Source organism: Zootoca vivipara, chromosome 16 (genome assembly GCF_963506605.1).
Source record: "Zootoca vivipara chromosome 16, rZooViv1.1, whole genome shotgun sequence".
NCBI classification, from domain to species: Eukaryota; Metazoa; Chordata; class Lepidosauria; order Squamata; family Lacertidae; genus Zootoca; species Zootoca vivipara.
The window spans coordinates 29,902,607-30,171,897 of record NC_083291.1 but is presented as its reverse complement, the minus strand read 5'-3'; the positions used below and the strand labels follow the sequence as shown (position 1 = coordinate 30,171,897).

The following is a 269,291-nucleotide window of genomic DNA, read 5'->3' as shown; positions in this document are numbered from 1 at the left end:
TTCTGGCCCGGGGCTGCTGCTGGGCCATCCTCGCCACACCCAGTCCAGGACCCGGGAGATGACCCTATCTTTTGTGGAATGGTGCGCAACTTCTTGTGCCTGAATGGGTCGGTCGGGAAGCAGCTCCAGGGTCATAACCTCTTGCGCAGGCGCTGGGTCGGGGCCTGTTTCTGGTAGTGGTAGCCTGCTGAGTGCATCTGCGTGGCCCATCGCCTTCCCAGGGCAGTGGATTAGTGCATACTGGTAGCCGGCAAGGAAAATTGACCACCTGAGGACACGTGGAGACAACACTTGGGGGGTCTGCTTCTCGGGGGCAAACAGGCCAAGCAACGGCTTGTGGTCAGTCACTATGGTAAAGGGCCGCCCGTACAAGAAATCATGGAATTTTTTTACGCCCTTCACGATTGCCAGACCCTCCTTGTCAATCTGTGAGTAGTTTCGTTCGGCTGCAGCAAGCGTCTGGGAGAAGTATGCCACCGGCACCTCTCTTCCATCCGGGAGTTGGTGTCCCAGGACAGCGCCGATGCCATAGGGAGAGGCGTCGCATGCCAGCACCACTGGCAGCCTCTCGTCGAAGTGTGCCAAGACTGAGTTTGAGACGAGCAAGTCCTTGACTGCCTGGAATGCGGCCCTTTGTCGCTGGCCCCACACCCAAGGGGCCCTTTTATCTAGGAGTCTGTGTAGGGGCTCCGCTACCGCTGCCTTATGGGGAAGGAAGGCATGGTAAAAGTTCAATAGTCCCAAGAATGACTGAAGTTCGGGCTTGCTCTTGGGCGCTGGGGCCTCACAAATGGCCCGTACCTTGTCACCGGTTGGATGGACCCCTTCTGCGTCCACCTTAAATCCCAGAAAGTCCACCTGCGGCACTCCCAGTAAACACTTTTCCCGCTTCACCTTGAGGCCCACCGTCTGGAAACGGTGCAGGACGGAGCGGAGGCGGTCCTCAAATTCCTCTGGTGTGGGCCCGGCGATCAGTACATCATCGAAGAAGGGGGTGACGCCAGGAATCCCTTTAAGGAGAGAGTCCATTAGATTCTGGAATATGCCTGGTGCCACGCTAACGCCAAATTGCAGCCGCTTTACTCTGAATGCCCCTCTGTGCGTCACAATCGTCTGAGCCTCTGCTGTGGCTTCGTCCACAGGCAACTGTTGATACGCTTGGGCCAAGTCCAGTTTGCCAAAGATTTTTGACCCAGCCAGGGTGGCGAGGACATGGCTGACCACTGGCACTGGGTATGCATGGGCCGTGAGAGCCTTGTTTATGGTGCATTTGTAGTCTGCACAGATGCGGACCGAACCGTTAGGCTTGACGGGTGTGACAATTGGAGTTTCCCAGGGGGCGTTGGGCACCGGCTCCAGCACTCCTTGCTCCACGAGCCGGTCCAATTCCTCGTCTATGCGGGGTTTCAGGGCGAACGGGACCCGGCGGGCCTTGTGCCTGATGGGTCGTACAGCGGGGTCTAGCTGTAGGGCAATGGGGGGTCCTGTATATCGTCCCAATGCCCCATCGAAAACCCCTGGAAACTCTTTGCATATGGCGTCCACGTCCACTTGTAAGCTAGTGCGGTTCACCCCGGTAACGGCTAGCCCCAGAGGTCCAAACCATGCCAGTCCCAGTAAGCTAACGTAGGGGCCCTTAACTACCAGCAAGTCCAATTGTTGCTTTCGCCCTCGATATTGCATCCTGAAGGTCCCCACCCCCATTGTAGGGACCTTACGTTTCTGGAAGTCCCGGAGGGTGAATGGGGCCGGCCTTAGTTTGGGACCCCCATTAGGGCACAGTTCCCTTAATGTTCGGGCCGAGATTATGGATAGAGTTGAACCCGTGTCCAGCTCCATGCGGCATGGGGCTCCCTCTATCTGTACCTCTATATAAATTTTCTCTGTGCTGGGATGGGGCAACTGGAATACCTGGTAGTCCGTGATCTCCGTCGAGTTGCCTTGGTGCATGGTGCCGTGTGACCTGGGGCTCCTGGGTCGGTCATCTGATGGTTGTCGACGGGTGAGTCGAGCCCGACACACCCGGGCGATGTGTCCCAATTTTCTGCACTGCCTGCACTCTGCGTTGCGGAAACGACAGGTCCTCCTCTCGTGGTTCTCCCCGCAGCTTGCACAGTTCCCTCCTTCTCGTCGAGGCTGCTGTGGTGTGTGTGCTGCTTGAGTGCGCCGCTGTACTCGGTGTACTTCCTCCCTGTCAGATTCGGATTCGTCGGTGAGGTCTTCGTGGTAGACCCTCGGTTGGGATGGCGGGGCCGGTCGTGCCTCTTGCGTTGACCTCTCGGCGGCTTCGGTTGCCAGGGCTTCCTCCAGAGCAATCTGGAACGTGAGGTCTTTTTTGGCGTAGAGGCGTCGTTGCAACATCTCGTCCCTCAGGCCACCGACGAGGCGGTCACGAAGCATGTTCTCCAACTCTGAGAAGTTGCATAACCGGGCGGCTTGGCGGAGGGAGGTCACAAACCCAGTTATGGTTTCCCCCGGGGCTTGCCGCTTTGCGTAGAAGGCATTTCGGCAAGCTACCACCGAGGGCTGTGGTGAAAAGTGCTCCTTCAGCCGTTCCATTATTGTTTTGTAAGAGACGGTAGCGACATCTCTAGGTGCAAGGAGAGCCCGGGCGATTTCAAACGTCTCCTCTCCACAGACGCTGAAGAATGTCGCCCTCTTCATGGCATCGTTGGTGACTTCTTTCGCTTGAAGGAGGAAGTTGAAACGGGCGGCGTACCCTTCCCAGTCTCCTGATGCTGGTTTGAATGGCAAGAAGCTGCTGCCGGTTGCCATTCTGGGTTCCTTGGGTCCTGGAGCTGAAGCCTGGATGCACGGTGCGATGCAGCGGTGCAGCAGGTGGCGGTGCTGCGGTGCAGTGCGTGGTGGCGGTCAGCTCAGCAGGATCCCATCTTCGTCGCCAGTGAAATATACTCGGAGTCGAGAGTGAATTTCATGCTCTTTATTCAGCTCATATTCATCAAGGAGAAGAAGAGAAGACGAATGGCTCTTTTCCCAAAACCATCTGCTTATATACATTATTTACACAATGGGCCTTGCGTGATTGGCTACTTCAGGGCTACACCTGTGGGCCAATTATATTGTGGATTGACTTCTGCCTGCAGCCTTATTGGCTGCTCCTACAGGCCAATCAGGTAGCAGATTCACTTCTGCCAGCCGCCTGATTGGCTGCTCCAGCAGGCCAATCAGGTTGCGGATTCACTTCCACCTGGAGTTGGATTGGGTAGCTCCCGCTGATTCTGAATCCTATTGTTCTAGGATTCAGCTCAGTACATAACAGCAACCCAACCTCAACTGGCCCCATTTGAGAAGAAGAAGAAAATCTCTTGTTGCAAGGCTTCGCAGCTAAAACTTCACAGCTAAAAAAGCCAATGCAATTATGGGCTGCATCAATACCCGGTAGGAGTATAGCAAGGGAAGTAAGGGAAGTAATAGTACCACTTGTATTCTGCTGTGGTCAGACCTCACCTGGAGTACTGTGTCCAGTTCTGGGCACCACAGTTCGAGAAGGATACTGACAAGCTGGAACGTGTCCAGAAGAGGGCAACCAAAATGGTCAAAGGCCTGGAAACGATGCCTTATGAGGAACGGCTTAGGGACCTGGGTATGTTTAGCCTGGAGAAGAGAAGGTTAAGGGGTGATATAATAACCATGTTCAAATATGTTAAAGGATGCCATATAGAGGAGGGAGAAAGGTTGTTTTCTGCTGCTCCGGAGAAGCGGACACGGAGGAATGGATTCAAACTTCAAGAAAGAATATTCCACCTAAACATTAGGAAGTACTTCTTGACAGTAAGAGCTGTTCGAGAGTGGAATTTGCTGCCAAGGAGTGTGATGGAGTCTCCTTCTTTGGAGGTCTTTGGTGGCCAGCATGACTAAGCTGCTTCTGGCGAAACCAGAGCAGCTCACGGAAACGCCGTTTACCTTCCCACCAGAGCGGTATCTATTTATCTACTTGCACTTTGACGTACTTTCGAACTGCTAGGAGGGCAGGAGCTGGGACCGAGCAATGGGAGCTCCAAGTCCCAAGCCACCCTCTCTGTTTCTGCCTGGCTCTCTGCTTGGTAACATACAATAGATGCATGCCCAGGGGAGCAACACAAAGATGCACATGGTGTTCTTAGCAACACTGCCAGCTTCAAATATTCATCCTACCAGGCATGTAAGGCATGCCACCTCTTGCATACCCAATCGCAGAATCACACGCACAAACAGTCTGACCAAGCATGGCCATGTATAATACGGTAATAACAATAACAATTACAATAACAATAACAATAATAATATATTATTTATACCCTGCTCATCTGGCTGGGTTTCCCCAGCCACTCTGGGCAGCTTCCAACAGAAATATTAAAATACACTAATTTCTTAAAGATTAAAAGCTTCACTAAACAGGGCTGCCTTCAGATGTCCTCTAAAAGTCTGGTAGTAGGTTTCTTTTCGACATCTGGTGGGAGGGCGTTCCACAGGGCGGGTGCCACTACCGAGAAGGCCTGGTTCCCTGTAACTTGGCTTCTCGCAGCGAGGGAACTGCCAGAAGGCCCTCGGCACTGGACCTCAGTGTCCAGGCAGAGCGATGGAGGTGGAGATGCTCCTTCAGGTATACTGGACCGAGGCTGTTCAGGGCTTTAAAGGTCAGGACCAACACTTTGAATTGTGCTCGGAAACGTACTGGGTGCCAATGAAGGTCTTTCAATAACAGTGTTATGTGGTCTCGGCGGCTGCTCCCAGTCACCAGTCTAGCTGCCGCATTCTGGATTAGTTGTAGTTGTAAACAAACACACAACGATGCAACTGAGACCCCATGCACCTCCTGACTTCAGACTCCACAGGGTGGGTGCATAGCTGCCAAGTCTCCCGTATTCCCCAGGAAACCCCCGTTTTTCCAGCCGTTTCCTGCTGGCAGCCCAGATTTTTAAAAAACCCGTAAATCCCCCGGATTCTTACCGGCCCGGGAAGCTCCTTCTGCGCATGTCTGGAGTCTCTGGACATGCGCAGAAGCGATTTCTGGTGCTGCGGCCATTTTGGAAATGGGCAGAGCATGCGTAGAAGCAACTTCCAGTGCCGCTCTGCCCAGTTACAAAATGGCCGCAGCACGACGTCCGGTGCCGCACTGCTGCCGATCCCGGATTTTTCCATCTGGGAGTTGGCATCAACAGCTTGTGTACACCCAAGGAAAAAACGAGCAGCACAAGCACAGATAGACGTGCTAAACAAAGATTTATTGCAAGCAGGGAAAGAGATACAGAGTCCGAAAGGTGCAGCAGCTCAGAGATTGGCTGAGGAAATGCACCCTGAAAACAAACCATCGGGGCAGCAACAGAAGAGAGCCCTGGCATGGAGGAGTCTTCTGTCGACCAGAATGCGTTTTACGTTGTTGGAAATATCATGTCAAATGAGGAAGTTATCAGGCAAGGAGAATGGAATCAGGAGAATTGAGTAAAGTGTAGTCTGTATGTAGCCAGAGTGGGTGTCTTGCATCAGCAGGGAATTGGAGAGGGTAACTTTTGAGCTCCCCAAACTATGACACACATGCAGTGGGATGCTCCCCCCAGTCTGTGTCAGTGCTGCAGCTGTATATTGATTCATAAAATCAATGAAAAGAGAGGGGAGGGAATCCCCATATCCCACGGCAGTGGCTCGAAATGATCGAATGGCTTCAACTGAACCAAATGATGTTTTCATCATCGTATGCTGTTTGTTATTTCCTGGGTAAGTTGTTTTTATCTGTACAAGGAAAATGAATTAGTGAGTCATGGGATACAACAGTAATTTGGCTTGTGGTTTTCTGCCTCCATCCAAAAGAGAGCTATCATTCAAATCAAAATGCTGAACTTTCCTTCTGAGCTAGCAGGAAACCAGCGGTTCTTTAATTTTTAAGGTGGCTGAAAGGATGTTTGGAAGGACTGCAGGATAAGCCAAGAACAAAGGGAAACCTCTTAACGTGATCATATTTAGCATTTTGCCATGCAATTAAGTAAATAGTTTATGATATAATGAATTGGTTCTTAGGAAAGAGAGAGGTTCTACTTCCTATCAGTGTTATGAAGCAGCTTCCCATAGCCTGGTACCACCCAAATGTTGCACCTCTCCTCCTACTCCAGCTTCTGCAGCCTCCAAGTGGGTTCTTCAAAGCACCTGACAGGCAGCAAAGCACTGTGAAAATGAAAGCATTTCAGACCCAGAGCAGCGCACGGAAACACTGTTTACCTTCCTGCTTGGAGCGGTACCAGGCCCGGCTCTAGGTGTAGTTCCGGTGGCGTGGGGCGTCAGGGCGCTGGGCCGGCAGGGGGGGGGCGCTCACGGCAAAGCCGCACGGAAGCCGCGCTGCGAGGGCGGGGGTGCCGGAGCGATCTCCGCGCCTCAGCGCCAGGGCGCCCGACCTGCTTGAGACGGCCCTGAGCGGTACCTATTTATCTACTTGCACTTTGACGTGCTTTCGAACTGCTAGGTTGGCAGAAGCTGGGACCGAGCAACAGGAGCTCACCCTGTCGCAGGGATTCGAACCGCTGGCCTTCTGATCGGCAAGCTGTAGGCTCTGTGGTTTAACCCACAGCGCCACCTGCGTCCCAGTCTGAAATAGTACAGGAGAGCAATCTTGAAGCCATTTTGACTCTCCCAGTGACTGCAAATATTCCTCTGTAAATGGGGGAAGCTTTCCCATTGTCTTTTTGCTTACAAATCCTGTCTTAAGGGCTTATTGGTGTATGAATCGGGTGAGCCTGCGACCTGGATTCAGGAACGAAAATATCTACCATCACAAAAAGGTTGCCCAGGTAATGCAATCAGTGACCATTATCAGGCATTCTGGCAAACAGGATTTCTGCTGTAGATGGCCTCCTTCTGTGATGTATGTATGATGTTTCAGGGTAGGGGGGTCTTGGGCTACAGGGTGGGCAATTTCAAAAGTCTATATAAGGGCTTGTGCAGGGTTCAGGGTTCTCTCCTCCCTCCGGTGTGTGGGGAGTGGGGACCCTGTTGCAACAGTAACAGTAATAGAAATTTCAATAAAGATCAGGCTTATTAGCCGCTTTACTTCTCAATATACTCTGGTTGGCCTGTTATTTTCTCCTACCAATAGGCAACCCACTTAAGGACTATATACGGGCTCTTGGATACCCCATAAGGGAAAAGGAGCTGTCCCCCCCCCCTTATAACAGCATTTCCCCTTCATTTTAGCAGCTGTTCCAATGCAACCCCCTTGGTAGGATGGCATGACTTGTCCCAAACAGCCTCCTGGGTCAGAAGGGCAAACCTGGTAGGCCAGGTTTTGCCTGCAGGCAAAATTCATGTTGCATATCTTCTGCTATTGTCTCTCTGTGTTGTATATATATATATTCTACAGTCTGAGGGCCTGCTTATTAGGCACATTTTACCTTGTAGTGCTTTCAATCAAGACTATCTTAGGTTTAAATGGACACAAATCTGACATCAGAAACCACAAGACAGAGAAACCAGTAGGAGAACACTTCAATCTCCCAAGACATTCTATACAAGATCTCAAAGCAGCTGTTTTATTACAGAAAAATTTCAGAAACAGACTGGAAAGAGAAGTTGCTGAATTGCAACTCATTAGCAAGCTTAAAACCATGGAGCCACCTGGGATGAACAAAGACATAGGATTCTTATCTCATTATACATGATCAAGCTTTCCTTAGCACCTCAGCCCGTGCTTTCCCCCCACAAGACCAATTGCAGTCATTAACAGTCATTAACAGTCATCAACAGGTTTACCACTCCTATCAGCCCATCACCCATTCCCATCACCCCCACCCTCTGAATATACATAAGGGTCTGGTGGATTCTGTTTCAGTGTATCTGACGAAGTGTGCATGCACACGAAAGCTCATACCAAAATAAAAACTTAGTTGGTCTTTAAGGTGCTACTGAAGGAATTTGTTTATTTTGTTTCGACTCAGACCAACACGGCTACCTACCTGTAATTAGGTTTAGCTGTTTATTAAGACCACGTGACTTTTCATTTGCAATCTGGTTGTCTATAGAACCAAGTCCCACTGCATGCAATGAGACGTGTGTTGTTGCAATCTGGAATTGCTAAAACATGCTGGAGAGCCAAGACTACTATTATTGCTTTTTAATATACAAAACCAATGGAAAAATGTGGCAATAACATCCCAAGCATGCACAAAGAAAAAAAATATTTGGGGACAAAACTGCCTCTTCTTTCTTTCTTTTTTGGTTGTTGCTGTTTCCCAAAATTAGCAAGCTGATAAACTGCTAGAGCAAAGGATTTCCTTTTTCTGTATACAGGGAGAGAAAAGAGAGTAGCACTCACTTAAAATGATTAATTACTAATAAAAGACTGACAAAAGTAAACAGGCTGGGTTGGGATGGCTGTCATGCAAATTCTAGTCTATGGCTAAGCAGATGTTTTTACTTATGAGAAAGAAAGCTCGAACTCCTACTGAGTCCAGTGGAAAGAGCTATATTGATTTCAGAGCTGTCTGGATATGAGTAAAATGTAAATTATGTGTAACTATGGAAGCAGATATAAATAAGATATTGGAAGTTAACTTCCCCCCCTCATTATAGGGATGTTTTTCTCTACACCTGGATTACCAACCTAGGCATGCCCAAACACCTAGAATTTAAATTGATGGCCCTTGTATTTCTCTCTAGGTTACAATCCCGCAAAGCCAGCGTAATGTCATGGTTTCTGACGTTTGCCAGCAGAAAGAAATTCCCTGTAATATTGGCTTGGCATGTCTGTGTGAAGCCATAGCTTTATATTTACTGTGTAGGGAATTGTGCCAACACGGTGTGACAGAATACCATGCATGTGGATTGTCAGTAAAAAGTGAAGCCAGTAGTTGCAAGACTCAGTGTGAAGCTGACCAAATAGCTGCTAGAATGCACAACCACAACTATCACATAGCAATGATGGCAGCGAAAAAGGCCCACACCACTGCCTCCATCACATTCTCAAGTAGGTGTCCAGCAGAGCTCTTTGGAGTGGTGAAAAAGTTGGAACTACCCGTGAGACTACTAACTAGGTCAGCTCGGATTTTTATGGCTCTAGCACAGAACCTGGCTACCTTCGCTGTCACATTAGAGTTAGCATCTGAAAGAAGCCACTCTATATAGAAATTGTGCATATATAGAAACTGTGCATTCATAGCAGTGACCAGAGGAGGAATGACCGCTGGAAGGAGCACAGAGAGAAGAAACGCCATGATGCAGTGAACCCAGATGCCTTCATCTGCCCCAGCTGCAACAAAACATGTCTCTCCCTTAGCAGTCTCTGCAGCCACAGCAGCCGCTGTAATCTCTCAACAGTTTAACTTCACCCCTAAAGGTGCAGGTAAAAAATAAAATAAAAAAGGGTAAAGGACCCCTGGATGGTTAAGTCCAGTCAAAGGCAACTATGGGGTTGCGGCACTCATCTTGCTTTCATGCCAAGGGAGCCGGTGTTTGTCCACAGACAGCTTTCCGGGTCAAGTGGCCAGCATGACTAAACCGCTCCTGGTGCAATTGGACACCGTGACGGAAGCTAGAGCGCATGGAAACGGCGTTTACCTTCCCACCGCAGCGGTACCTATTGATCTACTTGCACTGGTGTGCTTTTGAATTGCTAGGTTGGAAGGAGGTGGGACAGAGCAATGGGAGCTCACCCCCTCGTGGGGATTCGAAGCGCCGACCTTCTGATCAGCAAGCCCAAGAGGCTTAGTGGTTTAGACCCCATTGCCTCCCAAGACAGACAGTTGCCAATCAATCAATAAATCAATAAATAAATGGAAATAGAAAGGGGCGTCACTTCCCCCACTTCAAATTACCTGTGGTGGGATGAATATATATAGCAGGAATGAGTAAATAAATTTTAGCTACTGTATATTTCCGTCCCCCGTGGAGGACTCAGACTTAAGAAAATGGGGAGATTGCCCAGAGTTGTTGAGCTTTTTCGGGGGAGGGTGGGCCAGAGTTGTTGAGCTCACCTGTCTTAACTGTGCAAAAGCCGCCTATCAGCTGTTCCCTCACCACCAGAAGTCACTATTCGCCCGCCCTATTGCCGCAGCGACAGCAAATGGTAGACACCAGCCCTTGTCACAGCCACCAATAGCACCGCTGACAATCTCCGGCTAGCAGAACCAACCAATCCCACGTCACCGATATCCACTGACCATGTATAAGATGCCCCCACAAATTTCTAACCTGCTTTTTGGGGGGGAGGGGAACCTCATCTAATACACAGAAAAGTACGGTACTTGGACCCATTTGTGTCGAAGACCCAGGTGTTCAACTAAGAAGGCGCTGCTTGGAAGAAGAGAACAACAATGGCTAGAGGGCGAGAGCAACTGTTCTTCCCAAGATCCTCATGCGGTTCTATGAAAGAAAGTCGTTGCGAGACGCTAGAAAAAGCCAGGAAACTGAGACAGAGTTCTCTGTAATGAGGGGTGGTCTGGCCCTTTATATTGCAAAAGAATTCAGCTATTAAGAGTCAATTCCAAGGGCTGATTAAGGGGTGCACATCTGGGAAAGAACACACAATCTTGATTTTTGCTACATTCAGCAATGGAAAAGACCAGGTCTTTGTTCTCTGAAAAGAGCGTTTTTAGAAACCTTTTAATGCCATTAAATAATGTCGGAAACAAGAGAGAGAGAAAATGTGGCTATGTCAAGCTTGGTCCTGCCAATTGCTGTTATAATTACAGGGGGGCTTTATCCAGAAGCCACTGAAGCCAATGGAAAGACTCTGTCAGTCCTCTTGGGCTTTGGAAGAGGCCCAGGATGCTATAAAGCCCTTCGCCAAGTCAGCCATCTTATCGCTGTATAGTACATTTAGTTATTTTTGCATTAAAAGTAAAGTCAGGAGCTACAAGACTCAGTGTGAAGCTGACCAAATAGCTGCTAGAATGCACAATCACATAGCAATGATGGCAGCGAAAAAGGCCCAGATCACTGCCTCCCTCACATTCTCAAGTAGCTGCCCAGCAGAACTCTTTGGAGTGGTGAAAAAGTTGGAACTACTTGCCCCAGTGCACGGAGCTTTAGAACAAAGGCTGGGCACTTTGAGGACTAGGCACTGTATTATCCCATTCTGTGGGATCAGTTCAAGCCGTCGAGGCCTGAGGATGTGGACAAGGTGCTTCTGGCTGTCCATTCCACAACTTGCCCTCTTGACTCTTGCCCATTCTAGCTTGTTCGTGGAAGTGGGACTCACTGGTAGGTGCCGAAATCCCAAGGGAGCAGAAAATACTATTTATGTATCCGACCATGGCTGTGCAGATGTTATTGGCCCAGAAATGGAAAGAAGATGAAGTCCCTACTAGAGAAGAATGGCAGATCAAGTTGATCGATTATTCCGAAATGGCTAAAATGACCGGAAGAATCGGAAATCAGGGAGACCAAAATTTTAATAAGGAATGGGGGAAATTTATAAGCTATCTTAAAAACCATTGTAAACAGTTAAAATCGTTAGTAGGATTGGAATACCACTTGTAGTTTAATGGTGAACTTTGGACACAATGGAGATGTAAAAGATGTGGATTATCATAAAAGATGCAGGAGGAAATGATTAACAATAGGACCCACAAAGGGGAGGAGGGAAGTCCTAGAGATTCCTTGGAATCTTGTTTCTATGTTGTATGTTCGACATGTGACTGTAAGGTTTTAATCTGAAAAACCAAATAAATGTATGAAAGTGGGACTCACTGGATGTGAATGCATTTTTGCATGTGGTGGGGTAGTCCCAAGTTGCTTGAAAGAAGCAGTTGTGCACTCACTCCTCAAAAGTGCACACCTGGACCATTGGTGGACCTACATTTCTGGGGTCCTGCAGCTTCAACTGTTATGGGGGCCCCTTTGCAACCAGCAACGAGGTCTGGGTAATCTCATTATCTTCTGTTGTTAGCTTCTGGGTCTGTTATCTTCTTCAATGGAGTTCTTACATGACAGACCACACCTTTACAACATCTATGCTACTGACTCTCAAACTTTTGTATTGTTGAAATGCATACCCAACCCCAACCCCCCCCCCTTAAAAAAATCAATTTGAGTCATGCAACTCAGTTTGGGTCTACCGGACCCATTTTTTAAAGCAATGTGGACTTAAGTCACTTCCGGCGCCCCTCTGGGATTAGGGGTCCTGCAGCTTAAGATTCATTAGTTTTGTAGTAGATCTGCCCCTGCTCTTGACTCTAATGTGTCTGACAACTATGGCCCAGTCTCTTAATACCCACATTTGGACTAAAGAACAGTGGTACCTCTACTTACGAATGACTCGACTTACGAATGTTTCTATTTACGAATGGAGCTCCGTCCGCCATCTTGGATGCTGTTTAGATAGGATTTTTTTCTACTTACGAATTTTTAGATAGGGTTGCTTCGACTTACGAATTTTTTCTTCCAATGCATTCCTATGGGATTCGACTTACAATTTTTTTTGACTTACAAATGTGCGTTCAGAATGCATTAAATTCTTAAATAGAGGTACCACTGTACTTGAAACAGATTATATACACCCATTTCAGTCTGGGTTCAGACCTGGGTTTGGCATGGAATCAGCTCTGGTTGCCCAGACAGATTACGTCTTTCAAGGGAGAGACAAGGGGAGTCCAACTCTATCACTGCTACTGTTGGATCTTTCAGCAGCTTGTGATACCATTGACCATGGTAACCTTCTGGACCATCTTTGTGGACTGGGAGTTGGAGGCACAATTTTACAGTGGTTCCACTCCTACCTGCATGAGTGGTAACAGAAACGAGGGTTATGAGTCGACACCTGGGCTATAGCTATTTAACGCCTATATGAAGCCATTGTGAGCGATCATCAGGAAATTTGGAACCCAGTGTAAACAGTAAACTGATGTTTACTTCTACATTCCCATTAAATCTGAGTGGGGAGAATGGTGGAGTGGATGAAGGTCAATCGACTGAAGCTGAGACACTGTGGGTAAGTGGTTCCTAGGACTGAGAACTGGGGTGTCTTCTTCTCCTAGGTGGTAACAATTCTTCTGAAAGAATAGTATGCAATTTAGGGATATTCCTAGAACCATCTTTGTCCATGACCTCTGATATATATCACATCAGGCCTGAGGGATCTGCACTGGCTGCCTATTAACCACCAAGCCAGTTTTAAGGTTCTGCTGCTTACATACAACACCCTAAATAACTCTGGACCAGGTGATCTTAAAAAAAAACCCCATCTTTTCTTTACTGTTCAGTAAGGGCACCTCGGCCTGTGAAGCGAGATGAGCGCCGCAACCCCAGAGTCGTCTGCGACTGGACTTAACTGTCAGGGGTCCTTTACCTTTACCTTTTTAAGGGCACTATGATCACCTTGATGATTATCAGCTTGTGGAAGCAAGAAGGCAAGCTGTTTCCCTGGTGGCACCAGTGTTGTGGAATGCCCTCCTTGCTGAAATATAAGAGGCTTCAACCATGTTGGCATTCCTCTGGCTCCTCTTTAGGCAAGCTTTCCCCTGAGCGGAACTTCCGATTTTATTGTTTCAACTGCTTTTAAACTGTTTTGTTATGCTTTTTGTTTGTTTTAGAGTATATTTCTGTTAAGGAGGTTTAGATTACTGTTATGTACTGAGCTGAATCCTAGAAGAATAGGATCCAGAATCAGCAGTCTGATTGGTCCGCAGGAGCCACCCAATCCAACTCCAGGTGGAAGTGAATCAGCAACCTGATTGGCCTGTAGGAGCAGCCAATCAGGCTGCTGGCAGAAGTGAATCCGCAACCTGATTGGCCCACAGGTGTAGCCCTGAAGTAGCCAATCATGCAAGGTCCATTGTGTAAATAATGTATATAAGCAGATGCTTTTGGGGAAAGAGCCATTCTTCTCCTTTGACGACTACGAGCTGAATAAAGAGCATGACATTCACTCTCGACTCCGAGTATATTTCAGTTACCCTGTGGATTTCTTGCTATGTGCCAGTGACTGCTAGGACACTGATGTGCACTGAGCTGAGGGAAGCAAGACTGGAGTCTGATTCAGGAGAGCAGGGCAGTGATTTGTGGGGAATTGTACCAGTCAGGAGGTAAGAGTCAGAGGCAGGGGAAGCTTTAGAGCTGGAGGGTGGAGCACAGAATGGGTCAGATGAAGAGGAGGAAGTGGCAGGTCAGGTAAGTGAAGGGCCAGGTGCTTCTCTACCCTCTATTGGACGCGGGTGGTGCTGTGCTCTAACCCACTGAGCCTCTTTAGCTTGTCAATTGGAAGGTCAGTGGTTCGAATCCCCATGTCAGAGTGAGTTCCCGTTGCTCTATCCCAGCTCCTGCCAACCTAGCAGTTCAAAAGCACACCAGTGCAAGTAAATAAAGAGGTGCCGCTGTGGCGGGAAGGTAAACGGCGCCATGCGCTCTGGCTTCTGTCATGGTGTCCTGTTGCACCAGACGCAGTTTAGTCATGCCAGCCACATGACCCAGAAAGCTGGCTGTGGACAAACGCCAGCTCCCTTGGCCTGAAAACGAGACGAGCACTGCAACCCCATAGTCGCCTTTGACTGGACTTAACCGTCCAGGGATCCTTTACCTTTTTACCTCCCTACCCTCTCCGGTACCACTGTCCCCAGGAACCAGGAGGGGATTGAAGAGGGATGAGCAGAAGCAGCTTCCATGCAGGCATAGTCTCTGGCTACATGTGTGCAGCCCATCAGGGGAAGGTACATAAACTGGTGGAGGTTGAGTGGCCCCGTTTCTGCAACTGTTCCACCGAGTACAGACCTGGGAATAGCTGCCTAGATGCTAGAGACTGATGCACGTGCTGTAGAATGACTGTGTTAGCTTTGACAATAAAGAGTTAACTATCTTTATTACAAGAAATGAGATTCCGACAAAACACCAGGAAGAACTTTCTGACAGTAAGCTGGAACAGACCCCCACAAGTGGTGGTGGACTCTCCTTGGAGATTTTTAAGCAGAGGTTGGAGGGCCATCTGTAATGTATGATATGGTTGAGGTTCCTGCATCGCAGGGGGTTGGACTAGATGACCCTCGGGGTCCCTTCCAACTCTTCGGTTCTATGGTCTGTCATGTGCATTCCTTTGACCGGGGAGCACCCTTGACACTGTACTTTAATTAAGTAATTAATTACCTATTCCTGTCTGTAGCAGCAAAAGGGGCTGGTTATATAAAACAGAAATGGTCTTGTATGCCTAGTGCCCCCCCTGTATTTTAAATCAAGAAATTAAGCATGCAGGAAACATGGTCTTTCATAACACACAGGACAAAGACCCAGAATGCAGCCATCTCCCCTACTGATTGATATTACCTGAGCTGAGCAATGCTTCCATTGCAGCTAGCCACGGATTATACTTAAGCGGTCAGTAGCCATTTCTGAAGCTCTATGGTTAGCCACTCTCTTCTTACCCTGGCAAAACCCATCTTAAAAACTCGGTTAAATTGAAGCAAAGAGCATTGCCAATTTAAGTATAGAATGATGGAGGGTGTGTTGTTGTGTTTTCCAGACCAATTAGTTTTAATTCTTATTTCTTCAAAAAGCTTTCAAAAAACTTGTAAGATTTTCCACAATGTTTTACGTGCATAGGTTTAACAGCTGTGTGCTGTGTTTTATAAATGGAACTGCCAAAAGTTAATTTTTTATATATTAAAAAAAGTGCTCGAATGCTGGTGCATTGCCATGGAAAATGTTGTTCCCTGTAAGGGTAACTGGGGGGGGGGGGGAATCGCTCCAATGACTTCTTGTGAAAATGGTCACGTCTGGGGGCTGTATCCCTTGGTGTCCCTTCTTCCTTCCTCTTTGCCATTCCTCTGTGTGCATGGACGTGAACGTACAAACTCAAGACGTTTAGTTGTGCATGTGAAAGAGTGTGCACATCCAAGTTAACAGGGAAAGAGAAACGCTTCACTCCCCTACCTTGTGCATATGCCAAGGCTGATCAAGCCATGTAATGACAGTTCCATGGAACTCGAGGCAGGAGTGGAGCCAGCTGTTTGCTGCACTCTGGGGCAGCGGAAAGTGCTGCCAATCTCCCGGGTTGTGGTGCAGGAGGAGTGACAGGGAGCAGCAAAAAGGCAGTTAGCAATTAGTCGACTTTCAGCAATCTCTAGCGCAATCTCTAGAGCTAGCGCAACAATGCAGGGTGGACCCTGCGTCTTAGGGATGGAGTCCCCACAAGGCAGCACAAAGAAGTGGGAACATAACATACCCCTCTCCCCCCCCCCCGCTCCTTAATGAGTGCCATCTGCGACTGAGAGTTCAAGCTGTTCAAAAAGAAACAGCAGATTACACCAATCTCTTAGCTGAAAATGTGGGGCGTCCGTTGATGGTACTTGTGCACAAACATACACCCAGAGATGTTTCGTAGATCAAAACTCCAGACTGCAAAGTGTATACCTCGGTTTACAAACACAATTGGTTCTGGAAGTCTGTACTTAACCTGAAGCGTACTTAACCTGAAGCGAACTTTCCCATTGAAAGTAATGGAAAGTGGATTAATCCGTTCCAGACAGTCCGTGGAGTACTTAAACTGAAGCGTACTTAACCTGAAGCGAACTTTCCCATTGAAAGTAATGGAAAGTGGACTAGTCCGTTCCAGACGGTCCATGGAGTACTTAAACTGAAGCGTACTTAACCTGAAGCGAACTTTCCCATTGAAAGTAATGGAAAGTGGATTAACCCATTCCAGACAGTCCGTGGCGTACTTAAACTGAAGCGTACTTAACCTGAAGCGAACTTTCCCATTGAAAGTAATGGAAAGTGGATTAATCTGTTCCAGACGGGTCTGCGGAGTACTCAACCTGAAGCGTACTTAACCCGAGGTATGAGTGTAATTGGTTCCGGAAGTCCGTACTTAACCTGAAGCGTACTTAACCTGAAGCGAACTTTCCCACTGAAAGTAATGGAAGGTGGATGAATCCGTTCCAGACAGGTCCGAAGAGTACTTAAACTGAAAATACTCAAACCGAGGCGTACTTAAACCAAGGTATGGCTGTAAGTGACTTGTCTGCTGTTGTCGAGGGTTTGGGTGCCTTCCCAACAGAGCTGCGCTTCTACATTCAGCCAAACATTTGACTCTTTAGTTCAAGTCCATATGTGAAATTCAGCAGAAACATTCCTACTCAAGAATCACCCTTTGGCCTCACGGCTCTCAGCCTTCCCAGCTCCCTTGCCTGTCTGCTTCTTCCTGCCAACAACATACGTCCAGTGCCTGCCCTAATTTTCCTCCTGGATACACAGTTGTCTCATTTATGCTTCCTCTGCCTGCCTTGATCAAGTTTCTGTCTCCTCTCTGCCCAACAGATTCTCAGTTGTCCGCTGACTCGATTCCTATGTGCACTTGGACATCCAGAGAAAAATCTTTGCAGGAGTTTGAAAAGGGATTATAGTATGGTGGAGGGGAGGGGGGGGACTTGGGTAGACATCTGGAAACTGGGGTATTTATGAAATAATCACCGGTCCCAGGCTGTGGAATATTCAACTGGCAGCCTCGCTTTTGACTTTCAAGTATCTCTAGAAGAGTTCTTTTCCCCCCTTGCCCACAGAAAATTATTACTTACATTGTTTTTATGTGTTGTAAACTGCCCAGATATTTTATGATATGGCAGAATAGAAATACTTAAATATATAAAAACTAAATAGGTGATGATGTCACTAGTGACACATATATTTATGATATAAATGCATATGCAGGCACTAGTATTTTTAAACATCATCCTGGAAACATGCATCACTAGTGATGTCATTAACTACTAAAGGACCCAAATTCCAGATGTGTGTGCTAAACCAAGATTGTCCATCTTTCCGCAGGAGACTCTGCAAAGGTTTTCCTCTGCAGGGGTACAGACTTTCCAATCTCGGGGGTGGGGGGGGGTGAGTCAAAAACTAGGAAAGGGTGGTTACAGGTCAGGGTTATAATGGTATCGCTGTGGTCTCCCACTATGACCTGTCTTTGAAATTTGTTTTTAGGGTCACTTTAAGATTTGCAAATGTGCATAAAACAAATCATTGCTGGACAGTCTACATCAGTGGTGTCTTTTTTCAAAGAGGGCCAGATTTGATGAAGTGAAGGGCCACAGGGGCCGACCAAAGACCCGACCAAAGTTGTTGACCTTTTTTTAGGATTGAAGTTGTTGAGGTTTTTTTTTAGGGTTGGAGTTGTTGAGGTTTTTTTTTTAGGGTTGGAGTTGTTGAGCTTCTTTTCGGATTGAAGTCGTCGAGGCTTTTTTAGGATTTTACCCCCAGGAAATAAACTGCCACAGGGGCCAAATTAAACTGACCAGTGGGCCGGATTAGGCACCCGAAACGGACTTTGGGCATGCCTGGACTACATGCAAGAAAATAAACAGACACAGATTTGACATTAAGAAAGGTAATGTTAATATTCCAGGCCATTTGATTGCAGGAGTCTTGCTTCTCCTTTATTCAGAAGGCTGACATATCAATATGAAATTATACCATCATGGCTAAAGCATAGCTGCCAAGTCTCCCGTATTCCCCGGGAAACCCCCATTTTTCCAGCTGTCCCCAGCTGAAAAAAAACGGGTTTTTTTGTTTTTCCCCGGTTTATTCTGGCGCGGCGGCCATTTTGGAACTGGGCAGAGCATGCTCAGAAGCGACTTTTGATGCTGCTTTGCCCAGTTCCAAAATGGCCGCAGCGCGACTTCCGGTCTGCTACTTCCGGTCCAGTCCCTTATTTCTCAGGCCGGATCTTGGCAGCTATGGGCTAAATAAATGGTTGTATTATCTGAGCCAAGGGCTGCATCAGCTGACTGGGCTCACACACACACACACACACACACACACAAGCGCGGGCAGGCAGGAAGCTCAGCACTGTCTCACTTTGCTCCAGCGAGGGTGGGGTCACGCCAGCGGCATTGACAGTGAGGGTTGGGCTGGCTGTAGGTGCACTTTCACCAGTGGAAAAAGCAACCACGGAATGGGTTTTCTGCTTTCTATTAACAAATCTATCTGTGGTGAATTGGTGAGAATGGTGCAGTGAACACAATTCAAGTATCAGGTTTCTGCAGGAGTGCTGCAGCCATTCTAGGCCCTGGTATGTTCACTGATGAAAGAAAACCTGCCAGTTTAACACATAGGTTAAGTCTCATATTGGCTCACGCTGGCAAGCTGAACACAGTCCCATTAGCTGACAAAACCCCTCTCTCATACCCACTCTTTTAAGCAGTTTGACATTTTTTATTAGGAAAAAAAATGAACAATCTGCCTCCTCCAGCAGATGCGTGAGTGAAGAATCAGACAAGGTGAACATATAGCCAACTCAACTTCCTGGAAATTCGGTTACAGATTTTAAAGTCATTAAGCTCAGGGACACAAGGGTTTTAACTTCAAAACAATCTCAAGATGCCACATGTCTCCAGTTAGGCTATTAAAAAATAATAATGAAATGATGTTTGTTTCTTTGTTTATTGTTGTTATTATTTAAAACTCACAGACTCATTGCTGTTGTTTTTCCATGGTGACAGAGAGACAACCCCTCTTCCCAACCATGACAAAACAGTTATTGTCCCTGTTGAAGTCAGAGTTGTGAAAACACAATTAAGAAGCGCAGATCATATGTATGACTCGTTTAATTTCCAAAGAAGGGTGTCAATGTCCAGACTTTAAAATTCAAAAACTTTACTTGCAGAAACTTACAGTTCTTGATTAATTAAAACATAATATTTACAGTCACATCCTTGTCCAAGCATGGGCCTACAGTCTCTACTAAGAACTTTCAAACAACTGTATTTTCCTCCCTCCCCAGAGCTCAGCACTCAGCCTTCTGTATCTCAGTTAAGCCATGTCTTGCAGCTCCTATAAGAGATTTCCACTTTTACCTTTTCCTGCAGCTTTGCTCTCTCTCTCTTTGAAGCAGAGAAGAGGCACTCCAATGCTCTATTCAACTTAGCAGTGTTCACAGTGGACTCTGAAACACAGTCATCTTGCTTCATATAAAATGCTCTCCTTCACTAGATACCTCCCATGCGACTGTTCATCAATCACATGAGAACTTCTACTCTCTAGAATTCAATTAACAACCAATCAAATTTAAACACATAGCAATGCATGCAAGCATTTTCAATTTCAGTGAATTAAATTACTATACTTAACAGTCCCTGTAAAATATTGTTGCATGCCATTCCAATCTCTAGGAGGTATGAGGTTCCAGGGGTTCTAGCAGCTTACCCAGGTTCGGTTTCCTTGAATGAGGAATTTGAAGGCCCAGGCTGTGCACTCCCCGGCCCTCCTCCACTCTGATGAGCTACCAATAAAATACACACCCACACACAATCTGGGCCTACAATTAAGGGGCTCACAGTCTTAACATCCCAAGAAGGTCTTGTTTCTCCATAGCCACAGGCTTGGATTACAGCAGAAATCAGGCATGGCTTTGTCTCTCTGCTGCCCAGCCTGCAGCCTCCCAGCTTCTTGCTTCTAACTCTCACACAACTCTCAACTCTGCCTTTCTCTTTCTTACCCCCCAGCAAGTTGAGGGATGGAGGTTTAGTTTTGCAACCTCTTGGGCCCAAATGAGGCCTTGCAGTCTGTCGCTCCATAGAAAGCGGGTGCAGCCAGCAGATTTAAGGACTAAGCCACTTTGCAATGGCCACAAGCCCTTTAGGGCAGGGTATAAATTCTTAATAAACACACAAGCAATACTGGCAAACAGGATCAAAGACATGATGGCCATCTTCAAATACCTAAGGGCCGTCACGTGAAAGATGGAGCAAGCTTTGTTTTCTCCTACTCCAGAGGCTAAGATCCAAACCAATGGCTTCATGTTACAGGAAAGGAGATTCCAACTAAACATCAGGAAGAACTTTCTAGGGGTAAGAGCTGTTTGGCAGTGGAACGGACTTCCTCGAGAGGTGGTGGACTCACATCTTTGGAGGTTTTTAAGCATCTGTCATGGATGCTGTACCTGAAATTCCTGCATTGCAGGGGGTTGGACTAGAGGACCCCAGGGTCCCTTCCAGTTTTACAATTCTATGATCTCTCAACTCACAGGTATTTCTTTACCAGCTTCATTCCACGCAGGATTCTGGGGAAAGAGAGCAATATCAGGACCAGGATTAAAAGCATGGTCTCTCTCTCAAGTCAACACACTATAGCTCTTGTTCGTGTTGTTGTTTAGTTGTTTAGTTGTGTCTGACTCTTCGTGACCCCATGGACCAGAGCACGCAAGGCACTCCTGTCTTCTACTGCCTCCCGCAGTTTGGTCAAACTCATGTTCATACCGTAGCTTCGATAACACTGTCCAACCATCTCGTCCTCTGTTGTCCCCTTCTCCTTGTGCCCTCAATCTTTCCCAACATCAGGGTCTTTTCCAGTGAGTCTTCTCTTCTCATGAGGTGGCCAAAGTATTGGAGCCTCAGCTTCACGATCTGTCCTTCCAGGGAGCACTCAGGGCTGATTTCCTTAAGAATGGATAGGTTTTATCTTCTCTCAGTCCATGGGACTCTCGAGAGTCTCCTCCAGCACCATAATTCAAAAGCATCAATTCTTCAGCGATCAGCCTTCTTGATGGTCCAGCTCTCACTTCCATACATCACTACTGGGAAAACCATAGCTTTAACTATACGGACCTTTGTCGGCAAGGTGATGTCTCTGCTTTTTAAGATGCTGTCTAGGTTTGTCATTGCTTTTCTCCCAAGAAGCAGGCGTCTTTTAATTTTGTGACTGCTGTCACCATCTGCAGTGAGCATGGAAACCATAGCTCTACCCTTACATAAATCATGTACAAGGCTAATGTTTCATACTTTTTAGAGCCCTGCCATCGCTCTCCTAGATACTCTGTGAGGACAGCTGAGAGGGCCAATCTGTGCAAAGCAGGCCACAGCCTTTGCAAAGGCATGTACTGTATGTACCAGCAGCCCAAGGTCAAAGGGACCTTGTGTGAAATGGTAAATTCCTAGCCATTCTGGGAAGAAGCCACTTTGAGTTCTAGAGTAGCTGTGCAGAAATTCAACACTTGATTTCAAGAGGGAAGGGTATGTGCATGGATAGATCCCTACTTTGTTTCCATGTCAGTAACATTAAAGCTATGAATGTATACCACCATGTATCACTGAAACCAGCAATTTATGCTAAACAAATATACACTCAAGCTTGTTGAAGCACAAAATGTATTTCTTCTACCCTCAAATGCTGTGATTACTGGGAGAACATGCAAGCAAACAGCCTGATTTAAGAAACCGTAGGGATTGAGGTTTAGCTGATTTGGTTAACCAAAGCATGTCAATTACACTGTAGAAACCAGCATCTAAAAGGCAGCAGAAGCAGACATTTCTTCCCTATTTCTTCCCTATTTTGTGACTCACACACTCTTTGCCATGTGGAAGCATGCATATTTGCTTGTTTGTTTGTTTGTTTGTTTGCTTGCTTGCTTGCTTGCTTGCTTGCTTGCTTGCTTACAAAGCTGTTCGGAATATCAAGCAAAGCCAGTGAACCTCAAAGGCTGAAACATTTTACTTTGTAAAGCAGAGAGTGTGTCCACAGTTATTGTCATTGTTCAAGAGTGTGACAAAGAACATGTGTACGTACATACAGACACACACACACACACACACACAGAGAGAGAGAGAGAGAGAGAGAGAGAGAGAGAGAGAGAGAGAGAGAGAGAGAGAGATTTGTGTTACTGACCAAATCCATTCTCCCTACTGATCTCCTGACTACCAGGAGAGGAATAAGGACCCGACCACAATACAGTGGTACCTTGGGTTACAGATGCTTCAGGTTACAGACGCTTCAGGTTACAGATGCTTCAGGTTACAGACTCCACTAACCCATAAATAGTACAGTGGTGCCTCACAAGACGAAAGTAATTCGTTCCGCAAGTCGCTTCGTCTAGCGAGATTTTTGTCTTGCGAAGCGCGGTTTGCCGTGGCAAAAAAAGAGGAAAACTGCCAAAAAACTTCATCTTGCGAAGCGCAGCCATAGAAAACTTCGTCTTGCGAAGCGCCGAAAACATCGCAAAACGCTTTCGTCTTGCGGGTTTTTTGTTGTGCGAGGCATTCGTCTTGCGAGGTACCACTGTACTAGTTACAGGTAGCCATGTTGGTCTGCCGTAGTCGAAACAAAATAAAAATAAAAATCCTTCCAGCAGCACCTTAGAGACCAACTAGGTTTGTCATTGGTATGAGCTTTCGTGTGCATGCACACTTCTTCAGATCAAAGAAGTGCTCTTGTGCTCAGGTCTTGCTTGAATGTTTCCCAGTCATCTGGGTGGCCACTGCAAAAATAGGGTGCTAGACTAGATGGGCTATTGGCCTGATCCAGCAGGCTTTTCTTATGTTCTAATGCAAACCATGTGCAACTTGCTAATATTTTGATGTTTGGGTTTTGTGACATCCTATTGTGTGGCGATACCCCGATCCCTCCCGAATAAATAAAGACACAGGACACATTGCATAAGGTTCCTATTTGTAGCTGAGTGGTTGTTGTTTTCTTTTTAAGCAGCCTAATTGTAAGGGTATTCTAATGAAATGAAAATTTCAGTTTCGAGCAATGGTAAAAAATGCATGTTTGAAAGTAACTCTTGTGTTTGCTTCCAGCAGCATTAAGAAAATGAAAGATAGGATGCAGGAGCAGCTCAGATTTTGCCAGATTTATTAAGCTCTTGAGTTCCAAGTTTCTTTGCTAAATATAGAAGCTCTGGTTTTTCGTGCGGATTTTCCATTTGGCAAAACAAAGGCTTCCATCTCCGTTTGGCAAATGAAAACGCCTGTTCAGCAATTTAACACAGGCCTAGCTTATACATGCAGCAGAATGAATGGGGATCTACGCTCGCATTGAAATGAATGGATTATTCCGCTTCAGGCTGTAAAATAGGCCATTCCCTATATTACCGACGTTAGCTACTCAAGTGTAGAAAGGCAGGATATAAGTTTAACAAATAAATAGTCATGTACACAAAAGGAATCACTAAAGTGCTGAAAGAGCATCCAAGGGGCGTCATAATCCCTGAAAAGGCATTTGCGATCCCCAAGTGCCATCAGTATCGTACAGCAAGTGCTTACCTTCCAAGTCCCGGACTGCAGAATCCGGGACCAGCAGCCGTGTGACACTGGAAGTTGCGTTGACGTAACTTCCGGTGCCGCTTTGCCCTTCTATGGGCACCAAAAATGGCCGCCGCCGGCTTCGAAAGTCGCTTGTATGCATGTCAGGAAGTGCGCCGACGCAACTTCCGGTGTCGCTCCGCCCATCTATGGGCACCAAAAATGGCCGACACCGGAAGTCGCGTCTATGCACTTCCGGACATGCGTAGATGTGGCTTTTGAAGCCGGCGGCGGCCATTTTTGGTGCCCATAGAAGGGCAAATCGGAAAGAAAAAAATGGCCACCAGCAGGAGAAAATAACGGAGAAAAACGGGAGACGAAGTGATACGGGGGACCACCGGGAAAAGGTAAGTAAAATCGGGGTTTTCCCGGAGAAAACGGGGTACTTGGCAGCTATGAGCAATGTCCTATGCATGCATCAGTATTGCTCTGGGGTCCCTGGGTTACCCCAGCAAATGCCTGAGGTGATGCGCTGATCCCTGAAACCCTTGCACTGCTGCATCTGTTGCAAGTGGCTTGGGCGGGCAAGAAGAGTATGGACAGAAATCAGCTTCCCTACCAAAGCAAATCTGATTTCACATCCATCTGAGTTGTCCCAGAAGGACACCATGGTTAATGGTGTCAAAAGCAGCTGACAGATCAAGGAGAACCAGCAGGGTCACCCTCGCTATGTATAACAAATTGTTATAAAGCGGTGACAAAGTAATACACAAATACCAATAGTCAGGGCTTTTTTTCCCCCAGCCAAAACTCAGTTCTGGCATCTCTCAGGTGGGCGCCGTTGCCATTATAAGATAACAGCAAGCGTGTTCATGGTGAATTTCAGTAGTGAAAATCAAAATAGATAAAAGGTATGGGAGGCAGATGGCGCTGTGGGTTAAACCACAGAGCCTAGGGCTTGCCAATCAGAAGGTCGGCGGTTCGAATCCCCGCGACAGGGTGAGCTCCCGTTGCTCGGTCCCAGCTCCTGCCAACCTAGCAGTTTGAAAGCACGTCAAAGTGCAAGTAGATAAATAGGTACCGCTACAGCGGGAAGGTAAACGGCGTTTCCGTGCGCTGCTCTTGTTCACCAGAAGCGGCTTTGTCATGCTGGCCACATGACCCGGAAGCTGTACGCCGGCTCCCTCGGCCGATAACGCGAGATGAGCGCCACAACCCCAGAGTCAGTCACGACTGGACCTAATGGTCAAGGGTCCCTTTACCTTTATGGTACCCTAAGCAGCGGCCAGGAGCAGGCATGTGGAGGGCCGGGGGGCATAGCCCCAGGCACATGTTTTTCAGGGGGCGCAAGCAGGGCTCTGCCTGCCTCTGGGGGTCCCTGGGCCCCATAGCCCAGCCTGGCCTTGCCGCCGTGCCCCCGGCCCCCTTGCTGAATGGCTGCTCAGCCAGCGTTGAGGGGTCAGGATGTGCCCACCAAGGGCTGTGTTGGCTGGCTGGCTTCCCCCCGTGTGGGCAGGCAGTGCAGTGCAGCCCCGTGAACCCTCATGAACACCTTGTGAATGCCACACCTGGGGCAGCAAGGGTTGGGCTGACATGCCAACCAAGGATGCAACGCCACTGGCAGGGGTGGATTTAGGGCTGTGAGAGCGGAGCACGCACACTGGGCGTTGAGCTGAGGGAGTGCCATCTCTAAGCCTGATTTAGCAAGGCCCAGGACTTGGGGAAGGAGACGTAAGGCTCTGACAAGGTCCTAGAGATCTCCCACCTCCTTCCCAAGGCCTAGTTAGCACTTTCCCAGCTTTGGGAAGGAGGTAGGAAGGCTTTAGACCAGGCATCCCCAAACTTCGGCCCTCCAGATGTTTTGGACTACAATTCCCATCTTCCCTGACCGCCAGTCCTGTTAGCTAGGGATCATGGGAGTTGTAGACCAAAACATCTGGAGGGCCGCAGTTTGGGGGTGCCTGCTTTAGACCCTCCCATTGCCCTCACGCCTCCTTCCCAAAGCCGGGTGCCTCCTTACCTGCTTTTGGGAAGGCAGCAAGAGGAAAGGGGGGCATCAAATTTTGGGCTCCTGCAGGACTCCATAGTACCCAAGTCTGCCACTGCCCTAAAGAGTGTTGGAAATGTAAAAAACAAACTCTTTGAAAGTGCCCAATAGCAAAGCAACATTGGGAAAAGATGAAAAGGAGAGTGAAAGCCATTTTCAGGTGTGCAATCCCGTTAAAGCCCCCTTTTCCTTTTTTAAAATAGTATAAACCATTATGTCCGTCGATCACATAGCTCACATATGATAATAGTGCCCAGAGTTTCGTATACAAAAAATTGAGATTATTATTTTTTTACCTCACGTCACTGCAGTCACTGCCTTGCAGCCTCCTTATAGTAACACACAGTAAACGTTTGGGAAACCCTTGCAATCTTCAGTTTGTTCCTTTTGAGATAAAATAGGTTGTAAAATACACAACAGTGAGTGAAGGAAAGTCTCTGTGCCTGGACTGGACTGCTTGAACATATACAGGGAATTTTGTCCTTCTGGCCAGGAGCAGTTGACAGAAATGCTTGAGGAAAGCAACTCATATGACTAACCCTGGGAGAAGATCAGGTAATTGAGCAAATGGAAAGAATTGAAGTGTCTTTCATAGTTATATCATCGGTTTCTCCTGCATTTGGGTTTGAGGCCAAATCACCTGAGGGGAAAAAGCAGAGACTATGAAGCGTTTAACGTCTATACAAATTGACTTGTGCAGAAATTGGATATGCTATTCCTGTTGCTGTTACTCTTCACATTTTCCCCCCAAAACAGTTTGGAACATCAAGTCTTTGGAAGGCATTCTGCAATCCTTGGGGAACTCTGATGTAAACAATGATAATGAGCAAATGACCAAAATATGCATTTATAGCTCAAAATTGTGAAAGAGTTGCCCAGTTATTTCATGTGTTTTTACTTTATACCAAACATTTTGTAATTGGTTTGGAAAGTGCCTATTTAGCTTTCCTCCCAATGCCAATAGAATAAATCTGGGAGGGGAAATTTTATCAGGATCACAGTAGAAGGAAGAGTTACACACACACACACACACACACACACACACACACACACACACACTCCCAGCCCTACACAGTTCTGATTTTGCTGAGGCAGCAGCTGAGGAATGTATGTTCCTTATTAAACCATGTGTGCTAGTGACATAAAGCATATTTAACATCCTATTGAGTTCAGCCCTTTGAACATTCACATGGTATACAGTATTTCTTGATCAAGCACTTTCTTCCCTTTTTAGTAGCCTCTATAAACAGATAGTTAACACCTTCTCCACAAGTTCTGAAAGGTGAATCAGTGCTTTTGAAATGAGGTATTGAATTGCCAGCTAAAAGCCAAATGATTTTGCTTGCAATGAAAGCAACAATAATGCTAATACTACAAACATTTGCTTTAGAGGGCTCAAAGCATATTTTAGTTGGGCCAATAAAGGTCTTGCCCTACCATGGTCTTTTAAAACAGTGTGCATCTTATGTGTGCTAACAGATGGTTTTAATTGAAAATTATAAAAATGGGGTTAGAACTAGCAGTGCATTCTGGAGAACTTTGTTGGTCTCAACGGGGAAAGTGAGTGAGTTGCTGCAGTTCTGTTGGAAATAAAAATAGTATTTTAAAATGCCTTTAAAAGGACAAAAACACGGGAAATCCTGAGAAATAGTTTGCCCTCAAAATTACCATAATTCTTCAGAAATGAGTAGTCAGATAATGTCAATTCCAATGAAAATGTGACACTACGGCAACAACAATCCTACCAGGAACCTCTCCACTGGGGACAGAGATTTCTGGTGAAGGGATAGCAAAAGGCAGCTGCTGTTTCCACCTTCAAGCAGCCAAATTCCAGTAGCTTGCTTGACTTGCTCCTGGACAGCAGACACATATTTTCAACTTCACATCATGTGGCTTCTCCGTAGATGCCCGATCCAGCTGCTAAAGATTTCCAACCGCCACCACTCTCTCTGTCCTCCCCCTCACCAGCAAGAGCCAGTGTGGTGTAGTGGTTAAGAGCGGTAGACTCGTAATCTGGGGAACTGGGTTCGTGTCCCTGCTCCTCCACATGCAGCTTTTGGGTGACCTTGGGCTAGTCACACTTCTTTGAAGTCTCTCAGCCCCACTCAATTCACAGAGTGTTTGTTGTGGGTGAGGAAGGGAAAGGAGAATGTTAGCCGCTTTGAGACTCCTTCGGGTAGTGATAAAGCGGGATATTAAATCCAAACTACTACTACTACTACTACTACTACTACTACTCTTCTCCTCCTCCTCCTTCTTCTTCTTCTTCTTCTTCTTCTTCTTCTTCTTCTTCTTCTTCTTCTTCTTCTTCTTCTTCTTCTTCTTCTTCTTCTTCTTCTCAACTGATGCCTTTCATCAGGCCCACCTATTGATGGTCTCCTGTCACTAGTGCCATCATTGCCATCCTCTGTGCTCAGGAAGGGTTGACACCCCCCTCCCCCACAGTAAGAGGGGGTGCCAGTGTGGTGTAGTGGTTAAGAGCGGTAGACTCCTAATCTGGGGAACCGGGTTTGTGTCTCCGCTCCTCCACATGCAGCTGCTGGGTGACCTTGGGCTAGTCTCACTTCTCTGAAGTCTCTCAGCCCCACCCACCTCACAGGGTGTCTGTTGTGGGGGAGGAGGGGAAAGGAGATTGTTAGCTGCTTTGAGACTCCTTCGGGTAGTGATAAAGCAGTATATCAAATCCAAACTCTTCTTCTTCTTCTAAGGCAGGTAAGCCTCCCCCACGAACCTAGCAAGTGACTCTAGCCACCTTTCATTCTACCAAGGCCCAGCCCCAACAGCATCAGTCATGGCGCAGGCAGTCTGCCATGCAGGTAGACCACAATCCATGCCACTAGGGCAGTGGCACCACTGCAACACCCACAAGTGACTGCTAGGACTCCTAGCCCTCCAATGTTAGGGCAAAAAGCATTCCACCCCAACATCAAGACCATTGGCCTGGAGAGGAGTAGAAGCCTTGGAAACATGAACCGATCATGCATCCCGTGCCTGGAGAAGGGGTGGGTGATGCCTCCATTGACAAAAGTAACCACACCTACCTCTAGGACCCATGGTGATGGTCTTGTGCTCTGGAATGGCAGGGGCAGGGATCACTGGAAGGAGCATCACTAGCTTCTCTGGTAGCAGGACAGCTTGCTCCCTGTGAACCTCAGCCACAGGAACTTCATCAGCCCAGGCTGGATTCCCACCGTCATCTTCTGCAGCGGCTTGGCAGAGTAAAGGTAGAGGCAGGGAGGAAGGAAGGAAGAAAAGATGGTCACAGAAGCACCCCTGTCCTGCACCACTAGGAAGAGCCACCTGTTAGGTTATCTAATCCCGTGCCACACACTGCCTCTTGGGGCACAATTGAAAGAAATATCTATTTGTCTGGCCCCCATGGAATGAAGTGCATGCTGGAATGGGCACGCTCCCATTGGTTAGATTTACCTCTGCCCTCATCCACCTTTAAACAAACATTCCCCATGGAAAATACTTAGGCTAGAATAAATCACAGACTCTTAGCTTTGCAAAAAAGTTAAGATTTTACTCGCAGTTTCCAGACATTACCACAAACAAGTCTCCATCTACTGCCGATAAAATTAAGATGAAAAAAATGTTCCAAATGACTTTTAAAAGATAAGCACTTTGTTTCCTTACAAAAAGGATCGTGCTATCATTGGGTTAGCAAAAAGCAGGCTTCAAAATATCCTTTTAGAGAGATTGTTCTAAAAAGCATGGAGGGAGACTAAGAAAGGGAGAACAGAGCCTGCTGAGAGCCTGCTAATCCACTTACAACCTGAGCTATGGGCTCAGAGACTAACTCTTTCATCGACATAAGTGTGAGTCAGTAACTGTATATTACAACAGGCCACACTTTCCCAGTCCCCTGATATGCCCCTAACCCCAAATTGAACTATGTTACCAATAGCTTCCAAAGGAAGGCAGAGTTTGTTTGCTTTAACGGTGACAGCCTAGGAGGGTGCTAGACAATAAACCAGATCACTCATTCTGTAGATTCAGAATTTTCAACTTTTGCCGAGTATGCCTTGTGGATTCCCCTACTCACGTAACTTTTTGGAGAACTGTTTCAAGAATTCTCTAGAAAAGTGAGTTAATATCTTGCCATACTTAACACATTAGATTTGTGTGCAGTTCAGATGCAGGTGTTTGGAAACGTCCCAGTCCTCAGTGTATTTATTGCCCAGGAAGACAAATCGAAGAGCTTTGGCTCCTTTGTCAAGGCAATGACAGGATTTCCCTTGAGATATTATCTGATATTCTCAGAAGTTGTTCCCTGCAGAGAATTTTACTGCAGGTCCCACTCCCACCCCTGGCCACTGTTTGAAGAAGTTGCAACCAACTAAATCCCAAAGCATTAAATGCTTGGTTTGGAACAGAATTTTTTTATTTAGGTTGGTTCTTTCCCCAAATGGCTCCTTTATGTTCATTCAGATAGATTTGCGAACTGTCAGTTGTCCCATGTGTAGCAACACTGCAAAGCAAATTAACACAATGGTTAGATGTGAGGCTCTCCATGGGAAGCAGAGCTGGGGATAAATACTGTATATCATTTCCAAGAAACACATTGTACTGGCCACATTTGAATTGTCTAATATCCCTTCTGGGCCTAGACATTTTGCTGTCTCTTTTTCTGCTTGGCCCCCCCTGGGTTGATTCCTTTTCAAATGATCTTCAGTAGTCAGTTTTGTTCTCTCTGTGTTGCCTTTTGAGCAGGTCAAGCCATATTGAATAGGGCCCAGCAATGTTAACACTGCAGGCTAGATCCAAACATAAAATATTGAGTTGAAAGGGAAGACCAAAGGGATCAGACAGTACTGTACAAAAAAAAAGTTAGACATATGTCTGAGACAGATGTAAAATATTGGCCAGTCAGCATATTAGTTAAACGCAGACTGCTGAAGCTGTCAAATGGGAGTTATAGTATGGTCTTTCTGGCAAATCTTCAATACGTCAGCAGGTTTTGAAGGGAATGGAGGAATAATGTGCTGTAGAAATACATAATATTTCCACATTTCTGTCTCACACGCACACTCTGTCATATTTAAATGGTCTTTAGGTTATTTTTAAACAGGTCAACGTATATGGGAGATTGGGGATATGAAATATCCTTCTTCATTGCCTGTAGGTGGCAACTTCTCAAGAAACCCCCCTGGATTTGGAAAATCTAAGTAATTACAGGCCAATGCTCACTGGAAGGACAGATCGTGAAGCTGAGGCTCCAATACTTTGGCCACCTCATGAGAAGAGAAGAATCCTTGGAAAAGACCCTGATGTTGGGAAAGATTGAGGGCACTAGGAGAAGGGGACGACAGAGGATGAGATGGTTGGACAGTGTTCTCGAAGCTACGAACATGAGTTTGACAAAACTGCAGGAGGCAGTGCAAGACAGGAGTGCCTGGCGTGCTATGGTCCATGGGGTCACGAAGAGTCGGACACGACTAAACAACAACAACAACTCCCCTTCTTGGGCAAGGTTCTTGAGCAGGTGATTGTGGACTAGATCTAGGTGCTCCTGGAGGAAACTGATTTTCTAAATCCATTTCCACTGGGGTTTAAGCCTGGTTTTGGCACAGAAATTGATTTGGTTGCCCTGTATGATGACATCTGTTGGGAGACAGATAGGGCAAATGTGTCCTTGTTAATTCTCCTCAACCTCCATACTATCCTTCTGGAGTGGCTATCCAAGTTAGGGGCGGGTGGCATTGCTTCACGGTGGTTCCAGTCCTACTTGAACAAATATTTCCACAGGATGATGCTTATGGAGTGCTCTTCAGCCACATGGAGCCTTGGGGTTCAATTTTATCCCCCATGCTGTTTAACATCTACATTAAACTGCTGAGTGAGGTCCTCCAGAGTTTTGGACAAACTAATATACAAAATACTGAAGTGCAGGCACCCAGTGGCGGAGGAAGCCGCTGTGTCACCCGGGGCGGCAAATTGCCATGCCCGGGGAGGCGGGGCAGGGCATCGCTACGTAATGACGCATGTGTCGCTATGTGATGAAGCTGTGCATGCTTACAACTTAGAGGGGAATCGCGCCCCCCGCGACTTCAAAACGGAGCGTCCAACCTCCAGGTAGAAAGTCCCGCTTGGCGCGGCTATGTCAGAGATTCAGCCCAATAAACAAGGTCCAGACAGTGTCTCACAAGCCGCCCTGTCCAATATTGGAAGGGTTGAAAAGCTTGTTATGAAAAAACAGTAGCCTGGCTGTTTTCTGTAGAGCACAAATTCAAGAACGATGGTTCCCAATGAATATATCTGAGGTCCAGCATAAGCCACAAGGGTTACATCATTCTTAGTTAATTGGTTAAACCAGCACACTGTCCAACCCCCTTGGTTTGCAGACTGCCAAGTGGTATTTTGAGCCAACTCCCAATAAACTACTGTTGAAATCAAGCTCTTGATCTTGACCAGGCATAGGCAAACTCGGCCCTGAAATATGTTTTGGGACTACAACTCCCATCATCCCTAGCTAACAGGACCAGTGGTCAGAGATGATGGGCATTGTAGTCTCAAAACATCTGGAGGGCCGAGTTTGCCTATGCCTGATCTTGATTCTTGACATTCTTGTTTTTGCTAGAACCTAATGGCTTTAATTGCTCAATCCTGGTATAATGGCTTTTCATGGCACATTTATGCCAAGTCTTTGCAAATGATAGACAGTTTTGAGGCTTATATACTGCATCACAGTGGGGTCATGTATCCTTTCTGGTTTGGTCATATCTATATTGACTCCTCAGATCCCAGAGTCCATACAGGAAACCCCTAATTACTGGATGTGGCTCCTTAACCAATATTAAAGAAGATGTCATGGTGTTCAGTTGAACTCTTGCTACTTCCATTATGTTGCACTTTTCAATTGTTCCAGAGAAAAATCAGGGTCCCTTGGGAGCTTTTCCTCCTTCACACTGAAATAATCTTATCCTCTGCGTATCATTGACTGCGGGGCCAAATCAACCATTACTAGCTCTAAGTCTGAGTTCAGTAGCAAACTGTTCAGTAAAGTCTGCATGAGGCTGCATACGATTTCAAAAGGAATGTTGCTCAAGCAGTAGATTATTGCAAGGAGTGTAAGGTAAAGGGACCCCTGACCATTAGGTCCAGTCGTGACCGACTCTGGGGTTGCACGCTCATCTCGCATTATTGGCTGAGGGAGCCGGCGTATAGCTTCCAGGTCATGTGGCCAGCATGACAAAGCCGCTTCTGGCAAACCAGAGCAGCACATGGAAACGCCGTTTACCTTTCCGCTGTAGCAGTTCCTATTTATCTACTTGCATTTTGACGTGCTTTCGAACTGCTAGGTTGGCAGGAGCTGGGACTGAGCAACGGGAGCTCACCCCGTCACAGGGATTCGAACCGCTGACCTTCTGATCAGCAAACCCTAGGCTGAGTGGTTTAACCACAGCGCCACCTGGTAGCCTGTACTAAATCCTGCAAGGACCTCTGCGATATCTTTTCAGCCATCAACATCAGGAAAAACAAAGGTATTGTCCCCAACACAGCACAACAAATAGTCTACCTGCCATTCTTATCAACTCCACTAACAGTGAGATATAGCTGAAAAGCTTACTCCCAACATTTCCAATTTTCAACTAAATTTCATTGTAAAAGTAGCAGAGGCAAAGGCTGTAATATCTACTAAAAATGTTGGGGGGGGGGTGTTACATCAATAATCAAATAATAGATCTTATTCTAACTGCCCCTGCTAAAACCTTGTGGTTTTTGCTGTCACCTGGTCATCTTGATCTGCTAAAAGAAAGGACACAGTAGCAATGGTGGAGTGACCTGGCCTGGACAATAATTGAGGGGTAATAACCTCGCTCCTCAAATCTTTATAAAGAGTGCAGGCCAGAAGCACATGAGCCACTGACTCAAGACTACCATTTCCACAGGGACATAACCATTTTTCTAGTGATTTTTTTGGAAATCGACCCTCAAGTACAGCCAAAGGCAGTACTGTATATTCAATCTTGCGAAAGTGAAAGCACGTCTGTATTTTGGAAATTTGCTAAATTTTGCAAATAGGTGCCAATGTGTCAAAATGACTAGGTGGCCTGGCTACCAGTCTTTTCCCACAGCTGGTATTTTTGTCCAATATAGTAATTCTTTCAGAGTTCCCTTCATAGAGCATATTTATGAGATTTTCTCGTTCTTTTTTTCCATATTTCCCCAATACTACATGGGTTTAGAAAAACAACTTCTTTGTCCTTAATCAATCATGTCACTCTTTTTCTACAGCTGCAACATACATGGAAGTCTTTACAAAGTGTGTGTCACGGTCCGGTCGGCGGGCGGTTGAAGCCCTGACTGAGGACGTCAGGACCAGAGGCAAGATGGTGATGTAGAAGCAGGAACAGGTGCAGGGCTGATAGTCCAGCAGCAGGCAGTCGCAGGGTCATGGAGCAAGGCAGAGGCGAAGGTCTGGGAGTCGAGAAGCAATGTGTCGGCAAGGCAAAGATCCCAGGGTCGAGGAGCAAGGCGTCAGCAAGGTAAAGGTCCAAGGGTTGAGGATCAAGGCGTTGGCAAGGCGAGGGTCCAAGGATCAAGGCGTCGGCAAGGCAATGGTCCAAGGGTTGAGGATCAAGGCGTCGGCAAGGCAAGGGTCCAAGGAGCAAGAGGCCAGAGGCAACCAGGCAGGGATAGCGTTGCTGTGGCAAAGAGCTGAAGGAAAATGCTGAGCTTTTTATCCCTCCCAGCTCTTGCCACCAGGTGCAGTGAGTTATTAAGTGGCCTTACCTGAGTGGCCACTCCTTGCTTCTCCAGCACAAGCTGAGGCAGGCCCCAGTCCTGCAAAGCCCTACAGGCCCCAGAGCCTGATTCCTGCCCATACTCCTGACAGTGTGGTGGGAAGGCTCATTGGTAGATATAACTGCAAAATAATTTGCATCTACACAGATAGGCCATTTTCTATTATCGCTGCTGTTTGGCAAGATTAGACATTTACCACCAGCTGGGGGAGAGGAGCGATTGCAGTCTGGCCTCAGCCTCAGTTGACTTTGGATTCCCCACCCACCCCACTCCATGCTTTAGGTGTGGTCTTCCCAAAGGTAAGTGCATAAAATCTTGCTATGGAAGCCTTCAGCCACCATATTCAGGACAAAGAAGGGATTTGGCTTCAGAAAAAATGGGCTTGTCTGGGGTTTTGCCTTATTGTTGTTTAGTTCTTTAGTCGTGTCTGACTCTTTGTGACCTCATGGACCATAGCACGCCAGGCACTCCTGTCTTCCACTGCCTCCCACAGTTTGGTCAAACTCATGTTCATAGCTTCGAGAACACTGTCCTACCATCCCACCCTCTGTCATCCCCTTCTCCTAGTGCCCTCCATCTTTCCCAGCATCAGGGTCTTTTCCAGGGAGTCTTCTCTTCTCATGAGGTGGCCAAAGTATTGGAGCCTCAGCTTCACGATCTGTCCTTCCAGTGAGCACTCAGGGCTGATTTCCTTCAGAATGGATAGATTTGATCTTCTTGCAGTCCATGGGACTCTCAAGAGTCTCCTCCAGCACCATAATTCAAAAGCATCCATTCTTCGGCGATCAGCCTTCTTTATGGTCCAGCTCTCACTACTGGGAAAACCATAGCTTTAACTATACGGACCTTTGTCGGCAAGGTGATGTCTCTGCTTTTTAAGATGCTGTCTAGGTTTTGCCTACCTCATAGCAATTGTCACAACTTGATGGCGGATAAGACATTGGGTTGGATCCTCAATGTAGATGGACAGGAGGTCAGGAGCACCCACCACCACCACAAGGAATCAGCGTATCCCATTAAAAGGATCCGGGGGAGAACACCCAGGTGGTGATCTCAGAGGGATGCCCCAATCTGATGTATATCAAAGGGCGTTCCTTAACCTTGGTTAACCCTGCCAAATATTCAGCCAGCAGACGGGCTGGTTGATTCAAGATACATACCCAACACTTGTACCAAAACCTACTGGCATCTGTAATCAATAAATTTGTGGCCTGTGGTTGTCCTGTGTTTATTACAAATTCACCATGCCTCGGCCCTGCCGCCCACAGCTTCCCTGTGCCTGGACCAGCAATCTTCTTCAAAATGCAACTTCCTCAAATGTTGTAAATTCCAGGACTATCTCTTAAAATGAGGTCTGGCTTGTGGCGAGTATGAACGGTAGTTTTACCAGAAAACTGTAAACATGGTTGCACTGTCCAGCTGATTCTCCCAAGCCTATTATATAATCCCTTACATCACTCCCATGTCTCCAGGTTTCATTTTTCACTGCAGTTTCTTGTCTGCTATTTTGGACAGTGTCCTTAGAATTCCCTGTAAAGCAGCTGGAGGTTCAGCTGGTGGGGCCTGACTCACAAACAGTTGCTCAGCAGTGAAAACAATTTCTCTGTAGATTGGGGTGCATGTAGCCTTGAGGATTTTTAAACCCGTCTATACAAATACCACCACGTACAGGATCAGACTCATGTATGAAATGAGTTCAAAAGCTGGATGAACCTTGGAATATTGTAACCATTACAGCTGCGCCAACGATTCAGCTGAATCCAGAATCAAATTCGGTTCATTCAGTACGATTTGGATCTGGTCCAAAGCAAGTCATCTGAAATATACTCGGAGTCGAGAGTGAATTTCATGCCCTTTATTCAGCTCGTAGTCATCAAGGAGAAGAAGAGAAGAAGAATGCCCTTTTCCCAAAACCATCTGCCTATATACATTATTTACACAATGGGCTTTGCGTAATTGGCTACTTCAGGGCTACACCTGTGGGCCAATCAGTTTGTGGATTGACTTCTGCCAGCAGCCTGTTTGGCTGCTCCTGCAGGCCAATCAGGTTGCGGATTCACTTCCACCTGGAGTTGGATTGGGTGGCTCCTGCGGACCAATAAGACTGCTGATTCTGGATCCTATTGTTCTATGATTCCACTCAGTACATAACATCATCACACCTCCGGATCAGTCCTGAGCAGGTTCCATGAATCCAAATTTATTCAGAGTGCTTTGGACCAACCCAAAGCTCAAAACACTCTCTAAGGAAGCCAGGAAGGCTGTCTCCAGAAATAGCCCTCTGGGCCCCTTCCCCAGTTGGCCAGCAGTGCTATTAGAAGTGTAAGCGGACTCCCAGCGGGGCTGGGAGGAAATAAAGACAGAGAGTGTGGTCAAAAGATGCAGAGGAGGCAGCAACGGAGGAAGCCACTTGGGCACCTGGGGCGCCATAGTGGCGGGGTGAGGGCGGGGCGCACCACGGGACCTCCAGAGTCTGCCTGCCTCCTCCCACTCAGCTGCCCTACAACTGGGGGGAAGCGCCCAATCCACCCCGTCTCTCCCAGGAGAGACGCGTGGCTCGGGTGCACTGCAGACCCCACAGTGAGTGCCACCCGGCATTTTGTCACACACACCCCAGAGGTGACACCCGGGGCGGCCCGCACCTACCGCACCCCCCCTTCCTCCGCCCCTGGGAGGAGGAAAAATGAAAGAAGGGAGGAAGGAGGCAGAAGAAAAAGCAGTGAGTGGAGAGAGGGAGGGAGCCAGTAAGGCACACAAACTGACAGACCAATGGAGGAGGTGGGGGAAGAGGGGATGCAGAGCAGAACAAGAGTCAACCCTGATGGTTATGGAGGAAGTCACCAGCAGAGTGTGAAAGGTGACGAAGAGCAAACATTTGAGCTTCTGGTCCATGGTCTCTCCTGGCTTCAGAGGCGCTGATACTTCTCCTCTCCAAAGGTGCAAGGGAGCCTCTGAAGACAGCATCCTGTAATTGGGCAGGATCCACTCCATTAAACAGCACCTTGTAGATGACATGATACTGATGATGTGTCAATAATCATCTCTGCTACCATGTAGGCTCAATAATGAGTTCATTGACACTTGTGTTCATTGACACTTGTGTTCATTGACACTTGTGTTGTGCCTAGAAAGCATGCGTCTGAATGTTTTTCTGCTTGGCCCACACTTTCTAGGTATGGGTTTGAATGGTTTTCTCCTGCCCAGCTCTTTTCCAAGGGAAAACCTGAATTGCACTTCCCTCCAATTGAATGCTGAAGAGTGTTTTTTTCCCCAGGGGAAAGCAGTGGGACGACAAGGGTAAACGTGGATAAGCCCTATGTCAGGCATCCCCAAACTGCAGCCCTCCAGATGTTTTGGCCTACAACTCCCATGATCCCTCGCTAAGAGGACCAGTGGTCGGGGAAGATGGGAATTGTAGTCCAAAACATCTGGAGGGCCGAAGTTTGGGGATGCCTGCCCTATGTGTTCCTAGAATTCATATCTTCTACAGCAGTGGTTCCCAACAGGTGGTCCGGGGACCCCCAGGGGTCCGCGAGCTATGCCAGAGGGGTCCGCAAGATGCTATTAGAATAAAAAATATATTAAATATATTTCGTATGATAACAGATTTTTTGTTTTGGTTGCTTCCTGCATGAGCAGAGTCTAGCGCAAAACTAGAATTAGATAGAGGCAGTAGTTCTGCTGTATGCCGTTAGGTGGCGCTTTACAAACACTACTGTTTTGCAAAGAGGCAGCGCGCGCATTCTACTAACGCTCACCTCCCCAAGATGCTTTGCGCGAGTCGGCTTCATTTGTGCGCTACTGCGCAGGTACCCTGTCTTCTCCATTCCCCTCCCTCCTCCCTGGCGCGCGCTGCCTCTTTGCAAAACAGTAGTGTTTGTAAACAAAGCGTTGTTTTTCGCGGAAGCTACAGTTCGCGTAGTTAAAAATGGACTGTTGGTTAAAAAGTGGTTCGTTAAAACGACAAAGGCCTACAGATTAAGAGGAAGATAATGCATTTGATGTTCAAGCAAGTAAGTCAGTGACTCTCGAACCGATCTTGTCAGTGTCCATTGAACCTAAATCGTCGGCGTCCCTTGAACCTAACCCTTCCAAGATCAGTGTTAAGCTTACTGGAAAAATTAGATTAGGAATTAGGAATTAGATTTAGGATTAGGAATATGGTGTGTACCCTTTGCTGGCAAATGATCCTACTCATTCATTCGAGGTCTAAGATTTGCACCCCGAACCATGAGGACATTCCATCCTAACAGCCTATGGAGTAGAATGAGGACACCTCCCTTCAAAAAAAATGATCCTCGTTTCTTCTTCATGGCACTCTGCTAGAATTAAAACATTTCCACTCTTCCACGCCAGATGACATAATCTGAAGGGACTGAGATTCTATAGTCCAAAAATGTAAAATGTTTGTAGTTTGTTTGTTTCTTAATTTTTAAAAAAACTGACTCCTGGGCCGTTAAGTCCAGTCAAAGATGACTATGGGGTGCAGCACTCACCTCTGTTTTTCAGGCCGAGGGAGCTGGTGTTTGTCTGCAGGAGGGAGAAGAGGGACTGAGATGTATTTATTCTGTTTAATTAACTCATCTTAGGGCCACATTTGTGGGCCTGTTGTCAATGGGGTTGGCTGAAGTGCTTTCTCAGCATTCCAATGAGAATGAGGTTCTGGATATCCTTTGGGAGGAATGGCAGAATATAAATTTAATGAACAAATAAGGTGACAAGTTTGCAATCGTCAATGGATCGGCTTGAAACTTGGCGGTGTAGGAAAAGAAGCTTTGTGGGTGGCTTATGCCACAGATGGGCTAGAAAATATTTTCAAAATTGCTTCTTTGGAATGAGTTTAACATTTGATGAGAGACTTGGGCATATTGACAGGTGCAGTACATTTTTCTTCCATAGTCCTTCCTGGGGAGAAAAAGATTTTGGGAAAGTTATCCATTTTGTACCATGTGTTTTGGGAAATGGGTCGTAGTTAAAGGGGAAAAGTTAGTACAGTATTTACTTTTGCCCATCAGTTGTGTAACTCGTTGAAAGCTTTTATTTAAAAGGGATTTTTTCTGGCAAACGTTAGTTTAAATTTAATTTAATTTTAATTTACAGTGGTACCTCTACTTATGAATTTAATGCGTTCCGAACACACATTTGTAAGTCGAAAAAATTTGTAAGTCGAATCCCATAGGAATGCATTGGGAGAAAAAATTCGTAAGTCGAAGCAACCCTACCTAAAAATTCGTAAGTAGAAAAAATCCTATCTAAACCACATCCAAGATGGCGGACGGAGCTCCCATTTGTAAGTAGAAAAATTCGTAAGTAGAGTTATTTGTAAGTGGAGGAACCACTGTATTATTTATACCCCACCCATCTGGCTGGGTTTCCCCAGCCACTCTGGGCGGCTTACAACAGAAAAATAAAACACAGTGATCTATTAAACATTAAAAGCCTCCCCAAACAGGGCTGCCTTCAGATGTCTTCTAAAAGTCTGGTAGTTGTTTTTCTCTTTGACATCTGATGGGAGGGCGTTCCACAGGGCAGGCGCCACTACCGAGAAGGCCCTCTGTCTAGTTCCCTGCAACTTGGCTTCTCGCAATGAGGGAACCGCCAGAAGGCCCTCGGTGCTGGACCTCAGTGTCCGGGCTGAACGATAGGGGTGGAGACGCTCCTTTAGGTATACTGGACCGAGGCCATTTAGGGCTTCAAAGGTCAGCACCAACACTTTGAACTATGCTCGGAAACGTACTGGGAGCCAATGTAGATCTTTCAAGACCGGTGTGGTCTCGGCGGCCGCTCCCAGTCACCAGTCTAGCTGCCGCATTCTGGATTAGTTGTAGTTTCCGAGTCACTTTCAAAGGTAGCCCCCATAAAGCGCATTGCAGTAGTCCAAGTGAGAGATAACTAGAGCATGCACCACTCTGGCGAGACAGTCCGCAGGCAGGTAGGGTCTCAGCCTGCGTACCAGATGGAGCTGATAGACAGCTGCCCTGGACACAGAATTGACCTGCGCCTCCATGGACAGCTGTGAGTCCAAAATGACTCCCAGGCTGCGCACCTGGTCCTTCTGGGGCACAGTTACCCCATTCAGGACCAGGGAGTCCTCCACACCTGCCCGCCTCCTGTCCCCCACAAACAGTACTTCTGTCTTGTCAGGATTCAACCTCAATCTGTTAGCCGCCATCCATCCTCCAACCGCCTCCAGACTCTCACACAGGACCTTCACTGCCTTCACTGGTTCTGATTTGAAAGAGAGGTAGAGCTGGGTATCATCCGCATACTGATGAACACCCAGCCCAAACCCCCTGATGATCTCTCCCAGCGGCTGCATGTAGATGTTAAAAAGCATGGGGGAGAGGACAGAACCCTGAGACACCCCACAAGTGAGAGCCCAGGGGTCTGAACACTCATCCCCCACCACCACTTTCTGAACACGGCCCAGGAGGAAGGAGCGGAACCACTGTATGACAGTGCCCCCAGCTCCCAACCCCTCTAGACGGTCCAGAAGGATGTTATGGTTGATGGTGTCAAAAGCCACTGAGAGATCCAGCAGGACTAGGAAACAGCTCTCACCTTTGTCCCTAGCCCGCCAGAGATCATCAACCAGTGTGACCAAGGCAGTTTCAGTCCTGTGATGAGGCCTGAATCCCGACTAGTCAATGGACATGCTTATTCTGCTGTTGCTAAGCAATGGTTTCCAGGCAACAATCTGATAGACCAGACCTGAGCCTTGAAGGGTTTGTAATTTAGGTGGACCCAGAGGTTAGAGGTGAGGCCTGTAAGGAGGAGACAGAAAGAAAAAAAACCCACAGCAGATGAATAAAACTTGTTGTTTTTTTTTATTCAGAAGCAAGCATCAGGGGAAGGGAACTTTAGGAGGTGGCTGTGTGCGCTTTAACCTGCTGAATTTCCGCTTTTTCGTTGCAGCCATTAAAGGCTTTGCCAACTGGCTTAAAAGGCCTGCTCTTATGCCTTTAACAATTATGCAACCTGCAGAAATCAGCTGGAGTGATTATAGGGCATGGGAACCCCCTGCTAATGCCACTTGATGGACCCATAAAAGTTGGCAATCCTATGAAATACACATAAGCCTGCTTAAGGGGGTGGTGGAATTGCAACCTTTATTTTTAACCTTACTTGACTTGCTTAGCATTCTGAGTTGCATGTAATACATGTGCCTCTAAATCGTATGATTTCTTCTTTTTCAAGTATTTTTACCCCTTTATTTTTCCATTGAATTTCAAACCCTACAGCTGGCAGGCAAGGCTTTGTCGGTGGTGATACCCGGTTGGCATTGACTCTTGTCAGAGTCTTTCAGTGCTGGTTTCCTGGTTGTAGAATGCCCTCCCTTCAGAGGTGTGTTTGTCTCCCTTATTATTTAACTTTAGGAATGAATTTTAAAACATTTACCAAGCTTACCATGGCTGAAAGATACTGTTCTTGGCAACCTTGAAATCATTGGCTGAGAGAATGTGCTTTTTCAAACTGTTTTTAGAATGTTTTTAATTATATTTTTATTGATGTGTTGGCCGCCCTGATAACCTTTGGGCAGAATGGTGGCTATAAAAGAAAGAAAGAAAGACAACAACAAATCCGTTTATTGTGAGGACCATGCCTGTACACAAATATCAACACAACAATAATTAAAAATATTAAAATTCATTGCATACTATCCCAACAAAACCTTCATCCCACAAAACAGGAAGAGAAGGAAAACAAGCAACGAGTTAAACAGACGATGGAGGGGTCTTTACATTGTCATCCTTCATCACAAAAACCGCTACCGCATGGGTAATACGCGGGTTTGCATCAACTAACAAAAATTTTACTCTATCTTCAGGATTGATTATAGAGTTGGGTATAATTTGCAGCATTGCGTCTCTAAAGCCTGAGTAAATGGGGCAATAGAGGAGGTAATGTATAAGATCCTCTTTAATTTTCATAAAGCAAGGGCATAAACGATGTTCTACTGGGGTTTTTGTGAATCTACCGGTCAGATATGTAGTTGGCAATGTTTGAAACCGCGCCATAGTGAAAGCTCTCCGAAGGGTGGGATCAGTGATCTCCACCAAGTAGTTGGCACAGATTTTGACTGCTTTGTCTCGGGGAAACCAGTAGGAAAACCCAGAATTTTTTATCTTCATGGTGTGAGGGCGATCTGGCTGCGACATCTGTCACCCCATTGATCGCCAGGGTTGATTCGGCTGATCTGGCTGGCTAGGCGGGTGTCCCCTCCCTCCCTCACCGCTCCATGTGCTTCCCTCCCAAAGCTGCGCACTCGGTGGAAGAGGACGACCTTCCCAGATAGAAGGAGTGTACCGTTCTTCGGTCAAGGGTATACGATAGCTGCGCTCCCCTGCTAGAGAGAGAGAAAGAGAGAGAGAAAGAGAGAGAGAAAGAGAGAGAGAAAGAGAGAGAGAAAGAAAGAGAGAAATAAATAAATAAATAAATTTCAGTTTCCAAGGCATGGCCTTCTCAATACATAATAAAATTCAATTAACTAACAAAAAATATTCCTGCTTAGTATGCTGTACTGAGGGTTTTCCATGTTCCCTATAGCATAAGTCATATCCTTGGACTCAGCTACATTTGTAAAGATAAAACACTTTATATGCGTTATAACACTGTGACACCAGATGGCGTTGTGGAGTCCCATTTTTCGCTAATGGGATTTCCATGTACGAAGTTTACAAAGCGTTTACCTGATGTAAAACATAGATAAATGTAATACATAGATAAAAACATCAGGGCACTGTCTCTTGAAATAAACAGATGACAAATTTCATTCCCAAAACTCCAAACTCTGGAACCGACTGGTGCTTGGAGGTAAGATTCAAATTCTCTTGTGTGAGCCGGACAGTCCCTCCCCTTACCTGGCCATCCCCTGGCAACACCTCCCCAGGCAGGATTGGACACTGGGCTTGGGTAGGTGGAGAGCCCTGGCATCCTACCTGGGAAGGCGATGCCAGCCCCAAACTGCCAGGGAGTCGCCTCTAGGGCCAGGGGTCTGGGCGCCTCCACACAAAAGTCACCCCCCATTGAGGTGTGGAGCGGTTATTCCCAAAACTCCAAACTGAAAAAATGAATTTTCATCCAATTTAGATATAAGCATAACCAAGAAGAGAGAAGAATGAAACATGAAGTGATGGAAACGCCATCTCTTGTATAACATCCAGTTCAGCCTTTGACCAGCTTCTAAATAAAGCCAAATGGCCAGTACTAGCAATATTGTTGATACCCAATGTTGGACATCAAAAAGACATGAGGGTGGAGATGGAATACATCTGGAGCTTGTGCATGATTCCTGGACGGACATATGTGAGTAATGTATTTCCACATCTGTTCCTCAGCAAATAAAATGCTAGAGAGCAAGGAAACGCTGTCAGCCCTTTAAAAAATCATGGGTCTAATTTTCTGTCTGGAAGAGGATGCAGGTCACACACTTGCAGGCTTAGTATTTCTATGCCAGTTCGTTTATATTTGCTTGTGTTTCATAAGTGCATTATTAATAGTTACTGATACTCTCTGCATCTGTTTAATAATGCATTTACAACTACCGGTTGATTACATTCTGTAGCCTAGGGGAGGCAATGGAATTAAAATGGTTTTAAAATGCAATAAAACTGCTGCTACAAGTTTGAATGAACCTTTTTATGAGTCTCATAACTATGTATTCCTGGGTCTGTTGTTATCTCACCATTTTCCTTTACCCCCCTCTTTGTCACTCAACATTTATAATCCTATTCTACGTATCTCACAATCTTCCTGGTTAAGAAAAGAAATAAAATCAATCCAGATTGTTGAGAATGAGTATGTCGTCCTTTAGACTTCTTAGTGCCTTAAGGTGCCGTGTTAATTTCTCCCATTATTGCAGAGTTCCAAAGCTTGCAGACCCTCCAAGTGTCCCTACTTTTCAGGGACATCCTGGTTTCTGATTTGATCCCAGAATGTCCCACTTTTCCTTAGGATGCCCCTATTTTCATCAAAGAAATGTTGGAGAGTATGAGGTTGGCAGACCAGTTCTAAATATTCCCTCTTGAAGCATTTTTCCTCAAAAGGCATTGGGAGCAAGGCTTAACTGGTGCCACTAAGAACAATTAGGGTTGCCATATATCTGGAATTTCCTGGACATACCTGGAATCCTGCAGTCGGAAGTAGAGTCTGGGAAAACCAGCATTATTATTATTATTATTATTATTATTATTATTATTATTATTATTATTTTAAAAAGCTCAACAACCACAATCCCTCTCAGAATTCCCCATCCTGAAGGTCTGTTTATAAGAACAGGTGGATGAAGTAGTAAAGATTTTCATTTTCTTTCAGAAAAAAACAAAACAAAAATAGCTTACTAGCACTGAAAAATAACATGTTGGAGAGAAGCCTATACTGATCTTCTCTCCCAAATTAAGCTAATAGTTCCATACCATTTTACCAACAGGAATTGATTTTTTAAAATGTTCTATTCCCTATTTTCCATTTCTTGTGCATTAAGTTGGGTTTTGTAGCCAAGTCTTTTTGTTTATATCAGGCATCCCCAAACTTCAGCCCTCCAGATGTTTTGGACTACAATTCCCATCTTCCCTGACCACCGGTCCTGTTAGCTAAGGATCGTGGGAATTGTAGGCCAAAACATCTAGAGGGCCGCAGTTTGGAGATGCCTGGTTTATATAGTCAACAAAATTCTTCCTTGAAAAGACTGCTTAGTGTTCATTAAAAGAATTTTCTCAGTGAGCAATGTTCTGAAAGTAAGCAGAACAATTTGGCATGACTCATGGTTTTGGTGGGAAGGACATCCATTATTTCAGATGTGTGAATGGCTATGGATAGCATTAGAGGAAGTCTAGATGGGGAGCTGTATTACCGGCCCTCTGTTGTAGCAAACACATGAAAAATTAGTCTCATAGCACCTTTAAGGCTAAGAGATTTGTTGTGTGAGGGGCATAATGCCCAAAGAGGGCTTATGGTAAAATATAAAAGGTAGTCTCAAACATCTGGAGGTCTTTAATCATTTAATGCATTGGGGGCCATTTGGATGGATAGACAGACAAACAAACAAACAAACAAACAGTTCTATCCTGAGAAATGAAAGGGGATAAGTTCATCTTTCCCTTAAAAACTATCGACCAGTTTACCTATGTGACTCTTTTCTCTGTAAGCATAGTCAATATTTATGGCATCCTTTTGCACACATGACACTTTTATGGCTGTTTAGTTGCCCCAAGAGAAAAGTGCTGTCGTTATTTATGTGGAAAACAGGTATGGTTGCTCTTTCTACATGGAAAATGTCTCCGTTATGCATGCTTTTTTCCCCTCCACAGATGGAATATTTTCAGACCTCACTTTGACAATTTTATGCCTTTGCAGCATAAAATGCCCATAATACTTTCTTGCAAAGAGAATAGAGCCATATTTTTGCTGAGAACGATTTTTCAGCAACAAAATTTGCCACGACTAGTCTATTGCCAATATAATCAGACACATCTTCCTACAGCCAGGGAAAGTTATCAGCATCTCTCCTTCCCAAAACAGTGACTGAATTATCAGGTGGCTTCAGAAATTACTCTGCATAAATCTAAAGGGCTGCTACTAAGCAAAGTGTGACTGACACATTGTGGAAAGATACCTGAAGCAGGTAGTTATTAAAAAGCAGTAACAGCAATAAAAAGTCACGACTATAAAATTTTTGTAGGCAACAAATCAGCAGTTTGACATGGATAGATGAAGTGAAATACCCAAGACTTACAGCGGAGCATAAGATATATTACTGAAGTGAAAATTCAGAGGGAAGCTGGGTTATAGAGCATTAACAAAATTGGGGAGGGGGGTTGACACCATCTGTTTAATATCATGACTTAGCTCAGAGCTTGTCATCCAGCTGCTAGCCAATGGCCATGATAATTACTATATACCAAAATACAAACTTAATAGTAAAAGTAAAGGTACCCAACCGTTAGGTCCAGTCGCAGACAACTCTGGGGTTGCGCGCTCATCTCGCTCTATAGGCTGAGGGAGCCAGCGTTTGTCTGCAGACAGCTTCCAGGACATGTGGCCAGCATGACTAAGCCGCTTCTGGCGAACCAGAGCAGTGCACAGAAACACCGTTTACCTTCCCGCTGGAGCGGTACCTATTTATCTACTTGCACTTTGACGTGCTTTCGAACTGGTAGGTGGGCAGGAGCTGGGACTGAACAACAGGAGCTCACTCAGTTGTGGGGATTCAAACCGCCGACCTTCTGATCGGCAAGCCCTAGGCTCAGTGGTTTTGACCACAGCACCACCCGTGTCCCAAAAAAGTAGCAAACATCAAATGATATAAGGAAGAGAGAGAATATCAGAAGAACCATCAGTTAACTCAGCTTCAGATTAAACCTCCAAATCTCCAAAACCATTTGTAGCAATATAATCCAACTCTCTAGTCTTTTTTGTTTTGTTTTGTTTTGTTTTGTTTTACAGCTGAAAGAGCCAACGTTATGTGTCACCAAACCATTAGTGTCACTCAAAAGATGTTGAACAATTTCTGCCAGGGCGGTCCTGCTGCCATATGTCAACAAGGGTTTAAGAAATCTCTCTCCAAATACATAAATGAACAAGTTTGCTCTATAATTTGCTGATTTGAACTCCATTTATACATCGGGCTGTGTCTGACAAAACTCACAATCATAGTTTTGGAATTATAGATAGACTTTCCACTTTGCAGATATACTAAATGGATCAAAAATATTTTTAAGCCCTAAGCAGTGAAGGGATATAAGTACCAGATCATCTGTGTACATCAATATAATATTTTTGTTCCTGATTAATGAGGAATGAGAGATTAATAAAGGTAACTGTGGTAGCTAATAAGCATCCTTGTTTCACTCCTCACAATGTTTCAAAGGCTTCTGCCATACCACCTTATAAACCAACTCTAACCCTTATTTCTATATTATTGTACCGGTATAATTTTTTGTATTTCCAAAAGTCTATGACCATTGTTGGAGCTTTGTAGTTTCGCCCACAATCTACAGGGGAACCTTGGTTTATGAACACCTCAGTTTACGAATTTTCGGTTTACGAATGCCGCGGACCCATCTGGAACGGATTAATTCACTTTCCATTACTTTCAATGGACAAGTTCGCTTCAGTTTATGAACGCTTCAGTTTATGAACAGACTTCCGGAACCAATTACACCCATGCTTTGGGTTAAGTACGCTTCAGGTTGAGTACTCCACGGACCCGCCTGGAACGGATCAATCCACTTTCCATTACTTTCAATGGGAAAGTTCACTTCAGTTTATGAACGCTTCAGTTTAAGTACTCCGCGGACCGTCTGGAACAGATCAATCCACTTTCCATTACTTTCAATGGGAAAGTTCGCTTCAGTTTATGAACGCTTCAGTTTATGAACAGACTTCCGGAACCAGTTGTGTTCATAAACCGAGGTACCACTGTATTTCGATTCATATAGTCAAAAGCAGTGGAGAGATCAATAAAGGCTACAAAAAGGTTGTTAGTGTTAGTGTTCCTTAAGATCCAAAGTAAAATGTTCATCAATAGTGCCATATCCTCTTCTAAATCCTGCTCGTTCTTCATGAATCATGTCATTAGTTTGCATCCAGTCTAATAAAGAGAATACCGGGCATATAGCTTCAAAGAAATATCTAGCAGACTAATTGGCTGATAGTTTTGTGGGTCATTCCTATCCTCTTTCTCATAAATCAGAAAGATGATACTCATTTTCCACTGAGGCAGCATGTCTTACACTGTTTATTGTGGTAAATAAGCCAGCCAAAATTGGCATCCACCATGGGGAATATTCTTTGTAAAGCTCTGGAGGAAACAGGTCTTCCTTGGGAGCTTATGGGATTTCAGGCAAGAGATAAGAGCCTTTTATCTTATTGCCAAGAGACTGGGTGCTACTCTGGTAAATTTGAGAAATCCTTACACCCTCCCAACTCATGCCTAGATTGGTGCCTAGATTGGCTACCAAATATATTAGAGAAATAATCTAGAGGCAGGAATTGAAGCTTCCAGCATTGATCTCACTTCTTTTAAAGAAGTTCCCAGAATTTGTCTTCCTCCTGTTATATTACTACAAGAACTGAATCATGCCACTGGGTTTTAATCTTAAGCAATCTTTTATATTCCATCTTAATTTTAATTCATTTTTCTGCGGATTCCTCAGTTGGTTTCTTACGCGATTACTTTCCTAGCCAGGTATTTCTTAGTCACTTTGCATTCAGCATGAAACCAGCATCAGGCATTTTGACTATTTCTTACTATTTGTGGGCAAAATGGAGCAGGGCCTGAGCTCTGAAAGCATTTGCTGGAAAACATTTCCATGGTTCGGATATTTATCCATAAACAATTGGCACAAAGTAGTCCGGAAAAATGCCACATGGTTTCTCTTCTTGAATGTCACTACTCAGTATGAAAGTCCATTTCAATCTATTCACACCCAGCAATTCTCCAGTCAACTTTACCATTTCATTTAGTAATGCATATTCAATTAGTGGACATATTGAAAAATGATAATTTTAAGTTCTAACACTTCAAAACTATTAGCTAGCAGAAATAATGATGAGGCTATTATCTGGTCAATAGCGCTACCTCCACATTTGTTCAGTTATATATGATGTCCATTAGAAAAACCTACATGGCTGCCATGAATAATATAAAAATTTACACCCTCCAACATTTCTCTGGTGAAAATAGGGGTGTCCTATTCATCATCATCAACAACAACAACATCCCACCCATTCGGCTGGGTTGTCCCAGCCACTCTGGGTGGCTTCCGACATATATAAAACACAATAAAACATTAAACATTTAAAAACTTCCCTATACAGGGCTGCCTTCAGGTGTCTTCTAAAGGTTATATAGTTACTTATCTCCTTGACTCAGGGTTTGCATAACTCCGAACCATCCAACATTTCTAGGATTAAAATAGGGGCATCCTAAGGAAAACACCTAAAGGCAGCCCTGTTTAGGGAAGTTTTTAATCTGTGATATTTTAATGTATTTTGGTTGGAAGCCGCCTAGAGTGGCTGGGGAAACCCAGCCAGATGGGAGGGGTATAAATAATAAATAATAAATAAATAAAGTGAAGGGACGCGGGTGATGCTGTGGGTTAAACCACCGAGCCTAGGGCTTGCTGATCAGAAGGTCGGCGGTTCGAATCCCTGCAACGGGGTAAGCTCCCGTTCCTTGGTCCCTGCTCCTGCCAACCTAGCAGTTAGATTAGAGCATTTAAAAAAAAATGAATCAACCAACATCCTGGGGGTGGTAGGAAAGGGGTAGAAAACAATTTGAACAAATGCTACCCAATTCCACCTAACACTTTCTAAGAGACAGAACTTACAAAAGAGTTCTACATTTTAAGAATCCCCCTCCCCTCTCACACTGTAATTGGAGAGTATTGGGTGGGCGATAGCATTCTAGCCTAGTCCTGCAGCTCTCATTAAGCAAAGTCCCCTCCTTTGGTATCTCTCTCTCTCTCTCTCTCTCTCTCTCTCTCTCTCCCCCCCCCCCCCCGGCATTCTCCTGATTGGAAAATCCTTGGAAGCCAAAATCTAAGTTTGAAGCAAGTACTCTTTAACAATATGTGTCACAAAGAAAATAATGGATAGCATAGCAAACAATAGCATAGAAAAAGTTTGTTACAGTAACTTATCAAATTGTTTACTTATAAACTCTCCAAAGATCAGATTCATATGCTTTTCCTTACAGCAGTCAGAAGAAGTTGCACAGGCAGTGAAACATAGCTTGGTTACAAAATGGTAAAAGTTCCTAAACTATTGGTATAGGAAAACGTTAGTTTCAAACTCCATTCTTGTATGAAACAAAAGAGCAGGCATCCCCAAACTTTGGCCCTCCAGATGTTTTGGCCTACAACTCCCATGATCCCTAGCTAACAGAACCAGTGGTCGGGGAAGATGGGAATTGTAGTCCAAAACATCTGGAGGGCCGAAGTTTGGAGATGCCTGCAAAAGAGGCTGATTAAAGCCATGCAGCTGGAAGCAGCAGCAAAGAGCTCCTCACACACCAAAGTCCACATGTACTTGGTTACCTATTTTCCCCCAAAGTTATGGGAAGTAACATAGGCTAAGCCTGGCAGGACAGCTTTACTCTATGGCATTAACCCTTTCATGCATTAATTAGACTCAAGCATGCTGGTTATATGAGACTGCCTTAGTTTATACCTGGCTTCCTCAACCTTGGCCCTCCAGATGTTTTTGGCCTATAACTCCCATGATCCCTAGCTAACAGGACCAGTGGTCAGGGATGATGGGAATTGTAGTCTCAAAACATCTGGAGGGCCGAGGTTGAGGAAGCCTGTTATACGTTGTTGTGATTAATAATTGCAATATTTTAGAGATACTCTGCCTGGCATTCTAAGAGTCTGTTTTGAGCTATACATTGCCACAAAGCTCTACAAATCGATTCATATCCACAGATGTCCAACATATTTTCAATCTTTATTTTTTTGGACTGTATAATTATTGTATTATTGTATTATTTGCTGATTTTTAAAAGAATAGCAGTGTATAAATATTTTTATAAATAAAACAACAAACAAGGCAGTTGTTTATTTATATGTGATGATATAGTGTAACATCCTTCATTATATACTTTTCAGTTAATGTAAGAAAGGCAAAGTCTGGCATATTTGTAATTAATTAATATACAGGAAATTGGAAAATTTGAAGTACCAGAATATTTTATTTTTAGTACAAACACATACACAATCTGTTCAAAGCAGATTGTCATTAAAATAAGTATGTGGGAATTTTCAATACTACTCAATATCATAGCTGTCAAGTTTTCCCTTTTCTCGCGAGGAAGCCTATGTAGCATAAGGGAATTTCCCTTTAAAAAGGGGGAGAACTTGACAGCTATGCTCAATATATTTCTGGGAGACGTTGCCATGGTGTATTTTATTTTTTAAAAAGTTAGGAATGCTATCTCCATCTCACCCCACAAAATAACCCGGAACAGGAGAAATCACATATACAGTAAGTGTTGGGTTTGGAAGTCTTGAAAAAGCAACCCACTGAACACGACATCTGAATGATGTGGAAAGGAAAGCATGATGCTTACAGTAGTAATGTTGATGGGAAATGCATTTGGAAAAATACCTTTGGAAGTAAGTTTCTCCTGCTCTACTAGCAGACAAGGACATATTTCAATGAAGATAGTTGTCCTGCGAAGCACAGCAGGGTACTCTGTTACCATGTAAATTGCCATAACAGAAGTTGGAGAAAGGTGAAACCATTTATGAGCGTTTCGGTCTTTCTTTCTTTAACAGCGAGCAGATATACTCGTACATGCTAGTAAACAAATGAAGACCTTTGGCTTCGTTTTTAAAGAGATAGGCACCGTAAATTGAATTTCAGATGCAATCAGTGTGATTTGCATCCCCTCAAACCCCTTGTTAGCCAGGGAGTCCACATATATCATTTCTTCCTTCAAGCTCTATTTGCAGCAGCTGGAGAATATTACCAAAGAGCTAAAACAGCTGCAGAAATAACCCTTTCAATTACTTCTCTGAGGACCAAGCAAGTCAATCACAGACTGGATGTCAGAAGCCCTGCAATGCAGCAGTAATGAGCCAGGCTAAGAAAATGGGGCAGGTTAGACACCAATGCACTTTTTATCTGCCTACAGCTAACAAAAAAAATGGTCTGGAAAAAATTCCGAGTTCTTCCCCACTACTAAAACGTGATTGGTCCTTCTACTGATTTGTAATTTTAGCTGTAGTTTAAAATAAAACCTGTACAGTATAGCAATTGTCATATACTCATCACTTCTATATGTGTACATTGCTTCTGTTTGTGGAACTAGAGGTCGTATAATAAGGACCAGTAGCTGAAGACTTCCAAATCCATCTCACCAAGGGTCATCGCTTTTACCACCCGAGATAATAGAAAGTAGAGTATAGCATTTGGTCTTGTCAACAAACTAAAGGGTAATGGAGGATTAGATCTTGGGCCACTGACTGACCAAATGGGGGAGAAGAGAGAGATAGTAAAAAAGAAGAAGAAGAAGAAGTTATGGAACTACCGGCTTGAATATGTTTTCTGTTCTATGGTCTCATGTGAGCCCTTTCATATGGGAATTCTGCTAGGATTCCGATAATTTAAAATTCCATTAAAAAGAAAGGATGCCAAAGACATAAATATATGTGCTTTTTATTGTCGTTTTGAAGCTTTGTTTGTTTGCATAGCTTTAATTGGCACCTGCTACAGATTTTGAAAAGCCTATCTTGTTTAGAAAGGAAAGGGGTGTCTGCACTCATGCTTGCAGAAAGAGGATAATGTGGCCTGAGTCAATAAAAGCCCCAAAGGCTTTGTTTTAAAGGTCCATCTCAATGTTTTCCAAATCTAAAATCCAAAATGTTATTGTTTTAGTCAACCAGACAATAAAGGCAGCAAAATGCATTCACAAGGAATACAGTAATCCATATAAAAACATGATTACATTATGCCATTAAAACAAGTCTTTGACATGTGTTATTATCTGAAATTGTAAGTTAACTTCCACTTCCCTATGAACAACTGAACAAATGCAGGAGCCCTACATGTGACATACGTAATAGTCTGCTTTGGCCAATACAAATAAGGTTTATTTATTTTTTAATTAAAGGATATTTATTTCCTTTAAAATTATTTTATTGGATTTTCTACAAGCCATATACAGCTAGACCCATGGTGTGTAATATAAGTAATTAATACAATACACATTCCGGATTAATAAATGTAACAATTTCTATCAAATATCAATAAACCAGAGATAAACAAGTTCCCTGCTCCCTCCCTACAGGTCACCTGTAGTGTATTGTTAACAGCATTGAAGTAATATTTCTTTCTGTTGGTTTTTGAGTACAGTACAGTGGTACCTCGGTTTATGAACACAATTGGTTCCAGAAGTCTGTTCATAAACTGAAGCGTTCATAAACTGAAGCGAACTTTCCCATTGAAAGTAATGGAAAGTGGATTAATCTGTTCCAGGGGTACTTAAACTGAAGCGTTCATAAACTGAAGCGAACTTTCCCATTGAAAGTAATGGAAAGTGGATTAATCCGTTCCAGATGGGTCCGCGGAGTACTTAAACTGAAGCGTTCATAAACTGAAGCATGGGTGTAATTGGTTCCGGAAGTCTGTTCATAACCTGAAGCGTTCATAAACTGAAGCGAACTTTCCCATTGAAAGTAATGGGAAATGAATTAATCCGTTCCAGATGGGTCCACGGTGTTCATAAACCGTAAATTCATAAACCGAGGTGTTCATAAACCGAGGTTCCACTGTATATGAACTAATCACAGTCCCAAAGTTTGAGAAATGCAGCTGATATACCCTTTCCTCATTTTCCCTTAAAATGCCAGTTTTTCTGCCATGACTTCATAAGTTAATGTCCCTCCCACCTTCCAATAAGTCAGTGCCTCTGCCATCTTGAATTCTAGCAGCAGCTAGCACAAAGGGGATCAAAGGCTTTTAAGCATAGTAGTGATTCATTTCTTCTCCCTACATGTTCCATAGTGAGCTAAGACTGGGGAAGGTGTCACTGCCTGGCTAATTTGCTACCTTTGAGCAATTCCACCAAGAACAATAATTTCTATTTCCCGTAATGGGAACCAGCCTTAAGGGAGCGATATGCCAGTGCTAAATCTGCTTCAGTGAGCTTTCCCTCACTATTGCAAAAATAGATTTATTTGGCTGCTTGTTCCATATTTTGCTCCAATGATCATCACCATTTGCACCCCAAGATCACTTTACTATACAGTGGTACCTTGCAAGACGAATGCCCTGCAAGATGAATTTTTGCGCAAGACGAATGTGTCTTGCGATCTGATGGTGACTCGCAAGACGAATTCGTCTTACGAAAAATTCATCTTGCAAATCACGGTTTCCCATAGGAATGCATTGAAATTTAATTAATGCGTTCCTAGGGGCAAAAAAAGAAATTTCAATGCATTCCTATGGGAAACCGCGATTCGCAAGATGAATTTTTCGCAAGACGAATTGACTCGCGGAATGAATTAAATTAATCTTGCGAGGCACCACTGTAGATGTTATTGATGTATCTATTAATGTAACTATGACGCTATTCTTTTCAGTGTGTTCATATTCACCTATTAAAGCGTTCAAAGTGTACCATATTCCTTGTAACATTTCCCTTATTAGTTGGATTAGTACTAAGATAAAGCATTATCCAATTAATAGGCATGTCTTATCATTTGTCTCTTATCCAGTGTTAACAGTTGCCTGTATTCATAAAAATCTATGAGATGAAAAAGACTCCTTTCCTTCCAAGCTTTATAATGCACCAAATTCACATTACTACAAAACTACAAATGTAACAGTCATGGGAGTAGAGGTAAGGTTTCTTTCCTAAGTTTGTATCTCCGCAGTTTCCAAACCAATAATGTGGCCTGTGTAAAAGGGTTTGAAATCCTGTCAAAATTCCCTATAAAGGAAGACCCCATAATGAAACATTTTGTTTTGTTGTAGCTACTTCCCTAGAAAGCCAAGGTCTATTATCTGTCTCATAAAGATTTGCTGTTACATTACAAAGGCCTTGTAATATTGAAGTAAATCAGGCTCACTCCCTTCTCCTTGTTGTATTTCATTTTTTCCCAACAAACCCCTATTCGGTCTGAGTCTTGTTTTCAGATGGATGAATTTGATTAAAATACCCGGCCACTAAGCCCATGTCTTGGTGGGGAGAACATGTAAAACATGGAAGTAAAAGTTACAGGTAGGTAGCTGTGTTGGTCTGAGTCGAAGCAAAATTAAAAAATTCTTTCAGTAGCACCTTAAAGACCAACTAAGTTTTTATTTTGGTATGAGCTTTCGTGTGCATGCACACTTCTTCAGATACTTCAGATACTTTTACTTATGGAAGTAAAAGTTTAAGTTGGGAAGCAGGATCATTTTGATTGCATTAATCTGACCCAATATGGCGAGTTTAGTTCCTTTTCAAGGTTTAAAATCACTCTACTGGGTATAAATTTAGTTGCTGCAGTTTCTTTAAGTTTTGGGGCTACTCTGCCATATTCCTGAATTTCTACCATGGCTACAGGAATTGCTATGATTGGGCAATTGGATCGGGAGTCATAAGTTCTTTATCATTGGCAAATTGGCTGATTTTACTCTCCTGCTGATATACTGACTCCAATTGTTGCATTGTTTTTGTGGATAGCTTCTGCCGATGGTTCCAAGGAAAGTGCAAAAAGAAGAGGGGGCAGAGGACAACCCTGTTTTGACCCTCTGTTCACTTTAAACTTTCTAGAGTGGACTCTGATCACAGCTGTGGAAGGCTTGTAAAGAGCTTTTATGGCTGCTAAGAATCATTGCCTAAAGTTCATGACTTCTAGAACATGTAGCAAAAAGTGCCAATTCAGGTAACTTGAAGGCCTTGTGAGCATCCAGGAACACCACACCCATAGGTCCCTGATTTATCTTGCTAAAATTAATAGGATTCAATATTATTCTGATGGAGTCAGCGATCTGCCTCTGTGTAATGAAGCCCACCTAAAAGGTAGCTAATTATTCTTTCAATATGAGAGGCAAGGCCTGCAGTAAAAATTGTTGGCATCCAGGTTTAACAAGGCGGGTGGGAATCATTCCCCCCCCCGGCCTCTTGCTGGGCTTTAAAACTGCTGTGATCCTTGCCTCCAACCAAATGCCTGGCGGAGCTTCTCCATCAAAAATGCTTTTAAACAGAGGTGGAGACAGTAACAACTCTTTCAAAGTCCTGTAAAACTCCACCACAAGCTCATGAAGTCCTGGGGATTTGCTATATTTTAGCATGACCCTTTCCTCCTCGATTGGGGTATTAACAAAATGATTGTGAGGCTCTGACAATTCTTTCAGAAGCATAGTAACAGAATTTGCAGACCCTCCAAGTGTCCCTATTTCCCAGGGGCAGTCCCGGATTTACAGAAGCCATTTCTGATTTGATCTCAGAATGTCCCACATTTCCTTAAGGTAAAGGGACCCCTGACTATCAGGTCCAGTCGTGGACAACTCTGGTTGCGGCGCTCACCTTGCTCTATAGGCCAAGTGAGCCGCCGGTGTACAGCTTCCGGGTCATGTGGCCAGAATGACTAAGCCACTTCTGGCGAACCAGGGCAGCGCACGAAAACACCGTTTACCTTCCCGCTGGAGCGGTACCTATTTATCTACTTGCACTTTGATGTGCTTTCGAACTGCTAGGTTGGCAGGAGCTGGGACCGAGCAACACGAGCTCACCCCGTCGCGGCAATTCGAACCGCTGACCTTCTGATCGGCAAGCCCTAGGCTCAGTGGTTTAACCACTGTGCCACCTGGGTCCCTTTTGTCTTAAATCTAGCAGGGTTTTAAATTTGCCCTGCAAGCCTGTCTTCCCAAAACCACGCCCACCTGCCTCTCACCTGATACCACCTAAGTGTGGTAGCCAACTCACGGTCGGAAGCTGTGAAATACACTCCTGGTTGTGCAGAGGAAGCCGGCTTCAACTGATCGGCAAGCCCTAGGCTCTGTGGTTTAACCCACAGCGCCACCCGCGTCCCTTGAAAATACATAGAGCTAAAGGACAGACTTAAAAGAGTGGCACTCTTTTCTCACGTCACCATTATGTTCTATGTGCTTCAGGTTCAGTCTGTGGGGTCCAACTTTTAACCAGGTCCTGTGGGAAAGTGAGTGTGTGTGCTGACACATCCATTCTGTGGGAGGATCCAAGGGAGGGAGAAAAGTGACCGGAGAGGGAGGCACCCATGGCACCTGCTCAAAAATTCAAATCTGCCCTCCCATGTTCCCAAAAAGGATCGTGACCCCTGCTGTAAACAAATTATAAAACTATAGAATTGACCCTTGCTCTGGGCATCTGTGGCTCAGAGTTGTTATTGCAGCAAGCAGAAATATGGCTTTTAAATTTTTATTTAAAAATCATGTACTTATGAGCAATGGGGAGGAAAATTGCTAACACATCGAATGTTTAAGCCATTAGCTATTTTTCTGGATGAAGTCTGTCTCTGTTTTTTTTGTGTGTGTGGAGAGTTTGCTTGGCAAGTAGAACTGCTAGACACTTCTATCCAATCCAAAAGGACGATTTTCCAGCCATGGTTTGAACACAGTCCAATAGTTTTCATATCATAATTTTGTCACTTTTTCTGGCAGATTCCCAAATTAAGTGTTAGATACCACCTTGTAGGGGTTCTTTTAGAGAGAGCAAATAAAAAACATGAATCCCAGGTTTTTGGTGCTACTGAGTATCCATGCCAGAAAAGAACAGGTACTGCAAAAGGGATGTTGTTAGCCTTGAAGAACCTGTAAGGGCAAATGTGAATGCAAGATAAGATTCAACTTTACAAAGAAATGTTCTCTGCTCAATTAAGAAATGGAGATGGTCAAAAATGCCCATGGAATATTGCTAAATTTGATGGATAGACTTAGTGCTGCTGGATGATCTCCTGATAATAAACACACACAAAGATTGTTGGTATCTTTACCAACAGAATATTCTCCATTTGTTTCAGGCATTTGTGCAAAGTTAAACCCAAAGTTGAAAATAGTTCTGGCAGATTTTAAAATGCATAGACATGTGCTCTGTACTGATCAAAGCTCTACTGGATCAAATTATGCAGCCAAAGAAAGACAAAGGGAAAGGAAATTTGTATGTGGGCCACCTAAAGGCCAATTATGAAAAGGAGGTGAAGCGTAATTGCGGTCAGAAAGGACATTTTAAAAGAAACTTTTCAGCCAATGGGCTAGGAAGCAAGGAAGGCAGAGAAAGAATAGTTCTAACACTTCTATGCCGTTTCCATTGTAAAGGTGTCTCTGCAAGATGAAATAAATCAGGATCTAATTTTTGGATCCTGGACAATGGGGCCAATTCCCATGTGACATCCGATATTAGATATCTCCAAAAAATCTCACCACAAATGAAAATGGAAACATGCTCTCAGCAGATGGAAACTCTGTGGCCTTTAACAGGTGTGGAGAAGGAATTTTGATTTCTAATACAGAGCGTCGTGTGTGTAGCCAGGATTTTTGTTAGAGGGGGCAGGACTTTGTTAGGGGGGAAAGAATCGATGTGATGGGTCAGTTAGTTAAGTATTTCTATTGTTTTACTTGATCTGGGGGCAGCCAAGCCCATGCAGAGCATAGAGGTCATGAGACAAAAGTAAGAGATGTCATGTATGTTCCGGAATTAGATGCAGATGGCATACTCTCCAACATTTCTCTGATGAAAATAGGGACCTCCTAAGGAAAAGCAGGACATTCTGAGATCAAATCAGAAACTGGGATGGCTTCTATAAATCCAGGACTGTCCTTGGAAAATAGGGACATTTGGAGGGTCTGAGATGTATTGAACATTTCTACATTAACCAAAAAGGGCTTTGATAAAGACTTTTGTGATAACTTGTACACAATAACCATGGATGGAAATCTTTGGACCTTTGAAAAACAGGGTGTTTTTTAATTCGACTGAGCAAGAGAACAGGCAAACATCATAAAGTGCTGTGTAAATACATACTGTCTTGAGTTATGGCAAGCTGACTTGGTCATCGCAATGCGAACACCACATTTGATCTGAAAAGGGTAAGGATATTGCAAAAGGCGTAAAAATGAAAGCGTGCAATAGTGGCAAAGGCAGGTGTATGAATTGCATAAAGGGAAGTGCAAAGCCCTCATTCCCAAAGTGAAATGTACTCAAAGAAGTGACTGAACCTTCTACATACTGACCTGTGCGAACCCATTCAGACACCATCCAAGCCAAGAAATTGCTACTTTTATAGATAAATATTCCAGATACTGTGTGGGCTACCTAGAGAAGGAGAAAAGCCAGATCTGTGCAACTAGTTAAAAGAATATTGTTGCAAAAGTCAGATACATGCCCCTCTCTCTGCCGAGTGGTGGCAAATACTCATACTTTGGTCCTTAGAAGAACTGAGACACGGTGGAGACTGTTGTGGCTTTAAGAAATATGGTTTATTCACCAGTTTACACCTTCAGTCTGCATGGAGGGAGTCCAGACCTTACAGCATGGTCATTTCAAGAGGGGTTTGTTCCCACAGCAGTGCAGCAATCCAGTTCAAGGAATCTCCTATTCCTGCTGTTCCTAGACACTCGGCCTCTTTTATCCAGTCAGGAGTTCCCCTGAGTCCATCAACACTTAGATTGTGTAGGATTAAGGACTGGTACACACTTAGGATAGTCACAGTCCTGTGGACTGCGTGAAGATCAAACCTATCCATTCTGAAGGAACTCAGCCCTGAGCGCTCACTGGAAGGACAGATCCTGAAGCTGAGGCTCCAATACTTTGGCCACCTCATGAGAAGAGAAGACTCCCTGGAAAAGACCCTGATGTTGGGAAAGATTGAGGGCACAAGGAGAAGGGGACGACAGAGGACGAGATGGTTGGACAGTGTTCTCGAAGCTACCAACATGAGTCTGACCAAACTACAGGAGGCAGTGGAAGACAGGAGTGCCTGGCGTTTTCTGGTCCATAGGGTCACGAAGAGTCGGACACGACTAAACGACTAAACAACAACAACACACTTTGGGCATTTGCATCGGCTAATTAACTCATGCTAATTGCTGATGCTCAGAAGTAAAGGTAAAGGGGCCCCTGACCATCAGGTCCAGCCGTGTCCGACTCTGGGGTTGCGGCGCTCATCTCGCTCTATAGGCCGAGGGAGCCGGCGTTTGTCCGCAGACAGCTTCCGGGTCATGTGGCCAGCATGACAAAGCTGCTTCTGGTGAACCAGAGCAGCACATGGAAATGCCGTTTACCTTCCCGCCAGAGAGGTCCCTATTTATCTACTTGCACTTTGATGTGCTTTCGAACTGCTAGGTGGGCAGGAGCTGGGACCGAGCAACGGGAGCTCACTCCATTGCAGGGATTCGAACCGCCGACCTTCTGATCAGCAAGCCCTAGACTCTGTGGTTTAACCCACAGCGCCACCTGGGTGCTCAGAAGTAGGTACACACATTCCAAAACTCATGGGTCTTGATTACATTTTCAAAGTCCGGCACACAGTCTTTACACATAAACACTAATTAAACACCTCAAACCCCTTGTATAACCCCCTTTCTAAGACTGTCTTATAACGTGTTCCAATTATAACATACAAGTTCTAATTAAATCCTAATATTTACTATACCTAAACGTTTAGCACCACAGATCTATTACAATCTGTTACCACCGTGAGCAACAAATTTGACATTTGGTATTAATGAGAGGAAAGTCTCTATTGAAAACAGATCCAGGAATAAAAAATTGAATTACGAATATGACTGTGTGAATCGTTTTTCAGTTAGTCTTAGGATTCCTAAATCAAACACCTGTCCGAGCAGAAGACCCAGTTGGCTCCTGTCTGCTCGCAGCTGGGAGAACGTCGTGTTAATCGGTTGAAGCAAAACCTGATGGAACAAAAATACTTGGTGATTGAATGATATTCATTTTAATATATCCGAGGGACGTCAGTACGGGAATGATCAGACATGTTTCCACAACCCAGACTGCGCTGGTAATGAAATTATATTCTTAGAAAGCTATCTTAAGTCTTTGAGCCTCAGCAAATAGGACATGGAAGAAAGGAAACTAAATCTCCTTCTGAAATTAAAAGCATATGTTTGCTGAGCAGTTTGCCATCACTAAACCCGCTAGCCATATGCTTTAGTGTGAGAGATGTGGGCAAGGCATAATTAACCACAAGGAAGACTTGCTAATGACTTCCACCAAAACATGTGGGGGGAGGGGAGAAAACAAAAAAAATCTCCCCCTTTATGGACAACACATTGGCATTATTATCTAAGAATTACGGTATCACCCTTGTATAGATTACATCTCCATAACTGAAGTAAACTGTGCATGGTGGGCTTAACACATACTGTAGCTGGACCATAAAGAAGGCTGATCGCCGAAGAATTGATGCTTTTGAATTATGGTGCTGGAGAAGACTCTTGAGAGTCCCATGGATCAAACCTATCCATTCTCAAGGAAATCAGCCCTGAGTGCTCACTGGAAGGACAGATCCTGGAGCTGAGGCTCCAATAATTTTGGCCACCTCATGAGAAGAGAAGACTCCCTGGAAAAAGACCCTGATGTTGGGAAAGATTGAAGGCACAAGGAGAAGGGGACGACAGAGAACGAGATGGCTGGACAGTGTTCTTGAAGCTACCAACATGAGTTTGACCAAACTGCGAGAGGCAGTGGAAGGAGAAAGAGGAGAGTGCAAAATATGGTCTGAAGCTCAACATCAAAAAAACTAAGATCATGGCCACTGGTCCCATCACCTCCTGGCAAATAGAAGGGGAAGAAATGGAGGCAGTGAGAGATTTCACTTTCTTGGGTTCCATGATCACTGCAGATGGTGACAGCAGTCACAAAATTAAAAGACGCCTGCTTCTTGGGAGAAAAGCAATGACAAACCTAGACAGCATCTTAAAAAGCAGAGACATCACCTTGCCGACAAAGGTCCGTATAGTTAAAGCCATGGTTTTCCCAGTAGTGATGTATGGAAGTGAGAGCTGGACCATAAAGAAGGCTGATCGCCGAAGAATGGATGCTTTTGAATTATGGTGCTGGAGGAGACTCTTGAGAGTCCCATGGACTGCAAGAAGATCAAACCTATCCATTCTGAAGGAAATCAGCCCTGAGTGCTCACTGGAAGGACAGATCCTGAAGCTGAGGTTCCAATACTTTGGCCACCTCATGAGAAGACTCCCTGGAAAAGATCCTGATGCTGGGAAAGATTGAGGGCACTAGGAGAAGGGAATGACAGAGGATGAGATGGTTGGACAGTGTTCTCAAAGCTACCAACATGAGTTTGACCAAACTGCGGGAGGCAGTGGAAGACAGGAGTGCCTGGTGTGCTCTGGTCCATGGGGTCACGAAGAGTCGGAAATGACTAAACAACAAGAAACTGTAGAATTGTTTGGGATCCTGAAGGTCCAGCCCCTTCCAATGCAGGAATTTCAGCTAAAGCATACATGACAGATGGCCATTCATTGAACTTCTGCTTAGAAACCTCCAATGAAGCAGAGTCCACCACCTTCTGAGGGGGTCCATTCCACTTTTGAACAGCTCTTACAGTCAGAAAGTTCCTCCTTGTGTTTAGTTGGGATCCAGAAGAGCTGCCTGACAATGGAACGGACCCCCTCAGAAGGTGGTGGACTCTCCTACTTTGGTGGTGGGAATTGAATGATGGCAGCAGACCCTGCTTTGTATTCTACATGTTGTTGCCATTCATTTTTCTCAAGAGACAATGGAGTATGCCTCTACGGGTGGAGTCACACTGTTGCATTAGCATCACCAAAGTGTCCTCTCCGGGGCTCAAGCCTGAGCAGTGTGTAGGGAGGTCCTGGGCTTCCCAGAAGACCCCCACCCCATCCTTTTGGCCTTACTGATGTGGTCCAAAGGAGAGCAGAGCTATACGTTTGGCACCAGCTTGGCTGCAGGGGTTGCCAGAAGGAGACATGCAAGGTGCCATCCAACAGCCTTGTGTAGGGTTTACTGCTTAGACCAGGCATCCCCAAACTGCGGCCCTCCAGATGTTTTGGCCTACAACTCCCATGATCCCTAGCTAACAGGACCAGTGGTCGGGGAAGATGGGAATTGTAGTACAAAACATCTGGAAGGCCGAAGTTTGGGGATGCCTGCCTTAGACTGTCCTTCTCCCAAAGATATCCCACAAGCCAGCAGAGGTTTAGGACCAGACTATTCATTCTTCTAGATGGTATTGAGTGTACCCTATTTGTTACAGTCATCTGCACAGGGCTATTGCCAAATCCCATGGAGAAGTGAAACAGGTTAAGGACTACCTAGCATGGCCTTTTTCTACCTTGGGTCCCCAGATGTTGTTGGACTACAACTCCCATCATCCCTAGCTACCATGAGAGGTGATCGGGGATGATGGGGGTTGTAGTCCAACCCAACATTGGGCCCAAAGTTGAGAAAGGCTGAGCTATGCTAATTGTACTCACTAAACAGCTGCCATCCCGCATTTGGAATTTTTGTGTAATGGGGAGAGAAGTTGTTCCTCCACTGTTCGTTAGCAATCCACGAAGAAATATTACTCATTTCCTATGGAGGGCCAGCTATGTCTTGAAATTTCTGCCAGGAAAGGGTACTTCACATGCAAAAACTGCTTCAAAGTGCTGGATGCTCAGCTACTTTCTCACCATAGAGGTCTTTACTGCACCATGTGGCCTGGAAGCACAACTTAGAGCTGCAGTGTATGGGGATTGGCTGGGCTTTGCCAGTGAGCTCACTTCAACTGCGCAAACTATTTGTGTCTTGTGTGTTTCAAAAGCCTATGAAGTCACATGCAGAGCATTTCCCTAAGATTAAAGAAGGACTTACTGCCCCCAGATGTTCTGCACAATCTCTGAAGAGGCATCATGGAAACATTGGAGCTGCAAACTGGGAAGGAATCCAGGCTTCAGCCCTTCATAAGGGCAGAGCAGCTGACTGGGAACAGTTTTCTTTCTGGGTTTTTGGCATCAAACGGTTATAGCTTTCCGGTTTCCCAGTAAACTGAAATGCCACTACTGCTGTCAATACTACGGCTGCTCCTGCTGATATTTTTGTAGGCATAAACCATACAACCACCATGTGCAACAGCAGTGGAGCATTCTGGGAAGAAGACCACGAAGAAGACAGCAATACCAGTTTGCATGCCCTAGCAAGGGAATCATGTGTTAATAATAGTCTGAATGTGAAATCCTTAGCATGTTTGTACATAAATGTTTTAATTAGATTTACTCAAAAGTAATTCCAACTGTCTTTAACAGAGCTTAATCTCAGGTAAGGCGCATAGTACTGCAGCCTCAGATAGGGAACTCCAAGTTACCAACTTTATTGCAGATATTAATATTGTGCAGTTTGAAGCAACTCGATGGATAAAAACCGGCTCCTTTTGGAATAAAAAACATTGCCAAGGCCAATACGTTTGCTTCAAAGCTTTCCTTGCAGAACTTTCTTCAAAACAGAACAGAAACATCAAAGATACATTCAAATAACTCCATACAATATATTGTGCAAGTCCAGCACAAGTTTATTTTCTTAGAAATAAAAGGTAATTCCAAACAGACCTAGAAACAGAGGTCTCTGTCTTCCTACAGCCTCTATTTTGCCTGTTGCTGTGTGCTACATTATCACATCTTACTCTCACAGTGCCTGAGAGCAAAGACTCAGCCAGCACCCTCCCAAGATAGCAAATTTGCAACCAAATACCTTTGTCTCCTGATCTAAGGGTAAACACTCACGTGTTAGCTAGCAGAAAGCAACAATAGTTTTTTCAACCCAACAAGATGCTCAGAGACCACTTAATATAGCCCCATGGGGAAAAACCCACCTTAAACCCTTCAGTAATACACATTTAGGCATTCTCCATTTCAGTGTCAGTTAAACAGACAGTAGGATCCTTCATTTAGGGCTTTATATGCTAGTACTGGGACCCAGGTGGCGCTGTGGGTTAAACCACTGAGCCTAGGGCTTGCTGATCAGAAGGTCGGCGGTTCAAATCCCTGTGACGGGGTGAGCTCCTGTTGCTCGGTCCCAGCTCCTGCCAACCTAGCAGTTCGAAAGCACGCCAAAGTGCAAGTAGATAAATAGGTACCGCTACAGCGGGAAGGTAAACGGTGTTTCCATGTGCTGCTCTGGTTCGCCAGAAGCAGCTTTGTCATGCTGGCCACATGACCTGGAAGCTGTACGCCGGCTCCCTCGGCCAATAACGCGAGATGAGCGCCGCAACCCCAGAGTCGGTCACAACTGGACCTAATGGTCAGGGGTCCCTTTACCTTTACCTTATGCTAGTACTGACTCCTTGAACTGGGCCCAGTAACTCACAGTGAATGACCACCAACTTAAAAGGTAAAGGTACCCCTGACCGTTAGGTCCTGTTGCGCATGACTCTGGAGTTGCGCGCTCATCTCACTCTATAGGCTGAGGGAACTGGCGTTTGTCCACAGACAGCTTCCAGGTCATGTGGCCAGCATGACTAAGCAGCTTCTGGTGAACCAGAGCAGCGCACAGAAATGCCATTTACCTTCCCGTCGGAGCAGTACCTATTTATCTACTTGCACTTTGACGTGCTTTCGGACTGCTAGGTGGGCAGGAGCTGGGACCAAACAATGGGAGCTTACCCCGTCGCAGGGATTTGAACCGCCAACCTTCTGATCGGCAAGCCCTAGGCTCTGTGGTTTAGACCACAGTGCCACCCGTGTCCCAGACCAACAACTTAGACGGCTTTAAAAAGAGGATTAGACCAATTCATGGAGCATAATGATTTGGCTGTGCTTTTTTTCTCTACAATCAGAGGCAGTATGACTCTGAATACCAGTTGACAGGAAGTCTAAGAGCTGGTAGTGCTCTTACAATTGTGTCCTGCTCATACATAGCTGCCAAGTCTCCCGTATTCCCCGGGAAATCCCCGTTTTTCCAGCTGTTCCTAGCTGAAAAAACAGAATTTTTTTTTGTTTTTTCCCGGTTTATTCTGGCGCGACGGCCATTTTGGAACTGGGCGGAGCATGCTCAGAAGCGACTTTTGATGCTGCTCTGCCCAGTTCCAAAATGGCTGCAGTGCGACTTCTGGCACGGCAGCCATTTTGGAACTGGGCAAAGCAGCATCAAAAGTCACTTCTGAGCATGCTCCGCCCAGTTCCAAAATGGCGGCAGCGCTACTTCCGGCCCGGTCCCTTATTTCTCCAACAGTAACTTGGCAGGTATGTGCTCATAGCAGAGGCGGTTTTAGGGCAGTCCAACCAGTTCCCCCACACTGGGCACCAAGTGGAGAGAGCACCCAGTATGTACTTGCTTGGCTACAAGAAGGATGCATGAGGACTCTGTCAAGGTCCTAGAATCCTTCCAACTGACCACTATACTGGTCGAAGGACACCGATTGGAGAGAAAAAATGGAGGGGAAGTTATGAAGTACTTTCAGCTGGTTGGTTGTGGGTTCCAGTCTGGAAGAAAGTGCTTCATCTAAATTACAGCAAATAACGATATCCTGATTGGCTAAGGTGTTTCCAGTCACAAGGATACAATGCTTTTGGGAGGATCAGTGGATCTTGTTACCCTTAACAACTTGGGACCAGGGCACTTTCTTTTTCTAAATATGAAGTGGTAAATAAATCACTATTTTTTAAATGGGGAAATCCTTGAAAGGGGAAGTGGACTTGGAACGAAGCCGAACTTCGTCTCGATTATTAAAAACATGGGATAAATATAAAACAAAATTGAGCCCTGGTATTTCACATATAGCATCTGTGATATTGCATCATAGGTTTTCTGTGAGAAATCAGGATATGGATTTTATTAGCAGGCAGAGAAATAGGATTTCATGGTTTGGAGAACTAATTTAAGACGAGCTTTTCTTTGTGACATTTCTATGACTACAGCTGGATGGCAATCACCATGGTTTCAATACTTTCAAATTAAGAGTTTCCTGTTGGAGTTAATGAGGCCAGGGCGGACACTTCTGCAGGAGACAGCTTGGAGAAAGGTTATGAATGGGATACCTAAATTGTAAGTTATTGGCGGACGTTTGGGGGGGTGAATTAGTTAGCACAAAGCCTCAGCATATTCAGACCCATGAAGGAAAACATCAAATCTGGTTTATCATACTGTATTTTAAAAAAATAAAATCTCAACGGTATCTGTGTCTCTTATCTGTAGATGCATCAAAACATCAAAACAACAACATCAAAATGCTGGTTTTGACCTATAAAGCCTTAAAACGGCTCAGGACTGCAAAACCTCAAGGACCTCCTTTTTCCATATGAATGCACCCGGACCCTGAGATCATCTTTTGAGGCCCTTCTTCGTGTGCCTCCTCCTTGAGAGGTGTGAAGGGTTGCAACATGAGGACGGGCAGTGGCACCTCAGACATAACTGGATATATGTAATAGGTAAAGGCAAAGGACCCCTGGACGATTAAGTCCAGTCAAAGGCGACTATGAGGTTGTGGCACTCATCTCGCTTTCAGGCCGAGGGATCAGGCGTTTGTCCACAGACAGCTTTCCGGGTAATGTGGCCAGCATGACTAGACCGCTTATTGCGCAACGGGACACTGTGACGGAAGCCAGAGTGCACAGAAATGCCATTTACCTTCCCGCTGCAGTGGTACCTATTAATCTACTAGCAGTGGCGTGCTTTCGAACTGCTAGGTTGGCAGGAGCTGGGACAGAGCAACGTCAGGGATTCGAACCGCTGACCTTCTGATCGGCAAGCCCAAAAGGCTCAGTGGTTTAGACCACAGTGCCACCCACGTCCTACAGAACTGCTGATCTTGTTTAACATTACAGTGGTACCTCGGTTTAAGTACACAATTGGTTCCGAAAGCCTGTACTTAACCTGAAGCGTACTTAACCTGAAGCGAACTTTCCCATTGAAAGTAATGGAAAGTGGATTAATCCGTTCCAGACGGGTCCGCGGAGTACTCAACCTGAAGCGTACTTAACCTGAAGTATGAGTGTAATTGGTTCCGGAAGCCCGTACTTAACCTGAAGCGTACTTAACCTGAAGCGAACTTTCCCATTGAAAGTAATGGAAAGTGGATTAATACATTCCAGACAGGTCCGTGGAGTACTTAAACTGAAAGTACTCAAACCGAAGCGTACTTAAACCGAGGTATGACTGTAGTGAAGAAGAAAGGAAGAAGAATTTAAACCGTTAGTCTCTATCCTAATACTTGCCGCCAAAATCCTATGTCCAACTGTCCAACACTCTAACCATTACTCCACACAGGACACCTAAGAAGTAGTACGTGATAATTATTACTGTGTAATACTTTGTCATTTGTTTATGCATTTTTCCTTTCACCCCACTGTTTGTTATTCAAACAATCATAATTGTACTGAATGTTCAAGGCAGTTTTTAAAAGAAGGGAGAGTTGACCACAGGCGCCACCCGGTGGCTTGACATATAGCTATGCAAGAAATTGGGTAGCTAAAGAAAAAGCCTACAATGTAAATACGTAATGAGGAAAGACAGGCCATTTAAAAAGAAAGCAAAACAAATATAGCTTTGTGTCGTTGCAAGAGGAAGAAGCCCACTCTAATGAAAACATGTCGGAACAGAAATTGAAACCTTGCGAATGGTGTTCAGGCAGCCTGCACTACTATTGCACAAAACTAGGTAGAATTTGATTTGATTTGTAAAAGGAGTGCTACAAATACAACTGTATTTTGACATTCACTGATAAATAAATCTATTTGAGTGCTGAACTTGAACCCTGAGCTACTAAGGGATTAAGTATGTCACATTTGAAAGCCAGGAAAACATGGATCACTATAAACTAAACTACAAATGAGTCATACGGAACTCAGGTTTGGCTTCAAAGGCATTAGAAAGAGTTGTTGCTTGATTGCCAGATAACAAGGTTTCACATTCTCTTTCCTTTGGAATGCCAAATCATGGGACAACAAAATTATTTGAAAGGGCAAATTCCTTTCTTCTCACTCAGTTCTTCTCCTGCACTTCATAATGCTGTTGGATGCCCAAAAACCAGCCCCCAGAGTTAGGTGGTGCTTTGTCTAAGTCTTGAGACAGTGTTGTCACACCACTATCTTTTGACCTTATCTGCTTTGTCTTAGGCATGATTCACAATAATGTGGTCACCCTCACCTCTTCAGTCTAGCCAGACCTGAACTAAAATTAGTCTGATACAAAAATCAAATATAAAAATCCATAAATATTTTGAAGAACACTCAGTCCATAACAAGTTGTTGTTGCTGCTGCTGTTCCGTTTATGTACGTCTTAATTGCAAAGAGTGGCGTCTAAGTGGTTTACAAGTATAGAACCATAAATAAAATACACAATAAAGCTTTCCTCCTTCAAATCTTGCTTCAATTTAACTGTGCTAGCATTGTAACTAGGAGATCTGAATTGCCTGTTTCAATGTCCCCTTTTGTGGTTTTTGCCGTTTTTGCTGCCATAGTTGGCCCACCTATATCACCCTTGAGGCTTTCAAGTGTTCTGCCCAAAAACATTTTTTTAAAATGTTTGATGTTCTGTCTGTGCACCTGCTGCATGCACTTGAAACCTGGTTTGAGTTGCTTTCCCTCTACTTCAGTGGCTGCACACGCTGTATTTGCAATGGCTACATGTGATGTCTGGGACGCGGGTGGCGCTGTGGGTTAAACCACAGAGCCTAGGGCTTGCCGATCAGAAGGTTGGCGGTTCAAATCCCTGCGACGGGGTGAGCTCCCATTGCTCGGTCCCAACCCATTGCTCGGTCCCATTGCTCGGTCCCAACCCATTGCTCGGTCCCAACCTAGCAGTTCGAAAGCACGTCAGACTACAAGTAGATCAATAGGTGCTACAGCGGGAAGGTAAACGGCGTTTCTGTGTGCTGCTCTGGTTCACCAGAAGTGGCTTTGTCATGCTGGCCACATGACCTGGAAGCTGTACGCCGGCTCCCTCAGCCAATAACGTGAGATGAGCGCTGCAACCCCAGAGTCGACTGGACCTAATGGTCAGGGGTCCCTTTACCTTTACATGCGATGTCACACACAGAGAGACAGGCACCATACCCTCCAACATTTCTCCGATTAAAATAGGAACGTCCTAAGGAAAAGCGGTAAATTCCAGGATCAAATCAGAAACTGGGGTGGCTTCTGTAAATTTGAGACTGTCCCTGGAAAATAGGGACACTTGGAGGGTCTGAGATACACAAAATCTCTGGTTTTCTTTCATTAAGGAAAGGCAGTGCTTTTTTTCTGGGGGGACGCATACCCCTAAACATTTTGTGAATCTAAGTTTGGCCTCATTGAGGGACAGTATTTCAATATGAGTAGGAAAATGTTCCCCAAACATTTTTTTTGGGGGGGGGGGGAAGCACTGAGGAAAGGTAAAAATGGATGAGCTCTCCAAAACAGTATGGAGATTCCTTCAGATCCTCTCTCCATCTGTTGAAAAAAATGTTCAAGAGGAGCTGTGTGAATTAGTCTTGCCCCCAATAGCTGACACACTCAGGGAACCACACTATCTGCTCATTCACTGGTATTAGAAAGGGCCACACACGAACACCTTCTCTGCATGAGGAAGGGGGCCTATTTATGCCAAGTTCCACCATGTAGAGCTCCATCACAGACCAGCCCAAAGCGCAGAGGCCATTGCTACTGCACTCAGGAGTGGGGTGCGGCTGGCCTGTGCAGGCGCACAACCACCCATGCATTCTTTCAAGTGGGGGGGGTCACCTGAACATCCCCAAGGTACCTAGGCAGCAGAGGGGCCTCTGTCCAAGCTTGAATGCAGTCCATTGGCACCCATGGTAGTTGCAGTTGGCAAAGAAAATCTCCGTTCACAAGTAGTCTGGCTTTAGAGGCAAGTGGTTCTGTCACAACTGAAGCATTTCCTGGAGCAAGATCATCTGGGCTGGTTGATTGATCACTGCTCAGTCTGAACAGATAACTACAGCATCTGGAAAGTTCATAAAACGCATAGTGCCAGACCTTGGAAGACAGGCAGGGCTTCTGAAAACATTCCAGTGGAGGATCATAGAACAGATGCAAGTTCAGAAAAGTTCAGCCAGCGTGTGTGTGTTGCAGACCAGCCGACATCTTAGCAGCAGGCCTATTGCACAGATTAGGCTAGGCTTACACGCGGCTCTGTTATATCATGCAGAGAGTCGGAGCCAAATAAATGCAAGGAGCACACCAGATGTTCGAGAACCTGCCACCCTCTGAAAGACCATAGCTAGCAAAGTAGACATGATGAGACATACAGGTCCGCTCCAGTTCAACCCATGTCTGCTATGAGGAATGCTTGAAAAAACAGAATGTAAACACTCCCCCCCCCTTCATTTTTGGAACCTGCATTTTAGCTGTGCTATTTCTGCTTCATAGTTAAATTCTGAGGTTTATTCAGGTTGCTTGAAATGTCTGATGCTCTGGTTCTTCTGACATGGCATTATTCATTGGCAAAGAAGAAAAACGGGGAGAAGCAGAAATGAGCTTATATTGAAATACAGTAATACAGGAAGGTGCAGGCGGTGAAAATAAGACTCTTATGGCCGACCCATTAGTTTCAAAACAGAAAGTGCAATGTGATCTTTTCCCACTTAAGATGTAGCTCCTGATTCTCATCATCTGGATTGATCAGGGGCCTTTAATTTTTTAAAAAAGCACTTTGTGTCAAGAAGCAAGCAACTTGTGCTGGACACAAGCAATGTCAAATCCATCCGTCTGCTACGTACCTGTATATCCTACAGCTTAATGGTATAAAAGCTGAAGCCTGGTGATCATTCGAAACATAAGTTACAAATCCACTGATTGGACTTTTCCTTCCTGCCATTTTCACGATCCTTGAAGACATTGTGATCTCCCAAAACCAGTTTTTATTGGATTTTGTACTGGAATTATATAAGCAGTGTCAAACTGCCACAAACTTGAGGGACAAACCCATGTTGTCATACTGGGGAAATTGTGGCATGTGTCTCATTGGGGGGGAAAGACTTGAGAATTTACCTTCCGTTGGATGCATTTTCCTGCAATTTTCACATGGTCAAATTCCCCTTCTGTTTCCATTTCTCTGTTTTGAAGAGGAGCTAGTGGGCACTGCAAATTGTATAGATTTCTCCCGTGGACTTCCACACTAGACAAAGTGGGTTGGATACAGTAAACTACCATTTACTTTGCTATTTCTAGAAAGCATGCAAATTGCTTTTTGTATGTGTTTTTTCACAACAGTCAAAAAGACATTAAAATATAGGCATTTTAGGAAATGCAGTTTCACAATATCTTATTAATTTTTTTGTTCAATTACAGTGGTACCTTGGTTTCCAAGCAGCTTAGTTGTCAAACAAATCAGCTACCGAACGCTGCAAACCCTGAAGTAAGTCTTCCAGTTTGCGAATGTTTTTCAGAAGCCAACGCGACTTCTGCGGCTTCCGATTGAGTGCAGGAAGCTCCTGCAGGCAATCGGAAGCTGCACATTGGTTTTCAAATGGTTTTGGGAGTCAAACGGATTAAGTTCAAAAACCAAGATACCACTGTATATGAAAGCTTTAGTTAATACTGTTGCACGTCACCCCAATCTCCAAGCAAGCCAAGAGTCCAGGGATTCCTAGGGTTCATGCTTTCTTTTGGAAACGAGGCAGAGGATCATATTTATACAGCCTCAGTCTGTGATTGAGGAGTTCTTGTTTCTCCCATAGCCACAGCCTGGGATTCAAGCAGGAAAACATTATGCTCTCTCCCTGCCTTTTCCAGCCTGCAACCTCCCCACCCCCCACCCCAGGTCACATCACAGCCAACCCTCAACTCTAAAACTCTGGTTTTTGTCCTTCTAACTATCTAAGAGCTAGAGAAAGCCGCCCCCGCTGCCATTTTCTGTCTAACACAGAGCCCCCTTGACTTTCTTAATGGCCCATCACTTTTGCTATGTTCTCTTAATGGCCCATCACCCAGGCAACAACCTCATCAGTAAACTAGCATAGCTTATATTTTAGCACTTGGTAAATCCAGGGGTTCAGTGCCTGGCACCCAGTTTAACACTTCAAGCCTTTATAGAATTCTTACTGGATCCAGAAATTATACATATCTGGCATCTCTCAACTCATAACGACCAGTTTTTCTGCTTGCACAGTGGTTCCCACAGAACCTACAATGGAGGTGCTATTAGAGGCTTATAGATGTCAGTCTCAGAAGAAGGTACAGCTAAATGATTACTTTGCAGTCCACTTCTGTTCAAATTTTCCTCTGAGAGAGGTGGAAATCTTTATCATGTGTCATGTTTGTGCCAGAAGAAAGGACCAGGGGAGAAACATTTGAGGTTCTATTTCTGGATTTTCAAACTTTTTAAAAGAACAATGCACAATTCTTTGTGTTATAGAAATATAAGGGAAAATATGTAACCAGTATTCAACCCCGCTACTCGGTAAGATATCAACCTGCTACTACAGTACTTCCTTTTCTACTGACCAGTCACTTGGAATGCACTGGACTGCTTGATAAAACTTTGGCACATGTTTCTTCAATTTTATTTTGGACTGCAAGTCAAATGAATTATTATTATTATTATTATTATTATTATTATTATTTCAGCTTATACACTGCCCTATACCCAGAGGTCTCAGGGCGGTTCACAACAAGACCACAACATATAAAATCAAACCAAAAGCAAAATAAAAAAATTCCTTCAGTAGCACCTTAAAGACCAACTAAGTTTTTATTTTGGTATGAGCTTTCGTGTGCATGCACACTTCGTCAGATACACTGACGAACCAAAAGCAGTAACCCAATAATGTTAACTTATGTATTTTAATCAATTAATATGTTGATTAAACATGGTCAGATTTGCATATGTGTAAGGAGAATTTATGGTACAAAGCTCACTTTGTTTTTAAACATAGCAACATTAACAAGGAATGAGAAAGATGCAGAATATATCTTAGGACAGTACTTAATAACTTGCTTATAAAAACTCTCCTGTCTGATAGTGCCTTTTTAGTTAGTTAAACACTTTTTAATTGATTAATATAGTTGGTGAATTAAATACTGCAGCTCTAATTTTATTATACAATTTAGCGCTGATCACATTAGACTGCTTTTATTTAGGCCAGGGTTTATTTAGGCTTTGCTAAGCTTCAGGAAGCAGTCCACCAGCCAATGGCGGGGCTTCATGCTCCAGCACTGGGGGCGGAGAGCAGGCGGGGGCGTGGCTGGCATGTGGGGGGCGTGGCACGCATCCCGGGGCATGGTGCGCCGCCCACAGGGGCATGGCACGCGTCCTGGGAGCGTGGCGCGTCGCCTGCGGGGGCATGGTGCCCAGCGCGGGGGGGCAGTCGCAATGGCACCCCACCGGGATCGTGGTGCAAGGGGTGGTGCACTCCCCCCACCCCCTCTTCCTCCGCCAGTGCCACCAGCCCCTGAAACTCTCAATGTTACTCAGTTACCCAAGAGGGGTGGAGGCAATGCTTAGCACCTGAGGATGTAACATAGGATCTAGGAGTCTTGGTAGACCACAAACTTGACATGAGTCAACTGTGTGATGCAGCAGCTAAAAAAGCCAATGCAATTCTGGGCTGCATCAATAGGAGTATAGCATCTAGATCAGGCATCCCCAAACTGTGGCCCTCCAGATGTTTTGGCCTACAACTCCCATGATCCCTAGCTAACAGGACCAGTGGTCAGGGATGATGGGAATTGTAGTCCAAAACATCTGGAGGGCCAATGTTTGGGGATGCCTGATCTAGATCAAGGGAAGTAATAGTACCACTGTATTCTGCTCTGGTCAGACCTCACCTGGAGTACTGTGTCCAGTTCTGGGCACCACAGTTCAATAAGGATACTGACAAGCTGGAACGTGTCCAGAGGAGGGCAACCAAAATGGTCAAAGGCCTGGAAACGATGCCTTATGAGGAACAGCTTAGGGAGCTGGGCATGTTTAGCCTGGAGAAGAGAAGGTTAAGGGGTGATATGATAGCCATGTTCAAATATATAAAAGAATGTCATATAGAAGAGGGTGAAAGGTTGTTTTCTGCTGCTCCAGAGAAGCGGACGCGGAGCAATGGATTCAAGCTACAAGAAAGAAGATTCCACCTAAACATTAGGAAGAACTTCCTGACAGTAAGAGCTGTTCGGCAGTGGAATTTGCTGCCAAGGAGTGTGGTGGAGTCTCCTTCTTTGGAGGTCTTTAAGTAGAGGCTTGACAGCCATCCGTCAGGAATGCTTTGATGGTGTTTCCTGCTTGGCAGGGGGTTGGACTGGATGACCCTTGTGGTCTCTTCCAACTCTATGATTCTATGATATGATATTTACTAAGGTAGCATTTTCTCTGATAGGCTTTCTAAGTGTAAGGGGGGCATTTCTTGGGGAGGTTTAGTTTAACTCCTCTCAAAAAGCAGTACCCCTCAGTTTCTTTCTGCTCAAGTTGTAAACTGTTTTGTTGTCTTTATTCAGGAAATATTTTATCTCTGGACTGCTTTATTCCAGTGCCTCTGCTAACAACAAGGAGCAGAAGCCCTCTGTGTTTTAGAGAGTGATCTCTGAAAAGCCAAAAGAGCCCTTTATCTCCTGACTGGGAGATAAAATCCCCTTGACTCTGAAAGGATCTAGAGTTCCTCTCTAATGAGTGAGCAGAAGGATCTTTTATCTCTGAGCTCAGGGTTAAGAACTACAGCTCAGCCTCTTGGGAGATGCTCATCATTCCTCAATCAGAGGGCTCTTTTACTCGGCTCACATTGACTTACTATCTACCCAAACACGGAATATTTACTTACAGCCTGTCCATCATGCGTAAGGTGACTCCATTGCTCTGCAACATTGGCCACCCATCTCTCACATTGCCTTATTCCCTTTGCATTCTCTATAAGTGATGGCGAACCTATGACACGTGTGTCAGACGTGACACGCAGAGCCCTCACTGCTGGCACGCGCCCCATCGGCCCATTCGTGCTTTTGTTGTTTTCTCCCCATTTGTTCTCCCGCTCCTCCTACAGCTTGTCTCCGCTAGAAGTTGTCTCCGCTAGAGCTTGTCTCCGCTGTTAAAACCCGGATCCTTTTTGTTGTTGTTGTTGCTGGTAGCCAGAGATTGGTTTTTAACCCTTTCTGTGCTGTTTTTTCTGGCTCTTTGGCAGACTATGATTGGGTGTAACAGCATTCGTTTTTAACCTGTTCTGTGCTGGGTTTTTTGGCGCTTTGGCAGACTATGTTGGTGCTGTGTGTTAGTTCCAGCGAATGTATTATTTGCCATTTATTTCTGTTCTCTCTCCCCCAAAAAAAGCGCAGCAGCTTTGGGGCATTCCCCCCCCCCCAAAAGCAAAGCAACTTTTGCACCCCCCAAAAAAACCTCCAAAATTTTGGTCAGCAGCTCCCTACAAAAAGCTCAACAACTCTGGGCACTTTGTGATAAATAAGCCGATAGTTTATTGTTATTTATACCCCGCCCATCTGACTGGGTTTCCTCAGCCACTCTGGGTGGCTCCCAACAGAATATTAAAAACACGATAAAACATCAAACATTAAAAATTTCCCTAAACAGGGCTGCCTTCAGATGTCATCTAAGTCAGATAGTTGTTTATTTCCTTGACATCTGATGGGAGGGTGTGCCACTGGGTTGGCGTCGTTTCCAAGAAGGGCCTCTTACCTGGCTTCCTGTAACCTCACTTCTCACAGTGAGGGAACTGCCAGAGGCCCTTGGAGCTGGACCTTAGTGTCCAGGCAGAACGGTGGGGATGGAAACGCTCCTTCAGGTATACTAGACCAAGGCCATTTAGGGCTTTAAAGGTCAGCACCAACACTTTGAATTGTGCTCGGAAACATACTGGGAGCCAATGTAGGTCTTTCAGGACCAGTTTATATGGTCTCGGTGGCCACTCCCAGTCACCAGTCTAGCTGCTGCATTCTGGATTAGCTGTGGTTTCCGGGTCACCCCACATAGAGAGCATTGCAGTAGTCCAAGCGGGAGATAACTAGAGCATCCACCACTCTGGCGAGACAGTCTGCAGGCAGGTAGGGTCTCAGCCTGCGTACCAGATGGCCGAGACAATGGGCCAATGCTGCCAAAACGTGCAGAGTTCAAATGTGATACAACACAGGCAGAACACGAAGGCACAGAAATAACCAAAGTCTTAATGTATTATCAGGAAATAAGGTAAACGCAAAGTACAGGCGATACCAGGCGGATCAGCAACGACGCGACAGACAGGTTGCCGGCGTTTAAGACCTGTTTCGCCCAATATTGGGCTTCTTCAGTGGTATCTTCTTCTTTCTGTTATTTTAATACATTCAAGTTAAGTTCGTTAGTATTTAAACAAAATACTTACAGTGAAAGTACATTTTCTTATTTAGGCTTAGGCCACAGGGGCACCATTAGCTCAATCAGGACCAGGGAGTCCTCTACACCTGCCCGCCCCTTCTCCCCCCAAAGCAATACATCTGTCTTGTCAGGATTCAACCTCAATCTGTTAGCTGCCATCCATCCTCCAACCGCCTCCAAACACTCACACTCAACACTCACACAGGACATTCACTGCCTTCACTGGTTCTGATTTAAAAGAGAGGTAGAGCTGGGTATAATCCACATACTGATGAACACCCAGCCCAAACCCCCTGATGATCTCTGCTTTTGAGACTGAGTCTTTGGGGGACTGGAGCTGATGTTCACAGCAAATTCCTCTGTGATGTACAGATCCAAAGCTAATCTCGACAGGAAAAAGTAGCCTAATGTACAAAAATAATATACTGGCTTCTGGTTTGGAAAGGTTTGCTTTGGGGGACGGGGATAAGAAAAGTTCAGGGTAGATCCCATTTCATGTTAACTGTGCCAGCTGTGAAACTTGGCAGCGGTACACATGGCAGGCTGCCAGTAGATAGAAAGGCTGTGCTTCAAGCTGGGATGCCCTTCTTAGGATTTCTTCGTGGCCTTCTTGTAAGCAAACAAGATTTCCAGGTGAACGTACTCATAAACACAGCAGCTGTGAATAATCACTGAAGACCGGCTGGTGGAAGACTGGCTGGTAGCCATATCCTCTTAGAACAGTGGAAGGATGTCCATAGTGTTTCTTACACCTCATACCATTAAAATGAATGAGTGCTGGGTATCTGTGAGTCATGATGATTCCATTTGGTCACTGAGCACACATTGCTGTCTGCACAGAAGAGGGTGAACAGACTCTGTTCTCTTCATTTTGCCTCTGAGGTTGGCCTAGCCTACTCATTAATGCTTCAAATTTGTACACAGCTTTTCAACATCTGTTCGCCAAGTGCCCTAAAAAAAAGAAACAGAAAACAGTTTCGTAATAACAAATCCAATGCTAGCTATCCTATCCTTTTAACCAGTTGGTTAAAACCAGGAGCTGTGATAAATCCAAGCAGAACTCAGCTCCAGCACCTCTCAGATGGGCATTGTCTTGTTCTAAGACAATGGGGGAGCTGTTTATGGTGAGTTCTGGCACCTCCTTTTCTAGACAAATAGCACCGGATAAATTACTTCACTTTTCCAATTATCATAGCAAAGGCCCTGAGGCACATGGGGTTATAGCTGCCAAGTCTCCCATTTTCCCCGGGAAACCCCCGTTTTTAAAGCCATTTCCCGCTGTCATCCCAAATGGCGAAATATCCCATAATTCCCCCGGATTTCTTCCGGTGCCGCTCTGCCCATGTCTGGGCACCGGAAATCAGGCAGCGCCGGCACCGGAAGTTGCTTCTACACATGCGTAGAAGTGACTTCCGGTGCCGGCGCTGCTGATCCCGTATTTTTCTAACCGGGACTTGGCAGCTATGCACGGGGTGAGAGGGACCTGCCATAGCTATGATTTTAGATTTGGACTAGTTAAGTGCGATAAGAGACCTCATTGGCCAGAGCAGATTGAAAGAAATGTTTGTGGAACGTCTCTGAATTCCAGAAGGAGTATAAAATGTCTGTGAGACAGGAAAGAGTGTATGGCTTTGAGATTTAGGGTGGACTTAGACGTTCTTCTTAGGATGGCTGTGCCCCAGTAGCCCTAATGGACCAGTTTCAAATTTCCTGGTCAGGAAATAGCTCCAGCCATTCCTTAAGTTGCTACTTTAAGCACCCTCCCATGGTCAGTCATAATTGCTAGTGGTTCTTTCCTCCAGGCTGACATAAGTGTAAGGGTGCTAGTGACCTCGCAAAATCCACCAGGTGCAATTTGAGGCAGGCAAAAGTTGGTGGATCAAATGGGTGCAATCTGAAGCACTAAGCATTTGTGAGGGATGGGCAGAGGAAACTTTCTTTTACATGAAGGAATCTCTTATTGTTGGAAAGCTGTTGAAATATACTAACTCAGGCTTTTATATACAGTGGTACCTCGGGTTGAGTACCCAATCCGTTCCAGAGTGCCGTTCGCACCCCATAAAGTACTCAACCCGAGCAGCGAAAGCGCACGTGCGCGAAGCACCGATAGAGCGCTTCTGTGCATGTGCAAAGCGCGCAGAGCGCTTCTGCGCATGTGCGCCCGGCAGAACCCGGAAGTAAACACTTCCGGGTCCACCGAGTACACAACCTGAAAGTACGCAACCTGCAGCGTACTCAACCCGAGGTATGACTGTACATTATTTATACAATGAGTAGGGTTGCCAGACTCACTAGTGGACAGGACTTCTGTGCCTTTAATTGCCCTGCTCTCTTTTGAGTCTGGAAACCTTAAAGAGAAACCAGCAGACCCTTTGCTTGGAAATTAAACAAAGGGTCTGCTGGTTTATCTTTAAGGTTTCCAGACTCAAAAGAGAGCAGGGCAATGAAAGGCACAGAAGTCCTGTCCTATATTGAGTCTGGCAACCCTAACAATGAGTCCCATCTGATTGGCTGATTCTGCTTCCCTCCTGGAACCCGATTGGTCTTCCCCTTTCAGACCAATAAGTTGTTGCATTCTACAATCCTACCAGCCTAATAGGCTGATTAACTTCCACCTGGAGCCTGATTGGTCTCCTGCAAGCCAATCAGTTGTTGCATTCTAGGATCCTACCTGCCTATTGTTCTAGGATCCAAGCTTAGTACATAACAGCTGTCATGTCACAGCTTAAATACCCTTTTTTTAAAGTCATGGGTTGGGAGAATCAGCGTTCCAGATGAGGCAATGCACTCACATCCACTGCTCATAAAAAGAAAAAAAGGTGTGAGGGACAAGGGATACAGGGAAGTCCCTCCCATCTTAAGTTCCAGCCCATCCCCAAGCGCTGGAGAGAGTAAGGAGAGCTCTGCCTCCAGCGGAGAGTCAGGAAGTGGTGTCCGAGGCTCAGGCAAGGTTGTGGAGCCCATGCCGCAGGTGGGACAGGAAGTTGGACGCACGGGGGGGGGGAGGCCAATCCCCCCAACTCCCGAATTGCGACGCAAACGTAGGGGGAAGAGGTTGGGTCTGCCAAAGCTTTGGTGCTGGAAGAAAACGCGCCAATCGCCATTCGGAGGTTCTGACACCTCACCTTAAGGATGCATTTTTACTGCTCTGAACACTGTAAATAATCAGCACTTAATAAAAGCCTTAAAAGACCATGCTGGAGTCGTTACTCTAGAGTAGCCATATCAGGCCCTCTGACAAAAGGGAAAGCTTAGTACGTGAAATTTATTGATGGATCCTTCAAAAGCCTTATGGCTCTCCTTGAATGGCTGATTGACATCCAATGCCTTTTTAAAATGTGTTGGTGAGAGGGGTGGGGTTATTGGGTTGTTCTTGTTTTTATTATGTATTTTGTGCTTTTATCTTGTGTTTTTATCTTGTGAGAACTGCAGGTATAGGGCAGTATACAAATTTAATTAACATCATCATCATCATCAATTTTACAAACAAATGAAGTTGCTGTAGTCTGACCTTTAGAATTCTCTTCTCTGGCTGTGGGTTTTCAGAGTTTTAGGCTGCAATCTTACGGAACTCAATAGGATTTATTTCTGAGTAGGCATGTATAAGCACTGCAGGGTAAAACGGAACTTTTAATTAAAGGTAAAGGTACCGCTGACCATTAGGTCCAGTTGCAGACGACTCTGGGGTTGTGGCACTCATCTCGCTCTATAAGCCGAGGGAGCCAGCGTTTGTCCGCAGACAGCTTCCGGGTCATGTGGCCAAAATGACTAAGGTGCTTCTAGTGAACCAGAGCAGTGCACGGAAACACCATTTACCTTCCTGCCAGAGCAGTACCTATTTATCTGCTTGCACTTTGGCGTGCTTTCGAACTGCTAGGTGGGCAGGAGCTGGGACTGAGCAACGGGAGCTCACCCTGTCGCGGGGATTTGAACCACTGACCTTCTGATCGGCAAGCCCAAGAGGCTCAGCGTCCCCTTTTAATGAAATGTACTTAATTAAACTCACAGGACCGAGGAAAGAAAATCTAACCTAGGAACCTGAGAATGAGTGCACTAATACTCAGAAATAAGCTATTTGGCAGAACACAATAAAACAATGCAATGAGCAACTTTGAACATGGGGAGGTGCATAAGCCCCTCACAGAAAGGACAGCTTGTACATCTCTGCGGGGGGAGATGAGAACATTTTATAAGCACGGCAAAAAGAGCAACAAGTACCGTGTAACATCTGACACATTCAGATGGAGCCCATCGGAGGAGTGTCGCAAGCTCTAAGCACTCTTGACCAGAAAAATACGACCATGACACAATCCATTATATAATATTTGGCTCTCTGATCAAGGGCTATGCTTTCATTCACATTGAATAGGCTTGTTCGTGTTTGATTATTCAGGTTACTGGATGAATTCAGTACTGAACAGAGTAGAACTATCTGTTCAAGAGTTACAAAAGCAGGAGCAACCAAGCAGGGCCGTCTTAAGCTCATCGGGCGCCCTGGTGCAGGGATCCCTTGGGCTCCCCCCACCCCCACCCCCCTCTTTAAAAAAAAAGAAAAAATTTCTTACTTTCCCTGGAGGCGCTCGCGCCGGAAGGCCTCGGGACTTCCCGGAGCCCTCCCGCCGGCAGCGGAGGCCAGATGGGCGCGCCATGGAGCCAGCGGGGAGAGCCTCCCTGGCACAGCATTAGGGCCTGGCGTGCCCGGCAGCGGGGGGAGCATCACGACGGCCCCCACACCTCACAGTGGGTCCATGCTGTGCCGGAGGCCGCCCAGCGGATTCTCATGGCCCTGTCTGTCTCCCGTGGGGCCGGAGATGCCGGATTGAGTGGGGGAGGGGGCGCCGCTGCTCCGCGCGGCCTTCCTCCCTTCTCCCAGTGGGCTGGGGTGCCTGGGCAGGCCCGGGCCGCGCCGGGGCCTTCCCGGCCGTCTCCCGCGAGTCCGGCGCTTGCTGGGTCCACGCGGCCTCCCCCCTTCTGTGGGTGAGCCGCAGGGCCCGGGTGGGTCCGGGCAGTGCCAGGAGGCCTCCCGGCCGTTTCCTTGTGCCGACAGGACGCTGCATTTCATTGGTAGAGCTGCTGCCATGTGCCGTCACCTCTACCAATAAAACGCAGCACTGGGGTGAGGGATGACCTTGGCGCTGCAGAGCAGAACAGGGTCCTAGTGCCCCTGTTCCCTGCTCTCCCCTGAGTGGCGCGGCTGGCGGGCATGCAAGACTCAGATGAGGGGAAAGGGAGGCCGCCGCGCAGCTCCTCCACTTGCTGGGGCGCCCCTCAGCGCCCAGGCGCCCTGGTGCCCAGCACCACTAGAGCCAATGGGCGAGCCGGCCCTGCAACCAAGCCAGGTATTGTCTTGGGGCTTCTTTTTCCAAAGTGGTAAAGTCCAGGGCAGCCTTTACAGCACAGCTTCCTTTTTGAAAGTAGGGATTCAAGAGATGCTATGTCATCCTATATAATAATATGCAAGTGTCTCTGCGTCCAGTCCCTGTGTCCCTGTGTCCGCGCTACTGCGCATGTGCCCCACGGACACAGGGATTGGACGCAGAGACACTTGCTCACGCGCCCAGGACAATCACATGGCAACTGGCTCTCGCCGAGGCTCCCCGGCCAGGTCCCGCCATGCCGAGCCTCACATGCCTGCCGCCGCCCTCCTTCCCCGCCCACCCGCGTTAGCAGCTGCTGCGGCAGGAAGAGTTTGTGGCTCTTTTCCCTACACCTCCGCCTCTCTTTTCTCGGCCGGCTCCCTCAAGCGCCGGCGCTGCCATTGCGGCCGCAGGGAGCTCCGGCACTGCCAGGCAGGAGCCCCACCTCACGTGAGGGGAGCCTTTGCCTCAGAGGGGAAAGGCAGGAAGAAAAAACGCAAAGAAGGAAAGAGGGCTCTGCATGGAGGAGGAGGAGGAGGAGGAGGAGGAGGAGGAGGAGGAGGAGGAGAGGGTAAGGAAGTGTGCGGGGGTATCTTCCTTCCTTCTCTCTCTCTCTCTCTGCGTCTCTCTGCGTCTCCCCTCACCTGCGCCTCAGTCCCAGAGGTGGGGAGCCGGAGTCGTCCTCCTTGCTCGGTCGTGGCTGGCGGCCCGCCCTGCTCCTCGCTGCACCCCGCCGGGCAGGTCTACTCGGGAGGAAGCAGGCTTCAGAAGGCTGCCTCCCCTTCTCCTCCCAGATGCAGCAGCCGAGCGCAGAGAGGGAGGGAAGCATAGCTGCCAAGTTATCCCTTTTTTAAAGGGATTTTCCCTTATGCTGAATAGGCTTCCTCGCGAGAAAAGGGAAAACTTGGCAGCTATGGAGGGAAGGCCGTGGCCCCGCCACTCCTCACATGTTCTAGCGCCCGTTTACTGAACAGGCTGAATGACACTAGTTTCATAATAATCTGTTCAGTTAGCACTGTAGGTGGATTTTACTGAGCTGCAGAAACAAGAATGTATGGATAAGCAATGCTAGATTCATAGGCATGCATAGAGGGTGTGCTGGGTGTGCCCTCACACACTTTTTTTTTAATTGAAAAAATGGGGATTGTGGGAAACAAAGGGGGGAGAGGAAGAGAGAGAGATGTAGGCAGAATACAAAGGCTGGGAAGGATCTAGAATTGATCTGCAGTTTTTGTCTGCGTCTCTCTGGAAGTTGTGGGGTGATTGGCTCCAGCAGCGACAGTAAGGGATGAGGGGGGACTCTCTTCTCTGCAAGCAGAATCTGCAGATCCATTCCAGTCTTTTTCTTCTGCCTTCTTCTGTCTGTCTCATGGCTCTGTTTCTGTCTGAGCTCCACTGACCATCTTTAGTGGAGAGACATCTATGAGGATGAGGGGCTGCTTTTGTGGCTTGCAAGCAGGGTGGCCATCTCGTCCTCTGTCGTCCCCTACTCCTTGTGCCCTCCATCTTTCCCAGCATCAGGGTCTTTTCCAGGGAGTCTTGCCCTTCTCATGAGGTGGCTAAAGTATTGTAGCAGTGGAAGACAGGACTGCCTGGCGTGCTATGGTCCATAGGGTTACGAAGAGTCGGACACGACTAAATGGCTAAACAACAACAACAAGCAAGGTGGAGGAGAGGACATCTCTGCAGGGAAAATCTCCTGCTTTGGACTTCTGGACCATTCTTGTCGTAGTTGTTTTGTTAGGTTTTTTTTTTTTTTCCTCTTACTTCTTCCTTCTCCTTACTTGTTCGCCTTAGCATTCCCCTCCAAACACACTTCTTGTTTCGTTGAAATAAGTAAATAAATAATCCCTGCGTGCACACCCGAATTTAATTTGCTGCTCAAGCCTATGACTTGATCCAAAAAGAAGCAGCACCCCATATGTGCACCCCTCAAGCTGCTCCCAGTGACAGAAATGAAGGCATCTCACTCATAGACATAGCTGCCAAGTTCTCCCTTTTTTAAAGGCAAATTCCCTTATGCTGAATAGGCTTCCTCGCGAGAAAAGGGAAAACTTGGCAGCTAAGCTCATAGAAACACAAAGGTTCAGGGGTCCCACAGTAGAAAGTGGGAAATTCATTGTTTGGCTGTATTTATCGTAGTGTCACTGGAGTTGTTTTACTGAAGTTTTTAAGACAATGAACAACATTTATTTCAAAGAAACTTTTTTTGACTTCCAGCCCAATGTAGTTTTGTATGTCCATAAATTATAACACCGTTGTTGCACATATGTTGATTTTTTAAAAAATCAAATTAAAAACATGTGTGTCTAAATGTGTAATGTTTAATGTGAAAAGTGAACAGATTTGACTTAGCACTTCTCAGCACATGCCAAAACATTCCAATAGTATTAATTCACCAAGCACTTGGCAGTAAGGAAGGGCTTGTAATTGAAAAAGGCCACCCTTTAATTTTCAAGTGATAAACCTGCAAACATTGCTTTCAATTGATAACTGCTGGACATATTTTTTTCCTCCTTAGCTTTTATGCCAGGAACAGGATGCCATTGCATTGATGTGGATAATGGCAGAAGAACACACTGAAGCAGACTTTGGTTGGTGACCTGTTGACTGAAATCAGCTTAGAGAATTGGACATTGGACATACTTCCCTCCCCACCCACCCCAGGGTCCTCTGCTATGCTTTATTATAAGATAACCCTTTTACTATTTTATTCATTTATTTGTTTATATGTTGAAGGGCAGATGGGGATCATCAACTGGTGACTGGGAGTGGCCACCGAGACCACATAATACCAGTCTTGAAAGACATACATTGGCTCCCAGTACGTTTCCGAGCACAATTCAAAGTGTTGGTGGTGACCTTTAAAGTCCTAGATGGCCTTGGTCCAGAATACCTGAAGGAGTGTCTCCACCCCCATCATTCTGCCCGGAGACTGAGGTCCAGTGCCAAGGGCCTTCTGACGGTTCCCTCGTAGGGTTTCCAGACTCAATAGAGGACAGGACTTCTGTGCCTTTAGTTGCCCTGCTCTCTTTTGAGTCTGGAAACCTTAAAGAGAAACCAGCAGACCCTTTGCTTGGAAATTAAACAAAGGGTCTGCTGGTTTCTCTTTAAGGTTTCCAGGCTCAAAAGAGAGTAGGGCAATTAAAGGCACAGAAGTCCTGTCCTCTATTGAGTCTGGCAACCCTATTCCCTCACTGTGAGAAGCCAAGTTACAGGGAACCAGGCAGAGGGCCTACTCAGTAGTGGCACCTGCCCTGTGAAACGCCCTCCCACCAGATGTCAAAGAGAAAAACAACTACAGTGGTGCCTCGCAAGACGAATTTAATTCGTTCTGCGAGTCAATTCGTTTTGCGAAAAATTCGTATTGCAAATCGCGGTTTCCCATAGGAACGCATTAATTAAATTTCAATGCATTCCTATGGGACACCGTGATTCGCAAGATGAGTTTTTCGCAAAAACGAATTCGTCTTGAAAAATTCATCTTGCAGGGCATTCGTCTTGCGAAGTATCACTGTACCAGACTTTTAGAAGACATCTGAAGGCAGCCCTGTTTAGGGAAGCTTTTAATGTTTAATAGACTGTTGTATTTTAATATTTTGTTGGAAGATGCCCAGAGTGGCTGGGGAAACCCAGCCAGATGGGCGGGGTATAAATAATAAATTGTTGTTGTTGTTGTTAACCTGGGAAGGTGGGCCATCTAGGAGAAGGAAAATTCTGATCCTAAACCTCCATTCCCTTGTGGGGTATCTTCGGGAGAAGAAAAGGCTAAGGAGTAAATCCCACACAAATCTGGAGTGGAGTCCCTAAGATGGCTGAATGGTGTCTTGTACGCCTCCTTCTGGCAACTCCCGCAGCCAAGCTGGTGTCAGACATATTGCTCTGCTTTCCTCTGTGTTGTGACGTGGGGTTTGTGATTTCAGCTCTCTTGACATAATATGCTGGAGACAGTTCTCTAGTAACACTTCTTTATTAAAGTAAACAAGACTGAGGTCTGAGGAGAGCAAAGCTACATTTATAGGGACAGGGGACTAGCTAGAAAGGGATCCATTTTGGAGGGAACAATATCAGGCAATCACAGTGCTGCCTTTTGGAGGAAACCAATAAGACAGAGGATCCAAATACAGCAGCTTAAATGAACCAATAGTAGCTGTACCCTCTGGAACCAAAAGGCAGTTACTTTTTCCTAATGCAAATACAGACAATAATAATACAGATATAAAATCCTTTGACTCAATACACAACACTCTGGACCACATCATCAAGGCTGAAAGGGAGGTCTTGTCATCTACGCAGCCCAGGACCTCCATACACAATGCCCAGGCTTGCGCCCCGGGGAAGAAATATGGCCTGGTTGTCTTGGCCCTGGTGGCTAGAAAGTCTTCCTGTCAACATCCCAGTTTGGGACGGTAGCTTTCAGAGAGGTGGCTTGTCAGGGATCAGTTCCAACAGCATTCTTCTGCACTAAGGAGGAATTGAATGACACACTTCCTTCGCCTGCATCCTTCTGCCCTCTTCCCATGGGGTTTCTATAAACACATGCTTCCCACATATGATGAGCATGAGGCTGACTCCAGATGGCAAGGGGGATGGGAATCTCTTCCCTGGGGGTTCTGAGCTGGGAGTTTATTCTTGCTAGCAAAGTTATGGGTGCTGCCAGGAGCTTTGTTTTGCTCAACATAGCCTCACTGGTTGCCACCTGGAAAGTACATAATTGCCAAAGTTTTTATTATCTGGCTTGGAAAACAAACAAGAGAGGAACTCTTGAAGCACGCCATGTCCTAAGTTCATCACAAGTTGGCTTTTATAACAGATCCAGTGGTGTCTTTTTTCGATGGCTACAATTGGTGGCTTAAAACAGGGGACCGGGCTACAAGCTCAAGTGTAGAGACTGGAAGCCAACTTTAATGCACACCTCTGAATGATACATATGTGTGATGAGAAAAGAAGAGGAGGAGGAGGAGGAGGAGGAGGAGGAGGAGGAGGAGGAGGAGGAGGAGGAGGAGGAGGAGTTTGGATTTGATATCCCGCATTATCACTACCCAAAGGAGTCTCAAAGCGGCTAACATTTTCCTTTCCCTTCCTCCCCCACAACAAACACTCTGTGAGGTGGGTGGGGCTGAGAGATTTCAAAGAAGTATGACTAGCTGCATGTGGAGGAGCGGAGACGCGAACCCAGTTCCCCAGATTATGAGTCTACCGCTCTTAACCACTACACCACACTGGAAATAGAGGAAAGAATCTCTCTATTTCATATGCTGTGATCAGTTACCATTGGAATTTTGGAAGCTTGACCATTCAGAACATCTGAGGTGTGGCAGTTAATAGATTGGGTGGTCCGTAAAAGCGGTATCAGCAGTTAAATTTTGCTGAGACAAAGGGCATAGAAATGAAAATGTGTATGCAATACTGTGAGTGTCTGAGTGCCCAGATTCCTCACCCCCCCCCATCAGCATGAATCACCCTTATTGCAAATTAGTGTTTCTTGCTTTGCATGACAACACGTCTTCTAAGAGCAATGAGTCTGTGTAATAGGATTATATCACAACATTATATAAGGTTATTGCTTTGGAATCCCATTTATATGGGACAGGCAGTTCTGATCAGACTGCAGGACTCGCTCTGTGAAGGAAAGCATGAAGCAATCAGATCAGAAAATAAGCTATGCAGGGGCTTCCATTTTTCCATGTTCCATCAGTAGTGAAATGCCAGCGTAATCTAATTCATTGACTGTCTTCTGATTCAAATTATTTTCCATGGGCAGCATGGACCAGTTTTGGGCGGGCCAGACAGAAAGGATGACTCATGTTTGCAGGAACAGAAGAGTTATAAGCAGTGCTCAGCTTTGTTTATTTATAATATGAATATCCCATTGTTCTTTCCTCAGGATCCTCAGGGTGCCAACAGTTAATATGCCACACTTTCAAATAACTAAGATTTAACTGAGCCTCTTAGGCTTGCCAAACAGATGATTGGCTGTTCGAATCTGCGCAACAGGGTGAGCTCCCGTTGCTCTGTCCCAGCTCCTGCCAACCTAGCAGTTTGAAAGCACACCAGTGCAAGTAGATAAATAGGTACTGCTGTGGCGGGAAGGTAAATGGCATTTCTGTGCACTGTGGCTTCCCTCACGGTGTCCCGTTGTGCCAGAAGCGGTTTAGTCCTGCTGGCCACGTGACCCGGAAAGCCGTCTGCGGACAAACGCCGGCTCCCTCGGCCTGAAAGCGAGATGAGTGCCTGCAACCTCATAGTCGCCTTTGACTGGACTTAACCGTCCAGGGGTCCTTTGCCTTTGCCTTTTACCTATTTCATAAGCAACTACGGGATAAACACAGGATAGATTGTGGCTAACATTGTGTGTACACTGTTTCCCAAATCATCAGTGGGAGCACACTGGATGCAGAGTAAACAAGAGTGTGTGCACAACCATTGATTCTTGGACAGAAAACATGTAATAGGATAATAGGATCTTCACCATGGTAACATGCATTGTTGTGCTATATTGTGCCATGTTGCAACACCAGATAGATTCTACCTCTAGCTGAGTGCAGAAAAGTAATGACTCAGGAGTGCCTTAGTGTGAAAACAAACCCAGGAGACAAGGACTGCTGTCATTATCCAGAATACAGACCTGAACCAGTTTCTTCATGTGCACTGCCCAGCATCCGATTCAATGAGACCCAAGACTTTGGAATGGTGTGTCCAGGCTTAGTATGGACAGCAAAGGGAACAGCAATGTGCAACCATTGTTCACACATTCCTTGGCTTCATAATGCTGTTGTTGTTGTTTTTCTAACAAGGGAACACATGGCACCTCACCTTAACTCTTTGGCATGTTCATTGTGATCAAAAAAATCCTGAAGGACACCTCCTTGCCAATTTTCTGACTAGCTATGGTAACTTGCTGGAATCTTATGTGCTATGTTCATTCCAAAAGAGTTAGTGCAACAGTTTTGAATGCTTCCATATGTGAGTGATTTCAAAGGCTTAACACACACACACACACACACACACACACACACACACACACATTGCCAGTGCAATTTAAGCTCCCTTTCTAAGGCATGACACAAAGCAAATATAGCAATTTGAAAAAGAGGGGAGATGATCGGAGACTATAATCATGAACAGCTGTGCTATTCAGCGCTTCAGATCAAGGGTGGGTGGCTAATTTATGAATTTGTCATCATCGAAATATAAAACAAAGTTAGGAGTTGTCTGTTGATAAGTGACTTAGAACCAGATTTGTCATACACATGGTCCTCAGGGCTCTCAAGCTTCTTGTTCATCACCTGTACTTTTTCTACATGGTTGATATAATAACCATGCCAATTAAAATAGCACTCAAACTGTCAAGGGCATACATTTAATTTTTTTTTTTTTGAGAGAGAGTCTGTGCTCTTAATTGTGTCTCTTCTAATCTTCCTAGCTCCCAGGTCAAAATCTGACGATGTGTACAGGCCTTTGGCTTCTGGCTCTCAAAGGAGCTGAATAATCTGTTCCAGAAAATGGTCTGAAAGCACTTCTGCTTTCTGAACCACTGAAACCACTGAAAGCACATCTACTACTGAACCTGCACAGGTCTGAATGCAAAGTTGCCTTGATGGTGGCTGTTCTTTAGATGGAAATTATTCAGAGGGAAAACAGATTTTGATGGTCTGGAATGGGAAGGCTCTCCCCACTAATGGACTCCCCTTTTATCATAAGGGTCCACACCAATGTCATTGATGGCTTATTCATACTTCCTTCCATGCAATCTCTCACGCGGAAAGTCTGATTTTGCATTCTATGTCACAAACAAGGGTGAGGGTCACCGAGGGCTAATACCGTAATGCAACACAAGCAAGACTGATGCCTTACTCCATCAAAATGAAAGGTCAGGTCAAGCATTCTCCTATTGCAGATCTTTTAATTATTGCTAGAACGCTCTTCTGGCTGTAACACAAATAATGCAGTATTGTTTCTATGGTGTTATAGCACTGTGGCACAGTAACAAATTAACATTATACCAGCATGGTATTCCAATGCTTTACCTCTCTTTCACAAAGGAAAATAAAAAGGAAGAAATGTGTTTTAACTATAATTGCATGTTTGCTTATGCCATGGGGATCGTAAAATGGAACCTACCACAAGAGTGATTATGTGCTGAATTTCAAAAGGCTGCTCAAGTAGCTTGGGCATCTCACTTTCTCATCTGCAGCAGCTATGTTATAACTATTGGTGTTGATGGGATAAAGTGAAATGTACAAAGAGTTCTGCCAAATGCTTGATGGAAGGGCATACCCTCCAACATTTCTAATGAAAATAGGGACATCCCATTCCATAATGATAATTTTACTATTTATACCCCACACATCTTGCTGGATTGTCCCATCCACTCTGGGCAGCTTCCAGCATATATAAAAGCATAATAAACCATTTTTGAAACTTCCCAATTCCCCGCAGAAGGCTTGGGGGTTGGATAACTCCATACCCTTCAGCATTTCTCCAAAGAAAATAGGGACATCCTAAGGAAAAGCGGGACATTCCGGGATCCAATCAGAAACCGGGACGGCTCCTCTAAATCAGGAACAGCCCTGGAAAATAGGGACACTTGGAGGGTCTGATATAGTACCGTTACTGTAACATCTACTACACTGGTTGCTAGAGCACTTCCGGACCCAATTTAAGGTGCTTTCAAAACCCTAAAATCTGATTTGGGCTATTTAAAGGACTATACCCATATAGTCCTGTCCACCCTCTAAAATCTGCAACATAGAGCTATGCCTGAGGCCTCCTTTATTGCTCTCCTGCTAAATAAGGGAGATCCGAGAGAGCACAAGCTAGGGGGCTTATTCTGTGGTGGCCCCATGTGTCTTGAACCCCCCCCCCCATTTGACATCTGGAAGCCCAGAAAAACTCCAATTTTTTAAGAAATCTGTTTCAGGTGGCTTTTATTGTTCAGCTGCTGTGATCTTTTTCAGCTGATTTCATGAACAATGTGTTACAGAAAGGTGGAGAAAACACCTGCCTAAGACCCTCGGGGATGTGCTGGCATTCGGCACAAGAACAGACAGTGCAGTGCTAGATGAACTAGAGGTATGATTCGTGTCCTTCTGTCCCAAGCGAAAAACTACCCCTTACAAAATTTGTACTACCGTAGAACAAACCAAAATACAATCCTGACATCTAGTGGGCAGAACAATAACTTGTCAAACTAGTCAGCTGGCGGTTGAGCACACCCATCAATGAGGATTTAATGTACAGTAATTGACATCCAGGGGGGATTTCCAAAATTTGTCTTGGATCTTTGTCCTGGATCTTAGGCAAGTCAATCAAAAAATTGTGGGTTTGGGGGCATTTTTGTAAAATAAATAAATAAATTGGAGTCTTCCTTAAAAAAAAGCTCGTTCGGGGTGTCCTGGTTTTTACTTATTGAAATATGGCAACCCTACAATGATAAATTGACTTTATGGGATAACCTGATTGAAGTTAGGGAGGCAAACATTATTATGGAAGAAACCCCTTGAATGCCAGTGTTGAGCTTTTAAATGCCTTTTTGTTTTCTTTGTTAGCACAAAATAAGAGTCAAGTAAGGAAGATAATGGAACTCGGCTCTTATGAGGCAGTGGTTCTCAAAGGGTGCCATGCTGGTGTGGTAGGAAACAATGGCAAGTGTGGCGGGAAGATTCAAGGTCAATAAAAGAAACATTTCAGTGTAGCGCAGCATAGTATCGTATCGAAATATATCTATTTTTTAATCTTTTCAAAATGAGAGCAAGAGCATCAAGTGATGCTGAGGACAATCTCCTCCTATAAATGAGATTACCCAGCAAAAGCAAGCTCACGCCTCTCATTGAGTTTGTATACATATACATACATACATACATACATACATACAGGGCTGGATTTAGGTTTGATGAGGCCCTAAACTACTGAAGGTAATGGGGCCCTTTATATATCCAGCTGTCCTTTGTCAGCAACAAATTGTCACCATCTTTTATGTTGTATATATGCTATATGGTAATTTATGGACCTAATACAGTAGATATCTAAAGTCATTTGCACATAACAAAATATGTATTTTATCAAAGTAATTGTTGAACTGAAATACAATTAAGAAGAAGTATATTAATAGTGAAATACAATGAAGAAGTATATTAATAGTAGAATAATTATTAAGCTCCAACTGTATACAGTATAGGTTTTATTTTATTTGTTTTTTATCTTAGATTTGAAAATGTACATCCAGTTGTTGTTTTCCTTTAAAAAAATTTGGGGGGGGCCCAAAAGAGTGGGGCCTTAAGGCTATAGCTTGTTTAGCTTATAAGTAAATCCGGCACTGCATACGTAAGTTACATACTTGTTGTACAAAACGCGCTGCGGCGTGAGATTTTTATTCTGAAAGTGTGGCCCGGAGAAAAAAGTTTGAAGAACCCTAGATTAGGGTGTCAGACTAAGGATTGGGAAACACCAGGGTTCAAATTCCACCCAGGCACGCACTCCCAGCAGTGAGGCAGTGAGAGATTTTACTTTCTTGGGCTCCATGATCACTGCAGATGGTGACAGCAGTTATAGGGTGGCAATGACCAGGGCCAGAATAATCCTGGTCAGGCCACGCAGGCCCTAAGAGCAAGAGGAACTCCATTTTGTATATTCAATTCTAAATCTCTCTGTCTCTGATAGAAAGCAAACAGGCACAGCATGTTTGTACATCTAATGCAAAGATCTAACCACACACAGCACTTCTATGAAATTCTAGCTACACCACACTTTGTTCCTTTGTTCCATCCTGTCTAGCATAAACCACAAGAGCACATCCTGTATAAGCTTTGTAACTTACATGGGGGTGGGGGTGGGTAAATTTTGTTATAAAAGCACTCTGTGTATGCCCATGGGTCGGGCAGAAGAAGAAACTCATTCTCACTGCCACAATTTATTGCAATTGTCTGACAATTCTAATAAATGTTTTAATAAATCTGTTTTATAATATGTACAACTGCCTGAGATTTCGTCTGGTCAATTTGGGAAGCCAGTCATCCACCTTACATTGTCACGAAATTATAAGACGCCTGCTTCTTGGGAGAAAAGCAATGACAAACCCAGACAGCATCTTAAAAAGCAGAGACATCACCTTGACGACAAAGGTCCGTATAGTTAAAACTATGGTTTTCCCAGTAGTGATGTATGGAAGTGAGAGCTGGACCATAAAGAAGGCTGATCGTCGAAGAATTGATGCTTTTGAATTATGGTGCTGGAGGAGACTCTTGAGAGTCCCATGGACTGCAAGAAGATCAAACCTATCCATTCTTAAGGAAATCAGCCCTGAGTGCTCACTGGAAGGACAGATCGTGAAGCTGAGGCTCCAATACTTTGGCCACCTCATGAGAAGAGAAGACTCCCTGGAAAAGACCCTGATGCTGGGAAAGATGGAGGGCACAAGGAGAAGGGGACGACAGAGGACGAGATGGTTGGACAGTGATTCTCGAAGCTACGAACATGAGTTTGACCAAACTGCGGGAGGCAGTGGAAGACAGGAGTGCCTGGCGTGCTATGGTCCATGGGGTCACGAAGAGTCGGACACGACTAAACGACTAAACAACAACGCACTCCCAGCCTAGCCTTACCTCACAGGGTTGTTGTGAGGATCCAAAGTGGAGGGAAAGATCCATGTTGCCATGGACGCCCTGAGCTCCTTGGAGGCATCAATGGGCATCAATGTAAATAATGATAATGTGCTCTTCTCTTTCACATGGGGGGATTAAGATTTTTATTGAAAGCGGTTCTCCATGTGATTGCTACTTGTCTGTGGAACCTGGGCCTTTGGAACTGAACGAGCTCCCGGCGGCGACGATGACGACAACGACAACAAGCAGCGCTTGGCCGCTTCCCGCGTTTCCGTGGCAACCGCGAGCGTCCGCTGCACCCCAGCGCGCCTGCGCGGGTCTCTCTCGCGCGCGCGCCCCGGAAACACTTACGGCGGAAGTAGGCGATGGAAGCGCTGCTCGGACAGAGGCGGAGGCGGGTAGGTCTCCCGTTCGCCTCGGGGGTGGGAAGGTAGGATGTAAAGGAAAGGGGTTGCTGAGCGAGGGGTCGTGCTGGGGGTGGGGTGGGGCGGCAAAGCATGTGTCCCCACACACCTGTGTCCCCTGCATCGAGGATGGGGGTGGGATAATGTGCGTGGAAGCAGCAGGGAGCGTCCGCCGCCCCTTCTTCTGCTTCTTCCTCTTCTGTTTCTTTTTTCTGCTCCTCTCCCCTCCTCTCCCCTTTCTGGAGGGGTTATTTGCACGGAATTGTGAAGCTGCGGCTGCTCTATAGGTGGCCATTTCCCCCGTCGTCGTTACATACTAACCGTACATATTTCTTTCACAAGCTTGCGTCTCCAGCTGTTGTTGGATTACATCTCCCATCATCCCTGGTCCAAAAGCAGCTAGAGACCCAAGCTTGGGAAACACTGATCTAATTAAATGAAATGCAGATAAACTTAATATCAGTGCTTTTTTTCTTTCTAAAAAAATGTATAGGGGGTTCTCTCATTTTCTTGTTCGTATTGAAATACTGCCCCTCAAGGATTGGTGGGAGTTGTAGTCCAACAACAGTTGCTGGAGACCCAAGTTTGAGAAGTCTATTAATTGCGCCTACATCTTTAGCTGCTCTTCTTTTTCATCAGTAAGCCACCTCAATGACCGGTGTATATGTGCAGGGAAACCCCAGATTCCTATCCCAGTCAACTCCCGTTCAACCTCCATTTAGATTTTATTTTCCTATTTTTGACAAGTACATAGAATTTAAATAGAATGCCTTATCTATTTTGCAATAAGTGCTTTTCCTCTTCTTTCACCAATTCTAGAGTGCCTTAAACATGGACACAGGAAACTGACAGTGCTCTTCTGCGCCCATTTCCAAAAACATCACTTTTGGATGTTGTCATTGGGCTTCAGTCATGATGGTAAGATTTTTCTCTCTTCTACTGTCAGATTCTGGTTTATGAAATGCGTGCTTGGGACAGGGGAGAATAAATTAACTGCATCTTCTCTTTTTAATATTTATAATTGGAATCAAAACACTGTGCTATAAGGCGTGTTCAGACCTTGGTCAAATTAAACCATGGTGTTTTAGACCAAGGATGCTACATCTGAACCAGTTCAGGGATTTTTCAAGATGATAGTGAAATGTGGATAGTGAACAGAGGAGCCAGATGTGCAGCGACAACCTTTCTTAAGATCTTTCTTGAGGCTCCTCTCTTTTCTAGTGAACACTTGCTAGCAAGATGGCGTGAAAGGGTTATTTGCTGATTGTTGTTCAGTAGATTATACAGGCAGTGACCCATTTGCGCAGGGTGTTACATTCTGGACTGCCATGTGCTTTGACCACACTGCCCTGTTCCTCCCCTTTTTGTGACTTTTGGGGTCTCTTGGATTCAGGCCAATGCACATGTGCACGGTTGCACACATTTTGGACAAGTGTAAAATGGCCATTGTCTGTATAGCATATGTGTGAGTGCTATTGACATGTCTGTTTGCCTCTGTTAGTCACTATACTAATAGAGTATAGTCTTGGATGGATGAAATAAAAAAGCAAGATGCAAATCTGATGGAAAGCTACTTTTAAGTGCTGTTACTAGTTAGTGACAAGTGATGAAAAGCCAAGAACAGCCCATTTCTTCACCAACTTTTCCAGTATTGCCTGAGATTATTAATACAAATACAGTGGTGCCTCGCTAGACGAAATTAATTCGTTCCACGGGTCTTTTCTTATAGCGAAAAATTCGTCTAGCGAATCCCATAGGAACGCATGGAAAAAATTTTGATTTTTTTTTTTTGCCCATAGGAACGCATTAATTGAATTTCAATGCATTCCTATGGGAAACCGCGATTCGCTAGACAATTTTTTCGTAAAACGCAATTTTCTAGCGAGGTAACCTCCGCTCGAAAAATCCTTTCGTTAAGTGGAAATTTCGTTAAGCAGGGCATTCGTTAAGCGAGGCACCACTGTACAGTATTTGCATTTTTGTGACTATGGTTTAAGATTATTTTCTTTATCTTGTACTAACAAGCTTTATAGAGCACATGCAGTTGTGTATCTTACTATAATTAAAAAAACATATGGTACTTTCTTCAAAGTTCTCTAATCCAGGAAGTGAATTCTTAATTGTGATTAAGCATTAATGTTAACACCAATGTTAATTGTGGATTAGGCTACCCAGGCTTCCTGTTTAACCCTGATTTGAAATTAGCGCTAGTTCTGTCTTGAAACCATAGTTTCAAAACATAGTTCAATAAGAGTCTTGTTCAGCTGTAACCATAATTAACAACAGTTCTGACATGCTTAACTGCTAAAGGAAAAACTGGAGAATTTGCTGTCAAGGTGGGAGAGAGCAGCCTGCTCATATGTCTGCATCAGACTATAATGTAGGCATTGCCAGTTATACAACTGCTTTGAGGTAGCCGCTGCTGTCAAAAACCACAATGTAAGCAAACTTGTACTTGTCTCAGATATTGTCTTAATTGTCTGTGACTGGATGATTGTTGATAACATATTGCTTGCACTCAGGTCCTAATTATATTTACTCAGAAGTCTAATTTTAATGAGATTTGCTTCTAGGTAACTACACTATTAAATAAGGTTTTTGTAATAATTGGTCAAAACACTTTATCTGCTGTAAAAAAGATAGAATTAATAAATATTATATGATACTAGCAGTGTTCGAAATTAGCCAGGGGCCAGGTGCATTTTACACCTGAATATTGACCCCTTGTGACCAAGTGAAGATGCCTGGGTGCCAGAATGGCGTCTGGCATCTCCACCATCTGGAAGGATCATCGATTAGTGACTGTTTTCACACACTAATACCCCATCCTGTAGAATTCTGTCCGTTCTATTTTATCTGCACAATCAGAATGAATTTCCGGAACCAAAAAGTTGTATTGAAAAATATGATTTTGGAGCCACCTTTCCCCAAAATGGCAACTAGGCATTCCACTTTGATGACTAACCCTGGTTTTAGGAGCCATTTGGCGCCCAGCTGATATATCTGAGTTTCTAACACTGGGTACTATTTTATATCGGATGCAATAGTACAAGAATGTATATTAACATCAAGTCCTGCTTTCTTTACCTTTACCTTTACCCGCTTTCTAAGAAAGCTCTTTTTATCATTTTACAGCAGCAAGCTTTAGAACTTGCGTTGGATCGTGCTGAGGCAAGTAGTAGATTGTATGAATTGCACACATATTTTATGTTTCATTTAATAATCATCTGCATTGTACCAAAGTTTCCCCAGTTATTCAAAACACTGTACAGTAAATAAATTTCATGAGCTGAAAATGTAATAGGAGAGAGATTTATCACTTACTTTTTTGTTTAATTTAATGTAAACATAAAGGTAAAGGGACCCCTGACCATTAGGTCCAGTCGTGACCAACTCTGGGGTTGCGGCGCTCATCTCGTGTTATTAGTTGAGGGAGCTGGCGTGCAGCTTCCAGGTCATGTGGCCGGCATGACAAAGCCGCTTCTGGCGAACCAGAGCAGCACATGGAAACGCCGTTTACCTTCCCACTGTAGCGGTACCTATTTATCTACTTGCATTTTGACGTGCTTTCAAACTGCTAGGTTGGCAGGAGCAGGGACCGAGCGACGGGAGCTCACCCCGTCGCGGGGATTCGAACTGCCGACCTGATCGGCAAGCCCTAGGCTCTGTGGTTTAACCCACAGCGCCCCCCGCACTGTAAACATACTGTAAACATACACACTCCTAAATCCCCTAAAGCAGTTTGCATATCTGTGTACCACTAAGCTTATTTGTGTGGTTTTTCCCCCCCAGTATATCATTGAAAGTGCACGCCAGAGGCCTCCCAAACGAAAATATTTATCCAGTGGGAGGTAAGAATTATTTAGTGCCTCTTGTTTACTTCAACAGACAAAATGGTTACTGAATTGTGTTTCCTCTTCACAATTTTAGAAAATCCGTGTTTCAAAAATTATATGAACTGTATCTGGAAGAATGTGACAAAGAGCCTGAAATAAAGGTAGGTGGGACTTATTTGCCAAGCACTCGCTTCATTACTGTCTTGCTGGTGGTCTGCACTAGAGCTCTGATAAGCCCCACTTTCATTTTGTGAAACAAACAAACAAACAAATATTTAGAATATTTATATACTGCTTTCTAAAAAAAAACTATTAAAGGAATAGGCATTTTCACGCAATGCCCAGTGTCAACTCAGATTCTGACTTGGTGTTGAGGATGGGGAGGAGCAACACCTCCCTGAAAGTAAAATCCCAAAGCAAGGTGTGCTTCTCCACATAGTGCTTCCCAGAGGCAGGTTGCTCGATTGAAGGGTGCATGGTGGCCGTCAGGGCTTTGGTGGTACAGCAAAGAGCGCTTGCTTCCTAGATCTGATCTGAGAGGAGAGCAGATAATAATGTCTGGGTGAGATCCTGCTGTGTAGGTCTTCCTACAGATTTGTTGGCAGATAGAACTTGAGCAATGCTAAATGATTCCTTCCTTATAGAATCGAGTTTGGAAGCGGCGGCCCTCCAAATGTTGGAACTCCCATCAGTCCCAGCCTGCATAGCATGGTCAGAGATGTTGGGAGTTGTAGGACCAGGGGTTCCCCATTCCGCCTTTAGAAGGTCATGAGGAAAGCCCTCTTTGTGAGGGATCTAAAACCCCACAGCCCTTATTTTCCAGCAGGAGGAGTTCAAGGGTGCCTAACAAGAAAGAAATGGAGGCACTCTTTTGGGAAGCGATCAAGAGATTGTAGTTCTGGACAGGGCAACATTCTATGAAAACTCATTGCAGCAAACGCAAGCTAAAGCCTCGTTTTCTTAGTGGATGGTTTTATTAGAATAGAATAGAACAGAACAGAACAGAACAGATACTTTATTGTCATTGTACATAGCACAACGAAATTGAATGCCATCCCATAAAAAACAAAATAAAAACACAATTAAAGCGCCACACACACACACACACACACACACACACACACACACACACTCCAACTCCCCAGAACTCAGGAAAGTGGTGGTGTTAAATTATTTTGAGAGATTCAAAGCAGTTCTTAAAACCTTCACATAAATGAAGGTGCACCAACTTTGTTGAATAAAAGTAGGTGGAGGGGGGCACTGCAGAACCTGTATGTGCTGCCTTGAGTTCCGTGGAAGAGAGGCAGAATATACATGTAAGAGATAAACAGTAGACATAATTATTTGTTATTGGGAAGTGGAGTGGATAGGAATGGTTGAAGGCAGGCCGAGTGTAGTAATGGGTGAAATTGTCCTTCTGGGAGAGAAGTCTCCTGTTCTTGGCTCTACCTTCACCAGGAGAGCAGAGTGAATACAGTGGTACCTCTACTTACGAATTTAATGCGTTCCGAACACACATTTGTAAGTCGAAAAAAATTATAAGTCGAATCCCATAGGTATGCATTGGGAGAAAAAATTCGTAAGTCGAAGCAACCCTATCTAAAAATTTGTAAGTAGAAAAAATCCTATCTAAACCGCATCCAAGATGGCGGACGGAGCTCCATTTGTAAGTAGAAAAATTCGTAAGTAGAGTTATTTGTAAGTGGAGGTACCACTGTAATTTGTCCCTAGGCTTTTCTCAAGATTGCTCCAAAATATCGAGCCCTTCCCTTTTTGTTTCTTTCCCTGCAACCATTAGTTCTTAAGCACATAGAATGAAATGTTACTTACGAAACCAAGGTAGACTTAGTAAGGCAATTATAGTGAATAGCTGCTCGTTTCCATGTTCATTATTTCATGTTGTTAGTAAACAGTGTTAGCTCCTGGATTCATTGTTTTCATGAGTGTCACCCATTTTGAAACAGAAGCTGAGGCGAAATGTGAACTTGTTGGAGAAGCTGGTTTTGCAAGAGACATTGTCCTGCCTAGTAGTGAACCTGTATCCAGGAAACGAAGGTTATTCGCTGATGCTGAGAGGGAAGAATGGGTCAGGTAAAGTTAACACTAAATAGCTGTTAACCTCCTAATTGTGCCTTAAAATAAACAGTGCTTCAAGTTGCTGGTTTTATTAAAAACACTTTTGTGCCTGTTTAAAGGATCTTCTGGTTTTCTGTGCTCTGTGTGCCTGTTTGAATTCTTCCAGCTACTGGATTTTGTTTTACTTAGTAGAAGAAAGACCATGCCTGTCTTTCTCTTGATTGTGGTGGCTAACCAGTGTGCCCCTATCCCCAGATTTTTTTTTCCTCACCATGCCCTCAAAGTTGTCATTGGGGGAAAAGCATTTTTTGATACACAGATAGACAGGCTGGTCCGTGCGATCCTCCACTACCACAATGTACTCCAAGGCTTCTCTGAAACGTATCCTTTTTAAAAATCACTGACTTCTCCCTTTTATCCATATATTAAATTGTACTGATCACACCTGTCGTGACGTCAAAAGTATTTTTGTGACCACTGCCCCCAAGACTGTTAAAAATGTGCCCTTTACGTTTTCTGGCCATGTCCACTTTTAAACATTTTGGCTGCGCCCACTTTGACATGCCCCCTCCCCCAATGAGAATTGACAGTGTGGCCTTGATAGAACGAAGGTTGGCCACCCCTGTTCTAGATCATCCATTCATTTAAAACATTTTTAACCAGCCTCTCCTCGGTGTGGGGTAGCTTGTTACGTATCAGAATCACAATTTTGTAAGTTACAATACGGTTTTCTTCTTTTTTGCCCAAAAGGAATAATTGTGAAAGCAAATAGTTCACACCCGTATTCATAGTCAAATGCATTCTTTGGTTTTAACACAGATTCAGAAACCATTCGGCTTCCTTATGAAGAGGGAGAATTGCTTGAATATTTGGATGCAGAAGAGCTGCCTCCGATTTTAGTTGATCTCCTGGAAAAATCACAGGTTTGAAATGGTGTTTCTGGTTTTGTTTGTAGTGGTTGGGGGGGGGGTAATGGAAGTAGCAGTGACCATACAGTGGTGCCTCGCTTAACGAATGCCCTGCTTAACAAAATTTCCGCTTAATGAAAGGATTTTTTGAGCGGAGCTTGCCTCGCTAGACGAATGCGTTTTACGAAAAATTCGTCTAGCGAATCGCGGTTTCCCATAGGAATGCATTGAAATTCAATTAATGCGTTCCTATGGGCAAAATTTTTTTTAAAAAAAATTCAATGCATTCCTATGGGATTCGCTAGACGAATTTTTCACTATAAGAAAAGACCCGTGGAACGAATTAATTTCGTCTAGCGAGGCACCACTGTATACAGTAGTAACTATAGGGGGGGGGTACCAAAAAAACAACATCACCCCAATGTGGCTGAACTAGAACTTTTCTTGCCATGCTTGCTGAGGCTGCTAGGAGCTGTGATTCAGCAGCCTTTGTAGGACCAAGGGTTCACCATTCCTGCTATATTTGGTATGAGTTCAACTAACTGACCAAATTCAGTGCTGAAGCAATGATTCTTCAACATCAACTTTGTTGGGCTGGTCATGTGCGGATGCCTGATTACTGTCTTCCAAAGCAACTACAGTGTTACCTTGGGTTACAAACGCTTCAGGTTACAGACTCCGCTAACCCAGAAATAGTACCGTGGGTTAAGAACTTTGCTTCAGGATGAGAACAGAAATTGTGCTCCGGCGGCAGCGGGAGGCCCCATTAGCTAAAGTGGTGCTTCAGGTTAAGAACAGTTTCAGGTTAAGAAGGGACCTCCAGAACGAATTAAGTTCTTAAACAGAGGTACCACTGTACTCTATTCCAAACTTTAAAATGGAAAGCGTAATGCTGGTGGTCAACAAAAGAGGTTTAAAGACTTTCTCAAGGCAATTTTTTAAAAAATGTATAAACACCAGCAACTGGGGAACACTTGCCTGCAAGCGCTCTCCAATTGGAGAACAGCCTTTACCAAAGGTGTCATGGGCTTTGAAAACACTCGAACTCAGAACTCAGGGAGAAACGTGCTAAGAGGAAGGCACGCTTGGCAAATCCACACTGTGATCAACTCCCACCTGGAAATGAATGTCCCCACTGTGGAAGGACGTGTGGATCCAGAATTAGCCTCCACAGTCACTTACGGACTCATTGTTAAAACTGTTTATGGAAGACAATCTTACTCGGCTTCGAGGGATCACTGACCAAATTCGCTATCCTGTCTGGAGACCAAACTACCATTTGGGTTCTAAAACTATGGTGACAACAAACCACAGTTTGGCATAATGTCTAAATTGAGCACTAGTATGAAATTGTAAATTTCAAAATTTATGAACCAAGCTTGAAAAATATTTCTAACCCTTAGGAACAAGCACCAGTTTTTACATAATTTGGTTATTGTCCCTGTTAAGTTATATAATATTAAGAATAAGAATAATACATGGAGGGTTTTTTTTAAAAAAAAAAAAAAGAGGAAGTAATCCCAGAGATCTAAACAGAGATCTGCTTAGTTCCGGGTATATGGAAGTGCTGATACGTACATTTTTGTTTGCTTTTAAACAGATAAATATTTTCCATTGTGGCTGCGTCATAACAGAAATACGTGACTATAGACAATCTGGTAATCTGAAATCTCCAACATACCAAAGCAAGTACATACTTCTGCGCCCAACAATGCAGGTAAACTCGTGTTTTTCAGCTTTGGTGTTACTCTAATTTTTTTTGAAAAAAACAATCCTGATGCATCGTATTTAGAAATCCTGTACTTCACAAGTAATAAAAGGTTTGCCTCATTTTTCTAGACCTTGGTTTGTGATGTGCATTCCATTACAAGCGACAACCACAAATGGACGCAGGTAACAAACGTAGCAGCTAAAGGAGTTGACTTCACTAGTGTGGGAGTTTCCTCGTATTATGGTATATTGTGATGACAATTTCTGGTGCAATATGGTCTTCCAACCCCAGGAAAGGCCATCTTGTTCAGTGGCATAAAGGTCTACTAGGAGATGAATAGGCCTAGGTCTCAGTGAAGTGACAAGGTTATGTCTGGGCTCTGCTATAGGTCTCAAGTGATTTAATTCAGTGCGATAGATAGATAGATAGATAGATAGATAGATAGATAGATAGATAGATAGATAGAGTGGTACCTCGACTTACGAAGATGATCCGTTCCGCGGCCGTCTCTGTAAGTCGAAGTCTTCAGTTGTTGAAGTGCCCATTCTGCGCATGTGCGCAGGGCGAAAAGACTTCCGGGGTTGTCGACTTCGGAAGTTGAAACCTTCAGAAGTCGAGTCGTTCGGATGTCGAGGTATGACTGTGGATAGATAGATAGATAGATAGATAGATAGATAGATAGATAGATAGATAGATAGATATTTAAAACCCCTCCAGATAAGAATGGAAAGCAAGCATGTTGGAGAAAAGGTTAGTTTAGAGTCTTCCCTGGCATCTAATATTATTTGTGCTGGACATGTTTTGTATGAAGAAAAATTTGCGCAAGACCCCAACCCTGCAGTTTGCCACTTCAGTGAGAATATGTCATAGTGAGTCGAAGGAGTAGACCTATTTTGCATGATTATATTTATTAATATCAATATTAGGCAGAATCCAGAACATTTTTTCTGCAAGATCTGTTTGTATTCTGGGGGGTACTCCATTTTCCTTCCCCTTTCAAGTTCAGGATCCTCTTAACACCTCCCATGCCATTCGGGGGGGGGGGAGCTGACCCTCCGGGCAGCTTTGGGGGTTGCCCACAAGCGGCTGCAGCAAGAAAGAGGAGGCTGAAAAGCATTGTTGCCCAAATAGAATTCCACCTGACCCCATCTGTAATTCTAATTGCCCACGCTCCGCCCTAAGGTTCCATTGTTATGGTGGATGGCAGAAAGGGGCTTGTGTGCATGCTCTGGTTCTTGAGTTATGCTCACATGTGCAATTTCAAATTGGGAATCTTCCGGAGATTCTGTTAATAGAAATTTCGGTTTAGATTATTGAAACTTTGGCAAGAACCATAGTAGTTCTGAAGAGAGATGTCAGATTTTGGGCAACTGTGTTTGCTGGTCCCCTCTCTCAAACACAATCTTAAGTCCCTGTGATATGAAAGTATAATAATCAGTTAGATTACAAGTCGAGAACAGCTACCTATTTCACACTGTGCAGACACTCAACTATCATGTATGTTAATGCCAAAAATACTGTTCAAATATTTACAAATACTGTTTAAAATATTTGCAACGTGCAGCCCGTCCTATGCATGCTTATTTATTTATAAAAATATTTATCTGTTGAAATGGTTTACTGCAACAAAACATAAAACTGTACTGTTAAAAAAACCATATAAAAAGGTTAAAAACAGACATCAGTTAACCATTGTGGAAAGACGGACTTAAGTTGCAGGGTTTTCAGCAAGCATTCAAAAGCTGGCACTGAAGTTACCAATAAGTCCTATTGAGTTAAATGGGACTTACTCCCAAGTAAATGTGTATAGGATTGCAGTCTTTACTGCGGTTTTAGAACACTCTCTGTATTATAGGAAGACAAACTCCTGCTAGAAAGTCAACTGGTACTGGCTACAGCAGAACCTCTGTGTCTAGATCCTTCGATTGCAGTAACTTGCACAGCAAACAGACTTCTCTATAACAAGCAGAAAATGAATACTCGTCCAATGAAAAGGTATTGGAAAGTCATAATATATAGATGGAAAAATTCTGAAATGCTCGTTTATAAAAGTTCCAGAAATGTTCTTGCTGGGAATGTTAAGTGAGGAAATGAAGGGAAAAGACAGGTGTCTAGTAATGTATGCAATCGCATCCGCCAGACTTCTTGTCACAAAAAATTGGAAAAATGATTTAATTTTAAAGGTAGAGGATTGGCAAACTAAAATGATAAGATATCAGAACATGGCGAGGAAATTAGGAGAAGCTAAAGGGATATCACAACAGAAAATTGATAAGGATTGGGAAAAAATTTAACGAATACAAAGCAAAAATTGTAGAAAATGTTGATCTCTTAGCAGATGGGTGAAGGGCTCAAGAAATTGTAAATAGTAATGGAAGAGAATGAGAAAAAGGTATACAAAAGAATTTGGAAACAGAAACTGGAATAGAGAAAAGGCTGGAAGTTATCACAAGGTGGTGGGTGGGTAAGGGGGGGCCATCCTTTATGTTCTTATGTTCTGTTTTGATGATTATTTTATGTTATTAATGTTTGATAATTGTTTAATTCCTTAATGTATTGTTTTTATTTTTCCATTTTTTTCTATCTTTATTCTTATTGTATCACAAAAACTGAATAATTTTTTTAAAAAAAGATTTATAAAAAAATCTGGCTGCTTTAATGGGGGAAAGTTTTTTGTTGATAAGTTTTGGAGAACATTTTAGTTGACCTTAAAAATCTCTACAATGACCTGGAACATCTGTAGAAATTTTACCCAGAAAAAACACCCTTAACATTTTGTTTGGAGCAGAACATATTTGTGATGAACTATGATCATTTAAATATGAATCACTCAGCAGGCCCTAGAATTGCATCATCGGATAGCTCTTTGAGTGAATGCAAGCTTTAGAGCAGGCATCCCCAAACTGCGGCCCTCCAGATGTTTTGGCCTACAACTCCCATGATCCCTAGCTAACAGGACCGGTGGTCAGGGAAGATGGGAATTGTAGTCCAAAACATCTGGAGGGCTGAAGTTTGGGGGTGCCTGCTTTAGAGCATGGGTAGGCAACCTAAGGCCCGGGGGCAGGATGCGGCCCAATCGCATTCTAAATCTGGCCCGCGGACAGTCCAGGAATCAGCGTGTTTTTACATGAGTAGAATGTGTGCTTTTATTTCAAATGCATCTCTGGGATATTTGTGGGGCATAGGAATTCGTTCATTGTTATTATTTTTTGCAAAATATAGTCCGGCCCCCCACGAGGTCTGAGGGACAGTGGACCGGCCCCCTGCTGAAAATGTTAGCTGACCCCAGCATTAGTGGGACTACTTGTTTGTCGTACAGAAGAAGAAGAAGCTGTTCACCACCAAAAGAGAGGGCCCAAAGTTGCATAGAGGGTTGCCCTCCTGTTACCACAAGGACTTCCACCTGCAGAAAAAGACTTTTCTTCCCTGCACTCCTAATTGGTGCTAGGGTGGTGCATTGGGTTAGATGAGGAAGAGGAAGTCCCGTTGTGCAGGCAGACATCCTTGTGCTATCAGGACGATTTTGTTGGCTACAACCCCAGATTTGCATACATTATACATTTATAGAAACAATTACCGTGGTACCTTGGTTCTCGAACACAATCCGTTCTGGAAGTCTGTTCAACTTCCAAAACGTTTGCAAACCGAGGCACAACTTCTGATTGGCCCCGGAAACAATGCCAACAAACGAAATGGATGTTGGGCTTCTGAAAAACATTCGCAAACTGGAACATTTCCGGGTTTGCGGCGTTCAGGAGCCAATTTGTTCGTCAACTAAGCTGTTCAGGAACCAGGGTACCACTGTATTAGAATTAGGCTCCTGAGAAGTTGAATAAATTAATTTCCCATACAAATTGCCTCAAATACATTAATTGGTTAATTTGTACTTCTCCCCAGATCGCCAAAATAAATTATTTTGGTTAATTTACCTCCCAACTCATTTCCGATTCAGATCCTGCTCCAGTATGAATTTCTCTTTAATTACCCTCACTCACCAATCATTATTACCCCCCACTAAAATAAATTCAACCCCTTGGCTGTGAGGGGATGTGACCAGAGAGTGTAGACATGGTCTTTCTTCCTTCCTTTATTCATTATCTGTTGTACTTCGCCTAGAGACATCTGTGTGGATGATGATTAGTAAATAATAATAATTCAGCCCAAGCTCAGCCGGTGGCCTGTTGCCATGACAGAAATTGAAACCTCGTTTTGCCGCTGGAAAATTGCCCCTGAGAAATGACTTCCCATTTCCATTTCCAGAGAAGTTACAAACAAAAATAGTGACTACTGTTTTAGGGCTTATATGGGCCCTAAATCTTTCCCCATACAATGCCCATTGAAAGAAATGGTAGTCTTCCATCACATACTATAATTTCTCAGAAGCATTTCGAGGTTCAGCTCAGCAGGCTGGCAATGCAGTCCAGCCAGTGGGTTGACATTGGATTAACTAGGGAAAAGAGAAATATTGACAACTCACTGGCCATATTGTCTCTTGAACTGATATCCCCTTCCCTGTATATCTGGTATCAGACACACAGTAAATTGCATTCTGGATTATCTGCTATGAAAGAGGATGCCTGGCCACTCTAGCAAGCGTGTATGAAAATTATCCAAACTGCCTGTATTCTTTCCATTAATATTTTTAATATTTTACAGGTGCTTCAAGAGATACTCCAGGTCATCTCTGAATCGGCAGCAGGAGGTGTCTCACTGTACAACACCACCGCAGCTCAGGTTGTTTGATTATTTGCAGAAAAGAAAGGAAAAGAAGGGAGCCCAGCAGTACGACCTCAAAATTTCCAAAGCTGGAAATGTATGCATGTTTTTAAAAGACAGCATATTAGATAATCTTTCTTACTCCGATAACCATTGTTCATTTATATATTTGGTTTCCTTTTTTCCAGTGTGTGGATATGTGGAAACAGAATCCTTGCTATTTGACGGCGCCATCTGAAGTGGATGTAAGTGCAGAGGCTTCTGAAACACACCAAGATGAGTAATAATTGCCATTCCTAGGATTGTATCCAAAGCCGTCAGTCTACTGGTGGAGCTCTGGCCCAGGAGCTTGTACATACAGATCTGTACATGCCAGTGTAATCTCTCCGCTTTTGAAGCATCTTGTTCAAGAAGTTCTGCTTATACTAGCAGAACAAGTTCAGCACCACCTCTGTTTAGCATAGCACTTGGTTGGACGTCACTCTTTGTCATTCTCTTCTGAAAAGAAGACAGATCCCAGTCAATAAGAATAAATTGGCTAGCCTAAGAAGAAGAACATTTAAAAATGAAAACGTCTAGATTCGAAATCAGATTAATTACACCGTTTTTGGAAGGCCTGTTAAAATAAGTCAGGCATAGGCAACCTTGGCTCTCCAGATGTTTTGGAACTACAACTCCCATGATCCCTGACCACTGGCCCTGTTAGCTAGGGATCATGGGAGTTGTAGTTCCAAAACATCTGGAGAGTCAAGGTTGCCCATGCCTGAAATAAGTGAACATGTAAGAGCCATTATTTAAAGGATGTACTATATCTGAAGAGGATGGGATCTATCAAGATACAAACTGGACTGAAAACATGTGAGGTTTATAATCATGCCTGTTTTGGGAATTCTTTTTCTCCCACTTATAAGGATCATCACAACTCAATAAACCCTCATTAGGATTGTCTTGCCTTAACTCTCTGAACCCATCAGTATGATTATAATTCTTTTCCCAGTTATAAGGACATTCACACTCCTCATCCACATCTTTAATCTGCTCTCATTGTAATTTACCGATCTCTTCACTGTTTCTGAAGGTGGAAAAATATGCCAAAGTGGAAAAATCTATCAAACCTGATGACTCACAACCCAGTGTCTGGCCCGCTCATGTGAGTAACAGTAGATTGCTTGCTAACCTTTTCGATAATTAAGAGACTTCTTGTTCCGAAAGATAGCAACTTGAAAGAACAATCAGTACTTGAATGTGTTTAGGTGAGTAAGTGAAGGCTCTAGGAATCATTTCAAATTGTTATTACGAAATACGGGGAAGTGGGTCTTGTGATTTTTTCAGGAGTGCAGCTGCATGGCATTGAGAGGTAACTCTGCTGTTGCTGCTGTTGATTGTGCAAGTAAAACTAACATAGATCTGTAGTCTTCTCCATTAATGAGTCATGTCTCATGTTGAGCCTCAGAAGCAACTGCCTCAGAACTAGGGTGTTTGATCAGTTAAACCTCCCAAGTCGGTGGGATTGGTAGCAGTTTAAAATGTGATTTTTTTTTAGCAAATTCAAACCACTTTGTGTACTCCAGGTAAAGGTAAAGGGATCCCTGACCGTTAGGTCCAGTCATGACTGACGCTGGGGTTGCGGCGCTCATCTTGCTTTATTGGCCGAGGGAGCCGGCGTACAGCTTCCAGGTCATGTGGCCAGCATGACTAAGCCGTTTCTGGCAAACCAGAGCAGCACATGGAAACGCCGTTTACCTTCCCGCTGTAGCGGTTCCTATTTATCTACTTGCACTTTGACGTGCTTTCGAGCTGCTAGGTTGGCAGGAGCAGAGACCAAGCAATGGGAGCGCACCCCGTTGCGGGGATTCGAACCGCTGACCTTCTGATCGGCAAGCCCTAGGCTCTGGTTTAACCCACAGCACCACCCGCATCCCATGTACTTCTCATCAATTATGTGGTCAGTTGCCCTGTGTTGTTTAATTTCTACCACCATCCCTTCTCAGTTAAAAAAACCAACACAATTTAACTCAGGGGTGTTTACTATTGGGACAGAAGGAGTAGGGTAGACTTTTACAAAAGGCACTGACATTTGTAGCTTCACTTAGCTGTGTGGCGACTTTGCAGCTGCCTTCCCCTGTTCCCTGAAACTGCTCCAATAGTGGCCCATTTGGAACTCTGGTGCAGCAATAAAACTGCTAGCACATTTGCAAAGCTAAGCAGGGACAAATATAGTTTCACATTGGATGGGGAACCGCTTGTTGAGATTCCTGCATCACCGGGGGTTGGACCAGATGACCCTTGGGTGTCCCTCCCAACTCTACGATTCTGTGATTCTATTATTCTTCCTCTAGAATTTACTTGGAAGCAAAATTTAAAAATGCACAGCCTGCCTCTTTTCTCAAGGGCTCTCCTGCGGTTTGTCTCCTTTTAATCTGTGAATTGGAGGAATCTTTTGAAATGTCAACATTTCTCTCTTTGACAGGAAATAAAAGATGATTATGTCTTCGAATGTGAAGTGGGCAGTCATCTTCAGAAAACAAAACTGACCATTTTTCAGTCGTTGGGAAATCCATTATACTACGGTAAAATACAAATGATTCAAAATGACGAAGACGACGAGAGCTCAACAATTCCATCACAGTAAGTGGCCTTCATCTTAATTTTGGACACATTTTTTGTGGGTTTATAGAAAATGGCATCTCTTTATTTTTCTTTGTTTTTTTAGAAAAATAATTTTTACCTGTTACTGTTTGAGTCATTGAAGAAATGAGGGTTAGTGAGGGAAGACAGCTAGCCAGCTCCTTCAGCATAAGAACCATACCGAGTTAGACCTTGCAGCCCAGTATTCTTTTCCAAAAGTGTTCATACAAAAATCTCTGGTACAATCAAGCAGAGCCTCAAGGCAACAGACCTTCCCCTGTGGCTCATTCCCAGTATCTGATACTTTGAAATACACGGCTTCCGAATATAAAGAAGCTTCCATTTGCAGCAATGACTAATGGTCATTTTATTTATTCCATTTATATTGCGTCTGTTCTCCAAGGAGCTCAAGGCGGTGTACATGCTTCTCTGTCTCTCTCTCCACCCACCATGAAAAAAGTTAGGCTGAAAGATGGTGACTTCTCCAAGGTCGCTGTGCGAACTTCAGGGCTGAGTGGGAACTAATCTTTAATTCCTGTATTGTATCCCCTACAGTTTTCTTATTGGCTCAAAGACAGAGGCAGAAAGGTAAGGGCTTCATCAGTATTTTTGTGATTCTCCATTCATGCTTCTTAGCGCTAGAATTAACATTGGTCCATCCAACCTGCATTTTCCGAGTTTATTTCCCAACTTTGCTGTTGGAGCACTTTGGGCTGGATCCATGGAAGGAGATCCCATGGAAAGGGACTGGCAGAAGCTGACTTTAGAGCCCTCTCTTGCTTGTCTGCTCACTGAATAGCCGCTTGCAAGGGTAGGAAGTCTTGGTGAATGAAGCATGCTTGGTCTGGGGGAAGGGGGAATCCCTAAATATCAGAAGGAGACCCTTAGGAAAGAAATAAGCTTTTTATTGGCCAGTCAAGGGGAGGAAGAGGTAGAAAAGTCAGCTTCAGCTCACACTTCCATGGGCATTATTCACACTTTTACACTAACAGTATATGTACTTTTTTTCTTCTTCTTCTTCTTTTAAAAAAGTACTCCTGGTGGTACTAGGTGAAAGTCGTCAAAGCATCTTTCACTCTTCTTTGTGTTCTGTAGTTGAAATGTTTCTTACATATTACTGAAACCCTTTTGTTGCTACAATTCTGGGGAGGGCGAAATTTCATCCCTCTAATAAGGCAAGGCAATTTGTCATCTAATCGCACTCCTGTAATGGAACCTGACTGCTGTTTCTTTAATTATACCATGCTAACGTCATTAGTCATTTATTGTCTCTCTCTAAATATTTCTTGTTTTGCTAAGAACTAAGTTCTCCTGCAGAATCTATTAGGCAGCTTTCCGAGCTGTGTTTATTTTCTGTTCCATCCTCCCTTCATACTTGCATGTATACCCTTGCTCACTAGCAAGCTTTTATTCCTGAACAGTCTCCACCCATTAGCAGTGTGCTTTGAGTGGCTATTCTTCTGCTCCCAGATCCAGCGGCGTCGCTAGCCTTCTGGCTGCCCGGGGCGGCAAACCAGAAGGCACCCTGCCAGGGGGCGGGGCATCTATCGCGCGCATGCATCACGTCGCGCTACGGAGCGGGTTGCCGGGGGGGCGGTGCTCCAGCGCCTGGATCGGCGAGGGGCGTCTCTCGCTGCTCCACCTGAAGAAGCACACGTCGCACTACGGAGCGGGTTGCCGGTGGCGGTGCTCCAGCGCCCGGATCCGATAGCAAGCCGATCCATAGCGCGACGTATGCTTCGTGTGCTTCTTCCTACTCAGGCGGAGCGGCGAGGGGTGTCTCCGCTGACGCCCCTTGCCGCTCCGCCTCCGCCTGAGTAGGAAGAAGACAAAGCGCGCCATGGATCGGCTTGCCGCTGCTCTCTGGCCCGCCCCTTGCCTCCGCCCCACCAGGAAGAAGCGAGGGGCGAGGCCAGAAACATCGGGGCTTCCGCGCTGGTGGTCACGCAACCGCCACAGTAGCGAGGGGGCGCTACGCTGCCCCCCGCAGAGCGGAGCCCGGGGTGCCCCGACCCCTATTGCGACGCCCCCTGCCCAGATCAGCTGTGTGGAAGATGCCGGCAGCTAACCGCCACCTCTATGGCGACCCTCAGTTTTCTTTGTCCTCTTCTTCAGGAATGAACTCAGTGCCATGAGGGCAGCCCTTCAAATGTTGCAGGGCTCCAACTCCTGTCAGCCTCAGCATGGGCAGTGGTCAGGGATGATGGGAGTTGTAGTCGAGCAACATCTGGAGGGCCACCATTTTCTCATCCTGGTTTTAGATCAATAGTTATCAATAGACTAGCCTCTGTGGTTAGTGCTGGTCATTTTCTGCATGACAGAATGAGGATTTTTATTTTTATTTTTTACAGAATTTGGAAAAACAACATGCACATAATCCAAACTCTTTTATTTTCCCTAGCCCTTAATGGTTTCAGCACGGTGTTTGGAAACAGAAGGGATCTCTGATAGCTCAGTCGGTAGAGCGTGAGACTCTTAACCTCAGGGTGGTGGGTTTGAGTCCCATATTGGGCAAAAGGTTTCTGCATTGCAGGGGGTTGGACTAGATGACCCGCATGATCCCTTCCAGCTCTATGATTCTGTGATTTTGTTGTTGTTGTTGTTGTTTTTTTAAAAAAAGAAACCTTCAGTGTTCATGGAAGAGTTTCATCCTCTACATGTTACCATGCTCATCCATCTCTTGGTTGCCTTTGTTCGTTATGCACACACCTCCTCATTGTACTGCTTTTTGTACTATCCCAACCCCATCTGCTTCTCAAAATAAATGTTGAGGTTGGTAGAAGAGGATGCCAAATTAGACTGTATTTGTCAAACAGGAGGATTTTTAACAATGGAGTAAAATCTGCTCATATCACTTTAATTATTGCATCTTACATGTGGTCTTTTACTTCAGTTCCATAATTTGTTGATTGGAAGTAATGAATAGAGAAAATGCAAGAATATAGAAGCCTCTGCGTTGTTTTGGTTCTGGAGATGCCTTCAGCTAGTACTTACCGTATGTGATCTCATGAATGACCTCTGCTTAATGTTACGTTACAGAGTAGTCAATCAATACCAGGAGCTAGTTCAAAATGAAGCTAAATGCCCAGTGAAAATGCTTCACAACTCCTGTGGATCTGTCCATCTAAGCCAGCTCTCTCCTGGGAAGGAAATGGAAGTAAGTTTTTAATGAATGAATTAAATGACACCTTTGTAACTCTTAAAAAATGCAGTGATTCCCTGGGATTCCATTTCATCTCAGTTTACAAAACAGGGACAATAATGCTTTCCCCTAAGACTTTTTAACTGCTTGGCTTTTCCCCCATCCACTTTCTTCCACCTTAAGGCTCTGCTTTTCGCAATATGCATGAATGAGAGCCATGAGGACAGGGCTAAATCTGTCCACTGGTGAAATTTTTGGCCCCTTTTAATTACATCTTCAACTACAACCCCAGTAATTTGTGTGATAGAACCAAATCAGCCCCAACTGTTTCCTGAGCAGTCTGAAACATTTTTAGAATGTTGGGAGAGTGGGATGGAATGCCGTGAACTAGTCTTAAAATAGAGGTACCAGTGGCGCTATGGGTTAAACCACAGAGCCTAGGGCTTGCCGATCACAAGGTCGGCAGTTCGAATCCCTGCTACGGAGTGAGCTCCTGTTGCTCAGTCCCAGCTCCTGCCAACCTAGCAGCTCGAAAGCACGTCAAAATGCAAGTAGATAAATAGGTACCGCTCCAGCGGGAAGGTAAACGGCATTTCCGTGCGCTGCTCTGGTTCGCCAGAAGCGGCTTTGTCATGCTGGCCACATGACCTGGAAGCTATATGCCGGCTCCCTCGGCCAATAATGCGCAACCCCAGAGTCGGTCACGACTGGACCTAATGGTCAGGGGTCCCTTTACCTTTTACCAGTGAATTGGGGACAGGTGTTTTCCAGAATCAAAAATTAGGAACTCGGGTGTTCGTTCTGTCAAATTGAGAAAGGGAAGAACGATAAAGAATGAAAGCTGGAAGAAAAGGTTGACATCTAGTAAGAAGGGTTGTTGTTGTTTTGCTTTGCTTCTAGCAGCCTGAGAGTGTGTCAGGCTATATTCAGTCTTCAGTGCTGGGGAAAGGTGTGAAACATCGACCACCTCCCATCAAACTACCTTCAAGTTCAGGAAGTAGCTCATCAGGTAATTGTTGGGTTTTTTTAAAAAAAAATTAGTAGGTTAAGAGAGCAAAATACATCACATCTGGCAACCAATGGTCCCCATCCTTTGCTTTCAGATAGTACATGGGGAAACGAGTCTAAAAAGCCCAGGACATAATTTTTCACGGCTCTCTTGCATCTATGGTGGCTCATTTACCAGAAGCAATATGTTTAGTGTTAACTCTGGAGGTGTATACTCGATTGTTACCAAACTAAGCCTCCTGGTGTATATTTTGCTCAAGGAGACTTAGTTTGATCAGAATTGAATATACTCTTCCACAGTTAACTCTAAATATATTACTTCTGGTAAGTGAGCCACCATAGCCGCTAGAGAGCTGTGAAAGTTTGTGTCCTGGGCTTTTTAGACTTGCCTACCCATGTACTACCGTATCTGAAACCAAAAAGGCACATTGGTTGCCAGATGTGAAATATATTTGCATTAGCTTCAGATTTCCTACCCCTTTGTTTCTCCTTTGTTTCAATTACTGCAGAGTAAACCTGGCTGTGCTTTGCTTTTTTTGTTTTTTGTTTTTTTCTCAGTGTCCAAATACATTCATAAATTTGCCCTGCTCATCCTTTTACCTGCTGTAGCAATGGCCAACCTCGTCAGCTTTTATTAAGGTACCTACCTGGCTAAATCTGCTCGAGGAACAAAGTCCCCTTGACTTAAACCGCCGTCATGCCCTCCCTGGCAGCAGTTTTGATTAGGGAGAGTCTGCCCTCCGAATAGACTGGCAGATACCCCTTCCACTGGGAAATGAGGTGAATCAGGCTTCGGGGAAACGGCTTCCTCCCTCCCTTTGGCCATGGATAAGCAGAACAAAGCAAAATTAGTCTCTTACCATTTAAAGAGATTTTAATGATCACAGGATAAGAACAAAGCATCCATTCTTGGAATGAAGGTGCTCCCAATTAAGGTTTCGACCCACTTCCTGCCTAGTCACTTCCACACCTTGCAACCTGATCTCGCAACCACCATTGTTTTTTGTGTAGCCACCTTATCTTCTCTACATGACCTTGGACTGATAGGCTGGACACTTTCCAGCCAGAGAGAGTCTGTTAGCTCTCTCTCTTCCAGTTCTTCTTCACCTTGCTGTTCACCCCCCAGTTCTTCCCAACTTTTGTCTTCACAACTATGCCCCTCTACAAACCACTGTTCCAAATCTATACTGCTCCACTGCTTCTGGGCAGGAGCAGGGGGAGGGGGAGGCCATTCCTCATCAGAGCTGTATTCCTCAGCCTGGTCTTTGACAGGTGTCATCCTAGAGGGTCCCTCATGCTTCAAACTTTGGCACAGGAAGGGGGTGAAGACGTCTACATCCCTGCAATATGTAGATTCCGGTTACCTTTTGCTGCAGGTAGCAATGGCAGATGTTGCTGTGCACTTCTTATTTTGCACACCTAAAGCGCACACTTTAGAGAATAAAGTACTCTTTTCTGGTATTGGTTCACAGAACATAACGTGGATTATTCGTGCTTTTTCAGGTAATATTTTTAGTTCACAGCAGTCAGGTGGCCACCTAAAATCCCCAACTCCGCCTCCTCCCAAGCCTCCCACCGTGTCTCGGAAGCAGTCTCTGGACCTGAATCAACTGAGCATGCTTTCTCCAACCGCCATGTCTCCTGCAAGCTCGTCACAAAGTGAGTCCCGCCCTAAATTGTCCATTAAGTCTTCCTAGGCTTCTCGTGGTATAAACTTCCTAACCAGCTGATTGGAGACTCTAAATGTCCATTGTACCCTAGATTGTGTATAAAGTTTGCATCACTTAAGGCAGGCTGTATGTACTGTACTGTACTTCGTTTGCTGTAACTGTACTTGTTTCTCTGTATAAATATATGTATGCACCGTTTGTGTATACGTTCTATTCCGTTTTATGCAAGAAGCATTGGTCCCTTGCTTTGACGCAGCCTGGTAATTAATGTGACTGTAGAAGCTCCCAAAGGGCAGCCCTTTCTGCTAGTGTATAAACAGTAGCTTGTTTAATGCCTCCTTAAATTTGCATTTTTTAAAAGCAGCTAAAACTTCTTAAATGTCGTCAAGTACGGTGCAGTTGTATCTCTGTGTATGTAAATAACCTGATCAGTCTCGAGGTGGTGATACAATAAACTACAAACTGATTTTTTAAAACACTCCTATATCGTTTTACAAATCATTGCTGACGATGAAAATGTAAGAATAATTTCAAGACAACACCATTTTGCTAAGTGTTTACTCAGTTGAGTGGCAGGCAAGTTTTAATTTTGGGGCAGAATCACTGCATCATCACTGTGGATTTTTACCTACTTTTGAAATATTTACATGTCTCAATAGATAGTCAGTAGCTCGTAAGGAGAGAAAGAGGGAATCGGTACGAATAGCTCATAGCTGCCTGCTCAGGTCTTTAGTCTGCTGCACAATGTCCTGTCGCTTCAGTGTGGCATAATATAAAATTGTCTGGTTGGCTCAAAAGGTGTCATTTTTCTGCCTTCCTGTTTTGCACAAAGAAAACCTGTAAGGAAGCTTTGATCAATTTTCCAACAGTTTGATTCACACAACCCTCTCCCCTTCTTTTTATGTTGCTAGTAGTAATTGTATAAATCTGTTGCACACAGTTGTTGCTGTAAATAAGGCTTTGCTCACAGCTTCTGGACATTCACATTTCTTTCCTTTCTTTCTGCAGGACATGAAAGCTAAAAAAAACAAAAACATAAAACGAAAACACCTCAAGAGCTTTGGTTTTTTTTGTTTTCATTCCATTGATATGATGTCATCATGCCAAATTTATGCTTTAAAACACACAAGTGTTTGTTTTCTGCCACAAGCACTGCTACTTCCTTCCTTTGCAAATTAGGCCTAAATTAATCAAGCTGGTTACCGATAACTATTTGTGCTGTGCCCCCCCCCCCGTTTGATCATAGTCTGTGTTTTTTGTTCAGATCTTTGTTTTATGACACAGATGTTCTATTACATGTGTTGAATGCATATATTTTTGGCAAGCAAAATGCTTTGTTTAAAGGTCTCTCTCAAACGGTTCATAGCAGTTGCACAGCTGTTCATAAGTGTGTTGTCTGTGTTAGAACGACTTAATTTGGGGGGGGGGTGTAACCTGATCAGTCTCGCAAATCAATCATTTGCAGGATTAAGCCTGATGGTATTGTTTGTGTGCACCTGTAATTAACAGCAATTACTAACCCTTGCGCTTCGCTGATTTTTATTTTTTATTTTAAACTGGAGCAAGCTATCAGAGCTAAGTAAGATTCCATGAACCTTATTTTACAAAAGGACTGGCCTTTTATAACAAACTAGTGCTTTTTATTTTTCTCAATGAGCAGGGTCTGGAGCTCCTAAGCCATCTACTCCTACTCCAACCAACACCCCTTCATCGACCCCACACCCTTCTGATGCTCAGAGCTCAACTCTGATTACCCATTCTGCCTCCCCTACTCCCCACGATTCAGGCTTCGCCCCTCAGCCCACTTTGCTCTCCCCGTTCGCTCAGCAGCAAATGTCTCTGAGCCAGGCATTGCCTGTAATGACCATTCCTCTTTCCACCATGGTAACGTCCGTTACTACAGGAACCTCCTCCAACCAGGTCATGGCAAACTCTGCAGGACTTAACTTCATCAATGTAGTGGGCTCTGTGTGGTAAGTTGCTTTTGTCTAACGGCGCTTCACACTTCTTGATTGTTACAGTCATTTTGCCCCGGAATTATGCTGTACTGGTGACACGATGCCAGGCTTGGGAAGGGCTTGCTCTGCTCTGCGTTCTTAAGTATTAAAAGATAACCGTAATTATGTGGAGTTGGCTCAAAAAGCAAAGAATTGCTAAAAGCTTCGTTTTTGCTTCGCTTGGAGACGTCGTTCCTTGTGAGATTCCTTCGCTTGGAGACGTCATTCCTTGTGAGAGCTTAAAGTTAACTATTACTCGTGAAAAGTGGAAAGAACAAGCAATTTCATCTAAAGACGAGTGGCAAAAAAAGTTGGTTGAATACACAGAATTATCTTGCATGATGACAAAAGTCAGAGATCAGGATGAGACACGGCTGAGGGTAGATGACGAAAAGAGAGAAACAAACCAAATGTCGATAAGCAGAAATTTTTGTTTTTGTTTTCTTTTTTATTATTTAGAAATACATGTTACGCCATAGAACTGAGATGTTATCATGTGATTCTATGAATGTAAATTAAAAGAAACCAATAAAGATGATAGGGGGGGGATAAGATGTATGAGCAGCAGTAATTAACAACCAAGAGAAAGACTAGAATGAAATAGGGTGGCTAAAGAGGTTATGCAGTATAACAAGTAAATAGGATTTCATTTTACTTGCAAGTTTCAGTACATTTTTTTTTCTATCTGAGTAATAAGACATAATTAAATCAGCTGGTGATTGAACTATATAACCTCAACCTTAATGATGCGAATGTCTTTGCTGTGTTAAATAGCAAAAACCGTGCTTCGTGCTGTTTTACGACATTCTGGTCTCATGCTTGCTCGTTCCTTTTGCACAGTGGAGCGCAGACATTGATGAGCGGCTCAAACCCCATGCTGGGGTGTAGTACCAGCGCAATAACCCCTGCAGGCCTCAACCTAAGTGGCATTTTACCATCCGGAGGCCTGGTGCCAAGTGTGCTGCCTGCTGCAGTGCAACCCTCCTCACAGCCAGGTCAGTAGGAAATTCCATCTTGGTTGAATGGGAATGGCGGAGTGTGGAACTACTTTCACCGTAATGGGAAAAGCCATGGAAAAACTGAATGCAGTAGTTGATTGGCTCATTAATGACCCGTGTAGTCGGTGATTTAAAAAAAAATAGAAATTACTTCCGATTACAATTGATAGCATGTGAATTAGTCATCTCCAGGGCTTTGGAAAAATTCATTTATGCCATGTGACTGAATCTCCTAAATACATTCGTTCCTTGGTTTTTGAACAGCTTAGTTATCAAACGTTTTGGCTCCCGAACACCGCAAACCCAGAAATGGCTGTTCCAGTTTGCGAACTATTTTTGGAAGCTGAACGTCCGATGTAGCTTCCGATTGGCTGCAGGAGCTTCCTGCAATAATGCGAGATGAGCGCCGCAACCCCAGAGTCGGTCACAACTGGACCTAATGGTCAGGGGTCCCTTTACCTTTTTAATATAGGAGAGGTTCAGTGCAGATGCTCTCAACCATTCTTCTGAGCCTTAATATTGTGTTGTTGAATATAATTAATAACCAGTTTTTTGTCTCTCATGTTCTAAATTTTGGCTGAGTCAATGAGAGAGTTTTTCAGAAAAGCTGTAGTTTCATTCAAAAGGGGTGAAATATTTTTGCTTTATCAGCTGCTTTTGTTTTATCAGCAATACAATTCTACCTCTAGTTTAGATGTAACTGGAGAGGGATGAAAATCACAATGTTCTCTTAATTAATCTCAGCAGGTGGCCCTTTTGGCTTAAAAAATGCTCCAGGCCTTCACCCTTTGAATTTGCTACAGGTAATATTGTATGGTGATGTATGTTGTCCTATGTTTCTAAATTGATCGGGAAATTGTTTTTGTTTTTATATACTGGTTTTGTGAGGGGCACATTAGATGTGAATTCAGATAGCTCCACACATTAGATGTGAATTCAGATAGCTCCATCCCCTTGGACTGATAATTAAGAATATTCCAGGCTGTTGAAAATATAGTTTCACATATGCAGATGGTTATCTGTCTCCCTTGGTGCATAGCAGTAGGAAAACAACTGATAAGAATGCTGTAGCCATGAAACGTTGAGGACATCAAAGCTAGAGCTGCCTGTTCCGTGGAGACCTGGGTCTCAGAATACAGTTCTCATTGGCCTTACTAAGCATTTTCCAAGACAATAATGCGCAAGTACACTAGAAAGAACTAATAACCCACTTACTCTCCGCAACCAGAAGCACCATAACCAGACACTGGAAAGACCTGTCAGGAGTCAGCATGGCCCAATGCTACCAAATAGTACTAGAAAATTTAACCAATAAGCTGAAACGGACACGGGGACAAATAGAAGAAAGAGGACTTCACCCCGGTATGGCTCCCCTTTATCATATACACAGCCCAACAAGATAATGACAAAAATCCACCAACAACATACAAATCAATATGGCTAACTGATCCAAAACACCCACCCCCCTCACACACAAAACAAAAACCACTACAGCCAACCACAAATGAACAACCATACCCTAGGCCAGGCATCCCCACACTGTGGCCCTCCAGATGTTTTGGCCTACAACTCCCATGATCCCTAGCTAACAGGACCAGTGGTCAGGGATGATGGGAATTGTAGTCCAAAACATCTGGAGGGCCAAAGTTTGGGGATGCCTGCCCTAGGCCAACCCCAACCTCTCTCACCACCAAAGGAACACAAGGGAACAACAGATAACCTGCACAAGCGACGCTGACAACCCCCCCCCAATATATTAAGTGAAATAGAAACATCGTCACCTGACCCCCCAATCTCCTCCCATCTACTTCTATCCCCCTCTTTCTTCCCAATGTCTCAACAAATGAATCCGATTTGTAAAAATGTTACGAGAGACATTGCATATATTTCTGTAAATCAAGAAAATCTTTAATAAAAAAAATCTACAAATCAGTAGGCTGTGAATTCATAGCACCCGGGAGTAACACTTTTGCCCACTTGCCACACTTCCCTTGCAGTCACCTCTGTACTCTGTAAGGAAAAATGGATAGGGGGAAAGCAGTTGAAAGGGAAATTCAGCAAGCTAGGTTAAATGCTCTCATCCAGCATTTATCAAGTGCAAATTTTGCAGCTATTGGCAGAGATTCAGGTTCTTGGGGGGCCTAGGCTGGGCATAGAAGTCTGAGCAAATGAAGTAGAACGAGTTGCGGTCTGGTTGACAGTGACTGGATGAGCAGGTAACTTTTTTTGTGTGTGGCTGCACAAAACATAATTTGTTGTAAGACCCATTCGTTTTGCTTTTGGCTTCTTTCCTAGTTGTGATCTTGATCTAGATCAGGCATCCCCAAACTGCGGCCCTCCAGATGTTTTGGCCTACAACTCCCATGATCCCTAGCTAGCAGGACCAGTGGTTGGGGAAGATGGGAATTGTAGTCCAAAACATCTGGAGGGCCGAAGTTTGGAGATGCCTGATCTAGATGCACCACACTAGAATCCCCCAAATTTTGTTGAAATGGTGGCGGGGACTTCACCAGGAGGGATGCTCTTATAGCAGATACTTTCCTGCTGTCATCTTTGAAAACAGCAATACTAAGTTTATGTGAAGCCACAAATGAAATTTTCAAAGAATATTAAATGTTATCTCTCTGTCTTGGTTGTGATGTAGCTCATCACAGGAGAATGAGGCAAACTGACCTATCCCTCTCTTATCTTTAAACCTAATAGCTTCCAGGCGGCTCATTGATTTTCAACTCCCTCCAGCAACAGCAGCAGCAGCAGCTATCTCAGTTTTCATCACAGCAGCCTACAACATCTAGTCCTCAACAGCAGGGAGATCAGGTGAGGCATTCCTGTTGAAACTAATATTATAAGCACATACATACTGCCTGTGGGAATATGAGTAGAGAGATGGTCAGTTACTTGTAAGCTGCACATGAAAAGGACTTGGAATAAGGATAGCTGAAGTCAAAGTCAAGATTTAACCTCATTAAAGAACTATTGGAGAGCAGCTAAAGCTACCTTAAACTGATTCAAGCTATGTAGATTGGAAATGTCTATTTTGACTGGCAGTGGTTCTCAGCAAAACATATTTCCTAACCTTGAGAACCTTATTTCCCTCCCCATGCCCCCCAAATCATCTCCACGGTGTTGGGTGGGAGGGGTTCCATACAGGAAGAGGAAACCCTGTTGCATAAGCAGGAATCCTTGTCCTAATGGGATGACTTCATTGGATACAACCCAATAAAAATAACATATAATCACATGCATTATTTGGCATGATGCTGATAAGTGAACAGCCACATAGGTTTTGCTGAAACTGTTGTCATGCAATGAGGTTGCTTCAGGTGAGAGATAAATATTTTATATATCTGGATATGTTAAAATTGCTACTTGGGCACCGATATCAATTAGATAATTGTTCACCGTAGGACATAATTTTCAGAGTTATTACTTCCCATAGGTAGCTTACTCAGAGAAAGTCCTCTGTGAGCAATAAGCTTTTAGAAGTGTTCATAGACCTATCTTTATCTTTTTGAATTTTGCTTTGAACAGGGAAATGGTATGGTGATCCTTCTTGGATAGCACCTTAATAGTCCACGGATAGACAGCACAGACGAGAGCGCTGGTATAGATGGAACAATGGCTTCATGCAAACCATGGTTTGCAATTTGAGTCAGTGTTTTGAAAAGGACTTCCCTGTCCCACCCCCGCTTCCCAGAGTTAACCAGTTTCACGTTATGCACATTCCACTGTGAACTGTGGTTATGAGTAATCAGCATTTATGTCAACCATTGCTTCCATCAGCACCCACGTAAAGAGAATTATTGTGAATGCTGGAAAGGGGAGATATCGCTGTGGAGGGGTAGGAGTCCACATTCCTGAGACTGACTCCTAATTTACACACATGGCTTGCAGGAAACCACTCTTAGTTCTGCACCATCCTAGAAAATACTTGGAAATTTATCTTTTGATCCTCATCAGAAGATAATTTGAGGTTATGGCAGATAGATCTTTTAATCTTGATTTGTGCATAGGTCCTGCTTTTGGGCTTCCCATAGGCATCTTGCTGGCCACCAAGAAAGCAGCAGAGTGCTGGGCTGGGTAGGCCATTGGGCTCTTCGTATGTTCTTAAGAACATTGTCCAGTGCCGAGTGTTGCTTCCAAGCCCTGTATTAACCACCTTAACCGTCCAAGGGTCCATTACCTTTTTTACCTATTACCCTCTTCTCTCTTTGCCAGGGTTCTGATCAAGCTTCCACGAATCAAGACCAGACTTTATCAGCTCAGCAGTCAACTGTAGTTAACCTGACTGGAGTAGGGAATTTTATGCAGCCTCAGGGAGCAGCAGGTATGTTGCTCAAGCATCCTTACAGGGCTGTTTTGCTGCAAATTTGTTTCTTAACCAGTTGCCCTGGAGGGCGGGTTTTTTTCTACCTATGCTCTATACCCGGCTTAGGCAACCTTGGCTCTCCAGATGTTTTGGAACTTCAACTCCCATGATCCCTAGCTAACAGGGCCAGTGGTCAGGGATCATGGGAGTTGTAGTTCCACAACATCTGGAGAGCCAAGGTTGCCTATGCCTGCTCTGTACCTTCTTTGTCATGCACCGACAGACTCCTCTTCCAGGAATAGCCATATCCCATTGGTTCCCTCCATTCCACACTGTCTATGGTCTTACTTAAAAGCATTCCAGCACTCCCCTTGCGGCTACCTGTTATTATTGTTTCCATCTTTAAATGCATTTTCCCTTGCAGACCTTCAGTTTATTTACATATGGGTGTTGCGTCTTATTCCACACTCATTTCCTTGTTCTAGCGTGTCCTCATTTGGAATACCTGGAACATTTTGATACTCATCCCCTATGGAATAATAATCCCAAAACCACATGCTGACAAGCCGCTGTCCATTTTCTGCACATTCCAAGTTTTAAAAGCTGCTCTGCAACTTTTTGATACTCATTTCCTACAGCTTGCCTCTGCTTAGGTTCAGAGCTTCCTTTCTACAGGCTCCCTTGCCCAAAAACATTTCCCAGTGCTTTACACAACCCCCCTCCATCTGACCACCACTGCGTTGACAGACCCCCATCATTTCTGAAGGCTAGGTGATTTGGTTTATATTTTACTTTCCACACACAAGTGGGATTGCAGCAGCATGTTTTTTCTATATAAAATGTGCAAACTGTGGCTGCTCTTTGTGTGGAGGAAAAAAAACTGATCTAGAGTGTATTCATACTGAAATTGCTAACTACCACAAGTGGTTACAAAAGCCATTGGCGAGGCTCTGTCCTCAGTGTTCCCACATGTAGTGGACAGGGCTGGTTATTTTGACTGCACCGAATTACATAAGCAAGTGCTCTGACTGCATGGTATATGACCTGTCTAATCAAACTGTAGTTGCAGAGACAGGCAACATCTAACCTGTTTTCACCCAACCTCGTCCACTGGGCATCATGTGGGACAGGGATAATGTAATAATTATAATTTATTATTTATACCCCACCCATCTGGCTGGGGTTCCCCAGCCACTTGGGGCAGATCCCAACAGAATATTAAAAACACGATAAAACATTTAAAATTGTCCTAAACAGGGCCGCCTTCAGATATCTTCTAAAGTCAGATAGTTGTTTGTTTCCTTGACATCTGATGAGAGGGTGTTACACAGGGCGTGTGCCACTACCAAGAAGGCCCTCTGCCTGGTTCCCTGTAACCTCACTTCTCACAGGGAGGGAACCGCCAGAAGGCCCCCAGGTCCAGGCTGAACGATGGGGATGGAGACGCTCCTTCAGGTATACTGGGAGACATGGCTTATTTGTGGCGAGTCGAAACCTGCTTGGTTGCTATCTCCCCTCACCTGACAGGAACTTTTGACTGGTGGGCAGGGCAGCCCACCTATCAGTCAGCTGGCATACCATGAATAAAAAGGATTGGTCACACCCACCAGTCCAAATTTGGCCACAAGCTTCAAGGAAATAAAACATCTGGGCCAAAAAAAAAAGCTCCCTGCATCTACCTTAGTGAGAAGTCTAGCTGACTTGATAGTTTTCCTCCTGTGATAAGCCAAGCCTTTAAAAATTGGTAACTTTGTTTTTTTAAAGTTCCTAAGTTCATTTTTGAATATATTCAAATTTCTTTTCCTGCCTTCATGTGAAGACATGTGAAAGCCATATACAGTGGTGCCTCATTCCACGGGTCAATTCTTATAACGAAAAATTCGTCTAGCGAATCCCATAGGAACGCATTGAATTTTTTTTATTTTTTATTTTGCCCATAGGAACGCATTAATTGAATTTCAATGCATTCCTATGGGAAACCGCGATTCGCTAGACAAATTTTTCACAAAACGAATTCGTCTAGCGAGGCACCGCTGTATTTTCTATTTCTAATGTCTCACATGGAAAAAAGAAACCCTTATGTATCATGTCATCATTTTTTCTTGAAGTGAAAGCTCACCTCTAAAAAGTTTCTTCTTTTCTCCTTCCTGGCAGCAGTTACGCTTCTTGCGCCTTCAAATGGCTATGGCAGTAGCAGCAGTACAAGCAGCTCAACTACGACACCATCATTCAGGCAGGCAGTCAAAAAACAAAGAGAAGCACCTCAGTGATGCTAAAGTCCTAAAATCTGCATTTGAGATAGAATGTATATTTAAATTTAAAGGGTTTTTTAAAATAAAAATTATAGTTTTCTGGGGAAATTGAATGTTGAGGTTACACTGAAGCATGTAGGATTGCATTTGACAAGAACAAATCCTGAAGAACAAGATTTCTTTCCTTAACAAAAATTTTTTTATAAAAAGTTGTATTTTAAGAAGCAATTTGCAGTATTGTACATATTTCAGGGTGGACTGATATTTTGAAATAATTGAGCTTTATAAATGTAGTCTGTTTGAGAGAAGGAGTCTGTGCAACGTAGCAAATACAATTTTTACAAATTACTTAAGAGACCCATTGTTTATGTTGGTTGTACGCTTTTGATCATTTTATCCATTAGTTTCTTCACTTCTTTGTGCCGTACTGTTGCCCGGCTGATACAGTCTTGAAGCTTTGTGCCTGTTATTACACTTCCTCCTTAAAAGGAAACAGAAAAAACAATGTTGGTATAATTCCAACATTTCTATCACATTGGCTTTAAAAGAGAGCAGATTTGAGAGCTGCCACACTTTGAGAGTTGCATAGTACAACTTCATGGAGTTAAAGCAATACTTAGAATGGAAATGAAAATGAATGTAGAGCTTTGGGGCAGCTATAGGTGCAGTTAAACTATGCTACATTCAGTGCAGAACTGCAGTTTGCCAAATACTTTTAATGAAAGACTGATTAGTTGACCTATCCACAAAGTCATTACAGTTTGGCACAGTACCTGGCTTATAAACAGAACACAATTTGCCTTCTTCATCAGTTACAATAGTTAGATTCCCAGTTGCCAGGTCTTCCTCTTCTGCAGTTGGGTCCACAATTATTACTGTGCTTTTGAGGACACACAAAAATGCTAAAGTTGGAATAATTTTACATAAGAGGTACAGACATGTTGCTTGCAAGATACAGAAAGAGTTATGCAGGAATTTGCATGGGTTTACACAGTTCAGTGCTATTCTGAGATAGTCTAATGCAGGCATCCCCAAACTTTGGCCCTCCAGATGTTTTGGACTACAATTCCCATCTTCCCCAACCACTGGTCCTGTTAGCTATGGATCATGGGAGTTGTAGGCCAAAACATCTGGAGGGCCGCAGTTTGGGGATGCCTGGTCTAATGCATGAGAGTTAACAACAGCAAAGCTGTTTTGCTCATTTACATACGCCCTGAAATAATTATTAGAAAGCTCCAACAGTAGACTAATCTTGAAATAAAACTTTGCTCTTACAAGAGGGTGATTAAAAGTAATAATAAATTCTTAGAATGGTTTATACAGTGAAGGTTTTACTAAGCTGATGCTCTCAGAAACATTGAAGAAGCAAAATCATATGAGAGCTATAACATGGTACCTGCCCCCAATATTCTCCATTTCCCGATTCACATTTAACATGTATTAGGAAACTTTGTGGGTACTTACTCAAGCAGCACAAAGGATGTAGCCACTGGTTGCTTTTTAATAGTTAAAGGGGTCTTCTCTTTGAAGTTAACTTCTGCTAACCCCGTTTCTTCATTTACAGTAACGGCAGGCAAATAGACTGAAATAACAGAAGCAATTATTGAGAAAGCAAGACTGAGGTCTTGCTTTAATGCCGGGGGTGTGTGTGTGTGTTTTGATAGGGGCATTCTGGAAGGAATATGTGACAATGAAAAGAAAGTAATATGCAGGACTATGCTTCTGACTTAGAAGTATGGAAAAGCATAGAAATACTTGATTACTGTGTATTTGTCATTAGCAACCGGAACTAAAGTATAAAGTAAGATATTTAGGGTGCCTTAGGTCTCTGAAAATTCGTCTCAGGAGCCATAGGATAAATTGGATTTATCCAAAGGTAGACTCTGGTGTCCGTAGGGCCAATGTATCAAAAGACCACCTGATTTAAACAGAACCTCTCCTTTTGAAAAAGAAGAAAATGATTTTCTCAGCCAAAAAGAGAGAGAGAAAACACACTTGGAAATAGATGTAGGAAAACAAAGCTTTCCTCCATCCTTACCCTGCTGGCAAAGTCTTAACTTGTCTTTGTATCTCCCCCACCCCATTAAGATAAATTATCATATTCTTTTTGCAAACTGCAAAAGAGCATCTGAGGGAAAGGCAAGGATAACTGCACAGTGCAGGATTTGAGCTAGGTTAGAATTTCAAAGCTATTTGTGGTTTTTGATTTCTATTTTGACATGTGAGACTTACGACACAAATGGGGGGGTATCTGAGAGACTGGGTCAATAAAAAGCCAAGTACTTTTGCTTCTCAGTTAGGTTATTGCTTCTTCAGCTTGCTTGAAGGCTTTGCTGACCCCTTTTCCTGCTGCTCCTTCAGTTTAGTTTCCTGTCTTTTGCTTCAAGCAGAAGCATTCCTGTCTTCTCCAGCACACAAGCTGCCTCTACTCTTTACTCACATTGCTCTCTAACGCCTCCTTTGCTTTTTCCCAGTTTCCTGTCCTCCATCCTCTTCAAACAAAAACCCAACGCCTCTTCACTCATTCCCTTTTCAACTTCATCTCATAGCACCTCCTTTTAAACTCTATATTCCAACCAGGCAACGTTCTGCAGCTAAGGTCAAAATGGAGATTGCTCATTGTCCGACAGTCTCGTGCAATAATCCCACATGCATTGGACTGCCAGTTCTGCCTCTAGGTGGATGTTGCAGTGCCATTCCAATACCAATCAAATCTCAGCATTTTTCTGGCCACCAAATGGCACAGGAACATTCCATAAGCCCATATGTTCCTGACTGATGGCAATGCTACAAAGGGAACAACAAACTGATTGGCAAGAAGTGCCTGCTCTTACAGAATTCTAATACTTCTGAGGATCCCCTTTTAAAAGATGCTATTGCTGTTAAGTTTCCGTACAGAGTAAAAGGAAAGGGACACATGCTCATAAAAGTGCAGCCCTCTCTTCATTGTTCTCTGAACCGTCTCTTGTCAAGGGGAAGACCCACAGAAGGGTAAAGCATAGACTTGATTCTAGGAAAGCTACAGTGCATAGGATCCTTCCTTTGAGGTAGTTGCTTATTATTCCCCAGATCCTGTTTTGCTGCCCAGATATTTATCCTCTCACTGACCCAACAATCAACCTACTCAACCACTGGGTCCTCTTCCCATGAGAAATCAGGTGTTTTTTCTGGAATCCAAATTCCAGCAAAAAGTAAAAGTATTAAATGTACTCAAGGTGAAATGGGTTGCCCCTTTACTAAGTAAGAAACCCAGTAACTTTGCTCAAAGGCTTTCCATCCTTGAGCAGACCATGGAGGACCTTAATATCACTGCTTGAAGTACCCACAGCAGCTCTTTTCTGATGCCACTTTACCTATGAATGGGAATGAGGCTTTGAAAGATTCAGGAGAAAAATGCAGACAGGCCACCTTACAGCAGGAACCCAAGACATCCACTTTATCAGAAGTGCCTCTTCAGGCTCCCTGTTTGCATAAGCTTTCCTTCTTTTTCTGAATGATCCAACAGAAAATCCAAACCAAGATCCAGCCAGGCTTTGCAGAATGTATCAGAAACTCACTAAGCAATAGCTTTCATTACTGATGCCACCCTCGACTTTCCCCACTTTGCAGCCTGGTCCCTTGCAACTAATGCCTACGGCTGAAGCTATATAACATGAATACTGCTTCAAAATCTAACTTGGCTTCTGTTCCCTAAAAGGAAACCAAGTTGTTTGAGGTGAAGGCACTGGAAGGTCTTTGTGCAAAGGACAATTGCAAGACTGTGCCTTCTGTCCCCAAACAAAACAGATTCCACCCAGATCAGAAAGAAAGGGGAGAAATAAGTAAAGATAAGTTATGTGAGATACAGCTTTAATTAATACGGTATGTAGGTTAATAACCAAGACAATACGCTCCAACATCCCATCTGTCCTTTCGGATTGACTCAATAGTTTTGGCCAGACCTGCAACTAACCTTTTGGGGGTTTTTTCTTACTGTAACCATCATTGTCTACCACATTTTTCTCATGCTTTGTGCCACTACGGTGATTTTGTACTACTTTGTTTTTGTGAAAAAAGTTCAATAAAAAACTTATTTAAAACAAAAATGTGAATCCCCAGGGTGCCTAATGTCCTGTCTTCTGTCCCAGTCTGAAATTGTTCCTGAAGGTTAAGCCATTACTCAGCTGTCTAACTGTCCCCAGGTTCCACCCTGGAAACTGCACATCATCTTGCAGGGAAAAGCTAAAAGTTTCACATTTTGCAATCACTACAATACAGAAAGGGTGGCACTGTGGTCTAAACCACTGAGCCTAGGGCTTGCCGATCAGAAGGTCGGTGGTTCGAATCCCCGCAGCGGGGTGAGCTCCCGTTGCTCGGTCCCAGCTCCTGCCAACCTAGCAGTTTGAAAGCACGTCAAAATGCAAGTAGATAAATAGGTACCGGTCCGGCAGGAAGGTGAACGGTGTTTCCGTGTGCTGCTCTGGTTTGCCAGAAGCGGCTTAGTCATGCTGGCCACATGACCCAGAAGCTGTACGCCAGCTCCCTCGGCCAGTAAAGCGAGATGAGTGCCACAACCCCAGAGTCGTCCGCGACTGGACCTAATGGTCCCTTTACCTTTACCTTACAATACAGAGAATGATGGGAGCTTTATCCCTTTCCAATAGCCAGCTCTGCATAATTCCACAGAGGTAGGGGATCTTAAGGCCAAACCCTTCCTATATCCCAAATGTTTACTATCTCAGATCTTCCCTGTTGAATAAGTTGGATATCAACTCTCCTCTCTGGTGAGGTAAATTAAAGCATCTATAGCATGTGTTTACGAGACCCAAAAAATCACTTTGCCTCTTCATGTCAGGACTCAATTTAGTCAGGCTGGCAGGCCCTGCCAGCTAACACCCCCTACCTCTCATCTGTGGCGCAGCCAATCTCCCCTGCAAAGGTACATATTGTGGGCTTAGAAGGGTTTGCGATGTGAGACGCCACCTCCAGGCATGTCTGCTGGGTGGGTAAGTGGTCTTGCTGAGAACAAATGGTGAATGTAGTGCCTAGGGTTGCCATATTTCAAACAGTGAAAATCTGGACAGAAAAGTTGTTGAGCTTTCTTAGATGGGCAAACTCACTTTTCAAAAATGGCAAATTTTGAGCTATTTTTATGGGGAAACGGCACTGCCGTCATGGACTGCCATACGTCTGGATTTTCCCAGACATTTCACCTGATTTCCACCCAGGCACTGCTGCCAACTGCAGTATTCCAGATATGCCCGGGAAAATCCAGACATATGGCAACCCTGGTAGTGCCACAACTCTCATGAAGGTTGGGGATCTAACTTTATGATTAGTAGAACAGAATAAGAGTTTGGATTTGATATCCTGCTTTATCACTACCCGAAGGAGTCTCAAAGCGGCTAACATTCTCCTTTCCCTTCCTCCCCCACAACAAACACTCTGTGAGGTGAGTGGGGCTGAGAGACCGGTTCCCCAGATTACGAGTCTACCGCTCTTACACTACACCACACATAATTCTAGGGTATTGTAGGCAATTAAAATTGCAGCTGCTAACCTTCAGAGGAGCACTGGAAAAAGGGAACCAGAGCAGTGATGCCACACAGCAGTGGACCCAGTTGGCTTACATCTCTACTACAAGGTCCAGGCCTTCATAGGAAATTCACTGCATACTTTTAAAAATACTTTGTAGGCACAATCTGCAACTGTTTAAAAGTTTGCAACTATAACGGGGCAACTTACCATTTTTTAAGGCTGCTAGTAAAGCACACATACAGGCATCCAGGAGGTTTCCATCATAGTCTAAGCATATAATGTCGCAGTATAGAACCCAAGCAATCTAAGGAAATAAGATCTGTTAATTTAAATACTGAAAAGGCTCTTAAGGGGCATCACAAGAGTGAAAAGGTTTGAAAGGTAAGTAAGTCAATGTGTTCCTTCACAGGACTTTCCCAAAAACTAAGACTGAAACAAATTAAAGATGGCAAGCCATTATCCAGAAAACTAAAGTACCAGTCTGTAAATGCACACAATGAAATACAGCTACAACGTACTATAACAATGCACTACAACTTTATAAACATTCACTGGTTCTTGCACAAGAGCACTGGCTGCCTATTTGTTTCCAGGCCCAATTCAAGGTGCTGGTTTTGACCTTTAAGGCCTTTGTGACCTCCTTTTCCCATATGAAGTTGCTTAGATTTCAGCACATTTTTCTTTTCCCAGGCATCTCTGCATTATACTGCATTATGTAGTTAAATATGGACTTCGAGTTTATGGAAGTTGTAGTCCGGCGGAATCTGGAGGACACCATATTAGCTACCCCTGGGTTATACGCTTCCTGTCTTAATAATAGGAGTAGGAAGATATCACAATAATTAGTTAACTTACCCATATATCCATGGCACATGTGGTAATGTAAAGTAACACTTAAAAATTTTCTATGTGATGTGGAGCAGAAATGGTTCAAGGGTGCCCAACTAGTCCTCAAATCACTCCCCGATTAATATTCTTCATGAAGACTTAACTTTTACTTACCTTCTCCTCTACAATGCACAGGTCTTCTTTCTGAACCATCTGTGAACTAAACCAGTAATGCAGTGAAGACAAAAATCCATTTGATCTCCCCATTTTTATTGAAAAAATTAAATAATAACATTTCTTACTTTTCAATCACATCTGCAATGAATTGACTAGCTGCCTGAGCCTCTTCCCCTGGAGGTCCAGGTCGAAACCTTGATGAACAGAGTGGAGGAAGGTCCACATTAGGAACTGAGGAGGAAAAATGTGAATCAAAAAGCAAATTGAATAAATCTAGTTTGAAACACGTTTCTCAGTTGGTTGGTTGGTTGGTTGTTTATTAGTGGAGAATGAAACAAAAAGGCTATCTAAATTTTATTAAAGTACAAGGTTTGAAGTGGTGGGGGAATAAGAAGCTTCACTAGAAGCTACAAAGTAGAAGACTATTTTACAAAATAGTTTAAGCTGCTGTTAGAGCAGTGTTTCCTAACTTTTTTCTGACCATGGCCCCCTTTCGACCTTGTTTCCTGCCTGTGCCCCCCACCCCCATGAGCGTAGCAGCTAAGGAGGGCAGTGAGGGACTGCTATTATATACATTTCCCTGTGGGATTTTCTGGGCTTTATTTGAAATTACTTCATTTTTAATTTTTTGTGCTTTTATAAACTGCCTGAGAAGTGCAACTTAAAAATAAATTGCTTTCCAGTAGACATGCATAGGATAGTACTTTTACTGCAAGATAAATCATGTAAAATCAGCAGCATAGCAAGCTGGGCCGGGGGGGGGGTGCACACTGCGCACAGGGGCAGGGTGTTCTGAGTGCCCTCCCGGCACCATGCCCCATGCTGTTTTTTCTGGCAGCGCTGGGCCCACTGGAGGGTGGCCACGGTTGAGCGGGAGGAGGCAGCTGGGGCGCCCTGCAGGCTGTGCACCACCTGTGTCCCATGGATTGGCCCCCCTCTGGAAGCTGATGCCCAGTGAGGACCACCACCACCCCGCCCCTCCTGAACTACGCTATTGTGTAAAGTGCAAGTATAGCAATACACCAATATGCTAATTACATTTAAGAATAAGTGTAATGTTGTAAAACATCAGGAGTACCGTGAATTCAAATGGAATTGCCAAAGTATCATTCTAATTACTAGAGAATCAACAAAATTACTCGTCGTTTCAGGAAAATAGTGACTAACCAAACCTTACCAATATATCCCTTGTTACTGGAATCAATAGGGGGTGCTGCAAATTCCTATATGCAAAATGATAAAAGAAAATGTTTAGAACTGGAAGTTTAGAAATAGTTTTTCTTGACCTCTTCTTAGGTTCAATACACATTTGGGGATCAATGTCTATTTCCCCCATGTTTTACAAATATTTAATATTTACAAATATTTAATGACAAAATGTACACATCATCCATTAAAATACCAATGGCATTTCTAGTATTGCATTCTCATTTATTCATGATGTAATAAATTTAAATGGAAACATTGTAAACAGCAGGCTGGGGGCTTTTTTCCTATCCGAGTACCGGTATAACACTTTAATCTTTTTCATGCCGTATGATTTAACGTCGGACTAATTTTTGGTTCTAACCGTTTTCAGGTAACTCCAAATTCTCTTGATGTTTTAACATTTTATCCCACCCAGCTTCTGGCGAATTGCAAGACGCACAGCATTTAACTCTGATATTTTAAAAATAGCAGAGAGGTAAAAATTCCAAACACACAATGACTCTAAATTTGAGTGGGCGGTGCTTCTGATACATGGGCCATATAGGCCGTCCCCCCACCCCAGGCCTGCTCCCACATCCAGCCTGTAGTTTCTCCTCCACACAACAGCTTAAACTAACTGGCATCTATGGAAGCTGATTTTTAACCCTAATTGTTGTGGGGAAGGCAAATGAGCAGAGGTTAGCTCCCACTGTGCCCTTGTGCTGCAACCTTCCTGAAAATCCCCCTAGTGCACCAATTAAGCTTAAAGAGATGGGGGAGAAAGAGGGGGTGCATATGAAAAAGAGGGTGGAGAGGAGTGGCTCTGGGCCCTTTGCACTTTTGGCTCCACCCCCACCCACTGCCGCCATGCAGTCCCTGAGAGATGTCCTCCAAGGAAATGTGGTGCACGCGCGCACACACACACACACACACTGCTTCTCTCTGGCTATCAAATTTTGCATACCTGCCCCCTGCCCCTGTAGGCAAAATCCAAGTATTCCATTATCCAAACAGCCAAGAGATTGCGCCTGCCAAATGGGCAGAGACAGCCTCAGGCATAGTCAGCGATCCCTATTCTGAGCAGTTCTGGTGGACAGGGCTTTATAGACACTATGGTGGGACAACACAACATTTCTACTGCCTATAGCAAAAAAGTGCTCTGTGCTGCAATCAATGAGCTACAACACAAGTTGCATGTTACCTGTGGATAGCCAAGGGCGTTTATCCACCCTCTCACTTCATCATCTGGGCTCTTCAGGAGAGCAGTTATAGAAGGCCCTTGGAAGACACTGATTTGGCTTAGCAGTAATGGAAAACTGGTTGCTTGTTATGGGAATGCACCATAGCAAGCCTTAACTTCTATTTTCTCCACTTTCACACATGAAGTTTAAAGTTTCCTTTTGTGGTCAGTCATAAGCCAGTTTTCCTTTACAGTATGTCTGAATGTGGGGAAGTTGTGATCAAGGCAGTTAAATGACCAGGATGCTTTTTGATGCTCCTTTAACCATTTGTAGTTTGAACAAGCCAGCTTCACATATTTGGAAATACAAGAAAGCCTGTTTATTTCAAATCACAAAAAGCCTTCATTGCATATGAAGGAGGGAAGGGGAGTGGCTTAGTGCTTGAGGCCAAGGCTTACCACTAATGGGAAAAGATTGGTTTTCATCACATTTGAAGTGGATAACTGTGTCAAGTCTGTTATTCTGTCAACAGTGTAAGGCGGGTGGGGGGAATGCTACAGAGTTCTGAGGCCCTATTGGATCCATACGGATTCTGTAACCTGAAACTACATTAACTTAAAATAAAACTATTCACAAACCTACCGCCTTAATGCCGCAAATCACTGTTGTGTTTCCTAGCTTCACAAGGGCAGAGCCATCCGCAGTTGTAATTGAACCTAAAAAGAGACCATTTAACAAAAGCAAAGCTTTCTACCTGTGAAATAACCTTTGCAAATCACACTGGCAGCACTAACACTGCTTGCAGAATAAGACATTGGTTACAAATAGATTATTAGCTATTCAGAGTTGCTGATGCATTCCATACTCAGGGGTTTTGCTGATTATTATTTGGGGGGGGGGAATGTAAGATTTGTTTTCTTGTGACCCTGCCTTTCTCTAATTCTGCAAGAAGCCACCCTCCTTTTGACTTCTTACTCTCTGGAATCAGAGCCATATTTTCTGATCCCTTTGGCTGTATTAGCAGCCAGGGGAAGAGAGCAAGGCTTATACGTCTAGAGCAGCCTAGTGAGGAAGCCCCAACTGATGAAGTGTCAAGCAAACAGGTGAGTTAAGCAGTGCTGAGCAGAAAGAGGCCAGGGCAGACTACTCTGTCCCTCCACACTTTGAACAAACTCCAAGTTCCCAAATAAAGTAACACAATAAACTAATAAAATAAATTAAAAGCCAAAGGGGGTATGGTGGCTTTCCAGCACATAATACAGTTTGTCACATGTAAAACTATCTGCTTGATGGACAGATGGGTCATGGGTGTGTAACTGGTGCAATGAGCTCCAGGCCCTCAGGGAACAAGTTTGTTCCCTTGAGGTCAAGTTGGCTGACCTGAAGAAGCTGAAAGAGGCAGACAGGGTGGTTTGGGATGAGATAACGCTGCCCCACTCCCAGGTAGTACAAGAATACTTGGCTAGTTTAGATGTATTCAAGTCTCCAGGGCCGGATGAACTACATCCAAGAGTATTAAAAGAAATGGCAGAGGTGATTTCAGAACCACTGGCAATAATATTTGAAAATTCCTGGAGAACAGGCGAAGTTCCAGCAGACTGGAGGAGGGCAAATGTTGTCCCTATTTTCAAAAAGGGGAAAAGAGAGGACCCAAACAATTACCGCCCAGTCAGCCTGACATCAATACCAGGAAAGATTCTAGAGCAGATCATTAAGCAAACAGTCTGTGAGCACCTAGAAAGAAACGCTGTGATCAATAAAGTCAGCATGGGTTTCTGAAAAATAAGTCATGTCAGACTAATCTGATCTCATTTTTTGACAGAATTACAAGCTTGGTAGATGAAGGGAACGCTGTGGATGTTGCCTATCTTGATTTCAGCAAGGCCTTTGACAAGGTGTCCCATGATATTCTTGTAAAGAAGCTGGTAAAATGCGGGCTAGACAATGCTACCATTCAGTGGATTTGTAACTGGCTGACTGACCGAACCCAAAGGGTGCTCATCAATGGCTCCTCCTCATCCTGGAGAGTAGTGACTAGTGGGGTGCCACAGGGTTCTGTCTTGGGCCCAGTCTTATTCAACATCTTTATCAATGACTTGGATGATGGGCTTGAGGGCATCCTGAGCAAGTTTGCAGATGACACCAAATTGGGAGGGGTGGCTAATACCCCAGAGGACAGGATCACACTTCAAAATGACCTTAGCAGATTAGACAACTGGGCCAAAGCAAACAAGATGAATTTTAACAAGGAGAAATGTAAAGTACTACACTTGGGCAAAAAAAATGAAAGGCACAAATACAGGATGGGTGACACCTGGCTTGAGAGCAGTACATGTGAAAAGGATCTAAGAGTCTTGGTAGACCACAAACTTGACATGAGTCAGCAGTGTGATGCAGCAGCTAAAAAAGCCAATGCAATTCTGGGCTGCATCAATAGGAGTATAGCATCTAAATAAAGGGAAGTAATAGTACCACTGTATTCTGCTCTGGTCAGACCTCACCTGGAATACTGTGCCCACTTCTGGGCACCACAGTTCAAGAAGGATATTGACAGGCTGGAACATGTCCAGAGGAGGGCAACCAAAATGTTCAAAGGCCTGGAAACGATGCCTTATGAGGACCGGCTTAGGGAGCTGGGTATGTTTAGCCTGGAGAAGAGAAGGTTAAGGGGTGATATGATAGCCATGTTCAAATATATAAAAGGATGTCATATAGAGGAGGGAGAAAGGTTGTTTTCTGCTGCTCCAGAGACACGGAGCAATGGATTCAAACTACAAGAAAGAAGATTCCACCTAAACATTAGGAAGAACTTCCTGACAGTAAGAGCTGTTCGGCAGTGGAATTTGCTACCAAGGAGTGTGGTGGAGTCTCCTTCTTTGGAGGTCTTTGAGCAGAGGCTTGACAGGCATATGTCAAGAATGCTTTGATGGTGTTTCCTGCTCGGCAGGGGGTTGGACTGGATGGCCCCTGTGGTCTCTTCCAACTCTAGGATTCTATGATGAAAGTTCCCCTCTTCATGGAGAGATTCTTGAGGAAGGGAAATGATCCGTTAGGTGAGATCCATTCCTTGAGGGGAAAGCAGTTATCCTCTCATACTGAGGATACTCCTCCAGGGGGTGGAGGGATTCTGGTAGTGGATGACTCAATTGTTAGGAACAGAGAAAGTTGGGTGTGATGGACAGGCAGATCACAGGGGGAATTGCCTGCCAGCTGATGCTAAGTTGTTTTTTTGTTACATCATTAATTAAATTAGAATTTGTCTTTGGTGAGGGAGAGAAAAAGGGAATCTGTATCTGTGTTACACTTCTATCAGTTCCCACAGGAAAAATTCTGCAATATACAGAAGACCATTTCTTTTCTAGTACATTCAAAGCACAGTCAGTCTACCAAGAAACACTCACCTATGTTGACAGTTGTGGTTCTGAATTCACCAAGATCCCTTCCATCAGGCCGGCAGTTTTCTTTCTAAAAAAGATCATCAAGTCTCACATACTTATCCACTAGCAATGTAAGAGCTTAAAAATTCAGGACCAACAATGTTTTAACACACACAAATGCTCACTGTACTCACTAAGAATCTTCGGTAATATTCCAAAGGTTCCACAGTTCTGAAAACAAATAGAATTGTAAAGACAAAATGTTTTGCAAAGCGACTGCTTGCAAAAAGACAAAGGGCGAGAACCAGACTGAATAATGTTTTCAGTAGACCCAATGAAATAAGCAGTACAAAGTAGTCATGACTTACTGAAATCCCATTGATTTCAGCAGGCCTACTCTGAGTAAAACTTTGCTAAATATGTGTCTCGGGGGACAATGGAGGAGTGTGCCCTTAGGGCAGTGGTGGCCAAACTCGGCCCTCCAGATGTTTTGAGACTACAACTCCCATCATCCCTAGCTAACAGAACCAGTGGTCAGGGATGATGGAAATTGTAGCTCCAAAACATCTGGGGGGAGTGAGTTTGGCCACCACTGCCTTAGGGGTAAAGTCAAATCGCTGGAGGGCTACATCGTCTGCAATTGCATGGTTTTAAAACTGACAAGCAGCTCTGTGGAGCTGGTCCAAGAGTAAGATGGAGCCAAATTATTATCTATTGTGGAAAAATGGTTATTGAAGTTAATGAATTTAGCTGAGATGGCAAAGTTGACATGCTTAATTTGAGAAGAATCACTGTTGGCATTTACTAATGATTGGAAACCAAATTCTGAGAAAATTAATAATTTGAAATGGATAATACAAATTAATAAAAGACATATTTTAACTGCCTGGTTTAGTAGTTTCACCTTGACAGATGTGTCCTATTAACTCAGATACAACTAACCACAAATGTGAATTTGGTTTCAGTAAAAATAACTATTATTAGAGACTTCTCCAAGTTACTTTGCTGCCTATAAAGGGTCACCATTTTCTAAACAATAATTACACCCCTTCAAAGCTGGGTTGGTGCCATGATGGTCTGTGGCATTGCATTTATGTAGCCCTCTATATTTTTACATGAATAGCACATGTGTGTGTGTGTGTGTAGGCTTTTCTTCTTCTCTTCACATACAATTATTTTCCTCAATTGCTCTATACGACAACATGCTCAATGCTTGGGGTATGCTGTCATCCTCTTTCTTTTCTCCTTATGTGCCATCCTACATTACCAAAACATATTATTCTTGTTACGTCAATAACATAGATTTCTCATACACTTTCCTCTGCCAAATGACACTTTCCCTGCTAAGTCTACGAACTGAATATACAAATCCTATATATGTTATATATGAGTACTTAAAGTAGAAGGTGTTACCCGAATATCTACTTACCTATTTTATTTGTTCCCATTTGGGGAAATAATTTTTTTGTTTTCAACTCTAGGGAGGATAAAATTGAACTGAAAGTGAGAAATTTGGCATGGGAAAGGGAAGAAAACTCCAGATACCTGTCCAGCCTCATTCTGGAAAAGGGGGAAAGCTCCTTTGTAATGTATTCTGCAGTTGACCTCCTTTGTAATGTTTTATTCTGAAATCTTTAAGATAATATTTAAGCTTTCTGTTATGTTACTTTAACTGTGTACACTATATTTGACTTTCTTCAGATTGTTTTGTTCATGTTTTATTGATTTAATATGCTGCATTTGCCATTTTTCTTAAAAATATAAAGCGGTATAGAAATTTTAAAAATAAAATAAATAAAATTCTCATTCTTTTAAAAGTACACTTGCGCACCGAAATATTTTTAATACAATTATTTTCCAGAATTGCTCTACACGACATCATGCTCAATGCTTGGGCTATATTGCCATCCTCTTTCTTTTTCTCTTCCTGTAGTTTTTTTTGGGGGGGCATAGGTTTGGGGGGGGGGGCAAGATTCGGACCCTCGGGGCTCGGCTTGCTCTCCGGCAACGTTAGGCAAAAAAATAAGGCGGCGAAACCCGCCATGAGGGAACTGCAGGTCCTCGGCCGGCGCCAAGAACCTGAACGAAAACTCCCGCCGCCAACTCCTCCTCCCACGTGCGGTGAGTTAGGAGTTCGCGCCCCAGGACCCCGCCGAACTCGCTGCGTTCACACGTGCAGAGCGTTTTCACGAGACCAGGGGGAGGGAGGGTAGCGGCGAGGGCCTGGGAAGCAGAGACGCCGTGTCCCGGCCGCAGGCTCCGGCTGAGAACCGGGCGCCGTGAGGGGAGAAGGGGAGCCGCCGCTCGAAGCGAGTTCACCTACCTGAAGCCAGCCGCGGCCGCCGCCGCCGCCATCGCCATCGCCATCATCGCCGCCTCAGAGGAGCCGCTGCTCTCTCGGCAGTTGCTGCAAGGCCTCCCAGGCGCAGAGGACGCTGCTGAGGCGAGGCCGGAAGTGGCCCTCCAAGGGCGGGGGAGGGGTTCTTGTAACGTTTCCGGTAGGGACGGGAAGCTGTCATTGACCGTCAGCCTCTCACGAAACACAAATATATTTTTTTTTTTAAAAAAAAATGAAGAGTAGGCCATCTCACCGTCTGGGTATGGAGCTTCCGGGTTTGCTTTGTAAGGCGGCGGCGCCTTCTTCTTCTTCCAACTCAGCGTGGAAGCGAGAGGCGCCCATCATCAACCAGCAGAGAAATGCATGAGATACAGCGAAGTAACCCACTCTCCCTCTCCCCCGGAATAATGAAACTTTATCTTAAAACAAACAATAGTTTAAAAACATACGGACAGTTCTAAGACCCTAATATGCTTGAGCAAATATGTAAGTCGTGGTCAGGCGCTGAAATGATTTTATAAGAGGTGGGGTTTTGGGTTCACTGTCAATTCCCTATGCAAAAACCAGTCAGCTCGCAGCATACATGAAATAACTAATTCTTATTTATTAAGTTATGCCCCGCCTTTCTCCCCCTGACAGGTACTCAAGACGGCTTACAGATAATTAATACCAATAGCGATAATAACAACACTTTAAGTGTACTTCAGATCCCAAACGGAACCCTAAATTGGACGCCATTATTATATTATTCATTATAAGTATTAATTATAATAATTATTATTATTATTATTATTTGTTGTTATTTTATAATATACCTCCCATCATACGACGATCACGGGGAGGTTTACAAGCACAAAATAGCAAAATGTAAAACACAAAATACATATCTTAATAAGAAACAGAACAGAACAATATCTGCCCTCCCTGTAAAAGTCTTGAATTCCACTGATTCTCCCAAAATTTTCAATCCTACAATTCCAGGTTTTGGTTCGGAGGGGGCGGGGAGAATGAGTCCAAAGTCGACTTGCAAGTCCGCCTCTTTCCACGCATCTATTTGTTATGGGTCTATGAGGACCTTGGTGTCGACCAATAGCAACGCTCGACGTCCCTCCGGAAGTGCTGGCGGAAGCCCCGTGCGCTCTCTCCCTCCTAGTCGTTCTCCACTTCCGCCTCCGTGTCCCTTGCTTCGAGTCTCTGCCGGCGGCGGCGCAAGGGCGATGGAGCTGCTTTGGCTGGCTGAAGCGTCCGTGGCTCTGGCGGTCTCGGGGCTGTTCCTGGTGAGGGGCGGCGGGGGGACGGGGCACGGGGTCCTAGTCCTGGAGCTTTCCCGCTTTCCCCATCCTAGTCTTCTTTCCATCCCTCACCGTCATAACCCCTCCCAAGCAAGAGGACCTCTGAGCTCGCGCAGAGTGCCTTTCACTGGCCGCCGAGTAGCCCCGCCGCATGACTGTGGCGCTTGGCATCCCCAGGCCCTGCAGCTCACGACTCCTCTTTATATGGGATTTAAACAGCTGGAACCTGTAAAACAGCAGTGCCCCCAAAGGGGGGCTGTTTGCATTTCGCTTTGAGGGTTGTTGTTTGTTTGTTTGTTTGTTTGTTTGTTGTTGTTGTTTCACAAGCATTGGATCGCAGTATTGTAGAACTGGAGGGGAGCACAAGGATCATCTAGTACTTCAATGAAAGAATCTTTCGCCCAATTTGGGGCCCGAATCTACAACCCTGAGATTAAGTCTTGTGTTCTGCCCAGTTTTGGTGTATAAACATTTATACAATCAGTGTAAAAATTGTATTAGATCAGACATGTCTACCAGGGTTAGGGTTAGGGCATGTCTACCAGTAGATCACTGAACGCCTGCAGTAGATCACCCCCCAAAGAAGCTGAACAACTGCGGCTCCCCTAAAAAAAGCTCAACATTTTACCTCCTCCCTTAAAAAACTCAACAACTTTGACCCGAACCCCGCCCCAAGATGGGCCTTCCTCCTTCCTAAAAAAATGCTCAACAACTTTGACCTGAACTCAAAAAAAGGGGGTAGATCATTGTCAGTTTTTAACTCTGTGAGTAGATCGCAGACTCTTGAGAGTTGGCCACCCCTGTATTAGATGAATAAATAAATTATATCAGGGCCACCTTCAGAAATTGATTAGAATCAGAGAGTTGTAGAGTTTGAAGGGACCCACCACAAGGGTCATCTATTCCAACCCCCTGCAGGTTGGGAATCTTTCAGACCTATGACCCTCAGGTTGAGGATCTCCTGCTCTGGAAGTCTATGTTCTGTGTTCAACACTAGATCATACATCTAGTCCACCCACTATAATCCAGCAATCCTGCCACAGCCATCCATGGGGTGGGTTCTCACCACCAGTCTTCTGATTAGCAGCCAGACACTGACCTATTGTGCCACTGGAGACCAGTAATTGTAATGCTCCCCACCCCTCACCAATATAATCTCCTATATTTTATATTGTGCTTTGACTTGCTGATCTTATTATTTTTTGATAGCAGACCAGAGAATTACTGCTTTTATTACTGTTGTGTGGAGGAGGAGGTCAATAGCCATGAAATGTCTCCACAGGAATCTGAATCCATGCCCACCTAGCCTGCATCCCAGTGTTCTTTTAACAGGAACATGCTGTAAATGAACTTCAACCTCTTTCTTCCTCTCCTCAATAAACTTAACTTGACTGGGCTATGAGTATATTGTAGTTTCTTCTTTCCCAACTTTTCTCTTGGAAGAGGCAACTGAACCTTTCCCAAATGACTGACATGCTTGCTGTCTGTAGGTAGATGCTAACCAGCTGATTGGAGCCCTAAGATTTGAAAATGTAGCAGAAAAGGTTTCTCGTTATTTCAAGCAATTTAAAGGAAACAGGCCACAAAGAAAAACTATTTTAAGTTCTAGGCAGACAGCAAAGCAGGAGCTCAGAAATTGTGAGGGTCTGATCTAATTTTACACGACGTGTCTACACCAAGTTACTTTTGTGCAATAGCAAGAGGCACTAATGCAACTGTTATAAGAGCTCAAAAAGGCTGAGTTGCAATAGCTTCTTACATAAAATGCAGGAAGCAGTTTCTTTCCCCCCACAAAACCCTTGCTTGCCAATTGTATTCCTTTTGATAATGAAAGGTACTTGGCTATTGCTGCCTCACCCTTTCTAATTTTAAGAGGAATTATTTTCTCTCTGCAGAATGCTATTGTGTAAATAATATATAACTCTTAGCTGCAAATCTTCTTTTCCCCCCCTCTCCCAGATTGCTGTCATTGCCCACATAACTGCAACAAAGGTTCCAAACCTTAATCGACACGAGGATGAAAAATACTTTTTGAATGCTGAAAATGAGAAGGAACATGTGCCCAGCATCCATGATCCCCCAACACGAGACCTTTCCGTAGTTGTGCCTTCATATAATGAGGAAGAACGGTGTAAGAATAAGTCCTTGTTTTCTTTGTGTGTATGTATAACACTGAATGTTGTCTTATCTTTTTTTATTTTACCTGTTCAGCATTACTCAGACCAGATCTGTGGTTTTATTTCTTTCTTTTTCTTACAGTACCATCAATGCTGAATGAAGCTTTGGACTACCTAGAGAAGAGACAGGTATTTTTTTAAAAAAAAAATCACATCTAATTGCAATATTTAATAACCATGAGATAAAAAATATCATTTTGCTCCTGTTCTAGTCATCCTAGTAAGAGAACATTTGATGCTAAGACAAATGCACAAGATCTGTGTTTACTTTTACAGAGGCAAGATCCTGCATTCACATATGAGGTCATAGTAGTTGATGATGGCAGCAGAGATCAAACCACAAAGGTAGGAGACGTATTTAGGACTCGCTGATTCTAAATATATTGACAGTGCCAGCAAAAGGTAGAAAATAAACAGAAGTTCATATTTACGATTTTGAGGGCCTGACTCAAGGCAGCTTACATTCGGGGCTGCCTCTCAAGGGGATGCCACTAGCTATTTATGTGCGCATATATCTAAAATTATCTATTGGATTTCTTTGAATTTGTACTTAAGGTGCCTCAAGCAAAAATTCTGTGAACATTAATAATTAAATAATAATTTGAAATGGATAATTAAAATTAATCAAGAAATATTTTAACTGTCTGGTTTCACCTTGAAAGATGTGTCCTATTTACTCAGATATGACTAACCACAGATGTGAATTTGGTTTCAATAAAATAGCTATTATTAGAGACTTCTCCAAGTTACTTTGCTGCTCATAAAGGCTACCGATTTCTAAACATTAATTACACCCCTTCAAGGCAGGACTAGTGCCATGGTGGTCTGTGACATTGAATTTATGTAGCCCTCTATCTTTTTAAATGAAAAAAAAACATTATATATATATATATAATTCCCTTTCACTAAACAGATACAATTATTTTCCAGAATTGCTCTACACGACAACACGCTCAATGCTTGGGCTATACTGCCATCCTCTTTCTTTTCTCTTTATGTGCCATCCCACGTTACCAAAACACATTATTTTTGTTTCAACAATAACATAGATTTTTCATACATTTTCCTCTCTTCAAGTTCTGCCAAAGGACACTTTCCCTGCTGATAGGTCTAAGAACTAAAAATACAAATCCTATGTACAGTATATGTGATATATGAGCACTTAAAGTAGAAGGTGTTACACAAATATCTACTTACCTATTTTATATGTTACTAATCGGGGAAATAGAATTTTTGTTTTCAAATCTAGTGGAGATAATATTGAACTGAAAGTGAGAAATATAGCATGGGAATGGGAAGAGAACTCCAGATATCTTTCTAGGCTCACATTCTTTTAAGCACACTTGTACATTGAAATATTTATTCATATTTAATGTAGGCTTTGTTATATCATTAATATAAATGAGGAGAGAAGGAGACGTTCAGTTCCTATTTATGATTGCTGTTCTCTTATTCTGATTTGCACATGCTCTATAGGTTGCGCTGAAGTATACCCAAAAATATGGCAGTGACAAAGTGAGAGTCCTCCCTTTGGTGAAGAATCGTGGAAAGGGGGGAGCGGTTAGAATGGTAATGAATTTATACAGTTTTCCTTTCTGTAATTAAGATTCTTTTCTTGGTGAAAAAACCTCAGTATTGGCAAATACAGCATGCCCCCAACTTGCAGATATTTAACTTGTGCACATTCAGCTTTACGCAGTTGGGGGGGCATTAAAAAAGGGGGTGGGCATCTGGGGGGGAAAGACTTTGGCAATCCCATCCACCATTGAACCGAATCTATTTTGACTATACGCAGTTTTGGCTTTGGGTGCAATCCCAGGAACGTAACCCCTATAAGTTGCAGGCTTACTGTGGTCATTTTCTATGAATTTCCATATGTAAGGAGAGCCTATGCTGATAATTTTATCCTAGAGTGATCATTTCTGTAAGGTAAAGGTAAAGGGACCCCTGACTGTTAAGTCCAGTCGCGGACGACTCTGGGGTTGCAGTGCTCATCTCCCTTTACTGGCCAGGGGAGCCAGCGTTTGTCTGCAGACAGCTTCCGGGTCATGTGGCCAGCAGGACTAAGCCGCTTCTGGCAAAACCAGAGCAGCGCACAGAAACACCGTTTACCTTCCTGCCAGAGCGGTACCTATTTATCTACAGTGGTACCTCTACTTACGAATAACTCTACTTACGAATGTTTCTACTTACGAATTTATAGATAGGGTTGCTTCTACTTACGAATTTTTTCTCCCAGTGCATTCCTATGGGATTCGACTTACATTTTTTTTCAGCTTACAAATGTGCGTTCGGAACGCATGAAATTCGTAAGTAGAGGTACCACTGTACTTACACTTTGACGTGCTTTCGAACTGCTAGGTTGGCAGGAGCTGGGACAGAGCAACGGGAGCTCACCCCGTTGCGGGGATTTGAACCGCCGACCTTCTGATCAGCAAGCCCTAAGCTCTGTGGTTTAGACCACAGCGCCACCCACTTCCCTTTCTATAAGATAGGCATGAAGTAATCCACATCTCTGTATTTTCGACTATATTTCATGTGGTACGCTATTATTATTTTTTAATAAATTTTATTCCATTTTCTTTTTCAGTTATTACAAACATCACTTATCCATAACATTCATGTTACATTCCCTCTTCCCGCCCCTCCTGGGCTTCCCCCAACTTCCACTTCTGGTTTATCTTTCCTCATTTGGTACACTATTTGTATTTATATTAATCCTTTCCTGACACAAGAACAGAAACCTGGAATTGAAAGGATATACATTTAAAGGTTTCATTTCTTTGATGACATCTGAGCTGTTCTGCATTTGATTTCTCTGCCTACCCACAATGCTTTGAAGTCTGCCCTCTATAAGGGGAGGAGATGAAGAATGAATTTGCTCCTGATCGGATCCTCGTAAGAGACACGGGGCCTTTGGCCCACTGCCTGTTTAGAACTTGCAAGAAATGGAAATGCAGCCATAACTATATAAAAGAGGTTCCCTTGATTCCACTGAAGTTTAGTCCACAGCTGCAACACCATCACTTTCTAGGCACCATTGGGCTGATCGGATGCATCCCTGTATGGGGCCTGCTGATTATTTTGCAGGATTGTACGTTCAAAATGAGGGATGCGGGTGGCGCTGTGGGTTAAACCACAGAGCTTAGAGCTTGCCGATCAGAAGGTTGGCGGTTTGAATCCCCGCGACGGGGTGAGCTCCCGTTGCTCGGTCCCAGCTCCTGCCAACCTAGCAGTTCGAAAGCACGTCAAAGTGCAAGTAGATAAATAGGTACCGCTACAGCGGGAAGGTAAACAGTGTTTCCATGTGCTGTTCTGGTTCTCCAAAAGCAGCTTTGTCGTGCTGGCCACATGACCTGGAAGCTGTACGCCGGCTCCCTCGGCCAATAACGCGAGATGAGCGCTGCAACCCCAGAGTCAGTCGCGACTGGACCTCATGGTCAGGGGTCCCCTTTACCTTTACGTTCAAAGTGCAAAGAATTAGGCTAATACGTGCAGGTGGAGGGGTGGCTCTGTCAAAGAGGTGTTGAAGTCCTGTAGTTTCGCAGCATAATTTGCCGACTATGCCCTGATACAAGGCTTTTGATCATTCTTACATACAGGGTGTGTTCAGTTCACGAGGGGAAAAAATACTCATGGCCGATGCTGACGGAGCTACAAAATTTGAAGATGTTGAAAAAGTAGAAAAGGGTCTTGAGAGCCTGCAGCCCTGGCCTGTGAGTTTTCATTCGGTCACATTTTAATTTTATTTCCTTTCTACTTCCTTAAAAAATATATTAAAATCCTGCTTTGTTTACATGCCTGTATGCCAAGGTACTTCTTATATCATAGGCAGATGTTGCTGCTTGCAGTTCTTCGGCCCTTAAAATTTTAGGTGTAATCCAGAGAAGGCAATATGACTGGAGCACACAGCTTCTAGCAGAGATTTGTGTCCCCTTCTGCTTTCTCCATTCAAATTAGGTGTCCCTGACTTACTCCCTAAATCTTCAGTTACTTCTTGGCGATTCCCTCTTACCTAGTTCTGTTAGACAAGATCCACAGTTTTGGTCTTCTGACACAGTAAACTGTTCCCTGCCCCAGGTTCCTCATTTAGCCATTTGTCAAACTCTCCCTGTGTTTATTAACTTCCTATTTTAAATTCTTGCTCAAGCCTTCTCTATGTGCTAAGTTTTACTTCTGCTTATTCTGTAAGTGCCAACTGCTTGTAGGTATCCGTCGGTGTTAGGCTTCATGATTCTATGTCCCCATAAATTTTGAGTCTCCTTGAGTTCCCCTGTAATTGATAAGAAAATGATTCACTAGCTATATAAATAAATAAATAAATAAGCACACCTATATGTTTATATACACATTTTACAGTAGCCCCACATTATAGATTTTGTAGTTGGCATCTGTCTGTCTTGAGAGACAGTAGAGTGTCCCTCTGGGGGTGAAGCCAGACCACTGTGTTATCAGCACTGAAGTGTCCTCCCCGGGGCACAAGCCTGGGCAGTGTGTATGACCACCCTGTCGGCCCCACTGATGGGGTCCAAAGGAAAGCAGAGCAATATGTTTGGCGCCAGCTTGGCTGTGGGAGATGCCAGGAAGGAGGGACTCCACTCCGAATTTGTGTAGGGTTTTTTATTCCTTAGCTTTGTCTTCTCCCGAAGATACACCAAAAGGCAACAGAGGTTTAGGATCAGAGTTTTCCTTCACCAAGATGGGCTCCTTTCCAAGGTTGACGAGCCCCACCTGCCTTTCACTTCCCTCTACATCACATGCAGAAATCACCTTCTTGACCTTCTGGAAGAAGAGTTTGGATTTGATATCCCGCTTTATCACTACCCCAAGGAGTCTCAAAGCGGCTAACATTCTCCTTTCCCTTCCCCCCCCCCACAACAAACACTCTGTGAGGTGAGTGAGGCTGAGAGACTTCAGAGAAGTGTGACTAGCCCAAGGTCACCCAGCAGCTGCATGTGGAGGAGCGGAGATGCGAACTCGGTTCACCAGATTACGAGACTACCGCTCTTAACCACTACACCACACTGGATCGTTCTATGTTATGTTAATTGGTAACCCCATGATTGCATGAATCTTGGTGTCACAACTATCCCTTACCAGCATTGGGCATAGTTGAGGCATCAGCTGAATGTGTTCATAGGTATTCCTTGCCACAGAGGCTTGGTTTGATATATGTTTCTTAACTATTAATGTATTTTTTTTCTTCTAGGACCAGATGGCTATTGCCTGTGGCTCTAGAGCTCACTTGGAGCAAGATTCCATAGCACAGGTAAGCTTATGTTTGCTAGTTCTTTGGCTGGTGGTCCTTTGCAGTCAGAAGAAGTGGAGTACATGCCTTCCTAGCTCAGCTTCTAGCCCACTGTAACTTGCATGATTTTAAAAAATAATAATAATATGAGATTAGACAAGACCTTCCCCTTCCTGGGAGCTGCAAGGTTTTTTGGGGAGGGAGGGTAGAGGCTAGTCCTCCAGGTGAAGACTGTCTAGGCCAGGCATAGGCAACCTTGGCTCTCCAGATCTTTTGGAACTACAACTCCCACTGACCACTGGCCCTGTTAGCTAGGGATCATGGGAGTTGTAGTTCCAAAACATCTGGAGAGACAATGTTGCCTATGCCTGGTCTAGGCCATCAGAACTCGTTGACTTCCCACTGCCTTGCTTCCTTTTGACTGCCTGTATCTTCAGCAACAGCAGCCTGAGACTATGCCACATGAGAATACATGGGGGCTTGGGAAAATGAGCTGAAATTGGCTTTAGTGCTTGGTTCTTCTAGTTGCAGGGTAGCATTTGTCTTCATTTTAAATTATTTTAGGGTTTTATTAGAACGATGGCTTGTACTCGTAAGCAGCAGCTATCAACGAAAGATAAGTTGGCGAAACACCCTTTGAGTTGGATAGAATATATTCCAAAGCGTTACCGCAGGTCTATTGTGTCAGCATGCATACTTGTACATGTGGAAACTATAACGGATTCTGTGTTGTCATTTCTTTTAAAACTTAAGTCACAAAAATGTATAGGCATTATGAACACTTGACATTATAAAGTGACTGGACATAATTGAGCTAGTTCCTGTGCTATCTTACCTTTGCTGCAGCGGTCTTACTTCCGTACACTTCTCATGTATGGATTCCACTTTCTAGTATGGTTCCTCTGTGTTAAGGAAATCAAAGACACCCAGTGTGGTTTTAAACTATTAACCCGAGAGGCAGCTTCCCGGACTTTTTCATTTCTTCATATAGAGCGCTGGTAGGTATCGTCCTCAGTTTTGATTGTAAATGGCAGCTGGAGCTAGTGATATATGCATTTTCAAGAGCTTAGTTCCCGTGTGTGCTGTGCATTGTTATGGCTGGGATCTCAAGTCCCCTTTTCAGGCACGTGCCAACAGCTTTTGCACATTTAGTGGGATTTCTTACTTTTGTAATCAGCGAAGCTCCTCATCAATGGGCTATTTATGGAGATATAATGTGATGTCCAATGTTGGTCATATTTTGACTTCTGTGCATTCTGTGTTGTAACTGCTAGTAATCCAAACCTGTTTTAAAGTCCCTCTTTCTAAAAATCTCATCACGCCATCAATCAATTGAATATTTCTGAGATATTGGAGGCAAGGAGAGTATCGTAAAAGTAGCAAATGTTTGCCTAGGCTGCCTTGAATGTAATGAAAGCAAAATGAAAAAAGGCTAGTTACAGGTAGGTAGCCGTGTTGGTCTGAGTCGAAGCAAAATTTAAAAAATTCCTTCAGTAGCACCTTAAAGACCAACTAAGTTTTTATTTTGGTATGAGCTTTCGTGTGCATGCACACTTCGTCAGATGGGTATGGGTATCTGACGAAGTGTGCATGCACACGAAAGTTCATACCAAAATAAAAACTTAGTTGGTCTTTAAGGTGCTACTGAAGGAATTTTTTTATTTTGAAAAAAGGCTGATATCCATGCAGGTGACTGCAAATTGGATAGGTCTGCACTGCCTTTATTTTATTGGGAATTGTCCCTCTTTTAACACACCTATAAATACTAGCTTCTTTATAAAGGAAGAGGAGGAAGAAAGGCTGATACGCCAAAATGCTTTTTCAGGTTTTTTTTATTTCACCAGATAGAAAATAGTGAGTTGCAACATGTATACCTATATCAGTTTCATTCCAGTTCTTTGTTATGCTCAGAAGGTGGTCAGTAATATAAGCATAAAAGATTTGTGATTTCAACACAGTACTGAGCATTCATTCTGTTCTGTTGCAGGGCATTTGATGTGGAACTCCTGTATATAGCTCAGTGCTTTAAAATACCAATAGCAGAGGTCGCTGTCAACTGGACAGAAATTGAAGGTCAGTCTGTCATCACACTTTTCTGTCAATAGGGGTTATTCTAGAAAGCAGTTAGGCCAATTCCCCAGGAGACTGAACATTCCCCTTTAATGTCAGAATACAGTGGGTCCTCGACATCCGACGTTTTAGACTTACGAGCGGGAAAAGTGGCCGTGCGCTTACGATTTTTCCGACATCCGAACGGAAAACCCGTTTGCAGCTAGATGCGGTTTCCTCAACTTACGAGTTTTTAGATGCGGTTTCCTCGATTTACGAATTTTTCCATTTCCAATGCGTTCCTATGGGAAACCGCTTTTCCTATGGGAAACTCGACTTACGAAGTTTTCGGCCTATGAGTGTGCATTCGGAACGGATTAAATTCGTAAGTCGAGGTCCCACTGTATTAAATGCGGTCTCCACAAAACCCATATAGGGCAGTTGCCAAAAAATGAAGGTCGCTGCCTCCATTCAATGCCTGTTCTGTTTACTCTCTCCTGCCCCTTAACCCCCATTAGGATTTATACTTCATGTTAATACATTCCATGTACCTGTGGAAAACTGCAGACTTAACCAGAATCCCTGAGTAGTGTCTTCTCTATGAAGCGTACAGTCACATCACAGTGGGTGGGGCTGTGGCTGCAGAGCGTTCACTCTTCCCCATGTATCCATGCTTATTATTATTTTCTATTATAATTTATTTTTATTTTTTAATCATTTTTATTAATTTTCCAATAAAAACAGCCAATTAACATATCCATCTAATCATAATCTAATTAAAAACACTAAACTAAAAAACAAAAAACAAATTTCAATCCAAATTATTAATTTTTTCTGGCTTCCCTTAGTCTGGACCTCTGAAGTATATCTCCAATATCTTCGTTCCTGCCTTCTTCTTCTTGTTCTCATCTTTTCTACATTCCGATCTTAATGCTTTAAAGTTCTCCGTCCCTGGCTATGTGATTCTCAATCATGTCAGAAATCATATATCCTTTCATCCATTGAGTACAGCTTTGTGTGTATATATTTTTTCAACTGTCTATTTCCCAGCGCAGCTTTTCCTGACTTCATTCCAATCCGAGCTGTTGTCCAAGTCTATCGTTTAAAGTTTAATGATGCAGCAACTCCCAAGTTGTTAAATTATTCCAATCTGGGCCGTTGTCCAAGCCTGTTGTTTGAGCATACTGTTTGCAATATTGCAGTGTAAATAAACTGTATTCCACAGATCATTTGGTGATCGATCAGCTTTTCCCGGAGACCACACAACACCCCCCTCTGGGCCCTAGAAGGGGGGGGGGGGTTACTAGACATCCATTTAGCCTTCTCTCTCACTCATAATGAAGAAATTCTGCAAACAGATGCACTGTATGTTATCCCAAATTGTTGTCTCACCCTGTCGCGGGGATTCGAACCGCCGACCTTCTGATCGGCAAGCCCTGTCTAAACCACAGAGCCACCCGTGTCCCATATAGATAGTAGTAGATAGATAGATAGATAGATAGATAGATAGATAGATAGATAGATAGATGTTCATTCTTACTGTCTCCTGTGACATTTTCTGCCCATAAAAAGCGACTGACACTTATATGTATATTTAACAGATTACAATTTTTTCCTATATTTAATCACCATAGGTTCTAAGTTGGTTCCAGTCTGGAGTTGGTTGCAGATGGGCAGGGACCTTCTTTTTATACGACTGCGATATCTGACCGGTGCCTGGCAGCTTCGAACAAGAAAAAATAATTAGGTTATTTATACTTAACAAATGGGATGTTTGATACAAAAACTACAGAGAATTATTTCTACAGTATGAAATAAGGAAAAAGATGGGACTATTCTTCCTTACTGTTGTTCTGTGCTGCGCCTATTTCAAAAAAAATGGCCAAGAATGTGGATGTCCTATATAATAAGCCTTCTCAAGTGTTGGGTGTTCTTTTTTTAAGTTTTGCAACTGGGAGTCAATCTTTTTACTTTTGTATCAGCATTTTCCATTTTCACAAATTATTATTTCACAAAATGTACAGCAGAAATTAATCCATGCTAAAAAAAATCCCATGGACTACTTTTTTTATTATAAAGTCTGCCATTGCAGTTAGCCAAAGCATTGTTCTTTGTATATTAATGTACACGATGTCGGTTTCAATGGGGAAGCCCTTGTGTGTGAGATGTCTTCAGTACTGTACCTGCAGCAAACCACTTAATTTGGGCATCTGTTTTTGTACTTGAACTGGTCACTGGCATTTTAGAACAGCACCATCCATTTCTAGAATTGCCAAGGATGATGTAGACGTTTTTACATTAATTGGAGTTGTGCACAAATTTCATTTGCTCATTGAATTCAGCAGCATGTATTCTTCTCAGTGTACATTTGTGAGCTAGAACGGATTTCCAATAAGCCCAAGGAGTTCAGAAGACAAGGAAATGTTTGTGTGACAGGCATCAGTTTTCTACAATAATTTTTATGTTAAAATTCCACCAAATTGTCAAGGCATTCTCTCTAAATTATGGAACATTAAAGATAAAATGGTGCTGTCAACGTGTCTGAGGATCACTGTGGTCTCTACTACCACCGTCACAGGTCTGACAGCTTATGAGGGCTTGCAAGGAGCAAACCAGAATACACAGATACATTTGAACAAATAGAACGTTTTATTTTAAGCCTAATTCCCCCTGCCCAGCGTCATATTTCTATACCGGTATTTCTGTCATGGAAAAGCAAAAGGTTAACTGACATTCCCAATCAATATTTTCATTTCTCATGTTAGTACAGTGGTACCTTGCTTTAAGAACAGTCCTGTTTACGAACGATTCGGTTTACGAACACCACAAAACCAGAAGTAGTGTCCCAGTTTGCGAACTTTACTTTGGTCTAAGAACGGAATCCAAATGGTGGAAGGGCACCAGCGGTGGGAGGCCTCATTAGGGAAAGCGCACCTTGGTTTAAGAACGGTTTCGGTTTAAGAACGGACTTCCAGAACGGATTAAGTTTGTAAACCAAGGTACCATTGTATTTTAGTCTCTTAAAAACTGGCTGCTGGATTAACGGTGAATCACTATGCAGTCCTAGCCATTTATTTTTTAAAGTAAAGGACCCCTGACAGTTAAGTCCAGTGGCAAATGACTCTAGGGTTGTGGCGCTCCTCTCGCTTTACTGGCCAAGGGAGCCGACGTTTGTCCACAGTTTTTCCAGATCATGTGGCCAGCATGACTAAGCCGCTTATGGCGAAACCAGAGCAGTGCATGGAAACGCCGTTTACCTTCCCGGCGGAGCGCTACCTATTTACAGTCTTGGACTTTGACGTGCTTTCGAACTGCTAGGTTGGCAGGAGCTGGGACCGAGCAACGGGAGCTCACCCCGTCGTGGGGATTCGAACTGCCGACCTTCCGATCGGCAAGCCCAAGGCTCATTGGTTTACACCACAGCGCGACCCGCATATTTACTGATAAGTAAATCCCATTAATCCTGTCAACCTAGCAGTTCGAAAGCACGTCAAAGTGCAAGTAGATAAATACAGCAGGAAGGTAAACGGTGTTTCCGTGCGCTGCTCTGGTTCGCCAGAAGTGGCTTTGTCATGCTGGCCACATGACCTTGAAGCTATACGCCGGCTCCCTCGGCCAATAATGTGAGATGAGCGCCGCAACCCCAGAGTCGGTCACGACTGGACCTAATGGTCAAGGGTCCCTTTACCTAAATCCCATTAAATTCCTTGGACTTTACTCCCATAGGACTGTTGTCTTGGTTCTTGATGTGTGTTTGGAGTTATAGCATTATAGAAATGTATAAGGGAGGCCGGAAATTGAGGAATATAACAACAGCTTAATACTGGAGCTCCCTCGACCTTTCCAACACCCTCCGGATGTATCTGTGCCTCTAAACACCCACTTGAGTGATCTATTAGAGAGTGCATTGTAAGCTTCAAAATTGATCTTCCCTGATATTTCCCACCGCTTGCCACGTTGCAAACGGACAAAAACACAGTCTGCAATCTTTCAAAAAATGGTGGCCCATAGCATGGCAGAAGTCCTCAAAAGGGCCCTGCTCCATCTAAGCCCTCTGGCGCTGACCAAACAGACCCCATGGCTGCCCAAACCACAACGCTCCACAAATGCCTACCTAAGAAGTGAGATTAAGGGTTCTGGACCCTAAGCGATACTGAAAAAACCCACTGAGGCACTAGACCTTGACATGGCACAAGAAGAAAAAATAAATTCAAAAGCATAATTAGTACCCCAAAAGAGCCAGCCCTTAGGATTGCCGACCAGGAGAACCTTGAGTGTTGCATCCGTGGCATGAAAGGACTTCCTAGACAGTTTTAATAATAATTTTATTATTTACACCTTGCCATCTGGCTGGGTTGCCCCAGGCACTCTTTTAAGAGCTTACTTACTCTCTTTGTGGGGGGGGGGGGGAGACTCTTTATACCTGATGCTAATCTCTCACAGACTGCACATACAAGTCTTGAGTCTAAGCCTACCATGAGATGACATAATTGCCTTCTATAATAAAAGAAAAGCTTAACGAATGGAATAAAGGGGACCTGGAGCATTTAAAGAAGTTGCATAATGATCCTACAAAACTTTACTGCAGAGACTGCGTGTGTGTGAACACAGTTTTCAAACCTGTTGCAGAGCGACTTTGAGATGCAGGGATCAAGATATAAACATTTGCCCTCATAAAATGAAATTGACAGCATGTCCCAGAAAGCCAATACACATTTTAACCCTAAAGGTAAAATTCTGTGGGTGGAAGAGCAAGGTAGGGTGAATGGAGACAGCACCTTTGCCTAACAAATGCAGAAAGTGTGAAACGTGTATGTGTGTGTAGTAGTAGTAGTACCGGTAGTAGTAGGATCCCATAGGAACCTATTGCTCTGTTTCTTTGTGTGTCTAGTGTCTATAGGCGCATTCCATAGAATCTTTTTGTGTGTGTGCGCGCGCGCGTTTGTGCATGGAATTTTACACACACACCCCATATAGGAGTATTCTATTTCAGTAGTTGCGTAGCAACCGCTTGAGCGACGGGGAGCCCGTGAGTGAGCGGCTGGGGGGGGAGGCATAGCGTTGCTTTCAAGCGTACGCCTATGGTGCATAGCTGCCAAGTTTTCCCTTTTCTCGCGAGGAAGCCTATTCAGCATAAGGGAAAATCCCTGTAAAAAAGGGATAACTTGGCAGCTATGCTATGGTGCAACATATACGTAAATATATATATCGCACTGGCGACGCTTCCATCGTCGGCACCAGCCGAGCTGCTACCCGCCTCAGCCAAACGACGGGGCAAAGCGCCAGGCGGCGGGCAGCCGGACGAACGAACACGCGCGCATCTCCCTCCCCATCTCTGGAATGGGCGTCCTTTGCCACTCCCAACATGGCCGCCGCCGTCGCCGCCGCCACTCACCTTCGCGCACTCTTCCCTTCCCGGGTTGGCCGCCGCCGCCTCCGCCGCCCCTCCCTCGTCGCGCGCTGATGAGCGCATCAGCCCCTCATTGCCACGTCTCTTCAGGGCGGCAGGAGCTGCAGTCGCCGCCGCCGCTGCTGCCTTTGCGGCGACAACGAGCAGAGGAGGGACGAGGAAACGGGGAGCCGGACCGGGACGTTCCGGGACGGGTCCCCTCCGCAGCCTGGCGGGCCCCCGGGAGCGGGCAGGCGGCTGCTGCTGCGGCGGCGGGACCCCCTCATGGTGCTGCTAGAGAGGCGGTGAGTGGGCGCGAGCAAGCGAGCGGCCGCTCCTTCCTTCGTTCCTCCCTTCCCTCCCTCACTCTCGCGTTTTCCTCACGGCGAGGGGTGCGCGGACGGGGCGCCCCACCGTCCCAGGAAGGCCCTTCCAAGGGAGGAGGAGGAGGAGAGGGGAGCCTCCCCCGCCGGCCTAGCTCCCGCCCGCCTTTCTTTGTCTCTCAGCCAAAGGGGAAGACCTCCTTTTTTTTATTTCCCCTCCTTCTCCTCTTTCTTCCCCCTTCTGCAGCTCTTCATCCATCCATACCTCCTTCCCGTTGGGTTAATTGCCACTTTGCTGCTGCACAGTTACTCGCTGACATCCCAACCCGCCCCCCTCCACCCCAATACATACACTTTTCTTCCTCAGGTGCCTTTCACTTCTCTCTCTCTCACGCCCACCATTTGAGAATATTTCTTATTTGCTTACTTATGCATTATTGATGGATCGATTTAGGTTTCTATGCTGCCCTTCGCGTAAGGATCGCAGGGCGGTTTGTGATACAGAAACATGAAAACGCGCAAGAAGCAAAAACTATAGCCGCGTACACACACGCACCACAGTTTAAATGGCCATAGGTTGTATAATTAGCCAATGGCCCCGAGGAAAGAGGAACATGTTTGCCCGGCGCCTAAAGGTAGGTAACGAAGGGTGCCAGGCGAGCCTCCCTGGAGACAGCATTTCACAAGCAGGGAGCCACTAAAGAAAAGGCCCGTTCCTGTGTTATGGCCTTACGGACATCAATTGCAGGGTCCAGGTTGATTCATAAGGGGAGAGGCAGTTCTTCCTCCTCCTACCTCTCTCCTTGTTACAGTGTGGCACTCTTTCCCTCACCCAGTGGTATTTTTCTAGGAAAAGAGGTGCTGGACTTAACCACAAACACCTCCCTCGTTCTCTTAGAATGCCAATGGCACTCCCTGAGAGGTGGCAGAACTGAGTTCCGATGAGTTCCAGCTGAAAAAAAGTCATGCCTCCCACTTCATTCTTTAAAAAAAACAAACCCATTCTTGTATAGGAATTAGGTTGCCTCACATTTAAAATAAAGAAATGCCACCTCCCGTTCTCCTTGGGTCAGGCATGTCAAACCTGCGGCCCTCCAGATGTTTTGGACTACAATTCCCATCTTCCCCAACCACTGGTCCTGCTAGCTAGGGATCATGGGAGTTGTAGGCCAAAACATCTGGAGGGCCGCAGGTTTGACATGCCTGCCTTGGGTGATATTATGGTTGTAGATGAAAACCTAGGGTTACCTAATTTGTTCCCTCTGAACCTTGCTGGACTTCCAGCTCCCACCAAGACAACCAGTGACTGGGGTGGTTGGAATTGTAGTCCTACAACATCTGAACAAACCGCGGTGGCCATCCTTGACCTAGGCCAAGCAAAGGCAAACTCAGCCCTCCAGATGTTTTGGGACCACAACTCCCATCATCCCTAGGTAACAGGACCAGTTGTCAGGGATGATGGGAGTTGGTCCCAAACCATCTGGCAGGCTGAGTTTGCCTATGCCTGACCTGGGCTGATATGTATGTTTTTCCATTCTGTTGAGGCTTATTTAAACTTCTCCTTTTTCTGTCTCCAAAAAAAAAAATCTGGACTTGAAAGGTTTGGCTCTGCACTTCAGGAGTGTCCATCAGAATCAGCCATTCAACAGGAGCAAGCACATTTGACTTCCTCTCTAAACATTGTGTATCAATTTTGCCTAGGCTCCATCCTGTGCACACTTTATGGGGAAATAAAGTTCAATAAATTGAACTCAAAGAACCTCGTCTGATTAAACATGGCACAAGATAAGGTTGCACATCTGCTAAGCAGTAAGGCTTGCCACATTTCACTTAGAAGGACTAAACAGGTGGGTTCCAGGGCAAACCCCCCAAAACAGGTTCAGGATTCTGATCAATTTGGTGCCCATCTAAGCCAAAACAGACCCTGAAACTGACATGATTAAAGCATACCATTGTTACCGTACTCAGATGTGTGCAGTTTGCCTGTGTGAATGTAACTTGCATATGTGGGTGAGAATGGGATTTGCTTTTGTCAGTTATGCCCCAAATTTGCAGGTATTTGGGATCTGTCTTTCAAAACGCCTCCAACAGAATTGTGTGCATTAGGATCCACCTGTGGCTTCTTGCCCCAGTTGAGAAATTGCCCCAACAGGGCAATGTTGATCAGCATCTTGAAAGTGTTAATTACAATGCAACCGTTTTCCTAAATGTTACTACCTCTGGAAGGAAATCCTGCATGGGTGATGGTGATTGTTCTAAGGGGAAAGGTACTTTGAAATAATCTTGTATAGTTTTGCTGGCTCAACATGAAATGACAACATTTGTTATATTTTTAGTTTAGTCATGTATTCAGGTGTAGTTCAGTAGGGCTTAGCTCTCAGGAAGGTGAATTGCAGCTTTAATTTTCCAGTTTAAATAGCATCTCTGCCTACTATGTCAGGAAGCTATATCTTGTGGTCACTTGAACTCAGGATGTGGCTCATGATTTTTGGACTAAAATAGGTTTAGGTTTGGTTTTGGTTTTACATTAGTGCACATGTGAGTAATGTCTTCATTGAATAATAGATATGAAATAATGAATAATTCTTACTCTTAAAAGGGTAAATTCCCATTACTGTGAATTCATTTTTCTGAAGAATAGGCAGGAGAGGTTGGACACACAGGTGAAGACTGGAAAAACTGGGGATTTTTGGAAACAGACACAATGAGGGGGATTTTTTTGAAAAATTTGCTATTGGAAAAGTTTATGAAGGGTCTACTTCTGACTTACACTCAGAAACTTCTTGATACGAAGGGTCACCAAACAGTGTTTTCCTTTTTCTCAACCCTTAAAATGTGTGGATGCTCAACTTAATTTACAGCACTCTGAAACAAGTGGGTTAGCTGCTGTCTCTCACAGATTTTCCATTTTGAAGTTGATCATTTGAATATTTCCATTGGTATCTGCAAAGGGTGTGTGCCTACTTAGGTTCCTTGTAATTACTGGTGAGGAATAGATATAATAATAATATGATTTATTATTTGTACCCCGCCCTTCTGGCTGAGTCTCCCCGCCACTCTGGGCGGCTCACAATCAAGTATTAAAACAATACAGCGTTAAATATTAAAAACTTCCCTAAACAGGGCTGCCTTCAGGTGTCTTTTAAAAATAGGATAGCTGCTTATTTCCTTGACATCTGATGGAAGGGCGTTCCACCGGGCGGGTGCCACTACCAAGAAGGCCCTCTGTCTGGTTCCCTGTAACCTCACTTCTCGCAATGAGGGAACTGCCAGAAGGCCCTCGACGCTGGATCTCAGTGTCCGGGCTGAATGATGGGGGTGGAGATGCTCCTTCAGGTATACATATATATGCATATATGTATGCATCACTCTACTCTGCTAAGAACCATAGGTTGTGCTTACACGCAATGCCAACAAACCATGGCTATCAGCTGGTTTAGTATTCTGTGTTTATCTCCAAATTAACAATGAGTGAGAAGCCAGCTACTCTGTGATTTGTTTCTCTACTCCTTAGAAAAAGGAGCAAAGTAGGCACTCCTTGCTAATGTGCAGACTAATTGGGATTTGTGGGTAGCATTATGGACGAATGTGGCCATTGTGGTCCAGTGAATCGAGTGTTGAGTTTAAATCCAACCTTTTTCATGTAGCGCTGTACAGTGTTGTGCTGCTGTGAATCCTAGCCAAGCTGTTGTGAGTGGTGTGAGCATTGTCAACAATACTGGTAAGGATCAACAAGGCTGTGGTGCCATGTTCCTGGCTAGGAAACTGTTTTAATTCCTCCAGTTGGTTGCAGCAGTTGCCAGCTGTTGTTGCAAAGCAACTGGGCCATACGGTTTTTCAGTCCTAGGAATGTCCGAGCTTTGCCATGGGCTTTATTATACACATGGGCACCTGCATGGCAGTTTTAGTGGGTCACACCTTCTAGTAGCAATCCTAAGAGTACTGTCTTTTGAAATGAGACTTTAAAATAAGCATATTGAGGATCAGAGTACTGATACTTGTGGCGATAAATGATTAGATTTCATCCTCATCTCTGATTTTAAAGACAAAATGTGCTAAGGCATACTATATATATCCAAACCAATCCTTGTCACACCATCAGTCTATTTTAATTGAAGTCTCTCTCTCTAGATATATATCTTCAAGGCTAAATGCTAAGAGTAGCTTTATCTCTCCATTCCATCTGAATCAGGCTAGGTGTCTGAGGTTCTAGAACAGTGCCTAGAGGCAGTAATGGTCTGGATGGGGGCCAGCAAATTGAAACTTGAATCAGACAAGATGGCAGTATTATGCATGCAGAGTTTTCCAAGAACCGGAAAGACAAGGCTACTTTGGATGGGATTGCACTCCCCAGAGAAGGGCAGGTTCATAGTTCAGATGTCTTGGCAAAATGATGGTTGGTGCTAAACAGGAAACAGAGACAGAAGCCATGTAAGGGGAGGAAAGCATGCAAGTCCATTACTCATTCATGATCTTCCAAACTATGTTGGGAAAGTGTCATTCTTTTAAATATGCAGTATCTTGCTCCCATGGTTAGTTAAATTAAGAAGCAGGTGACATAGCTTCTGTGTGTGTTTTTTTAATTTCCCCCAAGCTTGGTTTCTAAATTGGTACGTTACAAAATATAATTCTGAATTTGGAAGCACTCAAAGGATATAAACAGTGTTAGAAACTGAGATATGAAAGCTAGGGGCTAAATGGCACCTTAAACCTAGGTTATGGGCGCAACAACGGAATGTCTAAGTGCACTTTTTTATAACAAGAATACAAAGCTGAAAATGAATGAACTGCAGCTAAAATCTTATCTTCATTTTTCACATGGTCAAGTCCTTCCCCTGCCCACCCCCCTAATATTCTTAAGAGGGTCTCTTCTCCAGTCTTCAGAGAACAGCTGGAAGTGGTACAGGTGAATCAAAACCTCTCACTTAAAAGGATGTCCCCACCCCCATCGTTTTTGCAGAGGATTCCATGCTAACCTGTATGGGTTCCTCTGCTAAAACAGTTTGGTGGAGGACTTCCCAACTTCAAGATTTCAAAGCACCTTGCACATGCCATTGTTGTGATGTCATGTGATTGACAGGTAGTTTGGCCCACTCACCTGTCAAATATGACCAGGAACTGCCTGTGGAACCAAAAAAAGGTTACTTCTTGCTTTATAAGCTTAGATCCAGACTTAGTTTGGTATTCAGTGTTAGTCATACTCAGAACAGATGCACTAAAATCAGTGGTCTTACGTAATTCATAGCACAATCCCATACATGTCTACTTAGAAGTAAGTCCTGTTGAGGTCAAAGGGGCTTACTTTCAGGTATATGGTGCAGGAGGTCAACCTAAATTGGGTATCACCCACAGTTCTGTCCCAGTGATTTTAGTAGGGTCTTCTCTAAGCATGACTAAGTATGGATCCAGTCTTGGTCTTTTTCCAGCACCTGTATCTCTTTCACTAGTGTCCCACTAGTCCAGAGGTTGCAAACGTTTTGAGTGGGCACGTTTGAGAATGTTGAGAAAGTAGTGGTGCATGTAGTGTTAGAAACTTAGATAGGAATGCTAGGAGCCATGTGGCTCCTGGGACCTAGGCTGTGGGCGCCAAAACAAAATGTCTAGGTGCCTTTTTTCTTCCTTCCCCACTACCAGACCAGGCAGCCCCACAACAACAACAACAACAACAACCAAAATGCTGCTGGGCCAATCTGGGGGTCTGCAGGGTAGCACTGCCGCTCTACCCCACCAAACACCTCATTTGCCCAGCAGCAATATTATTATTATTATTATTATTATTATTATTATTATTATTATTTATTGCTGCCCGGTGAATCAGGTGACTGCAGAGTAGCACAGCAGCAAAAAATGTGTCTTTTGCTACCGGTCTACCCTGCTAAACACCTGATTCACCTTGGCAGTGCGGCAACAAAAAAAGGAAAAAAGTGTATCTTTTGCTGCTGCGCTGCTGGACAAATCAGTTGTTTGGCGGGGTAGTGCAGCAGCAAGAGACATGTGTCTTTTGCTGCCCTGGCTTTTGCTGTCGTTGTACTTGGCAGACCAGCTGACTGCAGCTAGGAAAGTGAAGATGCTAGTTGCCAAACGTGGCTCCTGGACATTTCCATTCAGTCGCAAAATGTGACTGCCACCTGGCTAATTTCAAACGCTGGAACATGGCAGCTGTAGTGTGTCCGACATAACACAAAATGGCTTCCACATGTAAAGGAATGGAAGGAGACAGAAACACAAAAAGGTGTGGGCATCCCCCACAACTGCCAGTCTCATGCATTTTGGATTTTTGAGAAGATATTTACTGAGCCTTTTGCAGGCATCATAGGAAGACACACCAGTACCCATGGGCACCAGGTTGGCAATCTCTGCTCTAATGCTTTCAATCAATTCATTTTTCTAAGCTCAATGTGTAAACTGAGGGACCAGTTCTATGCTCTTGGTAAAATGATGCTGTATAAATAATAAATACTAATAATGTACACTAATAATGTAAACTGATTAAAAGGATTCAGTGAGTTTCTGTGGTGAAACAAAAATAAAAAAATAGATTGAATCCAATCCATGCTAGTCATGGCTAACAAGACTCATTGATTTTAATGGGACTTATGTGTGACTACATTAAACTGGATCCATTCCAGTATATTTTTTAAAGAAATGTCCATCAAGACAAGGCACCAATCATGCAAATTATGTTGAAATGATATAAAATACCTACCGTATATTTTTGGAATACTTTTAATTAGCCTGTCCGTCCATCTCCTGATTCTTAGGGTCATTAAAATCTCTTCCTGTCACTCAACATGCCATTTCCAGTGGTTTTCAATAGAAGCAAAAAAGATGTGTGCCAAGTTGACTGCTTGTATGTTTCCAACTGAAAGAATGTGTATCCCTAATTCACACCTGGTAAAAATATATCTGCTTTCAGAATCAGCCTTAATTGTAAAAATGTCACCATGTGAAAAACCTTTCTCTTGTTAACTAATTTTGTTTTCAGAATCCAGTCAAGTACTTACAATTACATCATATTATGCAAAAGCATTGCACTATTTTGTACATCTTATTTAGATTATCTCACTTGTTTTGATTCTCTTATGGTGTGGTGTTCCTTGGTGGACAAGTTCTTCGTGGTGTTCATGAGAAGGGATAGGTCCCCACCTCCCTTCATTCATTTGGACATTTGCCCTTCTGTGCATGCTACACTCTCTCTTGGACTACAAGAGAACAAATAGTTTCTAGTAGCAATTAATACAGCAGCATAGCGTGGTTTGCCAGTGCCCAGGGCGGACGTGCAAAGCTTCAGCTCTCACCACCGCCACCACTGGAATATGCCCCTCCCCACTAGAGCCAAGCAGGACCACATTGCACTGCCTGCCAGCCCACATGGGGGGAGGGGATTTGGCCAACGCGGCCCTTGGATTGCCCCAGCCTCACAAATTAGCATGGGACTGGCAGGGTGGGGTGCAAAGGATGCAACAGCCATGCTCCCTTTGATCCCTGCTTCGCAAAGCAAGGGAGAGGATGGTATCGAAAGGCACATGGCTGTTGCGTCCTTCTCATATCGCCCTGCCGGGCAAATCATTCAGATCAGATCCCAGCCTTGCAAAGCAGCACAGGGCTGGCAGGGCAGCGTGAGGGGCCAAATGTGCAGCGCCCCCTAAAAAAATGTGCCCAGGGCCATCACCCTAGCAACCCCCTCCACGCTACGCCCCTGAATTAATGTGTTTTTCAACCTTGCTTCCATGCATAGTATCTTCTTCTGAGGCTGCTGCATTCGTGTTGGCTTGTAAGAACTTGTTGATTTTTAATCACTTGTAAACATACCTTGTGGTGAAGCAATATGTTTTTCAGACTGCATTGATCCGGTCTGTAGCTGTATAAATATCTGGGATAACACACATAATGGAATGAACGCACCGAAATAAGAATGACTTAGATTCTGCTGGAAAAGTTTGCTGACCCCTGATTTAGGGCTTCCCAAAGAAAAGCAAGACCCTTGTCAGATTATTTGTTGCAGTGCAGTATCTTCTCTGGGACCTTAACTTCACGGTACTTGCAGCCTTGCATGTGAGTGGGAAAAGCTGCTTTCTGATGGGCATTAATCAGGTTGTGGCAGAAAAGCACGTGGTTCCCAGACTTCCTACCTGCATGCTTTTGCCAGCTCCAAACTATCTCCATTATGGAAAAAGCTGCTAAGCTGTGCAAAATTGTCTAATATGGGGAAAGTCTAATACTTTCCCTTCCCAGTACTGTTTACTTGCTCCTGGCTGCCCCCACTGACGGTGGCTTGTTGTGATTTTAATGGGTTCTTGGTGCCAAGTTTAAACATGGATTAAATATTTGCTACCCACGCGTATACCAATGATCGTATCTCTGTTACAGAGTTTAAATTGTCAGCTGCGCTTGGGCCAGCCCTGCTTCCGACTGTCTCTGGGAGTAGTCAGGTTTCGTTTGTTTGAAGTAAAGGAGCAAAGTTCCAGTGCTTGATGGTGCCCCACTTTGGGGCTAATATCTAAGCCTTAATCTAATGTCTTAGATGTAGGGTTCCTTTGTCAGGCAGCAGCTGTGTAGGTTCTGAGTAGTGCAACAAGAATGAGCCACATAACACTGGTTCTGCTGGTGCACTGGATGGTGGTTTGGGCCCAATTCAAGGGGTTAACTTTGGTTTATAAAGTTTTTATAATGACTTGAGAGCCAAATATCTGAAGGAGTGCCTTCCTTGGTACAGTATTTGCAGACCTGTGCCTGAGGGCCCAATCCAACTAATCTGTCTTGCTAGCAGAAGCGCACACAAGGACGTCCACAGCGACACTTCCTCCTCGACCACCAAATTGGCTTGGGTTAGTTGTAACAGCCCCCAGAATAGCACACCGGGACAGAGAAGGGGAAATCTTACTATCAGGCAAGCAAAAATGATATTCTTAGTGCTGCATGGAATTCCTACCTTAGGATTGACTGAGGAGGTCTTTCTCATGGTTCTGCCAAAGGGTGTGGCAGTTGAGAGGGAGCATAATGCAGAGCTTTCTCTGTGAGAATGCCCCATTTTCATAGCTGCCAAGTACCCCGTTTTCCCCGGGAAACCCCCGTTTTTACTTACCTTTTCCCGGTGGTCCCCCGTATCACTTTGTCTCCCGTTTTTCTCCGTTATTTTCTCCTGCCGGCGGCCATTTTTTTCTTTCTGATTTGCCCTTCTATGGGCACCAAAAATGACCGCCGCCGGCTTTAAAAGTTGCATCTACACATGTCTGGAAGTGCATAGATGCGACTTCCTGTGTCGGCGGCAGCCATTTTTGGTGCCCATAGATGGGCAGAGCGATACCGGAAGTTGCGTCGACGCACTTCCTGACATGCATAGAAGCGACTTTCGAAGCTGGCGGCGGCCATTTTTGGTGCCCATCGAAGGGCAAAACGATACCGGAAGTTACGTCGACGCAACCTCCGGTGTCACACAGCTGCCGGTCCCGGATTCTGCAGTCCGGGACTTGGAAGGTAAGCATTTTCCTAGAACTTTCTCCCCGTCAGTGGTGCATTGGTTGTGTACCACATTAAGCTCCTTTCCATGTTTAAACACTTTTTTATGCTCGTGTGCAGAGGAGCTGCTGCTAAATTACTGATTTGGTTCCATTGACTTAATTACATTGTATATCCATATGTTTATAATGTTAATTTTTTATTGATTTGTACATAAAGGGCAGTTCAAAAGTTCAAAAATAATAGTACGAGGCAACCTCCACTAGAAAAAACCTTTCGTTAAGCGGAAATTTCGTTAAGCAGGGCATTCGTTAAGCGAGGCACCACTGTAATGGTTCCTAATAAAACTGAAGGGTGCACAGTATGAATCATTTGGCTACTACGTGTAAGCAGACATGGCAAGTTATCTGTATGTATTATGTTTTTATGCAATGACACTGAATATGGTGTTTGCAGCAACAGTGAATACAGCAGATAGAATTGCTTAACTATTGGCAAGATGAGGCAGAAGCTGTTTACGAGTTCTTTTGATCTGTGGGCCTTCTACAGTATAAGAGGTGGAGTGTGTGTGTGTGTGTGTGTGTGTGGTCCAGTTCGCACATCGTTAACGTTAAGCGAGTTAAAACTTTGCGCCTGGATGCAGACCTAATGCTAGGCCAAACCACGGCTGAAACCTTAGGGTGAAGGGCGGATAATAAATTAGTACGTAGTAGTAATAGTCCCTCATTCCATATGATAACAATTCAGTGTTAGAAACTGAGATATGAAAGCTATGAGCTAAATGGCACCTTAAGCCTAGGTTATGGACGCAACAACAGAATGTCTAGGCACACGTTTTTATAACAAGAATACAATGCTGAAAATGAATTAACTGCAGCTAAAATCTTATGTTCATTTTTCACATGTGCCTAGAACAATGGGAATTTCAAATGTTGTAACAATTGTCCAAAATCTAGCCAAATTTTTCTCTATTACTATCCAAAGCTTAATGGGAAATTTTCCTTTTTAGCAAGCAAGTTTTTTTTTAATTCTACATTCTTTGAGTAGTTGTTCTTGCAATGCCAGTAGAATCACTTTTTCTACCAAAGTAGTACCTGTTTAGGATCTTGTCAGCCTTTGTCGCCAGTAATTCTGGCTTCCCTTAAATGCACATATGTGTTTGTGTTCTCTCGCGTAACATCATTTTGTCTACAGTCTTTAAAATGTTTATCTTTGGTCACAAAGCAATAATTGGGGAATCTGAACGAAAAGTCAATTTTATGTACATGCTGCTTTCCCCCCTACTAATAGTATTTTATTCTGATTGACAGTGTTATCCAAGGATCAGTAAATAAAAGATTTTGCCAACTTTGAACTCGAAAGTCCAGTGTGTCCATATGGAAGCTGGACTCCATAAGGCAAACAGTGTTGCTGCAATACATACAGGTCTTTAGACATACAAAATAATTGCAACTGAGCAAAGACTTGGCTCTCCAAATTGTAACAAAATGTTGCATATATTTTAATTACAGCTTTCAGTGATAAAACTCAGCACATTCTGATATCTCTCTCATTAGAATCAACAGGACTGAAGCACTTCTAATGTGGTTGGGCCATGCCCCTATTTTGTAAAAGGCAGTTGAAAGTGAATCCATGCTGTCATGTGATGCAGTTACTAAATGATCCCAGGAAATCCGTCTAGAGATGTATCCTGCCTTGCAGTTTTAATGTGGCAGTAGATAACTCCTATCATGGCCAGGAACGTAGATAACAACACGGGGAGTAAGAAATAGGAAGTGATTAGGACATTGAGTTCTTATCCCCTGAATAAGGGATAATATTTTGATCTAAGTTTGCATGGCCACAAAACCTATTTTGATATACACAATGTCCTCATTTTTCATTTGAATCTTTTGGCAGCCCCACCATATCAACATGCTTGCTTAACCTGTTAATTCTCAATAGAGGCCTATGCCTTGGCATCTAAATGTCATCTTGTAGCATCTCAACTACTGGTCAAGTGAAGTAACGCCACCCATAATCGAAGAGTACTGCTAGTTCAACAGTTCATCTATTTTGGAATCCTGTTTCCAGCAGTGGCTCCAACCACATATTTCCAGCCAAATGTCTCTAGGATGCTCACAAGTAGAGCATGAAGACAAGGGACCTCCCTTATTTTGATCCTTGCCAGCTAGTATCCAGAGGTGCAGTGCTTCTGAACATGGGCGCCCCTTTAGATTAATCAGTGACTAGTTTCTACGATCGCTATGCTCCATGAACTTGTATTACCCCTTTTGAAGTCATCCAAGGCAAAGGCCATCTTCACATCTTACAGAATTCACACTAATTATGCCTCACGGGAAGTACTTTCTTCTGTTAGTCCTAAATCAACTGGCATTTTCATTGTGCGACCCTGAGGTCTGGTACTGAGGAGGAAACAATTCTCTAGGCTGCTCAAGCACTTCCTCAAAGGGAAATTCCTATAGGAACTTCTCTGGAACTCCCTGCTCTGGGTGATCTGGTACCTGTTAAAGGTTCATCTGCTTTGTCAGACATTTGCCAGTCGTGTTTTCTGTGGCTCTACCTGCTTTTAGAAGTTCTTATTACACTACTTCTGACCTTGTTTTTTTATAATGTTAGTTGCATTGGGCATTATTAATAGAAAGGTACTAAAATACAAATAAATTAAGGGGCTCCAACCCTTTGAGTTTTGTTGCACTTCTCTGAACTTACACGGTAGATGAGGCAAGCAGAACTGTATACAGATTGCAAACGCAATGTACACCATACACACATATTGGCCTCTCTTTTTTTCATTTTCTCCCCTAATAATCCCTAACATGGAATTGTCCTCTTGTTTTTGCTGTGTAACAAGTTGATTGTTTCTGTTCTGGGTTTTCACCATCCCACATAAATCGGTGTCATCCACAACCTAGGCCACATCATTGTTCATATAAACCTCCCAATAGGAAACGTATGCTGGTTTTCAACTTTCAATGCTAATTTAATATAGGACCCAATAGCTATTACTGACAATTATTTTGAAGTAAAGGAGGAAAGCTTGTAATGATTGTTAGCCATGGCAACTTACTCCTTCGTGTGAGTAGATTAAAACAATGTCATGCACATTGGTGGTGCTATAAAAATGGTCTGCGGTATGTGCCCTAACTATATTATCTTCCTAATTCTGGTGGCTATGTGGGCTTCCCTAATGTCTACAATTCTATAGTCCCTGACCATTGACCATGCTGGCTGAGGTAGATAGGAACTAGGCATAGGATATTTGGGGGGGCCATAGATTCCCCACCTATCTTCTAACCTATAATGCAGGCATCCCCCAACTTCTGCCCTCCAGATGTTTTGGACTACAATTCCCATCATCCCTGACCACTGGTCCAGTTAGCTAGGGATCATGGGAGTTGTAGGCCAAAACACCTGGAGGGCCGCAGTTTGGGGATGCCTGCTATAATGGTTATGTTCCCTGGCATGGGCTGAGGGTGAGGTGTGGATTTCTACTCCCAGGTGGTAGTTGGGGATCAGTGAAAGTAGAAACAAAAGCGCAATTAATAGGCTGGGATCCAGAAAATCTAGGTACTGTCTCACATATGCCATTGTAGTGAAACAACACTGTCTTCATTCAAATCCGTATTTTCCGATGTATCAGAGCGGAAATATAGTAATTATTTGTTTTAGTAGGATCCAAAGTATCGTGCTTCAAGTTACACTTGCCAAAATGACGCTTGTCATATGAGGAGTCCAGTAGCATTGGCTTCTTTGCAGCTAGTCACCCAAGTGAGGATTTTGTACAGACATTTTGCTGAAGTCAAAACTCTTGGGTACTGTAGATTGTTAAGGAATGTTGCTAATATTTTAAATAAGAATGTAAGAAAAGCCCTGCAAAATCGGACCAAAAACCAATGAAGTCTTGCATCTTGTCCTTCCAATACCAATCCTAGGGGGATTTCACTTCATCCTTCCACTGGGAGAACTGCCTGTTGTTTCTTCTTTCTGTTTCCTGTTCCTTAAACTTAAGTTAGTACTCCATAAGTCCTGTTGTCTTATCTCATGGCTGATAAGCTGGTTCAGGATTCTTTGTTGCAGGATTTTATTGAAAGTGTCTGAAGTACACCATCCCAGCTGAATTCCTCCTATCTATATGCTTCTTGACACTCTGTAAAAGGCTAGTTTTGGGGCCATGGGAGTTATCCAAGGCACTTGGTTCATTTTAGCAGATGCTTGAGGCACAATTGAACTAATTTCTTTATTTCTTCTCTTTCCCCCCCCCCCCATTTGCAGAGCTGGAAAGTCTTGCGAATTGTTACCTAGATCTCAGGGCAAAGGCTGCCAGAGGTGGAAGAGGTGGATTGGTTCCTGGTCATGCCCGGTGGAAGGAGGGGACCCAGTCGGCAGCAGCTAAGCCGTTCAGCTTTGCCTTCTCTCCAGACCTTGGTTGGTGGGAACTGTGGCAACGGCACTAGTCTAAGAAACAGGTTAAGTCAAAACGTAATATTGTGGGCTTAAATGTGGGAGGCAGAACTTTTGTTATTACTTGTCATCATCAGGTCACACTTGGGTTCACAAGAATCTTGTTTCTTTTCACTTGTTGTTGCCCTGAATTTGACAGTGTGTGTTTGCCTGACTCTGTGTTTGGCTCATTTTATATCCCATACTCCTGTTTTGCAGTGGAGATATTCAGGTGGGTGGTCGCCTCAGGCATTTGTCTGGAAGGCAGAAAATACCTGACCTGAAAGCCTTTACATACCCCTTTTCCTCAGGTGGCCCATCAGTTCCAGTTCATAAGGTATAATAATAATAATAATAATAATAATAATAATAATAATAATAATAATAATAATGTACAGTGGTACCTCGACTTATGAAGGCGATCTGTTCCGCGGTGCTCTTCATAAGTCAACTCCTTCGGTTGTCGAAGCGTCCATTTTGCGCATGCATGAAGCATGATTTTGCGCTCCTGCTCATGCGCCGACCACACACGCGCCACTTCTGCGCAGGCGTGGCGAAAAGACTTCCGGGTTTGCCGATTTCATAAGTCGAAACCTTCGGAAGTCGAGTCATTCGGATGTCGAGGTACCACTGTATTATTTGTACCCCGCCCATCTGGCTGCGTTTCCCCAGCCACTCTGGGCTGCTTCCAACAAAGATTAAAATGCTTTAAAATATCACACATTAAAAACTTCCCTAAACAGCTAAATAAGGTACACCACACATGAAAAGAAAGCAATAGTTCTTATATCAAGGTTACACATGCAAGTGTTTTTAATCTAAGCATCTTTAAGTGTTACATAAAACCAGTTGTTTTTTGTTCTTCTGAGCATTCCAAGAGTTGGTGCTCAGATTTGGATATTCACTGGGTCCTGGGGTGTCTTTTCCAGCTAGTTGGATTTTAATTTCCAATTATTCCTTCAAATTGTGGCCTTGAGTTGAGCATTGCTCATTAATAAACATTGCTTATCATAGAAGTTTTGAAGGTTGAGAAAGCTAAGATAAGGAAGCCAGAGGATTGGAATGCACTGCTAGGCATCTCATGTCAGGGGGTTGCTTGGTTACATTATCTTATTCTTGGTGCAACAGACAAAGCTGGAACAGGATTAGGCTGGGGGAAATTTGGTATCTCTGCTTGATGGTCTGAGCTCCATTTTTTCTGGCATTGGCTTCTGCAGAAGTGGAGAAACATGGAAGGACACAGGACATATGTGACGTGTGTTTCCATCCCACCATTGTTGTTGTTTAGTCGTTTAGTCGTGTCCGACTCTTCGTGACCCCATGGACCAGAGCACGCCAGGCACTCCTGTCTTCCACTGCCTCCCGCAGTTTGGTCAAACTCATGTTGGTAGCTTTGAAACTCATGTTAGTCTAGCATCCCACCATACTAGACTAAAAAGTGTCAAATTCTTGACAAAGGCATGCATCGTGCTCGCCTGTGGTGAGGTGCTATTCATCATCCATGTCACAGCCTATACTACCAGAGGCTGTGTGGGGAGAGAGAGAAATCCCTTGTTCGGAATCATTAAGAGTGCTGTATGTAGTACTTTGCTTTTTGTGTTAAGGCCTATTCAGTGTATTACAGTGGTTAAGCTGCATATCAAGAAGTGCCCAGTTCAGACCTTGCTTCTGTGATTTTCTTACTAGTTGACCTTAGAGAAACCTGCCCCGTCTCTGCAATATGGGGATGATCATATGTTGACCTATGTTAAAGAATTGTAAGGATCTCTTGAGGTAGTTAACGCTGAACAATTTAAACCCGGTGTGGGAAACTGGATCCGGCCAGCACACCAAATCCTTTCTTTCCACACCCTCCCAAATGCTAGCTTTGACAGGAGTGAGCAAACTTTGCAGGACTTTGGAACCGCTGGAGCTCATGGTGGCACTTGCAGCACTGAAGGTCACTTGGTTGACGGTGCTTGCAAAGTGTGCTATATTTGCAAGTAGCAATAACCAAGGTAGCACTTTGCAGGCAGCAAAAATAGCTTGATTTGCCTGTTCTTGCAAAGGAAAGGAAGACCCTACTACAGGAGCCATGGCTAGAGCATGTGGGTGTTGCTTGGCCAAAATGGCATTGCAGGCAGAGGTTTCCCCCAGCACTGATTTAAATATTCTAAATGCTATGCATTTAACCCACAATAGGGGGACCCAGGTGGCACTGTGGGTTAAACCACTGAGCCTAGGGCTTGCTGACCAGAAGGTCGGCGGTTCGAATCCCTGAGACGGGGTGAGCTCCCCTTGCTTGGTCCCAGCTCCTGCCAACCTAGCAGTTCGAAAGCACATCAAAGTGCAAGTAGATAAATAGGGACCGCTACAGCGGGAAGGTAAACGGCGTTTCCGTGTGCTGCTTTGGTTCACCAGAAGCGGCTTTGTCATGCTGGCCACATGACCTGGAAGCTATACGTCGGCTCCCTCGGCCAACAATGCGAGATGAGCGCGCAACCCCAGAGTCGGTCACGACTGGACCTAATGGTCAGGGGTCCCTTTACCTTTACCTTTTAGGGTGAGATATCCCAGGAACACTGGCAAGAGTTAGTGACATGTTATTTCTCTCTCTTTCAGGAATGGTAGTGCTATCAGCCTCTCTGCTCCTCCAATTACAGCCTTGATCACCCCTGAGCCTGTGCGACACTGCCGAATCCCTGAGCTGCCTGTAGACGGGAACCTTCTGTTTGAGTTCTTCTTTTTCATCTACCTGCTGGTGGCCCTCTTTATTCAGTATATTAATATCTATAAGACCGTGTGGTGGTACCCATACAACCACCCTGCCTCCTGTACGTCACTGGTGAGTCCATGTTGCTGGCTGCATGCCCTTCTTGTGATTTGCTTAGGGAAGTTTAATCACGGTGTCTCTGTAGCTCAGCTGACATCACCAAGTCTGCCATCCTTTCTTTTCCCCAGACATTATGAAATACACCCCTTTTCTCCCTCAAAGGCAGCCTTTGGGTTACGACTTCTCAAGGCAGCTCTACACTTGGGGGAGTGGGAAGGAAGGGCAGTTTGGAGGTTTTGGCCATGGGGTTCCTGCCCTGGGATGTACTGTCTTTCAACATTCCTTAAACTAGCTGCCGTCCTCCCCTAAGGGGGGCAATGAATCTTCTGGACTTGCCTGTGAACTCCTGTTTTTATCAAGGGAACGAGGGCAGCCAGGTCTTCCCTCTACTACATGTTCTCTTTATTGGGTGACTATCTATTGGGCTAATGGAGTTCTAAAAGGTTTCCACTCTGCCCCTCCCTCCTTGCTTTGTGACTCATCCTGATCTGGTCTTATTCCCACTTACAGCCCCTTCCCCCACCTCCTGTTTTCCTTCAAGGGAGTGAGGCTGTTGCCAGTGCAGTTTTGTGTGTTTGACCATTTTTCTCTTCACTTAATGTTTGAGTGTGTGTGTGTCACTGTCGTGTCTGGAGATTGAGGGGAGAGTCCCTTCCTCCAGATCCCAAAGGCTGCCTTCACAACCCCAGAAGAATGGGGCATTTCCCTCTATGCTTACTGCCTTCCTTCCCTAAAAACAAAACAAAAAAACCCAGAAATTCACAGGTAACTACAGAATGTCTGCTCCTAGGTTTTCCTTTCTAAGTGGCAGTTGTAAATACGGTAGCCTTCCCAAGCTGCTTCTATGTGCTTAATCTGTCCCCTTCTCTTCCCTCTTTATCTGGCAGACTTGGAATGGTTCACAGTGTGTCCTGGTTCTCCTTTATAGGAATTTCCATGCTTCTGCTATGTCATCTCAGCAGCTCCTGCCTTTCTGGCCTCTCCTTCACCCTGGTGAATACGCTGTTCTTTTCTCCTTTAGAACTTTCACCTCATTGATTACCATCTGGCAGCATTTATCACAGTGATGCTGGCGCGGAGGCTGGTATGGGCCCTCATCTCTGAGGTAATGTCACAATTAACTCATCCAAAGAAATCGGAGGTTTAGAATGAGCTCAGTATGATGCTTGTCTTCTTTTTATTTGCCACGCATGAAAGCCTACATCATGGGTAGGCAAACTAAGGGCCGGCGTTCCAGATGCGGCCCAATCACCTTCTCAATCCGGCCCATGGACGGTCTGGGAATCAGCGTGTTTTTACTTGAGTAGAATGTGTCCTTTTATTTAAAATGCATCTCTGGGTTATTTGTGGGGCATAGGAATTCATTCATTTTTATTTTTATTTTCAAAATATAGTCCGGCCCCCTGCTGAAAAAGTTTGCTGACCCCTGGCCTACATGTTCACTCACCTTGGTGAAGTGCTGCCATTTATTGAGGTTAACAGCTGCCATGTCAAGTGAAAAGAAAAGGAACTGAGGGAGGATTTGTTGGGAATGGTCTTAAATTTTAACAAACAGAAAGTGGATTAGCCCGGCGTGATTTGCACTAGTGGTAGGGTCAGTGAGGTTCCAATAGGAACCTATAGCAATACATCAGGCATAGATTAAGCGAACAGCACTTCATTTCAAGCAAGATTGACAGTGTCAGTAGAGGTTGCATCGTCAAAGTATTAACAAAGGGAGAAATTGTGAGATTAACAGACGAGGAAACAGGGTGGGATTCATTGGTGAGATATCTCTCTAGTGCCAGTTCGAAAGTTAGTTGTTCATAGGTCTTTTTAAAATGTGCATGGCATTCCAAGTCCAAGCTTCTGATGACTTTATACAGTATAAGATTTTGGGGTTGAACAGAGTTTGGACTGTTATTGATTGGGCACAAAATAGTGGTTCCTAGACCTCTGATAGTGCATCTTCTGTTTCCAAAACTTACCTTGCTACTAGGATCTCAAATTGCTCTAGATGCTGCATGCGCAGCAACCTCTCAGGCCACTGGAAATTAAGAGAAAGGTTAAGAAACAAAAACACAACAAAACTAAAACACTGCAAAATAGGCACTTAGGGCAAAGAAACATTTGTCCAGCTTGGAAACCCTGTGTTGGAACAAAAATGTATTCAGTTGTTTTGAGAAAGTGCAGATAACAGTGATAACTCAGTTTTCGAATGTCTGCGTTGACAAACGTTTCGGTTTTTAAACGCCGTAAACCTGGAAGTAAATGCAGTGGTACCTCGGGTTACAGATGCTTCAGGTTACAGACTCCGCTAACCCAGAAATAGTACCTCGGGTTAAGAACTTTGCTTCAGGATGAGAACAGAAATCGCGCGGTGGCAGCGGGAGGCCCCATTAGCTAAAGTGGTACCTCAGGTTAAGAACAGTTTCAGGTTAAGAACGGACCTCCAGAACGAATTAAGTTCTTAACCCAAGGTACCACTGTGCTTCAGTTTTCAAACGCCTTGGAAGTCGAACATGCCACACAGCTTCCGCCGAGTGCAAGATCCTAAAGCCTAGCTGTCGGCTATTGAGTTTTCGGTTTTCGAACGTTTCAGAACTCAAACAGTCTTCCAGAATGGATTATGTTTGAAAACCAAGGTACCACTGTAGTGTGTATCTTTCCACAGAACAGGAGCAGCCACTATTATGTATAACTGTGGAGCAGCCTTCTGAGATCTTTAGATCTTGCAAGAGGCACTGTCTTGCAGACCTGAGGGATCTACTGGGTACATAAGGGATAAGACAGTCTCTCAAGTAATCTGGTCCTGAGCTTTATAGGACCTTATGTTAGTACCATCACCTTGAATTTGGGTCCCAATGTCCTAGGCTGTGATCTATGGAAATTACTCTTTCCATGATTCCTCTGATCTTGAATGCCACTGCACTTGTTCATGACACCAACTCAAGCAGGGATAGTCAACTTGATGCTGTTGTACAACTCCCATCATCCCTGACCAGGCATCCCCAAACTTCGGCCCTCCAGATGTTTTGGACTATGATTCCCATCTTCCCCTACCACTGGTCTTGTTAGCTAGGGATCATGGGAGTTGTAGGCCAAAACATCTGGAGGGCCGCAGTTTGGGGATGCCTGCCCCGACCATTGGAGTCAATGGTCCATCTGGAGAGTAGAACATTAGCTATCCCTTATCTAGAGCCTTGTTGCCATAGACGTTTGGAAAAGGGAAGTGGTTGGCGCACTTGATCTGCTTTTGGTTGGGTCTGATCTTAGATGGATCCCAAGCATGTTCCTCAGAAATCCAGTGTTTGACACATGTGCACACCCATTCAAAAGAGGCATAGCCAGCCTTGTGTCCTCCAGATATTTTGAGCTCCCATCATCCCCCAGCATGGCCAATGGTCAGGTGTAACCAGAGCTGTAGTCCACAGCATCAAATTGGCCACTCCTGATTAAACAAACTATGAAAAAACAAGGTTTGTTATTTACTGAAGGTACTATAGTGAGGTGGACCCAGGTGGCGCTGTGGGTTAAACCACAGAGCCTAGGGCTTGCTGATCAGAAGGTCGGCGGTTCGAATCCCTGCAACGGGGTGAGCTCCCGTTGCTCGGTCCCAGCTCCTGCCCACCTAGCAGTTCAAAAGCACACCAAAGTGCAAGTAGATAAATAGGGACCACTCCAGTGGGAAGGTAAACTGTGTTTCTGTGTGCTGCTCTGGTTCGCCAGAAGCAGCTTTTGTCATGCTGGCCACATGACCCGGAAGCTGTCTGTGGACAAACACCGGCTCCCTTGGCCTATAGAGCGAGATGAGCGCCGCAACCCCAGAGTCGGACACGACTGGACCTGATGGTCAGGGGCCCCTTTTCCTTTACTATAATGAGGTAACACTCGCCCCTTGTGGCAGGTTTTGTTTTGATTGGTTCTGCATCTTAACAATAGTCGTACCTTGGTTTTCGAACAGCTTAGTTCTCGAACGTTTTCGCTCCCAAACACCGCAAACCTGGAAGTGATTGTTCTAGTTTCCGAACTATTTTTGGAAGCCGGACGTCCAGCGGGGCTTCCGCGGCTTCCGGGTGGCTGCAGGAGCTTCCTGCAGCCAATCAGAAGCCGTGCTTTGGTTTCTGAATGTTTTGGAAGTTGGAACAGACTTATGGAACAGATTCCATTCAACTTCTAAGGTACAACTGTATTGCCATTCTTTCCCTGCCTCTCCACCATCTGAGAGAACACTAAGCTAATATTTTACCCTCACAAACACCTGCAGTATTAAGGAGGATATAATTTAATTTCTCTAGCGTTACTTGCTTTCAGTACTCTCCCCCAAAAAACAATATTTTAAGCATTCATTACTAATTTGTTAAGTCTAGAAATAAAATAAGAATAAAAATGGTTCCCTTTTGGCTTTGAGAGCCATGATATATCCTGTGTGGGGGTGGTAGATCGGGCTGTTTCTTGGAATATATATCATGGCATATAGGAAGAGAAACTGTAGGGCTGATGGTTCTTTGTGTTTGAATTTGCAGGCCTCTCAGGTGGGAACTACGTCAGTGATTCACTACACGGCACTGATTTTGGCACGCCTGGTGCTGCTCACCTTGTGTGGATGGGTGCTCTGCTGGACTCTAGTTAACCTCTTCCGTAGCCATTCTGTTCTGAATCTCCTCTTTCTTGGCTACCCGTGAGTATCACTCTCTTGTATCCTGAATGTAATAAATAGGAAAGGGCCCAAAAGCACAAGGCATGGCAAAGAGAAGCCCTGTTGGCAGAGAATCGACAGGGTTAAAAGCCACCAGTTGAATAGGTCTTTGGGGGGGAAATGGATAGGAGGAAAATGATGCCTCTCTCAACATCTTTTTCCCCGCTAGAACCATTATAAAGGTCAAGGAGACACCTGGTCCATCGACTTAATGCAATGTATGAGCCAATGAGGAAGAGTAGATTTTAAAGGTGGGTAGGAAAGAGGAGAAGAATGGCAGCAATTGAAGAGACAGAGCCAGCACAATGATTGTGCTCCTTTACCTATGGCCTCGCTGCTTAGCCCTGGGAGTTGAGGCATGCCACAAAAAGTAGCACATGAGGCCATAGGTAAAGGAGCACAATCAACCTGGGTGCAGGAATTGCAAGCCTCTTGCTCAGTAGCTCCTTTCAGATGTTCATGGTTGAAATGCCTAATATACCACAGGCTGTAATCTCACCTTCACCCTTTCCCTTCCCTGCAGGTTTGGTGTCTATGTCCCACTGTGCTGCTTCCACCAAGACAGCAGAACACAGCCTCTTCCCACAGACTGTGGCTATTTGGTGCAGGATCAGCTGGTAGATTCTGGTGCCACGGGGGTTGGCAGCCTCGTCAAGCCCAAAGACTTCCTCTCTCTCCTGAGAGAGTCCCTGAAAGAACAGTTCAACAACCCAGTGCCCATCCCCACGCACAGCTGCCCCTTGTCTCCAGACCTCATTCGCAATGAGGTGGAATGCCTGAAAGCAGACTTCAACCGCAGAATCAAGGAGGTTCTGTTCAACTCCCTCTTCAGTGCCTATTACGTGGCATTCCTGCCACTGTGCTTTGTGAAGGTAGCTGTTGCTTTACTCCTTCGTTGCTATTGCTGCTGCTGCTGCTGCTGCTGCTGCTGCTGCTGCTGCTGCTGCTGCTGCTGACACCTTCTAAATCTTGTCTGTGGATTGTTGACACAGTGGGTTTCTGGTTAAATTTCCATTTCTCTGTCTCCCCTCTGGCAGCCTGGATGGCAGAATGTGTCTGATTCTGGAGTATCACTCCCGATTGGCAGATAGGTCTTGCCATACATGCAGTGCCGCTGTGGTTCGTCCACTCATCTTTCATCGCATCTTCTAGCCCCGTCCTCTTTCCCAGACAACTGTAACACAACTATACAGTGGTACCTTGGTTCTCAAACTTTATCTGTTCCAGGAGTCCGTTTGACTCCCGAAACCATTCGAAAACCAAGGTGCTGCTTCTGAATGGCTGCAGGAGCTTCCTGCACTCAGACAAAAGCCATGTTGGACGTTTGGCTTCCCAAAAACATTCGTAAACCGGAACACATAACTTCTGGGTTTGCTGCGTTCAGGAGCCGATTTGTTCGGGAGCCAAGCTGTTTGAGTACCAAGATACCACTGTATTTTGGTACTGTTAGTAGGCATTTGATGCCCAGCTCATGTCATCATTTGGCAGTGCCTGGGGTGTTCATACTAAGGATTTGAATTAATTTGGTTAGGGAATAGGGGCAGCTGTGATATCCAGGCTGACTTACCAGAGACCTCAGAAAGCTGTCCAGATAGATCACTGGAGGTTTTATCAGGCTAATGTCTAATGTGCAGATTTGGACCTTCCACAGCCAATCCAGTTTTTCTCTGTGTATCCAAGAAACGTTCTTGGGCTTGCTGTTTTGCTTCCATGCCAGTGACCATGCGTGTGCACATATTCCACAGTGGCATATACATCGGCTGTGCAAAAATTTCATGTAATGTATGCCAAGGAGAAAGGAGGATCTCAAAAGAGTCTTTTGCTGGCCTTGCAGTTCCTAGGTAGCTACTTAAATCTATGGCTGTAGGGCACCGTCTTCTCATTCTTGAGATCTCTGGGGCGTTGGCATTAACACCCTCTTTGGTTTCTTGCAGAGCACACAGTACTATGACATGCGCTGGTCCTGTGAACACCTCATCATGGTGTGGATCAACGCCTTTGTCATGCTCACCACCCAACTGCTTCCCCCCAAGTATTGTGACTTGCTACACAGATCAGCTGCCCACCTGGGCAAGTGGCAGAAGCTGGAACATGGTTCATACAGTAATGCCCCCCAGCACATGTGAGTGTGACCTCAAAGCATTTGTTGACAAGGGTCAAGGGAAAGAAAATAGGGCAGCTGAAGGTATCCTAATTTTGTACCTTTCTTCAGTTGGACCCAAGACTTACATTGTCTGTGTCAGTACTCATCAATGGTTTTGTTGTGCACCGTACTTTATTTGCTGTTACTGAGATCTGTTTTTGATAGGCTTACCTGAGACTCTTCGCAGAATTTATTGTGGTAACTGGCAGGGTGGGGGTTTTTGTTGTGTTTTGTTTTTTGTCTTCTCATCCAGTGAGAATTGTAGGAAGAGGACGCAGAGAACTAGTGTAACATCATTCTTCCTATCTTAAGTCACTTAATAGACAAATCACAAGTTTTCAAATCATCATTTCGCCTCATTTGAATTTAGGTGATCTAGTGCCTGCCCTTTAGGCAACAAAGTGGGTCACCCACAAATAAAGCAGTGGGTTCTACATACTTGGGGCACTGCCCAGGTATGGATAAAAATGGGTCCACAAACCAAACAAAAAATTGTGGGCGCCCAGGACCCTACCTCTCTCTTTCAGTACATTTCTATTCTGAAGCAAGTCCGGCTGTGTTTAATTGGGCTTGCTGCAAGGTAACTTGCAAGCATGTGCATGCTTAATTGGAAGTATATCGGATTGAACTCAGTCGGATTTATCTGTGAGTAGACAGGTGTAGGTAAGGATTAGACTGTGATTCTTGACCTCACACTGTGGCTAGGGATAAATCTCTTGCTTCCCTCTCCCAGCTCCAAATTTAAAATAGGACAAAGATAGGGTTCTTGCAGTTAATACAGGGCAGTTTCTGCTCTGTGCAGATTATTGGTACTAAAGCAGGCCTTCTCATCAAGTTAGCTTACTTCATTGCTAATCTTTTCCCCCCAAAAGTCCATTTGCTTATTTCAGCTTTTAGTGTCTATTTTTCATAACTTCATCTGTACACCTCCAGAACAAAAATAAAGAAGAGTATTAGGGATTCCTATGAAATTTGTTTTTACTTATTCAAATTCACATCTAATTGTACAATTGGCTATGTAGTCCAAAATATTTTGGAGGGTACCAGGTTGGTGAAGGTTGGGTTTTATGATTTGTATATGCAAAGCTATTTATGATTTTACCCTCGGGGTTTCTTTCCTTTTGTTCTTCAATATATACCTGAGGTATTCTTCTTTTCAGTTGCATATATTTTTAACTTACGTACATGAAGATTGTCAGCTTTATTACATAACTCAAGGTATCTTTGTTTTGTGTATTTTATGGCTACCAGTGAAAGATTCTACTTTCCAAAACAGAGTTAAAACCTCAGATTTTATGTATGTTTGTATTGACCAATCTAACTCAGAATTTACAACTCGGTTGAAACCTCTTGCTGTTATTTCAGTGCCTACTGCTTGAAAATATGTGTATATCAATGCCTAAACCAATCAACATGAATTCGGGGCATATATATTACCAGCTGTATATATAACATTTTGAATCGTGAAATTACTCCAGGTTGGCTTTCTGATGCTCACCGAGTCCCTTTGTCATACTCCACAGCTGGTCTGAAAGCACAATATGGCCACAGGGGGTGCTAGTGCGACATAGTCGGTGCCTATACAAAGCAGTCGGGCCTTATAACGTAGCAGTGCCTTCAGATGTGTCCCACGCGCGCTTTTATGTAAGTACCGTAAGTATTATTACGTAAGAATTCATATACCCCACCACCACATTTAAGCACAATTTTTCTGACGCCTGCAAATAATTAAATTAATTGATGTAAACTGCGGAATGGGCAAAACCGGCCCCCAAATAGCGGGAAAACAGCTGACAATCCCAAGAGCCTTTGCAACTGCAATCCCATGAGTCTTTTGAGGCCTGTGGAGATTTGGAGTTGGAGTGACTGTGGTGAAGTCGGGAGGATTGTTGTGGGTTTTTGGTGGAGTTTGGCTTTTTAAGATGGCGTTCCCCCACCATGTGCAGTTTCACGTATACAGCAGTACCTGGGAACATAACCCCAGCGTACGCTTTTGTAGTCCAAGAACAACTGGAGACGCAAAATTGGGAAACCCTGTATTAGCCATATAACGGGGTGGATTTCAGTGTAGCGCTAAGCCGAGGAGTAGTATTTATTTATTTACTTACTTACTTACTTACTTACTTACTTACTTACTTACTTACTTACTTACTTACTTATTTCCTGCCCACTCTGGGCGGTTCCCAACAGAATATTAAAAACACAATAAAACATCAAACATTAAAAGCTTCCCTGAACCAGGGCTGCCTTCAGATGTCTTCTAAAAGTCAGGGAGTTGTTTATTTCTTTGACATCTGATGGGAGGGTGTTCCACAGGGCGGCTGCCACTACCAAAAAGGCCCTTTGCCTGGTTCCCTGTAACCTCACTTCTTGCAGGGAGGGAACCGCCAGAAGGCGGCTCTCTGAGCTGGATCTCAGTGTCCGGGCAGAACGATGGGGGTGGAGACGCTCCTTCAGGTCTACTGAGGAGACTCTTCCATCAGCACAAGCATTCCTGCTTGCCCGACAGAATGATCTCACATCTCCTTGCCTCTAGAGGTTTGGGATAGGCACATGGTGGGGGGGGGGGAAGCCCTGTTGCACTAGCACAAGTCCTCACACAGCTTCCTCTAGCAGAACCGAGTAGTTGGATGTGATCCAGTGGTTCAAATAACAGAACCACACAGCAATGTTCCTAGTGGCTGCAGCCCTGGGGCTTCAAATGCAGTTGTTGGGCCTCTCTTCATTTTCCCCTGCCCCCCAGAATTCGATTTTCATTAAAAAAAGGTCTGCTTTCTGACCCTTCAAGCACTCTCTTTTTTCCCTCCCTACAGTTCCTCTTTCACCGTCCATTACGGCTTCTCAACCTGCTGATTCTCATTGAAGGCAGCGTGGTCTGCTATCAGCTCTACTCCCTGTTGCGGTCAGAGAAGTGGAACCATACCCTTTCCATGGCCCTGATCCTCTTCTGCAATTACTATGTCTTATTTAAACTTCTGCGGGACCGTATAGTGTTGGGCAGGGCATACTCATATCCTCTGAACAGCTACGGATTAAAAGCCCATTAATCACCTTGAAGAAGGGAAGGATATTTTCATACAGTTCTATTTTTTCCTTGCAACTGTTTATAAATATTTAAAAAAATATTTTATATTTTGTATACTGCTGGTTTTTTTGTGTGGGTTAAGGAAGGGCCAAGTGGCAATTAAATGTCGCTATATAAACAAGGTGTTATTTTATATAAAGCAATCATTGTGTATATACTGTATTATCAACATACATCTATGAAGCAAGAGCTTTGTATGTGTGGTCACTCCATCTACTTTGCATGCACAGGCTTAGTGTCCCTGCCCCCCCCCTTTCCCTCTTACCACTTCTGTTCTTGCAGCTCAGCTGAAGCATGCAGCTTGTGGTTTTGCCTACCCAAAAACCCGACTCTGAGAATGAGACCGCTAGAAGCCTAGACTTGTGGACTACCTCAAAACAGCAGAATGAAAAGTATTCCGCATCTTCTTGCGAGGAAGGCAAGGTGGATTTTTTTGTACTCTGCACCTGCCCTAATCTGAAACCACATGTGCACTTCATGGGATCTATGAAGTGAGAAAGCAGCAGAGGTAGAGAGGGTTCAATACCAGGTGAATAGAAGGGGAAAGAACTGCAGCAACCCCACCCCCCACCCCTGCCACACGATTGCTTTTTACAGCTACTTCCAAAGCTTGCCTATACAGTATATAGTTTAAATGCAAGCAGTAAGGTATATATATCCAATATAAGCAGCAGGGTTCAATGCACTAAGGTGTAGACACACATTCAACCCACTGTAGAACGCCTGGGAGTTAAAAGGGTTGGTGGCTAAGGCCCTTGCAGGCTAGCCCTCACCCTAACAGAACTGACAAGTCCAGGTTGTTCCTTCACCCATGGAAATGAGTGAATGAATGACAACTACATGTGAGAAACTAAAGATCAGGATGGGAGTGGGTACTAAGCTTGGCCCTTTCCCTTGGTACTGCTAGTCCCAGCCTGCACCAATTTCATTTGAACCGCACTGAACCTAATAGGACCAGGTTTGATTTCAGGTGTTTAATTTGAAATGTAAAATTTGAAATTTTAATAAAAATTATTAATGAAAAGAAAGAAGGAAGGAAACAACCAACAAGGAATGCACCCCTGCATTTTGGGGGTGTGACACTTGAGTCACGTTACAGTGGTGCTGTCTTTAGCTCAAAACTACTGCGCAACCGAAGAGGCAGGTAAAAAATTGTTTTTAAAATATACGTTGATTTCTACCAGAGCGGAACCAGGAAGTTTTGACGTGATCAGAAAATGGCATCTCTATGCTGCACGGGTGGCGCTGTGGGTTAAACCACTGAGCCTAGGGCTTGCCGATCAGGTGGTCAGCGGTTCGAATCCCTGCGACGGGGTGAGCTCCCGTTGCTCGGTCTCAGCTCCTGCCCACCTAGCAGTTCGAAAGCACGTCAAAGTGCAAGTAGATAAATAGGGACCGCTCCGGCAGGAAGGTAAACGGCATTTCCGTGTGCTGTTCTGGTTCGCCAGAAGCGGCTTAGTCATGCCGGCCACATGACCTGGAAGCTGTACGCCGGCTCCCTCAGCCAATAACGCGAGGTGAGCCACGCAACCCCAGTCGGTCACGACTGGACCTAATGGTCGGGGGTCCCTTTACCTTTACGCTGCACCCAGTTCCTCAAATGTGTGGCTGTTGGGTGATAGAGGTGCAGCAGAACGTATGTTTGCATGCCCAACGTATTCTGTGCCAAGCTCCAAGTAGCTAAACTTAGTTTACCTACTCTTGAGCTCTCTCAGGAATTGGGTACAGCTAGGCACAATTTTCTCTCATTCTTTTTGTGATTTGATGTCTACCCACCTTTATTTTACACTGTTGTAGTACCAAGTGTGCTCACCCTATTCAAAAGGGAGGAAGTACTGTACAGGAGGAGTTGAGTTGAGGGGGACTTTGATAGAACGTTTTGTTTTGGACTGAGGGTCAGATTTAGTCAGATAAACAATTACACTCTCCATTTTGTGTCAATGTGAACCAGTGACCAAGTGAAACGTTATTGGTACATATCTGTCCCAAGAGACAATGGGTGCACCTCTGGGGGTGAAATTAAACCACTGTGTTAGCAGCACTGATCTGCCCGGGATGCAAGTCTGGGCAGTGTGTATGGAGGTCTTGGGCTGGCCAGACAAGAAGACCCTCCTCTCAGCTTCACTGATGTGGTCCAAAGGAAAGCAGAGCAATACATTTGGCACCAGTTTGGCTGCAGGAGTTGCCAGAAGGAGGCATACACGGCCAAGTGCAGAGCCTCAATTTGGCCTGATCACTGTGATTAACTATAACCTAGGAACAATAGGGCATGCCATTTTAGCGAGTGAAATCAATTTTTGCAAATTTCTATAACGAGGGGTCTTTAAAAATACATCTTTGGGGGCTAGAAATTCAAATCTTCTATTACCTTTGTGATTGGACCACATTTAGCTTGTCGAGTCTACATTTGATAAAGCAGCACATAAACTTTCAGAAAACCAAAGAATTTTACCTTCCGAAAATGTCAGGTAACTAGAAATAGAATAACGGCAAGTACTTGGTAATCCTTTTAATGTTTCTTGCGCAATTTTACCAAGGAAAACTAAATTATTTTTATTTAACCAAAATATCTCTTGAATTCCCAGCTCGTGTTGCAACTTTTTAGAACCCCTCGTTTTTGGAATCTTAAGAGTTGCAAAATTCAACACGCCCTAACAGGACAACTTGCAGACCACAACCTAATTTCATGGAGTGGTGAGGAAAGCTCCCCCCAACTCATCAGTTCAGACCTCTGGCAAGAGCAGTCTATCCCTGCCATGGCCTCCTACTTGAGCAGGTAGGGGGAGAAGATGTGGGGAGTTGCCCGAACCATGGCATGCAGCACCAAACAGATTATCCCCCTCTTCCAGCCTGGTTCATCAAATCCTGGGTGGAGATGGCAGCTATGTTACATCTATAAATATATAGATATATATATATATTCGTTCTTTGGTTCCTCACCAGTTTGCCTTCTGTATAACGGTTTTGTACACCTGCCAAAATTTTGTGAATGGGCGCATGCCCCACAGCCCTCTTAGTTGGAATTCTGAGAAAACAATCCTGTCTCCATCAGTGCAAAGATCCTGGCAACCCCCAAGCCTTAACCATTTTGAATGCATTTGTAAGAGGACCTATATGGGAACAAGCACTTTTTCATGCCCCCCATGATCATGGCAACAGATCAATATTAAGGTAATGCCATTTCATTTTGTGGGGATGGGCAGTTTTTTATGCAAAAGCCTGAGGCCCATCATTCCTCTGTATGTTTGGTTCAAATACTCTCTGTAACCATGGTCATTCTCCCCAATATATTTTCAGCTATGTTTTTAGTCTATATGATTTGGAGGGCTATTAGTTCAGAGCACCTATTTCTGCTGGCCTCTGCGGTATGCAATTTAAGCCAAGGAGCATTCATTGGCTCAGGATCGGGTACCCTAAATTTGGCCAGTCCCAAGTAGCGTGGGTGTAGATCTAAAGATGTAAAACCTCAACCCAAACAATTATTACTTCATATTCCATGAATAACAAAGATTTTTATGCACAGGAAAAGTGCCTGTTCTCCTGCCTCAAGCCACCCAAAACTTCCAAACGCTTAAAAAAAAGTTTTACTTTGTATTGGTTTGAGACAGCTGGCCCTATTGCCCAAGAATGTCGTAATAAATGTCTGGTTTTGCCATTATGCCAAGAAATTGTTCCAGCTTCAGGCCAATCTGGAACAGTAGTGCTTCATTCCACCACTTTGCCATGATCTGTGTGAGAAAGAGAAGAGTACAATAGCAGGGATACACTCTGAGGAAGAATACTTCAAAGTAGTTACTAGAATACACCATGCAACGTGGGGGGGGGGGCAGCACCTCTATCAAGGTCATTTGTGCTCTAGGTAGACCAACTGAAAGGGCCTGGAGGTATCTCAGTTAAGGGAAAGGGGACTTGCTAGCCGTAAGAGAAATGGGATATGAAATAAAGTCAGGTTGGGAGGAGAACCAGCACAACTTTAGTGTTTTACGGTATTGGCATTTTAGAAGCCTGCCCCTTATCTATTTGAAGGAGGCTCAACTAGACATTACGAATGCCACAGAGGGAGCTTCCTGCAGAGTCAGTTCCCCACTTTCTACGAGCCATGAGGGCTAGTGTTTACCTCGGTCGACTGGAGCCCATCCCAAGCTATGGCTCTGGGTTGGCCACTGTGAGAAGGGGATGCTTCAAAATCACACCCTTTGAATGTCCTTGTTTGGCAGGTTCTGCCAAACCACGGGGGCAAAGGTGTCTCTTTTGAGCAACTGCACCTGCCAGCGAGTGGATGCATTTCATCATATATGACAGTGTGTGAAAAAGAATGGGGTAGTTGCCTTTCCCTTGTTAATGTGGCATTCGCATTTTACGTCTGGGTAACACATCTAGATTTGGTCACTGTTGAAACAAAAACCAGCCAAGGGCTTCTTGGCAAAGAAGGAGGAGGAAGAGGCCCACATACATTTCAGTAGGATCCTGCAGTAATATAAAATGTGACCAGAGAGCACCCCTCTCTTCAGATGAAAACTAACCAGCTTCGAGAGCGGCGCACATGATCCTTGGCCGGGAAGGGGCAAAAACTCATCCTCGTCGCCACATTTGAGAGGAACCAGGGCGAGAGGCAACAGGCAGGTGCCAATGTAGGAGTGAATTTATGTGGCTGTTTCTGCTATGTGTAGGGGGATGAACTATTGAGAGGTACCAGCCACCTGGGCAGTAGCAGCAAGAGAGGGAGCTGTGGTCTCAACCACTAAGCCTCTTGGGCTTGGTGATTGGAAGGTCGGCGGTTCGAATCTGCACGACTGGGTGAGCTCCCGTAGCTTTGCCCCAGCTTTCTGCCAACCTAGCAGTTCAAAAGCACACCACTGTAAAGTAGATAAATAGGTACTGCTGCGGCGGGAAGGTAAATGTGTTTCCATGCGCTCTGGCTTCCGTCACAGTGTTTCATTGCGCCAAATGTGGTTTGGTCATGCTGGCCACATGGCCCGGAAAGCTGTCTGTGGACAAACACCGGCTCCCTCGGCCTGAAAGCGAGAAGAGCGGCGCAAGCCCATAGTCGCCTTTGACTGGACTTAACCGTCCAGGGGTCCTTTACCCTTTTTACTAGCAAGAGAAAGTCGTATTTACCTGGATGCTGATAGGAAGCCCTGAAATAGTATATCCAACTGGTATTACCAGCGCTGGGATGCCAGTCAAGTTGGCCAGTTGCATGTACCTACAAATATCAAGAGAAGGGGCACATCAGAGGTGGTCCAGCAGACATCTCTCTGATCCTTAGGACTCCCTAGTCCACACCCTCTCCCTTCTAGACAATTGTTTCCCAAACCAGTTGTTTTTAGACTACAATTCCCATCACCCCTGACTGCTGGTACTCCTAGCTAGGGGTGATGGGAGTTCTAGTCCACAAACAGCTAGAGAACCAAGTTTGGGAAACTGCCCTAAGACCATATCCCTCAATAGCCCAACTTCACATTATTCTTGAGTACTGGAATGTGAACTGTGACAATGCCCCTTTCTGGCCTGGATAATAATATTATTATTATTATTATTATTATTATTATTAATTATTATTATTTATACCCCGCCCATCTGGCTGGATTTCCCCAGCCACTCTGGGCGGCTTCCAACAGAAAAATGAAATAAAATAATCTATTAAACATTAAAAGCCTCCCTAAACAGGGCTGCCTTCAGATGTCTTCTAAAAATCTGGTAGCTGTTTTTTCTCTTTGACATCTGATGGGAGGGCGTTCCACAGGGCGGGCGCCACCTACCGAGAAGGCCCTCTGCCTGGTTCCCTGCAACTTGGCTTCTCGCAACGAGGGAACCGCCAGAAGGCCCTCGGCACTGGACCTCAGTGTCCGGGCAGAACGATGGGGGTGGAGACGCTCCTTCAGGTATGGATGGAAAAATGTGTTTGTAGAACCCTCCAACATCTGCATGCCTTGAATGCAGCCTACTGTTCAAGGGTCACATCCATGCCCACTTTTCCCTTTGGCCCCATCCTCCACTGGCATGCAGCTCCCAGCCCTGCTATAGCGGATATATACTTGCTGAGCAATGAAGGTCAAGCTGGAAAACGACTTGGGCTGCACATCTAGAACTTTCTCTCCCTCTCAAAGAAGTCTAACCAACTGGGGTGTTTCTATCAGCTGAAACCCAGCCAACATGGCGTGTTAATAATCCAGAGAGCATTATTTCTTCTTTAAGATGGCAAAGACAGCAAACCAAAGCAAGTCTCAGTTTCCATGTATCCAATGGCCAATTTCACTTTGGAGGGAGCCAAGTCCCCCTAGAATTCTTCCCTGCCAGTTTTTGTCAGTGGCCTTCCTACAGGGAGCCTCCTCTCCTCTTGCTGACCAGCACTTCACCCAGTGAGAGCAGCAGCAGTGGGTCAGGTGAGGGGAATCAGGAAGTGAGCAGGACGGAGGTGTCAGGGCTCAGCGCCAGGACCAAGAGGTGGAGGGGAGCAGGCAGCCTGACCAAACATAAGGTCGGGAGGAGGCGTTTCGGGGCGCCCAAACTCTTATGCTGGTCCTGTAGCCGGAAACGTCCACTCCCGGATTCTGCGAGTGACTGAGAGGTCATGTTTTCTGCTATCTCTGCACTATGCACAATAAAAACTCTTAAGCGGACTTGGGCGTCTTTACTCAAGAGTAGCCACAACAACACCATTACAGTTTTGCTTTGAAAAACACATGTCCTTACCTCATGGTCCGGAGAGTTGTCCTAATATCGCTACACCCAGTCAGAAGATCAGAGCCCTGGATTCTTGGGGCAGCGCATGCAGTACCTTGCACAAGAGAAAAATGTGTGTGTGGTGTGGGTTTCTGGTTGTTGTTTTTTAAAGTTGCGTGCTTTTATCCTGAGTTATTTGGCTCTTATCCCTCACTGTGACCCTTTCCATTCAACCCCCAGAACCGTTTCCAGTAAAAAAAGGTTAAGTATGCCACACATAAGAGCTGAGCTGGTTCTGAAAGCCAAAATTTCTGTATTTCTCCCTCTATTTTCTCTCTCTTTTCTTTTGCTTTTTTCTTTTCTTCTCTATTTAGATTAGTTTGACTTTTATTGCATTGTATGTTGAAAACTTTCAATAAAAAAAAAATCAGGTAATGAAAAAGGGATGTGAGGTCAAAGGTGAAGAAAAAAACATTTTTATGCAGATGAAATCTGCCTGCAAAACAGAAATCCTTTAAACAGGTACTATGGATTGAATCTGAAATGATACACATACCAAGTGCACGTTCTGCCATCTAGGTAAAGGTAAAGGGACCCCTGACCATTAGGTCCAGTCGTGACCGACTCTGGGGTTGCGGCGCTCATCTCGCATTATTGGCCGAGGGAGCCGGCGTACAGCTTCCAGGTCATGTGGCCAGCATGACAAAGCCGCTTCTGGCGAACCAGAGTCGCACACGGAAATGCCGTTTACAGTACTCGCGGGGATTTGAACCGCCTACCTTCTGATCGGCAAAGTCTAGGCTCAGTGGTTTAACCCACAGTGCCACCCATGTCTGCCATCCAAGTACCACTTTAATTCACCTAGTTGGTCTCTAAGGTGCTACTGGAATGAATTTTTTTCATTTTTTTAAGACTACGGTAGACCAACACTGCTACCTACCTGTAACTTTAATTTACCTAGTTCAGCAAAAAAATCTTTAGTATATTTCTGGCTGCGTTAGGCCAGTTGTTTTTTTAAGTATATACATTTTATGACATAAATCCATATATTTCTTTACTTATTTAATTTATATTCCATGCTTCCCCCCCAAAAGTGTCCAGGGGCGTAAAAACTTCAAGAAACTGAGCCAAGCCACGAGTTACAGTTCAAATCTCCCTTGATATGCCTTATGTGGCGAGGGCATTACACATGTAGAAGATGGCTTAGGAAACGTGCCCATTTTAGAGATTCAACGCCTGGTAGGTGACAACACATTTAACCTCCTTTTTTTAACATACCCAGACAGAGGTCATACCAACCAGTCACAAAACACACACCACCTCCCTAGGAACAAACGGGGGAACCGTGTTGACCTCATACCCTGCTGCATTTAAAACACCCACCGTCATTTGGCCAGCCACTACTATACTCAGACAGTATGAAAACATTTTAATTTAGACCAGAGCACATGCAGGACGGGAAGCAAATCAGGCCAATAAAGCCCCTACAAGTTAATATAATAGTGTTCAATTCAGCTGGCGTCAGATACCTGGGGTAATAAGACAGTTCACATTCGCAAACATCTGTCGTAGAAGGGCCATGGTGCGGCTCCGCTGCCGATTTGCCTGCAAACAAGTGGGAATTGAGTCTGGGGAAAACTGCATACTGGCCCATAGAAGGAACAGTCAGAACTTGGTTCTCAAACACCTCGTGACTCGAATGTCTTGGCTCCCGAACGCTGCAAACCCGGAAGTGTTCCGATTTGTGAACATTTTTTAGAAGCAGAACGTTCAATGCAGGTTCCAATTGAGTGCAGGAAGCTCCTGCGGCCAATCGGAAGCTGTGCCTTGGTTTTTGAACCTTTTCGGAAGTCAAACGCACTGGCGGAGGAAGAGGAGTGGGGGGGGGAGTGCACCGCCCCCGGCAGCGAGATCCTGGTGGGATGCCATTGTGACTGCCCCCGCGCCCGCACTGGACGCCACGCCTCCGCAGGCAGTGTGCCGCGCCCCTACGGTGGCGCGCCACACCCCCGGGATGCGCATCAGACTCGCCCCCGCCTGCTCTCTGTCCCCGGTGCTGGAGCATGAAGCTCCGCCACTGGTCAAACGGACTTCTGGAACGGATTCCATTCGAGAACCAAGGTACGGCTGTACTTGCAGCCTGATGGCCAAACAGAGGGACACATGCAAATGCTGGGTTTATTTAAGAAGAAAACCCATGAAAAGCCCCTGCAGAGGGAGACGCACACCTGAACATACCGCAACCTCTAGGGCAGGCATCCCCAAACTGCGGCCCTCCAGATGTTTTGGCCTACAACTCCCATGATCCCTAGCTAACAGGACCAGTGGTCGGGGAAGATGGGAATTGTAGTCCAAAACATCTGGAGGACCAAAGTTTGGGGGTGCCTGCTCTAGGGTGACCAAACCCCTTGCTGTGGGATGGAACACTGGGACAGACAAGTCACAACAGTTCCTAGAGTGTCCACTAAGAGGAACTCACCTGGAGGGACACCTGACTAAGCTCAGTTACTGTTCCTCCAGATATGCAGATGAGATGGATTAGCTGGCAGACAAAAGCCCCTAGCCAGCAGCCATTCTCTCTCTTAGCCTTTTCTTCTTCAACGGGAACACATCTCCAGAGAATCTCCAGTTAGGATGGTTCTCCCTCTTGCCCTGCTGCCAAGAGAGAGACCAGATGGAGCCTCACTTTACTAAGTAGTCTCCACATGTACATATTTGTAACTTTTCTACGTAAGCCTGCCTTTCTGAGATTATGCTGTTAACTCAGGATGACATGTGAGTAAACTCTATCTTATTTTAATACTATTGTGTTGTGCATTTCTTTTAAGAGGGACAAAGGGGATTTGCCAGGAATTATAATATTGGAGTATAATATTGTTGCAGAGGTTCTAACAAACCTAACGCTCACGCTTTACTGCGCACAAAAGGGGAATGTCACTCTGCTGATATTGAAAGATTGCTAACACAAGCTTGGATAGGATCTATCTTATAATATATCCTAACCCACATCCCTAACATTCCCACACTTACCTGCAGGAAATGGCTGTCCAGCCTGCCTCCTCATCCCAGGCTACACCTGGAGGTGAGGAGGAAGGCCTATGCTACTCCACTACCACCCTAAGGCCCCATAGCTTTGGGTTGATTAAGCAGTTAAGCCTCCGGGGTGGCCAGTGTTCTATCCCAGAGCCACAGGACCCAGAGAGCAAGCCTCGGGGCCAGCCCATCACCCAGAAACGGAGCCACCAGGCTGGAGCACAACTACTCCCCACACCTGAACCACCAAGAGTGACCCAATAAAAGACCAGGTGTACCTAACTAACGGTACAGCAGACTACCTATCGCTCAGCAGCTATTCAGTAGGTGAATGAACCACCTCAAAACAGCTGGATCAGCCAAAAATTCTTACACAGCCCCAAAGTGACCAACAAGCCACACTGAGGGACAGGGAGCAAGGGCAGATGACCAGCCCTTAAAAGGACGGCCCGCCCACCTCACCCACAGGTGTGTGAGTGCACAGGAGCGACAGACAGGTTGCCTCGGTCTGAACAGGCCGCAAATACGCCCACCACCCACTGAGATGACCCTCTAAGTGTCCTTATTTTCCAGAGACAGCCCAGGGTTTGACACAAACTGTCCCAGTTTCTGATTGGATCTTGGAACGTCCCGCTTTTCCTTAGGATGTCCCTATTTTCATCAGAGGAATGTGGGAGGGTATGGAGTTATGCGACCCCCCCAAACCAAGGAGGTAATTAACTGTAACAACCTTGACAATTTTAATCGGAGAAATGTTGGGAGGGTATGCCCTAAGGTGGAACTTTGAAGAGGGGGGAATTTGAGATAAATGTGTGTGATTAAAAAATTAAGGAGCCTGCAGTTCACCAGATACAGTGGTACCTCGACTTACGAAGACGATTCGTGCCGCGGCTGTCTTCGTAAGTCGAGGTTTTCGGTTCTCGAAGCGCCGCTTTGGCACATGCGTCGCTCTGCGCAGGCGCAGAACGTGCACACTGGGTGAAACTGGGTGCGCGCGGAGAAAAGACTTCCGGGGGTTGTCGACTTTGGAAGTCGAAACCTTCGGAAGTCGAAGCGTTTGGTTGTCGAGGCATGTCTGTACTGCTGTCCTACAATTTGAGTCATCCCTGACCACTGGCCACGGTGGCTGGGGCTGCTGTGAGTTGGGAGGACAGATTTAACACCGCCGAATGCAAGCAACCTTCTTTTCACCCACGACCAAAATAAAGGGCGAAACCTGAAGAACAGGAAAGCATACCCTACTGTAATACAGCAAAAAATAATCATAATAATAATGGTGCAATCTTGCAATTAACTGCCTTTTACCTTAATATAATCCAGAGCTGTGAACTGAGAAGCGATTGCAAGATTAAAACGAGTCTCCAGATTCTGGAAAAGGAAAAAACACGGGGGTGATTCCTATATAATCATGGACAACCTGCCCACCTAGAACAGACATGTAGGTATTGTAATAGGGCACAGAGCTGAAATTAAGACCTCTCCACACACAACCTTCCGCCAGAGAAGAGAGACAAAAAGGCACAGATACGGGCAGAGCTGAGCCATGTGTTTTCCTCCTCCTCGCCTTCCTGCCCATCATCGCGTCAAGAGCTGCTTGGTGTCGGAGCAACATCTGCTTGGATCAGGCATCCCCAAACTGCGGCCCTCCAGATGTTTTGGCCTACAACTCCCATGATCCCTAGCTAACAGGACCAGTGGTCAGGGATGATGGGAAATGTAGTCCAAAACATCTGGAGGGCTGAAGTTTGGGGATGCCTGGCTTGGATGCTCCAGAATTCCCAAGCCCCTTCATCTGAAGGGTGGGCTTTAGGAACAGATTTTAGGACAATACATCGTCTTCCCGCTGCATAGCAGTCACAAAACCAGCAAAATGGGTACACCAAGCATTACACGTCAACCGTGTTTACAGAAGAAAGGCGTAGCCTTGCAGACAGTTCAAGCCGAGCAAGGTGTGTCGCAATCTCCGCAGGGCCAAAACGGAAAGGAATATGGGAATTGCTAGGCCAGTTCACGTGCCACTCAGTGTGGAAAGCAAGGGGGGGAGCACAATTTCTGTGTTTGCAGAAACTATGGCTAATTGGTGGCCCTGGCGAGGAAGATGCGGCTTCACAATCTATCCCAGGGTTTCCCAAACTTGAGTGAGTCTTTGACTGTTTTTGGACTACAGTTCTAAGTCACCCCTCCACTCATGGACGTACCCAGCATGGGGCAGGGGGGGCAGCTGCCCCCCTAGAAGCAGGGCAGCTGGAGAGGACAGGCATACGCAAATGAAGTGCCGTGGAGCATTGTGGGGCAGCACTTTCTGTGCTGTGCTCGCTGTGACTTGAAAGAGCGTGGGCTGAAGTTAGCCCAGGTCCAGCTCCAGGTTTCCTTCAACGGAGGCAGCTTTGCTTCTGCTGCCTCATTTTAGTCACCGCTGCCGTTAAAGGAGCGGGCGAGGCAGGAGTGCAAACGGCCCCCTTTCCTCTGGGGGGCGTGGACGTTGACCATGCCTCCTGGGGGGATCCTGGCCACATCATTGCCAGCTAGCCAATTGGGTGGCTGGGGGCGTGGCTGGTGTGCCCCCCCCTAGCTTTGATCTTGGGTACGCCCATGCCTCCACTTACCATTTGTCCAAAGGAATTGTTGAAGTCAGGCTGCAGGAAATCTCTCATCTCACTAAGGATGCAGATCACATGAGCCACTCGTATCTCCTCCAGTTCTGGCAGGGACACATCAACCACGGAGGCACCTAAACCTTCTAGGAACTTCACAGCTGATCATCAGTGGTAGTCGGGGAGGGAAATAAGAGAAACTTAATAGCCTAACAGGTGTCCCCATATGTTTCAGCAAATCTGCGTCAAAGTTTACCTTTCTTTTTTGAGTTTAATTTTTTAAATTAAATTTCTGTTTTACATTTTAGAATGCTCACTTGAACAACCTTAAAATATCAATGACTTCCCTTCCTCTCTTTCCGTGGTTCATTTTGCACAACATAAATCCCTGAATATTTTATATAAACGAAACCATTCAGTATTCCATTATTAAAGGTAAAGGGACCCCTGACCGTTAGGTCCAGTTGCGGACGACTCTGGGGTTTGCGGCACTCATCTCGTGTTATTGGCCGAGCGAGCCGGCATAGAGCTTCCAGGTCATGTGGCCAGCATGACTAAGCCGCTTCTGGTGAACCAGAGTAGCGCACGGAAACGCTGTTTACCTTCCCCCTATTTATCTACTTGCACTTTGACGTGCTTTCGAACTGCTAGGTTTGCAGGAGCTGGGACCAAGCATCGGGAGCTCACCCCGTCACAGGGATTCGAACTGCCGACCTTCTGATCAGCAAGCCTAGGCTCTGTGGTTAAGACCACACGTCCCATTCCATTATTGCATCTGTCGAAATTTATTTACACTGTTGAATTTATCTTAATGCTGCCCACGTTTTCAAATAAACACAATTTTCCTCCATATATTCAATAAACATTTTTCTTCTTTGAACTTCTGTTCTTCTTGTTCTCTTATTCTACAGTATATGTTAGGTCCGCAAGCTGCGCATATTCCATCAATGTAAGTTGGCAATCTTCTCTGGTTGGGACTTCACTCATTTTCCATTTTGGGGCTAACAAAACATGAGCCACGGTAGTGGCATACATAAATAACCTTTTCTGACCCCTGGCAATTTCCTTCTGAGTTCTTCCTAACAAAAAATGACTCTGGTTTGGTTTTTTGGGGGGTGGGGGTGTACTTTTTCCAATTCATTATGAATTATTTACCTTTCTGGCAGGTGGCTAGGATTTCAGCATCACACGCCTGGCAGACAAGCAAAAAATCAAAACAAAAAAGAGTTATCCCCAAGGATCCACCTTTGCAGAACCAAAATTAAAGAACTTTTCTCCTCCTCTCGTCTATGGCACCCACCACACTCCCAGTCATGTGACAGAGTCATAGGGTGGCCTTATGTTTCCTTAGGGGACATGGAATTGCATATAAGTTGCATATAAGGCAATGGGGTTGTGACAATCTCTTTATTCACAGCAGACAAGTAAAAGACAAAGACCAACTCCCAGCCTACTGCTATATATATGTAGCCAACTGGGCCAACCTACAAACTCCAGGTAAAACTAATTTAAACTAACTAAAACAGTCACTCTTAGCCTTAACTCCTTCCTGGCTACTCTGCTCCTGTGTTGTGCCTGCTATTCAATACACAACAGAATTGTAGAATTGAAAGGGAACCCGGGGGGGGGTCACCTGGTTCACCCCCCTGCAATGCAGGAATCTTTTGCCCAACGTGTGGGACTCAAACCCATGACCCTGAGATTATGAGCCTCATGAGGTGCCCGGAACCCCTCACCTAACACCTAGTAAGCATCATTCTGAGGACGGAGTGGCCCCATCTCAATGAAGGATGCAAGAGAAAGAAAGAGGCAAACGGGCACCTTAAAGAAAGTCCAGTCAACCCCCAACTTCAAGTCCTTCAAATCAGGTGTGAAGACTTCAGAGAGGGATGGTTTGGGCTGGCCTAATCCTGAAACAGGTGGAAAAGGAACAGTCAACAGGCACACAATGGAAGGGAAGATACGTCGTGGTACCTAGGATGGGAGCGAACGGGCAGTTAAGACTCACCATACGGGTAGCGGGGGTCAGGACCAGCCAAAACAGCATAAGCAACAGCCGCGTCTGCCACTGATGTAGACAAGGGGCCTAGCCAAAAAGAAGAAGAAGAAGAATAAACAGAAGTTGCATTCTGGATCCTTATAAAAGAAAGAACCTTGCAAGTAGGGAAAAAATCATAGCAGGCCAAGTTCCCGCTGGACCTCTTCCCCCCATGTGCTAGCTTTCTATCTGTAGGGAGTTATATGGGTGGAGCACTGGAAACAATCGGCTGCACGTATATAATCTGATGTGATGCTGTCTGTTCCGCCACCTCATCCCGATCCCCTTCAGGTGTACGGAAGAATGTGTGAGGGTTTGAACTCGGCAGTGGGCGTGGGAGCTCCATCTTCGTCTGCTGTTATGATTGTTCTCTCTGTTTTATTATTATACAGTGAAATAAGAAAGTACGTCCACAACAAGCAAGTTTCCAGTTCGTATAGAAAGCTGCCTGTGTTCTCAGGAATACGGTAGACATAGATCTCTCTCTCACTCACTCACTCACTCACTCTCACACACCCCAAATTCACACATCACATTAAGCCAAACCACGGCTTAGGACAGGCATCCCCAAACTGCGGCCCTCCAGATGTCTTGGCCTACAACTCCCATGATCCCTAGCTAACAGGACCAGTGGTCAGGGATGATGGGAATTGTAGTCCAAAACATCTGGAGGTCCAAAGTTTGGGGATGCCTGGCTTAGGAGATTGCAGTTGTTTTGCTTTTTAGATCAGTGTAGCACAGCAGCTAAGCCAAAAGTCTGGTTTAGTGTGTCATCCAAATCCAGGATTGTGGTTAAGTTCTTAATAATTACAACAACAACAACAACAACAACAACAACAACAACAACAACAACAACAACAACAACAACATTGTTTTATTATTTATACTCCGCCCATCTGGCTGGGTTTCCTCAGCCACTCTAGGTGGCTCCCAACAGAATTAATGATAATGATGATGATGATGATGATAATAATGTGATAAAACATCAGACATTAAAAACTTCCCTCAACAGGGCTGCCTTCAGATGTCTTCTAAAAGTCAGATAGATGTTTATTTCCTTGACATCTGATGGGATGGCGTTCCACAGGGCGGGCGCTACTGCCAAGAAGGCCCTCTGCTTGGTTCCCTGTAACGTCACTTCTCACATGGAGGAACCGCCAGAAAACCCTTGGCACTGGATCTCGGTGTCCGGGCTAAACGATGGGGGTGGGGATGCTCCTTCAGGTATACTGAAGCCACATTTGCAACAGGTCCTGGTTGCAACACGCTAAACCAAACTTTGATTTAGCTGCCAGCTCACACTGACCTAAAAAGGCTAGGCGTGAGCTCGTCTCTGGAAGACGGCTTGTTCACTTTACAGTGGTACCGCTACTTACGAATTTAATGCGTTCCGAACGCACATTCTTAAGTCGAAAAAATGTGTAAGTCGAATCCCATAGGAATGCATTGGGAGAAGAAATTCGTAAGTCAAATCAACCCTATCTAAAAATTCGTAAGTAGAAAAAATCCTATCTAAACCGCATCCAAGATGGCGGATGGAGCTCCGTTCGTAAGTAGAAACATTCGTAAGTAGAGTTATTCGTAAGTCGAGGGTACCACTGTAATCTATTTCAGGCTTTAATCTATTTATAAATATGCCACAATTCATTAAAAAAAATCAGGAAGTCATACAATTTAAAAAAATGATATACAAAATTAAAATCGGAAACCAGCCAACTATTCTGCCCGGACACTGAGGTCCAGCACCGAGGGCCTTCTGGCGGTTCCCTCGTTGCGAGAAGCAAAGTTGCAGGGAACTAGGCAGAGGGCCTTCTCGGTGGTGGCGCCTGCCCTGTGGAACGCCCTCCCAACAGATGTCAAAGAGGAAAACAACTACCAGACTTTTAGAAGACATCTGAAGGCAGCCCTGTTCGGGGAGGCTTTTAATGTTTAATAGATTACTGTGTTTTATTTTTCTGTTGGAAGCCGCCCAGAGTGGCTGGGGAAACCCAGCCAGATGGGCGGGGTATAAATAAAAAATTGTTGTTGTTGTTGTTGTTGTTGTTGTTGTTGTTGTATTCATGATGGAACAAGTTTTCAGCAGGTGCACTGGGACATGCAAACCCCCACCAAACACACACTTTCTTTAACTAGACAGACAACTCCAAAGACCTCCTTCTTACCAAGGCTTACGGTAGAATATGAGAGAGGATGACAGCCAAATTCACTGATGCGTCCAAAGGTACCTTCAGAGAACACAAAGCAGGTGGGTTAGAGGCAGGTGGCCAAAAGGAGAGGCCAGAGGCTAGTTTGGCCTGAGCGCTGGATCATGCCAGGCGCCAAGCAGCAGCCTACAGAAGGGGGAATGACTGATCCAGCTGAAGGCTCCATATTCTCCTTTCCCTGCTTTAAGCACCAAACCAAGCAAGGGTCTTAGTCCAAGGGACTGGCTGGTACCCAGGATGGAGTGCTGGATTTGATCCCTGCTCAGCCATGAAGCTCCCTCAGTGGCTATGGTGCCATGGCTGGCTCTCATGATGAAACAGAGAATTATCCACCTCTAGTTAGACCTCTCACTACAGTTAATTGGTTAACGGTGGGTTGGTGCTTTGCCGCTCCCAGCCAAGATACCCAGGCAAGCATATGGCTATTACCTCTGGACTGGTCATGTTGTACAGATGCCTGATGATCGTCTTCCAAAGCAACTACAGTGGTACCTCGGTTTAAGTACACAATTGGTTCCAGAAGTCTGTACTTAACCTGAAGTGTATTTAACCTGAAGCGAACTTTCCCATTGAAAGTAATGGAAAGTGGATTAATCCGTTCCAGGCGGTCTGTGGAGTACTTAAACTGAAGCGTACTTAACCTGAAGTGAACTTTCCCATTGAAAGCAATGGAAAGTGGATTAATCCGTTCCAGACGGGTCCGCAAAGTACTCAACCTGAAGCGTACCTAACCTGAAGTATGAGTGAAATTGGTTCTGGAAGTCCGTACTTAACCTGAAGCGAACTTAACCTGAAGCGAACTTTCCCATTGAAAGTAACGGGAAGTGGATTAATCCGTTCCAGACGGGGCCTTGGAGTACTCAACCTGAAGCGTACTTAACCCAAAGTATGAGTGTAATTGGTTCTAGAAGTCCGTACTTAACCTGAAGCATACTTAACCTGAAGCAAACTTTCCCATTGAAAGTAATGGAAAGTGGATTAATCCATTCCAGACGGGTCCGCGGAGTACTCAAACTGAAAGTACTCAAACCAAAGCGTACTTATACCGAGGTATGACTGTACTCTATTCCCAACTTAAAAATGGAAAGCGTAACGCTGGTGGTCAACAAAAGAGGTTTAAAGACTCAAGGAAAATCTAAGAAAATGTAGTATAAACACCGACAACTGGGAAACACTGGCCTGCGAGACCCCCAATTGGAGAACATCCTTTATCCAGAATTGGCCTCCATAGTCACTTACAGACTCACTGTTAAAACCGTTACAGGTAGGTAGCCATGTTGGTCTGACGTAGTTGAAACAAACAAACAAACTTCCTTCCAGTAGCACCTTAGGGACCAACTAAGTTTGTCATAGGTATGAGCTTTTGTGTGCATGCACCGTGTTTCGTGTGCATGCTGCACCATGTTTATGGAAGGCAATCTTACTCGGCTATGAGTGATCGCCAAATAAGATGATTACCTTTGAGTCCCACAATGCCACAGAAAGACGCAGGGATCCTCACCGAGCCACCCCCATCTGTACCAAGAGCCAACGGGCAAAGGCCTACAAAAAGAAGCAGAATTACGAGCCTTCCATGGAGGGAAACCGTCTGGTTCTGCATTCCCACCCCCATGCACACAGTCTCCTCAGAATCACAGAACTGTAGCGTTGGAAGGGCCCCTGCCGCTGCAGGGAGGTAGGGCGGGACCCTCTGCCGCTGTGAGGAGGCCCAGCAATGCTCGCTGCCGATATATATAGTATAATGATATATTGAGATATCGTGATATTTAGCTTGCGATAACCAGCTATCGCCCAGCTCTATCGCTGACGGCGTGCAAAAGGTTACGAAAAGCAAACTCGTTGAGTTTCTGGTCCCTTGCAGTGGTATGTGTATGGGGGGGGGGTACATTTCCTTGCCAAAGGCACAAGGGAACCTAGGGATGCCTCTGTTGAACTGCCACGGTCCTCCTTCCCGCCTCCCCGCCTCCCTGGACAACCTCACCTGAAGCCACAGCTGCTGCTGACCCACTAGAGCTGCCCCCAGTGAAGTGTTGGGGGTTGTAGGGGTTCCTCGCCGTACCGTGGTATCTGGAGGGAGGCAGAGAAACATTCTGAAGGCAGTGCCGCCAAGACTGTTGGCAGAGGGAAGGATCTCGACATCCTGACATACAGGCATAGCTGCCAAGTCTCCCGTTTTCCCCGGGAAACCCCCGTTTTTCTAGCTGTCCCCAGCTGAAAAAACTGATTTTTTTTGTTTTTCCCCGGTTTATTCTGGCGCGGCGGCCATTTTGGAACTGGGCGGAGCACGCTCAGAAGCGACTTTTGATGCTGCTCTGCCCAGTTCCAAAATGGCTGCAGCGCGACTTCTGGTGCGGCGGCCATTTTGGAACTGGGCACAGCAGCATCAAAAGTAACTTCTGAGCATGCTCCACCCAGTTACAAAATGGCCGCCACGCTACTTCCGGCATGTTACTTTCGGTCCGGTCCCTTATTTTCCAGAGAGGAACTTGGCAGGTATGCATACAGGTGAGCTTCAAGGCAGAGGCCACGAGGTATGGCACCCAGTCTTCATGCTCTACCTAGCCCCGTGGTTCCCAACGTGGGGCACACGCCCCACAGGGGGGCAAATTGATTTTTAAGGGGGGCAATTCGAGAACAAGTTAGACCAAGTTAATGGCCTTTTAGGTTTCCTCCACGTGAATAGGAGTTCACTTTTTGAGTAATAAGAAGTATATGTCACCGGGGTGGGGTGGGGGAGCATCAGGATTTTAGAGATGCATATGTGGGGCATGGCCAAAGATGTTGGGAACCACTGACCTAGCCTCACAGAGCCACCAAGACCTCAGCATTGGTTGCGCTGGGCAGAGACCATGCAAATGGCAAAGGACAGTCTCCTCCTCAAATTCCAATACAGTGGAACCTCGGTTTATGAACACCTCGGTTTATGAATTTTCAGTTTATGAACGCCGCGGACCCATCTGGAACGGATTAATTCACTTTCCATTACTTTTAATGGGAAAGTTCGCTTCAGTTTATGAACGCTTCAGTTTATGAACAGACTTCCGGAACCAATTACACCCATGTTTCAGTTTATGAACGCTTCAGTTTAAGTACTCCGCGGACCCGTCTGGAACGGATTAATCCACTTTCCATTACTTTCAATGGGAAAGTTCGCTTCAGTTTATGAACGGTTACTCCGCGGACCGTCTGGAACGGATTAATCCACTTTCCATTACTTTCAATGGGAAAGTTTGCTTCAGTTTATGAACGCTTCAGTTTATGAACAGACTTCCGGAACCAATTGTGTTCATAAACCGAGGTACCACTGTACCTTCTATTTTCTCTTTAGTGGGCAGGGGGATTATTGGGTCATTCTTGCTTTTATTTTTATTATACGTTCTGTTTTTATATTGCAATTTTACCTTGTGAACCGCCCTGGGACCTGCAGGTATAGGGTGGTATACAAATTTAATTAACAAGAACAACAATACACATATTATCATTTAAGGAACCACAGAATTCAGTGTTGATGTCATAAAGATTTACAGTGGAACCTCAGTTTACAAACACTTCGGTTTACGGATTTTCAGTTTACGAACGCCGCGGACCCATCTGGAACGGATTAATTCACTTTCCATTACTTTCAGTGGGAAAGTTCGCTTCAGTTTATGAACGCTTCAGTTTATGAACAGACTTCCGGAACCAATTGTGTTCATAAACCGAGGTACCACTGTACTTTAAACTCTTCCTTTTTCACGTCTCTTCCTTTAAAGTGGGTTTTGCTGCTGACAGCAATAGCTAGTGGTTCTAAACATAATCACAATTCGGACTTTGTCTGGTCCCTTTTGACCAAAAATGTTCACCAACCTTTTAACTTGAGTGTTCCAATATAGTGCTTTTTTGCTTCACATTCATTACCTTTCTTATTCCACTCATGTTTTAAAGAGAAAGCTCCATTCAGTGTTATCAAAAAGTCCCTGTTTAATGGATGTGAGATCCCTTACCTGTTGGGGTTACAACCAGTTGTTCCAATACCCAATTCATGCATGTTTGAGACACCGATAATAATGGCACCAGCCTCTCGCAGTTTTTGGGTCACAGTGGCATCTTCGATTTCTGGCTCCATGCCCAGGTACTGCGTTCCACTTCGGTGATGATAGGGCACCTTTAAAAATGCAGGTAATCAAGGGGTTTTCCCCCATACCGGTAGAATCATAGAATTGTAGAGCTGGAAGGAACCATGAGGGTCATCTAGTCCAACCCCCTGCAATACAGGGCTATCTTTCGCCCAACGTGAGGCTCGAATCCACAACCCTGAGATTAAAAGACTCATTTCATTTCAGTGATGTATAATGAAATGAGAAGGGTGTTTAAAATAACCTTTGTTGGGGGGGGGACCAGAAGCTTTTCTTGGGGGAATTATAGGGACAGAACTACCTAAAATGTATACAAACTTATTTATGTACGGTACACTACTACAATGAGGGACCCAGGTGGCGCTGTGGGTTAAACCACTGAGCCTAGGGCTTGCTGATAAACGGGTGAGCTCCCGTTGGTTGGTCCCAGCTCCTGCCATCCTAGCAGTTCGAAAGCACGTCAAAATGCAAGTAGATAAATAGGAACCGCTACAGCGGGAAGGTAAACGGCGTTTCCATGTGCTGCTCTGGTTTGCCAGAGGCGGCTTTGTCATGCTGGCCACATGACCTGGAAGCTGTACGCCGGCTCCCTCGGCCAATAATGCGAGATGAGCGCGCAACCCCAGAGTTGGTCACGACTGGACCTAATGGTCAGGGGTCCCTTTACCCTTTACCTTTACACTACTACAGTGGCAAGAATATTACTCATCCAAAAGTGGAAAGAAGCAGAGGTCCCAGAAAAGGTAGAAGGGATACAAAAATGGCGAAACTTACCAGAAGAATAAGAAACTAAGATAACAAACTTTTTATAAAAGAACGGAAATGGTTTATTGAATACTTACAGATAATTTGTAAACAGATAAGAACACTGGCAGGATTATTGTAATAACCTGCAGTTTTATAATAGTATATATTCAAAGTAGACGAATAAATGAGCAAATTACGTGAATTTGGATATGCAGAAGATATTAAAAATAAATGCAAGGAACCGCAGAAAGAGGGGAAAGAAAGTCAAGTTTTGAAAGGTCAAAATGATTGTAAAAATACTGAAATGTATAAAAAATTAGTGAAATGTATAAACTTGAAAAGTATTTTTTTAAAAAAATTAATAAAGTGATTAAGAGTCTCGTGTTTTGCCGGTTGAGCTTTCCCCATTTCACGTCCCACTGAATTTAATCTGCTTTATCTTTTCATATGCTCGCCATGTATTTGATGAAGTGGACTGTGATCCGAGGAAGTCCATTTCATAATAAACGTGTTTGGTCTTTAAGGTGTCACAAGACTCTTTTGTTAAACAAACACACAAGCTACAATGTGCTGTGATTGCTGGCGAGCACAGCCAAGCTGCCCCTTTCTTCCCCCTGTGGCAGTCCACGCGGGATTCCTCAGATCAATCCCAAACCCAGCAGCGATAATCCAGTCAGACCACCACCTCCCTTTCTTAAGACCGGCCTTATTCAGCAAAGCAGACTGTGCCTACCACTTTAATCTCCTCCTTCACGCACACTGGGATCCCGTCCAAAAGAGAGAGGGTCTTCTTGCTTTGATAGCGAGCGGTGGAGTCCTCCGCCATCTGAGCAGGAAGAGATTTGTAAAGTCGCGTGGCATTCATAATAATAATAATAATAATAATAATAATAATAATAATAATATATTATTTATACCCCGCCCATCTGGCTGGGTTGCTCCAGCCACTCTGGGCGGCTTCCAACAAAATATTAAAATACAATAATCTATTAAAGATTAAAAGCTTCCCGAAACAGGGCTGCCTTCAGGTGTCTTCTAAAAGTCTGGGAGTTGTTTCCTCTTTGACATCTGATGGGAGGGCATTCCACAGGGCGGGCGCCACTACCGAGAAGGCCCTCTGCCTGGTTCCCTGTAACTTGGCTTCTCGCAGCGAGGGAGCCACCAGAAGGCACTCGGCACTGGACTTCAGTGTCCGGGCAGAACAATGGGGGGGTGTGGAGACGCTCCTTCCTGCTGAGCAGGAAGACAGATAGGAACAAAGCAGCCCCAACCTGAAGTCAGATTCAAAGGCTTCAGAGTCAACAATCAGGCCCTCCTTCCCCCTCGCCAAAGGCTGTAATGAATGCAGTGGTTCTCAAACTTTTTTTCTCTGGGCCACACTTTCAGAACAAAAATTTGCTTGTGCCACACTGATTTATTTATTTTAACTGATACAAAATACATTGGAAAATAGAAAGAAACAACTCCCAGCAGTGCTTGATTTATAACACAGAGCACAACTACTTTATAATATGATGATAAAAGTACAAAACGATGTACTGTAGCTACAGAAGAATATGAATCCTTTCCCAAATATAATGATAAACGGGCCTCTTACATATGTACCTTAAGTAGGTATACAAACTAAAGGAGAGGTGTGGAGCTTGCTTTTGCTGGGTCATCTCAATTATATGACGTCTCACTTGAGAGAAACAAAAACATCTCATCCACACAAAGAAGCCTTTCTCTTTTCCGATCTTCCATATTTGTCAACGAGTTTAAAATCCCTGCTCACAACAATATGTTGTGGAGAACTGTAGAAAAATAGCCGAGGCTCTCAAAGAGAGGCACAGAAGCAAAGAAGCGTAGAATTGGAAGGGACCCTGAGGATCATCTAGTCCAACCCCCTGCAATGCAGGAATATGCAGCTGTCCCATATGGGAATCGAACCTGCAACCTTGGTGTTATCAGCACCATGCTCCATCCAGCTGCTATATTGGGGTCAGCAACCTTTACCAGCAGGGGGCCGGTCCACCGTCTCTCAGGCCATGTGGTGGGCCAGACTATATGGGGGGGGGGAGGTGAACAAATTCCTATGCCCTACAAATAACCCAGAGATGCATTTTAAATAAAAGGACACCTTCTACTCATGTAAAAACACTCTGATTCCTGGACCGTCCTCGGGCCAGATTGAGAAGTCGATTGGGCCGCATCCGGCCCCCGGGCCTCCCTGTATGCTATAACGTGGATAGTGTGTGTGTGTGTGTGTGTGTGTGTGTGTGTTGGGCTTGCCGATCGGAAGGTTGGCGGTTCGAATCCCCACAACAGAGGGAGCTCCCGTTGCTCTGTCCCAGCTCCTGCCAACCTAGCAGTTTGAAAGCACGCCAGTGCAAGTAGATAAATAGGTACTGCTGCGGTGGGAGGGTAAATGGTATTTCTGTGCGCTCTGGTTTCCGTCACGGTGTCCCGTTGCGCCAGAAGAGGTTTAGTCATGCTGGCCACATGACCCAGAAAGCTGTCTGTGGACAAACGTCCGGCTCCCTCAGCCTGAAAGCGAGATGAGCGCCGCAACCCCATAGTCGCCTTTGACCGGTCTTAACCTTTTATATAAAAATTATTTTGATACTATACTAAATTACGCTTAAATGTCTCTTTGATTGTCCTTGAACCTTCCCTCCACACTTGTCATCCTCTCCTGCCACACCAGGGTGGCACACTGCACCCTTGGAGAACGAACCTCTGCTGTAATGTTTAGACGAGCCCTTTAAGTAAAGTAGCACAGCTTCTGCCTAATAATAATTATTATTATTATTTATTTATACCCCGCCCATCTGGCTGGGTTTCCCCAGCCACTCTGGGCGGCTTCCAACAGAAATATTAAAATACAGTAATCTATTAAACATTAAAAGCTTCCCTAAACAGGGCTGCCTTCAGATGATGGAAGCCCAACCTACTTTGAGGATTTCTTTCCGGTCCCACTGAACAATTGCTTGGAGGGGGAGACTGGACCTCTCGTCATCTTCCAGTGTGGCAATAATGTTCTTGGCGACCTGAAGTGGTGAAACCTCACCGGATCTAGCAAACAGAGAGCAGGCGAGAATTCTTGTAAGCCTGCACACTTCCCCACAGTCAGGCTGGGGCCATGGGAAGCTATACCCAAGGGGAAGCTGTACCCAAATCCAGCTCTAAATGGCAGAGTCTCTATTATTCATTATGCTTCTATCCATAGCTGCCAAGTATCCCGTTTCCGCCGGGAAAACCCCTTTTTTCCTACCGTTTCCCAGCGGTCTCCCGTTTAGTTTTTAATCCCGATATTCTCCCTTAAATCGGCTTCTGCCGGCGGCCATTTTTCTGGTGCCGTTTTGCCCTTCTATGGGCACCAGAAAATGGCGGCGCCGGCAGTCGCTTCCGCGCATGACCGGAAACACGTAAAAGTGACTTCCAGTGGCGCTTTGCCCTTTTATGGGCATCAGAAAATGGCGGCGCCGGCGCCGGAAGTCGCTTTTACGTATTTCCAGTCATGCGTGGAAGCGACTTCCGGCACTGGCACCGCCATTTTCTAGTGCCCATAGAAGGGCAAAGCGCTACCGGAAGTTGCGTTCACGCAACTTCCGGTGTGTGCGCGCTGCCGATCCCGGATCTTTCCGTCCAGGACTTGGCAGGTATGCTTCTATCCCACCTTTCCTCCAAGGCGTGCTTTTCCATCCTCACAACAGCCCTGCGAGGTAGGTTAGGCTGAGCGAATGTGGCTGTCCCAAAATCACCCAGTGAGCTTCGTTGCTGAGCGGGGGCTCGAACCCTGGTCTCCCAAGTGCTAGTCCAGCACTCTAACCACTACACAACACTGCCTCCATGTAGGTATCAATCCCTGGGTCTCTAAAGAGCTGGAAGCCTCGATTCCACCCGCTGGGAGCCCGTTTCTGTTTTGGGGAGGCTACGAAGTCCCGCTTCTGTCAAACAGAGGAGAAGGGTGACCCCCCAGGGACACATGACAGTTTTGCTGAATACCTGCAGTCACTTACCGGTAGCAGTTCAAATAATCCTGGATCCCTTTGAAGCTGAACATTGGGCGAGCAGAACGTGAACTGTAAGGAAATGAAAGGAAAGGTAAAGAAGACCAAAAGAGAATGACGCCAGTCGCCTGAGAGCGAGAGATTGATGATCAAGCAGGCGTGGGCCCAGCACTCATATCTCATCATCCACAGCTAAACAACTTGTGCCAATGACCAAGAACGCTTCGCTTTCTGCTGCCTGTTAGGACCTTGTGGCAGCAACTGCATGTTGCTGGCAGATGCCGCCAAATTCACATGTACAGGGAAGATTTTAATGTTTGACGTTTTATTGTGTTTTTATATTTTGCTAGAAGCTACCCAGAGTGGCTGGGGCAACCTAGTTAGATGGGTGCCATATTCTTATTAATATCATAAAGAAAATACTCTGCTTAGAACACCTGAGATCTTGCAATGAAGGGCAGGAGAGAGGGAGGGAGGGGAGAGAGAGAGAGAGAGAGAGAGAGAGAGAGAGAGAGAGAGAGAGAGAGAGAGAGAGGGAGAGAGAGAGAGAAAGGGGAGGGATACTGTACTTTTCTATGTATAAGACGAGGTTTTCTTACTAAAAATGTTTAAAAAGGAGGGCAATCTCCCAAATTTTCTTAAATTTGAGCCCCACAAAATAGGGGGCATCTTATACACAGAAAAATAGGGTACATGACACTCTGAGCTCTGGTCCCACCACCAAAATTGCCCTCCAAGGGAACATGGCACTTGACAGGAAGAAGATTCCCTCACCCATTCCGGAAGGATTAAGTAAGTCACAAACAGCATCGTACATGCCTATATGTTCCGTATACAGTGGTACCTCTACTTACGAATGTTTCTACTTATGAATGGAGCTCCGTCCACCATCTTGGATGTGGTTTAGATAGGATTTTTTCTAACGAATTTTTAGATAGGGTTGCTTCGACTTACGAATTTTTTCTCCCAATGCATTCCTATGGGATTCGACTTACAATTTTTTTCGACTTACGAATGTGCCTTCAGAACGCATTAAATTTGTAAGTAGAGGTACCACTGTACATAAAGAACAGTAGCCAATATGGTAAATATGCCTGCCCTTCTTACCTAAACATCCATTTCCCATAGAAGCAGCTGCATATTTAACCACTTGCCTAGTAGTCATAGGTGACCAAGAATTCCACTCAGACGACTGAGTGGACTGGCAGGGAAGTGGTGGATCAACGTTCCACATCCGCTTTGTAGAAGCAAATATTTTTGTTGGCAGGCTAAAATGTTGTAGCAGCCTGCAGTTCCGTGTTGGTCGTGTGGAAGAGGTCTTCAGTGGCTTGTTCCCTCCATCACCAACATGGAAATGCAGGCCAGGAACTTCTAAGGGCTGAATACTAAATGGCTCTTCCACTTTTCCTACAAATGATTTTCCCAGAGCTATCTAGTGTCCAAATGCAGCTCGTTTCCACCCGTTCCCAGCGCCCCAGATCCCCCACCCCTTTTCATTTCTGTACTTGCCTTATTTCCATCAGTTTGGGGAGAATTTTCAAGACATTTTCAGACTCTGAATGGTGGTTTTTCTCTTCCTCGGCGACGACTGGCACAAACGTAGGGTCTTCGGCAATATCAAGGTAGCGCAGGGCGGTGAAGTTGTTGAGCCTGCAAAATAAGTGCGTGAAATGGGGGCTTGGAACGGAAAAGGGTGTGGGGCAACATTTTAATCCAGAATTGCACTCGTTCTCGCTGTTGCCGAAAGTTTTCATTCAACAAGATGCTACAAAGAAGGTCTTGCGGATCCTGCCAATAAAAATCGTCTTGACAAACAGACTTTATCAGAGAAGACCAATTTTTACACCAGTAGTTCCATCACTGTCAAGAAACAGCTTTTTTATTATTTGAAAAAAGAAAAAAAAGCAAGATCAGGAGGGTACCAGAGCCCAGAGTGTCACTTACCATATTTTTCCGAGGGGCTCAGAAGGATGTCTCATTGCATCCATTAACCTTACAGATTGTAAGTCACAAGTTAAATCACTTTCCCACACCTCCAACATCCTACCTTCAGAGGATCCTCTGAAGCACAAAAACCACCATGAGGTGCAATGCCTTCTTCCCTGACATTCATCCAGAAGAGGAGACGCTTCCAATCATGGTTTCAAACAAACAACAGTTTCCCATGTTTGGGTAAACCAGGAAACTGTGGTTGGAAGTTTCGTATCTCCTTCCTTTGCACCCAGAGGAAGATGGGGAGAGCATATGGGCACAAACCTTGTGCCTGATCGTTGTTATAATTCCAAGTAACAGGGAGAAGGAAACAGCTGGTTTCCCAAACTCTCCGTCTATTTATTCCTCCCCACCCACCCAAGTAAGGTTGTGATCACGTATGAGAAGCGAGCCAAAGTTGCTATTCAGACCAAGTGAAATAAATGAACATGGCTAGGTTAGGCCCATTAATTTTGATGGGTCTGCCATGAGTAAAGCTTAGCTGAATCTCACCCCTTGTATCCAGTATCTTGTTGAAGTGGCCCCCAATGAGTACCATTAATGCCAAATTGATTAAAAGTTAATTGGGAAACACAAGACCCACAGTTAGTTTTGCATATCTGCACAGCTAAAATTGTCAGATGTATTCCCTGCTGTGGGACATGGGAGTTTTCTGCGAATTCTGGACTGTTTAATCCAGGCATCCCCAAACTTTGGTCCTCCAGATGTTTTGGACTACAATTCCCATCTTCCCCAACCACTGGTCCTGTTAGCTAGGGATCATGGGAGTTGTAGGCCAAAACATCTGGAGGGCCGCAGTTTGGGGGTGCCTGGTTTAACCAAACCAACCACATAAGATATACCCCAAAACACAACTTTATGGTGCATAAATGCAACAAGATGCTGTTGCAAAAAGCTGGCTGCGCTCAGTATGCATGCAAGATAGAGGAGTTGGCATCTGAAGAATTTTAAACCATCTGTTTAAAATGTTAGTATTACCACACAGAAGTGCCAAGGTGCCACTCATCTTTGCCTTGCCTGGGATACGGCGCTGCTTCTGCTCCGACCCGACCCTTCAAGATGCCAATAGCTTGTATCAGGCATTAGCAAGTGCACCATGCTTGATACAGAATGTGTATTAAGGCAAGCAAGGCGTCAAAGTAGGAAACAGTCCCCTTCAACAGAGAAGGGAATACCAGCACCCAGATAATTGCAGAGTTCAGCAAAACTGGAAGCAGGAGCCAAATCAAATCAAAGCCCCAGAAGATGCTGAAAAGCAACAACCATCCTCAAGTTCCTCCATATACGGCCTATGGGAAATCTGTAAAGTGTAGACACTGGGAAGCATTCTATGAACTATTTGCGCTAGTGCAAGGATTGGCACTAATGTAGCAAATTTCCACCCTCCCTTTTCGCTGACATGTGCGCTGCACTGTCCCCAAATCTGCTCTGGAGAGTTGATGATCCCCTTCCTTGCAGATATTAGGGCGCATAGGGAGAAGAAGGGGGGAACATTCCATTGCACAAAGAGAAATCCTTGCGCCGACAGAATGGTCTCCTTGGCGCTCTGTTGAATACAATCCACTTCTTCTAGCAACACAGACCTGCTCCCCAGTTTGAAATCTAAAATAAATAAATAAAATACTCACCACATTAGAAGTGGCACTAAAAAATTCTGTCCGAAAGCCTATAAGTGGGTATAAAAACAAATAAAATAATTGCAGTTCTAGTAGATTTGCTGTCGATTCTCTTGAGGTGCTTAAATATGCACATAATTTCAGGGGCAAACCTGCTGGACATTCAACACATTTTTGAGCATATGGCTCATCTCTTCTCTGGGATTATATTCAGCAGAAACACATTCTTTCAGCAGAAGCCAGGTTTGCACAACATTGACTGGTCAGGCCTTGCATCAATGATAAGGCTCCCTCCACTGTTTCTAGAACAGTTTGTGAAGTGCAGAAAAGCCATTAAAAAGAATGTGACCAGGAGCCCAGGTGTGTCTCATCGCAGGAGCAATGATGGAGAGGCAGAGAAAACAGGAGTAATAAGTGGAACACACATTCTGTGTCCCACATCTGGTTTAGATGCATAGGAAGAAGAAGGAGAAGGAGAAGGAGAAGGAGAAGGAGAAGGAGAAGGAGAAGGAGAAGGAGAAGAAGAAGAAGAAGAAGAAGAAGAAGAAGAAGAAGAAGAAGAAGAAGAAGAAGAAGAAGAAGAAGAAGAAGAAGAAGAAGAATGGGACCCAGGTGGCGCTGTGGGTTAAACCCAGAGTCTAGGGCTTGCTGATCAAAAGGTCGACGGTTCGAATCCCTGTGACGGGGTGAGCTCCCGTTGCTCGGTCCCAGCTCCTGCCCACCTAGCAGTTCGAAAGCACATCAAAGTGCAAGTAGATAAATAGGGACCGCTACAGCAGGAAAGTAAACAGCGTTTCTGTGCGCTGCTCTGGTTCGCCAGAAGCAGCTTTGTCATGCTGGCCACATGACCCGGAAGCTGTATGTGGACAAACACCGGCTCCCTTGGCCTATAGAGCGAGATGAGCACCGCAACCCCAGAGTCGGGCACGACTGGACCTGATGGTCAGGGGCCCCTTTACCTTTTATTATTATTATTATTATTATTATTATTATTATTATTATTAATTACTTCTACCCCGCCCATCTGGCTGAGTTTCCCCAGCCTCTCTGGGCGGCTTCCCAGAGGAGATGAAAAATACATTAAAACATCAGTCATTCTATTGCGTTCAACAGTACAATAAGTCACAATCCCGTTCTGATGCCTTGCTTGTCCTAAAAGTGTATATGCACTTAGAGAGCCCACCCACTTTTTGCCTACAGTCAGGAACTTCTGCAGTACTGTGGGGAACTGTGTAAACTTCATCTGATCCAAACGAGTATATGAGCTTCGTCACCAACATACAAAAAGGAAGCGCCTATCCCAGTGGTCGGCAAGGTTTTCCTACAGTCTAGTCCAGGCATGTCTAAAGTCCATTTCGGGGGCCTAATCCGACTCCTGTGGCAGTTCATTTCCCAGGGTAAAATCCTTTAAAAAACCTCAACAACTTGTACCCTAAAAAAGCTCAACAACTCCAATCCTTAAAAAAAGCTCAACAGCTTTGGGGGTAAAATCCTTTAAAAAAAAAAAAAGTCAACAACTTCGGTTGGCCCTTTGGTCGACCCTTCACTTCATCAAATCTGGCCCTCTTCTTTTGTAATATAATCTTCATTGGTTTTCCAAACTTCATACTTCCCATATATATTACATTACACTGCACATTTGTAGCTTGCTCATACAGTACGAGCTGACTTCCTTTCTTCCTTCTTCTGACTTCTTTTTGTCGCTTTTAAATTATGTCTTTGTTTGTTTTGTACACTATTGTTTGTTTACAGACTTATCTATAAATTGTTTTTAAGTAGATAAACTCTTCTATACATACAGATCTTGTTGCCTGTCTTACTATTTGTAGATACATTAAATTAATTTAGTTACCTTGTAGTTCATGTTGTCATTATTACTGTTAATCCAATAAAAATATTTATTTGCACATTATGAGGTTTAATTCAATTCTACTGGTTTCTCTATTTCACACAAATCTTATATATATATATATATATATATATATATATATATATATATATATATAATAAATTTCCCCATTCTTTTTGAAATGTTTCATCACCCTGTTGTCAAATTTCCCCCGTTAATTTAGCCATATGCCTTACAGTTCTGCACATCAAACCCAGACTGAGCTAGATGGTCCATTGCTTACGTCTAAGTCAGTCACATGCCTGGAAACCATGAAATGTTTCAGTGTGGTATTTTTTTTTCCATGAAAGTCAAAGGACCTACAGTAGTACCTCTACTTACGAATAACTCTACTTACAAATGTTTCTACTTACGAATGGAGCTCCTTCCGCCATCTTGGATGTGGTTTAGATAGGATTTTTTCTACTTACGAATTTTTAGATAGGATTTTTTCTACTTACGAATTCTTTCTCCCAATGCATTCCTATGGGATTCAACTTACAAATTTTTTCTACTTAAAAATGTGCATTTGGAACGCATTAAATTCGTAAGTAGAGGTACCACTGTACTACTAAGCAGTAACTGAAAGTACATCTCCCTTTGACTGCCAACCCCCATTCTCCTTTCACTTTCCTAGTACAACAAAATGCTTCGATAAAGTGCTTCCTCTTCGTTTCCACCATTGCCTCCCAATTTTCCCATCCCGCACGCCACTTTGCCACTCAGCATTCTGTGCTGCCGAGTCCTTATCAGGCTGGTTTCTGTGGCTTCCCCTCCCATTTAAGGTTTAACTGCTAGAGGTTTTTTGTCCTTCCGCAAATCTTCAAATTCTTCCCAGCCTGCCCTCTAGTGCAGGAGGTATTATGTTGCTGTCCTGGCTACCCACGTGAAGGCATGGGGAACCCGAATGCTGGAAACGGGTGGAATGATTGCTAACAACCGGAGCATAGCTGCCAAGTACCCCGTTTTCCCCGGGAAACCCCCGTTTTTACTTACCTTTTCCCGGTGGTCCCCCGTATCATTTCGTCTCCCGTTTTTCTCCGTTATTTTCTCCTGCCGGCGGCCATTTTTTTTCTTTCCGATTTGCCCTTCTATGGGCACCAAAAATGGCCGCCGCCGGCTTCAAAAGTCGCATCTACGCATGTCCGGAAGTGCATAGACGCGACTTCCGGTGTCGGCCATTTTTGGTGCCCATAGATGGGCGGAGCGACACCGGAAGTTGCGTCGACGCACTTCCTGACATGCGTACAAGCGGCTTTCGAAGCCGCCGGCGGCCATTTTTGGTGCCCATAGAAGGGCAAAGCGACACCGGAAGTTACGTCGATGCAACTTCCGGTGTCACATGGCTGCCGGTCCCGGATTCTGCAGTCCGGGACTTGGAAGGTAAGAACCAGAGCCCAATCCCAGGAAGCTCAAGTTCCTGCAGCCGTGCTCAAAACACAAAGCATGGTTGGGCAATTCTAGGCTGCTCAGGTTCCTTCATTATCACTGCTCCATTTGCTCCTGGCGGAAGTGGAAGGTCTTGGGAGGGTCTGGCTTCACTGAGAACGAGGATAGGAGTTCTAGATATGCACAAGATCCTTTCAAAAAGGACAAAGACTGATCAGATTGGAACGGCTGTATACTCACCGTGTTGACCAGGTGTACGCAAAGTTGCAGCGAGAAGCCAGACAACCTGGGACTCCACTGTGAGGGGAGAGAGGGGAGGGAGAGACAGAAGAGTTTAGGGTTAGGGTTGTACCGATAGCCCCCCTAACTCTCCTGGCATTAAATCCAACAGCATTCAAAAACCAGCAGAAGAAGATTTCAGTCTTCTAAAACACACCGCTGCTGACCTGGGGGAAATCACAGGACACTGTACTGACCTTGCATCAATATGACCCACAGATAAATTCCCCTTTTGTACAGAGGTTTGGACTGCAAAACGTGGGGAAAGGGGAAAGGAGATAGATGATTGCACATGCATATTGATTTGGAATGATACTGGGTTGTTTTTGCAATCCAGTCTGGCTTGCCCAGATTTGATTATTCCTGGTAAGTCCCCTTTGATCCCTCTCTAAAGAATAAAGACACAAAAGTAACATATAAGTAACAAGAAGTTTACTTACATTCAGTTCACAGTATGATCCCTGAAGGCAGGCTTTGGCTTGTAGCTACAGTTACAGAGAAAGCCGGGGATTCATCCCATGTGGGGATTCATCCCATGTGCTGCTGGCTAAGAGCCAGCAGTGCAGTCCAAGAGAACCAAAGAGTCAAAAGGAAAAAGAGAGCAAAAAAGAGAAAGATGGCTGTGTGACTGGACCTTTTGTGGCGCCTCCCGAGGTCACGTCCACCCACCTGGTCACATGCAGGGGGAGGATGCTCCAGACCAGGTGTAACAGGAAGTTAAAGTGGCTGGAGAAACATCCCCCTGTCTGTGTCCACTCTAAGGAAACAATGAATGCTGCATTTGACTGCTCCAATGGATTACATCCCACGGTTTCTGTTTTTTAATGGCCCTAGGCTCTGGTATAGGGACGCAGGTGGCACTGTGGGTTAAACCACAGAGCCTAGGGCTTGCTGATCAGAAGGTCGGCGGTTCGAATCCCTGCAACGGGGTGAGCTCCCGTTGCTCGGTCCCAGCTCCTGCCAACCTAGCAGTTTGAAAGCACGTCAAAGTGCACGTAGATAAATAGGAACCGCTACAGCGGGCAGGTAAACGGCGTTTCCGTGTGCTGCTCTGGTTCGCTAGAAGCGGCTTTGTCATGACCTGGAAGCTGTACGCCGGCTCCCTCGGCCAATAATGCGAGATGAGCGCCGCAACCCCAGAGTCGGTCACGACTGGACCTAATGGTCAGGGGTCCCTTTACCTTTACCTTAGGCTCTGGTATGGCTACAGTCCCAAAAGTATTAATGGAACCAGAGGTTATATGGGAATGTTGCCACAACACCCACAACAAAATGATGCCACACTTCCTCAGCCCAGCCCCTAAGGCAGGAGTGCTCCTGTTCAGCCTGGAATAAGGTCCTTTGGGGCAAGTGGCAGAAGGTAGGGGTGGTTTTTCATCTCCCAATGTGCATCTGCTTTCATCTCTCCTTGGAATAATCTATTAAGAGCTCAAGCAGGCGGATCGCTCCATCCCCAGCCGACATGCTCAGCATTGTGTAGGTCCCAGAAGCTCAAGGGTCCTTACCAGGACATTTAAACAACATTTTAATATACAAACTAATACATTTTAATGTACAGCGGTACCTCGGTCGTCGAACGTAATCCCTTCCGGAAGACCGTTTGACTTCCAGAACGTTCAACAACTGAAGCGCAATCGGCAATCGGCAATTTCTGTTTGAAAACGGAAGCATTTACTTCTGGGTTTTCGGCGTTCGAAAACCGAAACGTTCCGACTTCCAAAGCATTCGACAACCGAGGTACCACTGTACTAGGAATCCTCCCCTCACCAAAATGACTTTATTTTGGGGTGGCGCCATTTTGCTTCCAAATCTATAGCCATGGGTCCACTCATGTTCAAATATTTTTCTTTAGTACCAAATTTTTAATTCCATTACAAAATTAATATCAGAGAATGACATTTAGGTTTGTACAGTTAATACTCTCAGCCATAGGTTCCTGTTTTAGGTAAGAAGCCGAGGGAAGGAGTAATGTTATTTTACTATCCATTTATACCCCGCCCCCCCCATCTTTGTTTACAAAAATCAGCATGATACAAAACCAGATTAAAAATACAAGACATATCAGGCAAAGGCAGCAATTCAAAACAGCAGACAAATTCAAAAAAACAATTTAAAATGCTGCTCTGAAGGAAAGCAGTAGTGGTAAGGCAAGGAAGGCTAAAAATGACCTTTGCACAGAGATGAAGTATCTCTTGAGGTGTCGACATTCAAAATGTTTGCTATACGTAGCAGCCAAACCAGTCAACATCTGCTCTTTCTGGCTAGAGACAGAATAGGTTTTAAAGGGAAGAGAAAGTAGCTTGAAAGAAAAGCCACTTCCCACAGTGTCACATGCATTTTATTTTGTCCCACTATCAAGTATAAAACCTTCTTTCCAGAGGCAAAAAAAAAAAAAAGCAGCAATACACAGTTCTGAGGAATCCTCTCAGGTGGGTCCCAAAGCCCGTGTAAGTGGGTCGTGGGCTTTATAAGTACTGTAAACCCAAAATAATGTACAGTAACTGCTTTTAGTTCTTAATTGGTATGATGTAAACCTCTTAAGAACTTTCTGTTTCGCTGGCACGTCGGAATGAGGCGTCAACCTATGTCTGACATTCTAACTCTTGGCAACTGTTCTCTGGCAGGAATCAAGTCTGACTTGAAGTTTGCTTAGGCAACATTTGTCCATTACCCTTCCCCTGAATAAACAGAGAAGTCTGAATTATGTTACTCAAAAGTGGTGTTTCGTCATGGCTCCAAAATGGCACGGCTCCATCAGCATGCTTAGGCTGTTCAGAGAATCAGAGCATCTTAAGAGTTGGAGGGGACCCCAAAGATCCTCTAGTCCAACCCCCTGCAATGCAGGAACCTCAACTAAAGCATTCATGATAGATGGTCATTCAACCTCAGCTTAAAAACCTCCAAGGAAGGAGAATCCACCAACTTCCGAGGGACTGTCTGTTCCACTGTTGAACAGCTCTTACTGTCAGAAAGTTATTCCTGGTGTGTTGTCGGAATCTCCTTGTGACTCAAAGCCATTGGTTTGAGTCCTACCCTCCAGAGCAGGAAAAACTAGCTTGCTCCATCTTCCATGTGACAGCCCTTTTAGGTATTTGAAGATGGCTATCTCCTCTCTGTCTCCTCTTCTACAGACTAAACATACCCAACTCCTTCAACCATTCCTCGTAAGGCTTGGTTTCCAGACCCTTGATCATCTTGGTCACCCTCCTTTGCACATGTTCTAGTTTGTCAATATCCTTCTTAAATTGTGGCACCCAGAACTGGACACAGTATTCCAAGTGTGGTCTGACCAGGGCCTTTGATCTGGACACAACACTTCTGTTGATGCAGCAGGGAATAGCATTAGCTTTTTTTGCTGCTGCACCACACTGCTGACTCATGTTAAGCTTGTGGTCCACTATAAAGGTGCCATCTCCCTAGGACCCTGGGTGCCCAAGCACCCACAAAATGTCCCATATAGGGACCAGGCACCCACAAAATGTGGGGGGCAAGTGCGCGGCACCACGCCCCATGAAAAGAGCAGGGAGTTCGTGTCGGGGTGTGGAAGAGAGAGCATGGAGATTTTGGGGGGGTTGAGACGCCTAGATCCTTTTCCCGTGTACTGCTAGTGAGCCCAGGTGTCCCCAATCTAAGGGACACCAAGAACCTCCCTTAGTTAAGCAAATTATTTTATTTCCTCGAAGGCAGCTGCCTCTCTTGGCTAGCTCCCTGCATCTTATACTGGAGCATCTGATTCTTCCTGCCTAAGTACACAACCTTGCATTATTTGTCCCGCGGTATTATCCCATTATTCCGTGGTAGCCGAGCAGTTTTTGGTAACAGGAAGCCCCAAATTCAAACTCGAGGAGGTTCCTTTGAGGTTCCTATCGCAGGGCGCTTAAGGACCTTGGCTGGCAGGGCGATCATCCAAGATCGACCCCCTTCCAGCCGCGGGGCCAGCGGAGAGCGAGCGCATCGCTCCGACGCCCCCCACTCGCAGACCGACTCACCGAATCGACCGGCGGCCTACCGCCTCCTCCTGCGGCTCGGCCGGGCTCCCTCCGCGGGAAGGCGGTGCGCGCAGCCCCGGTGACGCGCCGCACGAAGCCCAGGTAGAAGAGCAAGAGCCCGGCGAGTACCGTCGACCACAGCAGCAGCGCGCAACTTTCGCCCTCCATCGCGGTGCAGGCAGGCGGCTCTTCTGTCCGGACTGCAACCCCGGCGGCTGGCGAGCGCCTCCTCCTCCCCTCCGGCCTTCGCGGGCTGGAGGCGGAGTCGAGCCTGCGGGTAAAACAAGCCGGGGAAGCGGCGTCCGAGGCCGGCAGCTCCCGCGGGCTTCTTGCGCCCTCGGAAGGAAACTGCAACGGTTGCTGCTGTGGTTCTTTCACTCCGGGGTAACTGCCAGCTTACGCCTAAGGGGGAACTCCGCGCTGAGACTTTGACATCTCCAAACTTCGGCCCTCCAGATGTTTTGGACTACAATTCCCATCATCCCTGACCACTGGTCTTCTTAGCTAGGGATCATGGGAATTGTAGGCCAAAACATCTGGAGGGCCGCGGTTTGGGGGTGCCTGCCAAAGAGGATTAGCCCCTTTCTGACCCCAAGTGAAAGAACTGCGTTAGCCGAGTCTTTCCGCCAAGTTGGATAAAATATGGGAGGGGGGCGATTGTAAGCCCTACCCCGCATAAGCGATCACATGACACTATTTGAATGGCAATGCCCATCAACTTTGGGGGGGCCCTGAACACTCAAATTTGGGGGGCTTGGCCCCTATGCTTTCTGCAGACTTAGTTTTTTAAAAATAAAAAATTCCGTCCAGTAGCACCTTCAACTAAGTTTTGTTATTGGTATGAGCTTTCGTGTGCATGCACACTTCTTCAGTTAGTTAGTTTTTTGTTCGCTTTTATGCACAGCGCCGGTGCGGCAGGAACAAATTCTTATTATTATTATTACCCCGCTTTTAATTGATTTCTGAATCTTTAATTCAGCCTGCAGACAGAAAGACAGAGACCTAGCGCAATGGGGATAAGCAGCCATATATAAAGGATTAAGATTTAGGCCGAAACACGCTTTTACATAGCCTACTGATTGTGGAACTTCTGAATGTACAAATACCGTGTTTAATGGCAGCAGCAAGATTTAAACTTCCTTTATCTCGCTCCTTTGCTAGCGCACAGCCTCCCTTGCAGTTCAGTAACTTCCTTCAAAGGGAAAGAGCTCCAATTACGTTTATCAACAGCCTGGGAGAACCTTTGATTAAAGTCCTATATCAGCTCTTTGCCTCTCCCTCTACGATGAGATTAAAAAAAATTGCACTCCCCACCATGGATTCCCTTATATCTTGCAGCTGCGATTATAAAGGTGATGAGCTTGTAATCAGAGCAGAGATCTCACCTCTCGCAAATGCAACCTGCCGGCCCGGAATTGAACCGCAAGTCAATAAACATTACATACGGCTTGTCATTATTGAACTCGATTTCGAGGTGCTGCTTAGTCGTTTTTGGCACTTTCCTTGTAAATAAATACATCGCACCACTAATTTCGGGTGTTAAAAAAAAATCACAAAAATTCCTTCCAGTAGCACCTTACGAGACCAACTAAGTTTGTCATTGGTATGAGCTTTCGTGTGCATGCACCCTTCCAATCTTCAAGTGTGAAGAAGTGTGCATGCACACGAAATCTCATACCAATAACAAACTTAGTTGGTCTCGTAAGGTGCTACTGGAAGGAATTTTTTTATTTAGTAGTAGTAATAATAATAATTTATTTATACCCCGCCCATCTGGCTGGATTTCCCCAGCCACTCTGGGCGGCTCCAGCCACGGTTACGAAATGGTTATCAAATGCTTATTCATTTTAAAGTTTTTAGCTAACAGTCGCAGGCTCCCGTGCAATGAAAACAGTGCAAATGCGCTATCCTCGCCTGCGCACTTTCGCCTACCGCGTTGCAAGATGCAGTTCCTGGGTTATGTTGCCAATGCAGCAGCAGCAGCCAATCGCAAAGCGGGTTTCCTTCGGACGAGCCAATAGGCGCGAGCCCCTCTGTCGCTTTCCTTCCGGGAGTCGCTTTGCAAACAAGCTGGGTCCCGGGTCTCGCGCCCGAGAAGAAGAGGCAGGGACTTTTGCGCTGCTTGAGGTCTTGTTGCAAGCGTGCAACCACCAACAGCAGCGGCCCGTGATGTCTCGCTTCTTCCAAAGTGTCTCTGCTAAGCGCACAGAGAGCCAAGGGGGACCAGGCGTGGAAGAGCAGCACTTGAGGAAATGGGGGCTGGCAGGTGAGTGGGATCGTTGGCTTGGCTGCTCTGCGCCAAGTTGCCCCTAAGTCAGAGGTTTTCAACCTTTTTGATTCCACGGCTCCCTAAACCAACTACCGGTACATTCTTTCTGCGGCAGCGCTGTGAGTGCGGCTCAGGAGCCCAGTTATGTCACCACCACCCTCAATTTGGGTATGCAGAAGATATTAAAATTAAATTAAATTTTTAAAATTAAATTTAAGGGGGAAGGAAGTTTTGAAATGTCAAAATGATTGTAAAATTAGTGACATGTATAAACTTGAAAAGTATAAATAAAAAAATTGAAATCTTTCTTTAAAAAAGAAGAAGTTAATGTCACCCTTTGCCTGCAGAGCTGACAGCCTCTCAGCCTTTTTTCAAAACAAAACAAAAAAATCCTTTCAGTAGCACCTTAGAGACCAACTAGGTTTGTCATAGGTATGAGCTTTCGTGTGCATGCACACTTCTTCAGATACACTGAATCAGAAGTCACCAGACCCTATGTATAGTCCCAGGGAGGGGAGGGGTATTACTCAGAAGGGGGGTGGGAATGGGTGATTGACTGATAGGAGTGGAAACCTGTGGATGACTGTTAACGACTGCAATTGGTCTTGCAGGAAAAAGCAAGGGCTGAGGTGCTAAAGAAAGCTTTTTTCAAACACCCTTCCTTGGGGAGAGTTCCCTCAGCCTCCTCTCCTTGGGTGTCCTCTGGGCAGCCGCCGCTGCTGCCACCGCCACCCCTGGTCCCCTACCCCGCCCCAAAGAGAAGTGCGGTACCTCCCAGACTGAGACCCCATTCACCACCAGGGCTTTTAGCCAGGGCTGCTTCAGTAAACAGATGCAAGCCTTTGGGATGGAGAGACAGGAGAGGGCATCAGAGGAGGGTGGGAAGGAAGAAAAGAGGGACAGAGGCCAGTGTTGCCCGCAGCCTCTGAGACCATCATTCAGGGCACTGTGGCACACTGGTTGAAAACCACTGCCCTAAGTGAGCAAATTTAGTGGCTCCTAGGGGTGCGGCGATAGGGACCCAGGTGGCACTGTGGGTTAAACCACAGAGTCTAGGGCTTGCTGATCAGAAGGTCGGCAGTTCGAATCCCTGCGACGGGGTGAGCTCCCGTTGCTCGGTCCCAGCTCCTGCCAACCTAGCAGTTCGAAAGCACATCAAAGTGCAAGTAGATAAATAGGTACCGCTCCGGCGGGAAGGTAAATGGCGTTTCCGTGTGCTGCTCTGGTTTGCCAGAAGCGGCTTTGTCATGCTGACCACATGACCCCAGAAGCTGTCTGCGGACAAACGCTGGCTCCCTTGGCCTATAGAGCGAGATGAGCGCCACAACCCCAGAGTCGGACATGGCTGGACCTGATGGTCAGGGGCCCCTTTACCTTTACCTTTAGGGGTGTGCCAAGAAAACTGCTAGCACGTTTGCAAAACTAAGCAGGGCCCAAAATGCTTTCAAGATGCGGGGGGGGGGGGCATGTGTTGAGAAGCCTGCATCACAGGAAGTTGGGATGGATGACCTTGGAGGGGGGGGGGTTGTTCCCTTCAAACTCTATAATTCTATGTTTCTGTGGGATGCTGCGCTTAAGTGGTTCAGATGTTTCCCAGCTCTGGCCAAATTGCATATGTCTGGAGGGGGGGGTATTGTTTTGTCTTTTTATACTGCAGACCACGTCACGATCTTCAGAGCCCACTCCTAGGAGCCGAGGTCCCTTTGGCTCCCCCAATAAAATACAGTCATACCTCGGTTTGAGTACTTTCAGTTTAAGTACTCCACGGACCCGTCTGGAACGGATTAATCCACTTTCCATTACTTTCAATGGGAAAATAAAAAAATTCCTTCAGTAGCACCTTAAAGACCAACTAAGTTTATATTTTGGTATGAGCTTTCGTGTGCATGCACACTTCTTCAGATACAAGTGTGCATGCACACGAAAGCTCATACCAAAATATAAACTTAGTTGGTCTTTAAGGTGCTACTGAAGGAATTTTTTTATTTTGCTTCGACTCAGACCAACACGGCTACCTACCTGTAACTTTCAATGGGAAAGTTCGCTTTAGGTTAAGTACAGACTTCCGGAACCAATTATGTACTTAAGCCGAGGTACCACTGTATTTGAGTGGGACACCTACCCACCCCGAAGTTGATGGGCATTGCCATTCAAATAGTATGTGTGTGCCATGTCTTGTGATTGGTTGCACACGGCAAGACTTACGTACTCCCCCCCCCCGCAACATTTTATTCAAGTTGATGCTCCTGCGCAGTAGCATAAAGCACATTTAAGCTTGAGGCATAATAGATATGCCAAGATAATTTATTTCTTCAAGATGCACAATCCGTCCAGCCTCCCAATACCTTGGAGCTGATCTCTGCGTTAACCTTAAAGGTAAAGGTAAAGGGACCCCTGACCATTAGGTCCAGTCGTGACCGACTCTGGGGTTGCGTGCTCATCTCGCATGATTGGCCGAGGGAGCCGGCGTACAGCTTCCAGGTCATGTGGCCAGCATGACAAAGCCGCTTCTGGCAAACCAGAGCAGCACACGGAAATGCCTTTACCTTCCCGCTGTAGCGGTTCCTATTTATCTACTTGCATTTTGACGTGCTTTTGAACTGCTAGGTTGGCAGGAGCTGGGACCAAGCAACGGGAGCTCACCCCGTCACAGGGATTCGAACCGCCGACCTTCTGATCAGCAAGCCCTAGGCTCAGTGGTTTAACCACAGCGCCACCTGGGTCCCGGCGTTAACCTTACCACCAGTGTTATGCCATGTTCTCTCTTTTTAGGCATTCATCTACGCCCCTATCAGATGGAAGGAGTAAACTGGCTGACACATTGCTATGAAACCTGCCATGGCTGCATCCTGGGTGACGAAATGGGTCTTGGGAAGACTTGCCAGGTCTCTCATTCTCTCCTTCCCGTTTAATCATTGTAAGAAGAGAGCGGTTATAATAAGCACTGCATTTCTATGAATGACGCCATGTATTTCCCCATGTATTCCAGGCTATTTCTCTGCTTGTTGTCTTAAGTGGGAAGCTTAATAAAAGGCCGTTTTTGATCCTTTGCCCTCTGTCTGTGTTAAACAACTGGAAGCAGGAACTGGAAAGGTAAACTTTGTAAATGTTCATAATCTTCTCAGCAGTGGCATGCTGTCAGTGGACTAGGCTGGCCCCCTAAACGTTCCTGGTAAATTAGAATATTAAAGCCTGGAGCCTCCTTCTCAAAGCCTGGGAAACCTCTGCCCGTCTTAGGGAGGGAGGTGCAGTTGCTGGCCTGCATGATGTCGGCCCCTGCATCACCCTTGCAAGCTGGCGCCTCTGGCCCTAACTGTTCCCCTATGAAAAAATTCACCCGCATGCCCCTGCTTCTCAAAGCAATGAGGCCCAGCGATGTTAAACTTCATTGAAAAATCCTGAAATCCCAAATTGTCCAAGTCCTCTGGTGAGTGCCTGCAGAAAGTCCACACAGCGACCATGTAGCAAATAAACTGTTGTGTTTCTGCTTTTTATTATCATCAGATTGAAATAGTAATTTTTAAAAGGGGCAACTTGCTGTAAGCAAAGCCCATGACAGCTCTATGCAGTGGGAAGCAGTAGAATAAAACCTTTGTTTGTTTAGCCACTTCTGCCTTTCCACCATCTCCCTTGATCCTGATATGTGCAGCTGCCCTCAAATGTGAACATTTACCATTCATAGTAGCCCACAAGATATATATATGGGAAGCTTTTAATGTTTAATAGATTATTGTATTTTAATATTTTATTGGAAGCCGCCCAGAGTGACTGGGGAAGGGGAAACCTAGCCAGATGGCGGGGGTATAAATAATAAATTATTATTATTATTATTATTATTATTATTATTATTATTATTATTATTTATTACAGATGCCATGTTCAGACCTACTGTTAATTAGGAAAGAGACCACAGCTTAGAGTACCCATTGTGCATAGAGAAGACCCCATCTCAGATTGTCTAGGCCAGGCATGTCCAAAGTCTGTTTCGGGGGCCTAATCCGGCCAACCGGTTGATCTAATTCGGCCCCTGTGGCAGTTTACTTCCTTGGGCAAAACCTCAACAACTTCAGTTCTAAAAAAAGGTCAAGGTCAGCAACTTTGGTCAGCCCTCACGGCCCTTCACTTCATCAGATCTGGCCCTCTTTGAAAATTTTTTGGGGACCACTGGTCTCGGCTGTCGGACGCTAGTATCAGGCTAGATAAATCAGCTTCGTATGTTAATAGATTCTGATTAGAGCAGTGTATTCTATGTCTTTCCTCAAAATATTATTATTGTTATTATTATTAACAGATTTTCTCCAAGCCTTTCCCTCATGACGTATTCAGGAAACAAAGAAGAAAGAACTGAGCTACAGCAGGACTTCAAATCAAATCATGATTTCCACATTCTGCTGACTACTTACGAGGTACTTGGCATCGTCTAGGGGTACAGGACATACAAAGCACCTGATTTTCTGTTAATATTTTGGAGGTATGCATCAGGCCGCCACCTCTACGTCATACCTCTCCCACCTCTAAATTCTCTATGGTATTGCATTTGTCTTTGTTTGGGGTAGCTCCTCACAATAGATTAAATATCAATCTGCCCGAGCACTGAACTTTCTCCCCAGTGGATATTACACTCTTGTCTTCGATCAAAATTACAATGTGGGGAAAACAGTCAGTGCCTCTACATAGCTCCATCCTTATTTCAGACATCGTGAAAAATCAGTATATCGCGATGTTTAGCTGTTGATGTATCACAAAGTTGAGAATCCAGCCCTAGACAGCATCATATAGATGCTGCGGTTGGGGAAGTAGGCATGAGATGCAGCAATTAAACAAGACACTCCTGCCTGGAAGCTCTAGCAAGGGGTGGGGGAGAGCAGGATCCACCCTTTGATTCATTCATTTCTTCTCCAGCTAAAATATCTTTCTGAGCCTCCATTATTACAGTTCTGCAGCAGTTAAGTGACCGACACCTTTCTTATGCTTGATTGCAGGTATGCCTTAGAGACGCAGTATTTCTGAAACGGTGAGGACATTTACAGTCATACCTCTGGTTACGTTTGCTGCGGGTTGCGTATTTCCAGCTTAAGTACGCGGCAGGGGCGTAGGAAGATAGGGGCGGTTGGGGCGGTGCGCCCCGAGCGACGCGATCCCAGGGGTCCCATCGCCGCTGCCCGCCTTGCCCCAAAACACACGTCACTGCACGGTGCACCCCACCCCACCCCCAGAATGCGCGCCACGTCACTGGGGGCAGCGAGACTGCTCTCCGCCCCCGGTGATGGAGCATGAAGCTCCGCCGCTGGTACGCAGCAGACCCAGAAGTGTTTACTTCCAGGTTCCGCCGCGTGCACATGCGCAGAAGCATTCTGTGCGCCACACGCAGATGCGCTCTATCGGTGCTTTGCGCATGCACAGAAGCGCCGCTCCAGGTACATACTTTTCCGGGTGAGAACTGCACCCCGGAACGGAGTAAGTACTTATCCAGAGGTGCCACTGTATACCAAGGGCAAAATAGCTTCCCCATTACATATGGGGTTCAGATTGGTCATATTTCTCCTTGTGCTCAATTTTTGCAGCTGGGGTCTTACTTAGAGTTTGCCTCTGATGCTTTCTTAGTCTCTGTCTCAAACTGTGCTTTCTCTCCACAGAAAATCACCCAGCTCATTCTTAGCAGGGGGGCAGAGGAGTGCCCTTTCAGAACATTCCTGTATCAGGAAAAAAAATGTCTCCCATTTAATTCCCATGGAAGCACATCACTTGAATAGCCTGACTCTTTCAGTATAGGCAAGGTGTGACTTGGCCTACTGGCCATTAGGAAACATTCAAAGCTATTCATACAGTACTTCATTAATGCTCTCCTGTCCAAGCCCACAATTTCATAACAAATTAATCTTGGATAAAACTCATGGGCCCAGATTGTGGGATTATTGGGCAAGTTAAATAACTACCTAAGTCTGTGTCAAACTTTTCTACAGTGGTACCTCTGGTTAAGAACTTAATTCGTTCCGGAGGTCCGTTCTTAACCTGAAACTGTTCTTAACCTGAAGCACCGCTTTAGCTAATGGGGCCTCCCGCTGCCACTGAGCTGTCGCCACACAATTTCTGTTCTCATCCTGAAGCAAAGTTCTTAACCCAAGGTACTATTTCTGGGTTAGCGGAGTCTGTAACCTGAAGCGTCTGTAACCTGAAGCGGATGTAACCCGAGGTACCACTGTATGTGTTTAAGATTCATGAGGCTTGTGCTTCCAAAGAAAAGCACCTTTTTGTGTGGTACTTATTTGATTCGGCTAGGGAAGGAAAACCAGTAGCAGTTCTTACTGGAAGCAGAGTTTGGGAACATGTTGGCAACAGCAGCCGAAACAGAAAAAGACAGAAAGAGCAATTCTTTTGCTCCCCCCCAAATTTGCCTTGTGGTACAAACGGTCTACGCTGTCAGGATTTAATTAATTTAAACCTTACATATAGGTTGATGCTGAAATGGAGGTGATGCCGAAAAGCCTTTTTTTTCTCATAGAGAGAAAATGTATTTATTTGGGGAGGGTGTCATTTTTTAAATTAAGCCTCCATGTGGCTAATGAGTTGTTTTCCTAATCAATTAAGCAGAATTTTGCTGTGATTTTTTCAAATAACAGGACTGTAATCTTTTAAAACCTTCAGAAGACTAATAACAGCAGCTAATATTTTGAGTGCAAAAAGAAACAGATGTTTTAGAAGCAGTAAGACGAGTTTGGTGTTTGTTTGTTTTTCTTTTTAAAATTTCGGCTGCTGTAACACATCAACAAATAAACCGCACTTTTAAGTTTCAAAATATTCTAATGTTTAAGAATCCAATGTTTTTCTAGACTAAACGTGAAACTCAACATCACATTCTCTAAAATATTTGTTTTCAAGGACCTCAAGCAAGTAACCAGCTTCTCAATCCAGAATAAAATGGTTCCTTGAATTTCAGGAAAAGAGAAAACCAAAGTACATTGTGAATAAATAGCACAATAGCACTCTTGTGGGGATGATCTCAATCAGGCATCCCCAAACTGCGGCCCTCCAGATGTTTTGGCCTAGAACTCCCATGATCCCTAGCTAACAGGACCAGTGGTCGGAGAAGATGGGAATTGTAGTCCAAAACATCTGGAGGGCCGAAGTTTGGGGGTGCCTGAGTTTCCCTTCAGCCAGAGGAAGTTGAGTCGCTACTGCCCTTTCTGGTTTAAAGCTTTTTTAAAACTGTTCAAAGTGCTCTTGAAAGAGTTCATATCTTAATCAGACTAAGTGCTGACACCTTTCTGTACCTGCAAGCATTGGCATATGGATTTTAAAAAATTCAGTTGATGCAATAATGGAGTTCTCTTTTGTGTATGTGTGTGCACAGAAATCTGGGAGCAAGAAGAAAGCAACCCTAGTATGTAATATAACCCAGTAGCTCTGAGTGAAGAAACAGGGCAAATGGTTGTGGTTCCTGTAACTTTTCTTCCCCATGTTTAGTTTCAGCTGGGCTTGCCTTGTTGTGGACGAAGCTCACAGACTGAAGAATCAGGATTCACTACTTCATAAAGTACTCTCTGAGGTAAGGAGAACTACAGTCTACTATAATCTAACTCCATTATCTCTATAGTGCTTGCTACATTACAAGCATTATTGCAATCCTGCTAGTGTTTTCATCTGCTTACAGTGGTCTCCAAGATAAATTATAAGTTTTTCCCATTCTTTGTTAAAGTTCGGTCTTCTTGGTTCCTGAGCTTTCCGGTCAGTTTTGCCATTTCGGCATAGTCCAACAGTTTAATTTACCATTCTTCTCTGGTAGGGACTTTATCTTCTTTCCATCTCTGGGCTGATAACATCCATACAGCTGTCGTCGCTAGCAAGTTCTCTGTTCAACCTGAGCAAGAAATTTGAGATGTAAAGCAGTCGCAGGAGGAACCACATCATGACCCTGCCTTACCTCCCTACCTTATCCCAGGCGTGCCTGAACTCTACATATTCTGGATCTCTTTCAGTTTACAACAGATTTCAACCTCCTGCTGACTGGCACTCCCATTCAGAACAGCCTCCAAGAGTTATATGCCCTGCTTGCTTTCATTGAACCAGCTACGTTCCCCAAGGAGCTGATGGAAGAATTTGTTTGCTATTATCATGGAATTGAAAAGGAAAGCAAAGTAGGCAAGTAAAAATGTGATAACTGGATGTTGGCTATTACAGTGGTACCTCGGTTTAAGTACACAATTGGTTCCGGAAGTCTGTACTTAACCTGAAGTGAACTTTCCCATTGAAAGGAATGGAAAGTGGATTAATCTGTTCCCGACAGGTCCGCGGAGTACTCAACCTGAAGCGTACTTAACCCGAAGTATGAGTGTAATTGGTTCTGGAAGTCTGTACTTAACCTGAAGCATACTTAACCTGAAGCGAACTTTCCCATTGAAAGTAATGGAAAGTGGGTTAATCCGTTCCAAATGGGTCCGCGGAGTACTCAACCTGAAGCGTACTTAACCCGAAATATGAGTGTAATTGGTTCTGGAAGTCCGTACTTAAACTGAAGCGTACTTAACCTGAAGCAAACTTTCTCATTGAAAGTAATGGAAAGTGGATTAATCTGTTCCAGACGGGTCCGTGGAGTACTCAACCTGAAGCGTACTTAACCTGAAGCGACCTTTTCCCATTGAAAGTAATGGAAAGTGGATTAATCCGTTCCAGATGGTCCGTGGAGTACTTAAACTGAAGCGTACTTAACCTGAAGCAAACTTTCCCATTGAAAGTAATGGAAAGTGGATTAATCCGTTCCAGACAGGTCCGCGGAGTACTTAAACTGAAAATACTCAAACCGAGGCGTACTTAAACCGAGGTATGACTGTACCTGCAGATAGTTGTCAATTGAGATGAAGGTTTTCTTTAAATGGAATTATGTAGAGCAAAAAGTCCTTTGACTTCACAGCCAAGATTTCCATGGTATGCTATGGAGGAGGATAAAGCTTCTTTGTTTTTTAAGAAACAAAAAATTAAAATATGTACTGAGTTGAGTGTGTATGTGTGAGAAGGCGAGTTGAGTCACTTGGTAAAATTAAGAGCATCAGGCAATAGATGCCTGTGGCACTCAAATATGTCACGTAGCATTCAGTATTATGGACTTAGAAACCCGCCCCCTTTAGGCCTTTCTGCCCCCCACTTTATATTTAAAATCTGTGTTTGTCTCTCCCTTATAGCCAAAGAACTGCACAGTCTCTTGAGGCCCTTCTTGCTCAGAAGAGTGAAGGCTGATGTGGCAGCCGAACTCCCCAAGAAAGAGGAGGTGGTTCTCTACCACGGGATGTCAGCCTTGCAGAGAAAGTTTTACAAGGCTGTTTTGATGAAAGACCTAGGTAACTGGGCAAGCGGAAGACTTTGGAATCGGAATGAAGGGAGCGTGGTGGTTTTACGGGCGCCTGGGAGGCAGAGACTTTGGGGGTCCATCCACACTTCTGCTTGTCGTGTGCCTAAAAAGCTTGGGTCCGAGTGCTTTTCCTGTGCTTTCTAGGCACGTATCTGAGCGGTTTTTCATTTGCCCGCCGCTTTCTCTGGGAAAACCTGCTGAATCATAGCAGTTCGCAGAGAACCCAACTGACATTTGCTCCAGATCAGCAGTAAAGAGCAGATTTTCCCTGGGAGAAGCGTCAGGACAAGCAGAAGTACAGTGGTACCTCGACTTACGAATGACTCGACGTACGAATGTTTCGAGTAACGAACAGAGTTCCGTCCGCCATTTTGGATGTGGTTTAGATTTTTTCGACTTACAAATTTTCAGATAGGATTTTTTTCGACTTACGATTTTTTTTAAAAAAATTCACCATTGGCTTCGACTTACAAATTTTTCGACTTACAAAGGTCAGTTCAGAACGGATTAAATTCGTAAGTTGAGGTACCACTGTATAGAAGAGCCCTCTGTTGTCATTTCAATCCCTATGTTTACTATTTTTGTTAAACATTACAAACAGCGAACATAACCACCCAATATTTTTTCAGTTACAAGTTACCGTACTTTCCCATGTATTAGATGAGGGTTTTTTACTCCAAAATAAAGTAAAAAATGGGGGGGATCTTTTACATGGGTAGCGCAGAGGGGGAGCGGGCGATTGGTTGCCTCCGCAAGCAGGATCTAGCGATTGGGTGGGTGAATGGTGTACGCTGCAAGGGCTGCTTGGTATTGGCTGCTGTTTTGTCAATCAGGTGGGTTATTTGTGGATGCGTAAAAGGCTGCTTTGGATTGGCTGCTGCTTTGTCAAATGGGTGGGTTATTAGCTGCCGCTTTGGCAATTTGGCTTGCGTTGTTTGCGATGGTTAGCGTTTGCCAGTTGGATGAGTGATCTTTGGTTCGACATTGCCCCCGCCCAAAATATTGCTCATTTTCTTAAATTTGAGCCCCCCAAAATAGAGGGCATCTTATACACTGGGGCGTCTTATCAGGGCCGTCTTAAGCATATAGGGCGCCCGGGCGTCGTGGTACGATGATCGCTCCGGCGCCCCCCGCCCCATTTCTCACCGCGGCGCCCTGCACCACCCGGGCTTGCCTTAAAGCCAGCCCTGCATCTTATAGACAGAAAAGTGTGGTACTCCACTCTCAGCGAGCACCCAAGTGATTTAACTGTTGAATTTGTGGAATGGCAGTAATCAAACTTCTGGCTTGAATGGAAAATAAACTCGCTAGTTAATCACTGCTTTGACTGACTAAATACAACATTTTTAATTTTTCTTAAAAATACACTTTGTTCTATATTTTAGATGCATTTGAAAATGAATCAGGGAAGAAAGCGAAGCTCCAGAATGTGTTAGTTCAACTCCGGAAATGTGTAGCTCATCCATATCTGTTCAATGGTAAGAACGACGCCCAAGAGGATCGTTGCCGGTGCTGCTTTCGAGGCAGGTGTGGCAGTCATGTCTCAGAGGCTGAGCAGATCTCATCATGGTTCACTTGCCCATTGGAATGAGAAAGCGGGAAGGTGCTGATCAGGGACTTAAAAGCAGGGGTCAGCAAACTTTTTCAGCAGGGGGCCGGTCCACTGTCCCTCAGACCTTGTGGGGGGCCAGATTATATTTTTTTTGGGGGGGGGGAATGAATAAATTCCTATGCCCCACAAATAACCCAGAAATGCATTTTAAATAAAAGGACACATTCTAGTCATGTAAAAACACCAGTCAGGCCCCACAAATAACCCAGAGATGCACTTTAAATAAAAGGACACATTCTACTCCTGTAAAAACATGCTGATTCCCAGACCGTCCTTGGGCCAGATTTAGAAGGCGATTGGGCCGCATCCGGCCCCCGGGCATTAGTTTGAGGACCCCTGCTTAAAAGGGAAGAAACCTCAGAGATGAACAAAGGACAGATCTCTACTCATGCTTTTTAATGTTAAGGAAGGGATCAGAAATGCTTTTGATAACATAGATCGGGTTAGCAAACTTTTCAACAGGGGGCTGCTCCACTGTCCCTCAGACCTTGTGGGGAGCCAGACTATATTTGGGGGGGGGGATGATGCAAGAGCACCACAAGCCCCAGTAGCTGCTTACTTGTGTCTTGCAAGTGGCAGGGGCTGGCGGTAGTGAAGGGACAATGAGTGGCGCACAAAAGGGCTCTGGAGAGAGGCTGCTTAAAATGGTGGCCGCTCAAGCACTGCTGCTGCTGGACCCAACAAAGCCAAGCCCCCTTCCTCCTCTAGGCAGGGCGAGGAGAAGTCGAAGGGAGGGAGGGAGGGAGGAGGCGGCGCCGCTGCCATGGGAGGGAGCAGGAAAGAATGCACGCACTCGAGATCCACACAGCGATTCCCAGACCCTCCACAGACCAGATCAGGCCCAATAGCCTTCTGGATCCAGCCCGTGGGCCTTAGTTTACCGACCCATAACACAGATGGACACAAGACATCCTACCTCTTACATTCATAACACGTTATTACCCTGTCTTTTATATCGCTTAATTTTTAATTATTTTATGCTGCTATATCTGTGTAAAACACATACGTCCCTATGTAGCATTTTACTTTTTTTTTACTGCATTCAAACTCCGACTCCATTCCAATGGTATTTGAGGGGCAGATAACAAAGGACATAAAGGGAGGGAGAGAGGAAGGAAGAATTAAACAGCAAAGGGTGGAGCAGAGCAACCAGCGACCAGCAAGGAAAGAAAGAGCATTTCGGAAAATGATGTAGCCGGGTATTACTTACTTTTGACGAAAAACCCAAGGTGAAACGTTTTAGTTACCAAGTATGCCCTGTGACATTTTAGAACGACATATCTAATACCCTTCTACTAGGGGGATATGACATTAAACTGGTCAGTGTAGACACCCTTTATCTAGCCCAGGCAACCCCAAACTGCGGCCCTCCAGATGTTTTGGCCTACAACTCCCATGATCCCTAGCTAACAGGACCAGTGGTCGGGGAAGATGGGAATTGTAGTCCAAAACATCTGGAGGGCCAAAGTTTGGGGATGCCTGATCTAGCCTTACTGATTGCCTTAACTTATTTTACCAAGAGGTGTATGTCTGTCTCAAGCATTTCCTTTCAGGAAGTACTTTCAGTTGGTTTGCTGTCTGTTCTGCACCAGCTGAGAAGGTTTGCCCATGGGCGCAGATCCAGCGTGCAACTTAAGGGCTGCTTCTCACCCTAGGGCTTTCGTCTGTAATATATACAACTTGCAACTTGCAAGTTTCCAGCACATCCTTGTTATGGAGTGATAGAGCCAGAACTTGCATTTGCCAACTCATAAGAGGAAGTGGAGTTGCTGTGATTTGCAGAACTCCCCTCTTCCATGCTAGGTTGCCTAGCCAAGAAACTATCTCTTATCAAGTGTGTTTACCTGGGGATTCTGCTGCTGGCTTTATTATAGTGTATTTCAGTGATTTTTTTAATGTATTACAGTTTTGCTTTGTAGGCTCTTTGTAGTGAAAAGCTATTTCTCAGAGTGGGATTTTAAATGCAACAAATAATGGAGGTGTGTCAGCAGATGCAAAGCCTATTTATGCGGCTTAGTGGTGGGGCAAGTGCAGTTTTTACCTCTCCTTATTGGGTTGTAGGGACCCAGGTGGCGCTGTGGGTTAAACCACAGAGTCTAGGGCTTGCTGATCAGAAGGTCGGCGGTTCGAATCCCTGCAACGGGGTGAGCTCCCGTTGCTCGGTCCCAGCTCCTGCCCACCTAGCAGTTCGAAAGCACATCAAAGTGCAAGTAGATAAATAGGAACCGCTACAGCGGGCAGGTAAACGGCGTTTCCGTGCGCTGCTCTGGTTCGCCAGAAGCAGCTTTGTCATGCTGGCCACATGACCCGGAAGCTGTCTGCGGACAAACACCGGCTCCCTCGGCCTATAGAGCGAGATGAGCGCCGCAACCCCAGAGTCGGACACGACTAGACCTGATGGTCAGGGGTCCCTTTACCTTTACCTATTGGGTTGTAGGGAATTGAGATGCTTCTGTGTGCCAAGATTATGCTCTTCTGACGGTCCTGCTGCAAAGCATTTGATCAGGAAAAGACTTTCGTTTTCCTCTGAAAGTATATTTAAGAGTGTTTGGGCAGAGCAGGACGATTATTTGCTCTGCCTTGGAGTACATACCCAGAGGCAATCCTTTTGTGGTTAGTTGTCTGCAGTGTTAACAGAGAAGCTTCTTGCTAAAATTTCTTTCCATTTCAGGTGTTGAACCAGAACCCTTTATCATTGGGGATCATCTCATTGAAGCCAGTGGGAAGCTGAGCTTGTTGGATAAGCTTCTGTCTTTCTTATACCTAGGGTATGTGTTTCACTACTGAACTATATTACTTTCCATAAATCAGCAGAGTAAAGGACCACCTTTACCTGCACGACTCCTCTCAGGTGTTGTCATCTACCTTAGAGCACCTCGTCACAAGCCTGCCTATAAAGTCATTTCAGTTGGCAGGCATGAGAGACAGGGGCCTTTTGGTGGTGGCCTCCAGAATTGTGGAATTCCCTCGCCTAGGACAGGCCTCAGTGTTGCAAATCTTCAAGCGGGTTTTTAAAACCTCCTTTAAAACAAATTACAGTGTTTGGATTTTTAAAACCTCCTTTAAAACAAATTACAGTGTTTGGTTTTTGTGTGTCTCGAGTGCGGCCTTCTGGTGTCACCTCTGCAATTGCAAATTGAGCAATGAGGTTGGACTCTTCCTTCATTTCCACAAGGGCAACCCCACCCCTCTATCTGTTAACTTATTCTCAAATCAGAGCACATTGGGTTGCAGTCTAAATCTTCCTTAGCTGAGGCGAGCTTATTTACGCTACACAGAAAGCTGAGCTGAAGTCAGAGCCTTCCCTTCCTTTCTCATTCCAGTGGTCATCGTGTTTTGCTGTTTTCCCAAATGACACAGATGCTGGATATCCTGCAAGACTATATGGATTTCAGAGGTAAATGCCCCTGTTTCTTGATGTGTCTGATCCTGATTCTGGGTACAGAGAATGGCCCCAAAGAAACAGTCTCAACTAGTGCTCTGTGAATACACTCCAAGGCTTAATTTTGAACCTGGGTCTCGGCCCAGAATCAGTCTCAGTGCCTTGAGTAGCAAATGAGTCAGAACATGCTTCCTCCCTGTCTCAGCATTTTCCATAGGAGGTTGTGAGGTCAATGCGTCTGACCAGGCTGCTATCTCTTGGGGAGGAGGGGTTGATCTTGATAGGCATCTGTACCCCTCCCTTGGCTTCTAACAGCCCCCCACTGGTTTAGGAGTAGATCTGCCATCTGCAGTAAAATACGTTCCATAATTCAGCCATTTTATATACAAAGTTTGTTGCTCTTGTTGTTTAGTCGTTTAGTCGTGTCCAACTCTTCGTGACCCCATAGTCCAGAGCACACCAGGCACTCCTGTCTTCCACTGCCTCCCGCAGCTTGGCCGTAGCTTCGAGAACACTGTCCAACCATCTCGTCCTCTGTCATCCCCTTCTCCTTGTGCCCTCAATCTTTCCCAACATCAGGAGTTACTTGCCAAATCTGCCCAGGAACACAGATAGGAGAGTTACCAAGATGCCTGCAGGTGCATTGTGGGGAATGAGTCGTCTCTGCTAACTCATGGAGAATTGACCCATTAACTGCGTTCCTTAACAGAGGTGACACCAAAAGGAGTCCTCTCTTTTGGGTTTGCCCAAGTGTGAGCGCACCACTCCTCTTTGGGTTTTTCCTGGAAAGTTTGCTTGAATTGTCTCCTGTCTTGTTCCGTCTGATGTATTTTTTCCCAGGGTGAGAGAAGTGCGATGTGTTGAGGGTTGATTGTGGGACAAAAGCTCTTGCCCCCTCTTACTTCGCCTGCTGTATTTCAGGATCAGCTGGTCTACTAATGGTGTTATTAAACTGAGAACGGAACATCTACCACCCACTGTTTGATGGTGGGCGAGAGGCCAACTTTGTGTGTACAACCAAGACCCGGGCAGGGAAACTGTGCTAACTCAGCTGTGTCCAGCCAGGTGCTCAATGCATCACTATTCTAGGTTAAAGGGGTGCTGGGGGAAGGTCACTACCACCCATTTTTTTTTAAAAAAAAACCCTCTCTCTTGCCAAGAGACTGTCCAAGTTCCAGGGCAGGGATGTCCAACAGGTTGATCGTGATCTACTGGTCGATCCCTCCGAGGTTGTGGTCGATCGTGGTCGATCGCTAGCCCCCTTCCAGCTCTGCCCCCTCGCCCCACCCCGCCCTCCATGGTTAGAGAACGGAAGATGGAGTTTACAAATCGAGGCTGTTTTCCCCCCCAATGATCTTTAGGTGTGTTGCTGTTTCTCTTTGACCCCAAAATAACGTTAAAATGTTGTGTCCCCCTCCCAAAGCCAAGCAACCTATGCCTCCTGAACCCCCTAAAAACGTGGCTTTCCCCCCTCCATAGAAAAGCTCAACAACTTTGACCTGAACCCCTAAAAAACGGGGGTAGATCACTTTCAGTTTTTAATTCTGTGAGTAGATCGCAGTCTCTTGGAAGTTGGCCACCCCTGTTCTAGGGCAGTGTTTCTCAACCAGTGTGCCTCCAGATGTTTTGGGACTACAACTCCCATCATTCCTGACCACTGGTCTTGCTAGCTAGGGATGATGGGAGTTGTAGTCCCAAAACATCTGGAGGCACACTGGTTGAGAAACACTGTTCTAGGGTGTTGGGCCAATAAACTAAGTAGGGATGTTGTTAGTGTACCACCCCCTGCTAACCTCTCTAACTGAGCTGGCAGAAGCAGTCTCAGATTCTGTTTAATGGGAAGTTTTGGGAAGTTTATAATGACTGATGTTTAATGTATTTTTAATCTTTTGTTGGAAGCCGCCCAGAGTGGCTGGGGAAACCCAGCCAGATGGGCGGGGTATAAATAATAACTTAATATCCTTATTTTTATTTATTATCATCATCATCATCATCTATATTAAGCCTCTGGAAGTGGTCATTAGGGGATCAGGGGCAGGGTGCCATCAATATGCGATTTCTTCATAATACAGTGGTGCCTCACTAGACGAATTTAATTCGTTCCACGGGTCTTTTCTTATAACAAAAAATTCGTCTAGCGAATCCCATAGGAATGCATTGAATTTTTTTTTGCCCATAGGAACGCATTAATTGAATTTCAATGCATTCCTATGGGAAACCGCGATTTGCTAGACGAATTTTTCGTAAAACGAATTCATCTAGCGAGGCAACCTCCGCTAGAAAAAACCTTTTGTTAAGCGGAATTTTCGTTAAGCAGGGCATTCGTTAAGTGAGGCACCACTGTATCTGGGTTGGGAGAAGCCGTGCAGACCTGGCCCAGTGCCTTGGGTACTGTGCTGGGACGGATGAGGGAAAATAAGCTGAGCTTGAATCCTAGCGAAAGGGAAGTGTTGTAGGCAAGTGGTATTTCTTGGGTCCAAGAAATAGGCCAATTGCCTGCCCTGGGTGGAGTTGCATCCCTCTTGGAGGAGCAGGTATGCAGTCTGGGGATGATTCTGGATCCAACTTTGTCACCCTTACCAAACTACAGTCCCCAGCGTTCTTTGGGGGGAGCCTGTTTAAAGTGGTATGGTACCACTTAAAATGTGTAACGCAGGTGGGGCCTAAGATGTGTCCGTGTAACTTGAAAAACTAGTACAATAGGGCAAAGGGAAATGGCTTAATTAGAAAGGAATAGGAAGGGGAGAGTAAAAGGGGAGAGCAAAGAGAAGACTGCGGAGAAAGAAAATTGAGATGTGGATTGGGTGACAGTGTAGGATAAAGCTCCTAAAAGGCCACAAGCGCAGAGGCTTTTTGAATGGCTGTGATTAATCCATTTAATTTTTCTTCTAACCGAAAAGGCTACAGCTACGAGCGCCTGGATGGATCTGTCCGAGGTGAAGAGAGGCACCTTGCCATCAAGAATTTTGGCCAGCAGCCCATTTTTGTCTTCCTCCTGAGCACGAGGGCAGGTAAGGCAAATGTTACAAAAGGGCAGGATTGCTGAGGTTTCCTTTGCTGCCTCCCCAGACGGCGAATAGAGATGCACACAAAAACGCCTTGAACTGAGTGCAACTTGACTTACCCAAATAGCCTGGGGGTCAAGCAGAAATTTTTATGTAAATTGAAGTCGCAGTTGTACTGGTGCTGCTGTGCTAGACTTTAGCATTACGCCTGTTCTCAGAGCCGGTCTTCAAAGCATCTGTTGTTTCCTTCCTACTTGCCTACTTCCAGCACCCGAATTGAGGCGTGCGCCCAAACGTAGGGTGAGAGGGCGGCGTTTTGGGGTGCCTAAGTTATTATGCTGGCCCCGAAGCAGACGGGCGCCATTGCCGGATTCTGCTAGTGACTAGGAGGTCATGTTTTCTGCTCTCTCTGCACTGTAAATAGTACGCACAATAAAACCCTTAAAGGCAAAGCGGACTGGAGCGTCTTTACTCGAGAGTAGCCGCAACAATCCCCTGACACTACTCAAACGATTTCATTTTTATTGTTTTTTTAGCGCAGTCTTTAGCTCTTAAATTAAGTATTGCAGCTTAGCAAAGACCAGCGAGGTGAAATACAGTATAATTCAATTTTACCCTGTTTCTCTCAGTATGGTATAGTGGACCAGAGAAATTCAGATTCAAGTCCCAGCCCAACTGAGAAGCTCGCTGGGTCATTCTGGGTGTTCACTCTGGTTAATCTACCTCACAGGTTTTGAGAAGTTGAACAAAAACTGAGGTGTAAGCTGCGCATGAGAGGAACACATCCATGACTCCAAAGATGGCTCAGCTACATTTATATGCAGTATGGATGAGAGGGTCCATTGGATCAGAGGGCTTTTAAAATCGTGTTTTAATGTAATTCTATGTAACAATATGCTTATTTAAAAAAAAAATACTTTCTCTTTGGGATGACATGGTTTATTCATCTAAATCAGTGTTTCCCAGACTTGGGTCTCTAGCTGTTGTTGGACTACAACTCCCATCACCCCTGACCACTGCTCCTGCTAGCTAGGGATGATGGGAGTTGTAGTCCAAAACCAGCTGGAGACCCAAGCTTAAATGCAGATATGCTTAATATCATTGCTTTTTTCTAAAAGAAATGTTTAGAGGGTACTCTCATTTTCCTACTTATATTGAAATACTGCCCCTCAATGAGGCCAAACTTAGATTCACAAAATGTTTAGGGGTATGCGTACCCCCCGAAAAAAGCACTGCTTAATAGACTGTTTTTTATCAAAATACTGTTCCATGCAGTCAGTCAAATTAACTAGCAGTTTCTCTCTCTAGTCACCATTTGCTTTGGGGGCTGTAAAAAGGGGGAACGCGTATTTCATTTGCAATGCTACTTCCATTACGAAAACTTCAATGCCACCCTCCTTTATTTCCCAAGGTGGAGTTGGCATGAATCTTACAGCAGCAGACACAGTTGTTTTTGTTGACAGTGACTTTAACCCTCAAAATGACCTACAAGCAGCAGCAAGAGCCCACAGAATCGGCCAGAACAAGTGAGGACAAATCTTTTGTGTGCTTTGCTTCTGCTCTCCCTAAGGATATGTTCCACCCATCCTGCTGCGTTGCATTGATGCAACCCTTCCCAGTACAACTGCATCCAAGTCCCTGACCATACCAAAAAAAAAAAAAAACCTACAAAGACTCCTCCAGATCTATGATTCTACAGCAGGCATCCCCAAACTTCGGCCCTCCAGATGTTTTGGACTACCATTCCCATCTTCCCCGACCACTGGTCCTGTTAGCTAGGGATCATGGGAGTTGTAGGCCAAAACAGCTGGAGGGCTGCAGTTTGAGGGCGCCTGTTCTGCAGGTTGCTACCCCAGCACGAAAGGCGTCAGCTCACATACACACCCTTCCTCCTGGAAAACTTTGTGAATGATTTGTGAACGATAGCTGTTCCTGAAATTTCTTGTTGTGTTTTTTTTTTTTGTTCTCCTTAATTATTGCATAGGTTGTGATCTAATGCAAACCATCATCTTTAAATTCTTTCCCCACCCCGATGTTCTGCAAGGCCTGTAAAAATTATTCGTTTGATTGGGAGAGACACTGTCGAAGAAATAATCTACCAGCGAGCGGCATCAAAACTCCAGCTAACCAGCACCATTATCGAAGGGGGCCAGTTTGCGCTCGGAGAGCAGAAATCGCAGGCGGAAGCAGATATTCAGGTAAAGGAGAGGCCAAATGTGGCTGGCTCTGGATAGCAGTCTAAACTGCTGTGCAAAGCCAGCCCCACTTTTATTAAAAAGTTGTGGAATGCAGCAAAGAGATTTAGCACTGTTTGTGTTGGATCGGGGAATCCAGGAAAATTTAAGGCTGGAGAGGAAAGCTGTGGTTTTGTGCTGCTGTTGTTTTTTTAAATTTATGGAAAGGCTCAAACCATGTTGTATCATTAGCACCTTACTGAAATCATAAGCTTTCATTTGTGAGGCGAATGCAGGTTGGAATTCGGTTTTTCTGTGAAATTCTGAAGTTCAGCCCAAACGCCAAGAAAACTAGAATCTATAGGAAGTAAATTCCCAGGAAATTCTCCCCTCCCTTATCCTCACTTTATTTTCACTTCCAGACCAACAGAGCCTTATGACACAATAAAACACAGTTGTTTTACAGTACAGTGGTACCTCGGTTTATGAACACAATTGGTTCCGGAAGTCTGTTCATAAACTGAAGCGTTCATAAACTGAAGCGAACTTTCCCATTGAAAGTAATGGAAAGTGGATTAATCCATTCCAGACGGGTCCGCGGGGTACTTAAACTGAAATGTTCATAAACTGAAGCATGGGTGTAATTGGTTCCGGAAGTCTGTTCATAAACTGAAGCGTTCATAAACTGAAGTGAACTTTCCCATTGAAAGTAATGGAAAATGAATTAATCCGTTCCAGATGGGTCCGCGGCGTTCATAAACCAAAAATTCATAAACCGAGGTGTTCATAAACCGAGGTTTCACTGTATTAAAAATGCCTTCCTTTGCTGTTGTAGGATTTGATCTTTAAACTCAAAGCAAAACAGCAAGGCAAAGGTGATGCAATCTTCAGCTTTATGTCTGAACGTGCAGCTGCTTTCATGATGATTGCTTTATCACTATGAAAAAGGCTTCTGTTTTGTTGGCTCTCTAAGCAGGTCATACAGAAGTACAATGGGAACTTGATCAATAGGATCTTCTTCACGCATGTCCAAGTTCCTATTTCTTCCTAATATACCCATAGGAGCAGCACTCCGGAAGCATTAGAGAAGGTGATAGTGAAGCCTTTTAGCTTTAGCCTCCATTTTTCTTTTCATTTTTTGAAAGCTGAGCGAAGTCCTGAAATTTGGCTTGGACAAACTGTTGTCGTTGGATGGAAGCACCATCTGTGATGTGGACCTGGGAAGTATCCTTGGGGAGACAAGAGAAGGATTATGGCAGATGGAAACTGTGCTGTCTACCGCGGAGGGACATGTAGAAAAGGAAGAGCAAAATGCAGAAAGTATGTTGATGACTCCAACACAAATAGGTTTGGGATTTTTTTTTCAGAATTGGCCTCAGTTTGAAAACTGACCTTTGTTTCTAAACCCTAGCCCTACTCTTTCACCCTTCTCATTTTTTCCAAACAGCTAACCATTGGCCTCTGCTTAAGAAAGATAGTTCTGTCTGCTCCTCACTGCTTTCATGGTGACCTTTCCTTTCCAAAACTCCAGACTCTACTTAAACCTACATCCCCTTAGAACCTTGTTTCCGTTCAGAAGTTGGTTTGGAAGCAGAGCTATATAGTAAACTAGTGTCATTCAGCCCATTAAATAAACGGGCGCTAGAACATTCGGCCTGTTTCGGTGGCGCGTGGGGGGGCCAATTGGCCCCTCCCACGGCCGCCGCTTCGTCCGGGCGCTCCGCTGTGGGCAGCGGGCGCCCAGGAGAAGACCGCGATTCGGCCTCTTTCTGCGGCGACGCGGGGGGGGGCGGCTGGCCCCTCCCACGGCCACTGCTTCGTCAGGGCGCTCCGCTGAGCCCAGCTAGGCAGCGGGCGCCCAGGAGAAGGCCGCAATTCTTCTGAGGACCGCGAGGGAAACGGTAGGCGGGGGGGCGCGCGTGTGTGTCCAGTCTCTGCATCCAATCCCTGTGTCCGTGGGGCACATGCGCAGTAGTGCAGACACAGGGAGTGGACGCAGACACTCTTGCACATTATTATATAGGATTAAGTGTGGGTTGTTCTGCCTTGGCTTTGAGACAATTAATGGAGGATAGAGCTGCGAAGATCTAGCTGAATGGGGCTTTCAAATCCAAAGGCAGTAGACCTCTGATGCAGGTGGGGTGGGGGAACTACAAGAGAGGGCTGTTACCTCCATGCCTTGCTTCTGAGTTTCCTTGGAGGCATCTGTCTGGCCCAGGCATCCCCAAACTTCAGCCCTCCAGATGTTTTGGACTACAGTTCCCATCTTCCCCGACCACTGATCCTGTTAGCTAGGGATCATGAGAGTTGTAGGCCAAAACATCTGGAGGGCCGCAGTTTGGGGAATGCCTGGTCTGGCCATTCTTGGAAATGGGATGCTCGGTTAGAAAAGCAATTGCTCTGATCCAAGAAAGCTGGCCTTGCATCAATATTCATCATTTTGAAGTTTGTTCCTCTGAAGTTGTGTTTCATCCAATAGCCAAGGTGTTTTTACAGGAGACTGGCGGTGATGGGAGCAGCCATATTTGCTGCTAATGGATCAGCCCATTCACATATAAAATAGGGTTTGTGAGTCTACTTTTTGCAGAAAAAGCTGTGCATGGGTGTGAAAGTGGTACAATGGAGCTCTGTAGGTTGAAGCTCTTTTATATCCCAGCTGTGTCTGAAGCGATGAGGTGAAAGGCAAGTTCAGCTTTACTCACCTTTTGTGGTGGTGCTGGGATATGGCCTATGCCTTTAACATCCACATGCAAACTAGGCAGATGTGAGAATAAGCAAACATAGTTAATCTGAAAAATAAGGTTTGGAGGAGATACTGGGTATTGGAGTCCTATTCTTCATTTGCTTAATTAGAATTTCTTTTTTAAAATTTTGGATTTATTAATTGGTCAAATAGAAGATACCCTGTTTTTTTATCAGACCTTTGTGTGATAGGGAAGGAAGTTGATGAAACATCAGCTAAAATACCCCCACTGCAGGAAACAATCACTGTAGACTGAACTCGTTGACCTTTACGTCCAGAATTCCGTAGTCGTTTCCTATCTGGGTGGAACTGTGGAACATAAGGGCAGTTACTTTGTAATTTGATTTTGTCCTTTGTCCAAAACCGTTCACGTAAGTTCCTCTAATGCAATTATTTTATAAATCATAGAATCATAGAGTTGGAAGAGCCCACAAGGGCCATCCAGTCCAACCCCCTGCCAGGCAGGAAACACCATCAAAGCACTCCTGACAGATGGCTGTCAAGCCTCCGCTTAAAGACCTCCAAAGAAGGAGACTCCACCACACTCCTTGGCAGCAAATTCCACTGTCGAACAATTCTTACTGTCAGGAAGTTCTTCCTAATGTTTAGGTGGAATCTTGTTTCTTGTAGCTTGAATCCATTGCTCCGTGTCCGCTTCTCTGGAGCAGCAGAAAACAACCTTTCTCCCTCCTCTATATGACATCATTTTTTATATTTGAACATGGCTATTACATCACCCCTTAACCTTCTCTTCTCCAGGCTAAACGTACGCAGCTCCCTAAGCCGTTCCTCATAAGGCATCGTTTCCAGGCCTAATTGGTCAGTCATGTTGATGCTAATCTGTTAAGGGCATAGGTGGGAATTATATAGCCAGGTTGTCTGATAGCAGGTATTGTTGTCAGAGCACACTAAACAAAGGAGGCAACTTTTTAAAAAGAGCATTGCAATGCTCAACCTTACCTTAAATCAAAAAATCCGCTGTGGTGTTGGTGGCTCATTTTGAGATGCTTGTTGTTTTAAGGCCACATGTACCTATATGAAGGCAAAGACTACTCAAAGGAACCTAGCCATGAAGACCAGAAGGCCTTCGATCTTCTGCTGGGTCTTCAGAAATGTCTTCTTGAAGATGGAGGACAGGAAGGAAGAGCTCTCCGAAATAAAGCAAATGTAAGGACACCGTGAGCTCTTTGGGTGGGTGGCAATCCAGCTTCAGGCATGCTTGGAGGAGAATGATCACAGTGGTACCTCGGTTTAAGTACACAATTGGTTCCGGAAGTTTGTACTTAACCTGAAGTGTACTTAACTTGAAGCGAACTTTCCCATTGAAAGTAATGGAAAGTGGATTAATCTGTTCCAGACAGGTCCGTGGAATACTCAACCTGAAGCGTACTTAACCCGAGGTATGAGTGTAATTGGTTCCAGAAGTCCGTACTTAACCTGAAGCATACTTAACCTGAAGCGAACTTTTCCCATTGAAAGTAATGGAAAGTGGATTAATCCGTTCCAGATGGGTCCGTGGAGTACTTAAACTGAAGCGTACTTAACCTGAAGCAAACTTTCCCATTGAAAGTAATGGAAAGTGGATGCATCCGTTCCAGACAGGTCCGCGGAGTACTTAAACTGAAAATACTCAAACCGAAGCGTACTTAAACCGAGGTATGACTGTATCTGAATTCATATATCAATCTGGCTTGAGGACCAATCAGGGCACTGAAACCGGCTTGGTCACGCTGCTTGAGTGTCCCTGGAAAGCTGACTAAAGGAGGACATGAAAGTAGCTTGAGATGGAAAACGCTCTTGCAGGCCATGAATATATTTCCCTTTTCCAGGTTCTTGTCACGGGCATTCAGCCAGGACCCAGCAAGAAGCGGCGTAAATTGAGCCCAGAAGAACTGGAGGCTCGGCAGAGGAAGCTGCAGGAGGCAGCAGCCAAGAGGGCCAGGCTCAGGGAAGAGAAGAAGCAGAAGAAGGCAGAAGCGGAGCACCAGAAGAAGTAAGGTTGCCTCTGTTGGCAGCGATCTCACAGCAGCACCAACAGTCGGGGTGCTCCACAGTTCTACTTGCTACTGCAATTTTATTTTTTTATTTAATTCCATGTATAAATTGCTTCGTATAAATCATCTCAAAGCAATTTAACAATTTAGGCACCGAGGTAGGTGTGTGGGTGTGGGTGTGTGGAAATCTCATATAAAAAGCAAATTCAAAACCAGTGCAGATACAGGCTGTGTGTAATGAGGAAGATTTATTTCAGCTGTAAAACATCGTTGATATTTATATTATTTTCGTAAGTGTATCCATAGGCTATGACGTCTTAGGTTGTGAAAAATACAGGAAAAGCATCTGAATGAGTTTCAGCTCTAAAACGGGCTGTTGATCCATTGACTGCTGTGGAGCTGCACAATTTCTCTTTCTTTAACACTCTCCGCCATTTCCCCTTCCGTTTTGTGAAGCCAGAAAATAGTGTTTCTTTCTAACTTTCTTTGCTGTTACTCAGAATGCAGCTTAACTTTGAGACGAGCTGCTTTTGGGGGCCAGAAAAAAGCATATTTGTGTTGAAATTTTTTGTTTGGTCTAGGTTGTTTTCTTTTCAGCACTGTAACATGATGGAAATAAGAATGACGTTCTGAATATTTACTGGAGGCATTCGGCTGTGATATTTCCGGACAAATCTCAAAAACGCTGTTCAAATTTTAAGACTTACTGCTAAAAGCTAGCAAGTTCAACGTTATTTTCAACTTGCGGTACTTGTTGACTCATGAAAATATTTAGCCTTCAGTTGTGTCACTTTGGGCTGCCTTCTCAAACAGCCTGACTCCAAGAAGACTGCCAGTGTGCCCTAGGCCTCATAAGAACATAGTGGCCCATGTAGTCCAGCATCCTGCTCTCACAGTGGCCAACCAGTGGTCCCTCGACTTACAAAGTACTCGACTTACGAAATTTTGAGTTACGAATGAAAAAAAAATGGCCGCACACTTAAGTTTTTTTCAACATCCGAAAGGAAAACCGTTGCGGTTTAGATGGGGTTTTCTCGACTTACGAATTTTAGATGCGGTTTACTCAACTTATGATTTTTTCTGTTTCGAATGCATTCCTATGAGAAACCGCTTTTTTTGACTTACAAACTTTTCGACCTACGAATGTGCATTCGGAACGGATTAAATTCGTAAGTCGAGGGACCACTGTATATGGGAAACCAGTGAGCAGAAGACGAGCACAAGAGCCCTCTCCTCTCCCATGGTTTCCAGCTACTGGTACAGTGGTACCTTGGTTTACGAACTTAATCCGTTCCGGAATTCCTTTCTTAAACCAAAGCGTTCTTAAACCAAGGCGTGCTTTCCCATAGCAGCAGGGGACTCAATTTACAAATGGAACACACTCAACAGGAAGCGGAACATGTTCTGCTTCCAAGGCAAAGTTCACAAACCAAAACACACTGTATTTGGAAGCATTGCTGCCTTCAACTGAGGAGACAGAGCATAGCCATTATGGCTAGAAGCCATTGATAACCCTCTCCTCCATATATCATCCCTGGGCTGTGCCTTGATCAGAAGGCTGGAACTCAGTTGACCATTTATATACAGTATTTTACTTATTTATTATTATTATTATTATTATTATTATTATTATTATTATTATTATTATTATTCTCAGTTGACCATTTATTTGTTTGTTTATTTATTATTGAGGTTGCAATAAACTAGGAGGTGTATTGCTAATACAAAACATGGGAAACCTCTCTTAACAACCTGATGTATGCTTGTTTTTTTTTCCAAATTCAGGATGGCCTGGTGGAAAGCAAATCACTACAGGTCTTGCTGCCTGGATTCAGAAGAGAGCAGCGAAGAGGAGATGGAGAGAGATTTAGAAAGTGGGATGGGTGCGGATTTGGAGTACGCAGACCCTGACCTGAGCTCCATCAAGTATGTTATAGGTGACGTTACCCATCCCTCTGCAGGAGAAGAGGATGCCATCGTTGTGCATTGTGTAGGTAGGTGGAGCAGACTTTGCTAGAAGAGACCTCGTTTTTTATTCACCAATTGGATTGGATTTCTGAGCAGCCATAGCCTCCTCTTAGGCCACATTCACACCGCGCATTTAAAGCACTATGATACCGCTTTAAACAGCCATGGCTTGGAGCTGTAGTTTGTTAAGGGTGCTGAGAGTTGTTAGGAGACCCCCCTATTCCACTCCCAGAGCTACAGTTCCCAGAGTCCCCTGTGAAGAGGGATAAACTGCTATACCACCCTGGGAACTGTAGGTCTCTGGAAGGAATTAAGGCTCCCCTAATAACTCCCTGCACTTCCTATGATTCTTTGAGGGAAGCCATGGCTATGATATCATACTGCTTAAAGGTATGGTGTGACTATGGCCCTAGTGTCCTGTTCTGGTATTGGGTCTCTGCAGATTCTAGGATGCGTGAAAAGTACAGGAGATAGAAATTCAGTCTGATGGGGAATTTCTGGAGTGCTCTTTCCTTTAGCAAGAACACAGCAGGGTGGTGGTAGAAGGAAGGAGTGTTCTTTCTCTCTGCCACGGTCCTCTTGGTTTTGTCATGCGGCAGGGAGTTTTGTCCCCTGCACATTTAATATAGAAATGCAGTGAATTGATAGAGAAGGGACCATACCTCTGCCAGCAACCTGTTTGGTTTCTACAACACAGAAATGCAGATGGCTCTTCCTCTCTTCTGGCAGGTCATTCACTTGCCAGGGTGAAATTCCTAGTCACTTAAAGCAACAAGGCAGGCAGTTTAAAGCAAGGCTGGTATATAGAGAGGTCACTAAACTCAATTGGCTGCACAAAGTATGAAAATAATATACTCGTTTAATCGAATGTCAAATGATGAGTAAAAGTCAAATAGTTAAGGAGAGATCTTGTGTCTGTAAATTTTCTTGTGAATACTGTCTGTTCCCGAATGTCAAGAACTTCGCTCAGTCTTTGAAGACATTGGTGTGGCATTAAGTCTTCCAGCATGAAATATGAGCGGAGCGCTTAATTCAGTCACAGTCATGTACTATATCAAACTTCTCTGCAGCTCTCTGCCGCCTCTTTAAAAACTCTTCTGACCGTTGCTAACAACAATTTAGCCTTGGCCAACAAATTTCTAATCAGTTGACTATTTGCACTCTGTACACAACTATGTAAATCATTTAAGAGAAATACTTGTTAGGATATGAAGCCCTCTGATTCCCAGCCTCGGATTTGCACGTCTTGTTCTGCCACTATAAAATACCTTTTCTTAAAACAAGGTGGTCTATAAGTGAATATGTTTCATTTAGCATCATAAAGCACATCCAGGCTGCCCTGGATTTTCCCCCTCCAAAATACATCTTCGCTGTATTAGTGACCACCAGAAACAGTTCAGGTGGCACAGTCTAAATGGATGAGGAACATTTGGTCCTCCAGGTATGCTGGATCACAGTGCCCGTCATCTCTGACCATTGGCCATGCACCTTTGGGCTGCTGGGAGGTGGATCCAACAACATCTGGAGGGATACTGGTTCTATATCCCTGGTCTAAATGCATAGCACGTGTCTTTAAGCAACGGTTGGTCACTTATGGCCTGAGTATCTGAAGTCAGAGATGCTAAAAATTACATCACAGGAGATATTTTATTGCTGTTGATCAGAACTTGTCTGGGGGAGTGGGATCACTCTTCCACATTTAAGCACCCAATGAAGAGGTTTATAATGCAGCTACAGATCCATAACTCTTTACCGTCACTAAGCCATACAAGATTAATGCATTTACACCTGCCAAGGCAATATTTAAGAGCAGATTAATATCAGAAGGTCTTGCACATGGGTAGGCAAATTAGGCCGGAGGGGGGGCAGATCTGGCCCAACCGCCATCTAAATCCGGCCTGCAGACAGTCCAGGAATCAGCGTGTTTTTACATGAGTAGAATGTGTCCTATTATTTAAAATGCATCTCTGGGTTATTTGTGGGGCATACAAATTTGTTCATTTTTTTTTCTTCAAAATATAGTCTGGCCCCCCACAAGGTCGGAGGGACAGTGGACCGGCCCCCTGCTGAAAAAGTTTGCTGACCCCTGGTCTTGCACTTGCCTTAGAAGGCCAGATTTTAATGGATCTCCTACGAACCACTGGAAGCTGATCTATAAGAATTGCTGTCTCATGGACCTTTTCCCTCCCTTTAAAATAGTATTTCTAACTCTTTGCTTCAGATGACTCAGGCCGTTGGGGAAGAGGAGGCCTGTTCACAGCTCTGGGGAATCGCTCTGACCAGCCAAGGAAAATATATGAGCTGGCAGGAAAGATGAAAGGTAAGCAAGAGATAGGTAAAAGCTTCTGTAGTTTTAGGGGATTCCTCCTTTTTAAACTGTTGTTTTTAATCAAATGATCTCATTTATAGTGTAAGCATTTAAGACTCCTCATTTGAAAAGTCTGTATTCTGATTTTCTCTGCCTTAGATTACCCTGTTTGGAATGAACAGGAAATTCTTCCTTTCACTTTCTTGTTTGTTATTGTCTGCGAGGAAAGAGCTACCATCCCTTCTAGGGCAGAGTAAAGCTGTAAGAGAAGCCTGTGCTAAGATCAATTGGATGACAGTTGCTTCATGTGTTCACTTCCACTCTCTTACTTGCCTGGTGTAGGTAAACTTACAAGCGAATACTTGTCTGTTATGCTACATAGACAGGGCCTTCTTAGTGGCTGCTTCCAGACTTTGGTATTCCCTCCCTAGAGTAGTTAGACTGGTTCCCTCCTTGTTGACCTTCTGCCAGCAGGTGAGAATACCTTCTTGTTCCAACAGGAATTTGGGAGCTGACTACTCCCAAAATAGTCAGTTTATTGATGAGGCTGTGCCTTGCTGTTTTTGCTATGATTGTATGTTTTTCATAGATCATATATTCTATTAATGTTTAATGTATATTAATGCTTGTTTTTTTAAAATGATTGTGGGGTTTTTCCATGTTTTAGCTGTTCTTATTTTATCTGTAAGCTGCCTTATGTCCCTATCAGGGAAAAGGCAGGGAATGAATGAATGAATAGATAAATAAATGTCCCTGAATCAGCTAAGAGTATAAGCTGGATTCTTCGCTCAGATCTCATTTTAGCCATAAACTCACCATGTGGCCTTAAACAAATCTTTCTCTTTTTCTCATACTTTGCTCCCCAGTTGCAAATTTGGAATAATAATACTGGCCTACTTTACAAGATTAAAGAATACTGAGAAAATGTGGGTGAAATGCTACATAAAACCAAGATGAGATACCTGTTAATCCCATTATTCATATCCCCACATCCCTGCAGTGTGACATTTCGGCACACCTGTAAACAGTTGGTAACCTGTAATCCAATGAATGCTGGCATCGAAAGCATTGCCAGCTGACTGGTGGAACACACAACTGTTGCAGTCATAATTTAGAAATTTCCTTCTCTATCGCTTGGTCCTGGCAACTTGATGGAAACAATCTGGATTAAGCTACACAGAAGACAGGAAAGCCCAGTTAAGGAGCTAGAAAATATCATACTCTGCTAATTAATTAATTAATAGGATTAATAGGAATAATTAATTAATAGGAAAGCTATTTTATTTCTTTTGTCTTCTGTTTTGTCTACTCTGTTCACCATCTGAGAAAAATCAGCATTATGCTAAGTGCATGAAAGAGAGAGCAAGACAGCCCATCTGAGTTTCAGAAATTCACATTGAGTGCATTTTTCCTCAGTGTTCCACAGAATTCAGTGTTTTTCCCCACTGTTCTTAATTATTTTTGTAGACTTGACATTGGGAGGAACGCTTTTATTCCCCATCGATGATAAGGAATCTAGAAACAAAGGACATGACTTGGTAAATATACAAACAGATGGCTTGCATTTCTTTCGTTTTAGTATTTCCAAATTTTGTTCCCAACATAAAAGCTAGAATATCAGAATTGTTTCATACTTAATCCAGAAGTATTTTTTTTTAAAAAAGGAGTGGGAGTGTTTCTTGCCTATAAACCATGCAGTTAATTTTCTGTTTATCTAATCAGCACAGCATATATCATTTCTTCCTAGCTGGCCCTTATTGTAGCACAGCACCGAGACCGTTCGAACAACTTGTCTGGAATTAAGCTCCCTGCCTTGGAAAGGGGATTAAAGAAAATTTATCTGGCGGCCAAGGATAGAGATGGTAAGTGTGCCTGTGACAGCAAGAGTGCGAGTTGTTGAGAAGGTTAGTGCCTGAAATCCCGTTTAAACAAGTTGAAAGGGATAGCTGGGACATTCTGATCCTCTAGAATTCCTGCCATTATGGAGTTATTCTCTGGGAGGAGGACTCCATGTCGACAGCAACCCCAACTGTGGTGAGTAATGTCAACCATTTGGAATCGAAAGCTTCCCACGTTTTCTGCAGCACACCTGCACTTTCTGTCCACAGCTTTGAGGAGTCTCAGTTCCCTCACTGCTGATAAAAGCATGGGATTCTCACCATCACCACCACAAGCCAAAACAACTAAACGTTTCTGATAATTTAACCTCTCACTAAAGAGGTTACGGTGTCCTTAACATTCCTAGGCTATTCCCTTTGCATATCTTTCCCCCATGTGACTAGGTGTTCTTGGTACTGTCTTTAATAGGGTTGCTTATGTAATTATGTTTTAATTATTATTTGGATTGTGTATTTTAGTTGCATTTTTTAAAATTCATTCGGTAAGCTGCCTTGGGTCCTGTGCTGAGAGAGAGGTGGGGTATAAATAAAATAAACTGTGCTGTTCTTCACACAGGGTCAAAGGGGGTTAAATAACTCTTTGCCTGGTACAGGTAGGAGAAGGTCATTGGGATTTGTGGCTAATGTTTAGGGCCAGGTTGCATCCCTGGCTTCCATTTACCTATCCTTAACCTTCTTGGTCCCATGACAAGAATTTCATTTGCAATATTAACTACCTAGTTACACAGAGCAGAGAGTTTCTTATACCACCCCTTTGTTTTTCATGTGAGCTGAAACTCAAGACAGCATTTTTTCATTTCTTTTTCTCAGCAAGTGTCCACCTGCCCCGTATTGGATACTCAACCAAAGGTTTTAATTGGTATGGAACAGAGCGTCTCATCCGGAAGTACTTGGCAACAAAAGGCATCCCCACATTTGTGTATCCTTCTGAAGTGCACATCTTGCAGTTCTCAGTCTGCCGTATCTGTAAAAGCCAGAATCTAGAGGTTGGGAATTAATTGCATCTGTTTTACACAGCAAGTTGGGACCTTCCAAATGTTAAAGCACCAGACTAGCACTGCTTGATGAGTAACAGGCCTTTTTTCCCTTCTTCTTCTTTTTTTTTTACCAAGGACATTGTACCACTTTCCCAACAATTGTGGAGGTCATGTATTGGTTTTTAGTGAGGCCACGAGGTAGTGGTGGAACAGAAAATCTCTGCTCTCTCCCCAACCTCCCTTCACAGGTTTTTAAATACAAAAGGTAGATAAATTGCAGTTTGTCCTGCAATTCTGGAAGAATACAGCATTACATTTTTATGTCTTTGAGGGAAATGTTATTGCAGCTCAATCCTACACATATTTACTCAGATATGAGTACCATCATTTTGAGTGGTGTTTATTCCCAAGTAAGTGTACACAGATCACATTGAAATCTGCAGTCATATGTAAGCAGCTCCAGCACGAGCTCTATGCGTAAGTAAACGTTTTCCTTCCTGACGAAAGGTAATAATGGTTAAAGGTATTTGCTGGGAACTCCTTGACTATTCTCTTTAGATACTACTTTCCTAGAAACAAGGCATCATCTTCACAAGCATCCACAACATCAGCATCATCGCTACAACCATAAAAAGTTCAAAAATCAATCAGAATTCACAATTCACAGCGCTGCTTCCTGCTCTGTCTGCAGCCAGTCATAATTCATGTTGACTTTCTTTATAATTGTTTATTTAAGCAGGCACACAAGAAGCATGTTTATAAATCTGTCTCTCTATATCGCTGATGTGCACCAGAAATTTAGACAGAGTTCCATCATGCATCCACATTTTTAGAACAGAAGCTGTAGTTTTGCACTTCACCACAAACAAGCATCCTAAAACTGCCTTGAGTATTTGGGCTTGGATAAGACCTGTTGACGCTGAGTACAGTTGGAGCCACGCAGCAGACAAGAGCAGCAATATAGCAGTGTGACTTGGGCTTCCATCTTCCAGTGAAGTACTTTTTTAAAAAAAAACTTTATTTTTTTCAAAACATTTGAGAACAGCTGTGTTTTTAAAATAAACTACTTTTGTAAAATATGACTGAATTGTCTAAATAGTTCAGTTGTCTAATCTTTAAGTGAAATGGGTTCTACTACTGTACTTGGAAAAACCTAAAGCTTTGTGATTAACAAGGTGGGCAAAGATACCAAATTAAAAGCTGTCTTCTTAGGGCCACTGAAAATGCTGTGTAGATCTTGCAAGGGCTGACATACAGGTGAAACTCAGAAAACTAGAATATCGCCGAAAAGTGCATTTATTTCAGTAATGCAACTTATTATTTATTATTTTTCTTTTAATTTTTACAAATGCTTTCTTTTGGAAATTCCACAGTACCCTGTTTCTCATATTTTAAGACATACCCATAAAATAAGCCATAGCAGGATTTTTAAGCATTCAAGAAATATAAGCCATACCCCGAAAATAAGACATAGTGATAGGCACAGCAGCAATGCTGGCCGTGGCAGGAGGAGGAAGAAAAAAATAAGACATCCCTTGAAAATAAACCATAGTGTGTTTTTTTGAGGAAAAAATAAATATAAGACATGTCTTATAATATGAGAAACACGGTAATAAAACAAATAGTTACAATAATACAAAAATAAACATTGCTATTACATTTCATTAATTACATTCCATTTATAATTGACCCACCTAACGACAAATAATTATAACTGCAACAAATAAAGGCTTGACATATCTTGCTTTGCATGTCATGCATCTATCTCATATATTGGTTTCACCTTTTAAGTTGCATTACTGAAATAAATGCACTTTTCGACGATATTCTAATTTTCTGAGTTTCACCTGTATTTGCAAACTGCTGATGAAGTCAGTCAGCCCAGTTAGGTTAATCTCTGTGCCAACAGTTTCCAGGAAAGTATCTGCTTTGTGATGTAAGCTTGGCCCAAAATGTTGCCATGGAAACTCATTCACTAAGGGTGCTTTAGGAAAGGGAGCAGAAAAAGGCACAACTTCCTCCCTTGACCCTGGCAGGAGGTGATGCCATCAAAGTGTTTGCGTGCTTGAGGGATAAAATCAGACAGTTCTGGGACTGGGGCTGGAAAAGACAATAAGGCCTAACTTGCCCTCTGTGAGAACCAAACACTGACGGTTTGGGTGATGCCCCTGGAACCCTAATGGGGTCTCTGCTGGAGTGTTAATGTTGGGAACCCCTCCATTTCCGTTCAGCCTGAATATATATGTAAAATAAGCCTCAGACCATCGAGAAAGCCGCCACGTCTCCAGTAAATCTTTGATCCCAGGAAGCCAGATGGAAGGTATGTCCTGAAACACTTGGGCTGCTCCGAGGCTGGGGGGGGGTGGAGAATGATAGAATATTTAGAAAAATAAAATAACTTGCCCAGGATGCTGCCAATGACCTGAAAGGCTGCCTCCATTCCTATCAACCTTTTCAGGAGTTAATACCTGCATGTTAGTTCCACCCACCATCAGAAGTGTGGGGAATGGAGGGCAGGAGGTGGGGTAGACAGGGCTTTCTGCATGGCAGCCCCTACATAGCAGAGCTCCCTCCCCATGGAGGTGTACCTGGCACCCTCACTGCTGAAGATTTCATATTTTTTTAACCCTAACATTTTTGTCACACTCCTTTTGCTGAAGTTTATACTGTTCTCCATCTGGAACAGTTTTACCTGCATTGCAGAGGGTTGGACTAGATGACCCTGGGTTCTCTTTCCAACTCTGGGCTTCTATTATCTATTTTTTATATATATAATTGCATGCTATATGGCTTTCACCACCCTGGGACCTTCCTGTGAAGGGCAGGTAAGAAATCTTTAAAGGGAAGAGGTATATGCAAAGAGACATTTTTCTGGGACTTGGGTTCCTGGGCCTCAGTTTCCAGTAAGGCCTCTAGTGCTTCTTGCGGGATGCCAGTATCCAACTAAGGGGGGGGGGGAAGCATGCAGCAGGAGGAAGAAGCTGGAAACCACCTCCCCAAAGGTGGACAAACTGGGCCTTGGGGGGGACGGACTCGCATTGGGAAGACTTGAGAAATACCTACAAGAAACGGGAGGTGGGGAAAGCAGAAATCTGGCAAACCCTGAAGGCCAGCAGCCCCATCCCCTTTGCTCCCATCCCTAACTATAAGCCCATTTCATGAGGGGAACTGGGAGGCCTGAAAGACTGAGCATGGCCAGGGACAGGACTATTTGCAGGTGTGCACAGTTGCAGAACAGCTACAGTCTTGCATGCTACAGAACTGCCATGATGTCTGGGCCTCGCCAGGATGTTTCGCAGGCAGTGCTGAGCCAACCCACCAGGAAACCAGCACAACCAGGCCTTGGGAATCAAGGCCCGTGACATCCCCCCCAAAAGCCAAACTCGGAATGTCAGAATGACAAAACCTCTGAGGCACCTTCAAATATGTAGTGCAATTTGTTGGCTGAGATCAGTTATCAGGCCCGTCCTAGCCATAGAGGCTAGTGGCACGGAGAACCACGGCGCTGGAAGGGCGCCAAGTGAGCGCAGGGTTCTGGCGATCTGGCCAGGAGGACTGCGCTCCACGAGCTGAGAGGCTGTGCCACGTCTCCTTCTCCGAGGACTCCACGCTGCGCCTCCTTCTCGTTTCCCCAGCGCTGGGTTCCCCTCAATCGAGCTTCGCCACCAGCGTGCGCACAGCGCCCAAGCAGCTCTTGCTGGTCCCGCAGTGCGCGCGCTGGTGACGAATCTTGACTGAGCGGAACCCAGCGCTGGGGAAACGAGAAGGAGGCGCAGCGCGGAGTCCTCGGAGGTGGCCTCCCGCTGCTGCTGCAGTTCGCTTGGCGCTCCCGGGCCCTTGGAGAGGCTCTGGAGCGGGGCGCTGGATGGGCTTAAGACGGCCCTGTCAGTTATTTTCAGAAGTAGGCACACCTTGAAAGAGGAGGCTTTCACCCACCCAGTATGGCTTCCCTGTATCGCATATGCAGCCCAACAAGATAACAAGAACCCACCGATGGCACCCAGATCAATATGACCCAGCAATTCCTACACACAGATGCAAACAAATCTCAACTGCAGCCAACTAAAGACAACCAACCATGCCCTACCCCCCACCCCCACCCCTCTCACTACTACCAAGGAAGAATATAATAAAATGAATAGAAAGAGAACCTGCCCAAGTGACACTGGCATAAAAAACCCCACAGGCACACTTAAGTGTTATCATACCCTCTCCCCCCTTCTTCCTCCCCAACCTTATTTTGTATCCAAATACAGCCTTCTATACATGATGTTTTTACATCAAATATTTAAAAAATATAGAGAGAATGCACATTCTTTTGTAATCCAATGAAATCTTTATACAGTACAGTATAGGCACGCCTATGCTTATGCAGCAGAACCAGCAGATAAGTTTTGAGTGATACTATTACATGTTTTATTTAAACTATCCCATATTTATTTGCATTTGATAGCTTTACAATGGGGGTGGTGGTGTAATGGGAAGTTGAGGAACCTGCACAGTTCCTTGGGGCTGTTTTCAGTTTGTGTGAAGGGGCTCAGAGGCTCTTCTGAAAATTAATTAATTGCCCCTCATCCAAAAAATCTCAGGGCATAAAAATACAAGACAGAAACAAAAAATACAGAATAAAAACCAGGGGGGGGAAACAAATAACTGCCCCTCTCTGCCACAAACACATTCAAAAGAATATAAGATGTTACTTCAGCCCAAGGCCTCAGTTGGCGAATGTTTTTCCTTGGTATCTATAGGTAGTATAATGAAGGCACCAGGCGAGCCTCACTTGGGAGAATAAAAAGACCCTTTTATAAAAATTCCTTCTCGTTCTTGGTGCCTGCTGGTGGACCCAGAAACATGACACCTCTTCCTTCAGCCCTTTTCTTGGAAATGCAGGCAGGGCACTGCTAGAAAAAGGGAGAGAGGGCAATGTCTTCCGCTCCAAATCTCTCTCACTGTTTATGTGTGTTGGGGTGCAGGCTGGGGACAGAGAGATTTAAAGGCCAAAGGCCTGGTTATAGAAGAAACCTTTTTGCCTAGTGCCTAAAAATATATCATGGTTAGTCCCAGTGCAACTATACAACTGTGAAGCCTTTTCCATCTCTGCTAATTGACTAATTTGTCTGTGAAAGAAAGAGTTCTGCATCCATTTTTTGTTTTAGATCCCTTTTTCCAGATTTATTTCTTAACATTTCAGTTTAATATTAGTTGAACGAGGGGCTATGTTTCATTTGGGATTCAGCATCATAAGTTGGTTTGTGTTGTAGTTTATCTGGGTCTGAGGTAACTTCTGTTTCCGCTTGTCTAACTTTTGCATTGTTAAACTTTGGCCGTATCCGCGCCACACATTTAAAGCTCTAGGATACCATTTTGAAGAGTGGGGTTGGGGCTCCCTCAGAGTGAACCCCCCATCGTCCAGCTCTCAGCCCCCAGGGTGTGGGGGGCATTCTTCAAAGCCACCATAGCCTCATACTACTTCCAGTATTGGAGGCAGCCTAGCTTACCTCAGAGGGTTATTGTGAGGTATAATTTTGACAGGGAAAGCACACCATGTATACCACCTTGAGTTCATTGGAGGAAAGGTGGGGTTTTCAAGTAAAAATAAAGCACCAAGGAAGACCCCCTGAGAGTACAAATGTGTTTTTTTTAAAGCGGCCGCGAGGTGATGAGTTAGCCAGGTGGAGAGAGAAGGTGTAGCCCACACCCTAAAATGAAAAGGCAAGAACTTTCAAACCACTGGAACCGATAATACACAATGACTAAATGAGGAACAGCCAGCCAGCCAACACCTTGGGCAGGCAGGTGAGGTGCTGGAAACAGGATCACAGTCACGGCCCATTATGTTCCCTTCAATTCCCATAGGGATGCAAGGCAGGCAGTGTTTGGGGTAAACTATAAGGGAAGCCCGGATCCAGCTGCCCTACTCCTGGTAAGGGGTAAATTAAGGGGCAGGCCAGGTGCTTGGAAGTTGGGTGAAGATACCAAGTGTTGACATGGGACTCAGATGGAGACAGAGAGAAAGAGCCCGCAGTCCATTGGGCGAGGCCTTGGCCAAGATCTGACTTCACAATGGGCTGTGGAATGTTTTGCTGCCCAGGAAACCGGGTGAGTTGTTTGAAAAGATCCTGAGATCAGTTAAAAGCTCATTCAGCTGCCTCCCTTCAGATCAGTTGACACCAGAGATGTCTTGCTGCTTTAGAGAACTGTCTTTTTTGGATCAGTTGGCATTGGAAAACATGTCTCCTTCGGACAACTATCTTTGGCTTGGTTGAAAGCCCAGAGAATGGTCTTCTGCCTCCCCTGCTGCCACAGAAGGCAAGGTAAGGTAAGAGGCGAAGGGGGGAGACATTCTGAAGCCTTCTTCTTCCCCCCACCCCATGGGCAGTTTTAAAAGATGCTCCTTGGTTATTTGGACCCAGGGCGGAGCAAGCTGGGGGCGGTACGCCCCAGGCACCGTCCTGGAGGGGGTGTCACTCAGGGCCACGCCCCCGCCCTGCGATCGGTGCCTCCAAAGCCACGCGCCTCGCTCCAGCTTTTTACTTGGAGTTTGTAGCTGGAGCGAGGCGCGCGGCTTTGGAGGCGCGGTGGGGCGGCGATACCCCACCACGTAGCGATGCCGTGCCCACCCAGGTGCATGGCAATTTGCCGCCCTGGGTATCACAGCACCTAGCTACATCCCTGTTTGAACCTTCATAAATCCTATGCTCCCAGGGAGTGTTCCGGTTAATTTTCTGAGGGGTTTTTTTGGGTGGTGGGGGTTGTCTCCATCCAAATGACAGGATAATTACGACCTTCCCACAAGAAAAAAAAATCAGTAATATGCTCCCCCCCCCGTTCCCAACTTCACCACCCACAAATAGGAAATTCTAGGAGCTCATTTTTCACTCAGCCCTAAAATACACAACCCACTTCTATAGGGCCCACACCTGCACCCTTAAGTACTCCTTCCGTTGGGTGCACTTCCAGCATTTTGAATTCATTTCTCAACTCCCAACTCCTATCAGCCCTAGATAGCAGATCCAGGATGTCAGATGTCATGGAGGAGGGGGACGAGGGCAGTCTCCTTTCTTGCTTCAACAAAACCCCTTTAACAGGGAACTCTGGGATCGCCGCTGCAGGGGGTGCATGTGTCACTACTTCAGCCCCCCCCCCCATTTAGGGAAGATAGACTAAAGCAGGGGTGGCCAACTCCCAAGAGACTTCGATCTACTCACAGAGTTAAAAACTGGCAGTGATCTACCTCCTTTTTTGGGGTTCAGGTCAAAGTTGTTGAGCTTTTTCTAGGGAGGAGGAAAAACCTTGACTAAAGGATTCCGCCCAAGGCCTAAAACCGCAAAGGTTATGACATTTTGCTACGAGGAAGGCAAAACCTGCCAATGCAGGGGAAATTCCTCCCTGATCCTTTAACAGCAACTATCATATTCCCTTTGATACCCATAGGGATGCGAGGCAGGCAGTGTTTGGGGTAAACTATAAGGGAAGCCTGGATCCAGCTGCCCTACTCCTGGTAAGGGGTAAATTAAGGGGCAGGCCAGGTGCTTGGAAGCTGGATGAAGATACCAAGTGTTGACATGGGACTCAGATGGAAAGAGAGATCCCGCAGTCCATTGGGCGAGGCCTTGGCCAAGATCTGACTTCACAATGGGCTGCGGAATGTTTTGCTTCCCAGGAAACCAGGTGAGTTGTTTGAAAGGCTCCTGAGATCAGTTAAAAGCTCATTCAGCTGTCTCCCTTCAGATCAGTTGACACCAGAGATGTCTTGCTGCTTTAGAGAATTGTCTTTTTTTGGATCAGTTGGCATCGGAAACATGTCTCCTTCGGACAACTATCTTTGGCTTGGTTGAAAGCCCAGAGAATGGTCTTCTGCCTCCCCTGCTGCCAAAGAAGGTAAGGTAAGCGAGGAAGAAGGAAGACATTCTGAAGCCTTGTTCTTCCCCCCACCCCATGGGCAGTTTTTAAAGATGCTCGTTGGTTATTTGACCTTCATAAATCCCATGCTCCCAGGGAATGTTCTGGTTGATTTTCTGAGGTTTTTTTTGGTTTACCACCTCCTCCCCCCCACAAAAATATCAGTAAAATGCTCCTCCTGCCCCCAATTTCACCACCCACAAATAGGAAATTATAGGAGCTTATTTTTCACTCAGCCCTAAAATACACACCGCACCTCTGCAGGGCTCACATCTGCATCCTTAAATATTCCCTCCCTCGGGTGCATTTCCAGCATCTTGAATTAGTTTCTCAACTCCCAACTATCAGCCCTAGAGAGCAGATCCAGAATGTCAGATGCCATGGAGGAGGGAGAGGACCAAAGTGGAAAGTGGACCAAAGGACCTTTTTAGGAAAGCAGACCTTGCGATCAGTTCTGCACTCAAAATGAAAAATTGTGTCACTGTGTGGAAAGAGAAGTGACCAGCTGTGACCTTTGTCTGTTTTTAAAAAAGGTGACTTAACGGTGCCCTTCTGGAGGCTTCACCCAGGGCAAAAAACCTGGCTAGCCCCCCTCACCCCCGTAGCTCTGGGTCATAACTCTTTGTGAAGCATATGCTCTGCATGCAGAAGATCAATCCCCTATGGCATTTCTAGGTAGGGCTGGGAAGGAAAGACTCCTGCCTGAGGCCTTGGAGAGCCACCTGCCAGCCAGCATGGAGCTGGAACAATGATCTGACTGGACAAGGCAGCTCCTTAAAGTCCCAGCAAGGGTGTCTCTTTAGGCATCACTCCCAGTCTAGGAAGAGAGTGGAATCCATCTCTCTTTGAAAGGCAGAACCCAACTCTTTTTTAAAAGGGGGGGACCTACTTTAGCTGTGTTATTTCCAAACCCTGGTGGGATTTGGCCTCTATCTGACGTTCCTCCTCTTTCTGCCTTTTTTGTGCACAGCTGTTTATGATGGAGGCCTCTCACCTGTGATTCCTGCACATCCCAAATGTCCTCTTCTACCACTTTCCTAACCTTGGAGAGTTGCTGAAGATCCCAAATAAGGCTACCTCTTTTGCTCAGCTGGAGACCCTCCAGATAGTTGTGAAGTCCATTGCCTCCTCGTGGTTGGCTCAGGATCAGAGGGAGAGGGTCCCTCTCCCCATCTCATAGACCTTGCTCAGGAGGACAATTGGAGGGCAGCAGCAGAAGAGCCCTGCAGCAACTGGATCAGGCCCAAGGAACCCTGCTAGAGTGGCAGCCTGTTCTCAAAGGGGCCTACAAGCAGCATGGCGAGAGGCCAATGATAAAAAGGGGAACCATAAAACCATGTTTCCTCGTTCAGAGATGGGAAACGGCACAGGACAGTCCTGGTGTGTTGACTCTTCCTCCATCTTGCCCCTCTTCAGATCCACAAGTGCTCTACCACGTCATTGGCACTTCAGAAGTGGCACCTCAGGTATATAAGCTGGTGGCGTCCAGCCCTTCTGAAAGGAGGCAGGAGCTTAAACCACAAATGGATCAGATTTGGAGCCAGACTATTCTATGTGTGGCTGTGGCGCATTCATCCTCCACTTCCATGCTTTTTCAGTCACAGATGTTTCTTGCTATTCAGCTGCTTGCTGTCCAGCTGCGGGCGATCCAAATACTTTAGCCAAGTTTAATTTCAAGATGTTACTCACGAAGGTCCAATTGTTGCAATCTCGGCTAGGAAGAATCCACCGCTCTGTTTACGGCCTGCTCGGAGCTGCACACGGGAAAGGTAGCAGTCAGATTGGGATGGTTTTGAAGCTCCCACCACAGTCCTCTACCAAGAGAAGCGGACAGCAGCCATCCCATAAGAAGGGAGCAGCCCGCCTCCCCAAGATATACTCCCAGTGTATGTTTCTTTAAAACATATTAGCATGTTTTCTTTTTATTAATTTTTTTGCTTTTAAATTACTTTATTGAACTTAAAAAAATAATAATAACACAAAATCAAAATTATCCATAACAAACTTAAAAGAATTGTCAATATCTATTACACTTTATTACAGTCGTCTTCTAGTTCCATTGACTTCCCGCCAACTCCATTTAGCTTTAAACGTATATTTATCTAGCACACTGTTTGTGTCTGTTTAAACTAATTGCTTAGCCAAGTTATTGTACTTTCTTAAACCTGTTTGGTGTATAACAGTAGCTGTTCAAAGGCTGCCACAGATTTTATGTTGTTGCAATCTTTTATGTAAATGTTAAATAAATCCCATTTATTGAAAAATTATTAATGCTTTCATTTATTTTCTAAATTACAATAGCAGCAATGAAACAACAAATTGTCCAACAACAAACAACTAAAATTTGTCCTGCTATTTGTACAGACTTCTATCATTATAATAAAGTTGCTTCCCCCCCTTTTTTATATACTTTTAAAATTAGTTTTACATTTTTAATTTTACATTCAAACATAAGGTACAATAATAAAATATACAATTCTCTGACTTCCTTACTCCCCTCCGTGGAGGCCCTTAACAAACATTTTCTTCTGCATCTCATACCATCCTGCCTTTATCTATAAAACTCAAGTCTTAACCATAGCCTTTTTCACATTTCATGTGTTATTGTTTTTAAATGTTTACAGTGTTCTTTCAAATAATTTATTTAAAAATTCCCAATCTCTATTAAAGTTTTTATCATCCTGGTTTCTGATTTTTCCAGTCATTTTTGCCATTTCAGCATCGTCCAGCATCCTTGTTATCCACTCTTCTTTTGTGGAAATCTTCTTGTCCTTCCACTTCCGGGGCTTAGAGCATCCAGCCTGCAGTCATAGCATACATGAACAATATTTTCTGCTCCCTTGGAATCTCTGCACCTGAAATTCCTAATAAAAAAACTTCTATTTTTTAAAAAATAAATGTTATTTTAAACATTTTTTTAAACTAATTATAGATCATTTCCCAGTATGCTTTTATCTTTTTACAACTCCGCTGCATATAAAAGGTGCTCTCTTTTTCTTTACATTTCCAGCATATTTTTGAACTAGTCTTATGCACTTTTGCTAGTTTACTGGGAGTTAAATACAATCTATACATAATTTTCATATAATTTTCTTTTAATGTACTGCATGCTGTAAATTTTAAATCTTCCCTCCACAACTTCTCCCATGCAGAGAGTTGTATATTATAACAAAAATTTCTTCCCGATTGTACCATTACCAATTTAACCTCTTCATCCTTAGTATCCCATTCTAGTAACATCTTAAACATTTTAGACAGTATTTTTACATTATTTCCCACGGGTTCCTTTTCAAACCTTAAAATATCATTATTAAATCCATTCCTTTTGTCTCTTCTAAATACACCATTTAATTGGTGATTATAATATCACCAATTATAATAAAGTTTCATTGAATTATTCCTAAAGGTCTCATTTGGTGGTTTCCTTCTGTGATCTAAACCATTGTCTCTCAACCTTGGGCCTTCATCATCCCTGACCACTGGTCCTACTAGCTAGGGATAATGGGCGTTGTAGTCCAAAAACAGCTGGAGGCCCCAGGTTGAGAAACACTGATCTAAACAATTAATATATTTGATAAACATTTGCCATGTATTCAGTGTTCAGATCCTCCCCTTTCTTCTAGGACAGGCACCCCTAAACTTCAGCCCTCCAGATGTTTTGGACTACAATTCCCATCATCCCTGACCACTGGTCCTGTTAGCTAGGGATCATGGGAGTTGTAGGCCAAAACATCTGGAGGGCCGCAGTTTGGGGATGCCTGTTCTAGGATCTGGGCAAACTGCATCTGTGCAGGTGTTAACAGAAATGCTAGAAGCTCATTATTGGGCTAACCTTGAGTGATCAAGAGTCTTAATTCCTAGTAGCATCACTGCAGGAGACAATTTAACCACCGTGTTACATACCAAGTTATTTTTTTTATGCATTGCTCCATAAAGTTTTAATATTATCACAGTGCCAGCACACATGTATATAAGTACCTTTAACAGCACATTTCCCTCAACAATTGGGGCTAACTCTTTAGCTATCTAGGATAGCCTTACTGATGCATAATGCCACCTATGCAATAACTTTTAACGCAGACTCCCGGATTATGACAGAAACTGATTTCACTGTCAGACCACAAGGCGGCCTATTTTTCATTAGTTATTTGAATTTCTAGGTCTATTGCTCAGGGCATTATTGCACTTAAAAGATTGCCATATTCAGGGGCTTTTAGCGCCCTGTATATTGAAGACGCTATCTCCTTAAACAATTGAAAAGTTAGCAAAAATGTCTTCTAACAATGATTCCTGCATGCCTGGGGTTTTAAAGGAATCCTAACAGCTGGTTAAGGTGAAACCACAACCATTTGAGATTTGGTAGATTGACAAGGAAAAGTTCCCTCCATGTGGGAATACTATTTACATTAACAGATTTCAACTGTTCTGTTCCCAACTGCTCCAATCCGGCCATTCCCCCCCCCCCCCCGCCTCCTGAAAAGTCAGGTGGAATCAGTGGGGTGGGGTGGGAGAGGAGAGACCAGCGGGACTAGCTTTAAAAACTTTTGATTTCCATATGGTCACTGTAGTTCATAGGAAGGGGTTTGTGTCTTAGCAAGCACAGTAAGTAAGAAAATACCTGCTCTATAGAATGGTTCTGAAAGTTCTGTTTTCACACATGGTTCCCCCTTCAGCTGGTGGATTAGTGCCATCAAGTTTTTCAATGGAAAAAGCATTCTACTAGGTTCAGAGATGTGGGATTCAGAATCTGCCCCCACAAACACTCCCATATACAGTTCCAGCTCCCAGCCGTGCCCTCTTCCCCTCATGTATGAACTTGTCTGTTGTGTGTTGTCATATTTTGAATTGCTTCGGCATAATTACAATTGGCAACAATGGAAGAGAAATAAAAAGCTCAGTTGGTTATCTTATTTGGTAACACCCCTGAATCATTTTACTCCTCTGTTCCACCAATATGTGTGGGAATAATAAATACCGCCCTGACCTATGCAGGGGTTTCTGTAAGGATTTATGATATGATGCATGTGAAAGCTCAATACAGTAAATGTATGCCTTTTTTCTGTCATGGTGGAGCACTGACATTTTGATTTCTTTTTTTAAAAAATGTTTCTGGTTGCTTGGTGCTAATTTTTAATTTTTTCCTTTAATTTAGATGCTTCATGTCACCTAGTCTTTAGGATTCAAGACATAAACCTATACATGCTTACTCAGAAGTATCTCACTGCCTTCCCAGGGTATCTGTAAAATTCATATCCAGACTGGATATTGAATGCATCTTCTCTCTATCAACATGAACACATGTTGATCTGTGCACACTGCAAGTCCCCATGCAATACAGAGGTGGCCTTTTTGCATACTAGGGTAGGGGAGCTTGTTTTAAACTGTATATTGTAAGACAATAATGTTTTTCCCAACCATATATATTTTAAATTTTATTTCATTCCATTTATCTGTTGGAGATTAATCCTTTTCCTTGCACATTTTCCCCTCACAACAAACCTGCAAGGTAGGTTTGGCTGAGAGGTTGTAATTGGCTCAAGGTGATCATGTGAGCTTCACGAGGAAGCCGATATCTGAGTGTGATACTATGTAGGGGGCAACACACAATGATCTTTGGTATCAGAACTGGAATGCTAAAAACAGGTAACCTCTTCAAAGTTCCAGAGGGCACAAAACACCACAACTTGGTTTTTTGTTTTTTTTTGCATGTGTGTGCTTCATTGCATGGGGGCTACAAAGTGGTGTGTATTGGAGTTGTGCCTAGAAGTTAGGTTTTGTACTTTTCCCAGATAAAGCAAAATTTTGCCCACACCATGACCTCCATCTCCATCTCACTAAACCGGTGGCAAAGTGGGGTGCCAATTTGTGGCTCATCTCAGGTGCCAAAATGTATTGTTCTAGCCCTGACAGTGCACACATTGTACAAAGAGGTGAGTTTTATTTGGGCAGTAAATAACAGCAGAATGCACTCAGGACATCCTCAACACTTACTCAACACTAGATAGACTGTGAGCAGATGTTTCAGCAAGTCATGCACACAGGGTTCTATTGGGAGAGCACTTCACACCCCCAAACAACAAGTTTTTGAGGCTTTTATCCAGGCGTCTCATGTCTCCATGGCCCAGGTGATTCTCAAGACATTATGAATGCTACAGGTATTTTGCACCTTCAAAACGAAAGGTATATGCTTGCCTTTTTGTATACTGAAACCTCAGTAGGGCAGCTCGAATATTCAGTGTATCTGATGTTGCATTTTGACTCCGACAAGGACCAAGGTAACTGATCAATTTCCAGATATGTAAAGTTATTAATTAGCTGGTTGTAATTTGCATGCCCATCCATCCAGGGTCTATTTCTATTTCTTATCTAACTTTATGAAGTTGTATAATAGTTGATTGTTAACCATTCAGGCATGTTGTAGTAGTGAAAGTTAGTAGTGTTGTTGGCATATAGTAAACAAAGGGATTTCTGCTACTAGCTAATCTCAAACATATGGTTTGGGGAGAGACATATGGTGTTCTTCAAATAAAGAACACATCCTTGCCTTTATTAGAATGGAGTTGGTAAGATTGCCCTTGGGATTACATGTAATATCTGTTTGTTTGTTTTCTTAAGAAAAAGCTTTCCCTAGAGTTAATCTCTTTTGAATCAAAAACAGACTTAAAATATACGGTACAGAGAATATAGTTTTCTTTTCTGATGTTAGAAAATACAGGCTGAAAAATATTTCAGCCCTCTGCTTCCTGGCGCAGAAATATGAATATTACTGTATTGGCCCAAATACGGTATAAGTCGTTCCCAAATATAAGCCGCATCTTTAAAATTCAAGGGAGGGGGGAGGAGAAAAAAAATACCCAAATATAAGCCGCTCCCTTAAAATTCCGCAGGCACTCACACCCGTTCCGTTTTACCGTATGTCTGTTTCAGCAGCGATATTGTAAAAGCCAATTTTTGTAAGGTCGCGAATTCAAGCCGCACTTTAACTTTTCACGGTCGAAATTTGGAAAAAAAAGTGAGGCTTATATTCAGACCAACACAGTAATAGTTTTTACTGTATATAGAATTCCCTGATAACCACTGCCATATCATGGATCACATCCATGTCCACACCCATGTCCACCCAGTGCTTTTTGGAGTTCTGCCTTTCCTGTATCTATTTGTTCTATGCAACACTAGGAGGCAATGGATCTGAGATTCTTGTGTGCAATGGGGTAAGTATGGACCTTTGAGTTGAGGGTAGTGAAGGTTTTTTGGGGGAAAACCATCGGAAAATCTAGAGAACGATTATTTCTTATGTGATGTGTGGTCTGTAATTGTGTACTGAGCAGTCTGCGGGTGTAATTCTTGTAAAAGTTATGTTTAATGTGCATAAAGGGCTACATTTGTGTGCCTCGAGTATGACACTTAA

The 269,291-nt window shown here is 44.7% G+C and overlaps 6 protein-coding genes and 1 long non-coding RNA gene across 25 annotated transcripts; 5 read left to right on the top strand and 2 right to left on the bottom strand.

The window, feature by feature from the left end:
- The first annotated feature begins 94,751 nt into the window (after positions 1-94,751).
- SUPT20H (SPT20 homolog, SAGA complex component) lies at positions 94,752-126,410 on the top strand. 14 transcript variants are annotated; one of them, XM_060268927.1, is made up of 24 exons: positions 94,752-94,805; positions 95,631-95,729; positions 97,950-97,982; positions 98,604-98,662; positions 98,742-98,808; positions 100,612-100,738; positions 101,543-101,646; positions 103,232-103,348; positions 103,471-103,524; positions 105,198-105,337; positions 107,999-108,155; positions 108,247-108,303; positions 109,137-109,208; positions 110,529-110,686; positions 111,242-111,274; positions 113,726-113,843; positions 114,729-114,837; positions 116,340-116,495; positions 118,167-118,479; positions 119,344-119,498; positions 120,246-120,304; positions 122,205-122,318; positions 123,720-123,828; positions 125,965-126,410. In XM_060268927.1, exons 2-24 carry the CDS (start codon positions 95,724-95,726, stop codon positions 126,078-126,080), a joined length of 2,433 nt encoding a protein of 810 aa, XP_060124910.1. In that variant the 5' UTR covers positions 94,752-94,805; positions 95,631-95,723; the 3' UTR covers positions 126,081-126,410. The 14 variants fall into 14 exon arrangements, with proteins under 14 accessions (XP_060124910.1, XP_060124920.1, XP_060124917.1 ...); XM_060268937.1 differs by having other exon boundaries at positions 97,947-97,982; positions 114,732-114,837; positions 118,410-118,479; positions 120,249-120,304; positions 125,968-126,410; XM_060268934.1 differs by having other exon boundaries at positions 97,947-97,982; positions 114,732-114,837; positions 118,410-118,479; positions 120,249-120,304.
- Positions 126,408-140,826, bottom strand: EXOSC8 (exosome component 8). 2 transcript variants are annotated; one of them, XM_035140476.2, is made up of 11 exons: positions 140,654-140,791; positions 138,525-138,561; positions 138,355-138,418; positions 135,596-135,669; positions 133,762-133,807; positions 132,710-132,815; positions 132,582-132,627; positions 131,787-131,883; positions 127,527-127,644; positions 126,836-126,942; positions 126,408-126,543 (listed from the first exon to the last, which is right to left on the bottom strand). In XM_035140476.2, the coding sequence occupies exons 1-11, from the start codon at positions 140,698-140,700 to the stop codon at positions 126,428-126,430; spliced, it is 858 nt and encodes a 285-aa protein (XP_034996367.1). In that variant the 5' UTR covers positions 140,701-140,791; the 3' UTR covers positions 126,408-126,427. The 2 variants fall into 2 exon arrangements, with proteins under 2 accessions (XP_034996367.1, XP_060124921.1); XM_060268938.1 differs by lacking the exon at positions 126,836-126,942 and having other exon boundaries at positions 126,413-126,543; positions 140,654-140,826.
- A 960-nt stretch (positions 140,827-141,786) lies between these two features.
- Positions 141,787-155,715, top strand: ALG5 (ALG5 dolichyl-phosphate beta-glucosyltransferase). Its single transcript, XM_035140465.2, has 10 exons — positions 141,787-141,945; positions 143,920-144,091; positions 144,220-144,266; positions 144,414-144,482; positions 145,614-145,706; positions 147,740-147,853; positions 149,347-149,406; positions 150,232-150,383; positions 151,373-151,458; positions 153,069-155,715. The coding sequence occupies exons 1-10, from the start codon at positions 141,886-141,888 to the stop codon at positions 153,179-153,181; spliced, it is 966 nt and encodes a 321-aa protein (XP_034996356.1). The 5' UTR covers positions 141,787-141,885; the 3' UTR covers positions 153,182-155,715.
- A 1,189-nt stretch (positions 155,716-156,904) lies between these two features.
- Positions 156,905-185,254, top strand: TMEM39A (transmembrane protein 39A). 2 transcript variants are annotated; one of them, XM_035140938.2, is made up of 9 exons: positions 156,905-157,128; positions 170,881-171,074; positions 173,650-173,872; positions 174,882-174,965; positions 178,366-178,520; positions 179,062-179,410; positions 180,473-180,660; positions 182,205-182,325; positions 183,495-185,254. In XM_035140938.2, the coding sequence occupies exons 2-9, from the start codon at positions 170,962-170,964 to the stop codon at positions 183,726-183,728; spliced, it is 1,467 nt and encodes a 488-aa protein (XP_034996829.1). In that variant the 5' UTR covers positions 156,905-157,128; positions 170,881-170,961; the 3' UTR covers positions 183,729-185,254. The 2 variants fall into 2 exon arrangements, with proteins under 2 accessions (XP_034996829.1, XP_060124936.1); XM_060268953.1 differs by lacking the exon at positions 156,905-157,128 and adding an exon at positions 157,138-158,993.
- A 906-nt stretch (positions 185,255-186,160) lies between these two features.
- On the bottom strand, positions 186,161-220,888 carry LOC118097823 (uncharacterized). Its single transcript, XM_060268952.1, has 20 exons — positions 220,309-220,888; positions 216,281-216,337; positions 212,776-212,813; positions 210,665-210,805; positions 209,165-209,227; positions 208,097-208,217; positions 205,897-205,989; positions 204,285-204,445; positions 202,283-202,368; positions 201,760-201,843; positions 200,260-200,322; positions 198,068-198,145; positions 197,881-197,969; positions 197,215-197,251; positions 196,072-196,220; positions 194,771-194,833; positions 191,962-192,037; positions 190,463-190,547; positions 188,885-188,972; positions 186,161-187,494 (listed from the first exon to the last, which is right to left on the bottom strand). The coding sequence occupies exons 1-20, from the start codon at positions 220,474-220,476 to the stop codon at positions 187,381-187,383; spliced, it is 1,854 nt and encodes a 617-aa protein (XP_060124935.1). The 5' UTR covers positions 220,477-220,888; the 3' UTR covers positions 186,161-187,380.
- Positions 220,889-222,337: 1,449 nt separating this feature from the next.
- CHD1L (chromodomain helicase DNA binding protein 1 like) lies at positions 222,338-255,063 on the top strand. 2 transcript variants are annotated; one of them, XM_035141122.2, is made up of 23 exons: positions 222,338-222,574; positions 225,350-225,462; positions 225,567-225,670; positions 226,869-226,983; positions 227,560-227,591; positions 230,042-230,123; positions 230,554-230,716; positions 231,754-231,909; positions 233,306-233,398; positions 236,204-236,300; positions 236,856-236,929; positions 239,815-239,925; positions 241,331-241,445; positions 241,964-242,117; positions 243,239-243,413; positions 245,858-246,003; positions 246,666-246,829; positions 248,616-248,824; positions 251,020-251,118; positions 252,574-252,644; positions 252,854-252,968; positions 253,815-253,923; positions 254,540-255,063. In XM_035141122.2, the coding sequence occupies exons 1-23, from the start codon at positions 222,478-222,480 to the stop codon at positions 254,610-254,612; spliced, it is 2,667 nt and encodes an 888-aa protein (XP_034997013.1). In that variant the 5' UTR covers positions 222,338-222,477; the 3' UTR covers positions 254,613-255,063. The 2 variants fall into 2 exon arrangements, with proteins under 2 accessions (XP_034997013.1, XP_034997014.1); XM_035141123.2 differs by lacking the exon at positions 225,567-225,670 and having other exon boundaries at positions 222,557-222,574; positions 225,350-225,494.
- A 4,811-nt stretch (positions 255,064-259,874) lies between these two features.
- LOC132591227 (uncharacterized) lies at positions 259,875-264,267 on the top strand. Of its 3 annotated transcripts, none has more exons than XR_009556839.1 (3): positions 259,875-260,295; positions 261,713-261,862; positions 262,854-264,267. It is a non-coding gene; the product is annotated as an uncharacterized LOC132591227 (long non-coding RNA). The 3 variants fall into 3 exon arrangements; XR_009556841.1 differs by having other exon boundaries at positions 261,713-261,867; XR_009556840.1 differs by having other exon boundaries at positions 259,875-260,300.
- Positions 264,268-269,291: the final 5,024 nt, after the last annotated feature.

Bases quoted from the DNA above. Each gene is read 5' to 3' on its own strand.
- SUPT20H (XM_060268924.1), top strand. The intron at 103,525-105,197 runs GTAACAAACGTA...TCTGTATTATAG, and splicing joins ACAACCACAAATGGACGCAG to GAAGACAAACTCCTGCTAGA. The intron at 108,156-108,246 runs GTATGCATGTTT...CCTTTTTTCCAG, and splicing joins AAATTTCCAAAGCTGGAAAT to TGTGTGGATATGTGGAAACA.
- EXOSC8 (XM_035140476.2), bottom strand. From the start codon at position 140,700: ATGATGGCGATGGCGATGGCGGCGGCGGCGGCCGCGGCTGGCTTCAG. The intron at 138,419-138,524 runs GTGAGTACAGTG...GATCTTTTTTAG, and splicing joins AATATTACCGAAGATTCTTA to AAAGAAAACTGCCGGCCTGA. The intron at 132,628-132,709 runs GTAAGAAATGTT...TTACTGGTTTAG, and splicing joins ATTGCAGATGTGATTGAAAA to TTCACAGATGGTTCAGAAAG.
- ALG5 (XM_035140465.2), top strand. From the start codon at position 141,886: ATGGAGCTGCTTTGGCTGGCTGAAGCGTCCGTGGCTCTGGCGGTCTCG. The intron at 144,267-144,413 runs GTATTTTTTTAA...TTACTTTTACAG, and splicing joins ACTACCTAGAGAAGAGACAG to AGGCAAGATCCTGCATTCAC. The intron at 145,707-147,739 runs GTAATGAATTTA...TCTTACATACAG, and splicing joins AGGGGGGAGCGGTTAGAATG to GGTGTGTTCAGTTCACGAGG.
- TMEM39A (XM_035140938.2), top strand. From the start codon at position 170,962: ATGCCCGGTGGAAGGAGGGGACCCAGTCGGCAGCAGCTAAGCCGTTCA. The intron at 174,966-178,365 runs GTAATGTCACAA...TTGAATTTGCAG, and splicing joins TATGGGCCCTCATCTCTGAG to GCCTCTCAGGTGGGAACTAC. The intron at 180,661-182,204 runs GTGAGTGTGACC...CATACTCCACAG, and splicing joins AGTAATGCCCCCCAGCACAT to CTGGTCTGAAAGCACAATAT.
- LOC118097823 (XM_060268952.1), bottom strand. From the start codon at position 220,476: ATGGAGGGCGAAAGTTGCGCGCTGCTGCTGTGGTCGACGGTACTCGCC. The intron at 210,806-212,775 runs GTGAGTATTTTA...CTTATTTTGCAG, and splicing joins TTAGTGCCACTTCTAATGTG to GCTCAACAACTTCACCGCCC. The intron at 194,834-196,071 runs GTAAGTGGAGGC...TTCCTTTTCCAG, and splicing joins ACAATTCCTTTGGACAAATG to AATCTGGAGACTCGTTTTAA.
- CHD1L (XM_035141122.2), top strand. From the start codon at position 222,478: ATGTCTCGCTTCTTCCAAAGTGTCTCTGCTAAGCGCACAGAGAGCCAA. The intron at 225,671-226,868 runs GTAAACTTTGTA...TATTATTAACAG, and splicing joins TGGAAGCAGGAACTGGAAAG to ATTTTCTCCAAGCCTTTCCC. The intron at 230,717-231,753 runs GCAAGTAAAAAT...TCTCCCTTATAG, and splicing joins TGAAAAGGAAAGCAAAGTAG to CCAAAGAACTGCACAGTCTC.